This window comes from Pomacea canaliculata, linkage group LG11 (assembly GCF_003073045.1).
Source record: "Pomacea canaliculata isolate SZHN2017 linkage group LG11, ASM307304v1, whole genome shotgun sequence".
Classification (NCBI taxonomy): domain Eukaryota; kingdom Metazoa; phylum Mollusca; class Gastropoda; order Architaenioglossa; family Ampullariidae; genus Pomacea; species Pomacea canaliculata.
Genome location: NC_037600.1, coordinates 24062748 through 24300995, shown reverse-complemented (window position 1 = coordinate 24300995; position 238248 = coordinate 24062748). Strand labels below are relative to the sequence as shown.

General features: G+C 41.8%; 11 protein-coding genes and 1 long non-coding RNA gene across 22 annotated transcripts; 11 read left to right on the top strand and 1 right to left on the bottom strand.

Annotated features, from left to right (window-relative positions):
* The first annotated feature begins 8527 nt into the window (after positions 1-8527).
* On the top strand, positions 8528-11689 carry LOC112576345 (hydroxylysine kinase-like). Its single transcript, XM_025258711.1, has 3 exons — positions 8528-9622; positions 10058-10281; positions 10774-11689. Exons 1-3 carry the CDS (start codon positions 9520-9522, stop codon positions 10942-10944), a joined length of 498 nt encoding a protein of 165 aa, XP_025114496.1. The 5' UTR covers positions 8528-9519; the 3' UTR covers positions 10945-11689.
* Positions 11690-25533: 13844 nt separating this feature from the next.
* LOC112575586 lies at positions 25534-35902 on the top strand. Its single transcript, XM_025257536.1, has 3 exons — positions 25534-25889; positions 26711-27069; positions 35246-35902. The coding sequence occupies exons 1-3, from the start codon at positions 25621-25623 to the stop codon at positions 35680-35682; spliced, it is 1065 nt and encodes a 354-aa protein (XP_025113321.1). The 5' UTR covers positions 25534-25620; the 3' UTR covers positions 35683-35902.
* A 9345-nt stretch (positions 35903-45247) lies between these two features.
* LOC112575585 lies at positions 45248-50922 on the top strand. Its single transcript, XM_025257535.1, has 7 exons — positions 45248-45457; positions 46764-46917; positions 47002-47107; positions 47773-47936; positions 48824-49570; positions 50059-50273; positions 50761-50922. The coding sequence occupies exons 2-7, from the start codon at positions 46915-46917 to the stop codon at positions 50774-50776; spliced, it is 1251 nt and encodes a 416-aa protein (XP_025113320.1). The 5' UTR covers positions 45248-45457; positions 46764-46914; the 3' UTR covers positions 50777-50922.
* Positions 50923-78295: 27373 nt separating this feature from the next.
* Positions 78296-91309, top strand: LOC112574731. Its single transcript, XM_025255958.1, has 5 exons — positions 78296-78430; positions 85450-85560; positions 87440-88186; positions 88475-88524; positions 91222-91309. Exons 2-5 carry the CDS (start codon positions 85528-85530, stop codon positions 91307-91309), a joined length of 918 nt encoding a protein of 305 aa, XP_025111743.1. The 5' UTR covers positions 78296-78430; positions 85450-85527.
* A 479-nt stretch (positions 91310-91788) lies between these two features.
* On the top strand, positions 91789-98108 carry LOC112574814. Its single transcript, XM_025256131.1, has 3 exons — positions 91789-92387; positions 92699-93069; positions 93237-98108. The coding sequence occupies exons 1-3, from the start codon at positions 92119-92121 to the stop codon at positions 93623-93625; spliced, it is 1029 nt and encodes a 342-aa protein (XP_025111916.1). The 5' UTR covers positions 91789-92118; the 3' UTR covers positions 93626-98108.
* A 4205-nt stretch (positions 98109-102313) lies between these two features.
* Positions 102314-105292, bottom strand: LOC112574834. The gene is made up of 3 exons (XM_025256152.1): positions 105045-105292; positions 104462-104817; positions 102314-104180 (listed from the first exon to the last, which is right to left on the bottom strand). Exons 1-3 carry the CDS (start codon positions 105233-105235, stop codon positions 103804-103806), a joined length of 924 nt encoding a protein of 307 aa, XP_025111937.1. The 5' UTR covers positions 105236-105292; the 3' UTR covers positions 102314-103803.
* A 13306-nt stretch (positions 105293-118598) lies between these two features.
* LOC112574839 lies at positions 118599-123345 on the top strand. Its single transcript, XM_025256156.1, has 4 exons — positions 118599-118716; positions 120787-120910; positions 121322-121467; positions 122588-123345. Exons 2-4 carry the CDS (start codon positions 120805-120807, stop codon positions 123092-123094), a joined length of 759 nt encoding a protein of 252 aa, XP_025111941.1. The 5' UTR covers positions 118599-118716; positions 120787-120804; the 3' UTR covers positions 123095-123345.
* Positions 123346-125004: 1659 nt separating this feature from the next.
* On the top strand, positions 125005-127330 carry LOC112574838. Its single transcript, XM_025256155.1, has 3 exons — positions 125005-125120; positions 125406-125776; positions 126008-127330. The coding sequence occupies exons 1-3, from the start codon at positions 125035-125037 to the stop codon at positions 126397-126399; spliced, it is 849 nt and encodes a 282-aa protein (XP_025111940.1). The 5' UTR covers positions 125005-125034; the 3' UTR covers positions 126400-127330.
* Positions 127331-130142: 2812 nt separating this feature from the next.
* On the top strand, positions 130143-170243 carry LOC112574795. 7 transcript variants are annotated; one of them, XM_025256084.1, is made up of 18 exons: positions 130149-130334; positions 135315-135453; positions 136028-136162; positions 136371-136583; positions 136995-137129; positions 137516-137716; positions 138555-138686; positions 139890-140093; positions 140598-140729; positions 142148-142351; positions 142872-142882; positions 143159-143294; positions 144685-144888; positions 145091-145187; positions 146319-146367; positions 147067-147786; positions 148642-148847; positions 169845-170239. In XM_025256084.1, the coding sequence occupies exons 2-18, from the start codon at positions 135363-135365 to the stop codon at positions 169954-169956; spliced, it is 2982 nt and encodes a 993-aa protein (XP_025111869.1). In that variant the 5' UTR covers positions 130149-130334; positions 135315-135362; the 3' UTR covers positions 169957-170239. The 7 variants fall into 7 exon arrangements, with proteins under 7 accessions (XP_025111875.1, XP_025111874.1, XP_025111873.1 ...); XM_025256087.1 differs by lacking the exon at positions 142872-142882 and having other exon boundaries at positions 130150-130334; positions 143148-143273; XM_025256086.1 differs by lacking the exon at positions 142872-142882 and having other exon boundaries at positions 130150-130334; positions 143148-143279.
* A 36444-nt stretch (positions 170244-206687) lies between these two features.
* On the top strand, positions 206688-211944 carry LOC112574813. The gene is made up of 3 exons (XM_025256130.1): positions 206688-207030; positions 207319-207671; positions 211412-211944. Exons 1-3 carry the CDS (start codon positions 206762-206764, stop codon positions 211825-211827), a joined length of 1038 nt encoding a protein of 345 aa, XP_025111915.1. The 5' UTR covers positions 206688-206761; the 3' UTR covers positions 211828-211944.
* A 5702-nt stretch (positions 211945-217646) lies between these two features.
* Positions 217647-228019, top strand: LOC112574801. Of its 5 annotated transcripts, none has more exons than XM_025256109.1 (13): positions 217647-217779; positions 218475-218592; positions 218905-219005; positions 219480-219518; positions 220179-220289; positions 220689-220726; positions 221560-221686; positions 221944-222095; positions 222499-223185; positions 223682-223860; positions 224141-224593; positions 224876-225240; positions 225626-228019. In XM_025256109.1, the coding sequence occupies exons 7-13, from the start codon at positions 221662-221664 to the stop codon at positions 225973-225975; spliced, it is 2211 nt and encodes a 736-aa protein (XP_025111894.1). In that variant the 5' UTR covers positions 217647-217779; positions 218475-218592; positions 218905-219005; positions 219480-219518; positions 220179-220289; positions 220689-220726; positions 221560-221661; the 3' UTR covers positions 225976-228019. The 5 variants fall into 5 exon arrangements, with proteins under 5 accessions (XP_025111894.1, XP_025111895.1, XP_025111891.1 ...); XM_025256110.1 differs by having other exon boundaries at positions 219471-219518; positions 220695-220726; XM_025256106.1 differs by having other exon boundaries at positions 219471-219518.
* Positions 228020-230551: 2532 nt separating this feature from the next.
* On the top strand, positions 230552-234302 carry LOC112574857. The gene is made up of 4 exons (XR_003101506.1): positions 230552-231141; positions 232356-232466; positions 233882-234010; positions 234237-234302. It is a non-coding gene; the product is annotated as an uncharacterized LOC112574857 (long non-coding RNA).
* Positions 234303-238248: the final 3946 nt, after the last annotated feature.

The window sequence follows — 238248 nt, the reverse complement described above, 5'->3', positions numbered from 1 at the left end:
TCAAGAAATAATGGGACCTGTAATCAGAATGCAGTGAAATTGTTATTGACCAGGTGTTGACAAACATTAATTAGTATTATTGGGAAAAATTGATGTCAGTATTTTTTTAATGACAACCAGACTGAGAAGAAAATCACAAAGATATCAAGACAAGCATATAGGCTATCAGGAGAGAGCGAATGATTCGCGTCTGACAACAGATGATTCATTCCAGACGTCAGCTCGCTGCTGTCATCTTCCCGTGATGCCTGCGTGTGCACGAGACAACGCACTGTCTGCTCGTCACCGTGTAACGACTAGAGGGGAGATCATCTTGTGAAGATATAATAAAGAGAGGAAAGGCCTCTTGTGCCTCTTTGGCTTTGTATATTCTCTTATGTTTTCTCTCCATCTCTATGTGGAAGTTTGTTTCTTTGCAATCTAAGATTACACTGTTCCCAGCAACAACGAGAAAGATCTGCTGCTCCTGCTCTGGTGGATTCCTACATCCTCACAACGCCCTAACGACCTGTCGCCTTCTTCTTTTCAACACCAGACGAGCTCCCCAGTGTTTAGGAAGTATAGACACAAGATATCACTGCCAAAAATACTCCAAACTATTATCACAACGAAGTAAATAAATAGAACGACTCCTCAAGGAACCATGCTCTTAGTGCTTAAGAACAAGAAGTTAAACAGGAACATCAACGAGATGAGAGAAGGAAAGCAAACGAAAAACGTATGAACTAGTTAAATAATAAACAACAAAAAGCCCGTCACACACGAGCAAGAAATTGAGCAAGAGCCTCTCAATCATGTGTATTTATTAATATTTATTACAGATAATTTTCTGGAACTGACCTACTTCTGTGTGTGTGATGATCGACGATGACAAAACTAAATGGATGATGCACATGGCTGACATCTCTCCAATCACCAGAGCCCTGACAGCCAGGTGGGATCATATCATCAGTAAACGTGCAATGAGAACAAACATATAGCCACAGTGGTGATGTTGGAGAAAAGATTCTTGTCACGTGACGCTGATTGTGTCCTAACGACAACCTCTTATCTCCCTTGTCAACAGCTGCTGACTGCGGGCATTGAAAATGAGGTTAAATCAGAGCATGTAGATCACGTTGACTCTTGATGATCTGACGTTTTGATATCTCACAAGCGTCCCTCGACAGTCCCTACCTGGCATCGATTGTCAGGTGTGAAGGGCAAGCGGTTTACGCCGAGCAGCAGCTCATGCCACCACGTGTCGCAGCAAACTACTGGACACATCAGGAAAAGAGATATTTCAGCGAGGATATGCGACCCCGAACGAGACCTAACCCAGTAAAGTTACTGCTCCCGGTATTGTGACTGGTGCTAAGTAGCCACGGCACTCGTGTCAAAGTACAACAGGCAAGTTGGACGATAACAGTAATAATGTAATAAATAGTCAAGTAGGCACAAAGACCCCATGTCAGCATGCGTTGAGTAACAAAGGTCGGGTGCATGCGTACCTTTGTTTCTTACAGCAGACGCAGCATCTCCAACTAGCTATCAATACAGTAGTAACAGTGCCATGCTCCCACACCTGACAGTCTACACCAGGTTCAGATGTGCTGAATGACTTGCTGGCCACCCCTCTTGTAAACTATTTCCATTTGCTCAGTGGTAACAGACCGACCTTTGACGGGATAGTGCCGTGGTTCATGTATTTAACCGAACTTAATGTTGGAGAAATTGATGACAGAAAAATTACTTATTACTATAAACACGTTTGAGAGAGTGATTTAAATATCTCACCCGTGGGGCCTTCCAAACATCAAATGACAAAAATGTCTTCAGGGTCGACGATAGTTCTCTAAAATAAATCCTCTTCACATAAAAACCGGTGCGGACTAAGTAAAATCTTCACCCTAATTAAAGATCGAGAGACAGTTACTAAAATAACTGACATTTTACAATCAAAACAATGTGATGTACAATAATTTAACGTACTGCAGATTTGAACACAACATGATTAAAATAACTCATCACGGGTCCGGAGATGGGTCTTTTGTGGAGAAAGCTGTTAGTGGCAGTATATCCGAGAAAAGGCAGCGTCTGAGACGAGGAGAGTTTGACAACTGCTGTTAGTCTGCACGTGTGGAGAGGCAGATAGATAGCGGAGAGTGAAGGAACCAACAGCAGGCGATGCTGGCAACATGAGCGTGCAAGCCCCTCCCCCCACACATAATGAAGTACAGAACGACAGCAGCGATGCTCACAACATCAGGATGCAAGCTCCTCTCCTCCACATACATCAAGTACAGGAATGAAGGCAGCGATTCTCACATTGGAGTATCCAAGCCCCCCCACACACACACATACATGAAGTACAGGAGGCTCTCAATGCATTGAAGCTCACGTGTCAACAGGTCGAGTGAGGTCAGCAGCGGGCCCAGGTGTCAACAGACGTGGACGACAATGAAAACTCATCACCGGAGAACGCAATGGACTGGGCAACCTACCAACAAAAAAATACCGGAGTGAATTCCGTTCTCACACACTGACCACTAACTCACACAAACAAGAACACACAACACACAAACACACGACATCATGAAGCCTTGACACAGACACACAAACATGAGCTTGAATACACGTCTACATCCCAGCAACACCAAGGTACGGACACACAAGACACACACATATATAGAAGCACGACACACAAATGTTTTATATAAAAACACATTTCCTCCCTCAGTTACTCTCTCTCTCACACACAATCACATCAAAAGACAGGGTACAGTCAGGATATGACAATGGTGTTCCAAGTGTCTGAGACACAGAGCTCTGGCAGCTGGCTGTGGGTGGAGACAGAGAACATCTCATGAAACTCATCCTTACTTCTGTAGTTGAACACAATGATTATGGTGTGTGTGTATAGCCAGGTATCTCAGGTGAAAACTCAAACTGTACGGCAGCTTAGTATGACATTATTAGATATTTACAGACATTGCTTGTGTACACATCTTTATTTACTCTCTTTATTTATATTTAAATTGTTTATCACAAGAGGAGAGACATGTTCATAATAACGAACATACAGGACAACCGAATTTTTTTTTTGGACTTTTCAATTAATATTCATGCATCGGTTCACACCAAACCTTACATAAATACTTCATTTGTCATTTTTAAAATTAACTTGCTGGTACATGTACAGGTGCATGACTGTTCTGTCAACATGTCTTTGAGGTCAGGCCAGCGAGCAAGTGTCAACAGACAACAATCACCGACATCCCACCAACCACGTGCATTGGCAGCGTGACAAGAATTCACTCACATACCACACACATACATGACTTGTCAGTGTCAACAAGTCTTTGAGGTCAGGCAGCTAGCCAGTGTCAAGAGACAAGTTAACAGCACCGACATCCCACCACCACGTGAGGTCAAAGTGCACTGGCAGCGTGACAGAATTCACGTCACATACTGTATGTATTGCATCGTCTTCTCCAGCCCACTGAGTGATGATACACACTGAATGACTAAAATACACACACACGCGCCAGGCACAACTACATACACATGACCAAAACACACGACTCCCATGCATGAAGTCCTTGTGGTGTGTTTGATGTGTTTTTGGTGTTTATCGGAGGATATTGTGTGTTTATGATTTTTTCTTGATTTTTTTTCTTCTACTCGGCACAATGAAAAGAAGCCAAACATATTGATACTTCTCTACATCGACCTTATGTCTTGATATGTTATAGAGCACAGCGGAAAAACGCTGTGAACTCTTCCAGTTCATTCAGGGGAGGCTATTTCACATATCATAAACTGGGATTACTGCCCCTGACTTTCTATGCCCGAACTTTGTTTCCCGTGAAAGAAAAAAATGAATAGCACCATCGAGTGAAGAAAATTGTATTCTTGTGTTTCGCTCCATGCAACACGACGTTTTTTGTTATCCTTGAAACCTGTTGGAGCGTGACTAGTGTAACGGTCGTGATGTGACGTCACTTGTATCCGGGGCAACGTGTGTTGACTATCTGTGTGATAAATAAACACGTTAGAAACAGTCTTGTGAAGAAGATAGTGTATTAGTCACGTGTGTCTGTAACTTTTAATTACAACGATGTGTCGTCATTGTTTTTAAAGGATGCTCAAGTTTGTGATCAGGCTGTGTGACGGTCAACGTTTCAAAACTATATTTAGTTCAATTACAGAGCACGAGAGCAACACAGGAGAAATAAAGGATTCGTTTCTCACTATTTACCACTTATTAACACTATTTCGGTCGCCGATGTTTATAAAAATTGAAAAAATCCAGTGAAATCGACTCTTGTGTCATTCCGCCGAGTAGCCGCGATAGCTTCCCGAGATGGAAGACTTGTCTCCTTATGACGTCAGTCTCCTTATGACGTCAGTGTCCTTATGACGTCAGTCTCTGACATGAAGTGTCTGTGGTCATTGGGAAGATTTTGTTAGATCAGTGAGATCCACACTAATCTACAATCAAGATGGCTTGCAGCATAACACGTCCCACTCTCTGGGCTCCCAAAGCTTGTTGGTACTGGGATCGAGTCTCTCTATGGGTACGACCCACTCCTCTTGTAAGGCCTTGTCTTTCGGAAACTGATGAAAAGAAACTTTTGAATCTTTTCCCATCTTTTTGTGGCAGTCGGGTGCAGCACATTCTGGAGGCAAATTATCCTACTCTTTACGCGATTCTAAGCAGTTTTATTTTGCCTTTTGAATCCCTTTAATCCTTGTGTTTGTCAGTCTGTATGCTCAATTTTTGAGATTTCGCTTTCAATGCCAACAGACGATGTCACGACGACAACAACAACCGTCCCCCTAACCGTCGCAGGGCACAATAACCACCTTAAAACCCCACCTGCCTGCGAGACGTGTTGATGTGTGTGTGTGTGTGGGGGGGGGGGCACGTCGTGGGTAGATGGAGGTGTGGGGAGGAAATAGTCGAATAACTGCTTGGATTCCCCCTCCATGAGCACTTAACACTGTAAAATCGAGGTTTACTTCCCTTTTCTGTGGTTTGAGGTTGAATGAAAAAACTTGTGCAGTGTCTGTTGCTTCTGTCTTTTTGTAAAACTTGTAGGTAACACGACATCACATTATCATGGAACATGTTTAGGCTGCTATCGCCTATCGCACTATCACTACCTCACTACTAATCACTACTAGTCATTGCTCTTAATCTTCTTTGCAGCCGTGATTGAGGATTATCTTATTAAACTAAAGCACACAAATCACTAAGTAAGAAGGATGCCCACAATAAGGATCGTAACTGTGTCGCGAGCGCGAATGATAACGTGCTGGGCGGTCACGTGTTGTTCGCTATCCGAGACACATTTTTAACGAAATTTTTCGTTTATCCGAATATTCGTTATCCGAGGCGTTCGCCTAACCGAGGTTCTACTGTATATACAAAATATTACTAACCCTACCCTCTGGTCACTATACAGAGCATGCGGTGCCACACTACAGGACCATCAGGACAGCTGTTGTCGCATGCTGAATCTGTCTTGTAGACAAGTATCTCTGTGTACTCGCTATGGTGCCAACCGGGTGTGTAGCAGCAGGGTCCTTCATTCTAACACTAGACGTAGTTTTCTGGCATTTACTAACTTGCAAGTTGATATGGTGGCTTATGTCATTGACTTTTTAACCCGGAAAATGCAAACTAGGATGGTAGACTCAGCTACCAACTTTAAATGTGAATAGAGCGCAACAATCATAGTTTGCACGTGAGTTGCCGCGAAGTGACAGGTCCTTCTAGGAATAGTAGAGAAAGTTCTGTTACTGAAAATGGATATGACTCTTTCTCCTTCTATTTTCTCCCCCTTCTACAAAGACCTCGCTTGTCGTCAGGCGGCAGGACCAGTATAAAGCGGGGAGGCTGCAAAGTCGGTGGACTTTGTTTCCTTCCCCCCTTCTCTGCACTTTACAATTGTAGATGGCCGGTCCTGCTCGCTAGATCATCACAAGGTTCCCCCTTCTCCCCGTCCTTCCCCCCTCTCCCGGATTCCTGTTTGCCGCACGCTGACAGGTGACAGGGAAAAAATTTAGTTGATTTTGGCTTTGATAGCCTTTTTAATTTAAATCCGGAAGAACCAATAGTTTTGTCACATACAAGCCTCAGAAAACATGTTCTTCATTGGCCCATCGGCCTGAACCCACAGGGGGAGGGGAGTCCACGATAGATGTCAGACCTTTTTGGGAGATAGTCTGTGCCTAACCTGTCATACCCTAAAAGGAAAAACATTCCAGTTTGATTAACTGCCAGCATTTTTTTTAGCTTTTGACTGTAGCCCACATTACGAATCGTTTTGAAAGGATGACTGCATAAATCACGTGACGCACGTGTGACTCTGTGGTTGGTTCATGTGACTAGAGCCTCACGGACATAGCAAGAGGTCCACAAGTGCCTGCGACACATCAAGGTCTCTGCCTCTAGTCTGATGACTCACTCGAGATTGATATTTGTGTTTGATGTTGTCAACACTTCTGTCTGTATGTATTATTACAGGTCAAGTCACGTGACATGCGGCACGTCTACACTCTCCCCGGACACGTGCAAGCGATCAAACACACGCACACATCCGCGCACCTTTACACCCTGAACGTACAGACACACACGAGACATCTATGCACTCAAGGACCAAATAATCATCATCATCATCATCATCATCATCATCATCATCATCATCATCATCATCATCATCATCATCATCATCATCATATTCATCATCATCATCATCATCGACATCATCGACATCATCATCGACATCATCATCACCGCCATCACAGGTGTATAAAGACTCAGCTCAAACACTAGCGAGGTGACATGAAGTACACAACAGAAGACAAAGACGGTCAATGATGAGGGAGAGGAAGTAGCACTAACACTATCGACAGGATAGACTAATCAAGAGACAAAGAATGAGGAAGGGGGAGAGTGAAGGAGCGGTTGAGCTGCTGTAAGTGGACTGTGTTCAGCAGTCGTGCTTCAATAAACGGTTTGTGCTTAGTGCTCTGTTATAAGGCTTTAATGGCTGACAAGTAACGGATATATGATTGGCTTCCTCTTTGTGGTTTCTGTCTTTGTTTATATTCCGTATTAGTGATGTTATTTAGTCTTTCAATGTTCATATATCATTGGTTTGTTTTCCTGTCCATGTCTCGTTCTTGTTGTTAGCCGCTTGTAGCATGCTCCATAGGAGTGTGAGTATTCACTTTACAAATGTTGTATTACTATTATTATATTTTAAATAGTTCTTCTACATATGTAGTCGATGACTTTTCATTCCCACATTCTATAAAAATGATGTCCACCATTACAGACATGTTTTGCTGGGGATGATGACAATGGAACCAGTTGGTCGTTGTGGTGGACAACATTATTAGACATTATAAAAAATAAATTGAGAAGAAACATTGAGAAGAAACACGTGGATCATATGAGACCTTGATTTCTGGACCGCTCTGTATAGTTCTCTGTGTGTGTGTAGTGTGTGCGTGGTGTGGGTGTGGTGTGCGTTGTGTGTAGTGTGTGTGTGTGATTGTTGTGTGTTGTGTGTGTGTGTGTAGTGTGTGTGATTGTAATGTGTGTGTGTGTGTGTGTGTGTGTGTGTAGTGTGTGTGTGTGTGTATGTGGTGTAGGTGTGTGTGTGTGTGTAGTGTGTGTAGTGTGTGTGATTGTAATGTGTGTGTAGTGTGTGTGTGTGTGTTGTGTGTGTGTGTGTGTGTAGTGTGTGCGTGGTGTGGGTGTGGTGTGCGTTGTGTGTAGTGTGTGTGATTGTATGTGTGTGTAGTGTGTGTGTGTGTGTGTGTGTGTGTGTGTAATTGTGTGTGAGTGTGTGCGTGTGTGGGTGTGTGTGTGTGTGTGTGTGTTGTTGGTGTGTGGTAATGTGTGTGTGTGTGTGTGTGTGTGTGTGTGTGTAGTGTGTGTGTGTGTGTGTGTGTGTGTGTGTGTAGTGTGTGTGTGTGTGTAGTGTGTGTGTAGTGTGCGCAGTGTACGTAGTGTGTGTAGTGTGTGTAGTGATTGTGTGTGTTTGTAGTGTGTGTGTGTAGTGTGTGTGTAGCGTGAAGAGGAACTGCGGAAGTGACATCACAGCCTGTAATCTTGACGCCATATTGAAAACGTGCTGCATTTTGTTTTCATTGTGTCCCCCTCCACCATAGCATGCTGTAAGTGTAATCAAATGGTGATTTGTCTTTATAACACAGCAGCAGCAATCAAACAGTCGTTTCCATTTCTGCGTGTGACAAGTCAGTGAGAAAGAAAGGCGCTTCTGACATGTCAGAATGACGAGGGTGGTGGCATCCCCTACCCCGCCAGATCATGTCCAGCCTCGAGCAAGCCATCGGACTGCCGACACCATTCCAGTGACCACATCTCTGACCTCAAGAGACTGAAGAAGGTTTCTTGTCAAATATTAATGGCCTTGTGTTGTGTCAGAACCGTTCAGTTCGCCGCCATTCTTATAACAACAGTGTTGACACTGTAAACCACAGATATGTTGAGTATTGCTGCTGACAACACTCAGTGTTGTGTTCAAATTGACGTTTGTGTAGGTGAGTGTACCGATGTATTACTACACATTTATATCAGAAATATTATAAAATCAGATCCTACTCAGTAAATTTACTTACATAGATACTTTTTATTTAATTTAATTACTTAACTGCTCTCTATATTCAGAACAATCGTCTGAAGTCAAGCCATGTTCAGTGATGACAGTTGTCGAGGGACACTTTTCCGTCAGTCAGCTCGTGCACCAGGTCTACGGCCTCCACGTCATCAGCTGCTACGATCTGGACAGCTACGACGACCGCAACTTTCACATCACTGGACAGCGACTACGACAACAAACATGTTGACCAGCTCTGTCCTCATGGCTACGTCCTGAAAGTTTTAAACTCGCTGGACTCCAGAAAACCAGAGTTGACAAGTTTGTAACATTTCGCTTGTCTGATGACAAAGTAAAGAACTGATCATCACTGATGATTGATATCTGACAGTTGTACTTGACTTCTGTCACAAGACTGTTTGACTGGCAACACCTGGCAGGTCATGCCCTATAAATGTCATAAAGAAACAGTAAATTAAGAATTGCTCATTACTAGCTAAACACTCTAATAAGTATAAGTTGTCTTTTTTACAAGTCAGAGTTATCGCTACATTGTGTATTCTAGTTGTAAAAACATAATTAGACGGAACAAGTTGCCAAATATAACTATATACTAAAAACTTAAATTATTTGAAGAAATTAAACAATATTATAGAAATGGAATGACATCGATAAATAGTATGGTTTATAGTGCAAGTAACACAGGTGCATGGTGAGAGAAATAAATAACAAACAACTGCCAAGACTGTGGTTGTGATGACTGTTTGGACACGACGAGACCAGTGGACACACACGTAGTGCGGTTGTTGGATTATCTTCCCGGAAACACTCTGGCTTCGCAAACACTGACACAAGAATCATTGAGAAGTGGAACCTTGAGACTGCGCCCCACCTACTGCACATGACACAGTCAGTGAAGGACACGGACAAGATGGACATTTTATCACAAGTTCTCAGAACCTTCAATGTGCAAGTGTGGCAACGAGAAACAAAGTTTCAGTCTGGTCAGTCACTTTTACTTTTAATGAAAAGATGCGAAAAATGTGCAGATTTGTATCGTGTGTGTGTGTGTGCTTGTGTGAACAATACACCTTCAATATGACAGAACTGTACGTTTAAAGATTACCATGTCTACTACAAGGCTAATGTTGAAGTGTTGACGAGTGTTGCCGTTCACAACACGGAGAAATATCACTGTCTGATGTCTAGAAACGATAGTTCAGTGGATATTCCCTACCACTGCTGTACGGAAGTTAACGAGCAGGTTGACAGAAAAACTTGGGGCTGAAGACAGGAAGGATGAGAACAAGGTCTAACCCAGATGAAGACCATCATTAAGGCTTCGACTTCTGTTTTGTCGAAGTGACTTTTCTATGATATTGCCAACTTGTGAACTTTGGTAACAACTGTCTGTAGGAGTTGTTTTCTTGGTCTGACAGGGATAATTCACAGCGATTTCAATGACCACAACATACTAGTCCACACAACACCAGACTTGCCATCACAAACCCACGTGTGCGGCCTGCTGGACTTTGGCGACTCAACACAATCTTTGTATGTCTTTGAGGTTGCTATAGCAATGGCTTACATGATGCTCAAAACTCCTGAAGGATGGAGCTGTGATGAAATGGCTGGTCACGTGTTGGCAAGTTACCTTTCCCAGGTATGTCACACCTGGAGTCACATTGTCACACTGAGGATGAGTGTATGTAGACACGTGCATGTATCCAGACATGGCTGTGGGTGTCAACTGTGTGTGCGTGTCAATAGTGTACAAGTAGCCTTTAAAGAACATCAGCTCTTTTGTATCTGTTTCGCTTCTTTTGAATGTTATCAAATGCATGATGTTCTACACCTGCCATACTATTTCAGATATAACTTTTTCTCCTTTTACTGTATTTTGCTCGCTGCTGTAGACTTGAACCACACAACTCGCTACAAATGTATTAACACCTATGTGGACTGGCGATAATACACCATGATTCTAACTCTGCAGGTGTTTTTTCTAACTCTGTGGTGTTTCCCTTCCCGTTGTTGGAGAATGACTTTCAGTGATGCCTGCTATAGTTTGCTAGTTATCATTAATGTTTACATAGCAGTTTCATATTTATAAAACTTAAATAAGCGAATTTATTTTTTGTTGACGTATGTTCAGCTGACGCAAGCAGAAGTAGACATTCTGCCACTTGTGATACTTGCCCGGTTTAGCCAGTCCCTCATCCTTGGGTATCACATGATTTCACTGGATCCCAGCAACCAGTATACCTTGGTCCACGCTCGCAAGGTTTGGCCTCACCTGCTCCACCTGTGGCAGCGGCCTGTATAAACTACACTGAGTACCTGGAGACAAATGGTTTTCAGAAGAAACATTGCATTTCGTGTAATTAGCTGTTACCAGCTGATCAGAAACAATTGGAATAAACTGACTAGGACAAGACAATCTAAACAGAGGTAGCTGTACAAGGGACGAAAATCTCTCAAGCGTTCTGAACTGCGTTCTGCTTCACAATCGCGGTAACTATAATTTTAAAATAAATTGTTATATATGACGCTTCTATACAAAGTCTTGACTACTTTAATAATCTATACATACTGTAAACAGTGTGCTCATGAGCAATGGTGTTTCTGTCTCAGAAGTGTTCTAATTATACTTGCGTTTTCTTGCGTCTATTGCTATTTATGAAGAACAAATATTCAAATAATCAACTTAATCTCTTAACCTGCATCATTCTAGATTTTCTCATCGTGACATTTTTAATATTTCCTCCTTTGGAATCTTGACAGGTGTGCGGCCTCTTTTACTTTCTTATAACATACTAGCAATCATCAGGTTTTTTTCAACACATCAGCTTTTATCTTCTTTTACGATTGCATTGTATGGTATTACTATTTTATTTATTTTTGCAGACATATTTTAAAAGTTAGACCACATCTCATTATGTGCACGGAGTTCACAATTATTAACTTCTGGCTCTAGGTCTCACAGACCCCGTATTTTTCTCACTGAAGTATGCTGTTTGAGTCTGAAATATAGTAAAATAGAAAGTTGTTAAAGAATTAACTTCTGAACATCTCAGTTTTTTTTTTCCATTTGTTTGAACTTTAAAGAGCGATGACCTATTAAATACAGATTCGCTGATGGATTAACTTGACGAAGAAAAAACAAAACATCTAAACGAACAAGAAAACAAACAAGAAAACTAACAAAATAATCCCATTGCATATTAACATAAATTTAATCAAATAATAAAAATGTCTTTTCGCAGCCCACGGTCTCCCCGAGAGATCGTACAGAAAGCCTGGTCCAGACTGAACGAGGTTGGCTACAATGTCCTCAGGAAGAACTGTGAGCACTTCGCCACCTGGTGTCGCTATGGAGAGGCCAGCAGTGACCAGGTGGACTTTTGGGTGAAGACAGCTGCCATTGGTGCCATTGGTGCCACAGCTGCTCTCGTAGGCGGTTTGATAGCAGCTGTTATGACGCGCGATAACAAGTCGAAGAAGCAGAGCCAATGGCGTTGACCTATGACCTGCATTGCTGCTGACCATGGAGTTTGTGCAGAAACTACTGCAACAGTGCGTAATGCGATGATTATACAGAACATTCAGATTCAATACAGCCTTGTGGTGACCTTTTGTACTGATTGTGCAAAGGTGGCATCAAATAAAGTATTGGTATTGAACAGAGCAGTCCTTAGTTGCTTAGTTGATGTGGAGAACACAACATAATAATGCAACATTCACCATGTATTCTTGCTGTGTGAATCGTGTAATTTACTCCCTATGATATGTCTTTGGGACTGGCTGACTTAATATTAACATTTGGGTCATTCAAAAGTATATATATGTGTGTGTGTGTGCATTCCTAATGAGCTGCTTTTAGCGTCTGAGAACATAAGAACAAAAACGAAAAATGGACAGCTTACGAGGGAAAGGAAACAAAAAGAATAGCCAGTGAACTAAAAAAATAAACAACAGTACTAGTCATGAATAAAAACAAATGCATAAGAAGCACAGAAGAACCAAATAACAAGAACTAAGAGTATCAATGATATTGCAAATAAGGAAAAGCCTAGATACCCGGATTACCAACAGGAGCAAACACGTGCGACATGATGGCGTGGGACCCATTGACAGAGAGACAGAGAACAGCGGCGATGTCAGCATGACGGATGTAAAGCAACATACAACACATTACGGGAAGTGAAATACAGCCTTCGTCGCAAGTGCTTTGTCCAAATCATAACAATGTTATCATTAGGACTATAAACCGCCTTTACACTTGGTCTTTTCATGTAAGGTTATACTTATGAGCAATACATGGACATGTTCTCATATTTGGGCAAAGAGGTTCTGTCATCTGTAGTCATCTCAGTGTCAGATTTATAGGACCGGTTGTATCTAAACACACAAACATTTTTGAAAAAAAAAAATCTACTGTCTCACGTTCTTTGTGCTTCGGGGCCCTAAATAACAAACCTTTTACAACGGAAACAATTATCTGTTGCCAGATATTTTGCCGGGTCGATATCTTGGACACTCATTGCAATCATTCATTTGCTTTCCTTAAAGTGTTGTTTTATCTTGTTTTTTTAATAATTTTTTGAAAAAGGGTTAATTTGCATGAATCTTGTACAACCATCATATATAAAATAACCTAGCATTTGTGTCTTAAAAAAACTACAGAGCATACTGAAGCCTTTCCCCATTCCCCAGTCTCCCCTCCCCACCCCGAGTACTTGTGGTAGTCACTGCTTTGTTCGCTCACTAGTACAGTGAGTGATGTCTGGTACAACCACTCAGTTGTCTGTGATTATGATCATATAACTGTTGTACACCCAACTTGTGTTTAACCAGAAAAGTATCATGATGTTTTATCATTTATAAACATGCAGAAAGAAACTTAAGGAAACTACAAGGTTCGCTCAACAAATTAAAAATGAAAAGAAAACGTTCCTTTTCTATTTCTGTTTTTAGGGAGAACTGCCTCTCTGTATCTTTCCGTTTGATTATAGTTTCGACTACAGCAGATGAGAGAAGCATAAAATGTCTTTATGTAGAAATAAAGATTGCCTGGAAAATAGACAAATTGTTTTCCAAATATTCTTGACAGAAAGAACGAAGTATCAGAAAACAATTTACCGAATCAATCATATAACTTCTTCGGTCCTGGAGGGGACAGGGTCCAATGAATCCTCGCTGTGAACACCTGTCGCTAACACAGTGGGAACAGGTTGTGCCGAGGTCAAATCCCGTGTGGAGCACATGCATGCGGCGTCTGTTTGCAGTTTACACGGTGGCTGCTGTGCCGCGATGTGGCTACGCTGCTGGTCGGCGAAAAGCACCAACTCACCTCTCACCCTTTAGCATGAAAAGAAAAATAAAGACAAATTTTATCCCAGTTTATTGTTGCGCTTATTGAGATGTCATCCCCTTTCCTACATTAACATTTGCCAGTCTCTGACTGCCTTTACAAAGCGAGCTTGAGTCATCACCAGTAGAATGTGGAAACTGTCAGGAACTGTCGGATGTTTACAGAAAACCGCTGATTAAATTTTTACCTGTCCTCAATACCTTCAAACCTTGTAGACTCAATACCTACAGCCACCAAAGACATGTTCAACACCTACAGCCCGCTATAAAGCTTCCTCATGAACTACAGCCAGCACTCACTCACTCTCACACACTCACGTGCCTCCCATCAACACACTCACTCACTCACTGACACCGACAGTCACCGAGAGGTCAGCCTTATAAAAAGCTGTCACATCAGCAGAGCCGAGATCTGAACTCGTGACATCACATTTCTGTGGGACAGGCGTTTCCAGTATCAACAGCAGGAAGACTTCGTGGAATTTCACGCCTGGCATGTACTTGTCAACATTGATTGTTGATGTTTCCCAAGCTGCTTGAGAGGACAAGTTGATTCTCATTTTGATGCTTTTGTATAAATTTATTTACAACATTGCATTTATTATTGTATTAATTGTCTACGTATCAACTTTAGTCTTATCAAACATTTATGGAGAGTTTCTGATACTTGATTGGGCATAGAAACATTTCATCATGGAGAAGGAGGGCAAAAGATTGATATGGATAACTAATCTTGTATGAAACATGAAATACAATGTGTAGACAGACATGAAATACAATGTGTAGAAAGACAGGGTAGATGAGCTCAAATCCCAGAAAATGAAAGAAGCTAAAGCAGAAAGATTAGATATAGAGAGAGGATACAAAGAAAAGAGATTATTGAGAGAGAGAGAAAAAAATAAAAGAGCTGCAGAGAGAGAATGAGAGCAGGAAGCAGGAGGACCATCTGGGAATGAGTGCAGTGACAGTAGTAAGCGGCCTCCATGGCTTTTCTGAGCTGCTGGCTGAACGGTCCATTTTCACTAGAGAAAGCAAAAGAAGACCACAAAGTAAAGTACTACATCAATTTTATTCATCCTCCTGAATTTTTACTTATTTTGTTAACTCCATTTGCTTGTTGATATGCTAATGGTGACGATAACGAAGTAAAAGAGCCTCTACTTCCCTGGAAAATAAATAAATTCAAACCGAAGGTAATGCGAAGGGCAGGGCCAGTGGTCCCTCCTTCCTTTTAAAAGTTGATGGAAGGAACTTGTGGCAGATGGCAGAATATTACGAAAATGGACGCCTTTACAAATGTGTTCATCAAGTAGAACGAGCTGATCCCGGGTACAGACTGTTTATTACCGACACTAATATGTCACAAATATACTCCTAGTGATTGGTTGGCTGCCAGCTGTGAAAGCTTGCTGTGATGGCTTGCTGTTCATTGTCGGTTGGTGCTGTTAGTGCACGGAGTAGCCAGCAGTGACCACTAGGCCAGGGGTGGACTGTAAGGCAGGGACTGTTAGTGGACACAGTAGACAATAGTGACCAGCAGGAGCCAGTGGAAATCCGTGGGACTGGTGCAGGCTCAGTAGCCGGTGGTGACCACCAGGGTCTGTGAGAGACAGGAGTGGGCTCCCGGTACTGTTGGTGACCGCCGGACACTAAAACTTTAGCTTCTAGGCTAAGAGTATTACAGTACCCCATGTTTGTTGATTTTAAGATTTCACCCTGTTTGTTGTTTGAGTATTGGAAGGGTCAATGTGTCACGGTCACACACTCCCAGCTGAGGTCACATCCATGCACCACTGTGTCGCACGTGTTCTTTGATTCCACAAAACACAAAGACCTCGTTTGATCTATTGATGGGGTTTGGGCCCACAGGGAACTGCAATGATCCACAGAAAAAAACCTGAAATATACCAGGGACCTGTATTCTTCCCATCTGAGACGTTAGACCCTAGCGTCTCTGTTCCCATGAACAAATACTCATACAATGCTTACAGAGCTTTTCTGACATTTCATTACGTCTCAGACTGAGTTCCCGGATGATAGTCTCCAATAGTCAGATAGAAAAGTTGCACTTACTTTCAGTGCCGTCCACATCGCGATGAAATACACACACACAAACACACACACGAATTATCTCCCTTGAAAGAGACAACTGCTACACAACGTGGAGGTACAAACACTCGGGTTTCCTTGCGAGTAATGCTTCTCATCTTCACCTTGTCCATAGACTTTGTTGTTGTCTTTGATCTTATTCTCTTTCTCGTCTTTGTTGTCTTTCGTTGCTGTTCTACAATCTCCATCTTTATCTCATTCTTCCACTTATGCTTTGCCCCTTTACACCCTGTGTGTGCCAAGTCACGACATTTTCTACATTCATCCACCCGTTCGTTTCTTCCGTCCGTCGCCTTCGTCATCCCGTCCTGCATCGTGTGGCGTGTGGTCAGCGAGGCAGGTGGGCCTGTGGACCTACAGACGGGCCCTGTCTGCGCCGGACGGACAGTTGAGTGGTGGTCAAGGCCACAGAGAGTGAGAGACAGTGTAAATAAAATACAAACTGTTCATCATCTAACTCTGGAGGCTTCAAGGGTGACAGGTCTCAGCGCCCTAACAGTTCTGTGCCTCAGTGTGTCAGGATGTTTGTGTTTTTCCCTTACTAACGTTAACTGTCTTCTGCTTGTGCATGCGGTGTCTGTGTTTTCTTGCGTACTCATGTGTGTGAATTTTACAATCTTTTTATTTACATTTGATTAAGGGGATTATTAATATCGTTCATTTCGTGTTTGTTGTGGTCTACGTTCATTAGAGGTTCGGCAGGTACGTGGTGTCGCGCCTGTGGCTGAGCCCGTGGGTGTGTTGGTGCCGACTGTCAGCGGCTGTGAGCATCCGGCGACACGAGGGGCGACTGCGACATCATCAAGGACACGTTGAAGTGTTTTGGTGGGCAGCTGCACCACGTGGGAGTCAATGAAGACTTTGTGTCAACACTATAGAGGACCACCAGTGTCTGGCCCTACAGACAACATCGCCATTGTCAGCTTGTTTGACAATCTCGAGTGGTCAGGGACTGCAGCCACACGAAGCCTCTCGAAAGTTACGGCAATAGTAACATCAGGTCAGAGGTCACTTCCTGAACATCGTCTGTGTCGTCAAGTGTCTTTCATTTCTAGTGCAGCTGACGTCTGGCTGGACGTACATCTGCTAGGATTAAACATTTGATATTCGTGTGTGTGTGTGCGTCCGCTCATGTTTGTGCATGTGTATTTCTGTGTTCCTTTATATCTATTTATTTATGTAAGTAAATTTAAGTGCAATAGTGAGTGAACTCGTAAATAAAAGCAAAATTAAATGAATAGTTAGAATGCGCTGTCTGCTAACTTAATTCACCATGCTCAATGCATAAATAAGTATATGAACAGTTTTCTGAGAGTGAGCATGTGACAGTAGGTCTTTAAGTAACACAAGTTGCAGCCATTACTGGCAGCTTCACTGTAGGTAGATGCGAGCTTAGACATGCATGGATTAATCTTTGGAATAAATTGTGATGGTGGCAAGATCAACCTGAATTCTCACAGATCACACAAACGCCTTTCTGCGCGCGTGCCAACGCCCATTACGTCAGTAATTATCGTCTCTGGTTCAGCCAATAACCATTAAGCTCTCCAAGTGCACACAAGCCGAGCATCAGTAACAGACGACAGTCGCTGAAGTGTGACGGGCGGTTTGTGTCGTGAGGTCGTCACACCAGTCGTCAGGACCATGTGAACACAACATGAGGAGGACGAGAGCAGAGCGTGTGTTGGCCTTGTCCAGATGTAGAGATCTTCTCAACCTGACACCGACACTGACACTAACAACCACACCGACACGACGAAGGGAACTTGTGTCACAGGAATCACCAGTCATGACGAGATGTCGGTACACAAAGCACAGTGACTCCTCTGTGTAAGTATGTAAACAACGTGAACACTTTGGATAACATAGACGTTGTAGACATCGTAGATAACAAGACAGACAGTATCAGCAACGAGAGCTGTCGCCACTCGCCGACTGACGTGTCCTCTCTTTGCGAGGTAAGAAGACAGAAAGATGGGTTAGTCCACTCAGGGGTCGTTGTGATGAAGCGAGGGCAAGTCGTCTCCCGGGGCAACATGTGACGTCATTGACAAGAAGTTGAGAGAAAAAGTGAGGACAGGAGCGTGCAAAGACACAATAGCACGGCACAGACATCTTGTGATTAATAGGAGACCACGTGACTCTAAACTACACAGTTGTCTATAGTCACACTTGTAAGGTGCGTGATGTTGTTTTGTTGTTTGTGTTTCAGCCAGTGACTAGCGCTTTGCCACACAGAGATGAGTTTCCTCCCCTCACAACGACGGCAGAGACACTGGGGTCTGTTAGAGGGAAGCTACTTATGAGTCGTTGATGTCACGGGTCAGCCGTCTGCTCACAGCGGCGTGAGAACTGTCACGGACCGCGAACGTGTGATTAGATAAGAGATACATCTGTAGAAACATTGGCGGAACAGCCAGTCACGGTGGGTAATTATTTGTAACCAGTGGAAATAGTTAATAATTAATGGTTTGTGTACATTAAATTTCTGATTCTAGGACAAGAGACTCAGAGAGGGAAGGGTGGCGGTGGTGGTGGACGACCCTTCTGGGAACGTTTACCTACAGCCTGACTGATGGACAGGCTACTTTCTGCTGTACACGGTAGGTACACTGGCTTGCCTACGGGTACCCTGTGAGGTAAATTATAAAGACATTCTATATCAGCACAAAAGCCCAATATTTAACGATGATGTAGGTAGAAAGGGGACTATTGCTGTTGGGGCCATGCTAGGAGAATCCCATAGAAGTGAGAAACAGCGAGACTTTGAGGTATGAACAGCAGCACAACACCTGCTGAGAAAGGTGAGAAGACGATTGATTGACTCACTTGCTTTGTTTCCTAGCAACGACGAAACCGCTTTGGGAGGTAGAGAAAAGCTCGGGCGCTCGTGTCATGCTGGACTCTAGTAGGCCTCACCTTGTACCAGGTATTAAGGTTGTCGTCGAGATCAACTGGTCATCCCTCGAGATCCACACAGCAGTCAGTGATCATCAGCCACAAGACTGGCGCACGAGGTTAGTGTTTGACGACGAGTTAAGCAGCAAAGCAAGTAGCACGGAAGAAATACCATGAAAGAGTACCAAAGTACAGTCTCACTAACACACTAACGCAGTTTGCCACAACACACTCTGGTTGTCCCCCTTTATAGATGTGTTGGGATTGAATAATGTAAAGGTGAACATTCCGACAACGACGGACAACCACCCTCGATGCTCGCTGGTTCGTTACTTACCCTCTGTGTGAGTCGCCGACGCCGTGTAGGAGGCAAGTGCGATGTTCCTGGGTTATTTATTTGTGATATTAACAAGTCATCAAAAAGGAATATTAAGCGGATTCTACATAAAAAGTACCCAAACTTAAATAAATTGTACAAACACCCGAGGTACAAATAAATGTGGTTACTGCACCATACCTGGGGGTCTAACATCCACCCCCGACACGGAGTCTTGCCACTTGCTGTGTCTCTGGCAAGTGAAACGAGGGGCGATGACGGTTAACTATATTGTCTTCCTATCCCCTCCTAGCATCTTCTAGCCTGTTGCAAAGGCTTGTTACTAATGCAACACTTGCTGCTTGGCCTGCCCCCACCGTGCTGACTACATACCATGTGACCTGTCATCGCAAATCACAACAGAAAGTGAGTTAAGCGACCACTAGTGAAACATTCTTGATTCAGACAGATTCACAATTAGCATTAACCAAATATGTGTTCTCACAGCAAGTCTTTCCCGCTTAATCTTACGTGTTAGCAGGGAACACTGCCGAACTAGGCCCAAGCATTTTGGCTCCAGTGGGTTGAGGCCTCGTTTCCTGACCTCGACTCACGCGCCTACTTCCTGCCACCTGTCTACTTCAACCGCGTGCCCATGACCTTTCAGTCAATTGCTGGTCAGGATGTTCTGGTCCTCCAGTCAGCATCTGGTAGGACAGTCAAGATGCCAGTGCAGCATCTGATCAGGCCGGTCAGTCCAGCCAGTCAGCATCTGGTCAGGCCGGTCAGTCCAGCCAGTCAGCATCTGATCAGGCCGGTCAGTCCAGCCAGTCAGCATCGGGTCAGGCCGGTCAGTACAGCCAGCCCGTGGCGACTCCATCCGCCGCTGTTCAGACTTGTCTCCCTCAGCCTCCTCGTGTTCAGGACAGCGATGTCCGTGATGATGAAGCCATGCAGCGGGCTTCTTCTGTTGAAGGAGTATGACTGACAGAAGGGAGAAAGTGTTGTTTTGCAATGAGCAATCTACAGTTCGGTCAGTACCTGGGGAACCTTGTATCTGCTGCTGCGGCTGCTCAGAGTTGCCCTACCCGCTACACTTCCTTCCACTTCCAGCCACGAAACTGGAAAAAAAGGGAGACTTGATGTGCTGCTTCTTTATTCATTACCGTAATTACGGCTTTGTCGTCTGTGAGGTGAAGGCGTTTGGTGACAACGTGCATGCACTCAATATATGTCGCCTCAGGTAATATGAAGATAAATAAGAAAGAAGCTGAAAGAGCTTGGGCGACAGCTGGACAAGGCGCGGCCATGTTGTCACACATGGTGTCCGATTTTACACTGGCTTTACTGCACATCACTAGAGGTCATTGCAGTCCTATACCGGATAAACGCCTGATCAGGTGAAGCAGGCTTTGTCTGGCACAAACAGCAAACACAGGTAAAAACTTTCTCATATTTGTCAACAAACAGGTAGACATTGCATTTATACCTGTGCACGTACACTGTGTTTAGTCAACACCTCATCAGCAGGCAAAACAGTTTTTTTCGAAGGAGGATTTCGAACCCTCTAATTTAGCAGAGTATTATTTAATTATTCTTAAATTTATTAAATAATGCTTAATTTATTTTATTTTAGTAGAACTGTTTGTAAAAGGCATTTGAGAATGCTGATGTCTGACAGTGACGTGTCGTGGAGTTTGTCATAAGTCACTCCACACTTTTATTTCACTCACTATGTCTGCTGAGAATTTTGTAATAGATTATTCCTTTTGCATTTGCCATTTCGTCTCGAATGTGGTTGAAGTTGGATATTTTCTCAGTTACTAATTTTTGGAAACAATTCCTTATCAGTTTATTTCCAGCAGTCCACAAATAGTAAAATAATATTTTAAAAGAATTTTTTCTTGTACAGAAAAATAAAATTTCATTAAATGTATCTTTGCAGACTTGATTCCCTTTACGTGCAATAGTCCTGCAATAGCTTCATTAAAATAAGATCTTTCATAAAACTAAAAAGTTCGTGAAATCAGTCAAAAAGGTGTAGTAAACGTTGGTATCCGACTAGAGATGGCGTATTATCAGGTCAGGAAGATATCAAGCTACCAGACAAATTTTTTTTTTCTTTTTTAAAAGGCAACACGAGCGTACAGAAAAAACAGCAGGAAATAAGCATAAAGTATCACGACAGCATATTCCAGTATAATGTTATGACCAAGATGCACGTGAAATATCATATTAATTTTAATATTAATGACACCTGGATTTGTCAAGAAAACGGAAAGTGACGAAAATAGTTTTTGTAAGAATAGCATCGTGTACCTGAACTGTAGTCGAAGAGAAAAGATGTGATCCTCGGTAAAAGAGAACAGACCAGGACACACTGTGCTGTTTCTGAATGTTTTCTTCGACTCTCAGATGGCGCTAGTTCCTAAAGATGACGACTACAAACGCCAGTGGATTAATGTTATTCAGGTGTGTTTATAATTATACAGGTCTCTGCTTTGTTTAAACGTGCCGTGCAAACTTCGCGCCCCACCGTACTCAAGGGTTTGCTCAAAACATTTCAAAAGTGATTTTTATCCAGTCACGTGTACAGTGGAGGCAAGTCTTGGACTTTCAGTAACACGAAGAGATTTTCCTACAGCAGTACCGACTGTACAAACACACGAACTGTCTAAACCAACTGATTGCTGGTAAACAGCCTAAACAAACATCAAGCACCAGACCTCCAGCATCTAAGCTTTCTACACCGTGTGGTCTACAAGTAACATGGTGACACACTCACAAACACATCAGCACAATTCTAACAACAACGGACAGTGTGAAGGCAACATTGATGTGCTGCTCTAAACAACTAACAAAAAAAAAAATTGAGGATAACTTTTTCTATTGTTTGGTTTGGTGGCGGAGCAGCGAATCAGTTGGTCTATTGTGTTGATGCCACCTTTTGTTGAGGTAAAGTTTTGGGAAAAGATTGTAGTTGTGAATGTAAGTGTACATCTAAAGGTAATTACACTCGCGGCACTCTTTTATTCTTTTTTACACAAAAACGGCCAATTGTGAGGCATTTTCTCGACTGAAGAAAGGAAATAAACACCATTATAGGTTGTAAAGCGACGCTAGGAATAATTCGACACAGAGATCAGAAGTACCGTCATGTCAGACGCACCCATGGACTGCGAGGGGTACAATTTGTATGAAGAGATGTTTATTTCCTGGAATTTCTGTTGTTTTTTTTAGTAGAAAAACGCTTTAATTTGGCAGTATGGGGAGAGAGAGGAGAGGAAAGCAAAGTACCCGGAGAAAACCCTCAACCACCGAGACGGTATCTGAACCCAGAGCCGCTCACTACAGTGGTGACATGCTAGTGTTATACCTCTAAACTACCGGGCGCCCCTTTTGGAATTCATTCAACAACGCGAGACATTTATACCCGGGGTCTACACGGACCTGTGCGGCCCTATGCTCCTCAAGGGAGCATCAAGGAATAAACTAATTAATAAACACAGACATCCCAGGTGGTTAACGATAGAGTTTTCATTTGAGCCGCAATTTTTGCAGATAAGTGAAAATTCATTTCATCCACGATGAGTCCACCACTATAGTGTGAGGGTCTCTCTAGAAACATTGAAATAAAACATTGAGATATTCCGTCTCACTCCATTAGTCAAGAGAAGAGCGACAGGCGTTTTAATTCATTTTCTTTGATCACGTGAATGTTTTACAGGACCTGTGTCGATGTCTGGGAACATCAGACCGCGCTGACATTGCTGGACTGTGTCTGTGCTGTGATCAGCTGTCTGACCCCAAGACCCCGTGGGACCTCAGCAGTCACGTGCTGAGGGAACTCGGACACTGGTGGCAGCGACGTGTGGCTGGGGCTGGACCTGACAGTCACATGACTGGTGCTGTGTACAGGACTCTGGTGGCCAGGTAAGTAGTAGTGTAAGGTGATATGATAATACAGGGACGTGTGGCTGCGTGTAGGTGGGATTAGTGATCACTGGACTCGAACACCGGTTGCCAGTAGCAACCACTATAAGCAGACAGTGTCCAGAAGCCTGCTGTCAGTGTAGTGCAGGTAAGGGACGGGACAGCAGTCCACAACAGAGTCACTGCAGCTGTCAAAGAGATGGCATCTCAGGGAGGAGACAGTGGGGGTCCTGGATGGCGAGGGTCAACTGTCTGTGGATTTCCACAAGCGGTTGACGAAGATATTTCTAATAGAGCTGCTGTAATCACCGAAACCAAGGTATACAAAATGCTAGAAGCTAGACAACCGGAGACGAGGTGAGAGGTTTTGACGAGATTAGCGAATTATTACCGTCTTTATGTACCTAAGTACGGCACCATTCCAGCTCCATTGTCAGACCTGCTTAAAGAAAGGATGTTCGGACAAATGTGTAGACTAGATAATTCTACAAGACCAGGATGGGATGTTACACCCGATAGAGTTCTCCAGCCAAAATAAACCACTGCAAAGCACGCATACTCCACTTTGAAAAAAATGCCTACCGCTGATCTTTGCAATTTGAAGAATACTGGTACAGCAACACGTTCCTGCTGGAGTGAGATCATCAACCACTGGCGTATTTGGATCTGACAAAGCACCTTAACAACCACCTAGTGAGGTGGACGATGTTTCTCCTACAATAGTGAGCTGAGGTCAAATATATACAGGGAGCCGACAACATATACAGGGGGCTGACTACCTCTGTCGTCTTCCAGAGGCGGATTTCATCACAGACAATGCATCATATCTCTTGCCCGCTGGACTGACCGCTGTATTGTTAATAAGACCCACATCACTTGCTTCAATCCAGTTCACTCTAAGCATGTGTGTGTGTTTGTGAAGACAGGCGATAATCGAGGGGCGGGTAGCGCTTGCTCTCATGTCTGTAATAAAACTCTTTAGTAATTACAATCACACGCGGGTCAATTCAGGGGAAGAATGAGTTCTAGAGGCAGGGCGACTGTCTCTGGCGCTAGTTGTGATGCATGATGGGTTGTAGTTAGGTAGAGATGTGAACAATAAGCGTGGTTGTGAGTGTGACTGTCCAGTCGTGTGTCCCGTAGAATCGAAACCAGCAAATTATCATTGTGATGGACCCACAATCCAGGCTTCGTCACCAAACTCTCGGACTACACGCCTGAGGGCGAGAGAGACTTTCAAAACTCAAGTCTTGGTCATCAAGTCCGCCATCACCAGTCTACCTCCACCTGACAGGACATTTGGTGTAGGACTTGTCATGAGGTGTGCAGCCCACTGTTACAACACAGTGTCAAGGACAGTAACCTCTATCGCTGACATGCAGAGGAAACTGCAGAAGTATACTTTAATTAACCTTAACTAAACAAACGAGTTTTTTAAAGTTACTCGAACTTGTTTTTCTTCTTGTTCCTTATTTCCCCCCTGCCCAGTGCAGCACAGCCCCCGCCATCCTTCCCTTTATGGTTAGGACCATATTACGCAAGCTGCCTCCTAATCGCACCCGGTTGGCACCATAGCGAGTATACAGAGATAGCTGTCTACAAGCCATACTCAGTATGCAACAGCAGCTGTCCTGACCTTCCTGTATGAGTATGGCTTTTAGACAGCTATCTCTGTATACTCGCTATGGTGCCAACCGCCTGTTCTCCATGACTGTTAAGGTCTCCCAACCCCGTGGGTTCCAGCCCAGAGCTTCTTAATGTCTTGGCTGGCAAGAGTTTGGTTGGTTCCCTCTCACAGGTCTGTATTGGAGATCTTCTCGTGCCATCTGATGTTGAGGATATGGTGCAGACATTTGTTGACGAATGTCTCAATCTTGTTGGTGATGGTGTTTGTCACTCGCCAGGTCGCAGATCCTTATAGACTATATAGAGGGACTGACTATACATTTGTGTTAAAGATGCGGATCTTGGTGTGTAGAGAAAAAAACCTTAGAGTTATTCGAACCGCGACCCTGAATGTTCAAAGGGAGCAAAGCGAAAATAGAAAAGGCAAATAAGTATTAAATAGCTTAATACATCTGAATGGCTGTGAAGCATCTTTTGAAAATGTTACAAATTTCGGAAAAAATCAGAATTAATTGTTTGTTTACTGTTAATCAGGTTCTGCGGTCCGGCGACAACAGTGAGTGTGCCATGCACATGTCCTCCACGTGTGAGTGTCAAGACCCTGGGTCAGGCCGTGTGGTGGACAGGAGAGTGCTATACTGCTGTAATCACACCTCCCGGAGCAAGTTCACCTGCTACACACGGGCGCCTCCCACACTCTTTGTCACCGGACCGCCCGGTACAGGTAAAACTGTGGTGCTGCTGCTGATGGCCATACAGTGGCTGCGGTGTGGTCACCACGTCAACGTTGTCAGTATTTGTATAGAGAGTCGTGCAGCGAGCATCATGTTGTATCACCTGTTGCTGCAGACAGTAAACACACAACAGTCAGCAGGTGTATCACGTGGTCAGCCTCACCTCCTGCTGTATGAGATTGATGGCGTTAAAAGCTTGAAGAAGGCCCTAAGGGACTTGTCACGGGCGGCGAACGGAGGGGCGTTGTACGTCATCGCTGATGAAGTAGCAGGTAGTTATAGGTGAGTTGCAAAGTTTGTGATGTGATGATCGACTTAAATATAAAGGGCGCTAGCTTTTTATGGCAAACTCACCAAGAGATGTTTAAAAGGTTAGAATTACTCAATGTCTGTGACACTTGATGGAGGTGTTGTGCTGTGAACGTTGGTGTAGAAATCATTTTTCAGCTTCCCCTTCACTCTCACAGTGTCCCTCGCTTATGACCTTATTCAGGTTAAAAAAAAAAACACTCATCTTGAGAAACGCTAAAACCTTTCACTGACTCCCGACTGCTGTAGTGTTTAAGCCTGTTAAAATTTTTGAAATGATGTTTGTTTAGTAGCATCGTGAGTTGATGAGCCTGCAGGTGACTTTGTACGTGACTGTCCCATTTGGATGTCACGCTTTTTATTCCCTTCCCTACCACCACTGACAAAGCGGTCGCAAAGATAACAATCATTTTTCCACATTGATCTTACTTGCATATTTGATGTTCGACAGAGCCTCGTTGATCCTCGACACGATCTTATCCGGAGATGACAGACGTTGATGCATTAGATGATGTTCGTGTGTATGTGTGAGAGGGTATAGGTGTGCATGTGTGTTGAATGTTATACTTTAATATCTACATATAATATGTACATTGTCCTTTTGATCGAAAAAAATTTCTTCTTTATTTCTGGTAGACAATAAAGATTGAATGATTCCTTTTTGTGCCATCATTACTTATAGAATTCATTAGTTGACGACGACACACACGATACACAAACATAAACACACATGATAGTGACAGTACACAGTGTAACAGGTCTAGCGATATCCTCTGTTACTGTCCTATATACAGGAGCCCCTACTTCCCGCTACTCTGTGACAAGTTGTTGACATACATCCCTCGTGTCCATCTGTGGGCGGCAAGTTGTTTCCATGAACGCGCACCCGCCGGCTGGCAAGTGGAATATTTAACCAGACCCCTCCGCTCTCCTCCGGCCGTCGTCAGGGAAGTCGAGCGGGACGAGATGATCACTAGAAGCCGTCTCGCCAAACCGTACAGAGAGCGAGGTGTGCCCGACCACACAGACGGCCCGCCAGTCACACGACTGTATCACGGAGGTCAGGGTCACTCGGACTGCAGTCCAGTTGACTGTGTGACGTGCGGTCGTAAGGTGGCCAGCTTCCTACACAGTCTCCGTGTTGGTGTTACAGGTAGGTGTGGGTAACTTACCTGTGTGATAACAAACAGGTAAGAAACAGTCTTGTGAAGAAGACCGTGTGTTAGTGACGTATGTCTGTCATATTATGTCAAATCGTTATGATGTCGTTATTTATACAATACAACTTTATTTCTTCACACGGACAGTTTCAGATAGAAGTCGTACTAGCAATATACATACCTATACATGTTGAAATAATCTTTCTCTCTCTCACACACACACACAGAGTAAATACAGTTTGTGAGCTATAGTCACATCGGGCTACTACAAGATGACGGTCAGTAAAGTTTCTCAAGTGGATGACAAGTGGAATCAGTTGCGGTGACGATTGGTTCTACAGACATACATCGCGTACATGGAGTCATACCGCAAGAGTGAGAACTCACAGGCCAACACATAAAGAGAAATACAGAGGATGCAGGATCCTATTTATTAACAAGGGAGACAAGACTGTTGCTCTTCCCTAGGGAGAGACTTTGGAACGGAAAGATGAAAGAAAAAATGATGAGACTTTCAATGAAAAAGTCATAGAACCCAGTGAGGATGACAGAGCTGACAGAGAAAGATCTGAATTTCCATAGGAGGTACAGACGTTCTTGGCTCTTAGGGAGGGTCATGTCAGTGTTGATGTTACATTGAAGCTTGTTATCAAAGGTAGTACCTAGATATTTGGAAGAGTCGACTACCTCGATGTCATCATCAAGTATCACACTGCTGTCTGCCTCATTCGGAATTCACAAATTATTCCCTTAGTCTTTAAAGGATTCAAGACAAGAAAGTGTCGTTCACACAAACGTAGAAAGTCAGAAGAGCTCCACTGTGAACATGTTCACTGCCACACAGACAGACAGCAAGGAACTGTCATCAACAAATTTTATAAGGAAACTCCTCTCCGTATTGCTTCTTCAACTGGTAGTATACAGTATGAACAGTAGTGAAGACAAACAGCACCTTTAGAAGGATTTGTTTGTTTGTTTAATTTTAACGCAGTGTACTGATGCTATACTTAAGGAACAACAAGGTAATCCTAACTTTAAAAGTCTAGGGACTAAACACCCAACATTCTTTGAAAGACCAACGCAAGAAGTAAACAATACATAAAAAGGGTGGCAAACTGTAAAAAAAGATTGGTGAAGCCATAAACTAAAACACCATAAGACAGTCATCAGGACTTAAAATTCCTAAAATCTGAAATTAAGTTCTATCCTTAAAAATGTAAAGACTCCTGACAAAAGGACGGGCCTGAACAACGAAACCAAAGAATTTTCTGGAAAATACTGCGTAATGATAGTCTGGAGCAAAGGACAAACAATCATAACATGTACCACACTCAAACTTCCCTTACACCATGGACGAACGGGTGGTGGTTCACCTCATATGATGTGTCCACCTCATTCCACCTCACAGGATGGCACGAAGGTCTGAAAAGAGCACGGTACGCAGGGTTTCCAGGATGAGCTTTTGTCACGGACCAGTCTGTGAGGGGCGGGAGGTTGTTGCCCCTGTCTTTTGTTTTCTTAGAGATTGTTGCCCTTGCCTTGCATTTAAGAGAGTGTTGGTTGCATCGCGGTTTCACGTCAGAACCCGACGTCATTTTATGACGTAATTTTAGTCTGAAGAAGAGTGAAAAATATTTGGAAGAAAGCAGAGGGCTGTGAGCAGGGAAGAAAGGCGGACGTAAAGTGTGTGTGGTGTTCGCTTGGGATATTGTGTGTGTGTCGATCCCTGCAAGTTTATTTGTGGTGCCAGCCTTGATCATGTGTTGATCCCCCGGAGTATATTTGTGGTGCCGGCCTGGGATCATGTGTTGATCCCCCGGAGTATATGTGTGGTGCCGGGAATATATTTGTGGTGCCGGGAGTATATGTGTGGTGCCGGGAGTATATTTGTGGTGCCAGCTTTGGTTCATTTGTTGAACCCCTAAATTCGTGCAGTGGAGTGTCGAGAACACCATAAGACGGTACACGAACTGTGTGTATGTGTGTGTTGAACGTTAATGAGCACACGAACAGTGCAGATTGAAACGGACTTTGTATATATTTCGTTAATATCGATTGCGTTAAAGTTTTTGTTGCCCTCGACAAATCTTTGTGTTATATGGTTGAAAGAACACGCAAGGGGACGCGTGCGTGTTGTGAGAGAAAGAGATTTAAAACAGAGCGTTTCTGACAGCTTTTAAAGGAGTCTAAAGGCAGGGCTTCTGCTTACGCAAAAAACTGCGTACAGTACGCATTAAAAGTTCGGAGGACCCCTTCAATTTTCGTCAATAGGGTCCCATTCAAATTTGGGCGAAGAACAGGGACCCCTTAAAAATCTGAAGAAGGGGTCCCTGGGACCCAAAAGAATTTAGCCTTTGCAGAAGCCCTGCTAAAGCCAAAATAAAACTGCTTAGAATGGCGTAAAGAGTAGGATAAATTTGAATCTCGTCTATTTATATCTGTGTTCATGTGGAAAACGTTGAAGGTTTTTAGTAGAATGTTGTGTTTAATAAGAGAAATGACACGGGACTCTTTTTTTGGCTTCCACGAAGTCTCGTTCTCTGTCACGTGACCCTATGACGTGTGGTTTCCATAGTGAGATCCATGCCTCGAAAATGATAAGATAAGAGAATACTTTATTTGTCCTAGAGGGGAATTCTGTTGCAGCTCGATTAAAATTAAAATGCATACACAATTGCATGCACAAACTTATTCATGCCTCATTAATAACCCATTCAAAAGTCGCACGGCTGAAACAACAAACAAGAAACATGTGCTGCACCCGATTGCCACGAAAAGATGGGAAAAGATTCAAAAATTTTTTTCCATCAGTTTCCGAAAGACAGAGCCTGACAAGCCTTACACACAGAGTGCGTCATACGAATAAACAAACGTAAAATCTTCTCAATGCTACAGATATAGACACTTCCTGTAAGAGACTGACGTCACAACAAGACTCGTCTGCTCATGGACGTAGATAGGTGGACTGATGTCTGTACGCCGAGACTCACTGTCGGCCTCTTGCGCGGTCAGTCTCGGCGAACCAGATTAAAATCGTACTTCCGGAAGAGCAGCGCGAAAATGGAATTTAATGAGACGTTTGATATCAACAATATAATTACCGTCAGTGTATTGCTTGTTTGCACGTTTAACCAAACTTGTATCTATTTAGAACACAAAAGTATTTGCTTCACTAGTCGGAAATCTTTTGTATGAAATAATAAATAATATGAATCCCATTTAAACTTCTAGAATCTAGATCTAGAATCATGAAGGTGTTCGCTTATATGCTTCACCTCGGTCTCTCGCTTTTATATAAATATACATGTATATAAATTTTATATAAATTTAGATATTTTCGGTTTTTTTATTTAAAACCTCTAATACTGGTTTCCAGCATAAGAAACATCTTAAATCATCTCTGTGTGTGAACTGAAAGCACTAATGTTGATCTAGGCGTATTCATATACAGCGAGTTTTTAGAAACAATAAGAATATTTAATCAATACACTTCTCAAGTAATTTAATGAATGACGCGATTATTAATAACAAAATTTGATTTTTTTTAAATGGGCATATTTTTGGCTATGTGAAAATTGTCGCCTTATAATCGCGAACTAAAATATGAGCAGGACAAAGACGAGTAAGAGGTAAATAAGATCAGTACCCTTTTTAATACATTCTTCTTCCAAGTGCCTTGAACAAATCTTGGCTCTCAATAGATTGAAACTTGTGTCTGATCACGAACTAACAGACACGTCCGTGGTCTGATGTAGCGGCCTGTAGCATGAATGACAGCCGCCCGCCACTTGTCTTGATCTGTCCATATTCCTGCTCGCGGAAGCGGAAAAACATTTACACCGAACGATTTGATACTTGCAGTTACATTCTACCAGCAGCAGTATCAACCGCCTTTTGTTTCTTTATTGTTGTTACTCTTGCAGATTTTGCTGACATAGCCATTGAAGTCATTGCTAAACCATTGTAGGCTTAACCACAAGTTCTGAGAACACGATCGCCTAGTTCTAGCAGTTAAGTGAAAAAAAATCGTCTGCCATCGGTCCAGGGGATCTACGTTCATGGTCTGCTTGACCATCTCGGGAAGCTATCGTGGTTACTCGGCGGAAGGACACAAGGGTCGATTTCACTGGATTTTTTCAATTTTTATAAACATCGGCAACCGACATAGTGCTAATAACGAATCATTTATTTCCCCTGTGTTGCTCTCATGCTCTGTAATTGTAACTAAATAAATTTTTGAAACGTTTGACCGTCGCCACAGCCTTATCACAAGCCTTTAGAATCCCTTTAAGCGACAGACATAGGATAGGAAGATTTTCAGACAATGGAGAGAAAGTGGAGACTCACCAGCTTCTGCATACAAACTTTGTACAGGAGTGGTGCGAAAGGCACCCAAACAGATGCGGAACCCTTGATTATGGATAGGATCGAGAATTTTGAGATAGGACTCTCGAGCAGAGCCATAGATGATGGATCCATAGTCTACCTTGGAGCGGTCTAGGGCACGATACAGACGAAGCAGGACCGTTTGGTCCGTCCCCCCCCCCCCCCGGCTGACGTGGCCAACTAATCTAAGGATATCCAAGGGTTTCTAGCAAGACAGGCATAAAGATTTTATAAGAAAGAAAACTGTTTCAAGTAAACAAACCACCGCGTAGTTTTAAGACGAGAAAGTACCTGATTGGTTGACTTTTTTTTATATTTTTATATTTTTTTATAACTTTTAGCTTTTAATGGGAAGTAATCGACGAAGGAACAAGTCCTAAAGGTTCCAGTGTTGCCTCCCTTATGTCTTTATTCATTTACGCACAGGGTTACAAATTAAGACACTACCTTGGTTACAGTAGTGTTGCATCCCACACTTCAAACGTTTATAACTCAATGTTAGGACTAGAATGACAACTTTCGTACCAAAAGAAAGTCCAGAACCTGTACTTTTTAAAAATATGCAATTTGGCAAATCTCAAATTTCCGACATAAGACCAATTTCGTCGGGGAGGGTCACATATACAGTGGAACCTCGGTTAGCGAACGCCTCGGATAGCGAATATTTCGGTTAACGAACAAAAATTTCGTTAAAAATTTGTCTCGGATAGCGAACAAAATTTCGGATAACGAACAGCCAAGTGAACCACACGTGACCGACCAGCATGTCGTCATTCGCGCTCGAGACACAGTTACGATCAGTCGTTCCTTATCTATGTGCATCCTTCTTATTTAGTGATTGTTGTGCTTTATTTTAATAAGATAATCCTCAATAATGGCTCCAAAGAAGATTAAGAGCAATTAATAGTAGTGAGGTAATGACAAGGAAGCGGCCAACAAATGAATTGAAAAAGGAAATGATTTCAAAGTATGAAGGTGGCATGCGTCTGTCGGATATGTGATGTCTTATTACCGAAAAGTTTCACAAAAAAAGGCAGAAGCAACAGACACTGGACAAGTTTTTCTCCTGTCGCGTTCCACCCCCAGTGGCTGCGGAAGCACGCGCACAGCCGCTCACACAGCCGGCCAGACACGCACAGACACTCGGCTGGAGGCAGGCAGCGACTTACCTCTCGAAACCCGTGCACGGCACAAACCACGACAACGACGGGAAAAACGATACAAGCACGCAGTTTAATAACAAATACAAACACAAATACACATACACCCACACACACCCACAGAAAAAAGGATCAAAAAATACCCCCACGAGTACTCGTCAAATAAATATAAAAACAACAGGGGACTACCTCCCCGCAAAGAGGTTACAATTAAAATACACACACAGCAGAGAAAATACAAAGAGCACTGCGACGCAGCACAGTCAAGTGTCCGCTCAAAGTGTTCGTAGAATCAGCGGAACCACCCCCCTCTTCCTCTGGACCAGCTGTCCAGCTGACCCCACGGCTCTCGTCCCGGTAGACCTTGGTCACAGAGACTCCGCTTGTCGACCTCCACCCTAGACGCTCCCTCCCGATGGCTGGGCCGCACACCGGCACAGCAGGGTCGCGCTCACGCGCTGACGAGGTGATGAAGGCGCAGGGTCGACACAATAGCGGACAGTCCCACAAAAGCGGACGATGACACAGATGATGAGCACAAAACGTCCAGCGAGATCACAATTATGTTGAACATGTAGCATACGTGGAAAACGGAGAAGAAGTAAAGAAGTAAACAAACGCAAGCCCAAAACGGCTTGTGCTATGACCCGACGGTCAGCTGCCCTCCACAACCGGAATGGCAGAAACTCTCCCGTGGATATCCGACACCTTCCATCCGAAGCTCGGTTTGGGTAAAACGGCGCAGCCTACACTGCCCGGCCCACACTGCCCACATTGGCCCGGCCTCCCGCCGTCCTTTCTGACACAAACGCTCTACTCTCCTCAGAGCCCAGGTCAGAACCGCCACGAGGGACGCTGCTCTCTGGGGGTCACTTCCTGTCGCCCAGGGGCTGTGACCAATCGTCAGCGCCCACGACACCCAGCCCATGCCAAGGCGTGTGAACGCTTTTCACGCCAAAACCTTGGACAGGGAAGGGAGGGGCCCGACAGTGCACCCCCAAAGCTCCCACCGGCAGCACACAGCACTCAAGCCGACGTCACGTGACGTAGCAAGAGCGTGACGTAAGACACGGCTACGGTCAGAGGGAGAAGGCCTTGACCTTTCCCCTGCAAACCGTACAAAAAACAGCCGTCAACCGTCGCTTGCTGTGAGCTGCCTTACTGAACAGGAGCGTCCCCAGGCGCTGACAGAAGGGCCGAAATCGTGACACGCGACATAACCTCAAAGCTACAGAAAAGGGAAGTCACCCCCGATTTTATAATGTCACGTGTGCTCATGGAGGGGGAATCAAAGCAGTAATTCCACCCCTTCCTCCTCACACCTGCTTCCAACCACGCCGTCAAAACGGCAAGTTTTCTGATGTTTAAATGCTTTCGTTAATGTTTTTATGTTTATTTAACTCCATTTATATTTCATTATAACTGTTCTCATTAAAACAAATATCTATATATATATATAGCCTGTAACTTTAAAATATTAGCGAGTCAACAGGGGCTGGGAACCAATTAAATCTATTTCCTTTATTTCTTATGGAAAACAATTGTTTCGGATAACGAACATTTCGGATAACGAACAGCTTTCCAGAACGGATTAAGTTCGTTATCCGAGGCTCCACTGTACTCTGTCCTTCTGAGAGTACATCCGTGTACAGGTCAGGAAGCCCATCGGCTGGTACACCTTGCGCCAGGAATTGTTCCTCTACTCACCCAGCGCCACGTGCCGTGGGTCCTTCTGTCGCTCAAAGAAAACTCAGTTAAAAGAAAGAAACTAAGACCATGCAACGCACAACGTCGTCTGCGCCGTTTGTTCTCCTGTCCGTCTGCTCCCCCACCTTACGCCGTCATCGCACGCGGCGATTAAGGATTAAAAAAAAAAAAAAACTGATGTAAAACACGGTGACGTAGAATCTCCCCCCCCCCCCAAACCTCCGGCTACCTCCTTTCGCCCCCGCTTCTATCGGAAGCTCGCGGCACATGACTATAACCTCGTGATTGCATGGTGATTGAGGTCAGAGTGACTGGTTTGAGGTCTTTGGGTTCACTGGGCCTAGTGATGTTAGGGACAGGACACTGTGTAAAAGTTTCCACGCATCAGGAATGTGACCAGAGTCCACTGACAGCTGCAATAGATGTTGTCAAACTCCACTAAGTTGTTCGGCACAGTAATGAAGGAAGCGTCCACAGATCCCGTCTGGACCCGGAGCCTTGTTAACATTTAATGGCCTCAAGAGATGTTTAACAGAGGACTGGGCAATCACTAACCCATGGTCAGCGACCAGAGACTGTTTTAGTGTGAAAACCGCGGGAGAGACTTCATGTTTCTCAAAGCGAGCATCGAAAGAATTAAGCAGGTTGGGATAGGTGACATTCATCAACACCTGCAAATGCAACTGGATGTTTACGACCGTTGACTTTGCGACTGTCAGACGCCATGTTGTTAATACCTGTCCACTGCCCTCAGGTCGCCACTACTGAACTGTACCTTAACTTTGTCCTTATACCTTTTCTTTGCCTCAGTGACGACATCCCGCACCTTCCTGTGTTAAACCCATTTGTCTGTCAGTGTGTACGCTGTATGTGTGGCACGTGACTTACAGAACAAACAAACTGTGAATGTTGACAGGGAGTTGCACAACAACATCAAGAACATTCACCCCCACCAGCGGCGGCACAACAACACCCTGTCTACAGTGGAGAGACGTGCTGGTGTTGAACTGGCATGACATTAGTGACGACTCAGGTATGGTGAAGGGACTGCAAGAAGCGGGTATCCCAGTGCGGGTGATGAAGGATGATGACATCGAGGACGTGGCCACGGCCTTCAGTGACGTGGTGTGGGTGGGGAACGGACGATGTGTTCGTGGTCTGGAGAGAAAAGTCGTCGTGTGTGTGGAGGATCATGTGTATGACTTCATTACTTCTTCCTTCAATACACGTACAAAAATGAAAGACATGGTGGAACGGTACATCCACACCTCTTCACGACTTAACCTCATGTCCCGCTGTACATCGCAACTTATGATTGTCTCCACTGACTTCGAGATCTCTGAAGATGACTAATATTCACTCACCTGTCACCGTTGTATTTGTGTATCTGTCTCTCTTTTGCATTAACAGTTGTTTGTAGCTTTTCTCCTCTTCTACTGTCAGTTTATCACGAGATTACAAAAAGTGTGTGTGTATTAGTGTCAACTTCAATATCACACGGACCTACTTTACGAAACATCTATTGCAACCATCACAGTTATCATGGAAAATAAACTATTTAGTTCAGAGTATATTTTATATTAAAGTTGTCTTATTACAGGTGTGTGTGTGTGGTAATGTGTGTACATATGCGCGCGCGGGTATTAGTAAGTAACTTTAAGGTGTGCGTATGAACGTGTATATAAGAGTTTGTGTTGTACCCTGGCCCTCCAAGTTGGGGCCTTTGCTTTGGGCTTACAACCCACTCATGTAAAAACAAAAACTTTTACAGAAACCGCAATAGTACCACAGCAAAGGGCTTGGTCGGAAAGATTCCTCTCTAGAAGAGCTTTTAAAGCCTGCATGTGAAAGCCTTAGGAAAGCCAGCTCTCCGACTCATCTTATTTACTCTGACCACAAAGACCTGGACCACGATCTGCTGATGTCAACAGAGGCAACAAAGGCACTGATGGCCAGGGAACCAGTTTCACCACCGCCCATGTCAGCAAGATTCAACGCAAAAGGAAGGAAGATCGCCATAATCCAATGCTATGCCTCAACAAATGCAGCAGATGAAGAGGAAAAAGAATACTTTTACAGCTCCTTGCAGTCTCTGCTTGACCACACACCCACAAGAGATCTGAAGATCATTATGGGAAACCTAAATGCTAAAGTGGGAGATGGTAACACCAACAGGGAACTCATCATGGGAAGACATGGCGTCGGAAGCTGCAACGAAAACGAGGAGCTTTTCACAGACGTCTGTGCTTTCAATTACCATGACATAGGCGGCAATGTGTGAATACAAGAACATACACAAAAGACATTGGACTTTCTCTGATGGCCAGACAGAAAACCAGATTTACCATATAATACAGTGATACCTCGGTTCTCGAACGCCTTGACTTTCGACCAAATCGGTATTCGACCAGGAAATTCGAGAAAATTTTGTCTTGGAATCCGAACAAATATTTGGAACTCGAACATCCGAACGTCCGAGATGAGCCGAGTTGAGCCGAATGGCGTTCACTCGGCCCAGCGCGCCTTGCTTGCGTCATCAGTGTGAGTGCAGAGAGAGAGAGTCACGTTTTTGTGGAGAGAGTCATGAAATGTGTGCAAAATGGGCAGAAATCGCAAATTTTGTTGAACAACATCACCCTGATAAAGTGGTAGCAAATAGAGCAGTTAACATTTTTAATGACAATGTTATGTCCACTTTCCGCAAAATTTTGCAAAGGAGAAAAAAACAGCAAACAATTAATTGACAAATTCTTCAGTAAAGAAATCAGACAAGCAACTGCAGAGCAAGATTCTGATTCTCCTCAGCAAAAGATACAGAGAACAGAAACACCCGAAGAGCAGTTACCCTCTGTTTTTATTGAAGAGGACTCCCCTTCAAAACAATAAACATCCCCCTTCCCTCCTCCCTCCACATTCATTCCCTCCTGCCATAAAGTTTGGTACAAGTACAGTAAATGAAACACAATTTACTGTACTGTACAGTACATTTTATTTTTTGTTTTGTTTTAATAAATACACTTTTATTTCTTATTTCTTGTTGAGACTCATGTTTTTCTACATATTATATACAAATTAGGCCAGTAAATAGGCATTTTCTGGGGCTTGGAACGAATTAATCCAGTTTCCATTATTTCCTATGGGTTTCATTGCTTCGGTTCTCGAACAATTTGGTTCTCGACCGTCCTCCCGGAACGAATTATGTTCGAGAACCGAGGTATCACTGTAGTTACTCGAAAGTGGAGAAGGAGTCTTCAAGATGTCCGAGTGAGGTGAGGTGCAGATGTTGCTTCAGACCACCAGCTCTTAGTGGCAGTCTTCAAGATGAAGCTGAAGTCCTTCATTGATCCAGCAGGCAGACCACAATACAAGCTCAGTACTCAGTGCCTCAAGAGCAAGGAAACAAGGGAAATGTATAACTGTGAAATCAAGAATAGTTATGATCCCTTTCAGAACTGACAGAAGAATCAGTGGAAGAAAACTGCTCAACACTCAAGAGCATTTGGAAGACAACCTGTACAGATGTTGTAGGGAAGAGGGAAAAAAGCGCAAGGAATGGCTGACCCCAGAGACCTGGACAAACACTGAATCAAGAAAAGGGCTGAAACAGAAGCTCAACAAGCTTCAAGACATGGAAGAGAAGGAAGGTCTGAGAGCTGAATATTCGGAAGCCAACCGACAGACGTTTTACCTACCAACTGACAGAGGAAGCAGAGACCGGAGGGAATACGCATACAGCAAATATACAGGGAAACATGAAGCGACTATACAAAATAACACGATTTCTGTCAGGCAGGAACGTTAACTCAAACAAGCCAGTGAAAGACAAAAGACTGCAAGACCATAACAAATGATGCAGAACAAAGAGACCGTTGGATGGAACCCTTGAAGAGATCCTGAATAGACCTCGTCCACCATCCTTAACTGACATACCAACAGCAACTAAATAACTTCATGTCAACACCAGCCCTCCAGCTAAGGAAAAAAATCATCAAAGCTATGAAAAACTTGAAAAGTGGCAAGGCACCAGGTCCATATGACATACCTCCAGAAGCATTAAAGGCAGACCCAGAAACAACAGCAACAACTTTACAGTCCCATATACACAAGATCTGGGAACAAGAGCCAGTACCAACAGACTGGACACTGGGCCACCTGGTCAAGTTATCGAAGAAAGGAGACCTCTCTCAGTGTAACAACCGGCTGGGGATTATGCTGCTGTCCATTGACATTTAAGTCCTGACAAGGATAATACTAGAGAGACTAAAGAAGGCTCTAGAGAAGAAACCGAGACCGGAAAAAGCATGGTTTTCCCAGGATATGTCATGCAGTAACCACCCTCCGTATCATCATTGAGCAGTCTATTGAGTATCCGTCCTCCTGTCACGGACCGTCCACAGACATCCGCATTGTTTCCACAAATATAACCAGATCGCTTGAGGGCGGGCGTCCCTCCTTAGAGACACCAACAATTATTAAGAACAAACACAAGTTTAAAAGAGGACAAAATATCAACAGTAAACCACCCGTCAATAGAAACAACATCCATCACGTTAACACCATCAAAGTTTAACATGTCACTCTGCCGAAATCCACACGGCATCAACCAGAGAGTTACAATAATAATCCTTGACGCAGTCCGACAATTTATATCCACAGTGTCGTCATCATCATACATAACACTTGTACGTCTTTGACGAAATCCAACAAGTTAATAACAGTCTAGTCCCTGCAGCTCTCCAGTCCCCGGTTTTATGTGGTTACTCTAATCCTCTTTCCTTTGGTTCAATAAATGGTAAAAAGAGTGTTTTTACGATTCCGATAAGTTGCTGTCAGGTGGGTGGGTAGAGCAAGATGTAGCTGGGATGAAACTAAAAGGAAGCCTCCTCTCCTCCGGCGGTTAGTCTCAGCTGACTTGGTACCCTCCCTGGTGGTGGTCGGGGCTTCAGCGTAAGGAAGGGCAGGTAGCCCCCTCCTTGCTCACTCCGAGTCCACTGCTCCTGCTCGCCAACGTCGGTGTGCAGTTTCTTGGCCCCCTAGACTTTGCACGGCCTGTTGCTCACACCACCGAGCTCCCACGGAGATGACGAGGACTACAGAAACACGACCAGTGATGTACATCCACAGTAGTACATCTACACTAGTACACCTCCCGTAATACATCCACAATGTTACGTCCACAGAGATAGAGATCTCAGCAGCAGCGAGTCGGTGAAGAAAAACCACATATCCACCAAGTTATGATCAGCCGCCCACTGGCCTCTTATGGTCGGCCTTAAATACCCACCCCAGTCACACTGGACCAGGTGTGAGCACTGCCTGTCCCGCACGTGAAATTCGCTGAATTTCGTGGCCCTCACTTCCCACGAAAAAAACAGGTCAACCACGGTTGTCAACCTTCCCTCCTTCCACCTTTCCCCCTCTATTGCGCACTTGTCCGTTACACCTCCCTAATTAAAACTCTGGTGGACTTTGAGAAAGCCTTTGACAGTTTAGACAGGGACATCATCTGGAGGCTGATGATCCACTATAGTTTTCGGTCTAATCTCAAAAACATTATCGAAGGGTTGTACAAAGACACGTCCTACCAAGTTATACACAATGGCAAACTCATCAAGCCTTTCGTAATGAAGACCGGAGTAGCACAGGGTTAAACATTATTACCAGCAACCTTTCTGGTGGTCAAAGAGTGCATTATGTGCAAGACGACCCAAGACAACAACACCGGTATCCAGTGGACCTTCACCAAACAGCTAGAGGACCTAGACTTTGCAGATAACATCAGTCTCTTATCTCATCGGCAGCAACATGCACAAACCAAACTTAGTAAGCTTGCAGAGGAATAGGAAGCTTAGGTCAACATAAAGAAGACATAAGTGTTGAGAATCAACAACAAGCAGGAACTCCCATTCCAACTTCAAGGACAGAACATCCTGGAAACAGACCACTTCACGTATCTGGGGAGTATTGTCCTTTTACAAACCGATGCCTTCGCCATATTCTGGGAATAAGATGGCCTAAAAAGATCTGCAACAGCAGCCTGTGGAAAAGAACCAAACAGAATGTCACTAGCCAAGACAGTAAAAAGCACAAATGGGGCTGGATAGGACTCAAGCTGCGCAAACCAGCTGACACCGTTGCCAGGGACTGGAACCCTCAGGGTAAGATGAGAGTTGAGAGACCAAAGCAGACTTGGGTAAAAATCAGTAGAAAGTGAGGCAAAGGACATGGGAACTAAATGTGCCCAACTGAAGGTGGCTTACCTACATAGGGTCCGCTGGCGAGGTGTTGTTGCGGGCCTCTGGGCCTTCAGAAGTTACAAAGATTACAATATAAGCTAAACATGAAAACACATGTCTTCCTTTTTGCACTCTAATAAAATGTGTTTCTTAAAAGTCTAATAGTGAAGCATCTGCCTTTAGAAACACAATACACAGTGCGTCGCTGCTGTCACTGCTCTTAAAGATACGCTAACTTTAGCGTCAGGTCACGTCTAACACAGGAGCATAAAATAAAAAAGAAAGAAAAAAAAACCTGTCGAGAAAAATGGACTATTTAAAAATCTGACAATCATTGTATTACTATTTTCATCCAAAACCTTACATCAAAATTTCCTAAACTTGAAACAGAGGTTAAGTTTCACATGAAATACATTCAGTTTCAGTTAATCGGACAAACCAACTATCCAGACTGAATCATAAAAAAATGCCAAAACAAATCCTATTGCACAACCTAATTACTTGCTTATTTGAATCAAAATTATGTTTTATCGCACAAAAAACGGAAGCGAATTAAAAACATCCACAAGTCACCTGCGTAGAGGGGCTGTAAAGCGAGTCAACGACTTATGGGCTCCCGTAACAAATTCTGCTTTTAATAAAGGTCATAATGTCCAACAAGTTGTGTTGGTTGACAAGAGGAAAACAAGTTGGAGGTGAAGACGTTAATCAAAATTAAAGTTTACACGAGAAAACTCTCACTTCCTTTCACCAACCTTTGACCTTAGACATGGATGTGGACGTAGTGATTACAAGGGAAAATAACGACGAAACACTGGTGTACACGTGTTGAAGCTGTTGCTGTGCTGATGGCGACCACGTGGCAAGACTGTCACACGAAAGATGACGTAGGCACATTTGCTGCTTTCTTGTGTACACTTTTTTCTCACTCCCACGGCTCCAAAGCAGAGTGGAGGTTACAGAAAACTCTGGATGACCACTCACTGAAGTGACCTCACACACGAGAATTCCTGAAACATGGGGTTGAGTAGAGAACACAAGCTCGCGATTGGTGGTTTGTACGTCTCAGCTTGTCATTGAAGATTGTCACCTGTTGTAGTCATGTGTCTGTCTCTCTTACATCAACACATGTCATCAGTGTTTTTTCTCTTTTACTCTGAGTCTATCATCACGTCATCACCTCTCATAACGTCCTACACATGACATCACCGAATTTTCTCACAACACGAGGTCCGTGTCACTGTTTACACAACAACTTATGTCAACATCAATATCATACAGATCTCATTAATTGAACATCTAATGTCAACATCACTGGTATCGTGTGAAATAAACTCTTCATGTAGTAGTAGTAATAGTGTTAGTCGTAGTGTCAGTGCACATTTCTACATGAGTGTGTCAGTCAGTATGTCACTTTGATGTGTGCGTGCTATGTTTATTTGATGTGTATCCGAGTGTTTGTGTGTGTGCATTCGTCTGTACGTATAATTACACGTACTGATCAAGTAATACATTCGAAAATACGCACTGAAATTAGTAACTTTAATGTAGATTAACTTAATAGGCATTTAATAAATAACTCATGTTCATGAAGTCCCTTACCTCAGTTGAACACTTTTGATTAAACTGGATACTTCATGGAAATATAACTCAAGTTATTCTTTATAAAATTAAACTACTTTTTAATTTTTTTTAAATTTATTGAAACACAGACTATGGTCGTTCTATAAGCTTACTGTTATTCCTCTATCCCTAGTTTATATATCGAAAACCGCTAATTATTTAACATTAACATTAACTACTACACACAGCACACTACACTCGTGTAGCACACACTCGCCACTTATTTAGTCACACAAAGTCTCTTGTCACGTGGAGGGCCCTCTCATGTTGCTGACGTCCGAGAATCTGTTGACGTCCCTCCGTCAATCGTAGCGACTGGTGATGGAGTGTTGTGCACATTGTGATGGAGTGGGTCTTACACAGCTTCAGTGTTTAGACGTTCAAGGTTGTAACTCTACAGGATAGCAATCAAGGATGGCAGTTGATGGTGGTGGTGGTTGTGATGGCGAGGGGGAATTTTCTCTTCCAAGTCTGCTTATCAGTCCACATCAAGATTTCCTGTTTATTTTCTCAGTTGATGACTGAGCTCCTTGTTCCCACTCATTTCAATTGTCCGGAACAGAAAGGGGAAGCATGTGGGCTGTAGGGACACTACTGGGAGTTAATTAGCTGCCTTTACCGCCATGTTGGTAGACTTCTCACTGCACAATGAGAGACATGCCTTCAACTCCACATGTCTATCACACACACACACACACGCTGACAAATTATCTTGAAAGGCAGAAACAATCAAACAAGACACAACTGACATCTCTACTTGGAGACAGACGTTGTCCACTAGATGACGGTGTCTGGAGAGGAGTGACCTCAACCTTCTTATACCTCAAACCTTGCCTCTTGGGGTTAAAGGTTGTACAAACACGTGCTGCCTCATTGGAACGAGTAACTTCAACTTTCCTGGGCCAAGTACTCCAGGATACCAATACCGCTGCTCCTATGACAGTTACGAAAGATAACAAAATACATTCCTCATACGTATCCACAGCTCTATAAAATTTACATGAACAAGTCAACATATGAAAATAAACAAATATCAAAACTAAACCGGAGATGCACAAAAATACGAATACCACACCTATATAGGATGACACAACATTCACTCCCCACACAACAAGCTATGTATTGTTGTTATGAGTGTATAAACACTTGAAAACGTGAAACCATAGTCGACACGTCAGGACGGGAAGACAGAAAGTTTGAGTTAGAAGTGGCTGCGTGGCAGGAAGAACTAGGATAGATGGGACTTATGGTGAATGAATATTTCAGTGACTAGAGTCTGCTGGATAAAGATATGAGACTCTCATCTCATGTCCTAAACCTCGGCAGGTGGAATTAGCAGGGATGCATTCAGAGCCACAATTAACACGGACTCAAAAGCTTTTATATGAGAACATTAATTCATTACGAAATAGACAAGTTTCAACAGCATATAACATTAGAATATTTTCAAGAAATCTCACTATACTGCACGTGAAATAATTCTGATGCAGTAAATGCAACTTGCTGTCAGATTTGCTTCCACATCCCATTAGTGTCTGTTGATGATCATGTGCAATGTCTCGTTTATTTGTTTCGGTGTATGCGGTTTGTTACTAGCTTACTAAGAGATAGTGCTCCCACAGAGAACTCTTGTGGAAGAATTTTCTCCACAGTTATCTTAAACAGCTATGTCTATTAGAAGTTTGTCGCCTGTCGTTTGCGTCGCCTGACATTTGTAAAGCAAAGGGTTAGGGTTGACGAGTGGTAGTCAAAGTCAGATGTTGGACGAGGCGATTGCTTCTTGATCACTTTCTATTGTCATCGTCATTGGACTGATCAAAAATCAAATGCTTTCTGTAACTGTTTATATCGACAACGACTTGAAGGGACGCTCGCAACCGCTCAAACAGTTGACACGAACACACGATTACCTACCAAACCACTAGTGAGCGGCAAAGATCTATCCCACTCCATGAAAAAGGTAACTAACAACGTTGACAGGGGAGAGAAACAAACACCCTTGCATCCTTCAGGCCTAACACTGGGTCTAGATTCTAGAATAATAGTTCATACTTTGTTTATGCTGTCTCCTGACAGAAAATAGTTCTCCAGGGGGTACACAAGGACCCTTTGTTGGTCCTCAGTTCGAGCCTCGTTGACCACACGCGTAGGTTTGCACGCTCCACGCCCCACACGATGAAGGACAGGGTGACGCAGGCGACGGATGGAAGGAACGTATGGGTAGACGAAATGTAGAAGAGAACATGACTCCACACACACAGAAACATAAAAGGTCGAAGACGAAGCGGAAGAATAAGATGAAGACGTAGAAGAACGACAACAACAATAACAAAAGCAAGAACAAGGACAGGATTAGGGGAAATGTCCGGCGGCACCCGCACACCCAAGCAGCACCGGAAGCTCACTAACTCCCACACTGACCCTGGTGTCCGGTTTCAAGGCCCAGCCCCACGTGCCACCATCTCACGTGGTCACTCATGGCTGCTGTGCTCACTAGCGACCTCTGACCTCATTAGAACAACCCGCTCCTCTCGGCGTCTCAGGTAGATGCTTTGAGGGACGCTACGCTGTGGGGTTCGCTACATTGTATCCCAGGGGCGGGAACCAATGGCCAGCGCCCACAACACCCACGTGACTACAGCACGTGAAGGCTTTTCCCCCAAACTGCGGACAGGGTGGGGAGGGGCCATGAACATCGGCCCCTGTTGGTACAACAAGCAGTTCATGTAGCAGACGACTGTGACGTACAACGGACATGACGTCAAGCGCCACTCGAGTAAGCGAAAAAGGTCACGACCTTACCTCCTCGAACCGGATAAAAATAGATTTGAAAATGACGTCAACAGTCGTGTGCTGTGCGCTGCCTTCCTGTTAGTGAGTGCGTCCCTTGCACTAAGAGAAACACAGACACAGAAACATGTCTGACAGTCGACAATGATAAGATAATAACAGCCCGGATGTAAGACCGGATTCCAGGCCAGGCCACGCCCTTCCTGCCAAGCTTCAGCCAATGGAAAGATGTTCAGACCGCTATGTCAAAGGCGATGTAGTGAGCATCACAGACTACAAAGACAGATGTCAGATGAAGCCAAGCTGTCATGACACAATGTCACTAAATGTTGTAGCCTACAACAAAGCAACTCAACTTTCCTCCAGAGATAATAATTTCTATCAAGTCCACTGACAACTACATGTACTGTAGCGACGACACCATCAGCAGCAGCAACACCCGAGTGCTTTGTGTCGGGGTTTGCTATAAAAAATTCCAGGTAAGAGTATTTTGATTTCTCGTTGAGGTTTTCTTACTTTTTGCTTATTTATCGTTTCACTTGTTCCAGTTTCTTTTCTCTACCCCTACTTCTCCTACATGAACGTGAACACGGAAAGACTACATCTTCCTGAGACTTTAAAAAAAAAAAGAAATGTTTTATGGTCTTCTGAGCATTATAACTTGTTGTCTCTCTGATAAACAGAGATAGTGTTATGCCAAGGCAACAACAAAAAAGATAATCAAAGAAAGTTCAGAATAGATTTAGTGTATAGCTGAAGGCATGAGTAGATTCATGTCGAAATATATAGCAACACATCATGAAAACGAGCTCAAGTATAGAATAATGGTGTTACATTTGAAGTCCATTCTCGTGACGCGAGCTGAATACCATTTAGTATTAAGCAATATAATACCAATTAAAATATCAATCGTAATTGTGAATAATTTATAAAAAAAAGAAAAATTCAAAAAATCTCTTTGCTGCAACAGTGGTTCATTAGGGTTGATGCCAATCCAAATATTTAAAATTGCTTGCAGCATTTATTAATAATTGATGAGAAGTGCAAGTATCACTAGTATAACATTGATGATTATCCCATTAACAAGTATTTAATTAATATGTGTCACGTACACGAGTACGTTGTGGCGTGTTCGTCATGTTTGTGTGCCTGTCTCTCAGCGCTGGGGTCTCACGGTAATAGGCTTACAGCAGACGAGTATGACGTCATATTCCAGGCTATTTTTATCCCGTTAGAGGGCGTACGGTCAAAACCTTTTTCGCTGACTCGAGTGGCGCTTGACGTCATGTCCGTTGTACGTCACGATCGTCTGCTAAAGAGTAACTACACGTCAAATTTAAATAAAAATAACATGATAAAGCTAAACACATAAAACTCACACTTTATTATTGGTTTTGATTTAAAAATACCACGAAAATGTCTGCTAATCCATTCAGCAACACTAGAAGATCCATAGTTTCTCGGCATGAGCATGCCTCGCTTCAACGTCCAGTCTTGCTACAGTGGCACCGCAGACTCACGACGGCGACGTTACAACTTCTGCCATCTTGTACACTTGGTGGTGGCTGGCAGAATAACCCACGTTGCTAACAACACACTAAACTGCTGGTTTATTGCTGCACCACCAGTGGATAAACTTTAGGCCAAAAAATCAAAGTGTACAAAGTACATGCAATATACAAAATATACAATATACAATATACATGTAATATACAAAAGTCTATTAGTCAAACATTATCTTTGACTGTGAGAGTAAGTGGGGAAACATCCTGACTGTTTTTTCAGAATCTGCTTCATTCAGCGAACAGCTTCCATTGAGTTTCCTGCAGACGACAGACGATGCTCCCCACAGACTGGGTCCTGTTGAGGGCAGACGACTGTTACCTGTCTGGTTACCTGTTGTGAGAGAGGACAGTCGCTGTAGCTGCTGAAGACAATGGTATGCTTTGACCATCTCCTCACATCTAGAATATGTTTGTAAATAATTTAAATAGATTGTCACACCTGATGTTTTCACCAACAGGGCAGGCGTAAAAAGAAGGCAGCTGTTGGTAGAGGAGGTTCAAGGAAAGTCGAAGGTTACCGGCACCACGTGACTGATGCTGAGGCTGCTTGTCTTACAGACCCAGGTGAGTTGTATTTCTTGCAAATACAGACAAGTGGTATTGTGAGTACATAGGGTGTATGTCTTACAGACACGGGGCGGATTGTGTTGTAAATAAATCATTATATCGGTCTCTATACCATAATTGTATGTGTGGCAGGGACGTGTGTCCCGCCATGTGTCTTCACCTCAGTTTCTCCCTCTTACGAGGGTGGAGGAGACGTGGAGGGGTGTCTGGGTGCCCGGAATGTTGATTTGCTGGGTGGACTGTATTGTGGGATGTTCACTTGTTCTGTCTGATGTCGCGTCGAGTGTCTTTTGTCAGAGAAGCGGAGCAGAAGCGAAAAGATTTATAGTGGCACACCCTGGACTCAGGCCTAGCAGGGTGGCCAGTGAGGTCAACTGGCAGTAAGTACAATGTGGGAAGGTACTGCTGTGTGCATTTATATATTCTTAACTGCTGTATGGGTTTTATTATTCTTTATTCCTGCGGTTTCTCGTCGACGGTGTGGTTTTTCGCTATTACAGATCACCGGCTGTTGGAATAGGGTATCTTAAAAGAAGAATCTGCACTACTGTGCTATTGTACTGTAATTAGTTAGGTTACTTACATTTCATTGTAGAAAAGTAAGACTCTCATTGGTAAGATTATAATAATTAAAATAATTCATATTGTTTTCATCATTGAAGGTAACGCACGCCGACTCCAGGAGGTCAGGACTCAGTCAGGTGCTGATGTACAGGTTGACCCCAACCCATCCTCCGTACCTGACAGGAAGACTGTCATCATTAAGGGTGACCTGAGACAGATCGACGATGCTGTCAGGCTCCTCAATCACATGACTGCCTCGCAGGTGTAGTAACTACATTAAGTAGTGGTGAAAGTTAAAATCTTCAAAATGATATTTCCACGAATGGATGACGGATAATTTCATTATTGCCAATTAAAAATCAAGTTCATACTCTGGTCAACATTTTTTCATGTTACTGAAATAAAATTAGTCATTTCTCGTCTATTTTTATGCGTTCATCACAAAATGCATGCTGATAGCAGCTGACCTCAAGTGAACATCAACAAAATGTCAAGTCACAGAGTACGTCTAACATTTCTTGTACAGCTGTTCCGAATCATGTCTAGGGAGTGTCCAGCAAAGTCAGCCATCGCGGTAGTGGACAGTTTTCCCTGCTATCTTTTTTGCGTTGTTTCGATATTTTGAATTAAAACATTTTTAGTTCTCAAGAAAGAAATGCAGATGAAAATGAAAAACGTTATTCTAAAGATAGAAATTGCAGTTTCTGATACTGCATCATTATGTCTTCTACTAGTTCCTTGTAGTTTCCTGCCCTAACAAAACCGACAAAGTTTATTGACTCTAGGCAAAAAACATTCCATGATTTTTTCTCATCCTGGCATGGACATTCAGTGCGGTGCCATTAACATTTTATTTAGTTATGCGCCACTAAAAAAGCTTATGTTAATAATTAATATCACTTAAAATTATATATTACTAAAAAGTTGTTTTAAAATAATGTAGTATTTTCTAGAAAAAGAAAATTATTAATTATATTCAATTACTTTCTCATGTAAAGCGTAGAAAAACAGAAAACAGCAACAAAAAACAACAAAACAAAACAAAACAAACAAACAAGTGTTGTTTGCTTTGTAAATAAATTACAAAACAATACAAGAATAATCCGACTAATCTTGTAAGCATTCTCACTAAAACTTACTTTGATGCAGGAAGATATTTTACAGCGAGCTCAGGAGTTTTGGTTGAAATGGGTTGAGGCCGCCTTCCCTGACTTTGCCTCTCGCGCCTACTTCCTGCCTCCTGTCTACTTCAACCGCGTGCCCATGACTAGACAGACCATTGCTGGTCAGGATGTTCTGGTCCTGCAGAAACCATCTGGACAGGCCAGTCAGTCTTGCAAAGTAGCGGTGAATCCATCTCCTGGTGTTCCAAGTTCCATTCCACAACCTACTTCAGTTCAGGACAGTGATGTTAGAGATGATGCTGCCATGCAGCACATTCTCCTTTGTCTGCAGGAAATGTCTCAACAGAACAGCGAAGTGTTTGTCGCAATGAGTCAACTTCAGTTCGGGGAGTACCTGGGAGAACCTTGTTATTCTGCTGCAGCAGCCCAGGTGCCCTCAGCTACAAGTCTTCCTCCGTCTCTGCCGAAAAACTGGGACAAGGGCGACTTTGATGTGCTTCTTATTCACAGGAAGTACGGTTTAGTCGTCTGTGAGGTGAAGGCTGTTGGTGACAATGTAGGAGAGCTTGGTCTGTCACAGCAAGACATGCAAAACAACATCCGAAAGAAAGTAAAGCAGGCCATCGTTCAGCTGGATAAGGCGGAAGCCATGTTGTCTCACCTGGTGTCCGACATCGCTTCCGGTCTGCGCATCACTAAGACCATCGCTTTCCCCAACCTCACGGCTCGTCAGGTAAAGAAGGCCATCTCTGTTGACAAACAACTCACTCAGGTAATATTCTAGGTTGAATTTGTCGATATCAATTCTAAACCATTGTCCTGATGATAGAGGTCTGATAGATGTCTGATGTGAGAGATAAAGAAGTTCTAAAATACATAAATTTAGCACTTTAGGTGTCAAAACAATTATTAGGGTCAATTGTTTTAAAATAGTTTTAAGCCGAATCAGGACCTTATCTGCGTAATCTTCCACTATAGAATGAGAAGTAGTTCTGTTTCCTTAATGTGCAATTCAGGTTGTCTCACTTGACAAGAAAAGTGTCGATGGATGGGGGTGCTGTTAACAGTTTTACCGACTAATTAGCAAGACCTAAACGTATAGTTAGTAAGAACTGTGGAAAGTTTAAAATCTTGAGCAAAGCATAGACTAAGGCAGGGTGAAGTCCATGTAGCTCAAAGGCCGTACGAGGCATCATGACTATCAGCTGGAAACCTCTGTTTGCGCATTTCTCTTCTAATCGTCAATTTTATTCTGTAAAGGACCTGTGTCGCTGCCTTGGAAAGCCACGTACAAGAGATGCCGCCGATGCGGCTGGTCTTTGTTTGACCTCTGATCAGTTGTCTGACCCCAAGACCCCGTGGGACGTCAGTAGTCACGTGCTGAGGGAACTCGGACACTGGTGGCAGCGACGTGTGGCTGGGGCTGGACCTGACAGTCACATGACACTTGATGTTTACCAGGCATTAATAGCAAGGTAAATATATACATTATTTGTAGTCAACACACTATGGAGTATGTACTGTGGTGTACGATGTCGCTGGATACACAGTAGATCGCTAATTCTGATGATCAGTTTCTTCCCCATTTTTCTCTTCGCTAAATCTTTCATGTTACTATGCAGATAGTGACATCAACTTTGCCACTAAGTCAGTCAGGTGATAACTTTCCCTTCAAACATGAACACAACTAAAATAAATATATTTTTGTTTTTACTCACATATACAAACTCTCATATGTATATGTAAAGGTAAAGGTCATATAGACTTTACGACTTTGGAGAGTGAGGTGTTAACTCACTACTTTCGGGGCCAGCTGTAAGTGATTGGGGTTGAAATTCCTCTCTGTAGTTCCTTTACCTCCCTAACCCTGTGTAAAGTTAAGTATACAAATTAAAAGAGCTGTGAGTTGTAAGCAACATCATGAAGGAAGATTAACACTGTTGGATGTTTACTCTTTCATAGCAACCCTCAACATTAGCTGTTCAGTCGTCAAGTATTTCTATCTTGCAAAGATCGTATACATACTTGTGACCCTACTTGACCTCGGCGTACGTTTGGACATGAACATTGACCTGTTAAGGGTCATGAACTTTGTGGATGCATCATGGACTGTAGTTAACCCATCAACTATGGGGACTGTATCGCAGAGGCTTGTTTCAATGTTCAGTCAGGTGTGTCGGACGTGACGGTCATGATACTGGCGATGTGAGCCTGAATGACGATGTTCTACGAGATGATTAGGACTCAGTAACCTCTGGTGTATCTGATTTAAACTTCGATGATTTCGTTAGTTGCGACGAGAGCTTGGACATTTGTGTTGTACTTTCTCTTGAGGAGATATGTGAGGAAGCTGTGGCTGTGACACTTAGTGGTGATGGCGTTGATGTCGACTCTGGAAGTGACGACGACGACTATTGAGAATCAAGAGGTCCACCACCAACAAGTGTCTGAAGCCCTCACAGCACTGTAAATGTGATAGAAGTGATGTGAATACGAAGACAACTCACAGGACAGGCCACCTTGGATGAGTTCCTCCCCACGGGGACATCAAGTCTTGTCTACACACGGTCACAACCTTGCTGCTCACCTGTTGGACTTTGACATCGTGATATGTTTACACAGGATTGTGACATGCGGGGTCTGTCATACTGTCTCCGTGTCTGGGTGTCATCTGAAGTAAATAAAGTGTTTCCTCCATGTAACGTTTATTATGGCGGTTCCTTGAGAAACGTGAAATCGAGGTTTTACTGTAAAAATTTTATGAGGATTCTGTACAGTTTGTAACAGTAATGTCAGGTTAGTTTGTTTATTCACTCAGCTAAACTATTTTCACAAAGTTAACAACAGCTATTTTTTCACGGTTGGTGTTAGATTGTGAAGGAGGTGACAGTATTTATTGGTTAAGAGAATAAAGTTAGAGGGACGAATTCATGCTTCACCGCGACATGTACAACTGTTAGTAGACAGTAGACCGTTAGTGACAGAGAGAGACAGAATGTAGTCACTACTTTTAATTTTTGGTTGTTTCCTATCAGAGAAGTACGTTAGTACTTCAAGACAGAAAAAGTTATTACAGAATGTAACCAACCACTTGTAAATAATGTAAATCACTCAATATACAGGGTTGGTCACAGCAGCTGATGTGACAGTTTATTTTAATAGAAAGATGAGCTCAAGTATCCAACATTTGTTTGTTGTGAGCGATGATCATGCTCGAGGTAGGACGCGTCTGTACCTCGGTGTAAAAGAATGCATTTATTTACATAAACAAAATCTTCTTATGGCCTGTGTTGGTGGATCAGCACATCTGGGATACAAGTCTGTAGATTATGTCTAAGAAAATCCCATGGATAAAATTGTTTCAGTGAAATTATTGTAAAAAAAAGTAGAAACTGGGTGAAGACAGTGAAATTGGCGGCGAATTGTGATCACCTCAGTAGAGCGCTGCTGAGCAGTGTGGGGTTACCCTGTGGAGTTTCTTACTCCTGTGGTTTAAAATTATTTGTTTGTACAAAAGACTAATGGGTCCAAAAAAGATAAACGATGATAAAAAAAAAAAGAAAACAGGTAACCAGCCCTAGCGAAAGTATGGTCTGCTCAGAAAACTGGAGAATTGGAAGGAAGAGAGAGAAGACAACGAGAGAGGGCAAACAGTGTCAGTCAAACATGTCGATCTCAGTCGAGTGACCGACAAACCCTCCTGACCCAAGTTTTCCCCGCTGCCAACATTACAAACAGTGAAATAGCAGACCGACTGGGGAAGTTACAAAGAGTTACAGAAGTTTTGTGTAAGCAAGTGGAGGACGGACATCGCTCACTGAGAGAACATATAGACAACAAAATTGAGTTCTTGTCGAGCACTATCTTCGATCTAAGGAAAGAAAATGATGATTTAAAAAAAATAATAGAAGATCTTTAAATGCAAATGTTAGAAATGAAAGAAGAAATCACTGGACTAACCTCACGGACAAAAGAGCACCAAGAAGAAATAAACAATCTAGAACAATACTCGCGAAGAGACTCTGTGAGGATACATGGCCTCCCGGATAATGGCAGGGAGGAAATGTGAGCAAAAATTCCTTAAAGTTGTCAACATTACTCTTGGTCTGCCAGACATCAACACTCACAAGATCTCAGCGCTGCATAGAGTGGGGAGACTCCAGCAAGGCAAACCGAGACCGGTGATAGTAAAATTTGTCTCCAGGAAAGACAAGGAACAAGTCATCAAAGCGCGCTGCAGATTGAAGGGATCAGGAATAGTAATATCAGAGGACCTAACACATTTAAACATTCAAAGACTTAATCGTCTCAAACAACAAGAAGGAGTGGTAGACGCATGGTCGGCAGCAGGAGGTAGGCTGTTTGCAAAACTTCGAGATTCCAGTGTGGTAGAAATAAAAAGTGGAGACACGAGTCCCATAGACAGGAAGCTAACTGAGTTACACAACGAACAAAGAAGTCAACACCAAAGGAGGAGCGAGGGCAACCCGCAACGCTTTCCTCAGGATACCCTTCAGAGACAGCATGTTCACCGGCCGCAAATTCATCAGCAGCCGACCCATAAAGAAAAAGCTCAGCGGGGACTGTCAACACCTCCCTCTCAGCTCTCAAGATCCAGCCTTTCTACCCCAACTACACCTACATCAGCCGCGGAAGCAGTTTCGCCCCAACCAGATCAACAAACCGTGAATGAAGTGACTGAGGTGTGCAGGGGATGAGCAAGTGTGTATATAAAGGATATTACTTGTGCAAAAAACAATTCTATTTCTCAACACCAGCTTACTGGTAAGTGCATCAACATTAATGTGCACACCCTTATTTGAGATACGCCTTCAGATTTCCTCTGATTCCCTTTCCTTGTTTCCAATGATATATAGTTAAAATGTGGCTATTCTTTGTGAAATATTCTACTGGGGAAGGTATGCACACACCCAGACACATATAACGATTAATTGTTAAAATTTGTCCAGCCAATGTTTGTAGACATGATTTGTAGAAATGCATGTACTCAAACCTGAAGCTATTTGTATTAGATTCTTTCAATATTTAGAAATTTCCACCACCAGTGCCAGAAAACATGATCACCGCCTATGGCAATTAACGGTGACTATGATAAGATATGCCAACCCAATAATAAGGAATTGTTTGTTTATTGTGCTTGTTTGTTTATTTGTTCATATTTTTTGCTATGCTTTTTGTGCTTTTTGTCTGATTTCTTGTCAAGTTGGTTTTTTGTCGTGCCTGGGCTTGCCCCACATATGTCTTTATGGGTATGTTTTTTTATTATAAGTTTACTCACTAATATTCATATTTCATCCTTGTTGCATTATATGCTGTCACTTTTGCTAAATATATTTAGCCACTGCTGTATACTTTATTATTTTACACCTTCTAAGCATAATATGAATTTTAGAGCAGGTTTGCAGAAACAGTTAGTAGAGGCAGAACAAAAAGCACAAAAAGGGAGCTTATATTGGTTTAAGTACCTATTAGTTTTAGCTGCTGCTAATTGTACCTTTCTATTCACTCCAATATGAGTACAGACTTACAACTCACTTTTGCATCAATGAATTGTCAGGGACTAGGGGATATGCGAAAAAGGAGAGATGTGTTTCATTATTTATGGAATAAGTCTTATTCAATCTACCTGTTACAGGACACACATTTCGAACATAAACAGGAAAAAATGATTGCCGCAGAATGGGGTCACTCCTGCATATTCGCATCATATACTTCTTCCTCTTGGGGGGTAGCAATTCTATTTAATAATAACTTTGAATTCTCAATTTAAAAAGTTTATAAAGATAATGGAGGAAATTATGTGATGGCAGGGATAAAAACATTAGAGAAAGAGTTTTTAATTGGTAGTGTTTATGGGCCAAATAAAGACGACCCAAAATTCTACTCACAGTTAGAAGAATATGTTAAACAGATAGGAGTAGAAAATATTGTTATTGGAGGAGATTGGAATATTGTTTTGAACTTTCAACTTGACTGTCATAATTACGAACATAACAATAATATTAAAGGGCAAGAACTAGTTGATAAGATGATGACAAACATGGATCTAGTAGACATATGGCGTGAACTAAACCCAGAAGCACTAAGATATACTTGGCGTAGGAAAAGACCATTCCAACAGAGTAGATTAGATTTCTTCCTTATGTCAGATTCGCTCTCAAATTTGGTTATGGATGCAAATATTACTCCGGGCTACCGTACAGACCATTCACTGATTACTTTGTCATTAGCTACAGAACAAGAGGAAAGGAGATTTAATCTATGGAAGCTAAACTCTTCACATCTGAAGGACAAAGACTATCTAACTGAAATAAACACTGTCATTAAAGAAGTCACAGAAGAGTACTCAGTGTTCCCATATGACAGGGAGAATTTAGCAAATATTCACCCAATGGAAATACAGTTTGTAGTGTCTGATCAAACATTTCTAGATACTCTGCTAATAAAAATTAGAATGAAAACAATAACCTACTCTAGCAAGAAAAAGAAAAGAAATATTGATAAAGAAAAAATATTAGAAAAAGCAATTATATGGTTAGAAATTAAAGATAATTTAAAAGAAAAAGAAGTCCTTGAACTATAAAAGAATAAAAGTGAACTCATTAGTTTAAGAGAAAAAAGAATGGAGGGTGTACTGATTCGCTCCAGGGCTAAGTGGATAGCAGAAGGAGAGAAAGTAAATAATTATTTCTGTTCACTGGAAAAACGTAATTATGTAAGCAATCAAATTCGGAAATTACAGAAGCAAAATGGGGAAAGTATTAGAAAAACTGAAGAGATAAGAGCAGAAGTGCAAGGATTCTTTTCCAACCTGTACTCAGAGAGAGCTGTTCAGGACTTTAGTTTTACTAATATCCAAGAAGATATACCAAAACTTACACAACTTGAACTCAATCTGTTGGATGGAAACATCACTTTAGAAGAAGCGAGCCAGGCTGTTAAAAATATGGGTAATGGGAAAAGCCCAGGGAGTGATGGATTCACTGTGGATTTTTTTAAGGTCTTTTGGAAACAACTTGGCCCTTTCATTGTTAGATCTCTAAATGAAGGCTTTAGTAAGGGTGAATTATCCTCTACACAAAAAGAAGGTGTAATAATATGTATTCCCAAAGTAGATAAACCCAGAGACCAAATTAAGAACTGGAGACCAATCACTTTACTGAATGTGGTATATAAGATTGGCTCAACGTGCATTGCAAACAGAATGAAAAAAGTTCTAGCATCTCTAATTCATGAAGACCAATCTGGTTTTGTCCGTAGGAGATACTTAGGGGATAATGTTAGGCTGATATACGATTTGATTGAACATTTGGATAAAAATAAAGAACCTGGTTTGTTGGTATGTCTTGATTTTGAAAAAGCATTCGATAGCATCAGCTGGAGCTTCATGCTGGAAATTTTGAATTTCTTTGGTTTCAGTTCACAGTTTTGTAAATGGATAAGAACTTTCTACACAAATATCAAGTCTAGTGTGTCTGTTAATGGCACATTGTCTGAATGGTTCTATGTTAGAAGAGGATGCCGTCAGGGGGACCCAATTTCGCTTTACATATTCATTTTATGTGTAGAAATTCTAGCTATTATGATAAGAAAAAATACATACATAAAAGGTATAAAAATCCAAAATAGCGAATTGTACAATATGCAGATGACACAGAATTGACTTTAGAGGGTGATAGACAGTCTTTTGAAGAATCAATGAATACATTAAAATTGTTTGAAGAAATATCTGGTTTAGTTCTGAACACTGAAAAATCAAGTGCAATACGGCTGGAAAGTAAAGCAAATTCATCAACTAAGTACTTACCCCACTTACAGATGCAGTGGAACCCAGAAAAGTTCAAAATTCTTGGTATTTGGTTTACTAATAATCTAAAAGCATATATAAAGTTAAATTATGATAGTAAGCTAGCCGAAATTAGAACGTTGTACAAGATTTGGCTGAAAAGACAGTTAACCCCATTAGGAAGAGTAGCAATTGTCGCGTGTCTCGATTTCGGCCTTTCTGTCAGCGCCTGGGGACGCTCCTGTTCAGGATGGCAGCTCACAGCAGACGACGGTTGACGGCTGTTTTTTTTTTTTACGGTGTGCAGGGGAAAGGTCAAGGCCTTCTCCCTCTGACCGTAGCCGTGTCTTACGTCACGCTCTTGCGACGTCACGTGACGTCGGCTTGAGTGCTGTGTGCTGCCGGTGGGAGCTTTGGGGCGCACTGGTCGGGCCCCTCCCTTACCCTGTCCAGGTTTTGGCGTGAAAGCGTTCACGCGCCTTGGCATGGGCTGGGTGTCGTGGGCGCTGACGATTGGTCACAGCCCCTGGGCGACAGGAGTGACCCCCAGAGAGCAGCGTCCCTCGTGGCAGTTCTGACTGGGCTCGGAGGAGGTAGAGCGTTGTGTCAGAAAGGCGGCGGGAGGCCGGGGCCAATGTGGGCAGTGTAGGCTGCGCCGTTTTACCCAACCGAGCTTCGGATGGAAGGTGTCGGATTCCACGGGAGAGTTTCTGGCCATTCCGGTTGTGGAGGGCAGCTGACCGTCGGGCTTAGCACAAGCCGTTTTGGGGTGAGCGTAGTCGATTTCTCTGAGTTCCCTTTTCTAGTTTTTTAGAGCCTTTAGTTTCTAGGTGGTTAGAATTTGTAATCTGGCCGGTCGGCGTCGCGTGTGGCACGCACCCGTTTTTGTTTTTTTTTGTTTTGTTTTTTTTTATGTATGAATTTATGAGTTAGGGGCCGCGCTAACGTTAAAATTATGTATTTGTATGAGAGCAAGCGTTTCATGACCAGGTTGGTCTACGTTGTGTACGTGTATAAGGGTGGTTTTATAAACTGAGATGTGTTTGGAGTGCCGTATGATTGACTGGATGATTGATTGTTTCTCTACAGGCTTACGTTTGTTTTACTTCTACATGTATTATCACGTCTTCTCCGTTTTTCCACGTATGCTACATGTTCAACATAATTGTGATCTCGCTGGACGTTTTGTGATCATCATCTGTGTCATCGTCCGCTTTTGTGGGACTGTCCGCTATTGTGTCGACCTGCGCCCTTCATCACTCGTCAGCGCGTGCGCGACCCTGCTGTGCTAAGTGTGCGGCCCAGCCATCGGGAGGGGAGCGCCTAGGGTGAGGTCGACAAGCGGAGTCTCCGTGACCAAGGTCTACCGGGACGAGAGCCGTGGGGTCAGCCGACAGCTGGTCCAGAGAACAGAGCGGGGGTGGTTCCGCTTGTTCTACGCCTGAGCGGACACTTGCCTGCGCTGTGTCGCAGTACTCTTCTGTATGTTCTCATGTGCTGTGTGGTGTGTATTTCAGTTGTAACTTCTTGCGGGGAGGCAGTCCCCTGTTTTTTTTTTTGTTGTTTTTTTTTTCATATTTATTTGACGAGTGCTCGTGGGGGTATTTTTTTTTTTTTTTTTTTGTTGTGTCCCGTTTTTCTGTGGGTGTGTGTGGGTGTATGTGTACTGCGTAGTTTATACTTGTCATTAACTGCGTGCGTGTATCGTTTTCCCGTCTTTTGTCGTGGCCTTTGTGCCGTACACGGGTTTCGAGAGGTAAGTCGTAGACTGCCTCCGGCCGAGTGTCTGTGCGTGTCTGGCCGGCGTGTGTGAGCGGCTGTGACGCGTGCTTCTGGCGAGGCTGGGGGTTGGAACGCGACAATTGGTGGAGATGCGGGGTAAGATTCACCCCACCTTAGTTTCCTCGAACCCGTGAATGTGTCTTGTCTTGTTTCGTAACGTCCTTGTATTGTCTCGTGGGTAGGCTACGCAGTTTGTGCGCAGTGTGTGAGTGTAGGCGAGTAGTGTGCTCCCCTTGTCCGAGCTGGTGAGGGGGGATTCTCACGCGCTCATCCCCGCGGGTTGTTGCTTTTCTTCGTCCCAGACGGTTGTTTTTTCCTACTCTGTAGTGCGTCGGATTGCACCGTTCGGCTTGCTTCTTCTCTGATCTTGCGGTTGCGTTCGCATGTTACTGTTCACTTTCTGGTGTCCGCTATTTTAGCTTTTTCTGGTTGCGGTTGACACCTCGGTTCAGTACTAAGTCTGATATTTTCTGTTGATTCCACGGAGGCGCGGTTGCGTGTTTTTCTTTTGTGGTTAAGCCATCATGTCCGACGTAGAGGAAGCGGTGGCCACGCGCACGCGCTCGCAAGTGTGGCGCGCGGTGGAAGGTTCGAGTCCAAGTCGCACAGTGACGCAGGAAGCGATGAGTCACCTGAGCGTAGAGGCTCACCCTCGCGCTGGGGGCCTCGGGAGGTCAGCCCACAGAACCAGCCCTGGAAAGGTATACGCCTGGTAGGAGATAGGCCTATCAGGTCTGGAGTTAGCAGCGTTTGCAGAGAGACGAGAGGAATCTGAGAGAGCAGAGAGAATCCGTCTCGAGGAACTACGCCACGATGTGGAGATTGCCCGCGCTAGAAGCGTGGCTGAGAGGAAGGATGCGCCAGGCATCCAAGGAGATGTGGTACGTCTGAAAATCCCACCCTTCGACGAAAAAGGAGGACCTAGAGACGTATATCTGTAGGTTTGAGCGCTGGGCTAAACTGCAACAATGGGACCTCAGCACCTGGGCAATCAGATTGGGCGTACTGGCAGAGGGAGGCCAGCGAGGTGTATATAGGCCTCAGCGATAGTGATGCGAGACTACCAGAAGCTTAAAGCCGCCCTCTGGCGAGGTTTCGCCTAACTGCCGAGTCATACAGACGTAAACTGCGAGCGTCCCGGCGGGAAGGAGGCGAAACTTTTCCAACAGTCTCGCAGGATCGCCTGTACCTGGCGAGGTGGATGGACTTAGCAGGCAAGGCAGCCACCTTCGAAAGTCTCAAAGACTTAATACTAATGGAACGCTGTTGGACAGTGTACCCCCTTGATCTAGCCACGTTTATCAGGGAGAGGGCACCCAAGGACGTGGATGACGCGGCTGTTTTGGCTCAACAGTTTTCAGATGCGAGAGTGGCAGCGAGGAGCCATCGCACGGACCCCACCACTCGTCCTCAGAAGAGGGCGAGCAGCAGGAACGGCGGAGCGAGCCCCGTTTCCCGGCTGACCAAAGCAGGAAAACAAGGCCTGTTTCATTGCGGTAAAGTGGCCACTACAGGGCAGAGTGTCCGAAACTCCCAAGAGTTCCGACGACAAGGTCGCCCTGGGAGTACGATCACTCTGGCCACCGTGAGGGCGGTGGATCAGGAGGTGAGGAGTGGAACATTGCTGGACAGAAGGTGTAGGCGTTCCGCTTATTGTGACTTCCGCACGCAGGTGACCCTCAATGGTCACGAGGTTTCTGCAGTGCGGGACACGGGCGCTGACCTACTTTGTGTCAGGCGTGACCTAGTCGACCCGAAAGATCTCACGCACAGGAAACGGGGGGTGCGCTATGCATCCACGGACACGCAGTGGGTACCTCTTGCATACGTCCGGCTGGAGTCGCCGTACTACTCTGGCGAGGTAGAGGCGGCCGTTTTTCCCAATCTCATTGAAGGAGTGCTTATAGGGAATACCATGCGGACGAAGGAAGGAAAAGAGATACAGGTGCCGGTATACGAAGAGCACACGGCAACGTGCGCTCGGGTGCAAACCTGCATGCAGATGAGAAGCGCAGAAACTGAGAAGGCTCCACTACAAAAGCTGGAAATTCATGCCCATGAGTTAAGCATGCTGCAAAGACAGACGAAAGTTTGCGGCACATTAGAACCGTGGCTCATCAAAGCGGCCGCCCGTGCAGCGAGGCACAGGGGTCGTGTCCTTTCAAACACGAGGGAGGTCTTCTTTGGCGCAAGTACACGGAGGCAACGGAGTTGTACACAAGCAGGTTCGTCGTGCCAGTTCCCTAAGGGCTGCTTTCTCAAAATGGCGCACGACTCACCGACGGGTAGACATCTCGGGGCCACAGGACACGCCACCGGATACAGGATGTTTTTATGCCGGTGGCGTCGTTATACAAGACGTTGCGGCGCTATTGTGCAGCGTTGCGCCACTTGCCAGCGCGCGACACCAGGGGGCGAGTTCGTGAACTCCCCTCGAACGGAGGCCAGCTATCGAGGAAGCGCCCGGCACAGGCGGGGGACAGTAGCAGCCCTGGGGGACGGGTGTCAGTCGACGAGACGCACATGGAGGTGCAGCAAAGGCAGAACCAGTCGTCATGGAAAAGTAACATATGCACAGGCGAATCTACTGGAGCCAACAAAACAGGAGGAGACACAAGACCCGCTTCAAGCGAATGGGGGACAGGTCCTGGCGGGCATTAGGTCTCTGGGGTGATGCTGTGTGCTTCCCCGGGATGGGACGTGTCCTGCAACAGCTCACATTTCTCCGGCGTCGTTCTGCGTGGAGCAGAAGCCACGCGTCAGGCCGTCTGGATCGTAGAGGTTCTGTTTAGGATTTGGTGTTAGGACGTATCACGCTTTAGGCGTGAGTGAGTGGTTTTTTTTTCAATTCTCTGTAACTGTTTCGCTAGGTTCTGCGGACAGTTTCTCTTTAGATGTCGCGTGGGCGATTGGTGTATTGTGAGACTGTAGAGGCCTCGCCGTCGTGCATTCAGATTGGTTCTCGTTATGCACTCGGCTTCGACTCTTTCTTCTTTTCGAGAGGGAATTCTGAGTTTTGATGTGGTCTAGGCTTTTTATCGGGGTTTAATCTGTTGTGTTGACTTCTGAGTTCGTCCTGTAATCTTGACACGCCTTGGGTTTAAACTCCGCGTTGCTTTGTCTTTAGGAGGGGGATGTGTCGCGTGTCTCGATTTCGGCCTTTCTGTCAGCGCTGGGGACGCTCTGCTGGTTCATGGGGATGGGCAGCTCACAGCACGCGACGGTTGACGGCTGTTTTTTGTTTTTTTTACGGTGTGCAGGGAAAGGTCAAGGCCTTCTCCCTCTGACCGTAGCCGTGTCTTAGTCGTCACGCTCTTGCGACGTCACGTAGACGTCGGCTTGAGTGCTGTGTGCTGCGGTGGGAGCTTTGGGGGCGCACTGGTCGGCCCTCCCTTCCTGTCCAAGGTTTTGGCGTGAAAAGCGTTCCGCGCCTTGGCATGGGTGGGTGTCGTGGGCGCGATGACGATTGGTCACAGCCCCTGGGCGACAGGAAGTGACCCCCAGAGAGCAGCGTCCCTCGTGGCAGTTCTGACCTGGGCTCGGAGGAGAGTAGGCGTTTGGTCGAAGAACGGCGGGAGGCCGGGCTAATGGGGCAGTGTAGGCTGCGCCGTTTTACCCAAACGAGCTTCGGATGGAAGGTGTCGGATTCCACGGGAGTTTCTGCCATTCCGGTTGTGGAGGGGCAGCTGACCGTCGGGGCATTAGCACAGCCGTTTTGGGTGAGCGGAGTCTATTTCTCTGAGTTCCACTCTTTTCTAGTTTTTTAGAGCCTTTAGTTCTAGGTTAGAATTTGTAATGGCCGGGTCGCGTCGCGTGTGGCACGCACCCGTTTTTGTTTTTTTTTTTTGTTTTTTTATGTATGAATTTTATGGTTAGGGGCCGCTTGTTCTGACGATAAAATTATGTATTTGTATGAGAGCAAGCGGGTTTCATGACCAGGGTTGGTCATAGTTGTGTATGTGTATAAGGGTGGTTTTATAAACTGAGATATGTTTGGAGTGCCGTATGATTGACTGGATGAATTGTTGTTTCTCTACAGGCTTACGTTTGTTTACTTCTACATGTATTACGTTCTTCTCCGTTTTCCACGTATGCTATGTTCAAACATAATTGTGATCTCGCTGGACGTTTTGTGATCATCATCTGTGTCATCGTCCGCTTTTGTGGGACTGGTCCGCTATTGTGTCGACCCCTCTGCGCCTTCATCACCTCGTCAGCGCGTGAGCGCGACCTGCTGTGGCCTGTGTGCGGCCCAGCCATCGGGAGGAGCGCCTAGGGTGGAGGTCGGACAAAGCGGAGTCTCCGTGACCAAGGTCTACCGGGACGAGAGCCGTGGGGTCAGCCGGACAGCTGGTCCAGAGGAAGAGGGGGTGGTTCCCGCTGGTTCTACGAACACTGAGCGACACTTGCCTGCGCTGTGTCGCAGTACTCTTTGTATGTTCTCTGCTGTGTGTGTGTGTATTTTAATTGTAACTTCTTTGCGGGGAGGCAGTCCCCTGTTTTTTTTTTTTTTTTTTCATATTTATTTGAAGAGTGCTCGTGGGGTATTTTTTTTTTTTTTTTTTTGTTTGTTTTGATCCGTTTTTCTGTGGGTGTGTGTGGGTGTATGTGTATGCGTGTTTATACTTGTCATTAAACTGCGTGCGTGTATCGTTTTCCCGTCTTTGTCGTGGTTTGTGCCGTACACGGGTTTCGAGAGGTAAGTCGTAGACTGCCTCCGGCCGAGTGTCTGTGCGTGTCTGGCCGGCTGTGTGAGCGGCTGTGCGCGTGCTTCTGGCGAGGCTGGGGGTGGAACGCGACAGCAATACTCAAGTCCTTAATCTTGTCAAAGTTAACACACTTGTGGCTATTTCAGCCAAACCCTCCAGATCATTAACAACATTTAGAAATCTATATTTCAGTTTGTGTGGGGTGGAAAAAAGGATAAAATTAGCAGAAAAGTGTCTATTAAAAAAGTATATAATGGGGGGATGGACATACCTGATGTTAGAACTTATATGAATGCCTTAACACTATCATGGTTGCGTAACATAAAGAAAACCAGTCATAGTTGGAAAATGATTATTATGTCCTCACATAAAATATTAAATTACCTAGACAAACGTGGCCCAGCAGTTGTATCTTTTGTTACCGTAAATAGTTTCTGGATGGATGTTTTGAAAGCGTATAAGATATTTGGAGAAAGTGTTGTGTGTAAACATATTGAAGAGATTATATCAGAGCCTATCTTTTGTAATAATAAAATTAGAATTGTGAATAAACCATTTCTGTATAGAAGTTGGGTAGACAAAGGAATATATTTAATTAAACATTTGCTGGATGAAAGAGGAAATTTTCTATCTTGTCAAGATGTTAAAAGGATATATGATGTAAACATTAATTTTGTCTCTCTAAATGTTTTCATAGATGCCATAAAGGAATATATGCATCAAGACAGAGAGAATGCACCTGAACCATCACCGCTTGCCTATGACACAAATAACACTCTTAGTGTAATTCAATCTGTACAGAAAGGTGCAAGACTGTATTATGATAAAATGGTAACTAATATATATGTCCCTTATAACTGTTGCTCAAAATGCGATACAAGGCTAAATAGAAATGTTGATTGGCATTTTATATTAAGGAAAGTAGCCAAGATTAAAGAGATTAAATTAAAATGGCTCCAAATCAGAGTCCTGCACAGAATACTGGTGACAAAAATAGCTTTATTTAATATGGGTCTAGAGAATGATTTTTGTGACTATTGTAGATGTGAAAAAGAAAACATTCAACATATTTTTTGGAAATGTAAATGTGTTCAAGATTTCTGGCAAAACTTTCAAAATTATGTGTCAAACAAATGTGGGATTATGACAAGGATGATATTAAATGAACACCTGGGTTTATTTGGTTGCAGCAATAACTTTAAGACAGATGATGTACTGGATTTAATCTTACTGCTTGCTAAATCATACATATATGCTTGCAGATTCAAAAAAACCACACCTCAGTTGAAACCATTCATTCAGATACTGCAACATAGATATAAAATTGAAATTTTTAATGCACGTCTGGAAATGAAAGAAGAAAAAGTTGTAAAACATTTGCTTCCTTATATTCAACTTGTTGACCAAAACTTAAGCAGTGACTAGACTTTTATACATGTTGACATACACTACCTTATATGTCTTATATTGTTATATATGGTATAGTGCAATGGAGTGAATGGCTTAAACATAGAATATGCTATATGATTAATGGGTAAATGAAGAATATTATATGAGGAATAGTATTTTGAAATGACTCATAAATTGTGGTGGACAAAAATGTCTGGCACTATTTAATGTTTGTGATATTGTTATGTATGTTTGTTATATTTCAAGGAATATAATTTGGATGATTTTGTCATGTAATGTGTTCATGGAGAATAAATGTTTATTTAAAAAAAAACAAAACAAAAAAAAAAACAACATTTGTTTGTTGTAGGTTCTGCGGTCCGGCGACAACAGTGACTGTGCCATGCACATGTCCTCCACGTGTGAGTGTCAAGACCCTGGGTCAGGCCGTGTGGTGGACAGGAGAGTGCTATACTGCTGTAATCACACTCTTCCCGGAGCAAGTTCACCTGCTACACACGGCGCCTCCCACACTCTTTGTCACCGGACCGCCCGGTACAGGTAAAACTGTGGTGCTGCTGCTGATGGCCATACAGTGGCTGCGGTGTGGTCACCACGTCTACGTTGTCAGTATATGGAGGGGGAGTCGTGCAGCGAGCATCATGTTGTATCACCTGTTGCTGCAGACAGTAAAGACACAACAGTCAGCAGGTGTGTCACCCGGTCAGCCTCACCTCCTGCAGTATCATCTTGATGGCGGTAAAGACGTGGAGAAGGCCGTCAACGACTTGTCACAGGCGGCGAGCGGAGGGTCGTTGTACGTCATCGCTGATGAAGTAAGGAGTGAGTACAGGTGAGTTGTACAGCGTGTGATGTAATGATAGACACACAGGTAGATGCTGTCTACATTTACTGGATTAAAACTATTTGGTGCTTAACAGGTGATGTTTCCTTAACAGTTGTAACACCTGATGGAGGTGTTGTGTTGTCAACATAGATTTGTTTTAATGCATCGGCTGTTACACAGATTGTGTTGCAGCACGTGACATTATTGTGACATCACTTACTTGATGACATCATTAGTAACGATATTACACATGATACACAAACAAAATCACACATTACTAACAGTACACAGTGTAACGCGTGTAGCTACATCCTATGTTACAGATTCAACAACTTTCCGACTTTGTGTGACAAGCTGCTGACACGAGTTCCTCGTCTCCATCTGTGGGCGGCAAGCTGTTACCATGGACACGAATCCACCGGCTTTCAAGTGCAAAATTTAACCAGACCCCTCCGCTCTCCTCCGGCCGTCGTCAGGGAAGTCGGGCGGGACGAGAGGATCACTAGAGACCTTTCTGTCCACCCGTACAGTGAGCGAGGTGAACCCGACCACACAGACGGCCCGCCTATCAGACGACTGTATCACCGAGGTCAAGGTCACTCAGGTCATTTCCCACTTGATTGTTTCACGTGCGGTCGTGAGGTGGCCAGCTTCCTACACAGTCTCCGTGTTGGTGTTACAGGTAGGTGTGGGTATTGTGTTATGTAACGTTGTTTACAGTTTAACACTTACCTGTGTGATAAATAACGAACGGTTGAGAAACAGTCTTGTAAATAAGACAGTGTGTTAGTGATGTGTGTCTCTCAATTTACGTGATGACGTCACTATGCTCTTGTTTATATCCATGTTGACAGAGAGCAGCACAACATCATCTACAACATTGACCTCTACCAGCGGCACAACACCACCCTGCCTACAGTGGAGAGACGTGCTGGTGTTGTACTGGGATGACGTTAGTGATCAGTGGAGTGTGGTGACAGGGCTGCAAGAAGCGGGTATCCCAGTGCGGGTGATGAAGGAAGATGACATCGAGGACGTAGCCACGGCCCGCAGTGACGTGGTGTGGGTGGCGCGTGGACATCGTGTTCATGGTCTGGAGAGAAAAGTCGTCGTGTGTGTAGAGAATAATGAGTATAAACGTAGTATATCACTAATGGACTACTTTACCACTCCCCGACTTGACCTCATGTCCCGCTGTACGTCACAACTAGTGATTCTCTACCCTGACGACAAGCCACTTGAAGGTGACTGACACTGACACACATGTCACCAGCTCTAGTCGAGTGTCAGTCTCTTACATCAACAATTGTCTTTTAGTGTTTGTCCTTTTGTACTCTCAGTCTATCACCCCGTCATCACCTTATGATGTCATAGACATGACGTCATTACAGATATTTACATCACGAAGTCCGTGTCTCTGTTTACACAACTGTCACGACCTTACGTCGGACTTGCGCATTCTTTACGAAAAACGACACGAGATCACTTCCAGGTTGGGACGTCTGTTTAATATACACACAAACATAAAATACACAACTCTACCTCTCACTCGTCAAAACATCAATAATACATTGGTAACTAATCAGTCCGGTAATGGAGGTCGGAGCACCAATCTGGAACCTTGTCCAGAGTACAAAGGTCTCCCTGATAAAGAATGTAAATACACTTACGTTACCGTCTGCCAGAGTCACTTCAGTAAGCATCAAAATGTCCGACGTATCTCGGCGTCAGGAACACGCAGTCCGTCCACGGTGAGCGTGCAGGTACACCGACACACTCCCGCAACACACTAATACACATTCCACGCTGCTACGTATTCCTCCAGGATATCCGTATCTGGCGCTCACACAATGCTACACCAGAAATACACACTCCACGCTGCTACGTATTCCGAACACTGGGTCCCGGAATATCACAATAAACACTCCAAGCTGCTACGAATTCCGAACACTGGGTCCCGGAATATCACGATACACACTCCAAGCTGCTACGAATTCCGAACACTGGGTCCCGGAATATCACGATACACACTCCAAGCTGCTACGAATTCCGAACACTGGGTCCCGGAATATCACGATACACACACTCCAAGCTGCTACGTATTCCGAACACTGGGTCCCGGAATATCACGATACACACACTCCAAGCTGCTACGTATTCCGAACACTGGGTCCCGGAATATCACTCCAAGACGTCGACGGACTGCACTCCGCTCTCGACGTCAGACTCAAAATGGAGTAGGCATAGGAAGGATCTTGGACCTTGCCGCTGTTAGGGTCACCTCTTGAAAACCTTGTCCACTTTAGTGGGTCCCCTCTCGAAGTTCGTTATCCACTTTAGTGGGTCTCCTCTCGAAGTTCCTGTAACTCGGGGGTTTATTTAATCTAAAGAATTTATAACTTACATCTATCAGATAATTCCATAACGTTACAAAATATCTTTACTGTTAGAAATTAAGTCACCACGTGATTAATTTAGAAATTCTACTTATATTTAAACTTTAACAAATATTTAATCTGTTACCTTGTCTAGGCAAGGAACTTAATTTCAACGATTCCCCGATTCTATAATCCAAACATTCAGTACAACCAACCGTCTAGGCGGTGGCATTGGGAATGCTCAAAAACAGTTCACCCGCCAGAACGCGCGGTGAACACTACTCACTCCTAGCCACGTGAGCCACGTGAGCCACGTGAGGCACGGGAATTACACCTCAACGGAGCTCTGTCACACGCTCCAAAAAAAACACACTGGATGCACGGACTGGTCCGTGACATACCTCCCTCCCCTAAATAAAAAAATGTTACAAACATTTTTTCTAAGTTACTATAATAACATTCATTTAGGCTCAAGTTAAACACAATGTGTCTCGCATAGAAAAATCAAGCTTTCGCTTGCCTTTTACATACAAAAGTCTGTTCTTATTACCACAAATACAATCATTATTCACATTTCACCTATTATTTACATTTCTTATCATGAACATAAATAAGATGCCCCTTTCATCAAAGAAAACACAGCAGCAATGTTCATAAAGCAATAGTTTTCAAGGTATTAGTTGATCCATTTCCGCTCGTGATAGAGCTTTTCTATTGTCTGTCCCTTTAATTGCTTCCGTACAATGATGTCTGCAGTCAGTTCAATGAAATGTTCTACAAGTCCGTCAAAATGTCCAGGTTCTGACGTGAGGACCTGCTGGAAACGTTGGAAAAGACCAATAAGTTGTGTTTTTCGTTGCAGAGGAAGCGTTTCGTCTATTTTTATTGAAGTCAGATCCTCCACAGTGTCCATTGACAGAGTGGGTAAGGACACCTTGTCATCTGCTGTTGAAGATGGAATTAGTGCCAGATTGCAAAAGCTAGGTGTCTGAGGAAGCAGATATGATTCCGATTGCACAACCGGAATTTGAATTTGACTTTGAGGAGTCATTTCAGGCGAGAGAATATCCGCTAAACTGATACATTCGCCTCTGGAAGTTTCTTCTATTATGGGTACCTTGACGAGGGGAACTACACGATTGCGTCCCTTAGCTGACGTTTTGTTGCATATGTCACAAGTTTGGCAATAATGGCGTACGTCCTTCCGTATGCCAGCCACCAAAAGTGGCTGAAGACTCTTTCGAGAGTATTTCTCACGCCTTGGTGTCCGGCGAATGTGCTGTCATGGGCATATTCCAAGACAGTAGATCTTAGAACCTGTGGCACGACTATTTGAGTGACATCCGATTGCTGTGGCCGTTGAAAATGTCTGTAAAGGATACCCTTCTCCACTTTGAAGGAGCTGTTTAACCAGTCGGTTTTCGTAAAATAAGACGTTAGGGTGAGATCTTCCCTCTGCTTTTGGATTAACTCCGATTTAGAAATGCCTACTGCTGGTAAGGCTGGTCTCAAGAGTGTGGGTGCTTGGTTCGCTTCCCTGGCTCGTGCTCTTGTAACTACTGCAGCGCTTGTTGATGCGGGTTGGTATTTGGCTGTGACCGTTACCTCTTGCACGCCGGGAACGTTGCCTATTATGACATCAGTTACTGGGTTCTTGCTTACGCAACATGTAAGAGGTCCAGTGAAGAAAGGCGTGTCCACCTGCACTCGTGCTAGAGGAAATACTTCCTTACGTCCTCCGAAGGTAAGACACGTTTGGCTTTTTCCCAGATATTCCGAAGGTGCCACTACGCTCGCTCGAATGCCAGATGTAGTCGCTCCAGTATCCCTCAGAACCTGCACTGCTTTTCCTTTTACCAGCCCGGGGTAAAGAGGCAATGACCCCGCCTCTTGCGTGGTGGTAGAACACAAGACTGCGACGCTTGCCACTTCCTGGTTTGCATCACATTCCGACGCGTGTTGAAGTCGTTGTCTATTATTGGCACAGAAGCGTGCTTTGTGTCCATAACCTTGGCATGTAAAACATTGAAGTCTTGTACTTGGTATGACAGAATCAGGCTTGGACTGGTTTGGTGATGCAGTTCGTTTTTGTTCATCAGGCTTGGACTGGTTTGGCGATACAGTTCGTTTTTGTTCTCTCCACGGCCGCCGGTGTACTGGTGGCGAGTTAGTCGATGATCTATTTCTGTTGTTGACTGGTGGAGTCCTAGGCGAGTAGGTACTAGGTGGGGTTGGTCTATTAGTAGTCCCTTGTGGCCTAGAAGTCCTTGGGATTGTGTAGCTTGCATTCGCAAACATGGTCGTCTCCTGTCGGCGCGCTATGTTCTTACCGGGATGGGCCTTCCGATACTTCTCAGCCCACTCTATCATTTCTGCTGCCGATTTAGGTTCCCTTTCCTTTAGAAATACTGCCATATCTTTCGAAATGCTCTGCATTATCTGTTCTCTTAAGACGAGGTCTCGCAGGCTTTCGAATGACTTGTCTATCCCTGCCAACGTTATCCATCTATCCAGTAAACTGGTTACTCTAGTCAGAAAAGCGGGCATAGACTCTCCTTCAGCTGGTCTCACTGACCTCAGTTTTTCTCTGAATCCGTCTTCCGTACACTGGAATTTCAACAATAATTGCTTTCTTAACTCTTCATACGCCACTTGTCCCTGCGCACAGAGTGCGTGATATAACTTAAGAGCTTCTCCCTGCATAGTAGCGGACAAATGCAATGGCCACAAATGTCTGGGCCATCGGAGGGCTTCTGCATGGGCCTCGAAACGGAAAAGAAAAGAATCTATGTCATCTATGTCTTCCTTAAAGAGAGGTAATTTCGGAATAAATCCTTTAGGGGTTACTTCTCTTACTTGTGCCTCGCCATTAGGTTGACCATTTCCTACCCTAAGTCTAGCTAGTTCAAATTCCCTCTCTCTTTCTCGCTCGCGCTCCTCCCGTTCTGCCTGTTCTTTCTCTCTTTCTCTTTCTGCCTGTTCTTTCTCTCTTTCTCGCTGAATCTTTTCTTTTTCCAACCTCTCCTCCCTTTCTGCCTGTTCTTTCTCTCTTTCTCGCTGAATCTTTTCTTTTTCCAACCTCTCCTCCCTTTCTGCCTGTATCTTTTCTTTCTCCAACCTCTCCTCCCTTTCTGCCTGTTCTTTCTCTCTCTGAATCTTTTCTTTCTCCAACCTCTCCTCCCTTTCTGCCTGTTCTTTCGCCAACCTCTCCTCCCTTTCTGCCTGTTCTTTCGCTCGTCTTTCTTCCCTTTCATTCCTCTCCCTTTCAAGTCTCTCTTCCCTTTCCGCCTTCTCATATTTCTCTATTCGCTGAATTAAATACTTAGTGAGCGCCTCACCCGTTAAACCTATGCTCTCCCCCTGCGCTTTAAAGGCCTCAATATCCATGATTACTTCTAAAAAAAATCAAATGCCGTAACAAGAAAAGAAAATCAAAATTCACAACTACAGAGCTATACCCTGCCACGAGTCAGAACAAGTTAACGTAATCAATAATCAATTTTCAAGGTAAATTTAAAGAAAAATACAACTAAAAAACAATACAAGCAAGATCAAAATAATCACCAATAATCAGAGAGAAAAAATAATAACTTTGCAATCTGCAAACACAAAATTAAGTCAAGCAATACTTATTGCACAAATTCTCAGCAAACGTTACTAACTAAAAGAACATAATGCTAAGTCTGAACCTGACAATAGCATTCACCTTGACTTACATTCACACTTACACACGTAATTTCACAAAGAAAACGTCCCAAACCAACACATAAAACATAAAAAAGATTCTAAAGCAGAGTTCCTAGAGGTGGGAAAGATAGACACACACAACAGCAAGACTAGACCTAAGGCCCTCTCTGTCGGCTGAACTATACAAGCCGGCAGACCCGTGTAATCGGAGACGGGATAAACACAGAGACGAAAACTTCAAAATTCATAAATTTGGCTGACTGCCAACCGTGTACACAACTTCTGATACCAAATTCTATTACCAACTTGTATACAACTTCTAATTCCACGGGTATTCGACTTCTTCTCATCAACTTATATACATGCAACTTCTCGAACATGTATACAAACTTCTAATAAACGTACATACGACTTCTGAGCAACGTGTATACTTCCATCTTCTAAACACATGTATACATACAAATTCTCATCAACGTGTATACGGACTTCTAATAAACGTGTATACGACTTCTGAACAACGTGTGTACAAACTTCTAAACACTTGGATACAAAGAGACTATCCCTCCCTGAAGTGATCACGTCGGGGTCACCAAATGTCACGACCTTACGTCGGACTTGCGCATTCTTTACGAAAAACGACACGAGATCACTTCCAGGTTGGGACGTCTGTTTAATATACACACAAACATAAAATACACAACTCTACCTCTCACTCGTCAAAACATCAATAATACATTGGTAACTAATCAGTCCGGTAATGGAGGTCGGAGCACCAATCTGGAACCTTGTCCAGAGTACAAAGGTCTCCCTGATAAAGAATGTAAATACACTTACGTTACCGTCTGCCAGAGTCACTTCAGTAAGCATCAAAATGTCCGACGTATCTCGCGTCAGGAACACTCAGTCCGTCCACGGTGAGCGTGCAGTACACGACACACTCCCGCAACACACTAATACACATTCCACGCTGCTACGTATTCCTCCAGGATATCCGTATCTGGCGCTCACACAATGCTACACCAGAAATACACACTCCACGCTGCTACGTATTCCGAACACTGGGTCCCGGAATATCACAATAAACACTCCAAGCTGCTACGAATTCCGAACACTGGGTCCCGGAATATCACGATACACACTCCAAGCTGCTACGAATTCCGAACACTGGGTCCCGGAATATCACGATACACACTCCAAGCTGCTACGAATTCCGAACACTGGGTCCCGGAATATCACTCCAAGACGTCGACGGACTGCACTCCGCTCTCGACGTCAGACTCAAAATGGAGTAGGCATAGGAAGGATCTTGGACCTTGCCGCTGTTAGGGTCACCTCTTGAAAACCTTGTCCACTTTAGTGGGTCCCCTCTCGAAGTTCGTTATCCACTTTAGTGGGTCTCCTCTCGAAGTTCCTGTAACTCGGGGGTTTATTTAATCTAAAGAATTTATAACTTACATCTATCAGATAATTCCATAACGTTACAAAAATATCTTTACTGTTAGAAATTAAGTCACCACGTGATTAATTTAGAAATTCTACTTATATTTAAACTTTAACAAATATTTAATCTGTTACCTTGTCTAGGCAAGGAACTTAATTTCAACGATTCCCCGATTCTATAATCCAAACATTCAGTACAACCAACCGTCTAGGCGGTGGCATTGGGAATGCTCAAAAACAGTTCACCCGCCAGAACGCGCGGTGAACACTACTCACTCCTAGCCACGTGAGCCACGTGAGCCACGTGAGGCACGGGAATTACACCTCAACGGAGCTCTGTCACACGCTCCAAAAAAAACACACTGGATGCACGGACTGGTCCAACAAGTTTGTCTGTTAGAGAGGTGTGTGTGTTAATGTGTCACCGTGCGTGTGTCAGTCTACCAGTGTGACATCTGTGTCAATGTGTCAGTCTACAAGTGTGACATCTGTGTCAATGTGTCAGTCTACCAGTGTGACATCTGTGTCAATGTGTCAGTCTACAAGTGTGACATCTGTGTCAATGTGTCAGTCTACCAGTGTGATATCTGTGTCAATGTGTCAGTCTACCAGTGTGATATCTGTGTCAATGTGTCAGTCTACCAGTGTGATATCTGTGTCAGTGTGTCAGTCTGCCAGTGTGATATCTGTGTCAATGTGTCTCTATGCTGTACACGTGATGTCAAAGGGCCTCAGCAGACTGTAATGTCAGTGCCGTGCACTAAAGTGTTTAGTCTGATATTGTTTACTGCCAGTGGTAAACAAAGGTGACAGAACTCTGAGACTAACTACAGACACGAGTGGTCCATCAAAACCCACTTCATTGAGTTAAGAGATTCATTGATGTAAACACAACAAACACTAGCGGCTCACTTATACAACACGTGTCACAAGTTTAACTGTTTGACACAAACACATTCACACGATGTACAAATGTTGTTTCACATCCTTTATATAAATGTCGCCACACGTTTCACAATGAGTATTTCAATAAAGATTGTTGTTGTTAGTTTACAACGTGTACAAACTGTTGTTAAGTGGTTAAAATAGTTGTAACAGTGACGTCACCCACAGGCACCACATGCGCACTGTTACAACAGTCAAACACCAGGCTGACAATATAAACATACACCACACAGCAAATAAACAATAAATACCAATGACAGGATACCTACATCACGATCACATGACACTGTTACAGTTTGCCAACATCTTGTCACAACACACACTATACCCTGACTGTGACATGTCATGACACGAAGTCTCACAATCAGCCATTGCTGACGTCATGTTAGCCCTCAGTGACGTCATGTGGATGGAGGATGAAGGAGGACAGCGACTGTCGTCTGTCAGAAAAGCGATGATGGGGGCGAAGATAAAACGCGTGTGTACCTCTGTGTGTCGATGATCTGTTTGACTAAAGAAAACCTTTTCGCGATCTGTTTTGATGGAGTCAACACATGTGTAACTTGGGACTAGACATGTCACTTGTGTGTTGGACTGCAGCTGTCCTGTGTCTTGGGGTCACGTGGCTAGAGCGGTGAACTGCGCTGTGTGCTGGTTGTTCTCGTCTTGTATGTTGATGTTTTTTTTAATAAAAGGTGTCCAAAAAAGATGAAAAAGATCTCGAAAGCAGCACTAGCGAAGGTACGCTGATCATATCACCCCAGAAAAAAACAGAATCCCAAGGAATAGAGGGGCGACAGTGAGAGAAGGCAGCCAATAAAATGTAAAAGCAAAGTAGACCTCATCCAGCAAACAAAGTCACGTGTTTGTTGTCGACAGTTCACATCACAGGAAGTGAGATGACAGACCGAGTACTAAACCTAAAGAGGAGCTACAAACGATGAAGATAACATCGCTGTGTCAGGAAGTAGGCAACAAACTTAAATTCCTAACGAGCAGTGTCTGTGATCCAATAAGAGCAGCTAAAAACAATGATGTGAAAAGAACGGTAGTGAACCTTCAACTGAAAATCAAGTAACGAAGAAACAATTATCAAATAGCTAAATAACTTACCCTAGCTGCCTTACAACGATCAGAAGGAAAAGACAACCCTTCTGAAACTATATTCTCGAAGATATTTCGGAAAGATGAATGGTCTCCCGAGTGATCTTAAGGAAGAAACAAGTGAAGAAAAGTGTGATGAATAATGTGTACACATCAGGAACGTTTTTCTTGGCTTGCCAGACATCTACATTCACAAAACCTCAGCTCTACAGTCAGGAAAATTCAGAATGAGTCCAGTAATACTAAAACTCACCTCCAGAAATGAGTTGGTTACTCTGTTGCACAGGTGCTTGAAGGTCTGTGTGTGTGTGTGTGTGAGAGAGACAAGCCGTCGGGGTGTTCTTGCTCAACTTCGCTGTTCTCCTCCCTGCATATCCTGTCATAGTATGCAAAATCACCTCTAGGTAGAAGCAATTTCCCGCCAAGCAGTAAGTAAACCAACTTTCTGCAAGTCCAATAAACACAACACATCAACATTCTCACCCCTGTGACATTCTCGTCTGACATTTCTTGTGATAATAAGGAAGTGCTTTGCTTATCACACAGCTACTTTCATATTTGAAATCTGGATAGTGAGTTGTACAAAACCTCAAATGTACATCAACATCGCTGACATCCCTACATCCTAATAATATACAGTCCCCCGAGCACACACCCGATGGTAGATAATGAGGGCTTTCACCTACAAGTTTGATGCCAGGTAGAATGGTTACACCTTCAAGGGACAGTTTTGATTTTTATCTTAAACCTGTGAGTGTCTGCAGCATTGCGTAAAAACCGGGGATGGGAGATGCTGTAACGGGCAACAGCAGCTCCACAGTCTAGATGCTGAGGAGACTGGAATATCGGTTTGACCTCCCGCCGTTCAATGCTTCAAATGAGATTCTCCACAAAGTGCAAAAAGGCAGACTGGAGGTAGAGAGAAACAGGCGAAGAGAAAGACAATGACAATTCTTTATTAACGAGAGCACTTTTGTCCTGTACGTGTTGACTTGTTTTGGATTTTTACGTGAATTCTGCTTCCTTCGGCTCGTGCGTGAATGGACAGAAGTGGTATTGCAACACGTCTGACTGTGTGAGGTGTCGTATTCCTGTGTGTGTGTCCTGTACGGAAGAATCTTACCGCGACCATTCAACATGGCAATGCAACCGTTAGTTCGTTCTACACTGGTATCATCCACAGATTCTAGACTGAAGAGAACATCTCAGAAACTGACTACATTGAGGCATACCAAGACTCACTGGCTGACAAATCACATTTCTTCAATGACTGAGTGTCGCCCCAACCAAGCGGATGTATACAACACCACACCATGGCTGAATGAGAGAGAGATCTGCCCATGGACGGGATATTCGTGGATCTGCCAGAGATGTGATACCTGTGTGATACCTGTGTGATACCTGTGTGATACCTGTGTGATACCTGTGTCGTCTTGATTTGATTTCTGCTGACATCAGCTTGTGTACAGACGGACACAAATGATACTGCGCTGCGTCTGACTGAGTGTGGAGCATTGTGTTTTTGTGGGCACATTTGGTAGTTTGTGCGGCAGACCACCATGCCATGTATTAACAAAACAACAACAACAACAAAAAACGCTTTACTCTTCCACGATCATCAGTACTCTTCAAACGATATTCTTTGTTCCTCTATGTGCATTACTGGCTTCCTGTCGTATGAATGTCATTCTACATCATTCTACGCTACAATTTTTTTCCCTGTATCTATATAAATGTCTGTATGAGTATGGATCGTCATATTATATGTGTTCGTGAGCTAAAGAACATTTTCTGTCGTGGGTTTCGACGACAGACAATAAAGTTGTATTTCATTTTGATTTGATTTGATTTGAAGTGGCTTTACCAGAGCATATTTAAACAAAGATGGGAAAACACCAGATGACAAGCTGACATTTACGATGTTTGCTTTGACATGAAAGTAAAATATCTAAACATTCAAGACGAAGACTTGTGGGTATTGCGTCTAACTGTAAGCTTTTGGTTTGTCTTTTAGAATGACCACCTTTGTATAGGCGTCAGAGACTGGTCGAAATTTGGTCAGAGGGCATCTTGAAAGAATATCACAGGAGAGGCTGTCAGGGACAAGGATGATCGAATGTCCAAAATCTTGTTAGCAAAATGACCACAAAACACTTGCGGCAGCTGTGAAGGGCGATAGGCAGTTTTCCACGGCATCGCCTTGCTAATTCGATTTTAGATGTAAGAAGGAGTCTTGGAGGAGGTGCAATTATTTTGGGGGGATTGTAGGTATGATTGTTTGGACGTGTTGAAACATTTTGCAACGCATCGCTAGACTGCAAATCTCCTTGTGGATTGGTTTGTGTCTGTGTGTGTGTGTGTGTGTGTGTGTGTGTGTGTGTGTGTGTGTGTGTGTGTGTGTGTGTGTGTGTGTGTGTGTGTGTGTGTGTGTGTGTGTGTGTGTGTGCTTATTTATTTATTTATTTTTGTTGACTATACTTTGAAAACAAACTAAAGGTATTTCCGAGGAATGTGTCGGTGCATTGAGACTCTGCTCTGTTTCTCTAGTATACTGGTGATTTATATATTGTTCCTGATGGCTTTAAGTGTGTATCACTTTAAAAGCTGTCACATGTTATGTCCCACTGTAAATTTTGGCCACCGATAGCATGTATAAAGTTTCCGTTGATGGTTTCGCTTCTTAAAGGACTGATAATGTTCAAAGGTACAAATCACAGGTGAATGTTTTCAACTGCAACTACGTGTTATGTCTACCTTTCATGAATATCTATAACTGAACCTAAAGCATTTGACTTTAGAGGTTTTCACTACCAAGCCTCTTTGATAGGCCACGCGTTGTGTCAGTTCTGACAGGAAGAAATGAATAACACCACCAGCATTTTTACCTGCCGGCCGTGGTTGCTGTGTAACCAGTCTTTACAGGAGGTGACCCTGACTGACCCGGTGTGTGTAGCGTCAGTCAACCTTGTCACAGAATGGATATTACACTGAACTCAACTTGAACACGAGGACTCACAGACTGAACACCTCACTTGATGAAGGTTAATATGTGAGAGGCTGACTGTCAGGCTTGGTATAAACTAAGCATGTGGTTTACTACAAGACTAGATCAATGTGAGGAGAATATGTAGGTTTATGGCGGCTGGCACTTTGGCTTGATACATTTAGTTTGATGCTGGCTAAATATTTAGCTTAATACAGGCTTTGTTGTTAATTCAATGTACTCAAATAGGCTGTCTTAAGATTATACATTAAGACAGTGTCAGGGGAATACAGTTACATACGACACACGAAATATCCAACTGCTTGTACTGAATCTCACTAAAGAACTGGCTCCACAACTGTCGTATTTGTAAAGGTTGTGGCTACAATGACACAGTAAGCTCTGTGTAAGGTGTCACGTGACCATGTTGACGACGGGGAAAGTTTATGTTGTCTCTAAGCGAGCAAACTTCACTGTCAGTGTCTTGTGAACATCTGACCATGTCTAAGAGTACAAACCACGATGGATTAATTCTGATTTAATTTCCACCGTGGAATAAAGGTTGGTGGACTTTTTATACTAGTAAAGGTGATGTAGTCATGTGATTAAGTTGTTTATGTGGTTAGTCTCGCTCCCTTACAAAAGTTAACACGGCATAGCCGCCACGCTTCACTGCAATGTGTGAAGTCACCAGAGATATAACTGTACTCATGTCTATAATTCTGATAGTCTATTCATGAGTGTAAATATGCACTACTACTACTCCTCTTCGTGCATCAGGTTGCACACAAGGCCTCAACCAGAGTCCGCCACCGATGTCGATCGGCTGAGACCCGCTCCAGGTGACCCCATGTCCAGCCCTTTCCTTTCATCTCCCTTTCCACTGTTCTTCTCCAAGTTTCCTGTGGGCGGCCTCGTTTTCTTCGGCCATCTGGAGTCCATCGCGGGGCGACTGTGGAGAGGTCTGCTGTCTGTTGGCGGAGCACATGTCCAATCCATCGCCAACGCCTTCGTTGAACCTGCGTGGTGATGGTCTCGGTTTCAATTCTTCGGTGGAGTTCTTCATTGGTGATGGTGTTTGGCCACAAGATGTTAAGTATGCGCCTGAGGCATCTGTTTTCGAAGACATCAAGTCTGTTACAGATGGTTTTGGTCATCTTCCATGTTTCTCATCCGTAAAGGAGGGTGCTGATCCCATTTGACTTGAAGATTCTCATCTTGGTCTTCTTACTGATGTTTTTTGCCTTCCATGTGCTCCTGAGTGAGGCGAAGGCCTGGCTGGCTTTTGCCAGTCGGGCTCGAATCTCCACCTCCGCATCCCCGGTGTTTGACATTTTGGACCCAAGATAGGAGAAACTGTCAACTTCCTCAATCTCTTCTCTATTTAGTTTGATGCTGTCTTGGACTCTGGCCTTCATTCTAATATTTTTTATTTTCTTTGCACTGACCTTCAAGCCAAGGTTTCCAGCTGATTCTATGAAGGCATTAGATTTTTTCCTGCATGTCTTGGTGGCTGTGTGACAGCAGGGCAATGTCATCAGCAAAGTCCAAGTCTTCCAGCGTTGTTGTTGCTGTCATAGTCATCGTCCATCCGATCCCTCTCCTCTCACTGTCGGTGAAAGTCTTCATGATCCAGTCCATGGCCAGGATGAAGAATAGGGGCGACAGAACGCAGCCCTGCTTCACCCCGGTACTGACGTTGAAGGGGTCTTTGAGCTCCGTGTCACAGACAACCTGGGATTTGAAATCGCTGTACAGCATTGCAAAGTTCTGGAAATTTGACTTCATTTTTACAAACTGAAAATTTCCATCTACCAATGTTTGCATCACAGTCGTCACTCCACTCTCGCTGTGTCTCGGCACCCTTCGTGTTTCCTCTGGAAGTTAACGACTGGCAATCCGTGTAAAATGTCGAGACTGCTCATTCATCTTTCCAGAAACCTCCGATTGCTCAGGTAATTATTCACTCAGCCCAATCATCACATGCCGCAGACGTTGTTAGTCTGTGACAGGCTGAGGCCGCGAGTTGTACACAGGGTTAACATGGACACTGGCTTTAGGCTGTATACAAGTTTTATTGTGTGAAGGTGTAGATTGTACAGGATGGAGCTGCATGGCCTCTCTCAGGGCTAGCTCCAAATTTCATGAAGTACACTTTTCCTTAAGACAAATATCTAAACATCAGACACTCCTGTACCCAACATGTGATGTACACATTACCCTTGTACCCTGTTACCTTCTCTGTAAATTGTTTTTGCCTCAAGCACTGAGAGCATGCTCTTACATGAATGTGGTCATGCGCTATTTATGTGTATTGAAAACTATTTATAGACAGTTGTTTACACAAATGACAACAAGGTTGTAATTAGACCTAAAGTTGTACTTTGGATGTCAACTCAATGTTTTATACTTGGCTGGCTCAAGGGTGGATGCTAAAGTAAAACTAGATGTTTCATATTTTTGTATTGTGCAAGTGTTCAGAAGTTTAGTTACCTTGCTGTCTTTGATAAAATCTGTATGTTGATAAGAGCAGAAAGTGTAGTTGATATTGCCTGGTCCACGTGGCTAATAATGTGCGGAAAACAAATTGCTAATGTAAATATGAGAGATATTAGAATTCTTCTGAGAGTTTTTGCGCTGTCACAATGTCTTTATACAGCAATGAAAGTAATTTTTATAAATAAAAAATATACATTGCCTTCATATTAACAAAGAGCTGAAAATGTAATTTTATCTCTGAAAGCAGTGTTTTTGAGATACAATTTTAGCTACTGACACACGGCAAGAACAAACTGTCGGACATGAAATAAGTGAACTCGTGTAGCACCAACATGCAGGCAATGGCAGCCTTTTATCGCCTGATAAGGTAGAGGGATCAGCTCACCTGGTCGTAGAGACATTAATTCTCACACCTGTGTCACCTGTAAATCTTCAGTGTGTCGACCGCACACATGTTGTTACCGAGATATTTGTTTTCACTTTACAACGTTTAGCACACATTCATCTTCTCGCGAACGTTTCATGTTTTTGTTTTTCAAAACCTGAGATATGAGAAATACAAGTTGGAAAGGACTTTATGTGTAGGACTAAGAGAGATTTGAGACTACATTAACGGCTTACTTGTAGTAACAGGTATACACACTAGCCAATATTTTATTTCCTTAAACATGCAGGGGCCCTGCTGATGACAGAACATTACTCAGAGAGAAAACATGCAAATCGCACTGACACATAAACTTCTCAGATTAGGTCTGTGGAGATTACAATTAATGAATTTTAACAATTTGAAGTATCACAAGGAAAGAACAAGAATGATGATGGATGATTGATGATTTAGCAATTGTTTTTTGTTTCGGGGAAAGGTTTAAAACTAATAAAGACTGAAAACGCTGAATACTGGTATCATGTGTGCGTTTGTACCTTCTGGCTCCCTCTATATCATGTGTGATCATGTGATCCAATAGAGTGAAGGTTGGCTGTCCTGGTGTCACATCTCATCTCGGGCACTGTGTCCTTGTTGTGAATGTGACACCTGTTTACAGGGCTGACTGTTCTGTTTGCTGTGATAAAGTCTTAGCTGCTGACTCGGTGTTAAACACCAATTTCCTCCTTCCCTGTCCTCGCTGTGCACACTGTAGTTTAGTGCCATGAGATTATTGTAATGAGAAGGGGGTGAAACTCTTCGCTGCTCACCCCATTGATAAACTTTGACCCGATCCCGACCCCGACCTCAATATTAATCCTCTATTTAACAGTATTGAAACTAAATGAGAGCTAGAGGCCGTGTGGGCGGTAAACACTGTGTTGAGTGCATGGCGTCTAAAAAGCGAACTCTAACCTTTTCCCTCACCCACCTTTACCTCCCCTGCTAAGTGGGTTAACGTTCCTGCGGAGTAGCTGCTGGGTAGGCAGGGGGCGCTCCAGCTGCAGGTCTGAACAGGCCTAAAACCTTCTACCCTCCACTTCACAGTCTGGTGAACTAACATTTCATTTTTATTTATATTCAGTTCCTGCTAAAGATGTAACAAGAACGTTCATACCAATCACGTGATTCCAAGGTGTAACGTGAGACTGTGTTCATGTAAAACATTGAAGATAGAAAGAAAAAGCAGGCCAGAAGCAACTTCCAGATACAAACAGTAAACTGCACATAAACAAAGGAAAACAAACAACTAATGAAAACTGGATCACGAACTAATGCCAGACACAGTATGGAGTGACACAAGATGACAGCAAAAAGTCATACCAACAACTGTGCAACTTTATCAAAGTCGCAGAACAGTTTAACAGTATTTCCATCATCAAAGACAGCACTGGCCATCTTCTAACGGGAAGCATGGCTGTACGAAGATAATGAACAGAATATTGCAGCAAACTGTACAAACAACTGGAAAAGCAGACCAACATCCTCCATCGCAGCCAGATTACAATCGGTAAACCCGTAGACCATCATGAAGAGGTTGACGGAGCTGGTCGGTGTGTGAAGACCGATGGGCTACAAGTCACGTGGTTAACAACATGACACCTTGACTGCTCCAGGAACAAAGACATGCACTGTCTGCACCAAAGAACCTGGCCAACGAAGGGATGCAATCACTAGTCACATTCTTTCCAAGAGAGGAAACAGCAGACAATGTCAACACTACATGTCACCGAATTAGCAACTTGATGAAAATCATGATAAAAGTAATCCAGAATCGTATCAACACCACTAAGGTTTGTATAAAAAAAGTTATTTTCAGACCAGACAGAAGCACGGTTGAACAGATACTCAGCTGTGACATCCTTATTTAATGGCATCTACAACACAAGCAGGATTCTGTCCACAACTTCATCGAGTATAAAGAGACATTTGACAGCCTCTCCTATGAGAGGTTGGGGCTTGTGATGCCCTGAAGAGGACCTTGTCAACATCATCAAAGACATACACCTGCTGCACGAGCGAAGTACTGCTTGATAACCCGATGGGAGCTTTCTTTCACAGGAAAATAGGTGTCGGTCTAGGGAACACTTTGTTGTCTGTACTAATCAACATCTGTTGAGAAAACTTCATACGAGAAACCCTTGATGATCCCCATACTGCCATGTCCATCAATGAAAGGCTTATGTGTGCATTGTACATGTCGCAAACGGCACCAGTATGAAAGCAGGCAGTAATAACGAGCTGAAAGACCTGACAAAACAGACAGACAGACAGACAGACAGACAGACAGACAGACAGACAGACAGACAGACAGACAGACAGACAGACAGACAGACAGACAGACAGACAGACAGACAGACAGACAGACAGACAGACAGTGCCAATGCATACGAAATGGAGACCAGTGTTGGCTTTTAACTTTTTGTATACATCTCACTCACAAACAGACGTAAATACTTTACGTGACTGTAAAACTAATAAGACAAAATGTTGCCTGTATCACATAACAAAGGAATGGAAATAAATGGTCTCGCTGCCAATAACCACAGAAGAGGAGAAGGTTGATGATTTACTATATCAAAGGAAGGTAGTTGGTGTTTCATGCCGAGCCAGCTTCTAAGACAGGTAGCTTTGTAAGCACATGTCACTCCTTCTATCAAAGGCTGATCCTTAGTACTAGATCTTTAGTTTTCAGCACCAGAAAGCTTTCTTCTAACCACCAATGTGTTTTCTTAACCTAAAAGACAGCCTGCTAGTGGGTCCTCGTTTCTGACCATCCAGAACACGTTATACACCGAGCGATAACCCTTGACCTCGGCATAGCATAGGGTCTAGCGAAGTTGTGTTATTTAATTAAAAAAGAAATGGAAGGCTTTATCTCCCGAGCTTGTGTGTTAGTCACCATGCGGCTTTGAAAGAATGTCAGGGTCAGATTGATAAGAATGAAAATATTAAAATAAATAATAATAATTTGCACAAACACATGTTGTTGTTTAATTAAATTTATGTGACAATATCCTACATTAAATGTCTTTAAAAAATCTACGATCACGTGATGTCTCGAAGACCCAATGACGTATCGTCTCTATGGCGACAACAGTGTTGACACTTGATTTACCTTATGTGTGAGAATGGTCTTGCTGTGATCGAAGATCAGGTATGTAACTGGAATATTTACACCAAATAACCGTTACACCTGTTTAGACAGTTAATAGTATGACAACAGAAATTTGTGACTGTAAAGATTAACATGAATATTGAAGACTGTCTGTGTGGACCACTTACACTACTAGCTTGTTAAATGAAGCTTCGACATCATGTCTTCCGACAGCGACCTGTGTCACAACATCAGGGTAGAGCAAAGGCAAGATCGAATCTGTCTACGTCACGAGCACTACACAACCCTCTCGTCAGGCCTGTCCTGATGCGGGTATCTGGGGTGGAGATGTCGTCCTTGGAGGGGTTGACTCCCAAGTATTCGAGTTCGCCCACAGCCAGCCGAAAGCACGGATGCGCATGAGTACGCGCCGGCCGTAGGTGGCGCCACACTGTTGAAACCACAGTAGAGTCTGAGCTTTTATGTGCGTAAATGAACGAATACATAAGGGAGAAAACACGGAAACCTTTAGGAACTGTTCCTCTATGTGCCATAACAATACCCATATCACAGTAATACCTGTGCCACTGTGACTACCTGCTGGAAGTCAATTGTCTGATGGACCTTTAGAGGACTTAGATGGACGCTTAAAGTTTATAGACAAACGTTATTTACAAAATCAGAGAAATTAGAAAAATAAACAAGTATCATCAATGTTTTGGCTAGTCACTCAGTTGTTCTGTGTCTGTGTTCATAATCAACAAAAAAGGACAAAGCTGCAAAGATACTCGAGCAAAACTATTTCATCCTAGAGAATTCCTATAGTCAGTTTGCTTATTTGACTACAGTGGCATAGCAATAGATACAGTCTACCCTATATAGATATAGTCTACCCCTAACGACACTCATCGCTACTATAGCTGAATGCGCTCGTGTGTGTGTGTGTGTGTTCATGTCCAGTCATTGTCAGTAACGACTCCCCCAGTCACCCAGTTCTTCAGTCTGTCACGTGATGCCGTGTGAGTGACTCGTGTATCACTTTTACTGATACGATGCTGGCTGCTGTTACATCATATGAAGACATCAAGCAAGTTTTTCTGTTTGAACCATTGTTGGATTTGACCATGCGTATCACCTCACGTGTATTAGTCTCTCTCTTACTTCTCTGTCTCTCCTTCTCTCGTTACTTTACACACACAGCGGACAACTAAAGTCATCTCATGTGTAGCAGACTTTCCCTAGGACTGTGCTGTGTGTTATGTATGTCACCGTCTCTCAATTTATGTCACAATCATCGACCACACGACAGACTGACGATCATTATGTCTGTGACGAGGAAGAAACCTGAGTCATGTCACAGATGTTCTGTCACTAGAGTCACACTTATTGTTAACATGATAACGAGTGGAGTGGTTCACACTAGACTTACACACATGTGACTTGAATAACATGTACTGACTACACTGGTACACACTTGTACATATGATCATTTACTGTACAAACATGTTATACATTAGTATATACCACATACTAAGCAGCTGGTGGTTACAAATGTTGCAGGGTTAATATTCTAGAACACTGGCTACAAACACTGCCTCCCACTAATGTGATGCTGTTAAAGGGAGACCACTGTCAGCAATGTCCAGTCATCCGTCATCTGCTACACAACAGGTGAGACAAGGTGATCTGTAGCGGACAGTTAGGACCTTGACTGCTGCAAGGGTAGACAAAGGGTCACAGAAAGTAACAGTTTGAAGGATAAGGTTACTTGTTATTCACTCTAAAGAACATATTTTCACAGAATTTCTATGAACACAGTGTATGATGCTTTCGTCAAAAGATTTCACATTCTCTTCCTAAATAGTAAAAGATATCTTCAGTGAAAATGCTTTTACAGAAACATTTGGTAAGATGCGGAAAAAGAATTGGTCTGAAACTATCAGACATAAACTAAGGTCTTGAACAACATAATTTATAAATACAAGAACTGTTACACAGACAACAGTACAGATTGAAGTTTATTTATAGAAAGTCTGCTTTTTGTAGCCTCCACCGACAGGTCCTGAGCTTCACCAAAGAAACTTGATACATCTCTTTCCCAGTTTCTGCTGGTATATTATGTTCTGATTTTTACTCTCTGTGATCAACAGATATAAATAAAACAGAACTTTACTTCATGTTAAGATGTCCCAGCCATACTGTTCTTCGAGAAAAATATAAACCTTTACAATGTTATGGAAATCTAATTATGTTTAAGTTAAAGTTACTACTCAGTAGCAGTAGTAGGACAACAATGTTTTACACCAGTCTCTACATTTTAAAGCCATTAAAAATACGAAACAATGTTTTCTTCCTATATGTAAGTTTGTAAATACACTCTGTGTTTTGCATGTTTAGTAAACATTACAAGAGTGATTACCACTCCAGTAATACGGACCGACGGCCTAAGCATCAGTTTGCTAATTTGTTCTCTTTCTCTAGCTCTTTAGCTTATTTTGAAGCTTATAGTAGCTGAGTTCCCATCTGAATGAGGTTTGATGGACAAATGTATGATATACCCAGGTTCCGAATTCGTATAATTGTATGCTCTATGTATTACATATGTTACAACATATATTGGTTTAAGACCTTAGAAATGTACAAAGTCACTGGGATGTCACCCTCCTGTTAGGACCTATGGTGTAAACAATAAAATATTTGAATTGGTTATAAGCTGATGCCCCTCATGACATTCGAATATATTAAGCGCTGCAGCCATTGACAGACACAGGAAGATAACAGAATAAAACAGAACTGGACAGAAATGTATAAAGGTAGTCGTGGACTGACGACCTTTGTGACTTACGACAGTTCAACTTTACGACAACAACAATGACTGGTATGTCTGGCCATGACTGGCAAGGGACCAAAGTGCAAGTGAGAGTGATTTCAGGGTGGTTGTGTGTTACTTTCACTAAAATGAAAAAAATATATATACACAAAGAAAAAGTTTCTAAAGATGATTACCATATGATTTCCCAGCATAATCTACTTCGATAATTTAACATTAGTGACACGACCAGATCGAGTTTAGACAAATCTTTCAAAACTGAATGGGGTCTTAAGTCGACGTATACCTGTACTCCTTAAATTTAACAATCATTTCTATCTGTACATAACAATTATCTAATCAAAAATACAATCTAAAGACTTACACAATATATACAAAGTATCTAAACTGAGGCATTCACTTCAACATGGCCTTACATAAATAATGTACACTATTTATTAGTCTGGTAAGGACTTCACAACCTAAAGTCTGGTCAGGACTTTAAAGGTGTCAGACACTAATTGCTGGTAATTGACTAACATCATTTTTACTGAACAAACAGGTAACCATCATACAGTAAGTACTGTCGTTGTGGTAAGGTGTTCATATACATACTTGACGTCACTTTACATTACATCGCCTGCTTGTGACAGAACGAATAAAGTTTCAGAAACAATGAAGGTACAATAAAGCCAGTCACATGACAGTATTTTTTAATAAAATGACGATGTTTTGTTATAGGTTCCGACCTTAGCGGAAGCCGAGAAATTCTGGCTCCAGTGGGTTGAGGCCGCGTACCCTGATCTCGACTCACGCGCCTACTTCCTGCCTCCTGTCTACTTCAACCGCGTGCCGATGACTAGAGAGTCAGTTGCTGGTCAGGATGTTCTGGGCCTTCAGTCAGCACCTGGACAGGCCGGTCAGGCCAACCAGCCGGTGACAGCTTCATCTGCTGCTGCTCAGGCTCCCAGTCCTCAGCCTCCTCGAGTTCAGGACAGTGATGTCAGAGACGATGCAGCGATGCAGCGAGTTCTCATGTGTCTGCAGAAAATGTCTGAACAGAATAAAGAAGTTTTGGTAGGACTTAGTCAGCTGAAGTTCGGACAATACTTGGGTGAACCTTGTTACTCAGCAGCGGCTGCCCAGCTTCCCGTAGCCGACAGTCTTCCGTCGTCATTTCCAAAAAATCGGAAACAAGGAGACTTTGATGTGCTTCTTATTCACCGACATCACGGGTTTGTCATCTGTGAAGTAAAAGCGTTTGGTTACAATATACATAAACTGAACATGCCACAGCAGGATATAGACAACAACATAAGAAAGAAACTAAGAGACGCCGTGTCACAGCTGGACAAGGCGGAGGCCATGTTGTCTCACCTGGTGTCCGACATCGCTCCCGGTCTGCGCATCACTAAGACCATCGCTTTCCCCAACCTCACGGCTCATCAGGTGCAAAATTCCGTCACTGGGGATCCCCGGCTGTCGCAGGTAAGAAGTGAAGTCACTACTTCATGCAGCTGCATTTCTCTCTGAGGCGGCATGTAATACTTACAAAAAGTATCGATGTACACATATGTGTGAGGCAATTAGGAATATTTGTTTAGCTTTATGCTAAGTCGTCTGTCAACTTCAAAAGGTATTTTTTTATTCTGAAATTTAATGTTGTTTAGAAGCGAAGCCTCAAGAGTCAGGTCTCTTTTTAATGGGTCTTAGATGCGTTTTAAGTTTCCACCAGGACTCTCATGTATTTCTTGAGGTCACGTGGTTCTGTTACAGGACCTGTGTCGCTGTCTGGGTACATCAGACCCCGCCGACATCACTGGTCTGTGTCTGTGCTGTGACCAGTTGTCTGACCCCAAGACACCGTGTGACGTCAGTAGTCACGTACTGAGGGAACTGGGACACTGGTGGCAGCGACGTGTGGCTGATGCTGGACCTGACAGTCACATGACACCTGGTGTGTACAAGACACTGGTAGCCAGGTAAGCTTGCGGAGTGTCATACAATAACCTGAATCTGAAGAGATCATTGTTTCCCACTAAACTTTAATGCTGTTATTAGCAAGTTCTAGTTGGTAACCATAAAGTAAAATAAACTTACTATTTCTTGTCCATTTTTATTACCTTTTACCGTTTAAAAAAAAAATTCTCTTGTAAATGTCAGCAATTGTCGTTCCTTATATGTTTGGAAGAGAGGAGTTGAGGCTGGGGACTTCTGTAACAATCAATACACTTTGTGCTCCTAGCACTACTTACATCAAGGGGACGGTAGGATAGGTGACAAAATAAGTATTTGAATAAGGAATATGAGCTTTACGCACAATATTTATAAAAGTGTCTACTACAAGAAATCCAATTAATCATCCTATAATATGTAGTTCATTGTACCAACACAGTGCAGTTGCCTATTGTTACAAAAAATCAACGTGTATTGTGTCTAAACAGTCTTAGGTTCCCTTTTGTTTACTCACTTGACATGTTGTTTACTCACTTGAGCTCTATGTCCCCCTGTCTCTTGCTGCTGGGGTGGGCGAGGTGCGGGGGCCAGGGGGGGGGGCCCGGATTGGGTGTGACCAGTCGTTTATTCTGTTCAGTAGAAGGGCTGGCGAGTCGCGCATCTCTCGGCTGTAATCGTTTGGTTAGTGACAGACCCGCTTGGTAGTGCGCTGGATCCTAGCAACCAGTATCTTCTCCTGTGTTTTTTGTGCACGGCGGAAACAATGCATCAGGAGCCGTTAGATTTTGTTGCATCATCTTTAATCATCGACCCTCAGATTGTGTTCCCAACCGTGGAACTGTCAGCGAACCGCGATCTGTGCAAGCTGGCAGGAAATCAGTCCGACTGACACGACAACCGTCTGGCCGCCCCAGTCAGCACCGTGGCCAGTCGGGGCTAGCAAAAACATCCATGTAAGGGGCTGCAATTAATGTATGGCCAAGGGAGACAACTGTGTAGCAGTCCTACCCCTTTGTCACGGACCGTCCGGAGACATGCGCATTCGTTCCACAAAAAGAAATAAAGAGATCGCTTGAGGGTGGGCATCCCTCATTAGAGGCACCAATACTTATTAAGAACAAACATAAGTTTAAAAGGAGAAAAATTATCAACAGTAATCCACCCGACAATAGAAACAACACTCCATCACGTTCACACCAACAGTTAAACATGTCACTCTGCCGGAATCCACACGGCCTCAATTAAAGTTACAATAAGAATCCTGACGCAGTCCGACAATTTATATCCACAGTGGTATCATCAACATAACACATGTACGTCTTTGATGAAATCTAACAAGTTAATAACCGTCTAGTCCCTGCAGCTCTCCAGTCCCCGGTTTTATGTGGTCTACTCTAATCCTCTTTCCTACAGTTTAATAAATGGTAATAAAAGAGTGTTTTTACGATACCGATAAGTTGCTGTCAGGTGGGTGGGTAGAGCAAGATGTAGCTGGGATGAAACTAAGAGAAAGTCTCCCCTCCTCCGACGGTTAGTTTCAGCTGACCAGGTACCCTCCCTGGTGGTGGTTGGTGCGTCAGGGTAAGAAAGGGCAGGGTAGCCCCCTCCTTACTCCGAGTCCACTGCTCCTGCTCGCCCACGTCGGTGTGCAGTTTCTTGGCCCCCAAGAATTTTTGCACGGCGTGTTGCTCTCACCACAGAGCTCCCACGGCGATGACGCGGACTACAGAAACACGACCAGTGATGTACATCCACTGTTGTACATTAAAAGTACATACACCCCCACGGTAATACTCCCTCAGAGCAGCAGTGAGTTGGTGCAGAAAAAAACCACAAATCCACGAAATTGTGTTCAGCCGTCCACTTGCCGCTTACCGTTCTTCGTAACGTTTTTCTCCTCTATTTTTGTCGTCACCTTTTTTGTCGTCACCTTGTTGTCGTCACGTTATTTTGACGTCACAACTTACGTCATTTGCTCAAAGACTTCCCAAACAACATCCAGCCCACTACTCTAGACCAGATCAACCACTGCTGTCTACCTTCCCGCCATACCCCCTCTACTACGTACTTACTACGTACTCTACTACACCCTTGTTTAGGATTTAGACCATGCTTTACATGTTCAAAGAATAAAGAGGACCAGAGACACGACGACAGGAAGGAAAACACCCACCTGAAGGGACAAACAAGACAGTCGGGTACAAAGAAAGAAACTTCACTTTTCCGGGTGGGTGGCTACTGAGAAGCCGACAGAAGGTCCGTCTTCTAGAGAACGTTAAAGTGTCCGTGGGACTTGGAGAACTTGTAGTCAGTGTTTAGAGAACTGATAGTGAACTGGAAGTACGCCAACGTGGGTCAACTGGGAGTATTGATGAACATTGAAACTGTGAATTGTGAACTGTAACTAGTGACTTGTAAACAGTGAACAGTGGAATTATTATTGTGAGAACACAAAGAAGGCGAAACAGCAATATCTTTACTGAGATCTTTATTGAATGTGTTGTTATTAAGTGTGTGGGTGAGTGCTAGATGAATGCATGAACACAAAGATATTCATTGCACGGCAGGGCCCACATCCAGTCCATTACAGTGACCATTAGAGGAAACAGTGATGTCATTTTACGGCATGCAACCTTGACCCATGACCCTTACTGAAAGCACTCCAAAGACCGCACTGTCTTATTCTGTAGCAAACGCCACTCAGAGACAAAGCAACGAATTAAAGACGAGTTTAGACAAATCTTTTCTCTGACATTCGCTCACCCTCCCATAGACACAATTACCTCTCTCACACTTTTCTCTCACTTTCACACACGTTCGTGGGCGGGGTGAAAGAAACAATGGAAATTGTGTGTGTGTGTGGGGGGGGGAGTAGTTTCTCAGATACGTCTTTTACACCATTTTTGGATTCCACAGTGAACTTTGAAAGATAAATAACGACTGTGAAGTCGCAGGTCGCTGCGCTGTAGAGACATCATAGTGGCAATGTTCTCCAACTTATTTCATTTTAATTTAGCTGTTGTCTTCTGCACCTGTTTAGGTATTTACCAGACTTTTAGACTACAGTCTCGCATTGTTCCAAAATCAAGAAAGGAAAATGTAAATGTTGCTACTTACCCATAAAGGATAAGTTTGGAGTTGCTTTCAGTGGTAAGTAGAGAAAGCCTGCTAAGTAATTTATCCTGTTAATCGTGTGATTTATGTAGTTGAGCTTGTTCTCATGACTTTGTAATGAATTTGTTTGTTGCAGGTTCTGCGGTCCGGCGACAACAGTGACTGTGCCATGCACATGTCCTCCACGTGTGAGTGTCAAGACCCTGGGTCAGGCCGTGTGGTGGACAGGAGAGTGCTATACTGCTGTAATCACACTCTTCCCGGAGCAAGTTCACCTGCTCAACAAAGCAGATCCTAGGGTGTTTGTTTTTGGTCCACCTGGTACAGGTAAAACTGTGGTGCTGCTGCTGATGGCCATACAGTGGCTGCGGTGTGGTCACCACGTCTACGTTGTCAGTACGTGGTATGGGAGTCGTGCAGCGTGCAGCATGTTGTTTCACCTGTTGCTGCAGACAGTAAAGACACTACAGTCAGCAGGTGTGTCACCCGGTCAGCCTCACCTCCTGTTGTATGATCTTGATGTCGGTAAAGACGAGGAGAAGGCCGTCAACGACTTGTCACAGGCGGCGAGCGGAGGGTCGTTGTACGTCATTGTTGATGAAGTAGTGAGTGAGTTCAGGTGAGTTGTACAGCGTGTGATGTGATGACAGACACACAGGTAGATGCTGTCTGCATTTACTGGATTAAAACTATTTGGTGCTCAACAGGTGAAGTTTCCTCAACAGTTGTGACACCTGATGGAGGTGTTGTGTTGTCAACATAGATTTGTTTTGAAGCATCGGCTGTTACACACATTGTGTGGCAGCACGTGTCATTATGGTGCCTTACTCGATGACATCATTGGTTACAATATTATACATAATATACAAACAGAATCACACATAACAACAGTACACAGTGTAACGTGTGTAGCTTCATCCTATGTTACAGTCAGATGTTCGGCTTCAAGAACATTCAGACTTTGTGTGACAAGCTGCTGTCACGAGTTCCTCGTCTCCATCTGTGGGCGGCAAGTTGTTTCCATGAGCACACACCCGCCGGCTGGCAAGTGGAATATTTAACCAGACCCCTCCGCTCTCCACCGGCCGTCGTCAGGGAAGTTGAGCAGGACGAGAAGATCACTAAAGCCCGTGATGTCCACCCGTACAGTGAGCGACGTGTACCCGACCACACAGACGGCCCGCCAGTCAAACGACTGTTTCACCGATATCATAGTGACTCAAATGACAAACCAAGTGACTGCGTCAAGTGCGGTCGTGAGTTGGCCAGCTTCCTACACAGTCTCCGTGTTGGTGTTACAGGTAGGTGTGTGTATTGTGTAGTGTAACGTTGTTTACAGTTAAACACTTACCTGTGTGATAAATAACGATGAGAAATAGTCTTGTAAATAAGACAGTGTGTTAGTGACGTGTGTCTCTCAGTTTACGCGATGACGTCACGATGCTATTGTTTATATCCATGTTGACAGAGAGCAGCACAACAACATCTACAACATTGAGCTCTACCAGCGGCGGCACATCACCCTGTCTACAGTGGAGAGACATGCTGGTGTTGTACGGGATTCACGTTAGTGACAGCTCGGGTATTGTAAAGGGAATGCAAGAAGCGGGTATCCCAGTGCGGGTGATGAAGGACTATGAAATCGAGGACGTGGCCACGGCCCGCAGTGACGTGGTGTGGGTGACGCATGGAGGTCATGTTCGTGGTCTGGAGAGAAAAGTCGTCGTCTGTCTGTACGACCCTTATTATCTTTTGTATAAATACTCGAGTATAGAAGTGTGCCAACTTTCCACTGCCCGACTTGACCTCATGTCCCGCTGTACGTCACAACTTGTGATTGTCTCCCGTCACTACTAGCGCTTTAAGGTGACTGACACTGACACTGACACTGACACACCTGTCACCTGCTGTAGTCGTGTGTCAGTCTCTTACATCAACATTTGTCTTTTAGTGTTTGTCCTCTTCTACTCTCAGTTGATCACCACGTCATCACATTATGATGTCATAGACATGACGTCATTACAGATTTTTACATCACGAGGTCCGTGTCTCTGTTTACACAACAACAAGTATCAACAAGTTTGTTTGTTACAGAGGTATGTGTGTTAATGTGTCAGCATATCCATGCGTGTGTAAGTCTACCAGTGTGACGTCTGTGTCAATGTGTCAGCCTATCATTGTGATAGCTGTGTCAATGTGTCAGTCTACCAGTGTGATATCTGTGTCAGTGTGTCAGTCTACCAGTGTTATATCTGTGTCAATGTGTCAGTCTACCAGTGTGATATCTGTGTCAGTGTGTAAGTCTATCAGTGTGATATTTGTATCAATGTGCCAGTCTACCAGTATGATATCCGTGTCAATGTGTAAGTCTACCAGTGTGATATCTGTGTCAATGTGTCAGTCTACCAGTGTGATATCTGTGTCAATGTGTCAGTCTACCAGTGTGACATCTGTGTCAATGTGTCAGTCTACCAGTGTGATATCTGTGTCAATGTGTCTATATGTTGTACACGCTCTGTCAAAGGGCCTCAGCGGACTGTAATGTCAGTGCCGTGCACTAAAGTGTTTAGTCTGATATTGTTTACTGCCGGTAGTAAACAAAGGGGACAGAACTCTGAGACTAAATACAGACAAGAGTGTATTTAACACACACAGGAGTAAAGATACATTGTCATAGTAGTTTGGATGACCGTCAAATGGTTAATGAAATTTTGGATGCTAGGGATGTCATCTTGTTGCTCAAGCAAAGACTGAAAGAAAACTTTGTACAAAAAGAGAAAGACAAAATGGCGTCGAGAGATAGGTACTCATCAGTTTTAAATGTGCTGTGTGCTTTAAAAAATGCCAATGCTGGGCTGACAGGTAAAACCGTGTACATCAGGGTCAGCAAAGTACGGCCCGCGGACGTTTTTTTCTGGCCTGTCTGCCAAAATGTGAAGGGAACTAGCTTTGCTTTAAAACCGAGGTTCATTTGATTAAAATTTAATTGATCAAATACGATTTTCGTCAGAAATCAGCAGCACCTACCAGTCAAACACAGAGAAGTACACCAATAGCAACGTGGCTGACGTAGTCGTGAGAGACCTTCATCAGCGGCTGACTTTCAAGAAAAGGAAGGAGGCAAATGCTGTGCACTATGACTATTCTTTATGTTTGAACATAGTCTGACCACCTTTTACCGGTGCTGTGGCACAAATGTGTCATCAGTAGAGATCAGGTAAAGATCAGAGGCCTTGCTGGTTCAGCTTGTTTGGGTCCCCACCCTCGCTCCAAACAGCTTGATTCTAATCGTAAGTTCAGTCGTTCTGTGACAGTTTTCGTGCAGTAAGTTAGTACCATAGCAGTTAATGTGATGGGCGAAAGGAAAAAGAGAAAGGCCGATAGTAAGAACCAAAAATGTAATAACGAGTGGACAGGGCGATTTTGTTTTCACAGATGTTGGAGATAAAACTGGGTAATGAACCAGAAGAATTTGCCAAGAAGACATCAGAGTTTTCAAAGAACACTATCTGAATGACATTTTCTGAAAACAATCGGCGTAGTGCAGTGACCTTTATGTACAAAAGCAGAAAAGTTAACCAAATTTGTGGAACCGTTAACTAAGCAACAAAGTATTTTTTACAAATAAAGCAAGATCAAGCAAGCGGCAGCAAAAGTAAGTTTTATTGTGGTTTGTCATATTGCCAGAGAGAGCAGGCATTCGTGGACAGCCAGTTCCTCAAAAAGTACATGCTTCATCTGGTCGAAACGTTGTGTCCAGAAAACTCAAAGGACAAGTTCAGTGCTCTTCAACTTTTGCAAAGAAGCTGAAGTGACTGGCGTGGGAGCATTTAACTTTATTTCTCATGCAGGATCATGATGGTGACAAGAGTTACAGAGAGTTAACCTGTAAGCCGATGCTACATCCTGTTTGGTAAATGCTTTATCAAGAATCGTGAAGTTTATTTTCTAACTGTTTATTGTAATAGAGCACAAACTGTTGGTTGTAAGACGTTTTGAATAGGTAGTGGTGATAGAAATTATGGCCATATGATGAAATATGCCAGGAAACAATGTTTGAGCCGCATGTAAGAGGGGTCTGCAATACGGAAGATCTTAATGGAAAATAAGTCAGAGGGCAATCAAATACAAAAATTGTTAATATGTTCCATTTCGACTTTTATTCACTGCCTTGTGATAATAACTTACGAGAATAGATAATTGAGAAGCGACCACACAACGCAAATGTTGGTGTGTCCCAAGAAACGTCCTTCTGGGGGTTGAGGTGGAGGGAGAAAAGAAATCGAAGATGGAGCGGGACAACGCTTAACCTGCTATTATGAGTTGTCTGTTCTCATGTCACTATAGACTCCTACATTCTAGAATATTCACGAGATGATAGTAATACACGTGGAACGCTCTGGGGGCCCTTGTCGTACACAGGGGACGTCATCTAAGAAAGACAACGAATGGTGAACTGTTGACTAGTGTCCTAGGAAGACGACGATTTTTCAGGGGACAAACACAAACACAAGGCAGGCAGGCAAGACTGAAGGAATAACAAATCAGTCACGTGACAAGGCACATGTAACAGGACATAACACGCTTGTGTTATTACAGAGATCCCATCAGGTGTGTGCGTGCGCATGTACGTGGGAAACAAAGAAGTGAGAGAATGACATCAAAGAAAATGATGATTTTTTTTCATTATCTCATAGTTATGTGACCAAAACAAAAATGCAATACATGTACATCTTTATTTCAGCCATACAGTACTTCATTAAAAATATGTTGTTGCATTTTGTTTCGATTATTTAGGTGTATTAAGAACAACTGTGTTGATAGGTAAGCGTATACACGCACATATCTAACATTATCTAACATTCAACTATCATATGCACTGTAAACATATTTACTGTTTATCACCAAGCTGATATCTCTTAGTAGCCTCGTCAGCGTCTTACTCTTTGAACTTACCTGGAACTTACACTTAGTTTTAATTTCTCGTTTTAATGTTGTTTAACATGTCTTTAGAATCGAATCTGAACACCCGAGCAATTTGTGTTGAGTGTGTTAGTATGGATTGTTTCTTTATACTTTCATGCATGGGATAGTACTTTCCAAAATTATTTAAAGATGCTTCGCTGATACAAGATTCAAGTTCAGCTGAACATAACAAGCGCGTGCAAATGTTACTTAATAGCTGTCACGGATCAGTCCGTGCCTCCTTTGTTTATTCAGCGATCTCGCCTGAGTTTGGTGAAACGAATGTAGAGGGGGGAGCGGGGTGGTGTAGCCAGCCCTGTGTGTGTGTTGCTCCTCTGCCATGTGACACCACAACTGCGTAATTGAGGGACGGATGTAGAGGTCGTGAGCACCACGTGAGTTTCGGACCTCACGTGCGGCTGGAGGAATGCATACACCTGGTCTAGGGGACTGGGGGAGGATATAAGCCGGACGGTAGCGGCATTTGGGAGAGAGCCATCAAGGAATCGAGAGGCTGATTGATCCAGTGGCGGCTGTTATTTGTGGATTGGTAGAGTGGAGTGTATTTATGACATACTCGCTGTTACTGTTTTTGTTGCGGAGCCGCTGCTGCTATATGTTGGGACTGCAACTTCAGTAGAACTGTTACTGAAGGTTCCTCGCCGAATCTGCTACTGGGAGCGGTGGACATCGCCGAGCTGACGAGAAGTTCCAGAGAAGAACAACCCGAGCCGACGACAATAGGCGGGCAGCATCTCATCACAGCTGGGGAGTGTTGAGCAAGTGGGTTCCACTCTCGTACCTGTCAGCGACAACCCACCAACTGCGGGGAGGGACGTCGCTGTTGTTTGTTGTAAACCTGTGCAGCGAGTGGAGGAAAGACACGGGGTGTAATGTCGAGGACTCCGAAGATTTGATGCTGGTGTCGGCAGAACGTACAGAAAGGTTTTATTTCTTAAGTCCCACCAGTGGAGAGTTAGAGGGGGGAAAGGTTTTATACCCCCATAGTTACTGTTCACCCTCATAGAGAGAAAGACTGTTGAATCGGACTTTTAGCACTTTGGTACGCTGTTTCATATGTATGAGCACTCGGACTTTTCTAGCGAGTAGGAAAGTGCTCGGAGAGACGTATAGTTAGGAGTGTATTGAAATGGACATGTGTGTGTTGTCTTGGTGACATTAAGAGAACGATTGTAGACCAGCCTGCGCGCGGTCGTAGTTTCTGTGTTGAATAATATATGGCGTATACCTTATGATTTAGAACAGACAAGAGTGATAACTGGTTGTGGTATGGTTTAAATTGATTTGCTAGAAAGTCTTGTATTACAATTTATGTTTTTTATAATTTCTTTGGTGTATAATAAATAACAGGACGTCTCAGCCTGAAGTGATCATGAGTTTTGTTTCGTAAAGAATGCGCAGTCCGACTGCCGGTCGTGACAATAGCTGACAGCCAGTAGAACACAGAGCATGGTTTTTTTTTCAGTTAAAAGCATTGTAGATGCTTTCTTTGATTGAATGTTTTCTACGATCCACACTCACATTTCTCTACAGTGACGTTCAGAAGAGATAATTATAATAAAACACAAAAGCAGATAAATTTTAACATAAATGTAATTTTAAAAAAAACCAAACTTCCAACCACAAATATATTCGTCAGAAAAAACAACAACAAAGAAAGCTCAACTCCTTAATGAACACAAAATTAAAACACTCAAAAAGTTTCCTTTCCAGTCAAGTTTCCAATGTTCCTTCACGTCCGACGACGCAGTCCCTCACGAAGTGTTCACTTCATAACAACACATACACAGTCTCCACTTGTGCCGCTGCCCATCCCGTAGCTCGATAAGATCCAGCCACCGACAGCCAACGAATACAAATTGGATAGCCAGTAGAAAAAAAACAACCCAAAACCTGAGCATCCAATTACAGCTCTTTAAAACCTATGCTTCACTAACGAAAGCACTCTTTCCAACCAATAATCTATTTCCAGTTATTTACCTCTTACAGAAAAAAACCCAACTATAAATCACTCTCTAACAACGAAAGTCCCTTCATTAATTCACAACGGTTTTTAGACCTAAACTAGTCACAGACTCACCTCAAGAGGTTCAACTTGACAAGTTTCTCAGAATGTCTGATCACGACTTGCACCCAAAGTCTGGTCAGGTCGTTTACATACCGAGGATACTTTCACGTACTCCGATCAAGTGAAGGGGAAAATCACAAGACCAATTAAAAACAAAGCATACTCTTTTCCATTCCTTCCTTTGTTCGCATTTCGACCTGTCAATAACCCTGAATTAAGCTGTTGGTCATCTCATGAACACGCACACAAACGCCGTTCATTCGCCTTTCTCATCTTCTTCCCTGCATCTTTATTTTCTCTCCCTTTCCCATCAAAAATATAACATCATGTTTGTGACAGCTGGTACTGTTGAGAGTTCGTCAGCGAAATGTCGAATGAGCTAACAAGCTGAAGGTTGTCGATCTTTCGAAGTCTTTCAAGGGAAGGTTGTGAGTCACGTTTCCTACAACAAGTGGCGAGTCACAAGTTCCAGCAGATAATGGGACTGGAAAGTAAGCTGTCATGCGAACACCAAAGATATGCTAATTCTCTCAGACCGTCGCTCAGGTGTAGTGTTCCTCTTACCGGTAGGAGTGACTGATAGATGACTAGACTGGACATCACCTGTTGGTGGGGGGCAGACAATCCTATACAATGACCTTTCGATAGTACTCCTGATAGCATAACTACTGCTGTTGGTGTGTGTGTTTACCGTATGATGTAATAGATGACAGGCTCACAAACCCGATTGTCATGGCGTAGTATGCATAAGTTATAATTTTGTTTATTTTATATTTTGCATTTGTAATACATAAAGGATGCATACATTATGTACTGTTTCTGCTACCATTGTTAGTACGTCTGCTAGTACTGACTGCTAACATGCTGACAAAGATGGTGGGGCACACAATAGGACGGACTGTGTTTCTGTTAAAAATAGCGAAATAGTCGTGGCTTGTTTGGAAAACATGTGTTTACGTGTGTGTGTGGGGGGGGGGGGGTGATTCACGTTGCATACAACATTGTAGAGTTTGAACTGTGGAATATTTTAAGTGTTTTGTTTTGAGTAAAATATCTTTAACAAACACTAAGTAACAGACACACTTATGACATTAAGATTACTTTTTCACTTTAAAAAAAATCATTGTTGACACACACATATATATATATATAGACAGTTCATTTAAATCTTTTACTTTGAAGGAAGAAGATATTCAGCAAGCTTTCTGGAAGACACCAACTTACAAACCGCTAGTAAAATATTTAAAAAAAATATATATTAAAGTAAGAATATTAAATTAGAAATTTCAAGTAAAAGGCTTTGTACAAACGTTGTTGTGGGATTTATAGACCGGGTATCAACCACAAGGGACACAACAATATAAAAAAAAAACAAATGTGTGTTAGTTCTGTTAGTTATCTCTCTTATCTGAAGTGTGATGGGGGAAGATAACAATGACTTCTGTCCTTTAATGCGGTTCTGCACGTGAACATATTCACTGGACGAGAGCAGGAGGGTCTCCGTGACTCACGGTCGTCTGACATAGAGAGTTGAAACAGAATTTTCATCATGGATTCTCTCGTTAATCCATAGATGTAATCATACACACAATATAGAAGAAGTTATACGTGCACATATTTCTTAGGGTAGTTATTTTTAGACACAAACACGTAGACACAATATTTCTACATTTCTACTCGTGATCGACTGCTATAATTAATCATATATTTTTATTACCTGTCTAATAAACACTGATTTTTGCCTGATTTATCGAGGAAGACGTTGACAATCGGTTGGTTAGTTAGTGGGGATGGTGTCAGCAGCAAAGGTTTTATAACTGCACAAACAGCCCACCCCCCACCCCCCACCAACCCCACTCACCACAGTACGAAATCACCGCGAGGTGGAAGCACTTTCCCTCAAAATCAACAGCAGCTTGTGGGCCAAGATGCTCACACTTCAAATATGAGATTGAGTCTTGTAAGCAGCCAGCTTCTTGTGTTCAAGAATTTCCAGACTGGCGGCTATCAACAGCATGTTACGGCAGCCATAGACTGTTCACACGCGCTGGCCCCTATGATTGTGGAGAGAGTTGTGAATCCCAGTGAGACACACCAGTCGGCTTCCTGATATTAAAACATGGCGAGCATTCACACTTATATTGACACCTTTGCTATGTAAGTAATCCAGAGCAAGCAGTACATGTGACCACTAGCTGTACATACAAGATATGTGTGACCTCTAGCTTACAGCCACTAGTTTAATACATAAGATATATGTAACCGTTATCTCTATACACAAGATACATGTGACCACTAGCTCTAGAAACGCACACACATATATATATATGCAACCACTAGCTTAATACATAATATCCGTCCTTTCTCGGTATCTTAGGCCTGAGTAAAATTTCCCCACTCTGTCCGGCCAAAACCTACCGGTGAACAGTGTTCCCTAAACACCTTGGGTGGGGTGACTGTCTTGTGCTGCCGCATGTGTTGTTTATTCCGTGTGTGCTCTCTTTTTCTGTTGGGGATGAGGTTTGCCGAGTGATTTTGGTGGTGGACTGTGCTGGTGACCTCTCTCACTCTTTTCTTTGCTGCTACTTGCTCTCTGTGCCTGTCTGGTCCGCCCTGGTGGTGCATGGTTTTGGTTTTGTTTGTCTTTTTGTCTTGGTTTTAGACGGTTGTGTGTCTCCTTTCTGTGGGTGTATATCTCTTTTTTTAAAATCTAGTTATTATCTGTTTTCAGTCTTATATTAGTCTAGAGTTTGGGTTGCTACTGATGTTACTAATGAAGGTGTCTTGTGTCTCAGTTTTTTTTTTGGCAGTTGTTAAGGCTTGGTGCCAGTCTGTATTTGTCTTAGAAATGTTTTAGTTTCTCTTTACTAGTTTGTTTTCATTTCACTCCAGCATTTCATTTCATTTCACTCCACACTAATTTAATCTGTCCCCACATGCGCATGAGGATTGTCCTTGTATCTTGTTACTCACCATTTAGCCTCATTCTGGTTGTTTTGGTTTGTTCAGACCTTTTTGACTTTAGAAATGTCATAGTGTCACTAGACCTGTCATCTATTAGTTTCCTAGTACCTCTACCTACATTTTATACTTTTCTTACTACTCCACACGTGACTAAGCATCATATGTAGTTGTGTTTGAAGGTATGCAGACCAAAAGAACATGTAACTACACAAACAAACAAAAAAATGAAGAGAGAAAAGGATAAATGAACAGACAAAGACCGAGAAAAAAATAAACAGGGAGGTTGACGTACGAAGGCACTGGAGTCAGTGAAGATGTGTATCGCCGCCGACTGGCGTATGACAATACGTTTGTTGTGATGTATATGTCATCAATCAGATGTACAAGGTCTGTTGTTTAAAAACATACTCAAGAGACAGGCTGCACAAAGAAATATACACACATATATATATATACACACATATACATATATACACACAGTCATGCGCTACTAGACACTGCTTCCTCAAGAGGACATCAGACTTGACTACTTCCATCAGGACAATTTATTTCAGACTGTGATACAGTGTGATGCCATTGACTCCCTCGTCTTGTGTTCATCCCTCGATTGAGTCAACACGACTCCGTGTGTTATTCATGCAGACACTAGTTGTGAAACACAGAAGGATCAGGTCTAAACATGTCGAGCTGCCCACATCATGCTCACTTCGTTATCGAGTGCCTCATGACGTACAGACTACAACACAAATACTTGTTTGTAAACAACTGGGATCAACAGAGTGTTCTAAAGGCAACAAACATCTAACAATAGGCGCAGTGTTTACATCCGGGGCACTCCCCCAATCAATCTCGACATGGTCACAGCTTACAAGCAAAGCATTAATATATATTGCTCGCACTCTCTCCTACTGTTTAGTCCCAAAGTTCCAGTTCTGATGTTCCGGTCCAATTACCTGTCTTATCACCGCTTTAGCAGTCATCGTGTACGTTACTTAGTTTATCGTCCCGTTATCTTATCGTGGCGCCCTCTACAGCCAACTAGAATCCAATAACACGAATACCCTTCTTGTGGAAACGGTTGATCCTTCCCCAAGGGTTGGGGTGGAGGTAAGAATTCTTTGGTCGCCCGGCGATTTACGACACAGCAGGTCATACACACTGGCCGTGACGTCAGGTGTCCGGGGTCACAGCAGGTACTCCACGGTGACGTCACGGGCCTCCTAGTCCACGTGCTGCTGGGTGCTGCAGCGAAGGCGATCACGGAATGGTCCTGGGAGGCGATTCTTCCTTATCCAGAAGGGTTCCAGTTCTTTCAGTCCATACAATTAAAACCTGTAACTCGAGGTTACGCTGTACTAGTATTCTAAACTATATTGTCCAGTTCACACATCTTTCTCTCATATGTTCGTGTTCACAACTTTGAAACATCCGTGAGTTCTATTACAGTTCCACAAGCAATAACACAAAAATATGTCATACCTCGTCTAGGCGAGGTTAATCCACAAGGGACAGCACCGCACCGCACCCAGCGTGGATGACCACTCCCCTGCTCTACTCTCTAATCTCAACTCGGGACATTTACACTCCGGACTCAGGCTCGTCTTCTTCCTTCTGTATTCCGGGCCTGAGTAAATTTTCTACCTCGTTCCCGCAAAAAACCTACTGGTAAACCGGGTTCGCCAAATACATCCTGTTCGGTTAACCCTTTCTATCTAATGTTCTCATCTATTGTTTCGTACATTTTACATACACTTGAAGTCCGTAAGTCGCAAAGGAGTTAAAATAATATGAAACACACGGAGGCGCAAACTGGTCCGTGACAACGTTTATGAAGAACAGTTTTTTATGAGAGCATGCGGTCTTGTCACAAAAGAAATATACACTTTATGTTTCAGCAATCTTTTGATGGAGTGAACAAAGACTAGAAAACATGAAAACGACGTGTGTTGATGTAAGAGAGATAGACACAAGACTACAACACGTGGCAGGTGTGTGTGTGTCATCTGCACTAGTACGGTTATTTGTAGCTGACAATCACAAGTTGTGACGTACAGCGGGACACCGAGTGAAGACAGTTAGTTTCTGTTGCGGAAATGGGTCGAGGACGCTCTCGCACACAGACGACGACTTTTCTCTCCAGACCACGAACACGTTTATCCTCTGCAACCCACACCACGTCACTGCGGGCCGTGGCCACGTCCTCGATGTCCTCATCCTTCATCACCCGCACTGGGATACCCGCTTCTCTTAGTGCCTTCACAATAGCAAACTCGTCATTAATTGTAGAAAAATGATATGTTTCAATCAGCATCAGCACGTCTCTCCACTGCAGGCACGGCGGTGTTGTTCTGTTGCTGGTGGAGGCGATGGTCGTAGGTATTGTGTGAACATTCTCTGTTGACATTCAGTGTGTGTTCATTTAATCAGTCATGTGTGAGGGATAAATGTAAGTACCGACAGACTGATAAATAAAGACTATAATAGCGAAAGTTTATGACGTGATTGATACAAATGTAATATATTGTAATAATGGAAAACACTGTCTTGTATATCAAGTGGTTTTTTTTACCTTCGTTGCTGTTGTAGCTGTTCCTAAACAATTGCTACATTATTTGTTACTTAAACAATTTTAGTTAAACGCCCTGTAACCTTGCACAATACACACACACACCTACCCGTAACACCAACACGGAGACTGTGTAGGAAGCTGGCCACCTCACGACCGCACGTCACACAGTCAACTAGCCAGTAACTTGAGTGACCCTGACCTCGGTGATACAGTTGTTTGACAGGCGGGCCGTCTGTGTGGTCGGGCACACCTCGCTTACTGTACTTTTTGACAGACTGTCCTTTCTGAATAATGTTGTCTTTCTTGACAACCCTGACGACGGCCGGTGGAGAGCGGAGAGGTCTGGTTAAATATTCCACTTGCCAGCCGGCCGGTGCGTGTCCATGAAAACAACTTGCCGCCCACAGATATAGATTTTGAACCCGTGTCAGAAGCTTCTCACAGAAAGTCCCAAAGTCTTTCCTGTCAGAGATAAGAATGCAACGCAAGAATTTTAACCAAAATGTTTCATTTCGTTGACTATACTCCTCATTGTCTTAGCGAAACCCTTTCTGTATTAAATATCACTCTTTATATGTAATTTACATCCTCGTTTGTTTAGAGCTAGTCTAATCACTATGAGAATATTAATTAACCCTGACTACCATTATCTTTGTCTTTAATATCATTACAGGTATTATATATCTCACTTGTGGACCGGACCCGCTTCATCGGCGATGACGTAGGTGGACCCGCTTGTCGCCACTGATGACAAGTGGTTGACGGCCTTCTCCACTTCTTTCTTATCGCTAAAATTATAGTCCAGAAAGTCAGGCTGACCGGGTGACACACCTGCTGACTGTTGTGTGTTTACTGTCTGCAGCAACAGGTGATACAACATGCTGCACGCTGCACGACTCCCACTCCATGTACTGACAACGTAGACGTGGTGACCACACCGCAGCCACTGTATGGCCATCAGCAGCAGCACCACAGTTTTACCTGTACCGGGCGGTCCGGTGACAAAGAGTGTGGGAGGCGCCGTGTGTAGCAGGTGAACTTGCTCCGGGAAGAGTGTGATTACAGCAGTATAGCACTCTCCTGTCCACCACACGGCCTGACCCAGGGTCTTGACAGACAGGCGGGGGGAAGATGTACATGGTACAGTCACTGTTGTCGCTGGGCCACAGAACCTGAAGCAAAGAAAGTCATCACAAAGTCAAGCGATGACGTTTAAGTACATACATAATATGATTAACATTTTAAACATATACTTTTTCTTCTTTCATTTTGGAAAAATGTGACACTGGAGTGTATAACAAAATGGTTGATTTTTAAAAAGATGCAGAGCAGAACAATAAAATTAAAATAGAAAAAAAAAAACAGTCGGAGAACATTGTTACTATCATGACACAGCAGCCCGAAACTTCACAGTCGTTACTTAAATAGATATCTGAGAAACTACTCCCCCTTTATTTCCTTCTTTTTTTACCCTGCTCGCGCGCAAACACGTGTGTGTGTGTGGGGGGGGGGGCGAGAGAGATTATTTATGTGTGGGAGGGTGAGTGAATGTAAGAGAAAAAAGTTTTGGCTAAACTTCTCTTTAATTCGTTTGTTCATCTCTGAGTGGCGTTTGTTACAGGCTAAGATAGTGCGGTCCTTTGGAGTGTCATCAGTAAGGGTCATGGGTCAAGGATGTATGCCGTAAACCATCGGGTACGTCTAAGACAACCGGGTAGGTCGTGCTCATGCCATGGAACTACGGGTACATCTAGGACCGACGTGCTTAGACCAACAAACTACGAAGAAGGTCCCTGCCTCCCTGCTTTAGTTCTTGCAGCAAAAGTGACCAGACCTTACAGGACAAACCGAATGCAGCTTCTAGTCTTTATGGCTAGGATGACTTCATTTAAAATTACTTCATTTAAAATATGAGGAGATATTTATGCTTTATTTTAAAGATAAAACCTACATACATCGGTATTCTCACCTCTAGGAGAGCAGGATAGCTTTACTGTCCTATACTGGAGAGCACTGCTACACTACTGTAGTGTTTGTACCAGTGAGTGTGGCTCACTTCATCATGTCTTTTCATGTCTTTGTCAAAAGAAGAAACATTACTCAGCTTGATCTTGAGATACAGGCTACAGATTTGAACTTCATAACTAAAAGGTCCAATCACAATAAACCGAACGGACTGGCATGTGTGTGACTGTGTAACGATGCTATCTGTAGACCAGACCTGTAGAAAGTGTTGATGTACATCTGGTGCTTGATCTTTGCTTAAGTTTTATACCTGCGGAAATAATTGCTTTTAACGGCTTTTGTATAGTTGGCATTGATGTAGCAAGGTCTCTTTGTTTTACTGAATGTTCAAGACTTGTCTGTACTGTGCAGGTGACTGGACAAGATACGGTTGAACAAAGCAGGTCTGTGTGTATATACATCTGTGAACAAAGTTCATTCACTGACGTTTGTAGTCAGCATCTTTAGGATTTCCTGAATGGATACAAATTAACTTTATTTGAGTGTCAAAGAGAACATTCAGCAGCAGACACTGTGTCCTGGTGTGTTTTCTTTTTCCGAGAAATGAATCTTTTCTCTTCAAATACAGCTTATACAGACGACGTTATTTTTAGAAATACCCCCTTTCGTCACTTCCTGCTTTATCGTCAAATCAAGGTATGCTTATTTAAAAAAATAATACATTGATCGTACCGCTTCGTCCTAAAATAGCATTGGAATATGTGTGCATGAAACTTTATGCTTATTTCCAGCGAATGGGTTAGCCTTTATGCGACTTTAGTTATATTTGCAACATGAGGTAGTGAGGTAGCCAAAGGAGGTCACACATGTTGTTGACTCTGACAGACACCATTAACCAAAAGTGCAAAACACTAATAAAAAGTGTGACTATTTGATTCAGGTGAAGCTGTTTCACTGCCCATATCTTGCATTTCATTTACTTAGTAAATTTAAAGATGTATCTGTATCTCTCCGTCTGTATCTGTGTGACTTGCACCCAAATATCTTAGACCTATATGACTCTTGATATCATCTTCTAACCCATGTGAAATGTGTGATGTGTGATGCGATGGTCAGTGACATATCAGTACAGATGACACCAGCACAAGTCTTGTTGTCAAACTGTTTGTCAACTTGATGGTGCGCGCCTCACGTTTGTCAACAGGTGACCAGACTAAGACATTATCAGCCTCGAGATAAACATTACAAATAAATATTTATCTGTCCTCAGTGAAGAGGTCATCTGTATGTTGTGACACAGGTCAAGGTGAGTAAACAAAAGGTAATCTAAGGAAAGCTGTCGGGATACGATATGAGTTAATTTATTGCAGTTACATTGTGTTGGTACAATGAATTACATATTATAGGATGATTACTTGGATTTTTTAGAGTAGACACTTTTATAAATATTATACGTACAGTTAATATTCCTTAAACAAATACTTATTTGGTCACCTATCCTACCGTCACCTTAATGTAATTAGTGCAGAGTAAGTGCATCGTCACACGAGTCCCCAGCCTCAACTCCCTTCCAACCATATTAGGGTCCACAATTGCTGACATTTACAAGAACATTCATTTAAAAAAAAAACAGTAAAAAGTAATAAAAACGACAAACAATAGTAAGTGTGAGTTATTTTGCTGTATGGTTATCAACTAGAACTTACTAGTAATAGCCGTTAAGTTCAGTGGAAACAAACAATGATCTCTTAACACTGAAATTATTGTATGACACTCCGCCACCCTACCTGGCTACCACTGACGTGTACACAACGTCGGTCATGTGACTGTCATGTCCAGCCCCAGCCACACGTCGCTGCCACCAGTGTCCGAGTTCCTTCAGCACGTGACCACTGACGTCACACGGGGTCTTGGGGTCAGACAACTGATCACAGCACAGACACAGACTAGTGACGGCGGCGGGGTCTGATGTTCCCAGACACCGACACAGGTCCTGTAACAGAACCACGTGACCTCAAGAAATACACTGAAGTTTTGGTGGCGTGTATTTAGGAAAAGTAAAACGCGTGAAAGACCAATTAAAACGAGACCTGACTATTTCAAAGGCTTCGCTTGGAAACAAATTTAAATTCAGATTTCAAAAATGCATTTTGAAGTTGACGAACAAGTTTACATAAAGCTGGTGAAATATTCCTAATCGCCTCACAGATGTGTACATCGATACTTTTGTATTACAGACCGCCTCCAACACAGAAAAGTGTAAGGCTGCATGAAGACTTCTTACCTGCGACAGCCGGGGATCCCCAGTGACGGAATTTTGTACCTGATGACCCGTGAGGTTGGGGACAGCGATGGTCTTAGTGATGCGCAGACCGGGAGCGATGTCGGACACCAGGTGAGACAACATGGCCTCCGCCTTGTCAAGCTTGGAAATAGCGTTTCTCAGTTTGTTTCTTATCTCTATGTCCAGTTGTGACATGGACATGTTTAGGCTGTCACCAATGGCTCTGACATCACATACAACAAAGCCGTAAAGTCTGTGTATAAGAAGCACATCAAAGGATCCCTGTTTATCATTTGTGGAAGCATTAGGTAAGTTCTGGGCTAGTGGCATGGAGGCAGCTGCGGCAGCATAGCAAGGCTCGCCCAGGTACTGTCCGAATGTAAACTGACTTAACACAAACATAATTTCTCTTTTTTCTGCCGCCATTTTGTCGAGACAGAAGAGCACTCGCTGCATCGCCTTATCAGCTCTCACGTCACTTTCCTGGATGGAAGGAAGGGGAGAGCTGGACATCTGAGCAGGACAGGAATCACTCGCCTCAAAGCCTTTGTGGTGACCGAAATGTTTAGACGGCATCGACTGGTTGGATTGACAAGGCTGTATATGTCGTGTCGAATGGCTGGACTGACCGGACTGTCGAGACGATGTCTGCTTGATATACTGACCTGACTGATCATGCGGAGTCGTCTGGACAGGATGGCTAGCTTCAGCCTGTTTAGGTGGTATCGACTGGTTGGATTGGTAGTAATGTGCACGTGGTATCGACTGATTGGATTGGCTGTGTTCACCACACTGTTCAGATGGTGATCGCTCGTTGAAATGAGACACCTGTTCAGATAGTGTCAGCTGATTGCACTGACCAACCTCGAGGTCTCCTCCAATGGAAGCATTATCTGTCACGTGACCGTCTCGAGGCGGAGTAATGGACGGCCGAACAGCGGAGCAAATCATCGCCGGTTCCATGCACTGACCGACCTGTTCACGTGGTGTACATTGGTTAGACTGGTACGAATATCCACTTACTGTGGACTGATCAGATAGATACGAATTGTTAGGTAGCATTGACTGGCTGGACTGATGTACTAGTGATGTCGGCTGATTTTCATGGTGGGGTTCTTCAGGTAGCGTGGGCTGCTTATCCTGACTACTCTGTGCAAGTGGTGTTGGCTGGATATTCAGATCCGTCTGGCCACGTGGTTTCAGACGGTCAAACTGTCCGTCCTGATCAGACAGTGTTGACTCTTTTGATTGACCGGCCTGTCCACCTGGTGCACACAGGACAAAGACATCCTGATCAGCAACTGTCTGTCTCTTCATCGGCACGCGGTTGACATGGACAGGAGGCACGAAGTAGGCGCGAGAGAGGAGATCAGGAAATGCATCCTGAACCCACCTTACCCAGAATATTTCGGCTTGGTCTGACATAGTTCCCTGCAAAAAAAGTAATTATTATTAATACTGCTACTACTACATAAAGAAGAAGAAAAAGAAGAAGAAAAAGAAGACAGAAGAAAGAAGAAGAAGAAGACCTAAAAATCAATAAAAATAAATCCCAGATTCCTGAAGGAGGACACAAAGGTGATGTTGGTTTGGTCTTCCTTGATGTGATTTGGTGGACAAACGAGTAAAGATAGATTTCTTCTCTAACATAGGAGGGCTTCCGTTTTATCATCATTGCGTTGAAGTTTGTTTGTCACCATCCAGTCTTTGACTTCATGAATACAGACTTGTATGGTGCTGGTAGAGGAGTGAGACTCAGCCGGTGGAGTGGAGCTGTACAGCTGTGTATCATCAGCATGTGATTGATGAGAAACCTTGTGAGACTGGATGCAAGATGAAAGTAGCTTCATATACAGAATAAACAGAAGTGGGCCGAGTACTGAGCCTTGAGGACCGCCACAAGAAAGTGGAGCAGGGCGAGATGTTTGACCATCAACACACAGTCTGTGTCCTGTCAGTGAGACAGGAGTTCAATCCCGCTAGTGCAGGTCCAGAAATCTCTTAGAGGGTGTGTAGTGTGTTTGGTTTTTTTTTTTCTGAAGGACTTTTCAGTCATTGGCGACACGATACACGATGAACTGGTTGAGGTTATTGTTACATTTATATACTTATACTTATGGACTGTTTCTGATTGCAGTTGATTAAATAAGAGGCAAACAGTGTCGATATTGTTAAACGGATCCAGCAAAGACTACACTTTCAAATACTCGAAGATTTTTTCTCATTCAGTCGTTTTTATTAGTCATTTATTGAGAACAATTTGTCTTTTTCCTCTGTATGCTGGTTCTACAGTCTATTCAAGAACATTTATAACAGTTTTGTTAATATATATGTTTGTTGGCAGCTCGTTGGCAGCAACGGGGAACATTTTTCCTCTAAGTGTCATTTTGGAGTTTAGATTATCGTCCAAGGGGCGTACATAATTTTCTTCCTAAAAATAGTTTGCTATATTTTGGTCAAGCTGTAGTTTTACTACAGTGTGTTAACACTTTTGCAATATGAACTATCTCAGCCTGGCACTGATGTTCTCCGAACCACCACAATCCGCCTTTTAGTATCTAAGTTCGCGAAAACTATGCTGTCAATGGGAAAAAACCCAACTGTTTGGAGTGTTGATATATGTTTACACTATATTGTTGTATTGCTATCATTAAGATAAGTAACACAACAAAATTAAAGTGGAATTGCACTTGATAGTCTGATGATTGGAGCTTTACATTATTAAATAGAATGTATAAAAATTCCTTTGTCAGAAATTAAGAAACTTTTTCTTTACCTCAGAACCAGTCTTCTCAATAATGAGGCTGACAGCTTTCTGAATCTGCTTAGGAAGACCGCGGATGATGAGAATCTTCATTTCGGGTACAGATGATGGACTCGGGTCAAGCTGTACATCAGCTCCTGAGGTTTCACTGATCGTCTGGAGCAGGCTCTTGCTTCCTGAATCAATGATAAATTAAAAATTCTGACCTAAATATAAAGTTATCATCTTTTTTCATTGATGATGTTAAAGTTGCAAGACTATAAAAGGAATATTAGTGTAAACTTGTACAATGTAACATGTTGCAATGCTGGTCTCTTCTGTCATTGATGATAAGAAATATTTGGTAACAGCTATGACACACTGATAGAGTTGAACTGCTATATACAGTTGTCTTCAACCTGCGTGTAAAATCACAACCTGTGTGTGTGTACATGCACAAGATACAGTCCAATGACTGTATACAACCCACCTCTGTCGTCAACTCTGTCGTTAAGAAGATCAGCTGCTGCATTAGTCACGTGATGCAGATAAACTTTGACCCGGCCACCGCCTTCAGAACCTTCTCCACCACCGACAGTCTTCTTGCGCTTGCCCTGTAGTTGACAGTTGGTGAGGAAGACTACATCGTGAGGTGAGCCACGTATACAACAGTCTAAATACAAGTTTATCATTTGGGGATGTGAACACTGTACACTAACTCCACATCCATCTTGAAGCTAGCTGCTTTCGCAGAACAGCTTTGACAACTCGCCTCTGAATGCTTGCTCGAGGTTTCATGGAAGCTCCACTAGCGGAGTCCCAGAGGGTGGAGGCGTAGTCAATGACTGACTGGATATGGGTGGTATAGAAGAGTTTTCTTGTGTGTCTAGGAAATGTTTAATTTTTGACAGCTGGTAGACTTTCTTGGAGATGTTCTTACCTGTGGTTGAGATGTGTTGGGACCACGAGAAGTTTTTGTCAATGGTAACACCCATGAGTTTGTGCAATTGTACTTCTATGATTGAAAGAATAGAGAAGAAGAGATGGAGCTGTAACTATAAAGTAAAGGTATGGAATCATCACTAGCCACTACTCTGCATCAGATAATATCAGTATTTTCTCACCATTTGTGAAGCAGACGACAGACCAGGTGTGGCTGAAGATGCTAAAGACGATGACCACCGCCGTGGTGTCTGGCGTCTGACGACTGATGTTTGTCACATTGGTAATGTAGTCGACTGTTCCCCGGACACAACACAGTTTGTTGTAATAATTCGTTACATAGCGACCTTGTGAGTATTCAGTTACCAAGGTGTCGCAATTATAGTTAATGAAACACACACATAATTAGAATCGCTTTCCACAACCTGTGACCTGTTGGTAGTGTTTCTACTACGGTTTCAATTATAAATATAGGTTGATACTTTATGGTTATCTGATTATCAAAAGTACATATTTTTAATGATACTAACACAGACGATTGCCTACTTTTAGTACGTGGTGCCTATTTTTCACTGCAGGTGTATCAGACTTGCTCCATAATTTTCCTATTAGTCATATTTGTTTATCAGTTTTAAAGATTCAGGTACTAAGCGTTCAGGTTTATTAGGTTGTTTGTTGGTTTATTGTTGTAAAAGTGACTGATGATAAGACAGTTTTGCTTTGCAAAGTCGAGATAAATCGAACGAAAATACTGTTACAATGTAAAAAGTAAAACAAATCAATTTATTTTACTAAGTGCAAGCAATGTTTACATCACCAAATAGAATTCTATAATAATGATTCAGCGTTTTATTGACAAATCTCAAAATATATTCACGTGTTGATATTACAGCTTTAGTACTGTTTGAAAGTGTTTTATGGTTGTAAGGCTATCACTAAAGGTTGGTAATGACGAAGTAACACCTTTCTGGTTGTTTACAAGTGTTTTAGAGGAGACCCATGATATAAATTCTTACCTTATGACGCTAAAACATTTACATATTACAGCCCCTTGGTCAACTTCTTTCTGTCATGTTGATATTTATTAGGTAAATTACACATTTTTTTTAAAGAAAGGTCTAGACAAAAATGGAGGCTAGCAGCCTAATTTCAGTGACTGATTTTAATTGTGGGTTAGGAAAAAGATTTTTTGTATCGTGAAGATCAGTATATGTCAGAACCACAGTGTAAATGTCAGTAAATAGTGTGTAAAAAATGCAGTTATCAGATAACACCAACATGAATAGTAATCATAAAAGTAATGGTTGAATTACTTTTAAGTTTATTACTCCTAGCCCCCATCACCACAAAAACCATCTATGCTAGAACCATCTACTACAATGACTGTTGGCATCTTAAGGATTTTAGAATTTGTACTTTGTATATGGAGAGGAATAGAAATACTTGCTATGTTTTGAATGGTCAAGAATATCAAGTGACTTTTCAGTCTTAAATATTCCTACTTTTGTTTAACCTTGTCTAAGGAAATTAGCTTTCATATTCTGGTCAGTTTTAGAATGTGCATTAGACTGTTGCTTATTGAAGCATTGTTGACATCAGACCTTGAATCAGCAGTTTCAGATGATGGACACCCTGATATGCCTTAAATTGTCTGCTTAAGCAAGTGTCTGGACCAAAGACTGTTGCTTGGCTATAAAGAAAATGTTTTGTAAATGACTTTTTCAACAGGAAGCAAATTTTTAGTTCTATATTGTTTAGTTTGTTTTGCTTTTTGAGACTGTGAAACCCATGTTAGAAGATTATTTTATGCTGAAATAACCATGGCTATTATTCTTAATTACTGGCTTGTCCTAGTTAGAATGCAAAAATTATGTGATTGTTGGATGTTATAGCTGAGTGAAAAAGTTTCTGTTATCTTTGTTTCTGTGATTTTTAATGTTTAAAAAGCAAGCTTACAAACAATTGCTGTAAAAGAGTTAGTAAGCTAAGAAAGCAAATGGAGGCAACAGGTTACTGCGCACACAGCAAATACGATAATCAACTAGAAAAGTATTGTTGATAATATTAATCTTACCTGAATGATTGCATTATAGACACTTCAGAATGTCATTTCTACAAATTAAATTAAGTAGTTAATAGTCTTTGCTTGTCCTGTGACTTCGGAAAACGACGAGACAGCAGATGTTTAGGCTGGTATGACTTCCTCCTTTTCACTTGTGATTTTTCTTTGGCGACTTCATTTCTTTGTGTGTTCAACCATTTTTGAGGCAAAACATAGACAAAGTCACCACCTTATTGACATAGCCTATATTTATGATGATTTAATTTTTTGTGACATTTTAACTCCCGAAGTCTACGAACAATTCTATCTTTCCGGGAAAATCCGATAAATTAGATCGTCCTATTTATAGCCTAGATGAGTAGACAGGGCAACTTTTTTTTTAGGAATGTAACAGAATAAGCAAAAGTTATGTGTTCATTTTTTTTTACATCTAGCCATCGGACTAATTAGCAGAAATGAAAATATTGCATTAAATTAACACAAGCCAATAAAAACACCAAGAGAAATTATAATATAAACAATACGATGGTTATAAATAACTGAATTGATAGTTTTGCTCTCTGGGGACTGGCGACATACGATACATGTTTGTTTGGATGTGCGAGCATAGATGATTAAGCTGGGAGGGAAGGCTCTGTAGGAAGACAGAGGGTTGGAAAAGGTGTTGTAGGTGATGTAGATATTGTAGATGCCACACTTTGAACCTGTATAGACTGAAGTGTGTTCTTTGGATATCTTGGGAAAGGTTGTTCCAAAGATCCTCGCCAGAATATATTAGGTTCATCTTGAGTAGGTGTATTCTCGGTATGGGGATACAGTGGGAACCTGAAATAAGAGATGAAATGATTCTAAATAAGCATTACTTTATCAGAAAAGGGGGCTTTAAAAGAAAAACAGAAATTAAGCATGATATAATTTTAATTATAATACTAATGACAAAAGTAACACCACTTTTATTTTTATTGATCAGTATTTCACTCAGAGAGAGTTAAATAAAAATATTCCCCAAAAAAATCCATGTCCTCCATCCTTTCCCGTTAAAAATATGAATTAGGTGAGTGGTACATTAACATCTTTGACACTGTGATCAGTGATCTCTAAAATGTGTTCCCCTGACATTTATATTCATGATTAAAGGCCGCAATGTCACACCGACATAACAAGATTCTTGCCCTTCGTGTTTATGAAACGGGTGGCTTTCAGACTGTGCTTGTGTGTGTGTGTTATCTGTGTGTATATGTGTTATCTGTGTGTGTGTGTGTGTGTGTTGATCTATCAGGCGTGTCCCAAAGAACGGCTGACCGGATTATTAACCGTGTCAAAAGAAACTGAAAAAATCCAAACCCTTCAGAGACAGTTGTTTAGTTTTGACACAAGTCCCGCTGTCACTAGGGACAGTCTTTGAAGGCATATCTGCACAAATTATAAAAAGTAAAAAGTACCTGTAACGAAGACTCCAAGTAAGAAGGAGCAGATTTTGTCGATTAAACATGTACCAGACTAGTACATTATTTTGTCCAGTTTTACTTTCTCAGCTTCATATGTGGTAGTATATATTAATCGCTTCTCTTCACTTCTACTGCTGACAATGACATAAACATAGACATGTGTGGCCTATTTCAGCTGAATTGTAACAGTACAAATAAACAAAAGTGTGCAGTACCAATGTCGTCATGTCACTAAGGTCTTCGTACGCTGTACTCAGAGCGTTTCTCACAATTTGTTCTTTTCAGTCAGTTTAAGACGCTGACTTTGATGGCTTCTCAAATGCTATTTTCCAAAAAGCTGAAGAAAAGATCTCAAATCGTCCTTCGATTCTACTACAAGTTGGTTTGCGCATGCGCACTCGTACATTTTCCTGAGGTGTTCTCCAGTGATTAACTGCCTAATGTGTTTGTCTCTCATGTATCATCACCCGTTTCCAGATTTTCTCCTCTTCTACTCTCAATTTATCACGACATCCTTAGATCATACACTTAATGCAATTATGTTTTCTCAGAAAACGACGTCTATTGTGTTTCTCTGTTTATACATCGGTTTTGTGATCTAGTAGGAAAATGCGTCAACCTAGAGTTGATATCGCAATATGAGGGGGAGGTAGGAGAGGAAACCACGGTACCCAGAGAAAATCCTCGAGGCTCATCAGACGTGAACTGAGCTCAGACCGTCTGTCTGCAGTAGTAACAAGCGTAAAACCAGTAATCCCATATTAAGTTTTATTTACTAAACTACAATACGCACGCGTGTGTGTGTGTGTGTGTGTGGGTGTACGTGCGTGCGTGCGCATGTGCATCAGTAATATTAGGTACCAGCATACAACATTATTTTTTGTTATTAAATGAGTATTTTTATGTTGACAAAAAAGACAAGAAAATAAAACAAAAATAAAAGCAAAAAGCGTGTCTCTATCATTATTGTTTTTGGAGATATTGCAGTGACAGGTAGAACTAGGTTGTACAGTGTGTCAAGCCTTCATGTGTAGTAGCATCGTGAAATCCCCAGAGACCTTGTATGAGAGGTTACCAACACTGACTTTCGACTCAAGTGACTGAAAGACTCATTTGCAAACATGTGGAATAAAATACATCTAAATTAAAAATAACATTTTTGTACTTGGTTATTTTTCAAGAAAAAAGCATATTTTAATTACTCAATTTCAAACATTAATTTACTAAATACCGCTTAAAACATCTATTTAACAGTGTAACCACTATATTATGTGTTCTAAGTTGTGTCTACAAACATGCAATTTAAATCTTGTGAGATATGCACCTTCAAATATTACAAAATCATCAATCTTTTAGACAAATAAATAAGACTTATGGAGCTAATGAACTTAAAAGAACTGTAATTTATAATCTCACACCTATTCTCCACTGAGGGTGAATAGAATTAAGAATTTAAATTCTACAGCAAAAAGTGGATTTACATTTAAAACACGGATAGAAAAAAAAACATGTATGTGTAAATCTATGTTAATTTATGTTAATTACTTGTATAGGTAGTGGAGGAGGCATATGGTTAAAATAAAGAGTAAAAATTTAATATTTGCACAGGGCACTCGTCTTCTTAGTCAACGAAAACTGTTACTTGATGGTTAGTGTATGAACTGTCTCTGGAGACTAATGTTCCTTGAATCTATATATACATTATACATACTCACAACTTATCCTAAATCGTAAAAAGCAGCCACACAAACAAAAGACAACTGACGTCTCCACGTGGGGACAGACATTATACTCTAAAGGTCACTGTCTCTAGGGACGAGCGACCTCACAACTCAACATGTCAAAGTCTGTCTCAAGTATCAGTGGGACAACAAACATCGACATACAGTCACATACTCCTTACAAACTATTTCCTCTTTAAACAATAAGTGGCTGTAAGGGTCACCAGCATTGTGAACAATCAAACACTGAAGTACTCAGTCAAGATAAACTCACACACAACAGCACCAGAGGTCGACCAGGTGGACGACGCGCCATTTACTGAGGAACATGTTGGCAGGCAATGTTTCATTAGGTCTTCTTATCAATCACCTCTGTGCGCATGTATATAACTTCCCCCTCTGTCAGTATTTTGCCTCTTAATGAATGTTCATAATTGTTGATAGCGTTAGTGTTTTGATTAAATTGTTACAAAATTACAATGTTCAAAGGCAGAGATAACAGGTCAGTGTCATCAACTATAACTTCTATTTGTCGTTAATATTTCTGCTTCTAGTGCATGTTCACTTCAGGCAGAGCAAATGTTTTTGTGTCTGATGGGAAGCAGCAAATAACACCAACAACATTTTTACCTGGTTGTTGTGGTTGCTGTGTAACCAGTCTCTATAGCTAGTGACCACGACTTACCCGCTGAGGGGTGCACAACGGTTTGTCGGTGCAGTCACTGTACATAAAGTATTACGAAAATTGCATTCGAGTGCAGGAAAAGAGTTTGATAAAATAATGAATCGTGTAACATATGTATTTAAAACAGTTCTACGTTAATGAATGTTTAGGTCAGTTTGATGCACCGCGTATCAAACATTGGTTACCAGCAGGTCTTACTAAATAACTATTTTTGTAATCCACATACGGCACTCACAATATCCAACTGTTTGTACTGAATCTCACGAAGTAACTGATTTAACAATTCTCGTGTTGTTAAAGGTTATATCAACAATGACACGATAAGCTCTGTGTAAGGTGTCACGTGACCATGTTGACGACGGTGAAAGTTTATGTTGTCTCTAAGGGAGCAGACTTCCTTGTCAGTGCCTTCTGAACGTCTGTCCATGTCAAACAGTATAAGCCACGATCGCTGAATGTTGACTTGTTGTACTGTGAAAAGAAAGTTGGTGAACTGTTCATACTGGTCAAGGTGAGTCATTCATTTGATGAAATTGTTTATTTGTGAAGTCGCGGTCTTACTGGCCACGCTTGACTGCACGGATGTCGTCACCAGAGATATAACTGTCCTTATGTCAATAATTCTGAAGATCTTTCCCTAAGTGTAACTATGTAGAATGCAATACTAATTGTTGCTAACATTGCTGCAAATAGTAATATTTATTATTCGTTTGTGGGCACTGTATACACTGACTGACATTTCCATCTAAGATAAAATGGTACCATTGAGTTGAATCACTTCTGTACATACAATGTTTGGAAAGTCAAGAACTAGAGTATTTCGTCGTGTGTAGTAAATATTTGTAGTAAGGCAGGAGTCAAACAGGAGCAGTGAGTAGTGTGTACAGGTGACAGATGACTGAGGACAGTGACATGAGGATGGACAAGAGCAGTGTATCACCTAAACGCTTTTCTTCGTAGATCGTTTGAACCTTTTTATTTCATGCCCTCGATCTGAGGAAAGATAACTGAAATACTACTCAACTATAAAATAAAGACTTTAAAGAGAGAAAACAAGAATGTACAAAGAGCGTGTTTATCTAACTACATAGGAGTTTTTGATTAGCTAAGAACTAATAACTAACCTGCATACTAAAACTTTTTGCACTGTTATAATGTTTACTTTCAATGAAAGGTCTGTACACGTGACCAGTGGTATTGAATGACATCTTTTAGGAGTCCTGCTTACAAGTGGTCTACGGATTCCGTTTGTTATGCCGCAGTCTATTAGTGACAGGAGCCCTGGACACGAGAAATCATTGGAAATCATTGAAGTAACACCGATAAGATATCTCATCTTTAAAGACCTACAAGAGGTCTCGTAGAAGCACAACACACAGAGTCCCACAGAGTGAAGGTGTAAACAATTGTCATCTGAATACAGTGTGTGTACAACGGTCTCTGGGAGTGAGGACTTAGGTGTTTTATTCTGGACAGGAGGTTGTATCTGCTACAGTTTACATCTGCCTTTGATGGCTGACCTCGCGATAGTGATCTTAAAGCTTTTTTTTTATATCACCGTATGGCACTCACGACCTCATATGGTGTTACCCACACCTATAATGTGTTATTTCCCTTTGCTTCAAGTTTCCTTCGTTGCCTTCATCTTCTAACTAAAATCGCTGTTCACCTTTCTGTACTTGGGAGCTGTTTGAGGATGCTCTTTGTCTCTTTCTTTAAGGCTCTTTATCGTAAGAAGGATCTAGAACATTGTAATTTAATGTTGTTTTTGTCTTCTTTTGCCTTTCTAGACCGTATTTAGTGTAACATAACATAGCAGTCTAACATGTTTAAGTAAATAAATTTTCTACCACCTTGGCCTGAAGAATTTCCAAAACGTTTGAGTTTGTCATCTGCGCCTTTATCACCTTAGAGAAATAAAATGGAAAGATGATAGTAACAAAAGACGGGAAGAAACATTACTTGGCCAATGCGCTCAGGATGTCCTTCGTCTTGGGCCCACGGACCTCGTCCCTCCCGACTTGAATGAAGGGAGAGAGATGTGTTTCTCTTGTTGTGTCTGAAATTTTCACAAGTAGCTGTTTGATACGGGTATGCTTGGATATCTGTCCCTGACTACCCAGTCCTAGCCGAGCCGATGGTCACATAGTAATTTAATGTCTCACCTGATACAGTCTCTCTGTCTCTCTCTGTCTCTCACCTCTGTAACATACTGACATAAGTATTTCAGCGTCGGATGGTGGATTGCGTCCCCCTGACATCGCTTTATCTACTAACGACTGGGAGATGTAGATATAAGAGATGTACAGTCAGTCCCATCGATAAGTAGCCTGATCATCACGTGTCAAACAAGTAAAGACAGTAACAACATTCCTTGGCAACAGCTGTTAGAATGTGTGTATGGTTTGTGTCGATCTTTCGGATTATGATTTATTGTATGAGAGCAACGCTTTTCTTTCTGACATGACAGAAAGCTTTAGTTTATGCAATCCTAATTCATCGCCATTACAGATATCAGATCGTAGAACAGACTCAAGGTTGTTTATAATATCAAATAATTTCAAATTTATTCTCATAATAGGTGTGTTGAAGCACAAGCATGAATCAGACTCCGAGTTCAACCGACACTGATGGCGGGGCACCACCAAAACTTTCTGACGCTTATGTGAGTCTCACTGAGCAACAGGCTGCTCACCTTGATACAGGTACATGTCTCGCTGATACAAGTAGGATACAAATCTCATTGATACAGGTAGAATAAACATCATGGTACTTCAGTCTTGTTAGTGGTAGTTTATTAGCTAGCGTGGTAATACACAAACTTAAAATATTTTACTGGGAAACAAATTAGGATTGCAACCTTTCTCTTTAGTTGTTTCTCTTTTTCTTCTGTCTTTATTTTATTTATTCTTTACATATCTGTTCGTTCCTTCTTTTCTTTCTTTTCGGCTAACTCATATATGATTTCCTTCTGCTTTTGTATTATTTGAATCTTAAGTAGAATTCACAAGAAATACAAAAAAGGAGAAAATGGAAAGGAACATAAAATAAAAAAGAAAGAAAATTGTATGTATTTTATTCATAAAAAATCGATTAAAATAAAAGGATACACACAGGAAAAATTCAAGAAGAGACCGACGCTGATGTAGACATCGACTATCACGCCTCACCTTTCTCAGGTGCGATGAGTGTCATCGTTCGTGGCAACCCACCTGAGATCGAGGCGGCAGCAAGTCTCATCGATCAGAAGACTGACGATAAGGTGAGTGAAGCAGCGATAAAAACTGAGCAGTTGACACTAACATTGAAAAATAATAATAATAATAATAATAATAATAATAATAATAATAATAATAATAATAATAATAATAATAATAATAATAATAATAATAATAATACACCAAAAAACAAAACATCTGCCTAACATGGATTTACTGTCAAAGAAGAACAGGATGTGATGAACTCACTTATATTTGTTTGACACGAGATATGCTTGATTAAGCTTTGTATCTGTAATAAACAATAAAATCCTTTAAAAACGGTAATCATCTTTCGACCAAAGTCCACTGACTTGTGTAGAGCCCGTCTGTAGAAATATTCCTGTGCACTAACATGGCGAGTATGTCTTGACTAGCACGACCCTACCTCACTGTGTTTGTGTTTGTTTGTTCTGTTAGAGACTAGCGTGTAGTCAGGAGTAGCCACCATTCGGTCTGCAACCGCGGGGACAGTCACAAATGGAACTCTAGGATTTTTATTCGTAACAATACATTCACATTTTAGCCGAACTCATTTGTTTTTTACATTACTTCCCTTCATTTCCACTTTTTTTTATTCTGCCCTGGTCTGCCTTCGCTTATTAAGTAGGTAGTTATTGTATTGAATGGGATAATTACAAGTCTGTAAAACAATGATCAATAATTAAAGCCATTTTAATCGGTGTGTAAAATGTAACAAAATCGAGGTATAATAAGTTAAATAAACTTAGTGATTTTGATACCCCTAATTATAAAAGCTCCATGAATGCTTTTGGCTCGAACGTTTCCAAGGTATTCGTGTGTGCTAATGTATTAAGCATAAATTTGCGAATGAGATTTTTGTTGCTATAATAGAAGACTTTCCATTATATCCACTGTAATCTACACACTGTCACGTTAGTTTAGTCCCACTTTGTAATCTGTGAATGTGTAAGTGGAGAAAATGTGTTCTTAAGTAAGGACTGCACAAATTTTTCAAGAATAAGTTTTACCGTATTGTAAACGTAATAAGAAAATAATGGCATGTCATCGGAATACAGTCTTCCGTTTATCTTTGTGGTTGATCAATAAATAAAGAATAAATGTAAAAATGCATAAATACATTTTCAAAAATGTTTGACACAGGCAAACACAGCACGAAGACAGTTGTTCTGGCTCCAGTGGGTTGAGGCTTCGTTCCCTGATCTCGACTCACGCGCCTACTTCCTGCCTCCTGTCTACTTCAACCGCGTGCCGATGACTAAAGAGTCAGTTGCCGGTCAGGATGTTCTGGTCCTTAGGTCGGCACCTGGACAGGCCGGTCAGTCCAGCCAACCAGTGGCGACTCCATCTACTGCTGGACAGACTTGTCTCCCTCAGCCTCGTTGTGTGCTGGACAGTGACGTCAGAGATGACGCAGCAATGCAGCGGTTACTCTTCTGTCTGCAAAATATGACTGAACAGAAGGGAGAAGTGTTGGTTGGACTAAGCTTCAGTTCGGACAGTACCTGGGTGAACCTTGTTACGCTGCTGCTGCTGCACATCTACCCCGTCCCTCCAACCTTCCTCCATCTCTGCCACGGAATTGGAAACAAGGAGACTTTGATGTGCTGCTTATTCACCGACATTACGGTCTTGTCGTTTGTGAGGTGAAGGCGATTGGTGACAACACACAGGCACTGAACATGTCACAGCAGGATATACACAACAACATCAGAAAGAAACTGAGAGACGCCGTGTCACAACTGGACAAGGCGGAGGCCATGTTGTCTCACCTGGTGTCCGACATCGCTCCCGGTCTGCGCATCACTAAGACCATCGCCTTCCCCAACCTCACGGCTACTCAAGTACAACAGGCCATCGCAGGCGACACCCAGCTAACTCAGGTTTAGTGTCCTTCTGTTATCTCTGGATACTTAGACGTAAACACCATTTCATCAGAAATTTTTGTTACATGTCATCGTCTTTATTTGTTTCCTGTCGATGTAAGACACGTGTTTGTTTGTTTCTGAGATAAAACGTAACGCGCGTTGAGGAAGCCGATCTACAGACAGATGCAGAACACATCCAAACCTCTAAACTCTTTCGTACACATTAAGAAGTGATGTATAGGCGTTTCTGAATGTCTTTAATAAACATTTAGGTAAAGAGGTTATAAGCACTAAAGGCAAATTAGTTTGTTCTATTTTGTTTTAGCAATTTTAACTCGTCAAAATACCCTTTTGATTTTTTTTCCATTTTTTTAAGTGTAATTTTTTGAAAGTTGTTTATTATTTTTATGGCAGACACAAAATCTAAGGTATTGAAATCAACATGTTTATTTATTTGTGTCCTTACAATATTTTTTTTTGTAATTTGAAAAAAAATATGTTAGACAACTATTAGGATAATTAAATGTTCCCTGCTACTTTTGTGTGACCAAAGATTGGATTGAAGTCTGCAATAGAGTGAGAGACGCCATTTTTTCTTAACTATGTCCACGTCCACTATTAGTGAGTCTCGTAATGGGCAGAGACGAAGTAAAATTGCAATATCTTGTTTTGTAAATTATGTATTCACACACTTGTGTGCAACTGCATGCAAATGAATAATTTATATTTAAGCTGAACTCTATGCACATTCAGTATGGCACATACAGCCACACAAAGTACAAAGAAAACAATAGCTATCTAAATTTTTTTTTGACTGTGGACTTTGATGACTGATAATAGTTCAGGACAAAGCATTGTGCTTGTTTTGAATATCAACTGTCAGCCTTACGACATCACCACCCAACCATTGGCAGAAAGCAAGGTGAAAGTCCCTCGTCGTCATCAAAAGAGATCATCGTTCAGTTTGACAGTATGCCCAGTGTCTGTAACCTATTTACAGCAATAGACAAAGGTCACAAAGATACAACCTCAGTGCATGTAGCTCAGCACTCGCCATCTGGACTGCAGGTGGCTATTACACGGATTGATGTAGAAAACTTAAATCAAGAGTTGTCTTATGTCAAGAAAGAAGTTGTATTAACCAAGTAGCTACAACACGAGGCTGTTCTACCACATTCCTGTAGCTTCGTCCATCGCCATAAACTGTGGACAGTCATGTCTGTCATGGGCTGTGGTTCTCGCCGTCACCTGCTGCATGGCTACTTCACAGCAAGCTGCTGGAGCTAGTGGTCACATATATCTTGTGTATAGAATACATGAATGTGGTCCCATGTATCTTGTGTACAGAGCTAGTGGTCACATATATCTTGTGGTTGTACTGCGTGCTCTGGAATACTTTTATAGCAAAGGTGTCTTATCTAAATGTGGGGAAAACGCTACACAAATCAACATCAAATTCTCCTTGAGGACCTCCATCCTTTTTTTCCTAGAACAATAGAAATGACAGAACTGATTGGTCCTACGGCCTTAAGAAGCCGCGGTAGACCGATACAGTGGCTGCGGTGTGGTCACGACGTTCACATTATGAGTTCTTCCAGGGGAAGTGCAGCGTGCAGCATGTTGTATCACCTGTTGCTGCAGACAGTAAACACACAACAGTCAGCAGGTGTATCACCCGGTCAGCCTCACCTCCTGCAGTATCGTCTTGAGTACGATGAAGACATGGAAAAAGCTGTCAACGAATTGTCACAGGCGGCGAGGGAAGGATCGCTGTATGTCATCGCTGATGAAGTAGGGAGTGTTTACGGGTGAGTTGTGCAGCGTGTGACGTAATGTGAGACACACAAGAAAATGGCGATGACTTTTAATCTCATAATCAAAACTTTCGGTGATAAATCTTTAATCATTGTAGCGCCTAATGCAGGTGTTGTGATGCAAAAGTAGATGCATTATGTTGCATCGGCTGCTACACTTGTGGCTACACGTCATTACTATTACATCATTTATTGACATTGTCACTCACGATACACCAATATAAATACATGTTAGTGACAGTACACTGTGTATAAATGTAGTGACATCCTCTGTTACAGACCTAGCTTCATGAACAACAGTTTCAAGCCTTTCTGTTACCAGCTGCTGACACGAGTTCCTGGACTCCATCTGTGGGCGGCAAGTTGTTTCCATGGATACGAACCCGCCGGCTGGCAAGTGGAACATTTAACCAGACCCCTCCGCTCTCCACCGGTTGTCGTCAGAAAAGTCAAGCAGGACAAGATGTTCACTTCAAACATTCCTGTCCTGCCGTACAGTGAGGGAGGTGTGTCCGACCACACAGACGGCCCGCCAGTCAAACGACTGTATCACCGAGGTCAGGGTCACTTAGGTCTCTGGCCAGGTGACTGTGTCACGTGCGGTCGTGAGGTGGCCAGCTTCCTACACAGTCTCCATGTTGGTGTTACAGGTAGGTGTGGGTATTGTGTAGTGTAACGTTTTTTACAGTTAAACACTTACCTGTGTGATAAATATCAGACAGCTGAGAAACAGTCTTCTAAAAATTGCAGTGTGCTAGGGACGTTTTTCTGTCAGCTTACGTGATCACGTTGTAACGTTATTGTTTTTCTTCAAATGTCTGTCAGTGTGTACGCTCTATCTGTGACATGTGACTTATTAAATAAACTGTAAATGTCAACAGAGAGTGGGACAACAACATCTACAACAGTCACCTCCACCAGCGGCGGCACAACACCACCCTGTCTACATTGGAGAGACGTGTTTGTGTTGTACTGGGATGACGGTAGTGACAACTCGGGTATGGTGACAGGACTGCAAGAAGCGGGTATCCCAGTGCAGGTGATGAAGCATGATGACATCGATGACGTGGCCACGGCCCGCAGTGACGTAGTCTGGGTGGCGCGAGGAAGTCGTGTTCGTGGTCTGGAGAGAAAAGTCGTCGTGTGTCTGGAGGAGACAGTCAGTCCTGAGTACGATCGGAGATTTGTTCCTTTTTATCTCATGTCCCGCTGTACATCACAACTTGTGATTGTCTTCTCCGATCAACAGGCACCTGAAGATGATGGACACTAACACACCTGTCACCTGTTGTAGTCGTGTGTCTGCCTCGCTCTGACATCAACACTTGTCTTGAGTGTTTCTCCTCGTCTACTCTCAGTCTATCGCCAATTCATCAATACATGACGTCATTATATTTTTAAACAACACAAGGTCTATGTCTTTGTTTACACAACAACTAGTGTCAACTACAGTTTCATACAGTCAACACGCTGAATCTTGTTTACTTTACAATATCGTTATAGAAACAATGTGTGTATGGTATGCCAGACTGTCCTTAACTGAAATAAGATTTATTTTACAATGCTCTTATAATTATTTATATATATATTTATATGTATCATAGTGTTTGACATGTCCGTTTATGTGCGTGCGGGTGTGCAAGAGTTTGTGTGTGTGCGTATGTGCGTATGTGAGTATGTAACTGTGAAGTCAGTGAGTGAATGTGTATGTCTTCTGTTGCCGAAAAAATATTGAGTATGTTTTAGATAACCAGTGTTTATCAAAGGGAACAGGATTCTTTGACTAACTAGAGACAATTCGCTCAATCAGATCATGTCTACTCACTCCTATCAGCCTCTTAACTACATCCAACACTCTAGTCTCAGTTACACGTCGCATTTTGAAGTATTTTGAAGAGGTTTTTGTCTGACTTGGAACCCGTTGCACTTTGAAAAACAAGGGTAAGACTCTTCTTGTCATTTAAAAACAGCCTAGAGACATGCTTAATTCTTTTAAAAAAATTAAATTAAGTTACCACGGAACCAGTTTCAGACAATCTCCAGCGTATGAACAATGTATCTTTATAGACTAATGTACTTTGTATTGTCATTTGTGTAGACATTGACAGACTAGCAACATGAACTGTAGCATGTAGAGAAGAATTTATCTTGTGCTACACTAATCTACTTTGTATTACAGTAATTACTCGCTATATTGCGGTCCACTAATTGCATTGAATTGCAATTTTTTTTTTTTTTGGTGTGAAATGCAGTCGTTCCGGTTCAGCGGAAAATACCGGCACGCAATCATTTGTCTCCTAGTAACAGGCTGGTCCGACAACATGAACATGCCCTATGTGATATACTTAACATTAAATGTCATTGTGACCTTTATCGTGCGGCACACACGTATGACAAACATACAAACAAGAACTACTCATTATTTTCAGTTTTAATCAGCATGTCCACATCCATCCCAAATAACAAATGCTTAAAGCTACCGTGAGAATTCCTCTCTCGCAAACTCTTGTGCTCTGTCGCCTTTTCTTTCAAAATCTCGCGATATTAGTTAGTTTTTGACTCTGTCTCCCGCTTTTTTGGTAATTTCTCATGAATTCTCTGGAATTTTCGCGATGTTACGATGATTCTAGCCAAAATCTTGCTCTTCCTCACGAATTGTTGCGAACTGTACTTCAGAAGCACGTGACTGCTTTTTGACTTCTTGAAGGGGGCGTGTGTTTCCTTGAACATAAACCAACACATTATTTACAAACTGTAATGAAATATGTTTTAGTTTTAGTGCTCATATTACACAAAACAAGAGAGAGGTAGATAATGTGTATGCAAGTTATCTTTACTGTTTTCATCCCTGTTCCTTCTGTGTAAAACATTTCGACTGATGTACACAGATAAAGCTAGTATAGACTTTTTATTTTATAAGAAATGTAATCTGCTATTATCTTTAAGAAGTGTTGATTGATTGTGTTTACAGGAAATAAAATTACACTTATTTACGAAGAAAAAGTGTCGTCCTACTTGACAAGGTAAGAAAAAATTAGTTTCTTCTGTAAGAATTACAAGCGTGCTGTATCTTTTAATACAGATGCCTTATTTAAATGTATATAAGGAAGAAAACCTTTACAGGCTGAAATAAAAACCAACCAACCATTGTCTGTTAGACTAGCAGCCTCATCATTGGTCACGGCATGGAGATAAACTTTGACCCGGCCACCACCGCCAGAATCTTCTCCACCACCTCCCGCCCCCTTCTTCCGCTTGGCCTGTAGTTGGACAGTGAACATGGCGGACAGTGTGAACACACATACAGTGAACATGGCAGACAGTATGAACACACAGTGAACATGGCAGACAGTATGAACACACACAGTGAACATGGCAGACAGAGTGAGCACACATACAGTGAACATGGCAGACAGTATAAGCATACATACAGTGAACATGGCGAACAGTAAGAACACATCAGGTACACAAGTCTACATATGTACACTAAGTACGTGACACTAAGTACGTGACTCTAAGTACGTGACACTGACTACACGACACTAAGTGCATGTCTTACTTCCTTGTAATGATGACAATTTGTGGATGATGTGTGCGTGTGGGTGTGTCGGTGTGGGGGTCTGGCATTCAAATGGAGACAGTTGATCAGCCACAAAGCCAGCCACTTAAGCACACGCACACCTACACACGCTCTCACTCACTCACCCACGTATGCACTTTAGCATTTACGCACGAAGTCATGCACGCGCTCACTCACATGCAAACTCAGGTAAATTTACACAGATTGCAAACACACAAAAAAAAACAACGGAAAATCATTCACGTGAGCAGCTGTAACATCGAGAGAGAGAGATTCACAGGCAAGATCCGAACCCTCAACATGTTTACATTTGTGCAGACATCCGCTCCAACTATTAAAAACCAAAGATTTTCACAGAAAATAGAGGAAGGTTATATGTCTTCTGCTGTTTATAATCAAAGCTCAAATTAAAGAAATATGTCCTGGAGATGAAGATATTTGTGTAGGTCCTCGGATCTGCTACCACTTTTCCCCGATAACCTCTTCTAGCAGTCTGGCAAGTGTAGGTGTCAGATGATCATTGACTGGTCACAAGAGAGAATGAATAATTGAAAACAAATCCTCGAGAGCAAGACTGCACTAACAACACTTCCCAGGGTCAAGTTTCAAGACAAATATCGAGGACAGACATCTAGGTTTCATTTAAAAAACAACTTAGTTTAACTCCTTCAAAGTTCAAGATTTTCACATTCAAGGACCGCAGACATGGGAGACTGTGCACGGTGGTGGGCAGCTTTCACAGTCTAGTCATCACTCGATCTCAAGCTTTCCTGTCTGTGTCCTCATTTCTGACTGAGCTCGTTGATCCTCTTAAAAGCCGAAGAGAAAGAGGAAGTCAAACATCGCTTGTCGACTGTAGCAACACGACTGGGAGTCTGTAGTTTGTTAGAGAATAAACTGTGACTAGACTTTAGGTTTGAATGTAACAGTCTGTGTTTATAAAAGAAAGCAAACGATTAACACGATATTCACATCAACAAACCAATTTAATACATGATGACTCACAAAGACAACAGTAACATTTCAGTAACACCAGATAACAAATTATTTCACTATCTTGATGTGATCTCTTAAAAGAAATGAAATGTCTAATTAGCAATGCTTTACCAACGGTGCTTGCGGTTTGCGTGGGTGTGTGGGAGGGTATATAGAGGATTGAGTGAGAGAGCGAGCGCTGATTGGAAAAAATAAAACGAACTGTTTGCCGATTTCACAAGCTTATTTCTTCTCCTATTAAGCAATATTTTAGATATTATAGACGACGAGCCAGGGTTGAATATTTGAAAGACAATACATCAGGGTCAACCAACAGACAAGTCCTTTCGGTAAGAATTCCAGTCGCGAGGCAGACTAGGTTTAAAATTAAACGAGTTAACGGATGCGAGGTCATAGCAATCCCTTCCTGCCCAACGTCAGCCAATAGAAATTCTCTCTTGCCGCTGAGTCAGCCGAGATGTAGTCAGGATCACAGATTAGAAAGTTTGCTGCCAGATGAGGTGGCGCTGTGTGTGACAGGATGTCATTGTATAACCCAAAGTGCCAAAGCTTTTCTTCAGAAATGTTCCTGTTCATGTTCACCGAGACCATTGACACCTGATGTACTTAGTGACACCGATGACAAATTTCAAGTACGTTGCTTGCTTCTCGTTTTTTCGTAATTGTTGTGTAAACTACACTGCTTTCTTTTTTTCCAGCATTTTTTTTCTTCACGCCTTCCTTATCTTAAGGCATGTTTGTGAATGTGGCATGATTACATGTTTCTTGGACCTTAACCAGAAGAATGTATCAGTGTTCTGTGCATTGATGGTTTGTCGTCTCTCTGCTCAACAGACGGCAAAGTGTAATACTAAGACAGGGAAACTTACAGTCCATTCGCATGGCACGAGGTGAATACTATTCAATAGAAATCAACACAACATCACAACAATATACAGCAATCGTTATTTACAGTAATTCACGAAACACTTCTCAAACTATAAACACTGTGCATCAACAGTATTCGTAATTCGTAAGGGTTGGTGTTAAGCCAACCAGTAAAAATTGTTTTCATCAACGTGTCTAAATAATTGCTGACAAATAAGTGCCAGCACTATTATTGTAAGTTATTAACAATATTTTATAATTAAGCACATGTCAATGTGTTACAGGTCTGACATATCACCTTATCTGTAACTTAAACGTTCACTAAACCAACAACTTCTAACACTTAATTACTTTCTTCTGGATTTATCTAAGCCCCTATACTAGTGGACACAAGTGGCACAAGTACCAGGTGATCGCCACCTCCTCCATAGTAACGATACAGCAGACTGGCTTCTCTTTCCCCATCTTCTGTCGCTCCTTTCTTCATGCCTTCAGCTCTTGCCGAATTTTTGGGTGCTTTAGACCTGTCGTCTGCAAGTGAGCTCACAAATCTTCTGTAACACAGCGTCTGCTGGCAGCGCAGATACATTCTACAATCTACAATCTTCATGTAGTGCGATGCCATGAGTAACACATTGATAGCTCAGCCACTTGTACAACCGCAGTGCCAGTACAGAAACTCTGTTCACTCTTCGGCCGCCAGACGGCACGCTCGTGCGCTTGCATAACCTGGTGTAAGGGTCTAAATAGCTAATTATACTTTACTTCACTCACAGCCTCCAGCGTTCCTCCATAATAACCAACAGAGGGAAATTTAGTTTGATTAATAAATTATTAATAATCGAGAGTTTTACAAATCACTTTACAAGAAGATGCAATTCCAAATATCTTCCTTTTCTAGTTGCTCCGTTACTTCCCTGTCCCTAGTCCAGATATCGTCAGCCATTAATTACCTTAACTACTACACACAGCACACTACACTCGTGTAACACACACTCGCCACTTATCTCTTCACACAAAGTCTCTTGTCACGTGGTGGCCCAGTCGCCGCGGCAGCAGATCCGTCCTGCCAACCACAACGGGCTGCTTCAGTCCGACTGGCAGACGAATGTTCTATTTTACCACAACAGAACTCCATGCCATCTTGCTTGCCTTGCAGCACGCTCACTGCTCTTTGGACCACAACTTTTTAAATTGTTTCAGACTCTCTTTCTGCATTTCAAGCCCTCATTTCAAATGATTCTGACCACCCCCTTGTGGTTCAGATTCATAAAATTCATGCAGCACTCTTTCAGCTAAATAAGGACATTGTTTTTATTTGGGCTCCTGGCCATGCTGGTATCCCAGGCAATGTTCGAGCAGACAAGGCTGCCAAGGCTGCATGTAAACTACAGTCAATTATCGCATCAGACTGCAAATCTTTATTTTCGGCCTACATTCAGTCCTTATGGCAACGCCACTGGGACACTCTGGGCCAAAACAAGTTCTATGCCACCCTTCCCTGCCTTTCTTACCTTCTTGCCGCCCTACGAGACGGGAGGAGGTAGTTCTTACAAGATAAAGGATAGGACACACCTATACCACGCAAGGACACCTCTTACGTGGTGAACCGCCACCTGTTTGTCCCTGGTGTAGGGAAAAGTTTACTGTTATACACTTCTTGATTATCTGTCCGAAGCTTCAGACTATTCGTTGTCAATTTTTTACAGAGAATTCTCTGCTTCCCTTTATTTAGATCCGTCCCATCGGAAGCAATCTTTTCATTTTCAAAGAGAATAGGGCTCTACCATCAAATTTAAAATGTTCATATCCTGATAGTTCTGTTTTTTTGTGTGATAGTAACCTTTACGGGCTTGAACACCCTTTTTAATGCTTTCCCACCCTTTTTTACAGTTTGATTACTTATTATGATGGCCTTTAAAAATATATCATGTTTATAAGAATTAGGAAGTTTTTATTCCAATTCCTTTCAAGTTACAACTACTTTTTGCCGTGATATAGCTATAGTTGCTAGCACGGCATAAAACACAAACAAACCCTTAATGAACTTTCACCAGGACTGGGAATTGGAGAAGTTTGCTCTGTTTTCAGGTCTCAATATTAACTTTGATAAAACTGCTGCAATTTGGATTGGTATTAATCGAGGCTGCTTGACACGCTATATGACTCAATTAAAAATTCAATGGAATCCCGAAACATTTACAGTCCTTGGTATTACATTTTCTCTAGACCTTGAAGCTGTGATAAATATTAACTGCCAAAAGAATTTTACTAAAATGCACAGGATTATGATGGAATGGAAGGCAAGAGATCTCACACCAATAGGGAGAAACGCTGTATTTAAATCCCTTATACTGTCTTTATTTACTCATCTATTTATTACTCTTCCCTGTCCTGGTAAGAATATTCTTAAGAAAATTAGTCAGTCAGCCTTTGAGTTCATTTGTAAGAAGAAAATTCACAAAATTAAAAAAAACCCACTGTTATCAGGAAATACTCAGAAGGGGGACTAAAGGTAGTGGATATCAATGCTTTTCATAATGCACTCAAGGTGACATGGATAAGGAAGATTTGTACATCAAATGCAGGCTGGAAGTACCTTTTGAATTCAATTCATCCACAGATTTTAAATTTTCAACACTATGGAGGATACTTTCTGGAAAATATTACTGAAACAAATGTGTTTTGGAAAGATGTATTCGCTATTTTTTCAGACTTTTGCATTAAATTTACCCCTTTGTCACTTACAGAATTTCTGCATGAACCGTTATTTTTTAATACTTTTCTGTCCAAAAATGATACACAAAAAAGAGTAGAAAAATGGTTAAACTGTAATATTATAATATTATATAATAATAATATTATGAAAATTGGGGATTTACTTGATAATAATGGAATACCTATGAAATTTGAAATATCTGAATTTTTAACATCTAAAGGGCGATTTTTAAGAAATATAGTTTTTGTTTTCGTGTACTAAATATAAATGACAGATAGCCACTATTTGGAAGGCAGAGCTCATGTAATGGAAGTAGGTCAAGAAAAAAAAATAGACAAAAATATTTAGACAATATATACAACCGCAAAGTACAGAAAGATGAAGTAATTTGAATATACATTAAACTTAAACTATTACTTACTATCATATTGTAATTTCGGTTGTTGGAGTAAAAATCCATGTCAAACTGAGAAACCGGCACGGTCTCAAATATGGCGTTTGATCAGTTTACTCATTGCCTACTTTCATATATTTATATCTAGTTTCAGCTTCCTACAGGAAGTAGTCCATAGTAGAACATTTCTCTTATCCTCACTATAACAATGTGGACGGATCGAAAATGTTTGAGTTCATTGTAAAACACTACACATAATTAAAGAAACGTGTTCTGCTCTTGGATAACAGTACTCTTATATATGGAAATTCTTTTCTTGATTATTTACATCAGAAAGAACAAATTGAATCAGACAACAGCACTGAATTATTACAGAATAGCGAGTGCATTTCAGAAAAAGATTTGTATCAGGATTTAGAACTGGGCAAGACAATGTAACATTACACTTAGTTCTTTGTCTCGTTTACTGTGTATTCTACGCAAGTACCATTCATCTCTCCCCAAGCATCCCAAGACACTGTCAAACACCCCCCCCCCCCCCAGAAAAAAAGTAAATATCAGATTTGTAGAAAATAGTTATGGATATTATTTTCACTTTTGACTTAAAGAATCTCTGTCTTAAAGAATCTTAATGTCAGATCATGGATATGACATTCTTTCCATTTTACTACAAATAATTATCGATGGTCTGCAACTCTTTCACTGTGTAATCACTTTTGGCCTATTCTTGGGAGAGTATGTAGCCCTGTAGAAACTGAACCTTTTGGTTCAGGGTAAGGATTTAAATATTTGAAATGTTTTTATGAGATTAAAAAAATGACAGGGAGATAACTCCAGCCTGGAGAACTGGTTTCTTTTTCTTAGTTATAAAGGTACAATTTTAAAATTAGCCTAGTTTTTGTAAAAGGTTATAATTAATATCATAAGCTTCAATCCAACCTAGAACTGTTTATATTTAATTTCATGGATTTTATTTATTTTAAGAAATTTATATTTAAGATTAATTCTCTCATTTTTGAAAGCAATTCAGTTCGTGCTCATCATTTCATATATTGTTATAGATCTTTAAACCTTCTCTTTGGGAAAATGTAATTACTGTTAAGAAAACCAACAATTTAATTTTAATGGTTTTGTCAATGGATACATGTCTTTGCTTCTTCTACAACTCATAATTATGTAACAAATGTTGCATTAATATGTCAAGAGGAAACATTTTTTATGCATTTAAAGGAGTATCAATGAGACAATGCTTTACAAATTGTATATTTCTAATTACTTTCTTAATTACCTTGCTTTTATCCTTATATTTGCTAACATTTCTTCCTCAATAAACATCAGTAAAGGACAAATTGTGTTTGTTTTTTTTGTAACATTTTGCATTTTTGCGCACTTTCTGCTGCTTCTTATATAATCATTGCAAAACACTAATTATTGATCCATTTGTTTGGCATTTATAGGGTTAGTTGGATGTATTTGATAATATTGGTATTTTTAGCAATTTTGGTACATGTATATCCTGATTTAAAGCAATGTAAATCAGAATATGCTAAAATACCTAAAACAACTTTCAGACTTTTACAATGGGAGCCATTACAAGGTCACGTTTATGTCAGTGTGTTTATGTGTGTGTAGGGTCTAGCGATGTGACGTACACGTGATCAGACGAAGGAGGCGAGTACAATGAGTGTCACTCACCTTATGGCGCAGGCTGCACGTTCTGTGGTTGTTCTTTTCTTCATCTTTGCCCTGTTCACCGCGCAAGCCCAAACAGGTTTATAAATGTGTGGCAGAAATGTGTGATGATTAAGAATAATTGATGATGATAATGATAATAATAATGACGATGATGATGATGATGATGATGATGATGATGATGATGATGATGGTACTAGTAGTAATATCACGGTCAGAAGTATCCGATCCAATAGATAGCTGTTGTTATTTGTTAACTCTAAGATAAAATCCATTTTAATTTTCTTGTCTTATTTACGCACCTATAAAAACACATTATTCAGAACAATTTTCTCTAAAATAGATGTAAAGGTAGAAGAGATTACGATTACAATGTTTACAGTGTTTATGATATGTAAAGTTTTATACTAAAACACTTAATGTTTTTAACTGCTCTTTCTGTGTTAATATATTAACCATTAACAAATAATTGTTTTAGAAATCATATCAAGCAGACAATGTGTAGAGAGGCTGGCTACACAACCTTGTACTCGTCACTCACTTTATAAAGAAAAAAAGTAGCATTACTTTTAATTTTTCTAAAGAAGAGGTTCATGAAACATTTATATTACAAAATTAATTGCAAATGTCAATTGTCTCGTTTCTTGTTATAGGTAACACTGTAACATGTGACGTTCCTTCAGTGGAACCATTGGCCAATACGTCAGTCACGTGTCACTTCCCTGAGAATGTCAATCAGACCAGGAGGATTGTGACTGTCTCTTTCTATAAAGGGGCACAATATACAGGTGTGTAGATAATAAGTGTAGTTGCTGCTGTTGGGTTTCAGCATGTTCAGCAGTTTGCTACAATGCAGGCTATTGTTTTCATTCCTTTGAGCAAAAGGGTAAATGGTTTGGATAAGTTTGTGACAATTTGAAATATCGGTACTTCTTATTTTATAGTTTTTATTCTGTATTATGTCGAAACACTTAACAGTTATGAATATGGCTTCAGTTTCAAATGAAAACGATATTTTGGAGTGCTGGTGGCTGTCGGGAAAAATGGACTGTGACGTCAAACGAGGATACAAATTTAACAGAATAATATCTCACGAACTCACCTTGGAGATCCCACGAGTTTCTACAAAACAGATTGGAGGATATGTTTGCAAGCTTTCCAACATGAATCCAAAAGACGTTAAATACTGCGAACTGAAGATAAAGCTAGGTAAGATGTTAGCAGCTCACCATCCTCTAATAACAACTCACCACGTGCTGATAACAAACAAACATCGAATCATTTTTTTTAAAAAGCTGCAAATATGTAATATAGTGGTCGGTGTAGAAACATGTGTCATTGATTTGTTTTTAATAATAACACGTATACACACTCAAATTTCAAGACAACACAATGACTTGGGACTAACTTGAAGGCAGCTGCCAATGACTTACCGTGACGTCACTAAGACAACACATTGACACTACACGCTGACATTGTTGTCTCGTGACAGGACACTGTCATAGTCCATGATAAGGGTGACATTAAGAGGGTACACAAAGGCAGTGCACTTGATAAGTTTTTATTAATGTTTTTCCTGTTTATAATGTCAGAGGTTTAAAGGGAGATAACGTGTTTCAGAGGGGAAGACGATGTGTGACGTTCCTTCAGTTCCTCTGAACTCACGAACGTCACTAACATGTTACTTCCCAGAGGATCTCAGCAAGAACACAGCAGACTTCAGTGTTTACCATCAGTCCACCAGTAGTGACTCAGGTACTGCATCGGTCCTTGAACTCATATTGTATTGTTTATTATGTTCATGTCACTAATCTTGAGTTAATTACAAAATATATTTAATGACTGAATTGTGAATTTTCTTTCTTTCATTGTTGAGCCAACAAAACAGTAATACCTTCATTTTTCTTTTCTTTTTTTTTTTGTTGGCTTTTGTGAATATGTTCAAACAAGTGATTCAGAAAAGATTGAGATTTTTAAAATATTACTTCAAAGTATGAAGTGCTGCACATATTTCCTATAATTAAAAGTTTTATTCAAAGGCATTTTAATAATGATTCTTGATGTATTGAAGAATTTGTACTTAGTCATCTAAAGATTCTTTAATTTTATTTTATTAAAAATTTTGTATATTACATGTACAGTTGATGTAATATCATGCAAGAGGATGGGAGACCATTGGTCCTGTGATAGGATTCGCGGCTACGAGTTCGATCAGACTGTGACAAACCACCTGACTGTCGGGATCCCTACTGCACAGGAGGATCAAGAAGGATCCTACAGCTGTCACTATACAAGTAGTTCACCTGTCCGCTATGAGAACTGCTCTCTCACTTTGACAACAGGTAAAGAGTCTGTTCAAACATATTTCCCTTCCTGTAGTTCACTAACATTTGCCCAAATATTGTTTGCTAAAATGCTAACACGAGTGCTAAATTCTTTTCCTTATAATGGAGTTATATTTATTGAAATGATAATTCCCAAAATGAGTACATAATTATGCTGAATTGTCAAGATAGAAGACTTCAAGCACCAGCCTTGTGACCTGCCACTGGCAGGGAGATAAATACCCGCTACACAGGAGAACTTAGTTGTGTGTCAGTAGTACTTGTAACAGTGAGTGGTTCAACTCACCAAGTCTGTGTATGTCTTCGAGTCAAACCAAGAAAAGTCGCTCAAGCTGTCATGATCAAGAAGCGATTTTTTTTTGTCCGGAAAATAAAACAGCTGAGTGAAGAATACGGCCCAGAAGATTTTAACTTGTTATATGTCAGCGCATTTAAGTTAATTATTTTATTTGTTTATTAGATATAATCATATACAAAATTTCAATGTGTTTTTGTGTAAGACAAACTCCTCATTTTTTTTATAAATTCATTTTGGCTAGTTTCCAGCAATGTATAGTCTTATACTATCAGAGGGTGGAAGAGAACACACAGCAGTGCATTGGGTCTTATTTCTGTGATCGAGAATAACATCGTTCCTATTCGAATTCCTCAATTAAAAAATACTAATTTTTTTTTCCTTCTAGGTCTTTTAGACAAATCTATGTGTGATTAAAAGAAGAAAATATAATATTTATCACGCGTCTTCATCATAAAAAACTTTTGCTTTTATGAATGCGATTTTTTTGCACAAGTAAGTTACATTTGACAGATATGGAACTTTTTGTTGTAATTGCAGTGACCTCCTTCTGTAACATTTCAAGTGCTGTAGAGACAGAACCTGCATCACTCACCTGTACATTCAACGTTGATGTCAATGCAACAAAACAGAATTTCTCTCTGGTCCGTATCGGTGGCGCTGACAATAAAGGTAAGTAGGTAGAACTCTGAAACAAAGACAATGGTTCAGCAGTAGGTAGACCTTTCTTTGTGATCATCTGAACCACGTCTGTACGTCTTTCTCAGTCTGTCTCTCCTACTACTTCGTCTTGCTAAACATCAGAGGCTCAGCATGATTAACTGTGGAGAAATAATTCGCAAATGAAGAAAAAAACACAACCTTGAGTGTCGATGATTTTCAAAAGGAATTTTCATTGTTAAAGCAAAAGTTTGATTGCTGTATAGAGAAGTATCCTCCGTATAGGTAGATAAGAAACAAAAATAGCGAAACCATGAATGAGATGAAATGTGCTAGAGACTAACATTCATTGAGACAGACTAGACAAATAAGAAAAGACACACACAACAATCATCACGAGCAGGGATTTACATGTCGTGACTCAGGCGTGTTCTTCTCCTTTGTTTATCCGGGCCTGAGTGAATGTTCTACCTGATTTCCCGCCCAAACTGTAATTTGTGAGCGAGATTCCACCTGTTAGCCATGTACAACTCTTTCATTACTACGCTCCTGACACATTCTCGCACTCATTCTCTCTGTCTAACAACCCAGCTGTCATGAAGGGTTAGAACACAATGACACGGACTAATCCCTTGACAAAGTTTCAAGCTAATTAAAGTCGATTCCGAAACAAATCTGCATGTTTATATAGAGCAGCACATTAAAGAAAGGGCAACTCAGGTATCTCTCATTATATATATATATGGATGCGACGAGTCAGGTTGTTTAATTTTTTGATAACCTAAAACTTTCTTCCACACAATCCGAGTAACATGCTGCAACTCTCACTGCTTTGAGTTCTCTCACATCTCACTGACGTGAAATACAGTCACAATACCTGTTGTGATAGTTTCAACCTGAGCTACAGCCAACAATTAATGTGAAAGAACGCGACACTCAGTTCTGTGATCGCTTCCTCCAGAGATCCTCACAGTGACCTTTACTTCTAGAACCCGCTCTGTAGAGCTCCGTTGTACTGACATTCACTGTTATATTGCCTTGACACACAGCTCTCTTATAGTAACCAAACCATTCCACAATAAAGTGTCATTCAGTGTGTCAACAATCACGGTAAATACTTACCCTTTTACGGAATCGTGAACATCAGGTTGACAAGTACCCGTATTGTTGTGGTTTAAACGAGGCAGGTTGTATGACTGACATATTTGTTTACAGGTGTCGACATTGTCACCTGCACCTGGCTCAAGGACCAGCTGAAGTGCACCACAGCCCCGGGGTACGAAGTCAACAACACCGTCACAGATCGCCTCGTCATCAGAGTACCGCGAGCGTCACGTGACCACACCGGCACATACGCTTGTCACGTGAATGGCTCTAAAGCCAACGGCTTCCAGTCCTGTGAATTTATCCTAAAGCCAGGTAGATATGCGGGTACTTTGTTGTTTGTCTTGTTGTTGTTATGAACAGCGCGTCCTTACAGGCTGGACTTGAACTCAAAGAAATTGAGAAGTAGTCTGCAAAGTAATGGTCTCATTACAGCCGTCCGTTATGTTTCCCTGTGTCTTACTATTATTAGAGACTTTAATAAGCTGTGAATAATAGTCTGTTGCTCAAAATGCACCATTTTGATAAACTTTCTAAGTTTGATTATAGCTTTTATGTTACCATACTTTTTTGATTACTTATCTCTGTGTATCACCCTGGTTCTCGAAGGTAAATGGCGATGAAATAACTCGCTGTCACTTAATAGAATTACAGTAAATAGTTAACAGTAACTGAAATTTTTTTAAAGTTTTATACATTTTTACATCTGTTGCAGCAAAATGGCTCTTTTACCAATTTTAGTGTCCATACTAACTTTACTTCGCTGTCTGTGTAGTGTTGTTATTGTTATGTACATTTTATTATCTGTTGTAATTGCAGTGACCTCCTTCTGTAACATTTCAAGTATCAAAGAGACAGAACCTGCATCACTCACCTGCACATTCAACGTTGATGTCAATGCCACAAAAAACAACTTGTCACTGGTCCGCCTCGGTGGTGATGAAAGTAAAGGTAATGTTTACAGCATGAGGCAAAACTTGACAGTAATGATAATAATGGTAATAATAGTAAAGAAACATTTTCGCATAGTGTAATGTCACCAAACTCTATTCTACAGTAAGGCAGAATAGTTCATAGGGAGCAGGGACGGACTGCCTTTTATTTAAAGTCGGTGAATGATGTAAGGGGAAAATATAACAGCCTTTTAATCAGTCTCATTTAGAATTACTGTTAATACTACTAATTGTAAATAATAGAAATAATAGCAATGAGTGGAAACAAATCAAAACGACAACAAAGAAAAAAGGGGACAAAACAAAACGATAAAAGTGTGGTGCATTCTGATTAACAGCAGACCAGTGAAAATTCTACACCATCCGTCAACTCTATCAAATCACATTAACTACATAAACATTACAACACTCATAGAACATTATGGATGCAATCCTATAGACAGAACAAAACAAACAACCAGAGCACAGGTAATGTTTACAGCAGTAGGTAGAAGTTGTAAAAAAATACCTTCTAGAATGCAACAAAAAAGTTGATCACAAACAAGATTGACGATATGTTATCTTCAGTTTAAGACTAGTGGAGAAAAGGATTGCTGAAAACAATAATCGAGAAAAATGGAAAAAAGCAACCTGCCCTGTAGTAAGTCTCTTTATAAACAAATCCAACCCAACTGTTCCTTAATTTCGTGACTAAAGGACAATGAGCTGTCACTAGCATTGTGTCAGCTGTAAATCATGGTTTTACGATAAAAATGTTATTGGTTATTATTTTTGTTCCTCCGACTGTCATCTGCGTTTTCCTCAGTAGATAGAGGATGCTGCAATGTAGCCGTTACTGTGTTTTGGTATCCATCACTAAATAAGTTGATCACTTTGTAGGATGATAAATATTGTAACCAATGAAGTATAAGAGGAACTTTTAGAAGGTTCTTTTCAACACCAGTGTCTTAGTAGTTTCAAATATAAAATTGTAAAACCGCTTTATGCACAGTTTTGACAATCCAGCTTGTGTTGGTTATGATTGTTAATACACAGTTAACAGACTGACGTGTAGTAAAGAGTTGTGACATTAATTAAAGGAAATATGCCTTGCAGAATTTGCAGAATGTTGTGGGAAATATCTTTAGTGAAATGAAGTGTGTTACGGCAAATACTGCAGCAAACATATGAGGTACAATCTGAAAGCTATTGAACATGAAATGCTGCAATGATGTAACAGAAGATGACATTTTCTTGGTTTTTTCCTGTAAAGCTCCCTTGAAAGTGATGTAACAACTTTGCAGTAGAAAGTGTGTCACACAAATGTCTAACTAACAATGTCAAGTGCTGCTCCATTAATGACAATCAGCTAATGACTAGTAGACTAGTTGGACTGAAGCACTGCAGGCTGTATGACTAACACAAGTGTGTCTACAGGTGTCGACATTGTCACCTGCACCTGGCTACAGGACCAGCTGAAGTGCACCACAGCCCCGGGGTACGAGGTCAACAACCTTGTCACAGATCGCCTCGTCATCAGAGTACCGCGAGCGTCACGTGACCACACCGGCACATACGCTTGTCACGTGACTGGCTCTAAGGCGATCAACTTCCAGTCCTGTGAATTGATCCTAAAGCCAGGTAGATATGCGGGTACATTGTTGTTTGTCTTGTTGTTGTTATGAACAACGCGTCTTTACAGGCTGGACTTGAACTCAAACAAATTGAGAAGTAGTCTGCAAAGTAATGGTCTCATTACAGCCGTCCGTTATGTTTCCCTGTGTCTTACTATTATTAGAGACTTTAATAAGCTGTGAATAATAGTTTTTCACTCAAAATGCACCATTTTGCGAAACCCTGAAGTTTTGAATATACCAATAGGTATTATTATGTTACCATACGTTTTTAATTACTTATCTCTGTGCATCACCCTGGTTCTCGAAGGTAAATGGCGATGAAATAAGGCGCTGTCACTTAAGAGAATTATAGTAAATAGTTAACAGTGAACTGAATTGTTTTTATAAGTTTTATACATTTTTACATCTGTTTCGGCAAAGTGCCTCTGTTACCAATTTATTATAGTGTCCATTCGAACTTTACTCTCTCTGTCTATGTAATGTTGTTATTGTTATGCACATGTTATTATCTGTTCTAACTTCAGTGACCTCCTTCTGTGGGATACCTTTTTGATTTCTTATCTCTGTGTATCACCCTGGTTCTCGAAGGTAAATGGCGATGAAATAACTCGCTGCCACTTAATAGAATTACAGTAAATAGTTAACAGTAAACTGCAATTTTGTAAAAGTTTTATATTTTTTTACATCTGTTGAAGCAAAATGGCTCTTTTACCAATTTTAGTATCCGTACTAACATTACTCTCTCTGTCTGTGTAGTGTTGTTATTGTTATGTACATGTTATTATCTGTTGTAATTGCAGTGACCTCCTTCTGTAACATTTCAAGTATCAAAGAGACAAAACCTGCATCACTCACCTGCACATTCAACGTTGATGTCAATGCCACAAAAAGCAACTTGTCACTGGTCCGCCTCGGTGGTGATGAAAGTAATGGTAATGTTTACAGCTGTACGCAAAACTTGACAGTAATGATAATAATAATAATAATAAAGAAGTTTTTTCGCATAGTGCAATGTCACCAGACTCTATTCTACAGTAAGGCAGAATAGTTTCATAGGGAGCAGGGACGGACTGCCTTTTATTTAAAGGCGGTGAATAATGGATGGGATAAATATAACATCCTTATAATCAGTCTCATGGAGAAAAAATACTACTAATTGTAAAATAATAGAAATATTAGCCATGAGTTGAAACCAATCAAAACGACAACAAAGAAAAAAGGGGACAAAACAAAACGATAAAAGTGTGGTGCATTCTGATTATCAGCAGTCCAGTGACAGTAGTACTCCATCCATCAAGTCTATCAAATCACATTAACTACATAAACATTACAACACTCATAGAACATTATGGATGCAATCGTGTAGACAGAACAAAACAAAGAACCAGGTACAGGTAATGTTTACAGCAGTAGGTAGAAGTTGTAAAAAAATACCTTCTAGAATGTAACAAAAAAGTTGATCACAAACAAGATTGACGATATGTTATCTTCTGTTTAAAACTAGTGGAGAAAAGGATTGCTAAAAAGAATAATCGAGAAAAATGGAAAAAAAGCAACCTGCACTGTAATAAGTTTCTTTATAAACAAATCCAACCCAACTGTTCCTTAATTTCGTGAAAGAAAGACAATGAGTTGTCACTAGCATTGTGTCATCTGTAAATCATGGTTTTACGATAAAAATGTTATTGGTTATTTATTTTTGTTCTTCCGACTGTCATCTGCGTTTTCATCAGTAGACAGGGGATGCTGCAATGTAGCCGTGACTGTGCTTTCGTATCCATCACTAAATAAGTTGATCACTTTGTCGGATGATAAGTATTGTAACCAATGAAGTATAAGAGGAACTTTTAGAAGGTTCTTTTCAACACCAGTGTCTTAGTAGTTTCAAAAATAAAATTGCAAAACCACTTCATCCACAATATTTACAATCCAGCTTGTGTTGGTTATGTTTGTTAACACAGTTAACAGACTGACGTGTATTTAAGAGTTGTGACATTAATTAAAGGAAATATGTTTTGCAGAATTTGCAAAATGTTGTGGAAAATACCTTTAGTGAAATGAAGTATGTTACTGTAAATACTGCAGCAAACGTATGAGGTACAATCTGAAAGCTGTTGAACATGAAATGCTGGAATGATGTAACAGAAGATGACATTTTATTGGTCCATTTCTGTAAAGCTCCTTTGAGAATGAGTAAATCAATTGTGCATTAGAAACACACAAATGTCTAACTAACAATGTCAAGTGCTGCTCCATTAATGACAATCAGCTAATGACTAGTAGACTAGTTGGACTGAAGCACTGCAGGCTGCATGACTAACACAAGTGTGTCTACAGGTGTCGACATTGTCGCCTGCACCTGGCTACAGGACCAGCTGAAGTGCACCACAGCCCCGGGGTACGAGGTCAACAACCTTGTCACAGATCGCCTCGTCATCAGAGTATTGCAAGCGTCACGTGACCACACCGGCACATACACTTGTCACGTGACAGGCTCTAGCATGGACGGCTTTAAGTCCTGTGACTTTATCCTGATACCAGGTAGATACACCTACATTGTGGCCACCCTCACATTTGTTGTTTCCTATTAAAGCTCATCTACAGGCTGAACACGAATGTTATAAAAGTAAACAAGTAGCTTGTAAGTAAACAGGTTGATGATCACAGTCTATCATTCTATTGCCTTAGAGCTTGATACACAGAGTTTATAACACTGAAGAAGAATTGTGTTCTGTACTTTCAGATGTACCTGCCGTAGTTCTGACTGTAGCCATCGCTGTACTCGTGTTATTCCCTGTGTCGTTAGTCATCATCTTCCTGGTTTTCGAATGTAAACAAAGGTGAGATGACTGGTAATTACTTTAAATACATTTGCAGTACATACTGTGTATTACTCATTAAGGTGAGATGACTTAACAACATTATCACTCTTCCTATATTTGACATTATGGGAGTTTTTAGAGCTAACTGATTATTTGAAAAGATAACACTTTAGACCTACTATGCAATGGGATGTTTTGTCGCGGCCCCTGTCGTGACCAACTTGTGACTGTCCCGTGCAGGTAGCAAGTACCGATACCAGGACACGGGGAGAGTTTCTCCCAATATTCTTCTTTTGGAAAGCAAAAGTGCTTCCACCTATGGGATGTGGCACTGTAAAGGGAGGGGCTGGGGATATGTGGGAATATGGGGAATATGGGGGAGTGGAGGATAGGGGGTGAGAAAGGGGAAGGGGTCAAGGAAGGTGTTAGAAGAAAGTCATTAGTCTGTTTACTGTTGCTGTTGCCGTCTTTCCCTGTTGTTGTCTGGTGTTGTTGGTGTCTAGGAATCTGCCAGGTCTGCAGTGGTGGTGAACTGTAATGTGTGCAGGTTCCCTGCATTTCACTAATTTTATATGTTAGACTTGTTAGTTTTACGTACTGTTTACACTGTTTATTACCTTTCTAAGCTTTATTTTGTATAGCTTGTCTTTTTCACATTGTTTTGTGTTTATTGATGCTACATTAACAGATTGTGTAATTTTAAGACTTTAAATTTTTGTTTTATTTAAGTTATCCTGCTTAACTATTACTCTGGCTATGGATGAGGGAAAAGACCCCATATTTATTATTGTTTATTTTATTCTTTATTTATTATTTTAATTTTTTATGTGGAGCTCTTGACATCCAGGCTCTGTATCCCTAAAACCCACGCTACCCTTACGTTGACCCCACGTTGATATTTCCATGACCTCAGGTCACCCTAACCTTTTTGCTGATGTGTCTATGATAATACTAAGAGTTGCCTCTCGCCCTATAAACAACGACACTTTAATCTGTTGATGGTTCTTGTTTGGAAAATCAAAACGAATGCAAACATTTTAAAACTGATGATCGTTAAACAGGAACGCATATTGTATATGTAACTGTACATATTACTAAAAATCAAATTTAGACAAATACTGAAAATAATAAATAATAATTTTATCACAGGAAACATGTGGCGATAGAAGAACAAATACCACTGATATCAAGGGCAGAGGTAAAAAACACTTTGGGTTGAGATTTATTTGTCAAAAACGACAATTTCATCCGAGGCTCCAGTGTGACCACACCATAAACCTTCAGACAAATATTGTGTGTTGACATGATGTAACCAGTGCTGCACATCTGTGTATCAAGTATTCATAAAGCTCATTGTGATTAGTTTGGTCTAGAAATGTGATGATGTCTTCCAGTAACCGCCTACGAAGCGAGTAATGTGTTCATCCCTTCACCATAGTTGTAATTATATAATATCATTATGTAATTTCTAAATGTAAATATTTATTTTACTATTCAAACTCTAGTGTGGAGGGACAGTGTAGCACTCAATCGTGCGTGTCATCAGTATATTTTGTATCAATATGCAAGCCATGGCTGGAGATGAACTCGTCATGTAGACCGTTATTTGTGAGCCTCACGTGATTCATTCTTGCGCTTTTTGAATTCGATTTTCTTTCTTTCAATCCGCCATTAACCGAAATACCACTACATAGATAAATACTCAAAGACGTTAAGCAAATCTGCAAATAGGTCTGGTGAAAAAAAAAATCCTAATCATCTTAAATAATATTGTGTAGATAAGAAAGAATGCGGATACGAATATTTTCATTAGTACGGTTCACTTCTGTTTAAATCAATGTACCCAAACATTTAGGACAGGCTGCTATTTATAGTTTATGTCTTTATCTTACAACAGTTGCAAATCCGCGCAAAACAGGAAGAGGAATTCTGGGAGAAGTGGGTTGAGGCGGCATTCCCTGATCTGGACTCTAGTGTCTACTTCCTGCCTCCTGTACACGTCAGCCGCGTGCCGACGACACAAGAGTCTGTTGCTGGTCAGACAGTTCTCGTCCTTCAGTCATCTCCACAGACAGATGAGTCCAACCAGACGGCGACAACTGCAGTTGAGGACAGTGATGTCCGACATGATGCAGCCATGCAAAGAGTCCTTCTATGTCTGGAGACAATGTTTAAAGAGAACAGAGAAGTGCTGGTGGGAGTGAGTCAGCTCCTGTTTGACGACTACCTGCGTGACTCTCGTTATGCTGACGTGGCAAGAAGACTTCCCCTACCCGCCAGATACCCCTCTGATCTGGGACAGGAATGGAAACCTGGGGACATCGATGTACTTCTTATTCATCGACAGCACGGTCTTGTCATCTGTAAAGTAAAAGTTTTTGGTGGCAACGTAAATGAACAAAACATGTCGGAAAAGGAAAGAACAGAGAAAACTCACACAGAGATTAAAAACAATCTTCAGGAGGCCATCAAACAGTTGGACAGGCCGGGGGTCACGGTGTCACACCTGGCATCGGACGTCGCTCCCGGTCTACGTGTCACTAAGACGATCGCACTCCCTAACTTGACGGTTAGTCAGCTACAACAGGTGCTCGACAATGACCGCGAGCTGACTCAGGTGAGGATTCTTGTCATCGCTTACTGATTGTTACTGTGCGTTTTATTTGATTCCAATTTAAACAATTTAACTTGATGATGATGACGATTGATGATTGATTGATGAATATTGATGGTGATGATGTAATCGAGTGCAAGGTCGATATGTAATATCAGAGTCATTATTCGGCTTATAAATTTGTTTAGCAGAGTTGCACTCTCAACCTAATAAAAATTGCTTTCTCAATGGATCACTTACACCAAAGTCGAAGGGTAAAGGTTTCCATAACCTTGTTGTTGCTTTTGCCAACATGTAACAATAAGTGGTTCACCATGTTCAGATAAGTCTTGTACAATTTATCGAGTCACGTGCAAACTTCACCGCCATTGATCCTCCTGACACTTTGTAAACCGTGTGCGGACGTTTTGCCGACCGGCGTTTCGCCGCCGGACGTTTCGCCGCATTATGTCAGAGAGAGAGAGAGAGAGCTTACTTACTTCTCAAAGAATGAAAGTAACTACTAGATTACACAAAAATTCTTTATTTCAAACAAATTTTACACACAGACTTCACAGACAGTTCACTTTGATTGTCACAGATTATGCGCAACAGCTTTGAGAAAAAACTTTGATACAATGGCGAGAGAAATGTGTGAGCTAAGGGGCGTCACACACTTGACTTCGGCTAAATGCCCCGCGCCGAAACGTCCGTCGGCGAAACGTCCGTGTACCTTGTAAACACGACAAAAGCATTTGAAGACTCAGTCACTTTTTAGAAAAATAACGATATAAAGTGTGTCTCTACTATTCAATATGTCCGCTGAAATCTTTGTCATGTTTCGTTCATTTCTCTTCAGATCAAGTGTTTCTGTTACAGGACCTGTGTCGATGTCTGGGATCAAGCGACCCCGCTGACATCACTGGTGTGTGTCTGTGCTGTGATCAATTGTCTGACCCCAAGACCCCGTGGGACGTCAGTAGTCACGTGTTAAAGAATCTCGGCGAATGGTGGACACGACGTGTGGCTGTGTCTGGGCCTGACAGTCACATGACACGTCACGTGTACAAGACACTAGTAGCACGGTAAGATACACTGTGTACAATGAGTATCACAACATAACTAACACTGTACGAGTGTTGACGTGTAAATAACATTTGATATCAAATGCACGTGCGTGACAGTCAGTGGAAGACTGAGATTGATATTGAGATGACAAGATGCCAGGTCTACTGTCATCACATCCTCCCACAACTGCCTCCATCTCACCTTCATCGTCACTAAGCACTCTTGAGCTTTGAGCCACTCATCCGTTGTATATGTTGTTTATGTAGCTGTTGTTTATGTACTCTCTGTAAATACACATGTTTATAAGACACAATTATTGTCAGACATGTTAGCTTGACTTATAAACTGCTTATCGTTAATATTGAACTGATTACAAGATGTGTAGACTATAACTGTGTTACCTGACTATGACTGTAACATCGCTGTCTATAGTCGTGTTACCTGACTGTGACATCGCATTCCTAATTCTCCTTTTCTTCTCATGTTACTATCGTCTCTCTATCCTCTCTATCTTTTTGATGTAAATCGTTGATTTACTTTCTTTCGTGAATATTTTGTTTCTCTCTGCCTTTACTTGATCACTTTCTGAGATAAGCCTATAGACCAGAGGTGGGCAATTAATTTACCCAAGGGGCCGCATGAGAAATTAGGAGTCCGTGGTTTACATGCAGATGTTTACACGCGCTCGCAGACACATTGAACACACTGTTTCGCCGCACTCTTTCACCTTTTTCAGCAAAAAGGTCCGGCCAACGATTAACACATTTAATGTTTATGAAATTAATTAGCGATGAGATGTAGATGAAACAAAATAAAAGAACGCTACTCCCCCAGCGTCAACCTCCTCTTACGGTTATCAGACGGGTTGGCGAGATGAATGAATCACTTCACGCAGTTCGTGAAGGTAAGGTGATTAACGCCGTATCGGCGAAGATGTTATATTCCGATTGAATTAATTACTACACCACAACTCGGAATAGACCTGATAATACTCCACTGGAAAAAACGTTGTATATACGTTGAAGGCAGTTAACCACACACTGTTCACTGACCACGGAGCTCTGTACTCTCCAACTGCTTGGTCTCGACTGTCCCGAGAAACGTTAGAACCACCCAGTTAACTCATCCTTTTTTCCCTCCTGACCAATCAGGCACCCTTAGCGACCAGGTAACTAGGACGACCTCCTAACAGTCTTTCTTGGAGGCTGTGCCAACCAATCATAAGTACTACATAGCTTCTCCCTCCATTGACTACCGTCGCCCTAGTTACGCTGTGCTAAGCTCATTTACGTCATTCAATACATGACGTAAGAGAATGAGTCACACAGAGCCGCGTCAGTTCTCACGCGACTGCTCCTCCCTGACCACAAGGAGAATTAAAAGTAAAACTAGATTCGCCTGAATCGCGAATCGTTACAGTCTGCTGCAATTTGGCTTCTACCCGCGTGTGCAGGGAGGACAAAAGTAATACTCAGTGTGTATCTGTGTGGGTATCGTATTTATACTTTCACCTCCTCAACACATTGTCAGTCACTGGGAGACTGTGACATGTACAACTGTTAGGAGACAGTAGACCGTTAATGACAGAGAGAGAGACAGAATAGAGTAACTACCTTCACTTTTTGGTTTTGTTTTTATATCAGAGATGTACATTAGTACGTCAAGACAGAAAAAGTTATTACTAACCACTTGTAGTAAATAATGTAAATCACTCAATGTACAAGGTTGGTGACAGCAGGTAATGTCATAGTTTATTGTAACAGTAAGAGGAGCTCAAGTGTCCGACATTTGTTTGTTGTAGGTTCTGTGGTCCGGCGACAACAGTGAGTGTGCCATGCACATGTCCTCCACGTGTGAGTGTCAAGACCCTGGGTCAGGCCGTGTGGTGGACAGGAGAGTGCTATACTGCTGTAATCACACTCTTCCCGGAGCAAGTTCACCTGCTACACACGGCGCCTCCCACACTCTTTGTCACCGGACCGCCCGGTACAGGTAAAACTGTGGTGCTGCTGCTGATGGCCATACAGTGGCTGCGGTGTGGTCACCACGTCTACGTTGTCAGTACGTGGGATGGGAGTCGTGCAGCGTGCAGCATGTTGTATCACCTGTTGCTGCAGACAGTAAACACACAACAGTCAGCAGGTGTGTCACCCGGTCAGCCTCACCTCCTGCAGTATCATCTTTATGACGGTGAAGACGTGGAGAAGGCCGTCAACGACTTGTCACAGGCGGCGAGCGGAGGGTCGTTGTACGTCATCGCTGATGAAGTAGTGAATGACTTGAGGTGAGTTGTACAGCGTGTGATGTGATGATAGACACACAGGTAGATGTTGTCTGTATTTACTGGATTAAAACTATTTGGTGCTTAACAGGTGATGTTTACTCAACAGTTGTGACACCTGATGGAGGTGTTGTGTTGTCAACATAGATTTGTTTTGAAGCGTCGGCTGTTACACACATTGTGTTGCAACACGTGTCATTATTGTGACATCACTTACTTGATGACATCATTGGTAACAATATTACACATGATACACAAACAAAATCACACATTAATAACAATACACAGTGTAACGAGTGTAGCTACATCCTATGTTACAGTGATAGCTACAGAATTAAGAAGTTTCAAAGTTTGTGTGAGTTGCTGCTGACACAAGTCCCTCGTCTCCATCTGTGGGCGGCAAATTATTTTCATGGACACGCACCCGCCGGCTGGCAAGTGGAATATTTAACCAGACCCCTCCGCTCTCCACCGGCCGTCGTCAGGGAAGTCGAGCAGGACGTGTTGATCACTAGATACCGTGATGTCCTGCCGTACAGTAAGCGAGGTGTACCCGACCACACAGACGGCCCGCCAGTCACACGACTGTATCACCGAGGTCAGGGTCACTCAGGTGACTGGCCAGTTGACTGTGTGACGTGCGGTCGTGAGGTGGCCAGCTTCCTACACAGTCTCCGTGTTGGGGTTACAGGTAGGTGTGGGTATTGTGTAGTGTAACGTTGTTTACAGTTAAACACTTACCTTTGTGATAAATAACGAACGGGTGAGAGACAGTGTTGTAAATAAGACAGTGTGTTAGTGACGTGTGTCTTTAAGTTATGACGTGATGACGTCACGATGCTATTGTTTTTATCCATGTTGACAGAGAGCAGCACAACATCTACAGCATTGACCTCTACCAGTGGCGTCACAACACCCTGTCTACAGTGGAGAGATGTGCTGGTGTTGCACTGGTATGACGTTAGTGATCAGTGGGGTGTGGTCACAGGACTGCAAGAAGCGGGTATCCCAGTGCGGGTGATGGAGGATGATGACATCGAGGACGTGGCCACGGCCCGCAGTGACGTAGTGTGGGTGACGGATGGACATCGTGTTCGTGGTCTGGAGAGAAAAGTCGTCGTCTGTCTGGAGGACCCTGATTACGATTCATTTAAATCTAAGTTGTTACAACAGTACACCCTTATCTCTCCCCGACTTGACCTCATGTCCCGCTGTACGTCACAACTTGTGATTGTCTCCCTTGACGACAAGCCGCTAGACCAGGGGTGGGCAACTTCTCCGGTCGGCGGGCCGGATATGGGGAAATGAAGTCCTTGGCGGGCCAGATTACTGGATCAATACCTTAATCGCGTATTTATCTACTATGCAAGGAATAAATCGTGTTTAATGTAAACTAGTAAACTTTAATTTTAAAGCATAGAGACCGAAAACAGTATTTAATGATGTTAACGGAATGTACTTCAATAGCTGCTGAAGTCAATGAGACAGCTGCGGTCGATCAAATTTGTCAGAAAGTTGCTTGAACTCTGGCTCATGTCGGACGTAGACATCCTCAGTAACGACTGCACGTGAACATCAGTTAGGTTGGAACGCAGATTGGTCTTGTTAGTTTTCATGGTCGAAAATGTTTGCTCACAAATGTATGTAGACCCGAAAAGAACAAGTAGTTTCATGGCCATCTTTCTCAGGTGGGCAAACTTGGACTCATTCAGTGACGCAAAAAGTTTGTCAATGCTTTCAGACTGGAATTTCTCTTTCAGGGTAGAGTCACACTGCAGGTCATCAATTCCAGCTGTAGAGCATCCGGCACCTTTTCAAAGTCAGCTGTAAACGGGGATGACAAGATATCAAACTCAGCAGCAAGTTTCTGGAAGTCCTCAAAACGACGAGCAAATTCATTGTCTAGTGTAGATATAATATTGGTGTATTTCTCAGTTGACATCATCTGGGCTGCCATAGTCTCCAGTGTTGGAAAGTGTGTTGTGATATTCTGACAAATTCACCATCACTGAACGATTTGCTGTGCTTGGCAATGTTGTATGCGACCACCAAGCTGGCATGAGTAGCAGCTCTCTGGGCTACTTTGGTTTTTACGAATACATTCTGCTGCTTTACAAGTTTTCTGTCCAGTTCTGTTGCTCTTGTTTGCCGTTCCGCTGCTGATAAAGTCCTGCCATAGCCTGCCATAGTACTGCCATAGCCTGTCATAGCCTGCCATAGTCTGCATGGTTCGTCTTATCATGGCGGCTAACGTTGTACTCTGTCAACACGGCAACACTTTCACTGCACAACAAACATACTGCTTTCTTGCCGACTTCTAAATCTAATTCTAACTGAAAACAAAGAATAAAAAACAAAGAAAACAAAGAACCAAAAAATAACTAACAGTCACTATTATTCGACGCAGTAAGCAAGTAATTAGTACATGTAGTGGGAGATTGCGGCAGAATGTGGCAGCGGGCCACATTATCATGTACGACCAGAAACAGTCTGCGGGCCAGTCAGAATCCCGTCGCGGGCCGGATCCGGCCCGCGGGCCGTATGTTGCCCACCCCTGCGCTAGACGGTGACTGACTGACACTGACACACCTGTCACCTGTCACCTGTAGTCGTGTGTCAGTCTCTTATACTAACAATTGTCTATCAGTGTTTGTCCTGTTTGCCATCGTCACTCTCCACCATCACCTCACTAATCACGTTTCGAAAAAGACTGAAGACCCATCTGTTTATTTAGGACAGACTTAAACAACCAAGCAACATTTCTGTCTTTATTTTTACTTTTCTGGTGTTTTTTATATTTGTTCACTTTATCTTTCTCTTCTTTTTTATTTTTTTTTTGTTTGTTTTTTGCTGCCCAATGAGCATTCTTCTGAATGAATACCTGCGCATTATAAATAGACATCATCATCATCATCCTCTTCTACTTTCAGTCTATCATCACGTCATCACCTTATGATGTCATCGGCATGACGTCATTACAGAATTTTACACCACGAGGTCCGCGTCTCTGTTAACACAACAACAAGTGTCAACAAGTTCCTCTGTTACAAAGCTGTCTGTGTGTGTTAATGTGTCAGCATGTTCGTGCGTGTGTCAGTCTACTAGTGTGATATCTATGTCAATGTGTCAGTCTACCAGTGTGATATCTGTGTCAATGTGTCAGTCTAGCAGTGTGATATCTGTGTCAATGTGTCTATATGTTGTGCACTTGCTGTCAAAGGGCCTCAGCAGACTGTAATGTCAGTGCCGTGCACTAAAGTGTTTAGTCTGATGTTGTTTACTGCCAGTGGTAAACAAAGGGGACAGAACTCTGAGACTAGTGTTTAGTTTAAAACAGGTACAAACAGTTGTTAATAGGTTTAAATAGTTGTAACAGTCACGTCACCCACAGGCACCTCGTGCGCATTGTGTCAGCAAAGTCAAGCAACAGGCTGACAATATAAACATACACCACACAGCAAATAAACAATAAATACCAATGACAGGATACAATACCTACACCACGATCACATGACACTGTTACAGTTTGCCAACATCTTGTCACAACACACACTATACATGTCACGACACGAAGTATCACAATCAGCCATTGCCGACGCCATGTTAGCCTCAGTGACTTCATGTGGATGGAGGATGAAGGTGGACAGCGAGTGTCGTCTGTGACCAGACCTCTACTCGTCTAAGCGATGATGAGGGCGAAGACAAAGCGCGTGTGTACCTCTGTGTGTCGATGATCTGTTTGACTAAAGAAAACCTTTTCGCGATGTGTTTTGATGGAGTCAACACATGAGTAACTTGGGACTAGACATGTCACTTGTATGTTTGACTGCAGCTGTCAGGTGTCTTGGGGTCACGTGACTAGAGCGGTGAACTGCTGTGTGCTGGTGTAACGGATAGGTACTTAGTAGAGGGGGTAAGGCGGGAAGGTCGACAACCGTGGTTGATCTGATTTAGGGTAGTGGGCTGGATGTTGTGATTTGCAAATCTTGATTTGCCCTTGAGCAAATGACGTAAGTTGTGATGTCAAAACAACGTGACGGCAAAAAGGTGATGATGATGTCGATTTGTAATGCGCAGGTATCTGTAACGATTCGCGATTGAGACGAATCTAGTTAGATTCATGTTTATTTTTAACTCTCCCTGTGGTCAGGGAAGAGCAGTCGCGCGAGCGCTGACGTAGCTCTGCGTGACGATTCTTTTGCGTCATATAGTGAATGACGTAAAATGAACTGAGCACAGCGTAACTAGGGCGACGGTAGGCAATGGAGAGCCATGCAGTACTCATGATTGGTTGAGAGAGTCACCAAGAAAGACTGTTGGATGGTCGTCCTAGTTACCTGGTCGCTAGGGGTGCCTGATTGGTCAGGAGGGAAAAAGCAGGAGTTAACTAGGTTGATTCTAAACGGTTCTAGACAGACGAGACAAGCAGTTGGAGAGTACAGAGCTCCGTGGAGTGTAAGTGTATGGTTAACTGCCAACAACGGATAGGCGACGTGTGTCCAGTGGAGTATTATCGTGTGGAGTATTACCAGTGTGGTGTAGTAAATCAATCCAAGCGGCAATATAATATCTTCGCCGATACGGCTTTCATTCTCCGTAACTTCACGAACTGCGTGAAGAAATTCAGTGGACTTCACAGTTGACTTCACAGTTAACTTCACGAACTGCGTGAAGAATTCAGTGGATTAACCTGCTGGTTCAGTGATCTCGTCAGCGCCAACCGTCTGAGAAACGTTAGGAGGAGGTTGACGCTGGAGGGGGTAGCGTTATTTTATTTTGTTTCATCCTCATCTCATCGTTAGTTAATTTCATAAACATTAAATGTGTCAATCGTTGGCCGGACCTTTTTGTTGAAAAAGGTGAAAGAGTGCGGCGAGCGGGGTTTACATGCAGATGTTTACACGCGCTCGCAGACACATTCAACACACTCTTTCGTAAAAACGTTACAGTATCCATTCCGAAGAATGCTCATTGCGCAGAAAAAAAGAACAAAAGAAGAAAAAATAAAGTGAACAAATATATAAAACACCAGGAAAGTAAAAAAAAAAATATGGCCAGAAATGTTTCTAGGTAGTTTAAGACTGCTTTGAAAGAAACAGATGGGTTTTAAGTTTTTTTTGCGGAACGTGGTTGGTGAGGTGATGGTGGAGAGTGACGATGGCAGAGCATTCCACAGCTTAGGTGCCGCGTGTTTGAAGGCCCTGGCTCCAGTGCCCTTCTTGTTGGTGTCTTCCACTGCAGGGAGACAGAAGCGTGACTGGAAGACTGAGCGCAGGCTACGTGACGGCTGGTACGGAAGAGCTATCTCCTGCAAATAGTCAGGAGCAGTTTTAGACATGCAGGACTGAGCAATGGAAAGTACTTTGTGGTCAATGCGAATGTTCATTGGGAGCCAGTGAAGGCTCTGTAGGATAGGGGTGATGTGCTCAGTGGACGACTTTGCACGGGTGACAATCTTGGCGGCTGCGTTTTGAACTCTTTGGAGTCGATCCAACTGAGTAGCAGGTATACCCCAAAATGCAACTGTTACAGTAGTCTAATCTTGATATGATGGTAGCCACAGCAAGTGAGTTCGCAGCAGCTTGAGTCAGCATGGGCCGTAGTCTACCTAAAGTCCTCAAAAAGTAGTAGGACTTTGCCACAACAGAACTAACATGGTTGCACGTGGAGAGCTCTGCATCAATAAACAGCCCGAGGTCCCGTACACAGTCAGCAAAGGCAATGGAGGGGTCACCGACCTGCACGGCACTAATGCCAATCTGCTCCCTTCTGGCCCTGGGGCCACACAGTAACTCTTCTCTCTTGTCGTCGTTGAGTTGAAGACGATTCCTGGTCATTGTTCATTGTTCGCTTTGTTCTGGTGAAGGTTTTACCCAGTTAGTCGCAGGAGTAGAGTAGGTGGTTGGGGAGAACTGTGAGCGTGATGGTGAGGCCCCTTGGCGGTCGTTGTCCCCCCTCTTTTGTCCTGACCTCTGGTGTTGTGTCCGGTCAGTCTGCCGTCGCTGTTCTCCTTGACGATGACCATGTTGTCTGTTTTGATCCCAGCTCTGCCGCTGCTGCTGGCGATCTTCCTTTGGTATCCCTAGCAGTTTTTTTCGATAGGGTTTCTGTCGCCGTTCCTCACTTCTATTATGACAAGTCCAGGAATATTAGTTGGTGCTGGTGACGCTGATGTCGCCGCCATCTTCCCTTGTGTGTTGTATTTGCGTACCTTTCATGACACGGAAAGATATGCAAGAAATGCCTCCGATACAAATAAGTTAATAAATAAATAAATTAATTCTCACATACGGAAGCAGCTCATGCAGCCTAAGAAGCCGGACTGCACTCGAGTCAATAGTCCTCGTGTGGGCACAACATAGTTTGCAATTTTTCCAGTCATCTGTAGGAGTGTTGAGAACAGCGACCGACCTGTGTAGTGAGCAGAATTTACTCTCCAAACAGTCTTGTGTAGAATACAGTGTGTTAGATACGTGTGTGTTATTTTACGTCGTTACGTGATGATGTTAGTGTTTTTATCAATCTGCCTGTTAGTGTGTATCTCTGACATGTCTCATACAGAAAACTCTAAATGTTTACAGAAAATGCCACGATAACCCCAACAACCATTACCTCCACCAGCGACTGCACACCACCACCCTGCCTACAGTGGAGAGACATGCTGGTGTTGTACTGGGATGACCTTAGGGACGACTCGGGTATCGTGACGGGACTTAAAGAAGCGGGTATCCCAGTGCAGGTGATGAAGAATAATGCCGATCACTTTGAGGACGTGGCAACGGCCCGCAGTGACGTGGTGTGGGTGGTATATGGAGATTGTGTTCGTGGTCTGGAGAGAAAAGTCGTCGTCTGTCGGGAGGATCTTTTCCGACTTCAGTACATGTCCCGGTGTACGTCACAACTTGTGGTTATGTCCCTTGACCACTAGCCGGCTAACCATCACACCCTATACCCATGAACGTAGATCCCCTATCTACGTCCATGATTTGCAGTGTGTTCCCTGGGGTGAGTTTCGCACTCAAGCCAAGGGCTTGCGAAGGTGATGGATGTAGTTAAAGGTACTGGCTCCTGTAAAGCTCGAGAGGAGCTGGACTCCAATGGTCAGTTAACCAACAGATGTGTGGACACTGACCTTCTAGTGTACAGAGCAGTTATTTCTGACATGTCTGACATCTCTAGCACTTCACCCGTTACACCAGATAAAACCTTCTGTCATGGTTTGTGTTGACAGACCGGGTGTTGTGATGAGTAAATAACACATCAGGGATGCGAGTCTATGCTGTTAATCATCATCATCATCATCATCATCACACATACCATTTTTTTCTACAGACAGTTGTTGACTGAGATGATGACGTCACTAAGTGTTCTTCTGTTTCGCTGCTATTTATATCACGTGACTGGTGGTCCCTTTGATTTCTCTGCTCTGTATGCGTGTCGGCACGTGCACCATGAGACTGAGGTCAGAGAGGAAACGTTGAAGTGTTTTGGTGGGAGGCTGCACCACGTGGGAGTCAATGAAGACTTTGTGTCAACACTATAGAGGACCACCAGTGTCTGGCCCTACACCCAACATCGCCATTGTCAGCTTGTTTCACAATCTCGAGTGGTCAGGGACTGCAGCCACACGAAGCCTCTCGAAAGTTGCGGCAATAGTAACATCAGGTCAGAGGTCACTTCCTGAACATCGTCTGTGTCGTCTAGTGTCTTTCATTTCAGTTGACGTCTGGCTGGACGTACATCTGCTGGCAAATATTCTTGTGTGCGTTTGTGTATTTCTGTGTTCCTTTATATATATATTTTTGATGTAAGTAAATGTAAGTGCAATCGCGTGTGAACGTGTAAATAAAAACAGGATTCAATAAGTATATGAACAGAGTCTTTTTGTCTTGAATATGTGACAGTAGTCGGGTAGGTCTGTAAGTAACACATGCTGCAGCTATTACAGCCATTTGCAGTTTCACTGTAGGATGATACGAGCTTAGACATACATGGCTTAATGTTTGAAATAAATTGTGATGGTGGCAAGATCAACCTGAATGCTCGGAGATCACACACACGCCTTTCTACGCGCGTGCCAACGCCCGTTACGCCAGTAAGTATCGTCCCTGGTTCACCCAATCACCATTAACCTCTCCAAGTGCACACAAGCCGAGCATCAGTGACAGACGACAGTTGCTGAAGTGTGACGGACGGTTTGTGTCGTGAGGTCGTCACACCAGTCGTCAGGACCACGTCAACAGCACACGAGGAGGACGAGAGCAGAGCGTGTGTTAGCTTTGTCCAGCTCTAGAGATGTACTCAACCTGACACTGACACTGTCACTGACATTGACACTGACACCGACACGACGAAGTGAACTTGTGTCACAGGAATCACCAGTCATGACGAGATGTCGATACACAAAACACGTTCACAGTGACTACTCTGTGTAAGTATGTGAACACGTGAACAGTTTGGATAACATAGACGTTGTAGACATCGTAGATAACAAGACAGACAGTATCAGCAACGAGAGCTGTCGCCACTCACAGACTGACGTGTCCTCGCTTTGGGTGGTAAGAAGACAGAAAGATGGGTTAGTGACTTAGTCCATTCAGGGGTCGTTGTCATGGAGCGAGGGCAAGTCGTCTGCCAGGGTCAACATGTTACGTCATTGACGAGACGTTGAGAGAAAAAGTGAGGACAGGAGACTGCAAAGACACTCAAGCACAGCACAAACATCTTGTAATAAATACGAGACCACGTGACATTAAACTACAGAGTTGTCTATAGTCACACATGTAGGTGCGTGATGTTATGTTTTGTTGTTTGTGTTTCAGCCAGTGACTAGCGCTTTGCCACACAGAGATGAGTTTCCTCCCCTCACACAGACAGCAGAGACACTGGAGTCTGTTCAGTGGAGACTACTAGTCAGTTATGTCACGTGGTCAACCGTCTGCTTCACAGCAGGTGAGAACTGTCTCGGACCGCGAACGTGTGAGTTTACTACTGACGCCATCTGTAGAAACTAAATGGTGGACCAGCCAGTCACGTGGGTATTTTTATCCAAGTGGAAATAGTATGTAATTAATTTTGTGTACATTAAATTTCTGATTCTAGACAAAGAGCAAGAGAGGGAAGGGTTGCTGTGGTAGACGACCTTCTGGGAGCGTTTACCTACACGCCGTGACTGATGGACAGGCCACTCTTCTTGCTGACACGGGTAGGTACACTGCTCCTACGGGTACCTGTGAGGTGAATCATGACAGACATTGTATAGCAGCACAAAAGCAATAATTAACGATGAGGTTATGAGAGGGAGACAACTGATGTTTAGTCATGCTAGGAGAATCCCATAGAAGTGAGAGACAACGAGACTTTGTGGAATGAACAGCATGTATGTCTTGATGTGGTATGTGTTTACCTGCTGATAAAGGTGAGAAGACCATCGATTGACTCACTTGCTTTGTTTCCTAGCAACCACGAGACCGTTTTCGGAGGTAGAGAAAAGCTCAGGCGCTCGTGTCATGCTGGACTCTAAGCCCTCACCTGTACCAGGTATGAAGGTTGTCGTCATCACTGGTCATCCCTCGCAGGTCCAGACAGCAGTCAGGCTCATCAGTCACAAGACTCGCGCTCAGGTTTGTGGTTTGACGACTTGAGTTAACAGCAAAGCAAGTAGCATGGAAGAAATCACATAAAGGTACAAACACAGTCTCACTAACACATTAACAGCAGAAGTGCCTCACCCGCTCGGGTTCTCCCACTTTACACATGTGTTGGGGACAATGACAATTCTTGGGAGATAATAACAGGTAAACAATCCGACAACACGGACAACCACCCGATGCTCGCTGTGTTCAGTCACTTTACCATCCTTGTGTGAGTCGCTCGACTCGTGTAGGAGACATAAGTGCGATTTATTTGTGCTATTAGCAAGTCATCAAAAAGGATTAATTAAGAGGAGTCTACATAAAAAGTACCAAAACTTAAATAAATTGTACAAGCAACCGACGTACACAAAATGTTGTTACTGCATCATGCTGGGGTCACAGCCCCCACCCCCCACACGGAGTCTTGCCACTTGCTGTGTCTCTGGTAAGTGAAGCGATGGGTGGTGACGGTTAACTGTATTGTCTACATCTTCTAGCCTGTTAAACAAAGTTTGCTACTCATGTAACAATTGCTGCTTGGCCTGTCCCAACCCCGCTAACTAGCACACCACGTGTACCTTCTGTAACAAGTAGTAAGCTATATGAAGCTGTCATCATCGCAAATCACAACAGAAAGTGAGTCTAAGTGATCACTAGTGAAACATTATTGATTCACATATATTCACAATTACTATTAACATAATATTTGTTCTCACAGCAAGTCTACATTCTTATTGTTATCCAGGGAACACTGCCAGACCAAGCCCAGACATTCTGGCTCCAGTGGGTTGAATCCTCGTTCCCTGACCTCGACTCACGCGCCTACTTCCTGCCTCCTGTCTACTTCAACCGCGTGCCCATGACCAGACAGTCCCTAGCTGGTGAGGATGTTCTTGTCCTCCAGTCAGCATCTGGTCAGGCCGGTCAGTCCAGCCAGTCAGCATCTGGTCAGGCCGGTCAGTCCAGCCAGTCCGTGGCGACTCCATCTGCTGCTGTTCAGACTTGTCTTCCTCAGCCTCCTCGTGTTCAGGACAGTGATGTCCGAGATGATGCAGCCATGCAGCGGGTCCTCTTCTGTCTGAAGGAGATGAGTGAACAGAAGGGAGAAGTGCTGTTTGCAATGAGTAATCTACAGTTCAGTCAGTACCTGGGGGAACCTTGTTACGCTGCTGCGGCTGCTCAGTTGGCCCTACCCGCTACCCTTCCTTCCACCCAGCCACGAAACTGGAAACAGGGAGACTTTGATGTGCTTCTTATTCACCGCCAGTACGGCTTTGTGGTCTGTGAGGTGAAAGCGTTTGGTGACAACGTGCATGCACTCAATATGTCGCCTCAGGTAATAGAAGATAAAATAAGAGACAAGCTGAAAGAGGCCTCGACACAACTGGACAAGGCGGCGGCCATGTTGTCACACCTGGTGTCCGATGTTACACCTGGACTGCACATCACTAAGGTCATTGCAGTTCCTAACCTAAAGGCCGATCAGGTGAAGCAGGCTCTTTCTGGCCACAAACAGCTAACACAGGTGAGAACTCTCTCGTCTTTGTCAACCAACAGGTAGACATTGAATGTATACCTTGTATTCGTACACTGTGTTTGGTCAACACCTCACTAACAGACAAAACAATTTTTTTTCCCAAGGACGATTTCACTACCTTTAATTTAGCAAAATATTTTCTAATTATTGTTCAGTAATTTTCACAATGTTTTCTTATATTATTCAAGTGGAGAATGTTTCGCTTGTAACAGGCGGTTGAGAATGCTATGTCTGACAGTCACGTGTCGTCAAGCTTGTCATAAGTCACTACACACTTTTTTTCACTCACTATGTCTTCTGAACTTATGTAATATATTATTCCTCCATTTTCCTTTGTCTTAGAAGTTTAGTGTTTTCCCCAGTTACTTATTTATGGGACCGATTCATTATTAATTTCCAGCAGTCTGCAAATACTAAAATAATATGTTAAAATAATTTCTTCTTCGACAGAAAAGTAAAATTTTATTAAATGTACCTCTGCGACTTGATTTCCCTTTCCCATGCAATAGTTTTTTCCCTGTGATGATTTCATTTTAAAAAAGCTCGTTCATAAAACTAAAAAGTTTGTGAAAGCAGTCAAACAGTTGTAGTAAACAATGTGTAACCGACTAGAGGTGGCGTGTCATCAGGTCAGGAAGATATCAAGCCGCCAGACAGATTGTTTCTTTTTTCTTTAAAGGGTAACTAGAGCGCACAGTAAAAAACCACAGAAAATAGAGCATAAAGTATCACAAAAGCATATTCCAGTGGTATTTTATGACCAAGAATAGCATCGTCTTCATGAACTGTAGTCAAACAGCAAAGATGTGATCCTCGGTAAAGGAAAACAGACCAGGACTATGTGCTGTTGCTGAAGGTTCTCTTTGATTCTCACATGGAGTTAGTTCCTAAAGATGACGACTACAAACGCCAGTGGATGAATGTTATTCAGGTGTCTGTATAATTATACAGGTCTCTGCTTTGTTCAAACCTGCCGTGTGAACTTCGCCGTACTCAAGGGTTTGCTCAAAATATTTCAAAAGTGATTTTTATCCAGTCACGTGCACAGTACAGGCAAGTCTTGGACTTTCAGTAACACGAAGAGATCCTACATTAGTGCCGACTGTACAAACACATGAGCTGTTATGACCAACTGATTGCTAGTATACAGCTTCAACAAAGATCAAGCACCGGATATGCAGCATCTACACTTTCTACACGTGTGGTCTACAGGTAACATGGTGACACACTCACAAACACAACATCAGAACAATTCTAACAGCGGACAGTGTGAAGACACCACTGATGTGCTGCTGTAAACAACTAACAAAGAAATGAGGATGACAAACATTCGAGGAGCTTAAACAACAACACGTGAGACATGTGCTTCGTGGCTCAGTCTAATACAGTCCACTACCACCTTTTCCAGTAACACTATTCTACCCAGAAGATCCTTCTTCCAAAGATTTTCCAAGTCCACCAAGCCCCTCGCTTACTTTTTCCAAGAAGATTCGCTATTTGTGCTTTTTGCCGCCTTGCCACTCGGGGCTTAGGAAAGTAAACAATGTAGGCATTCAAGGCGCTGGTATACCGGTTGTAAAGTCTGCCATAGGTCATCTTCTTGTCTTTCTTTTCCCATTGTAGGAATAAACCAGTTTGTCCATTGTGTTGACCCCATCTTTTATGTAGTAACGTTTTGTGAGAAGATTGCAGTCATGAAGGCGAGTATACATTTACATGAAACTACACTCGCGGCAGTCTTTTACTTTTTTCTTACAAAAAAGGACCGGTCAAGTTTAACACTTAATGTTTTTTTTAAAAGAGAGTGATAGAATGGGAAAAAATAACCCCGATAGTTCTTTGTACCGTCTATAGAAAGTTAATGACTTCCCCGGCATTTGACACTCTGCTGATCAGGTGACCGTTTACAGGCAGTCACATGATTCGGTGTCCACACACACACACTATTGATATACAAGTCCGCCTGAACAGACGATCACAGATATATTCAAGATGGTGAGTCGTCGGCACGAAAGTTCCCACGGAATGTTGACCGGTGGCTTATATTCAAGTCAGCGAGCTATTAACTCAGTGGTGCTTCCGAACTGATATACCTCCGGTTATATATCCAACTGAATCAAGTGGGTTATATTCAAGATAAATTATCTTCAACCGTTTCAACTGCGCGAAAGGCTAACTTGAGTTCACATGAAATGAGAAATTAAACTATTTGAATTCCAAGACAACACACCTGTGGTTCACACTGAATGCCGGGGGAATGTTATTCAGACTCACCTATTTGCCCCCTACTCTTGTTTAGACCAATGAAACACCCAGTAACTGGGTAACTAAAGGGATCGTTAGGTTCCTTCCACTATTTTCCCTCCCAGAGATCATGTCCCACACAGCTCCTTCACCCTGGTTCTCTTCTCTTGGTTCCATGCCCACCGACCACAACAATGTCTCTTCATCGTGTAGTCGCCATGGATCCCACCTGCACTGACTGTGTTGCCCGAAGTCCCCGCCATGTGAACTCCTGACATTAAATCTCGTTTACTAACAGGAGTCGGGAATTCCCCTATCGCGTCACGGACTGATGTCATTTGCATCACATGGTCACGTGGCTTCCCCAGGATGCGTCCTTGGTGTACTTCTGCTAAGAGCAGACAACTCTTCCTGTGCTTGAACGACGAAAACGAGGCTGAGATTTGAGCCGTGAATCGTTACAGTCTTGTAGCAGTTCAACATCACTGCAGCTGTTTGTCTACCGTGGTGTTGGCAACATCCGGTTGATGACGAGAAGTACTAACAATAACTACCACCTTGCCTTTCTTTGGGCAATAAAAAGCCAGCATCAAGTGATCATGAACAGCAAAGAGTGTTAGTATTTGTTTGGCTCCATTTTGTTTCTGTAAGAGCTCGTGGAATCTCTTGTGTGGTTTTAGGAATGGTCGTCAGCAAGGTGAGCTTCTTAGCAAGAAGTTTGTCTCCCAGCCTCAATCTAATGAAGACCTTGTCACTCGTTAGGTTCCTTCCACTATTTCCCTCCCAGACATCATGTCCCACACAACTCCTTCACCCTGGTTCTCTTCTCCCCCTTTTTTGGGTTTTTTTTTTTTTGGGTTTCAGGGTGGTATTCCTCGTGTATACTTAGGAATTCAAATCATAAGACATTGTGGTGTCCTAGTAGACACAGTTTTATATCATGTTTCCCTGGGTTGCTAGGGATGTGTTGTTTGAAAGGACATCTGCTCCTAATGAAGTCTAACTGATTATAACTGTCATATTTTGTTGAGCATTCGTAACATCCTTTCAAGTTATCTACTCAAACATCAAATATTTCAGAGACTGCTGACAGCCTTTCATCGGGTCGCCTTTGAAGTCGTCTAACAGCATGAAATCGGAGCACTCCCTCATTGAACGAATCTAGCTTTGAGCATCCCTTTTCGAAAAATTGTTCTCTCGTGCTTCCTGCTCTACAACTGTTCTCTCAGTTCATCTTGAACTTTACAGACACCAGCCTAACTCAGTACACCCATAAAGCAGTCAAATTCTTTGCTAGTTATTTATAATATGACAAATCGCTGTTGTAATCATCGTACAATAAGGAAGCAACTTTTGTAGGGTCCACCACTGCGCGAGGCATTTTCTCGACTGAAGACAGAAAGAAAATAGCCACCAACATAGATTGTAACGGGAGGCTAGGAATAATTCGACACATAGGTCAGAAATACCGTCAGGTCAGACATATGCAAGGACGGCGAGAGAAAAAATTTGCATGATAAGATGTTTATTTCTTGAAATTATTGTTGGATTTTTGGGTAGGAAAATGCTTCTATTTCGCAGTATGGGGGGAGGAAGGGAAGAAAATCAAAGTACCTGGGGGAAAACCCCGACGCCCAGCCCTACGAACAAAAGTCAGATACAGAGAGTGTCCCATGACGAGATCTGAACACAGAGCCGCTCACTGCGCCCCTTTTGGAATTCATCCGTCACAGCGTGACATTGGTACACGGGGTTTACACGTACCTGTCTGGTTCTATGCTCCTCAAGGGAGCAACAAGGAATAAACTACTAAACATGGACCTCACAGAAGGTTAACGATAGAATTTTAATATGAGCAGCGAATTTTGGAGATATTAGAAAATTCACTTCATCCACGATGAGTCCACCACTAAAGTGTGAGGGTTATTCTTAGAAACATTGAAGTAAAACGTTAAGATATTCCTTCTCACTCATTAGTCATTTTCTTTGATCACGTGAATATTTGACAGGACCTGTGTCTGTGTCTGGGAGCACCAGACCCCGCCGACATCACTGGTCTGTGTCTGTGCTGTGATCAGCTGTCTGACCCCGAGACCCCGTGTGACGTCAGTAGTCACGTGCTGAGGGAACTGGGACACTGGTGGCAGCGACGTGTGGCTGGGGCTGGACCTGACAGTCACATGACTGATGCTGTGTACAGGACTCTGGTGGCCAGGTGAGTAGAAGTGTAGGGTGATATGATAATACATCAATGAGTGCTTGCATATAGGTGGCATTGGTAATCACTGTACTAAAACGCCGGTTGCCAGTAGCAACCACTATAAGCTATCAGTGTCCAAACACCAGCTGTCGGTGCAAAGGAGGTAAGGGACGGGAAAGCAGTCAGCAGCAGTGGTCACGGCATCTGTCAAAAAAATGCCATTGCAGGCAGAAGACATTGCCCCCCCCCCCGAATGGCTAGGGTCAATTGTCTGTGGGTTTTCACAAAAGTTTGACGAAGATACTTCTAATAGAGGAGGGTTTACTATTAGCTGCTACCCAGCTGTAATCACTGAAACCAAGGTACAGATGTTGCTGGAAGCTATAGAACCGGGAAAAAAAAAGGTAAGAAGTTTTGATTGGATCAGCGAATTATTACCGTCGTTAGGTACCTAAATCGGTGCCATTGCAGCTCCATTGTCAGACCTCCTTAAAGAAAGGATGTTATAACATAGGTGTAGACTTGATATTCGTACAAGACCAGGATGGGATGTTACACCTGATGGCGTTCTAAAGCCGGAACTGAACCATTGCGGAGCCAGCATACTCCACTTTGAAAAAAAAATTGCCTGGCGCTGATGTTTAAAATGTTGAGAATACTGGTACAGCAACAAGTTCCTACTGGAGTGAGATCATCAACCACTGGCGTACTTGGATGAGACCAAGCACCTTAAAAAACGCCTACAATAGCGAGCTGAGGCAAAACATATACATGAAGCTGACAATATAAACAGTGAGCTGGCAATATATACAGGGAGCTGACAATGTCGGAGCCGACTACCTCAGTCGTGTTCAAGAAGCGGTGTTTGTGTAACATGGATTGTTGTAGTTGTTGTATGTTCAGAGATGGGAAGGAAGAAGTTTAGTGTGGACCTGCTTACACCATCCTGTTAGCTACAGACACCAGGGTGTGACTGGTATGACATTGTGTATATTTGGTGAAGTATGTTGTCATTTAGTTCACATAAAGCCAGGGTAGAGACCAGTGGAAACTGTAAGTGTAGGTGATATATTTTTCGCTAGCCAACTAGTCTACTGCTGTATGTTTACGAAATCAGAAAACACCCTTGTAGCCAGGGGGTGTGACGACAGAACGTGGGATGGGGAACTGGAAGACAGGCGATAATAGAATGGCGGGTAGCGCTGGCTGTCATGTCGGTGATACAACTCTAGATAAGATAAGATAAGATAATACTTTATTAATCCCTAGAGGGCAATTCAGTGCAATTCTTTAGTAATTCTTTAGTAATTACAATCACACGCGGGTCAATTCAGATGAAAAAATGAATTTCAGAGGCAGGGTGACTGTGTCTGGCGCTAGTGGTGATGCATGATGGGTTGTAGTTATGTAGAGATCTGACCAATGAACGTGGTTGTGACTGTAGCTGACCAGTCGTGTATCCCGTAGAGTCCAAACCAGTAAATTAAAATTGTGATGGAACCACAATCCAGGCTTCGTTACCAAACTCTCAGGCCATACGCCTGAAGGGGAGAGAGACTGAAAAGTCAAGTCTTGGTCATTAAGTTCATCATCACCAGTCTACCTCCACCAGACAAGACACGTGGTATAGGGACTTCTCATGAGATGTGCAGTACACTCTTAAAACACGGTGTCAAGAACAATAATCTTTATCGCTAACACGCAGAAGAAACTGCAGAAGTACATTTTAGTTCACCTTTACTAAAGAAACGATTTTTTTAAAAGTTAGTAGAACTTTTTTTTCTTGTTCCTAATCCCCATCCCCTCTAAGGAGCAAAGGGCCGCAACTACACCCCACTATAGGATATAGTACTGAGCGTCCCTTTTGGACCATATTATGCGGGCTGTCTCCGCCTCTCTGTGGACTGCTCTCCTCCACGTCTTTTAGGGCCATCTGATGATGAGGATGTGGACATCTGTGGAAAAACGTCTGAATCTTGTTGGTGATGTTGTTTGTCACATGCCATGTCTCACATCCATACAGAAAGACTGACTTTATATTTGTGTTAAAGATCCGGATCTTGTTGTTTAAAGATACATTTGCAATGACAATACTTTATTTACGAGGGGTAAAATAAGCAACTGAGCGATTTTTTTTCCATTTAGCCCTCGCCCTTTACAGGGAAGGGAATAACTACATAAATGAAGTAATAAAGCATGATAGAAAAAAAATTGTTTTAAACATAAAGAAGGGTGGATATGTACAAGGTGATGGTTAAGAAGATACCGAGGTCACCTGGAGTTGGGATGAATCTCTAGAGGCCTCATCTATATGTCTTGTAAGTGTTTAGATAGATGGCTTTGAAAGCAGTTCAGGGAGTGCAATTGTTTGAGATGGAGAGGGAGGCTGTTCCATAGCACGCTTCCTGAGTATTTCGGACTTGATTTAAAAAGGTCTTGTCTAGCAATGGCAATATTCAGTTTAGGAGAGGTTCTAGAGTTATTGGAGGACAATAGTAGAGTCTTGGCGATAGTTTGCCCGTCAGTATTTTATACATGAAAATGCATTTGTTACATTTAAATCTGTCTTTTCGAGGAAGGACGCCTAGAGAGGTGAAGTCACGTGGGTTTATCGTCGGTTTTAGCAGAACAGCTTTGACAGCTCGCCTCTGAATGCTTGCTCGAGGTTTCATGGAAGCTCCACTAGCGGAGTCCCAGAGGGTGGAGGCATAGTCAATGACTGACTGGATGTGGGTGGTATAGAAGAGTTTTCTTGTGTGTCTAGGAAATGTTTAATTCTTGACAGCTGGTAGACTTTCTTGGAGATGTTTTTGCTTATGGTTGAGATGTGTTGGGACCACGATAAGTTATTGTCAACGGTGACACCATGAGTTTGTGGAACTGTACTTCCATGATTGATTGAGCGATGATTTGGATACTAGGAAACGGGGTAAAGCCTTGGAGTTACTCCAACAGCAACGCTAAATGTATAAATAGAGCAAAATGAAAATAAAATAAAAAAGAAATTAATATTAATTAATTTACTGCATCTGAATGACTGTAAAAAAAAACATCTTTTTTAAAATGTTACCAATTTCGGAAAAGATGTGAATAATTTGATTCTTACCTGTTAATCAGGTTCTGCGGTCCGGCGACAACAGTGAGTGTGCCATGCACATGTCCTCCACGTGTGAGTGTCAAGACCCTGGGTCAGGCCGTGTGGTGGACAGGAGAGTGCTATATGCTGTAATCACACCTCTTTCCGGAGCAAGTTCACTGCTACACACGGCGCCTCCCACACTCTTTGTCACCGGACCGCCCGGTACAGGTAAAACTGTGGTGCTGCTGCTGATGGCCATACAGTGGCTGCTTGGTGGTCACCACGTCTACGTTGTCAGTAGTTGGGATGGAAGTCGTCCAGCGTGCATCATGTTGTATCACCTGTTGCTGCAGACAGTAAACACACAACAGTCAGCAGGTGTGTCACCCGGTCAGCCTCACCTCCTGCTGTATGAGCTTGATGGCGGTGAAGACGTGGAGAAGGCCGTCAACGACTTGTCACAGGCGGCGAGTGGAGGGTCGTTGTACGTCATCGCTGATGAAGTAGGGAGTGTGTGGAGGTGAGTTGTACAGCGTGTGATGTGATGATAGACACACAGGTAGATGCTGTCTGCATTTACTGGATTAAAACTATTTGGTGCTTAACAGTTGTGACACCTGATGTAGGTGTTGTGTTGTCAACATAAATTTGTTTTGAAGCATCGGCTGTTACACAGATTCTGTTGCAACACGAGTCATTATTATGACATCATTTACTTGATGACATCATTGGTAACGATATTCCATATGATACACAAACAGAATCACACAATAATAAAAGAACACAGTGCAACGCGTGTACCTACATCCTATGTTACAGTCGTCGCTACAGAATCAAGAACTTTCAGACTTTGTGTGACGAGCTGTTGACACAAGTTCCTCGTCTCCATCTGTGGGCGGCAAGTTGTTTCCATGAAGACGCACCCACCGGCTGGCAAGTGGAATATTTAACCAGACCCTTCCGCTCTCCTCCGGCCGTCGTCAGGGAAGTGGGGCAGGACGAGATGATCACTAAACACATTGATGTCCTGACGTACAGTGAGCGAGGTGTGTCCGACCACACAGACGGGCCGACAGTCACACGAGTGTATCACCGAGGTCAAGGTCACTCAGGTGACTGGCCAGTTGACTGTGTCACGTGCGGTCGTGAGTTGGCCAGCTTCCTACACAGTCTCCGTGTTGGTGTTACAGGTAGGTGTGGGTATTGTGTAGTGTAACGTTGTTTACAGTTAAACACTTACCTCTGTGATAAAGAAAAAACAGGTGAGAAACAATCTTGTAAACAAGACAGTGTGTTAGTGACGTGTGTCTCTCAGTTAGCATGATGACGTCACGATGCTATTGCTTATCTCCATGTTGACAGAGGGCAGCACAACAACATCTACAACATTGACCTCTACCAGCGGCGGCACCACACCCTGTCTACAGTGGAGAGACGTGCTGGTGTTGTACTGGGGTGACGTTAGCTATCAGTGGGATGTGGTCACAGGACTGCAAGAAGCGGGTATCCCAGTGCGGGTGATGAAGGATGATGACATCGAGGACGTGGCCACGGCCCGCAGTGACGTGGTGTGGGTGACGGGTGGACATCGCGTTCGTGGTCTGGAGAGAAAAGTCGTCGTGTGTCTGGAGAACCGTAATGACGATATATTTAGATTTAATTTTTTACCACACTACTTTGCCTATCCCCGACTTGACTTCATGTCCCGCTGTACGTCACAGCTTGTGATTGTCTCCCCTGACGACAAGCCGCCTGAAGGTGACTGACACTGACGCTGACACACCTGTCACCTGCTGTACTCGTGTGTCAGTCTCTTACATCAACAATTGTCTTTTGGAGTTTGATGATGATGATGATGATGATGATGATGATGATGATGATGATGATGATGATGATGATGATGGTGATGATGATGATGATGAAGTTTTATAACGCGCGTGTCCGCATCACAGAGATGCGCTCAATGCGCAGTGATCCCAGCAGCCACCAAACTGCAGGTGAAATGATCAAGTTGAAAGAATTTTAAACAAGCGATTAAGATTATTCTTAAAAGGAGAAGGATCTGAAACCCGCAGTCTTCTTGTTAGTATTCCCTGACTGAACACTCGGTCGTTCAAGTCTGAAGTGTGCTGCTGAACGAAGGTTCCGCTGAGGTTGGTAACAGCGAATGAGTTTTTGCAGACAGACAGGCGCAAGCTCGTGAAGACAGCCATAGGTTAAGGTTAACAATTTGTGCTCAATTCGCTTCTCCACAGGAAGCCAATGTAGGTCACGAAGTACAGGAGTAATATGGTCAGTTGTTTTTCTTCCTGTAACTATCCTCGCAGCCGTATTTTGCACTCGCTGTAGCCTCGACAACTCGCTCTTTTGAAAATCCCCCAGAGGCGCTGTTGGCATAGTCTAAATGTAGAACGATGAGGGACACAGCAAGTGCATTTGCAGTCTTCTTATTAAGACTGGGTCGGAGTCGTCCAAGAGTGCGGATATGGAAATAACATGATGCCTTGACCAACAGAAACTGACATGATCAGACATAGTTAGAAGATTGTCGACATAGAGTCCAAGGTTCCGTACGGAGCTGGAGAGGGGGATTCTAGCTTGACCCACTTGGATGGCGTCTAGTGAGACTTTGCTAAGGCTAAGCTTGGAAACCACACAGCATCGCTCTGTCTTCTCGTCATTAAGCTTGAGTTTATTCCTCAGCATCCATGTGTGACTTGACCTCTAAGGCAAAACAATCTTCTACAAGCACAAACTGCTCACGCACCGACTCACTGTCAGTACGAAATGAAAAATAGAGTTCAGTGTCATCTGCAAGACATCTTACGGTTCACATTATGCTTCTCAATGAGAGGACCAGCTGAGATGTGTAATAGAAAATAGAACCGGGCCCAAAACAGAGCCCTGCGGGACACCGCAACAGCAATGGAACTGTCACTGAGAAAGCTTGATTGACCATCACCCTTTGTGTGCGATCACTGAGGTAGGAATGGAACCCACTGCAAGGCGGAACCTACCAATGCCACCGTCCATCTGGAGACGAGTAGTAGAGTGGTGTGATCAATGACATCGAAGGCGCACATCAGATCAAGGAGGACCACAAGAGTCACTTTCCCTGCATCCCACTGCACAGAAGATCGTCATAAGACAGAAGGCTGTCTCACAGCTGTGCTTGGGTCTGTACGGCCGAACTGGAATTTATCCAACAAGCTGTAGCGGTCCAGGTGGAAATGTCAACTGCTGAGCAACTTACACGCTCCACAAGTTTCGAAACAAAAGGCAAATTCGACCAGGTCTATAGTTTTTACACAAGCTAGGGTCAAGTTGTGCTTCTTTAAGATAGGCCTTGATCAAGCTGTTTAAATTGTCTGGGTACAGAGGCAGAGAAAAGGCTAGCATTGACTATGCGAACTATTACAGGAAGTAGAATGTCAAGGTGCTGGAGAAGAAACCTAGTGGGAGAGGATCATCCACAGACGTGGTTGGGCGACAACGCCGAACTAATTTCAATAGTTCATCCTCTGTCACTGGTTGAAAGTTAGAGAGGAGCGTGCCACAAAACAAGTCACTGGTTTGCTCCACAGTATCAACCGAAGTTTGCAAGTGAACTATTCAATACATGATGATTGATAAACGTTCTGAGCGTCTCTAACAATAATTTGTTTTCTTTTGATATGTGCTGTCATCATTTCGGTCTCTTCATTAATTCTGGGGATATCAGTTTATTCAAAAACCTGTCCATTTTGATGAAATCCACACCACTGAGAAAAATAATAATTTGTCGTTTTATTTCATCATGACATCTGTTGTTTGCTTGTAAACATTTGGAGTTTGTTTGAAGCTAATTCAGAGATTCTGTGCTCATCGCTTTTAAAACTGTTATAACTAGTATACAACATATTTCATCTATTGAGAGATCAGAAGAAAACTATTTATAAAAACTTTACTAAAACGCACATGCAACGTGAGCAGATGATTTAGAACAATATTTGTAAAACCACTTTAAAATTATTTTTAATAGAGCTTCCCGTGTAAAACCTGTGTTGAGTCCTTGACTCCGGTGATGTTTGTTGTCTTCTTATTAGTGAATCACTCAACGGGTTTTGATGAACAACTTGTGTCTGGAGTCAGTCCTAGTCCTGTCACATTTGTTAAACACTGGCAGCAAACAACATCGTGTTTTAAGCTCATAGCCACGAAGTTTATATCTGTCTTTTGCTGTCTCCCTCTTACATAAACATTTAAATAAACACGACACACACTCTCAATTATATACTGACACGCAAACGCACATGTTTACATATTGCTGCTGTCGCGTGTCGGCGATTGTTCTGCTGTCCGTGTTGTTCTTCCCGTACTGTGCTGGCCCGTCGCTGGGTGTGTACGTACGGATGGGAAGAATCAAGGGAGGGTTTACCTGGGTCTTGTGTAACCCTATCCGTCTCGCGAGCCCTAGAGCGTCATCGTCGCACGTCCGCTGCTCGCAGGGTCTTCACAGGTCTCTTCTTTTCGGGACGGGACAGAAAACCCCTCCTCTCTTTGACTTCCCCCCCCCCCTTTTCTTTGTCTTTTTCCTGCCTTTCGCGCGCCTGGGGTCCTTGGCGCGTTTTTCTGTTTTTTCTGGAGAGTCTTCATCCAGCAACGGACGGCGCCGGACGTGGGGGACGGTGCGGGCCCTTGGCCCTAGCGGCCGGCGCTGGTCTTTCACCATCACAAGCCATTTTGGGTTAGAAGAGTCTATTTTCTTTGAGTTCGACACGTTTCTAGTCTATAGGGCCTTTAGTTAGCGGTTGGAGTGCGAATGAGCTGATCTTTTTATGTTAATAACTATGTTCATGATTTTATTTTGAATGTAAGATTTGTCTCCGGTTAGGATGGCTTTTGCATGTGGCGCGCACCCGTTTTTTAATTGGATTTGTTTTAGGACCGGCGTTGTAATGGTCACATGCATATACTTGTGCTAGAACATGTGTTGAGAAACGGTGCAGTTGGAAGAGCCGTTTGTTTATTGAATGAATTGTTTTTCTCTACAGGCTTTTTAATTCCTACGTTTTTCTACATATTCTTCATGTTGGTTTTGCTCTTCGTCCATGTCGTCGTTTTTGCATATTGCCTTTCGTGCTAATGTCCGCCATTGTGTCGACCCTGCGCCTTCATCATCTCGTCAGCGCGTGAGCGGGACCCTGCTGCGCCAGTGTGCGGCCTTGCCATCGGGGGAGCACCCAGGGTGGGGGCCGGCGAGCAGGGACTCACGTGACCAAGGCCTACCCGGAGGAGAGGAGTGAAGGGAGGACAGTCGGTCCAGAGGGAGGGGGGGGTACCGCTGTAGCGGCACGCGGGCCAGAGAGGGCGGGCTGCCGCCAGCGAACACCTTGAGCGGACATTTGACTTGCCACCCAGCAGTGCGTGCGGATGGTTGGTTTTCCCTGTTGTTTGTTGGGGTTTTTTTCTTTCTTCTTTTTTTTGCCTACTGTAACATGCCTGTGCACAGGGCTACTGTTTTTTGTGCTTATTTTTTTTTGTTTGAGATGTGTTTTTTTTTGGAAATGTTCTACTCAGTTAATAAACTTGTTTGTTTTGTAAACTTTGTCTTAGTCATCGTTGGCGCTGGTCGAGATGCAGCTAGGTACAAAAAAAGACATAATTGCAATTTTGAAGTAATAGAATCTTTTGTAATTATTTTTTGCATTAAAATCTCGTGATTGTTAATAATTTTCTTGACAAAATAAACAGCCTTCAGTTCGTTATTGGGAACATACGCTGGGGGCTTGAAGTCAATAGGATTATTTCTAGCAAATTAGTGTAATAGTGTTCGCGTGCACAACAAAATGGCGACGTGAGAGGCAGAGGTGTGGAGACACAGGTGACACGTTAGCCATCTTGCCTATACATTCTTCCAAGTTAACAACAAAGTATTGATGTCAGAGAGACAGGCTTGACCACAACAAGTGACAGGTGTGTCAGAGTCAGTCACCTTCAGGCGGCTTCTTGTAAGTGGTAGACAATGACAAGTTGTGTAGTACAGCGGGACATGAACTCAAGTCTGACAGACCTATGGGCGTAGTGACTGAACTCAGACCTAAACGAGTCAACATCTTGTCCTGAAGACAGACGACTACTTTTCTCTCCAGACTACAAACATTACGTCCATCCGACACCCACACCAAGTCACTGCGGGCCCTCGCCACGTCCTCGATATCTTTATCCTTCATCACCCGCACTAGGATACCCGCTTCTCTCAGTCCCTTTACCATACCCGAGTTGTTAGTAGTGTTATACCAGTACAACACAAGCACGTCACTCCACTGTAGACAGGGTGGTGGTGTGCAGCCGCTGGTAGAGGTGACTGTTGACTGTTGTAGATGTTGTTGAGGTACTCTATGTCAACATGCACAATTTATTGATTCACTAAATAACGTGTCACAGCACACAGACTGACAGATATGGATGTAAACAATAATATCAGATCGTGATGTCGTAGAGTGACAGACCGACGTCACTGACACACTGTCTTCTTCACAGTATTGTTTCTGACCTTTTTCTTTTATCACACAGGTAAGCGTTCAACTGTAAACAATAATAAACTACACAATACCCACACCTACCCGTAACACCAACACGGCCACACATTCACCTGGCCAGCGACCTGTGTGACCCTTACCTCCGTGATACAGTCGTGTGACTGGCCAGAGACGTACCCAGGGTATAACGTCTGTGGTCTGTTTGACTTGCACGAGAAAGTTGAGCGTCAACCTTTTCATTTGTGGGATTGCATGAGTGACTTCTCATGGTTTGCTCAGTTGTGTACCTGGCTGACATTTTTAACTGTCTGAATGCGCCTAGCACAGCCCTGCATGGCTGACATGTCACAATCTTTGACTTTCAAGACGAACTAAAGGCCATGTGCATAGAATTGGGGCTGTGGTGTGATCGCCTCGATCGTCAAGAATTTGACTCATTCCCGACCGTCAGCGATTTTCTTGTACTCACCGCAGGAAACAGATGAGCAGATTGTGACGACCTTCAAATCCCACCTACAAGGTCTTCATGAGCAGTTCAAATTTTTTCCCAGAGCCAGAAACAAAGTCTGAATGGACCAGAAATCCATTTGCAGACATGAGTCCAGCTGAAGCGGTCCAGTACCCAACTTGCTTCGGGTGGTTCGTTGAAAGTGTTGTTTGCTGAGAAATGAGGTGGCCTGTCCTGTGAGCTGTACCCTAATTTACATCACATAATCCGCACCTTGCAAGTGTCTCAACATTTCGCTGCCCCGAGGGGCCGGCGTGATGACAACACTTCGCTGTATGTAATTGCAGTAGTGGTACATTACAGTTTGTTGTAATAAAACCCACGTGATACTGATAAATCGTTACATCAAGGATAGCAAAATCGAGGGTTTACTGCATTTGTATAGGAGCAGTAAGTTAGCCAAGATTATGAGTGAAAGCACGTGACCTGGCGGCTTCATATCTCTTTGTTGAGATTAAACTTAAACATCTAAGTTTTGGTGTGTGTGTGTGTGTGTTTGTGTTTGTGTTTGTGTTTGTGTGCATATGTGTGTGTGTGTGTGCGCGTGTGTGTGGATTAGACACAGTAGACAGAGCTGAGAAAGTACGGCGAATGTGAGGCAAAGACAAGTTAACTAAAGCAGGTTTCATGTCAACATTTTCTCATCAGCCTTAAATCAGACGACTGACAGACTTCACGAGCACATTGTTATTTTTGGTTTTGTCGTTGCATCACCAGGCAAACAACTGTTTCAAACGTGTACGTGCATTAAGTGAAGACTTCCTGTTTCTCTACTTCTCTGCCTTCTTCTCAACTGATGTCGCTACCCACATGGTAATCAACCCACTGACAACTACATTCCTCCAATGTCTAGAAAAGAGCATCGATACAAAGTAGCCTTCCCCCTAGATAAGTTGCATATTCTAACAACAACAACAACAGCAACAGCAACAACAACAACAATAATATTGTCATTAAATTAAAACTACATTTCTGTAGCGCTTGACGACAACATTGGGTTCATGCTCTGAGCGCCATTAAGTGAATAAACGAAATGAAAAGTGGAATCTGTACAAAAATGAAAAAAATACCACTAAAGCTACAAACTATATGAAATAATAGACAAACTAAAACGCTTTTCCGGAAACTTAAAATGGTTTCGTGCTTTTTTAAAGGGAATGTTTGAAAAACTGTTGTATGTGTTGGTGTGGTATCACCTAATGGAGGGGGAACATAAATGTGACAATGGCAAACATGGCAGCACCAACGATATCACGGTTATCTCTCTCCCCCTCCACCCCTAGACCGTCGTGCAGGTGGGTGTGCCTTTTACTAACCAGGGTGACTGACAGATGACTAGACATCGTATGAAGTGTTGGTTGGCAGGCAGACAATACTACTACTACTGATAGACAGATAGACCTTGTGATAGTACCCTGACATCTACTTCTGATGTGTTCGTCGTATGATGTGGTGGATGAAAGCGGCACAAACCTCTGTCATGGCGTAGTATGTATAATTCTTTGTTTTGTTTAGATTTTCTCGTTTGCTATGAATGTAGGATGCACATATTCGCTACTGTGTCTGTTATGCGCAGACAGACGGTTTTCTAATAATTCATTATTAAAAGCCTTAGCCGTCCTTAGTCTTTAGTTTGTAGGTTCTTCATAAAGATATGTTTAGATGCTCAGTGACTCCTTGAGCATACATGTAGCCTAGGTCTGAGACTTTCAGTTCCAACGATGCCTTCTTACTTACGATGGTCCTGGTGAGGTCGAATCGACTCGGAAGGTCGATTTAGCCAGGACAGTTGGAAATGTTGGAAATCAAGGACAAGTGCAAATCCAGGACAAGTCCAGAGCCAATGTGAGCTGGTGACGTCACTTTCACAGCTACTGTGTGTTCACAGACTTGTAGAAGTTGGTGGTCCAGGAAATACAAGTGCGTGGTATGACTGAGTCCTGTCAGACGGATGAGGCTGAAATAAATCACACGACTCAACCGATATACCAGTAGACAGTATTAAGCTTTTAAATCAGTGTGGAATGATGAGTTGTGTAGAAATCAGCAGAAAGATCCATCATGGACACCAATTAATTGTCGGTCTTGTCCGGAGTACACAGGACATCACCGGTCAGGGCGGACAGTTTCAGTGAACAGAACCGTTAACAGACTTTAACAAAGAAATGAAATTTCAAACTGAAGACAAAAGCTTGAACACTATTACTAATGATTCATATCACTTATGTCTAGGGTAGACCTGCTCAATACAGGTTTCACCAAAAACAATGACGCGTCAAACTGTAAATAAACACGAAGATCACAGGAGGAGAAGCAAAGCGTTTTTACTGAAGCCACTCGTATTAATTAAGGAAAATTCAAATGAGAAGTGTGCTGTATGTCATCACTGATGATGTAGTGAGTTATTACAGGTGAGTTATATAGTGTGATATAGGTAGATGGCACTTCATTGATCTCATAATCACCATCGGGTGTTTAGTAACGGTTAATCAACGGCTGTGATGTTATGGTCTTGTCATGTGAAGGTAGATTTATTGTTACATTGGCTGTTACACAAACTGAGTAGCAACATATGTCATTATTGTGACGTTATTTCTTGATGACGTCATTACTCAGTGACGTCACCGACGATATTCCTAGTACAAGGCCCTGGTAGTGTCCTTCCTGCTCTACCGATGTGACACGTGACCTATGCTCGCCGTCACCGAAAAGAGAAGCCAGACTGTCACGGACCATTGCAGAACAAGTGGCTGAGGAGGCTGCTCCTGATCTCATGCAAAGAACATAAGACCAACGACTTTGTAGGAAACAAGATGGCCACACTCTTAGGACACACAAGACACATCTGATATTTTTTATCTTTTCTTGTCAGCTGACCAATGTCGCTCTAATATTGGATACCTTTCTTAGGGAGAGGGACGCTGGTGGCGGTCGGTGTGGCACATTGGAAATTAATGGCATAGCACACCAAATCTGCCTGTTCTTGTAGCCACTCTCATGAACTGAGTCCTTAAATGGTCACTGCGCAGGCAGTAGCCAGATTTACAAAAGAAATTTCCTATATCTTCCAAAGTTTTTCCATCTGGTCCTTTGCACCCACTACTTCCATCTATCTTTAAGAAAAAAAAGCACCACCAGTAACATTGATACAGGCTGCATGTGCACTCAATCTCTTCCTTCGATCAGTTACCGAATGTCATCAACAAATCATTAACTTTACTCCAATGACAAAATGAATCTACATCTACCAGAAAACTCCACCTGACCATCTTCTAGTATTTACTATCTTTATTATGACCAGTCTGCAACATGTGACACAAAATAAACCGACTGTGACTGTTGACAGAGAGTGACACAACATTTACAACAATCACCCCCACCAGCGGCGACACAACACCACCCTGTCTACAGTGGAGAGACGTGCTGTAGTTGTACTGGCGTGACGTACGTGACGACTCGGGTATGGTGACAGGACTGCAAGAAGCGGGTATCCCAGTGAGGTTGATGATGGATGAGGACATCGAGGACGTGGCCACGGCCCGCAGTGACGTAGTGTGGGTGGCGGGTGGACATCATGTTCGTGGTCTGGAGAGAAAAGTCGTCGTGTGTTTGTTCGACCCTCTGGTTCACTCACTTAAATCTGGTTTATTTGATAGAGATAGATGTGAGGTAAGAGAATTAGAGACTAGATCTGAGTTGCTCAGAATGTATGACCCTAGGTCTACTCGACTTGACCTCATGCCCCGCTGCACGGCACACCTTGTGCTTGTCTCCCCTCGCCACTGGCTGCCATAAATTCCTATCACCTGTTGTAGTCGTGTGTCTGTCTTTTATACACCAACACTTGTCTTCGGTGTTTCTCCTCTTCTACAAATGTCCTGGCATGTCGAGTGGCTTTCTTCGCTTAGCAGGTTTGAGAGAGGCGGCTCTCCGCAATTTTTCTACTTTTATTTGTTATTTATTGGTGCTCACTGTGCAGGCCGGTCCTTTTTTTTTCGTTGCGTTTTTGATGTGCAGTACTGTTTAACTTTTGTTTTCTTTTGCGACTTTCACCGTCAACTGTCGGTCTTTTCTTAGTAATGGTTTCTTCTGAAGATCTTGAAGATCGCAAGTCTGTCCTTTCCTTTAAAGATTTTAATGTTGTTCTCATCAGCTTTGTGATTGAGTCGATACCACCAGTCTTCTGGCGATTTCAGGTCCGTTAATCCGAGTGTCTATTGATATATTCTGTCTTCGTGCTGACCACACAATGGCTTACCGAGTTGTAGGTGTGAACTCAGGGCCGTTGAGAGCCATGACGGTCTCCGAGGCAGAAGACTTGCTACAACAAGCAGCACGTCTCATACAGCTTTGCCAAACTTAATTAATGTAAAGCTACCTGTCCAGTTACTTTTAAAAACTTTTCTTTTATCATTGAGATAATGGGAGTCTACCATCTCACACACTCAGATTGAAATCACCATCAGATCAGTGTGTACACACCAGCTTATATTTTGTCTCAACATCATCGTGTCACGTACATTTAATTTCTGAAAATATTGTATGTTACCAAACTGTTCCTCACCAAAGCCATCAAATTTCTCCAGTGTCTGTGAACGATACCTGATGGTAATGTTTATTTTGACACTAGAAGCAAAGCTCACACATCATCACCGTATAATCAGCGTGTTTATCAATGTTTTTTTTCTACTGTAAACGCATTTGTCGGTCCGGTCATTAGCAATGTTCAAGCACACGGAGCTTCATTGTATAAGAAATAAGCATTGTGTAAGTGACTTCTGTCATCATGACATCCCACAAATACATTTCTCTTTAAGATGAGAACAATGACGACGATCTCTTTAAAAACGACCAAACTGACATTAACTTACTCATTGCTATCATTGTCTCCCATTCGCTTAATCACCAAACATACATATTCGACTGCATCCACTTACAAGCATAAAGATACACACAAATTATAAAGTTACGAGAAAATATCCACGAAAAACAATGTTCAGTGATACAAATCTACACACAAAGGCGAATTAATAAGGATGAACGCTTAAAAACACACACACTGCAGGCCATGTCACACGTTCATGCTAACCCATTCCAATAAATTGTGATGACATGATTAAAGTTACATGTCACTCGCTTTGCATTTAAATGACATTTATTACTTGCCACCTTGAAATTATATTCACTTGCTTATAGTGTAGCTGGCCTGAGGATGACCCTCAGCAAAACCTGACATTAGCCTTTGTATTTCGCTTATCTTGTGTTATTATCTGACATCAACAAACAAATCTTTGCACCTGTCTTCTCACTGATGTCACGACTGCAGCCTCGATCTGAGAAGAAACACAGTGGTCGATGAAAATCTTTATTCCTGGTACAGGTGAGTGTTTGGGGTCAAAGGCTACATCAACACCTGACTTCTTTTTGATCTCTTGAAGTGGACTTAAGATGCCTAAAAAACAACAACTGTTTTAAGCGAACGGCTAATAACTACAACTAACTAAAACTGGTCCATCGTGTTAACGGTGACTTTAAATTGCTCCTAATGTATTCTAAAATAACCGATCATCACTATCCTTTACGAAGGATCATCATAATCGATGCACGCAGCATTATCTGTCGGTTGCCTCTTTCCCAAATCTGCTAATTGACATTTATTTAATTAAATAGTATCTTTCAACTCCTTTTATCATAATATTTATCATTTAGTATCTATTTAATAATAAATTATGTTTAGAACTACAACCTACCTGTATCTGTAAGTAGTGCAGCTTGCTCATCGGTAACGGGATGTAGGTAACCTTTCACCTGACCGCCGCCTCTAGAACGTCCTCCTGCTCCCTTAGGGCGCTTTCCCTGTGGTAGTCTCTATCGGTTGATTAGAAGCCCTACAGAACCTATGCAGCATTGCTTTCTACAAATGATACTCTGACAAAAGACCCTAAAGACTAGGACCCATTGCAGTAACTCACAAACTAAATTGGATTTTTAATCCTGTAAGGAAACATTTGAACTTTGTTGTGAATCTTGGTAAATAATTGACTGAAATGTTTGTCATGATGACAGACATGTGTATCTAGCGTATTATGTAATGCATTAAGCCTGTTTTGTTTTCTTTTCTAAGTGAAGCAAGTTGATATTTTATTGCCAAAGGCACAAACATTTTGACCATAATAACAATGCTTAAATAACTGTATAACTCTATATAAATAAATTATTTTACTATATTGTGTTGTTAAGTAAAGTATTTAGCTCATATTTGTAATATCCTTTATTATGAAAAACTTTAAAGCATCCTTGGGGCAATGAGATTTAGGAGTTACTGTTTTTGAGTTTATTCACTCGGTCGAGCTGTGAGATGGAGAGAGACACGGCTAGTGGGTGAACAGCAAGTGATGATCACTGAGAAAGATGAAGAGATGAGAGAGATGCCGACAGTCCGCTTACTCGTCCTTCGCCCATCACGTAGACTTAGAGAAACCCAACCGCAAACAAATCCTGACTTCCTGATTGTTGTATCCCGTCGGGACCAGTACTGCTGGGTCTACTCATCCTGCTACAAAGTGAACCACGTGATCAGGGTCAGCCACGCTGCCCTTGCCTTAGTTGTCTGTAATCTCACCGGGGTGTGAGTGCTACTCCACTGTAGTGTCATATGAAGCCGCTTCCCGTTCCACGGGCTGCTTCTTTTTGTCAACTTTACAGTAAAGCTGGCAGTTAAGCCACTGTCACCTGTATGGACGTGGATGGCAATGTGTGTCGGCACACCTGGAAGAACTAATAAATGTTCTTGTTACACACATGAGGACTAATGAATGTTCATGTTAGATGAAGGTCTAATGACTGCAGGGCGCTGCGGATCAAAAAGACTGACACAAGTATCATTTGTACAAAACTGTGTGACATACACAATATTGTATTTGTTATATTTTTTATTTCCCATGTTGCCGACGTGTAGTAATGGTCTCATTCTAACGTCACATACCGTGACATACAATTTCTCTCCCCGCCATGTTTGTATTCACTTCCTGCTGTCGGCCAGTTGAGACCGGCTGTGTCTGCCCCGTACTTGCCGAGTGACACGTTTATAGCTGACGTCAGAGAGCTACGTCACTGAGTGTCGTCAAGGACACAATAGACTGAGGTCATTGAACACGCTTGTGTCACGTATGGCATACGTCACGTTATAAAATACTGTCACGAATGACATGACGGTCTGATTAAACTCCTGATCGTCGTCTCTCTGTCCCTTCATTGAAACCAACCGTGTAGTTATATGACAGACATGATTGTGACACAAGTATAGCTGTGTCAGATATGCATGTGACACAGGTTACTGTCAGATATATATATATATATATATATATATGATTGTGACACAAGTAGGTGTGTCACACAATGTGTGGCACTAGTAACTTCTCATAAAGCTTTGTAAGTTTGTTCTGTGAAGGTAGGACTGTATAAACATCTTGTAATTTTTGTAATGGGTTTAGAAAGTAGGGAGATTTCTCTTTTCTAACTTTTGATACCGTACTTAGAAATAAGTGTAGTTGTTATGTAATGTATGTATAAATTCCATCCACTTAGCTCTACATGTGTACGTAGATACCCGGCTGTGTGTTGCAAGTACGCGAGCAGATGTAATGGTATTGTAGCTACACTTGTTGCAACTACACTCATATAAAGTAATGATATATTGTAAAGTCTTCAAGATCATCTCGTACACGTTTAACATTGAGTTGTTACTGTTTTTGTCGCTACTTTCAGTCACTGCTTTGCTTATTTAATATTTCTTGATGTATACCTACTGTGTTTTTATTATATCGTCATATCTTGTGCTACATGTGTACCCAGAGTAACATCACTCACATACCTGTGCTTCTAGTCATGTTTGACCTACGTTTACTTCTCTACAGTTAAGACTACATCTGACACTTGCAAGGTAGGTGGGGGTGTAGGCGTCTGTAATTAGACACGTGACCATCTTGTGACCGATGTGACAGTCTACACTACACACTGTGTCTGCTCTACTGTCCTTGAAGCTGCTCAGGTGTCTTTTTCTTTAGGAGAAAATCGCCACGCTTGAATGAAGATAACACCATCCGGGTAGAAATAACCTGACACTAAAAACTTCGCAAAGAATGTGATCACGTGAGCAACACGAGTGTACTGCGCATGCCACAACAACCCTATATAGGTGAGATTTTGAAGTAAGAGACACATACCAGGGAAAACGCCTGAATGACTTTCTCTCCCTGACTGTGATGTCGGGGTCTGGCGCTGAGCAGTTGACGACAGACACGACGTTGACCATTATGATGATGACGATGAGGTGAACTAAAAGGTGTCACGTGATTATAAAAACACTTGTTTTCCTCATAATCAAACAGTTAGTCGGAGTTGCCGTCTATCTCCACCATAGAACTAACGGTCAAGTCACGTGACGTACACTGGAGAAAGAGGGTAGGTACACTGTACTTACTAGTGCTCATACTTGTGACACTACTGAGAACTGAACGTATGTTTGTTGTTTGTTGTTGTGTATCTGTAGGAAATCAGGTATACAACTTGTGTAAATTACATAAAAAAGCAAAGAGAACATTACTGGTCATCAAGCAACTAGTCACCTTTCAAATTCTATTCTGTCTCCATGATGTTGGTATTTAATTCCTACTGTCGACCTCAGACCGATGTTGTCTGTCATCTACCTGCTGCGTGACACGTTCAAGGGCGAGGTCACAGCTACGTCACTGAGGAAACAAGAGACGAGGAGGTCACAGGATGATTGTGTCTCTCGTACACCCAGTGTTTGTGTAGTAGGCTGGTCCTTACACTGTACACACCTCACTGGTAGCAAATTGTGTCTCTACACCAGGTTTTTAATTAAGCAGCTGATAATTAAGGTGTTTCAAATATTTTATTTCCCACACTCACTCTCGCATAGACTCACGTCGGTGTCCTTGTTGTGTCCTCACCAAATCATCGTGACGGTGGTTACTGTGTCTGACCTGCTCCTTCCCTCCGGTAATCTGTCCTGTTATTCTGTCGAGCATGTCTAGTGTACATTGTATGACAATGACAATGTCAGTCTTCTCTCTGGTTGTCATCTATAGAGGTGATCAATCAATAAAATTTAATGGCACAATCAGCAAAGCTACATCTGAAGGAGATACCGACTGCAGACGTGTTTAACCTTCTCTTGGGTACACCTGTTCAAGGTTTAACATTGTCAGACTGAGGGACACGATCATAGAGGGAAGTGGAGCAGGGGGGTAAATCTTTTAACAGTCTACTCATTACTTGACCTGAAGCTTTCCTGTTCGTGTTCATCTCATGGCTGTGTATTTTACAATGTATGTTCGTATTTAATGGCAGACTACGAGTGTCATGTAATATCTGATGTGATAGCAACATGGCAGATTAATAATAATTTTGTGAAGAAAAATAATAAAGATGTTTTGTATTGTATTTGTCTCTATTCCTTCCCCCTTCGTTTCAACTGTTGCGTCACAGGAAGAGGGTGTGAAAGAAAAAGGAGTAGTGTGACCTTGTTTGTCAACTGTAGCAAGGACTACTGGGAGCCTGTCACACATGCACATTCGTGCACAACACACAACAAACACAGATCGTTTTTCTTTTGTGAGGACTTTCCCGCCCAGTGGATATCAAATATTTTAACAAAGGAAGATTTTTAAGCTTTTAACACAAAGCTAAGAACAATTAACACGACGCACAAAATATCTTTGACTACGAGTTAAATGCTCTTCCTTTAAAGTCATCAAGGTATAAAATGTTCATCGCAGCAGCACCAGTGTAGGTAACATGTAGATAACAGGCCGTGTGGGTTAGACCTCTCCCTCCATCTGTTTTAAACTTGACATACTCTTACTTCGCGCGGTTTTTCCATAGGTCGGCGGAGTATCTCACCTAGACTAAAGGTTCTACCGCTCATTCAGGAGTTAGTCTCTGCTCTCCTGACAGGTGGCGCTCCTGTACTTCCTCCGCGACGCACGTGTGCTGCTCACGTCTTTATTGTCACGTGTTCTCCCGCGCAGCACCGGCCCCGGTCCCCCGTTGGTCTTTTCTGGAACTCGCTTCTAACTAGACCCGAGCCCGATGTCGAGTGTCCTGACAAAGGTTCTAACAGCTCTTGGTGGACAGGTGTGTTCCGAGAAGTGTTTACAGTGTCGCTTATAAAGTATACAAAAACATCAAAATGCGCATGCGTAGCGCGAACTGACACATTGCGACTGTCGCTTGATGCAACGAGCATCACATCATAAGTTGTTTGTACAAATGATGTAAAATGTTGGCTGACTGGTTATAAAACAAGTTCTGAGAGGACTAGTTATATAAGAAATATTTGGCTCTGGTTATATAAGAAGTGTTCAGGTACTGCTTATTTTTTTTTTAATTTCTCTCCCGTGGGTGCACGCAAATCCTCAGGTATTTTGTCAATCTCACTCAGACACAATCGGAAGATTACCATGTGGATGATCACTATTATGAGAAAGACGACGGTGACACTGACCTGAAGGAAACACTCCGGATGTCAGCGTGTATGCGTGTATGATGATGTGACATACTTGTCAGCGTGTGTGCGTTGGTCAACAGGTGACATGCAGGTGGTCATTACAGGACAGCGAGCACAATGAATGTCACTCACCTCGTGATGCGGGCTGCACGTCCTGTGGTCACAGTTGTTGTCTTCATCCTAACCCTCCATCTCTTGTCTCAGGCACAGCATTTAGAAGGTTTGTTAATGTAGGGACAGAGTTTAATGATGATGATGATGATGATGATGATGATGATGATGATGATGATGATGATGATGATATAATCTCCACTTTTGATTAAAAGGTTTAAATATTTATATTGCTCACAAAAATAGCTATGTTATTTATATATATATAGAGAGAGAGATTGTAGGTGCCTCAGTAAAAAATAGGCCGCAGTTTGTCTGTAGCTTTGGACCTGTGCAACATGTCAATGGCGTTCATTATATGCATATAAAGAGGATAATACATAGATGATTCAACAGTTAAATGAAAAAATTGCAAAAAACAAAATCAATGAGAATTTGTTTAGTTTTTATAACATTTTTTTGAGACAAATCCTGTTTGTGTTTTCTGAATTAAATGTGAAAATATTTAATGAATGCAATTTTAATGCTAAAAGCATTTGTTAATTTTTTGATTCTACAGTGTAAGACGTTGAATGAATTTTATGAATGTTATTTTAACAGGTTGATATATAAAAAAATGTTAAGAGGTAGGAGTCATAAAACTTGAAAATAATGACTGGTAAGCAAAGACTTCTAGAGAATATTGCCCTTGTCTAGTTAATTTTTGTAAGTGTTCAGACCAACAGATACATAAATTTGTTTTCTAAATTAAGTAAGCCTTCATTAGCATTTTTATTATTAAATAAGTTGTAAATGTTAATTATGTCGTTGTTTAACTCTATAGACAACAGTATAACATGTGACATTCCTGCGGTGGAGCCATTGGCTAATACTTCTGTCACGTGTCACTTCCCTTTGAATGTCAGTCACAGTCAAAGGATCGTCGTCGTTTCTTTCTACGAAGGGAGGATTAGCAGAGGTATGTAGATATTATTTTTACTGCTGCTGTCTTTACATCACTATCAAATTATTTTAATTGAAAAGTAGGATGTCTTTGTTTATCATTCTGATAAATAAACTTGCTATAACTTTTTCTATAAATATTTTAAAGTGTCTACATCTCTTGAATTCAGAAGAAAGCAACATTTTGGATTGCTATTGGCTGTGGGGAAACATGGATTGTGACATCTCGTCAGGACACACGTTTAATAGAATGATATCTAACGAACTCACACTGGGGATCCCACGAGTTTCTACAAAAGACATTGGACGATACGCCTGCAAGCTCTCCAACATGAATCCCAAAGATATTAAACCCTGTGAACTGAAGATAAAGCTAGGTAAGATGTGTTCACATGCTGATAATAGCCAATCATTTCTTTTGAAAATGTTGTAGCTCAGGGGATTATGTTTTATTATTACATACACCATCTACACCCAGACACGAGCCGTTTATATGTATGTAATCCAAAGACATGGCGGTGGTTGGTCTGCAGTCGTGTTGTTATCTGTCATTAAGATCACGACCACACGTAGACAACACACGGGAAAGTTTGTTTTACGTCCCTGAACACTGTCGTGGTCCATGTTGAGGTTGACACAAAGTTGACACAAGTCAGTCCACTAGGGAAGGTTTCATTCAAATTTTCCGTTGTCATAACCGTAGTTGAAAGGGAGATAATGTGTTTCAGTGGGGAAAACGATGTGTGACGTGCCCTCAGTCCCACTCAGCTCACGAGCATCACTCACGTGCTACTTCCCTGAAGACCTCAGCAAGACCAGAGCGAACTTCAGAGTCCACCATGGCGCCAACTGTAGTGATCCAGGTACCGGAACTTGTATTTAAAATAAAATTTCATTAATTTTATTTGATGGAGCTGACCTTCAGCTAATCACAGAATAAATTTAATGAACTGTTTATCTAAGCTGTCAATTGTTTTTTCTGTGAAGTTAAACCAGTTAAGCAGACAACTCTGGTCTAGCTATGTGGTGAAATGTTTATTCTTTTACTTCTTTTTATTATTATTTCGAAACTCTTTTTGAGAGTGATTATATCTCTCCTATGTAAGGATGGTAATCTAGCCTCCGGTAGGTTGTCTTATTCTGTGGTTTTGACCTTTTGACCCGCAGCATGTGCAGTTGTAACATGCGAGTGGGGAGACAATCTGGTCTGTAGCATACTACGCGGCTACCACTTTGACCTAACTGTGACAAGTCACCTGACTGTGGAGATACCTAGCGCCCAGGAGGAACAAGAAGGATCCTACAGCTGTTACTTTACTAGTAGCACACCTGTCCGCTATGATACCTGCTCTCTTACTCTTGTCACAGGTAAACAGCACAGCAGAATCTCGATTCCAGTAGTTCACTAAATAATTCCACAAGTCATGTTCATTTAAATTACATCTGAAATGAAAAATAAATTTAAAGCTTCTTTTATTATTTTCTTTCTTCACGTCTTCATCTTCTTTATCTTCCTGCTCCTCCTGATCCCTTGTCGTTTCTTTTATTGTAGATGTTTAGTATTGTTGTTATATATATTCTGATTCTTTGTTCTATTTGCAGTGACCTCCTCCTGTAATATTTCACGTGTGACGGAGACGGAACCTGCATCACTGACATGCACATTTAATGTTGATGTTAATGAGACGAGAAACAACTTCTCACTCGTCCGATTTGGTGGCGGTGACAGTAAAGGTAAAGTTGACAGCAGCAGGTAGACATTTCTTTGTCGGCTGTGAACTACATTTGACCTCCTCTCTTTCTTTTTCTCGAGCGCTCATACCAACTTGAAACGAATGATCGAAATGGTAGCTAAAACTTAAAATAAAAAAAAAAAACTTCATCCTGTCTTTAATATGAATTATTTTATCATGAAAATTTACAACAAAAATATAATTCTGAACACAGCAGTCGGGTTAAATGCTAAATGTCATCCTCTCTGTAATAAATCACTCCTGGCATCAACCTAATCTATGTGGTCTTCTTCTCTGCTTGTGACTAAACAAATTAACAGACTAACATTAGTGTTGTTAGTTGTAATCCAACGTTCGACTTTATAACTTTCTTAGCATTCTTAGTTTGATTGTCATCATTTCCTATGAGAAGATAATAGTTGCAGTGATGGGTGGTTCTGTGTTCGTATCAAACCGTGAGCACACAGACCAGTTTTTTTATTAAACAATGAGTAATGAAACCAATCAGTTCTAGAAATAAAAAGATTGTAAATTATCACATGTAACTGACGTCTCTGAATCGTTAAATACAAACTACAGAAAACACCTTCCTAGAACTCTGGCAGTCCACATGGTCCTTGTGACTTTTGCCATCAGTGATCAAACTGACTTGTGTGTACAGTAGTGTGCATTGTGTGATTTTATTGAAAACCTGAAAACTTCTTTCGTACAATCCGAGTTCGATGTTGCAAATCTCACTACTTCATGTTGTCTCTCCTCCAACACTGGTAGGTGTTGTGGAATGAAGTCCTAATACCTGTTATTATAATGTCAACCTGAGCTACAGCCAACAGTTTATGTCAAAGAATGTGACATTCATTTGTATAATAACTTCCTCCAGAGATCCTTACAGTGACCTTCTATAGTCTGCTGCCTTTATACAGAGTTATCTTACACTAACCAAACCATTCGACCATAAAATGTGTCATGTCAGTGTGTCAGCAGTCAATGCTCTGCTGTTTACGGAATGGTGAGCATTAGGCTGACAAATACCTGTATCATCGTGGTTTAAACGAGGCAGGTTATATAACTGACATACATTTCTACAGGTGTCAACATTGTCACCTGCACCTGGCTAAAGGACCAGCTGAAGTGCACCACAGCCCCGGGGTACGAGGTCAACAACACCGTCACAGATCACCTCGTCATCAGAGTACCGCGAGCGTCACGTGACCACACCGGCACATACGCTTGTCACGTGACTGGCTCTAAAGCGAGTGGCTTTCAGTCCTGTGAATTTATCCTAAAACCAGGTAGATATGCGGGTATATTGTTATTTATTTTACTTGTTGTGTCGAGCAGAGTCATTACTGGCTAGACCCGAAAGCAATCAAATTAAACAGTAGCCTCCAATGTAATGCTTTTATTACAGCTGTCATTAATGTTGCCTTGTGTCTTACTACTATTGCAAACTTCATAAAGCCGCGATTAATATTTTGTTCTCTCACAAAGCACCATTTTGTGAAACTCTGTAGTTTTGACTATAGCAATAGTTATTGTTTTGTTACCATATGGTTATGATTACTTTTCGCTGTTTATCACCTAGGTTCTCGAAATTAAATGGTGATGAAATAACTTGGTATCACTTTCAATACAATTAAAGTAAATACTTAACAGTAAACTGAATTTTGTTCTCAAGTCTTATACATTTTTACATCTGCTGCAGGCGAAAGGCCTCTGTCTGTTACCAATTGCATTATAGAGTCAATACTCACTTTACTCACGCTGTCTGTGTAGTGTTGTTATTGCTATGTACATGTTATATCTGTTGTAATTGCAGTGACCTCCTTCTGTAACATTTCAAGTATCAAAGAGACAGAACCTGCATCACTCACCTGCACATTCAACGTTGATGTCAATGCCACAAAAAACAACTTGTCACTGATCCGCCTCGGTGGTGATGAAAGTAAAGGTAGTGTTGACATTAGTAGGCAAAACTTGACAGTAACAACAATAAAAGCACTAACAACAACAGCAGCAACAACAACAACAACAGCAACAACAACAGCAATAATAATAATATAAGTTATTTCACATAGTGTTATGTCACTAGGCTCTATTCTACAGTAAGGCAGAATAGCAAGTTGTCGAGGTCACAGGGATGGACTTTTTTTCGAAAGTGGTGAATGATGTAAAGGAAAAATTTAATATCCCATCCTTATAAGCAATCTAATAAAGAATTACTATTAATAATATTAATTGTAAGTAATGGAAACATTAGCCATGAGTGGGAAAAATTAAAGAAATCAGGCAAAACGACAGAAAAGAAAGAAGGGGTAAGAGCACAAAACCATAAAAAGTGTGGTGCTGTCTGATTAACTATTGGCCGGTTACAGTACTACATCATCCATCAACTCTATCAAATCACATTAACTGTCATCACAACATTCATAGCACATTCTATAGACAGAAGAAAACAAAGAAGGGGAAGGTAAAGTGTACTACAGTAGGTAGAAGCTGCCAAAAAAAAAATTACAAGTGCTGCTCCATTAATGACAATCAGCTAATGACTAGTAGACTAGTTTGACTGAAGCACTGCAGGCTGCATGACTAACACAAGTGTGTCTACAGGTGTCGACACTGTCACCTGCACCTGGCTACAGGACCAGCTGAAGTGCACCACAGCCCCGGGGTACGAGGTCAACAACCTTGTCACACATCGCCTCGTCATCAGAGTATTGCGAGCGTCACGTGACCACAACGGCACATACGCTTGTCACGTGACAGGCTCTAGCATGGACGGCTTTAAGTCCTGTGACTTTATCCTGATACCAGGTAGATACACCTACACTGTGGCCACCCTCACATTTGTTGTTTCCTATTAAAACGCCTCTACTGGCTGAACACGAATGTTATCAAAGTAAACAAGTAGCTTGTAAGTAAACAGGTTGATGATCACAGTCTATCATTCTATTGTCTTAGAGCTTGATACACAGAGTTTATAACACTGAACACGAATTGTGTTCTGTACTTTCAGATGTACCTGCCGTAGTTCTGACTGTAGCCATCGCTGTACTCGTGTTCATCCCTGTGTCGTTAGTCATCATCTTCCTGGTTTTCAAATGTAAACAAAGGTGAGATGACTGGTGATCTCTTTAAATATATGTACAGTCTGTACTGTGCAGTACTGATTATCTGTTATCGTTCTACAATCCATCGAGTACCGATACCAGGACACGGGGACAGCAAAAGTACTTCCACCTAAGGCGATGTGGCATTGTAATGGTGTGCAGATCCTCTGTATTTCATTAGTCCTATATTTTACACTTCTATTTAGTTGTACAAACTGTAATATTTCGTACTGTTTATAGCCTTAAAAAAACCTTCAATTTCATAATTTATCTGTTTAATATTGTTTTTGTATTTATCAATTAGACATTAACAGGTTCTCTTTTTTAAGACTTTAAATCTTTGCTTTATTTAAGTTACCTTTCTTGGTTACTGTTTTGGCTATGGATGATTGAAAAGACCCCATATTTGTTATTGTTTATTTTATTTTGAAGATATTCGAACGCATACTATGATAGGTTAGCAGTCTTATTCATTCATTACTCATTGCCTCTTTGTAATACTCTAGAGTTTTAGTGAATAGACACTATTGTTACCGATATTGACATAATAGTATGCCATTACTCTTCATGCAGCATGTCAGCTATTAATGTTTAAAGCCAGTACATCTTTTTCTTGTACCTGTTTTTCTGTCTTTGGTTTTTTTCATTACATTCCAACATGACAAGTGTTGTCACAAAGTGTGCATCTAGGGGTTTTTTCTTACTCTAGTTAGGTCTTCTTTATTAAGTCTCATTCTAGTTATTTTGGTTTGCAAGATGTGTGGGTAAGTTTTTGGCTTGTTTACTTTTGCTCCCTTTGTGTTTTGTAAATGTTGAGTGTATTGTGAGTAGTCGGTTTGGTGTAAGGCGACCCGCTCTGTGTCTGTGGGTACTTCCAACTCTATGGTTAGCGCCCTAGCCTGCAATGACTTGAGTTGTTGGTTTGATCTTCCATGAACAAGAAGTGAAGCTCTCCACATCAAGACTCTGTGTCCCTAAAACCCATTCTACCCTTACAGTGGCCCCACGTTGACATTACCCTGACCCGATACCACCCTCTTTGCTGGTCCGTGTATCACAATACAGAGAGTAGTCTCTTGTCCTGTAAAAAAATGCATTTGTTATGTTCCCATTAACGATTAACGCTCTTTGTTTGTGTGTGGTTTTAGTTTAGAGGAAGATGTTAAATAAAAAAGTATAGAAAAACAAAAAATAATAACAGAAACTAAGTTTTACAAAACAGTTTTAAAATACATTACTGTCAAAGCTTATTTCTAAATTACATTATAAAACATAGATGAGGGTTTCTGAGCAGGCCTTTCCCTGTCAGTCATTCTACACAAATATTTAATTACCACGTAGCGCGTCTACACAATCTTTTGATGGAGCTTATTAGAAAGATTACAAAGGCTAACATGCTAACACTGACAGTCGTCAAACAAAAGCGTATACTGTATATGTAACTGTCGATCTTACTGAAAATGTGATTCTGACAAATATTTGAAGTAATAATTTCATTACAGAAAAGAAGTTAACAAAAATTCGCCAAAGCAAGTTAGCTCTGAAGAAATCCCAATGATATCAGCGGAAGAAGGAAAAAGCAGCTCACCACCAGTCTCATCTAAAGAGGAAGTAAGAAGCGATTTGGCCTTATACCTGTATATCAAGAACGACATTAAAGTTTTGATTTATAACCGAGACAGACAAATGAATCACGCAGTGAATATACTGTGCCCTTTGTTGTACTCCAAGTCAATAGAAAAATGTATTTAGATTTTAAGTAATAAAACATATAACTATTTTTGTAGTACATCTTAATAATCATTTACATAAATATTAACGGAAATTCTGTTGCCTGTATCCGCTGCTTTGACATTCGACTTGGGTCGTGACTGGAACTGGACCATAAAAAGTCACGCACCCCACGTAATGGTATAATTACAATGATGTGTATGTTAAGTTATGCCAACATGTCCTGGTGTATCAGTGGACATCATCTAAGTGCTTTTTAAACTCCATTATTGTAATTCACTAAATAAAAACTCAAAATGTCGCTGAGTCTGTAATGATGAGTCCGAATTCTCTAGACAACCACACCGTCACTGCAGCAGCTTTCTCTCTCAGAGACAACCAACAATAGAATTATATTTATATGCTACAAGCCTTTACCTGTCAGTGCTTATGTTAATCTACAATCAACGGTCTCTCACCTCCTGTCTTGAGACCACAAAGTAACCAAACCAACAAAGGAAGTGACAATTACTAGCTTAGTATGTATTCCTGAATTGACTGCTTTTTGTGTGACATCTTATAAGGATGTTTCATCATCCATCATCCCTTTATTCCATACATCATCCCATCCATTATTTCATCCATCATTCCATCCATACATCAACTATCCAACCTTGCTCCTTTTTCCTCTCTCTTTTATAGATCCTCTTCCATCCTCCTCCCTCCATCATCCATCCTCCCTTCATCATCCCTCAATCATCCTCCATCACTGTCGTCGTCATTATACATTTAAGACTACAGAAGGTGCAAGTCATCTCTTTCTATTTATATCTAACAGTGACAAACCTTTGTTGTCACCAGTACACATAGAGTGATGTCTATGTCACTTCATAATAGTTATAATCACGCGATATCTGTAATTTCTACATTTTATCTACGTAAACTCCAGTGTTAACGGACAGTGCAGCATTCATTGTACCGTTCAGCTAAAGAAAAAAAGTCCCTAGTATATCTTAATAGTTGTAAAAACCTTAAACACGCATCCAATCTCAATGAGCGAAAGTTCCAGAGGAAAATACATTACACTTTGTATTACAATAAAACCTACTTATCCAGCGAAAGGCTTGCTTTCATGAAGAAGTCAAGTAAACAAGGTCGCTGATCTAAAAAGTATGTTTGTTATCAACAGCTGGTCAGGACAACATTTATGGTGTAAGCGCGCGTGCAGCTATCCACACGTGAGACCATACAATGTACGACATTTCATGGGTTAGATGTCAAACGTTAGTTACCAACACAGAAAAAAGGGATACTTGAATTTAAATATTATCTCCTTTACAATTGTTTTATGCACGTGAAACAAGTGGGCTGCTCTCTGTGTAAAACACAAGTTAAATAAAAGGAATGCTTTAACAAAGCTAATAATAAAGCCGGATATTAAAGAGATGTTGGTTCTTCTTTGTGTTTTCTGTATTTGTTTTCATTCTTCATCTGTGCTATTGTTTCTTCCTTCGTAGTTCATGTGTTGTGTCTTTTCCTGTCACTCGTATGTTGCCCTTGTCTCTATATTGTTTTTATCTCTCAGACCATGCTCCTTAGGTGTGTGTATGAAATTTACAAATGTTTCCAGTTATTATTGTTTGTTACTGATCTCAAAGAATGCGATAAGAAATATAAGAGGGAATGATAATACCAATATCTTTCAAATCAATCAAGTTCTGTTGAAATCTGTATACAGATACAAGACAGGGTGCTATAAATTTATATGATGTCTTTTCATTACAACAGTCACAAACCCGCGCAGAAAGCAAAGAAGAATTCTGGGAGATGTGGGTTGAGGCGGCATTCCCCGATCTGGACACTGACGTCTACTTCCTGCCTCCTGTACCCGTCAACCTTCAGCCATTTCGACAGACAGACGAGTCCAACCAGGCCGCGACCATTCCAGTTCGGGACAGTGATGTCCGAGATGATGCAGCCATGCAAAGAGTCCTTCTATGTCTGGAGAACATGTGTACAAGTAACAAAGAAGTGCTGGTTGGATTGAGTCACTTCTCGTTTGACTACTACTTGCGTGAATCTCGTTATGCTGACTCGGCAAGAAAACTACCCCTACCCCCCAGACACCTCTCTCATCTGGGACAGAAATGGAAACAAGGGGACATAGATAAACTTCTTATTCGTCGACAGCACGGTCTTGTCATCTGTAAGATCAGCGCTTTTGATGGCAAGGTAAACGGAAACAACACATCGAGAGAGGAAATGACAAATGACTCTAACACAGACAATAGAAACAATCTTCAGGAGATCATCGATCAGCTGAACTATGTGGAAGAGATGTTGTCAATCCTGGTGTCTGACGTCGATCCCGGTATCCGTGTAACTAAGACGATTGTATTCCCTAACATGACAACTAGTCAGCTACATCAGGTACTCCAGAGTGACTCTGACCTGACTCAGGTGAGGATCCTTATCATCACAAACTGACGAAACAATAAAATATGCGTTTAAATTGATTTAAATAAAAAAAAATAAGATTACGAATAAGAATAAGCCTGATGTAAGCAATTCCTAGTGAGAAACACAACTAAATGATCGATACCCGAAGCATCCGAATTATTATTCGGCTTGAAAGCACTCAGGATTCCTTTTACAGGGTAATACTTTAGACCCTACAAAACACAGTTTCCTCAATGGATTACTTGCACTTAAATCAAATGCAAAGGGATTCTTTACTATGTTCTGCAGCTATCACAATATATAACTATAAGTAATTCGCCATGTTCAGACAGATCTTGGAAAAGTTTTCGATTCATTTTCAAACTTCGTCGCCATTTACCTCGCAGACACTTTTGTAAGCACAAAAAGACATTTGAAGACTGAGTTACACTTTTGTAAAAAAAAAAAAAAACGATTTAAAGTATGTCTCCACTAGTACAGCTGTCAGCTGTAAGCTTTGCGATGTTTGGTTCATTTTTGTTCAGATCAATTGATTCTGTTACAGAACCTGTGTCGGTGTCTTAAAACAAAATACCAGTTCGAAATCGAACGTAAGTGTCTGTGCAGTGATCAGTTGTCTGACCCCAAGACACCGCGTGACGACAGTAGTCACGAGTTCTGGACACTCAAGCAATGGTGGAAACTATTTGTGACTGAGGATAAGCCTGACCCTCACATGACACCTGGGGTGTACAAGACGCTGGTAGCCAGGTAAAGACTAAAACAAGTGTTTATGCAAAACCTTTGAGACGTGTGCGACGTTTTGCCGCCGGACATTTAGCCAACAGAGTTTTCGACGCATTATATCAGAGAGAGACAGACAGAGAGACAGACAGAGAGAGACAGACAGAGAGAGACAGACAGACAGACAGAGACAGAGAGAGAGAGAGCTTACTTACTTCTCAAAGAATGAAAGTAACTACTAGATTACACAATAATTCTTTATTTCAAACAAATTTTACACACAGACTTCACAGACAGTTCACTTTGATTGTCACAGATTATGCGCAACAGCTTTGAGAAAATCTAAAACATCCTCCTGTGCGTACATTGCAACAAGCGCTTGCAGTCGTGTGTTGACTACTTCGTACTGCTTGTTTTTTCGCACCATGACGCCCATGGCAAGCTGTTCCATCATAAGCTCAGTGCTTGCCTGCTCCTTGCGTAACTTGCTGACAAGCCTGCCAAGTGTTGGGTGCGTGACAGACATTCGCTTATCAAAGGCACGGTGCCAGCCTTCCACCGAGTTTTTAGTTGTGGGCAGGTTGTCTCCCACACGATTGTAGCGACATGGCGACGTCGAATTTCGGGCGTCGACGGCGTCCTCGCTGCACAATGCCCAGCCATGTACATGTACTTTCAAAGTAGGCGAGGAAGTCTGAAAGCGTCTCGTCAGTGTCGGCATCCAGCGAGTCCATGAGCTGTTGAAACGCCTCGATGACGTCGTCAGGAGGCACGAACAGAGAGAGATGCTTACTTACTTCTCAGAATCTTGCACATGAATGAATGAAGCACTATCTCGAGGGAACGTGAGACAGATGACAAACAGAAATACTGTCCAGGTGGAAGGTGAACGTGAGAACTGGCAGAGACACACATTGATACAATGGCGAGAGAAATGTGTGAGCTAAGGGGCGTCACACACTTGACTTCGGCTAAAGGTCTCGCGTGAAATGCCGAAACCTCCGTCGACGAAACATACGTTGGCTAAACGTCCGGTCGGCAAAACGTCCGTGTACCCCTTTGAGAAGAGTATGGGTTGTGGTCTACAGCAAGGTCTGTAGGATGACAAAGCGTTTAAGATCTCTCTATGTTCTCGTCAGAGAAATCGTCAACTACGGCAAATGAAAAGAGTAAGGTTTTATGTAGAAGATAAGAAAAACAAATGGTAAACAAGAGCAGACTAGTAGTATGGTGGTAAGATATGGGTTTGTCACAACTCGAGGGAACAATGGCCTTGGGTTGATTTTTCATCTCGAAGTCCCCTGATTACTTATACTCTCTGTGTTCTTTACACAGCCGTCAGACCACCTGTCGTCTTTTAGTCTCGTCTGACGAGATTTACATCTTTAACTTCACGCGAATATCCTCCAAGTTTTATAACACCGCGTGTTACACCTGTGGTCTCTATAAACAAGGAGGATTACTATAGATCAGTGGTTCTTAACCTTTTTTAAGGTACCGAACCCCCAGTTTCAAATGCTTAGTAACCGAACCCTTCTTTAGTGATAAATCAAATAAGATTTTGTTTCAAAATTCAAGACATAGGTATATGTTTTTTTACTGGTACACAAAATGAACCGTGCATGAACATCCCCTTGATCAAAGAACAAAACCAACACAGTGCATGAACTCACAGCAAATGACATACATGCAAATCAGTGTGACTTCTGCTGTTGTTTTTAACAGACTAGTTTAGATATGCGTGGCTTCACCTTGGCAAGTGCTACTCTGATGATGATGATTGATCATTGTCATTTTCACAGCAAAGTCTGCTCCTTTTCATTGTTTTTATGTCCAGCATCCTCAAAACGGACTGTTCGCAGAAATATCTTGAAACAAATGGTATAAAAAATTGCAGGGCTTTCTTAGCAATAATTGGGTACCTTTCCAACTGTCGACCAAAAACGTCAAAGGTGATGATGAATGATGATGATGATGATGATGATGATGATGATTGATGATTGATGATGATGATGATGATGATGATGATTGATTGATGATGATGATGACTTGATTGATGATGATGATGATTGATGATTGATTGATTGATCGATGATGATTGAATTGATGATTGATGAATGATGATGATGATTGGATGAGATTGATGATTGATGATTGATGATTGATGATTGAGATGATTGATGAATGATTGGATTGATGATGATGATGATTGAATGATTGAATGATTGATTGATTGATGATGATTGATTGATTGATTTGATTGATGATGATTGATGATGATTGATGATGATGGATGATGATGATGATGATTGATGATTGATGATGATGATTGATTGATGATGATGATTGATGATGATGATTGATTGACTGAATGATTGATGATTGTGATGATGATGATTGATGATGATGATGATTGATGATTGAGATTGATGATTGATTGATTGATGATGTTGATGATTGATGATGATTGATGATGATGATGATTTGATGATTGATGATGATGATGATGATGTTGATTGATTGATGATTGATTGATGATGATTGATGATGATGCTTGGATGATGATGATGATTGATGATGATGATGATTGATTGATGATTGATGATGATTGAATGATTGATGATTGATGATTGATGATGATGATTGATGATGTTGATTATGATGATTGATGATGATTGATGATTGATTGATGATGATGATGATGATTGATGATGATTGATTGATGATGATTGATGATGATGATGATGATTGATGATTGATGAATGCTTGATGATGATTGATTGATGATGATGATTGATGATGATTGATGATGATGAGATGATGATGATGATTGATTGATGATTGATTGATGATTGATTGATGATTGATGATGATGATTGATTGATGATTGATGATTGATGATGAGGATGATTGATTGATTGATGATGATGATGGATGATGATTGATGATTGATTGATGATGATGATGATGATGATTGATGATCGATTGATGATTGATTGATGATGATGTTGATGATGATGATGTTGATGATGATGATTATGATTGATGATTGATTGATGATTGATGATGATTGGTGATGGTTTGATGATGATGGATGATTGATTGATGATTGATTGATGATTGATTGTTGATGATGGATGATTGATTGATGATTGATTGATGATGATTGATGATGATTGATGATGATTGATGATGGATGATGATGGATGATGATGGATGATGATGGATGATGGATGATTGATGATGATTGATGATGGATGATTGATGATTGATGATTATGATTGATTGATGATGATGATTGATGGATGATGATGGATGATTGATGGATGATTGATTGATGATTGATGATGATGATTGATGATGATGAAGTTTTATAACGCGCATCACAAAGATGCGCTCAATGCGCGGTGATCCCGGCAGCCACCAAACTGCAGGTCAAACGAAAACTTCAAAAAAGTTTAAACAAGTGAGTCTTAAGATTCTTCTTGAAAGATGCAATACTATCAGACTCCTTGGTCGAGAGGGGAAGCGAGTTCCACAAAAGCGGGGCTACATTGGAGACTGACTGAACACTCGGTCGTTCAAGTCTGAAGTGTGCTGCTGAACGAAGGTTCCGCTGAGGTTGGTAACAGCGAATGAGTTCTTGCAGATAGACAGGCGCAAGGTCGTGATGACAGCCATAGGTTAAGGTTAATTTGTGCTCAATTCTCTTCTCCACAGGAAGCCAGTGTAGGTGACGAAGTACAGGAGTAATATGATCAGTTGTTTTCTTTCCTGCAACTATCCTCGCAGCCGTATTTTGTACTCGCTGTAGCCTCGACAACTCGCTCTTTGAAATCCCCCAGAGGCAGCTGTTGGCAAAGTCTAATGTAGAACCGATGAGGGACACAGCAACTGCATTTGCAGTCTTCTTATTAAGACTGGGTCGGAGTCGTCCAAGTGTGCGGATATAGAAATAACATGCCTTGACTACAGAACTGACATGATCAGACATAGTTAGAAGATTGTCAACATAGAGTCCAAGGTTCCGTACGGAGCTGGAGAGGGGAATTCTAGCTTGACCCACTTGGATGGAGTCTAGAGAGACTTTGCTAAGGCTAAGCTTGGAACCACATAGCATCGCTCTGTCTTCTCAATCATTAAGCTTGAGTTTATTCCTTCAGCATCCATGATTTACCTCTAAGCAACAATCTTCTACAGCACAAACTGCCTCACGCACCGACTCACTGTCAGTACGAAATGAAAAATAGAGTTCAGTGTCATCTGCAAACATCTTTACGGTTCACATTATGCTTCTCAATGAGAGACAAGCTGAGATGTGAAATAGAAAATAGAACGGGCCAAAACAGAGCCCTGCGGGACACCCCACAGCAATGAACTGTCACTGAAGAAGCTTGATTGACATCAACCTTTGTGTGCGATCACTGAGGTAGGAATGGAACCACTGCAAGACGGAACCACCAATGCCCACCTCCATCTGGAGACGAGTTAGTAGAGTGGTGTGATCAATGACATCGAAGGCCGCACTCAGGTCAAGGAGGACCACAAGAGTCACTTTCCCTGCATCCGCACTGCACAGAAGATCGTTCATAAGACAGAAGGGCTGTCTCACAGCTGTGCTTGGGTCTGTACGCCGACTGGAATTTATCCAAAATGCTGTAGCGGTCCAGGTGGACTGTCAACTGCTGAGCAACGACACGCTCCACAAGTTTCGAAACAAAAGGCAAATTCGACACAGGTCTATAGTTTTTACACAAGCTCGGGTCCAAGTTGTGCTTCTTTAAGACAGGCTTGATCACGGCTGTTTTAAATTGTCTGGATACAGAGGCAGAGAAAAGGCTAGCATTGACAATGCAAACTAGTACAGGAAGTAGAATGTCAAGGTGCTGGAGAAGAACACGAGTGGGGATAGGATCATCCACAGACGTGGTTGGGCTACAACGCCGAACTAACTTCAATAGTTCAACTGCTGTCACTGGTTGAGTTAGAGAGGGGCGTGCCACAAAACAAGTCACTGGTGTGCTCCACAGTATCAACCGAGTCACTGAAGCTGTCCATGATGGTCTTTATCTTGTCTTCAAAGTAAGCACTCAATGTACTGGCAGCGGTCTGGTCATCCATCTCTGGAAGAACAGGCGCCATCGCATCTTTACCCAGGAGACCATTCACAACTGAAAACATCTTGCGAGAATTAGAAACTTCAGAGCTTAGAATGTTTAAAACATACCGCGACCTAGCTTTGACAATGATGGCTGAACACTGGCTCCTTGTATGGCGATAAATCTGACGATCCACCTCCAGTCTACTCTTGGGCCATTTGCGCTCCGCCTGACGCCTGACCTTCTTGGCTTGGCGTACCTCTGGAGTAAACCACGCGGTATCAGGACGCTCAGTAATGACCTCTTTTTCTCAGGTGCAAACTTGTCAAGAAGAGCAGTCAGGGTGCTGTTGTACAGAGCCACAAGCTCATCCACATTGTCAGGAGGGGAGACCAGGAGATCAGAACACTGAATTATTATAGCGCCTATTCTCCACTGGCGGTTAATAGGAACAAGAAAAAGGTAAATTCTAAAACATAAATAGGCTGAACTTTAGGATTTATACTTTACTATTTCTTTTATTACATTTATTTATTCAACTTTTACCTTCAAAATCTAGTTTATGTAGAGCTCGTCAGGCATGTTCTTTTGTCCTGAAAACACAACCGGAAGTACTTCGGTCTGCCTGCGAGGAGAATGCGCCAGACCTGGTTACTGAAACTTTTTTCCGCTTTTGCAGTCCTTGCTACCAACATGTAGGACTGTGGTAGTTGTTTGTGTTTGCGGTGGTGTGTCATGTAAGGCTACAAACAGTTTCGCTCTTGTTAGTCCCGACAATGACAGTACATGACAGCGTTCACTGTCAACTGCCATGTCAGCTAGGTGTATACCGGCAACCACCGAGTCTCTCAGTGTCACTAGTAGTTATAATTTATGACGGATAGAAAAGGATGGTTTAATTCGGGAGATTCGGGTGGGAGGATTTCGTAAGAAGACAGGAGTGGGGCTTGTGTCTCGTTAATTATTGAACCATGATGTGCGCAGTGAGGGACACATTCAATATGACAACTTTCCACACGGTACAAGTGGACATTTTGTAATTCTTTCGTCAAATAGATTATCCTCATGGCTTGTATAATGGGGGGAGGGGTTGGGTTGATTTATTGTGACTAAGTTCCTGCTGCTGTTAAAGATGCGTCTCTATCAGAATATGAAAGGTAAACACCTGTTCGGCTGTGATCTTGGCTGGTCTGCAGTCAACATGTTCTTCTGCTAGCAGTTCTTCAGCGATTGTACTGATGTTCTTTAGCAGCTCATCTGAGAAGTTGGTAAGAGCAGGTAACTGTCATTTTTCTTCAGCCTGTCCCGCTCTTTGACCTCTTTCCGTAAGACTCACAGGTCGGCAGGTTGTCTGGTTCTAGTTTGATGATTTTAAAGGATGTTTGTGTTTTTCTTCAGCTATAAGCTGTACAAATCTGTGTAATGTTAAGTCCTTTGGTTGAGTACAAAATTGTTGTCTGTAAAAAAGTGGCCAGTGCTATATACGATGACCTCTCTTGGTTAAAATCCTAAGTCCTAAGTAGTTGTAAGTAGTTTGAGGTAACCCATTGACATTCAAGCCTTTAACCAAAGGCAACGTTTTATTTGCTGTCAAGATAGGTGCACAACTCTTTGACCCTTTGTGTATATTTCTTACATTAGATTAATTCCCTGGCTTTTGCGAAGAAGATATAAGAAAATGTTTAGATTCATTGTTATTGTGATGTTAAAGTCGGGAATATAACAGACAGGTCAGGATACAGACTTCTCGTTGTCTAAATTCTTTCAGGCGGTAGATGGCGCTTGTTTCTTCTGAGCCCTCCCTCTTGTTCATGCTCTCTCCTACATTGTTTTCGGTGCCTACAAAGCTCAACGCTTACTATCCGTTGGATAAATAACAGCCTTCTCCTGGCTCAAGTGTGTAGGACAGTGTGTCAGTGATTTACACCTGTTGTGAAAACAATTAAACATTTGACACAAGACAGTATCACCCACGGGTGCTTCGACTGCTCATAGCGAGAGTTTTTTTTTTAATTATTACAATGACAATGGTGATAACTTGACTGATGTTGTCTCTTCGCATATAATTTTTGTCTTGACGCAGTCATACCCTCCAAAGAAGATGCAATCTTTGCGAATAACATACCCTGGGTAACAAAGGAACTCAAATTCGTATTGAATACTAAAAAGCGTATAATTTATACCTGAATTGTATATGATAAGAAAGTAGCAAACAGGGAGGTGCGGAATACCACCAGGAAGGCAAATAAAAGGTACAAGAACTAAGCTGAGTAGCAGTTGAGTATTCTTGCTTTGTATCGCCATGCAGCATGTTGTTGAACTGGTCATCTTTGAAGAGCTGTGGAATCTGAGGAACCACACAAACTCTTTCATCTTTGCCGACTTGTAGAGTAAATGTTTTCATGCAGGTATCGGAAAACTGGTGAAGTCCAGTCCATGGCTTTCACAAAGTTCTTCATCAAACCTGCGTTGACGTGAAGGATTTTGTGAGCCTGGATGAGACCTGGGTGATGGATATTCGTTTCTCTAGCTGCTACATTTTGTGTGAGAGTCCATTTCTTCCGCAAGTATTGCAGTTTCCTTGCTCTCACATCTCAGGGTTAAGGTTACCACTCACATCTTCAAATCACCACAAAGGTGCCAGCTGTACATGTTATACTCAATGGAATTCAGTCGCTACTTTAAGTTACAGTACGTGTCTTTCATGTGGACAGCACGTGCTCCTGCAATACATGGAAGACGGTTTCCAGTGTGCAAAAGCTCAGCCTTAATACTCAGTTTCCAAGAGTCTACAAGTAGTCTCCTGTCTTGTGGGTCATCAGTTGTTTCTATGGCATTCATGAGGCCCTCAATATCGGAACAAACTACAGTGTACCATGTTACCTTCCTTCCTAAAGAAAAGCTACACCTACAGCGCCTTCCATATGAAGCAATTGTGATATCTTCTTTTAAGAAGATTCCATTGTTGGAGTCTTCAATCGAGCAGTTATGTCTTGTTCTTGGATAAGTTCAAATCAAGAACCAGGTCATTTAGTTCTTCCTGTGTTATTCTGTGTTGGGTGTTGATGATGCACCACAGTGAACTTCTGGATGACAGAATGCTGACTGACCAGGAGAAGAACAGGTCAGTTCACCAAAGTCATAAGTGGTTTGTTTATAACGTGCAGAAAACAATAAATACTTAAGAACAATGGAGATTATTACTAATTTATAACACATTCTGTTCTGGACATGTTGCCAAAGATTTTGTATCGAAACATCTGCATTAAATATTTATTTGTTTATACTAGATTATGTGGTCCGGCGACAACAGTGAATGTGCCATGCACATGTCCTCCACGTGTGAGTGTCAAGACCCTGGGTCAGGCCGTGTGGTGGACAGGAGAGTGCTATACTGCTGTAATCACACTCTTCCCGGAGCAAGTTCACCTGCTACACACGGCGCCTCCCACACTCTTTGTCACCGGACCGCCCGGTACAGGTAAAACTGTGGTGCTGCTGCTGATGGCCATACAGTGGCTGCGGTGTGGTCACCACGTCTACGTTGTCAGCACGTGGGATGGGATTCTTGCAGCGTGCAGCATGTTGTATCACCTGTTGCTGCAGACAGTAAAGACACAACAGTCAGAAGGTGTATCACCCGGTCAGCCTCACCTCCTGCAGTATGATCTTGATTTCGATAGTGACGTGGAGAAGGCCGTCAACGACTTGTCACAGGCGGCGAGTGGAGGGTCGTTGTACGTCATCGCTGATGACGTAGAGTCTTGTGACATGTGAGTTGTACAGAGTGTGACGTATTGATAAACACAGGTAGATGGCGATCGCTTTTATCTCCTAATCGCTACCACGTTTTTACCAGGTGATAATTCCTAAATGGTTGTAACATCTCACGGTGGCGTTGTAAGCTGAAAGTAGATGTGTTACATCGGCTGTTATATAGATTGTATAGCAACACGTGTCATTAATGTGACGGCATTACGTTAAGCACGATACATAAACACACATATTAGTGACAGTAAACAGTGTAACACGTGTAGCGACATGCTCTGTTACTGTCCTAGGTGGATGATTTTGTGTGACAAGCTGCTGACACGAGTTCCTCGTCTCCATCTGTGGGCGGCAAGTTGTTTCCATGGAGACGCACCTGACGGCTGGCAAGTGGAATATTTAACCAGACCCCTCCGCTCTCCTCCGGCCGTCGTCAGGGAATTCGAGCAGGACGAAATGATCACTACACACCGTTATGTCCTCCCCTACAAAGAGGGAGGTTTACCCGACCATACAGACGGCCCGCCGGTCAGACGACTGTATCACCACGAAGGTCAGGGTCACTCAGGTGACTGGCCAGGTGACTGTGTCAAGTGCGGTCGTAAGGTGGCCGAGTTCCTGCACAGTCTCCATAATGGTGTTACAGGTCGGTGTGGGTATTGTGTGGTGTAACGTTGTTTACAGTTAAATACTTACTTGTGTGATAAAAAAAAAAACAGGTGACAAACAGCCTTATGATGAACACATTGTGTGAGTGACGTGTTTCTGTCAGTTTTTATCACGTTATATTGTAGGTTTTATTGTAATTTGTAGCGTTGACAACCCATCGAGACAGCGAATTTGAATCCGTTGCTACCATTCTGGTGGTAGTAAACAGCGCCCTTAGGAAAAATCCACCACCTGCTCTGCCGCTCGACGTTATTCTGCTGACTGTCCCTCGTCTTCAAGTTCGACACAGATTCTGAATTTGCCAAAACTTTGCTGTGTTGTCATTTCTACTGGATCATGTTCCCCCCTCCCACATCATTTGCAAACTCCCTTATACAACCTGCTTAATACTTCGAACATTCACAGCCATCGTTAAGTTTCTCTGATTCGTTGTCAGCATCAGTATCAGCATAATCAGAGTAAACTAGTTAATGTCATCATCTGGAACACCATCTGGAAAAACGACCGACCAATTCAACATTGTTGTATGAGGACAGGAGACTGCCTGGCATACCCCACAGAACTGAACACTTGCCTCTATGTTGGGCTTTTCAACGCCCAGTGAGAGCGGTCTGTGGCGCAACGGTTAGCGCCTGTCACTAATACAGTGAATGTTGGCTGTCCTGGGTTCAACTCTCGTCTCGGGCACGCTGTTCTTTCTCTGCACATGTTTACAGTGATGGCTGCCTTGCCGTGATGTAGCCATAAGTGCTGGCACGGCGTAAAACACCACCTCCGCTCTTTCAACGCCCAGTCTGTAACGTCAACACACTGTTTGACATCTGCAGTCGAATGACTGGAATTACCAAGGCGATCCCGCTGCCTACAGCCTGTCCTGCTTGGCAGCTGGCACAAGTGTTTTGTGACTATTTTGCTAACAAGATTTCGGACATTCGGTCATCTTTGGACTCAATATCGGTGCCTGACAGCATCTCTTGTGATACTGGGATACTCCTGGGATACTCTCTGATCAAATTTCGACCAGTTTCTGATGCTTGATATCAATGTGTTAAACAATTATCCCCAGTTTCCAACTTGTCTTTTTCTCTCAAAGATCATAGAGAAAGTAGTGTTGACACAGCTGTGGGCCTACTTACAAGAGCACCAGCTCATCCAGCTTGTTCAGTCAGCATAATTATAGACCTTGTAACAGAACTGAAACTACTTTAACTAAAGTGAACACCTACATATTATCTGCCCTTGACAGTGGTGATGTTTCTGCCTTAACTCTACTGGAGCTGTCTGCAGCATTTGACACCATACACCACTCTCTGCTCCTTTATATACCACACACCCTCTAAGGGATTTCTGGACCTGCACTAGCGAGGTTCAACTCCTGTCTCACTGACAGGACGCAGACTGTGTGATGATGGTCAGACATCTCGCCCTGCTCCACTTTCTTGTGGCGGCCATCAAGGCACAGTACTCGGCCCTCTTCTGTTTATTGTGTATGTGAAACCACTTTCATCTTGCATCCAGTCTCACAAGGTATCACGGCTCGGGTGGCACTACAACACACTCGCACCAGACAAATACGCGTTCTTTCAAAAAAACACAAAAAAGATTGCCTGAGGCTGTCCAAATTATGTCATTAGGTTGTTGGGTGGCTCAGGACTTTACACACTACTTCACTCAGAAGCATACATTATAATCATTCGCCTCAACCACTATGCTCTAAAGTTAAAGATAACTGCAATAATTCATCCAAAGTTTACCAAGCACAAAGTTCCAACTCTTATTATCTATCATATTGTCTTATTGTTTATAATTCCACTAGCAGTCTTGGCAGTCTTGAATACTCTACTTACTTTTCGCCGCTCTTCACAAGTCTCGCAGCAAGAATCCATAAATATGAATAAGACACACACTGGCTGTACGCACTGGCTGTAAACACTGGTTGTACAGACTGGCCGTACAAACTGTCTGTACCCAAAGGTCACATGGGAAGTAATCCACAGTTACGACACAGGGCTCCTAGCTCACTTGCTGCTGAACGTGGAGCCAAATCCGTTGATCTCGGAATGGTTCTATTGTTATTCTTCTTTCTAGTAGAACTCCAAATCTTCCATTCCATACTCTTGAAACCTGTAACTCGAAGTTACAATATACTTCTATTTTCAACCATATTTTCTAATCCACACAACTTCCTCTCATACGTTCGTACTTTAAAATTTACATAAGTTGTATTACCATTCCATAAACAAAAACTCAACAAAAAGTTGCCATACCTCGTCTACGCGAGGTTACTCCATAAACGGGTGAGTACCGCGCCGTATCCAACGTGGATGGACACTACCCTCTACTTTACACCAATCTTACTCGGGAGATGTACACTCGTGACTCAGCATGTCTATCTTTCTCTCTATCTTTGGCCTGAATAACTTTCCACAACTCTGATTCACCAAACCTACCGCTGAACAGTGTTCATTAAACACCTTGTCATGTTTTTAACATTTTCCAGTCTAATATTTTCGTCCATTACACATACACTCGACATACACGTTTAGTCAATGAGCCACCAAAGGGTTAAACATTACGAAAAACACAAGAGTCACGGACTGGTCCGTGACACAAGGTTTCTCATCAACCATATGCTGATGATACACAGCTGTACAGCTCCACTCCACTAATTGAGTCTCACTGTGCTACCAGCACCATAGAAGTCTGTATTCATGAAGTCAGAGACTGGATGGTGTAAAACAAACTTAAACTCAATGATGATAAAACGGAAGCTCTCCTATGTTCTAGAATAAGAAATCCAACTTCACTCGTTTGTCCACCAAGTGACATTAGGGTGGGAGAAACCAACATCACCTTTGTGTCCTCCATCAGGAACCTGGGATTCATTGTCACTGCAGAGATGACTCTTGATAAACAAGTTACAGCTGTCTGTCAGTCTGTCTATTATAAACTACGTGAGATCAGCGCCATCCGTCACATTCTGTCTACACGTGTTACCAACACTCTTGTCTGTGAGTTTGTTCTATCCAGACTGGATTGCTACAACTCCTTGCTTGCTGGCTGCTCTGTATACCTTCTTCACAAACTCCAGAAAGTACAGAAGTCCGCTGCACGCCTGGTGCTTAGAGCGAGGAAACGGAACCAGCCACGCCTCTCCTTCGTTGCATACACTGGCTTCCCATACGTTCTAAAATCCAGTACAGACTGTCCGTGCTGTTTTTTAATTTCTTTTCTGGCACCTGCCCTGATTATTTCTCTGAACTTCTCTTCCCTTAGATCCCAGCTAGACAACCGCACTCCTCGTCTGATGATCGTCTCCTGACTCTTCCTATCATCAAAACAACAACATATGGCCAGAGGATGTTTAGTTATTGTGCAGCGAAACAATGGAACTCTCTTCCTTTCCATACCCACCATTTACCCTCTATTGAATCCTTTACATGTGCACTGAAAACTACCCTTTTCCATAATGCTCGTCCATTTTACACCCTTCTTTTGCAATAGCATGCTCCTTATAAGTGTCAGTATGCGCTTTACAAATTTTGCATTGATGAGGATGATGATGATGATGATGATGATGATGATGATGATGATGATGATGATGATGATGATGAATGATGATGATGATGATGATGATGATTCATATCCATGTATCTGTCAGTGTGTAGGCTGTATTTGTGACAAGTGACTTACAGTATAGCTTGCTAATGTTCACAGAGAGGGGCATAGCAGCATCTACAACAGTCAGGTCCACCAGCGACGGCACAACACCACCGAGTGTACAGTGGAGAGACGTGCTGGTGTTGTGCCCTTATAAGCTTAAAGACAAATCGAGTATGGTGAAGGAACTGCTAGAAGCGGGTATCCCAGTGCGGGTGATGACGGATGATGACATCGAGGACGTGGCCACGGCCCGCAGTGACGTGGTGTGGGTGGCGAGTGGACATCGTGTTTGTGGTCTGGAGAGAAAAGTCGTCGTGTGTGTGGAGAAACATCAGTCTGAGTCTGAGTCTTCCCGACTTTCCATAATGTCCCGCTGTAAATCACAGCTTGTTATTGTCGTCCCTGATTACTCCTATCGTCAAAGTTTTTCCTCTTCTAGTCTCAGTCCATCAGACTTCCTCATCATATGATGTGATACACATGATGTAATTATATTTTGTTACATCATGAGGTCCGTGTCTGTGTTTACACAACAACAGTTATTGTTAGTGGCTGCAGTTCTATCGCCTAAAATACAAAATGTCTTTGTACATTACTTTCCTTTTTTTGGAAGAAATATTAGTAGTGTGTGTGTGTGTGTGAGGCCTTTCCTTTGAGTGCGTTTGTGCGTGCATGGCGCGGGTTAATGGTTGGAAGAGAGAGAGTATAGTATGCTTTGTCTATTATTATGACTATTATTATTAAGAATGAAGTTTGTCTGTGTTCGGTCATGTTGGTTGGTTATGTTGTAAAAGTTTGTGTTGTACTTTCTCATAGAGTGTTGGGAGCCCTATGATGCCCAGTTTTCTTAGGTGGATCCGCTGTGACATTTATATCAACATGAACAAGAGACCCCTCACACACACACACCAAACTACATCAGCATGAAATTATTGTTCAAACACCATTCACAGACCCACACATGCACAATGCAATCTCTGTCTCTCTACGATGACCAAAGCTCGATGAGTACAAAGCTATGTACTAAGACAACCATTCACAGCCATATTTAGCGTCCTTAGTAACACCAGGACAAAGAAACGGAATGAAAGAAGCAGGCGACATGTCCGAGGAACTCTATTTACCTGTGTGTGTGTGTGTGGTTTTTTTTTGTGTGCTTCAGTTATTTCATCATGATTTCATTTATTATATGAATGATGACATTGCCCACATGATGATGATGGTGATGATGATTGATTGATGATGATTGATGATGATTGATGATGATGATGATTGATATGATGATGATGATGATGATGATGATGATGATGATGATGATGATGATGATGATGATGATGATGATGATGATGATGATGATGATGAAAGAAGTTATAAAATGCAGCATCTCGACTAAGGTAGATCACACAGCGCAGACCATTGATGATAAATGAAACATAAAAGCCAGTGGACAATGAGGTACGTACATATAGACACACCGAACAACATAAAGATGAGGTACACGATAGCAGCCAGTAAGCAGTGAGGTATGTATAGACACAGTCAACATCATAAACATGAGGTACAAGAGTAGAAGGTACAGCAATGGATGAAGGTATGAAGGGATGAAGATACTATACACAGTGTCAGATGGAGTCGTTACAAGATGGTTAGCATGACAGACAGTATTGCCAGGAAGTTAAGATAGTAATTCAGGGATAGTACTTTGTGAACAGACATGTTTTCACAGAGCGTGTGAATGTAGCCTTGTAGTCCGAGTGGCGATTTGTGCGGTTTACAGCATCAAAGACTACACACGACAGGAGCAGAGGATGGCAATAAGTCTGTAAGCGGAGATTGGGGGTCAGAGGGGCAGTGGTCAGTTCGGTTCCCAAGTCTACGTAGAGCGTGAGACACTGGTATCAGTGCTAGGCCACTTGCTGACAGGACGAACCCCACACAATAATAATGTGAAGAGAGCGCAATTGACACAGTAACCATGGGTATGACATGATCAACACCACCAATCTAGGATATCCTTTAGTACTTGAGTCAGCTCTTTGACTGGGTGAACTGAGAGACATCTAGCAGGTCCCTGATACTTTTTGTAGACAAATCAAATCAAAATCAAAACAGACTTTACTGTCAGTCGAGGAGACCCAGGACAGAAATTTGTCTTCCCTCACAAGGGCAGGAATACATATACAGACATTTAACACACAGTTAGGAGTAAACGTTAGGAGTAAAAAAGTGTAGATTGCACCAGTCCATCAAAGCAGTTTATGTTTATCCTAACAACAAACCTTGGGTGACCAAGGGCCTAAAAACAGAGCTTAACAAAAAGAAACGTGTGTTTCACGGGTTCACAGATGATTATTTTCATCAAAATGGACATTGACGTCCCCTACGATCACAGGTATGTTGCTGACCGTGTTCACATGGTCAAGTAGATCATGAAATTCTGACAGAAACATGTTAGTCAATTTGTTTTTGGTGTTGGTAGATGGTCTATATAAACAAATAAGATTAACCTCTTTGTCTGGCAACAAAAGTCTTGCATTAAGACTCTCATGACCACCATCTGTGAGCCACGTTTCAGTCAATAACATAATGTCCAGTTGTCACTGATAATCTGTGCGATCTCTGTTCTCTGCCCTTGCTATGTGGATGACACAGACCGGGCGTGAAAAAGCTGCAGACGTCTCAAAGCGACGAGCGCCCATCTTTTTGTCCGTTTTCAGTCTTTTTAGTGAGTCTACCTTGTCTTAGTACAATACGTTCTAAAATAGCTTTAAGGAGACACCTAACTTTAAATAAGTATATCAAAATAAATAGACAGTGAAAAAAGCTTTCTTCGTAAGAAAATAAATTATTTTAGTTTATTCCTTGTTACTAGTTCAGGAGCATAGTGCAGCAAGAAAATGAAGTAACTTTGCTTTTATTTTCGACTTTTACGGTTTATTTAGAAATGTCTGTAAAATTGATGTCTATGCAACAGAAGCGCTTAGAATTCATTGCATGCATTAAATTTGAATGCTGTTCAGCAGTTTGTTTTTTCTCTCTTTTTTGGTGTTGTTCAGTTATTTATTGTAAAATTACATCAATTTTAGGATTGTGCGTGAAAATAAATAAATAAATAAATAAATGTACCTTCTGCGGAAGTTAAATAGTTTTTCAGTCAGCCAAGCAATTTTAGGTTGTTCCTACCAGTATTTCATTGAGAGTCTTTTATTCGTTTCATTTGTATGCTGGTTTCGTAATCTATCTGTCCATGATATGAACAGTTTGAATAGCATTGTCCACATCTGTTCCAAAATAATTGGTATTAAACAGAGGGACTTGACTTCCTTCTGTGACCAACAACTAGTTAGGAAAGCTTCCGCATTCTGTCAACACCTGAACATGTGCTAGCGAGAGAATTTGTTTTATTAAGCTCCGGTAAGCACTATATGCCATGCAAGTATGCAAAACCAATAGGCATCTAAAATCTTTTGTGCCATCCGCAGTCCAGCTACTCAATCACAGATGAACTATCAGCGGTGTGTGTGTGCGTGTCATGTGTAGGTGTGCATGGGAATAATCTACTTTTTTAAATATATATATGATTTTTTAAAAATATATATATATATATTGGAAACAGAACACACCTCCCATTTAAATTGCCCATTGTAACAAATAAAGCTGGTTTTTATTGTTATTGTTATTGTTATTGTTAAATACTTACGCTGAATTATGTGAAGATTTCTGTTAAATCCGATATTTTGTATTGTTTTCTAACAATGAATGAGGCTTCGTTGTTGCTTTATAATTCCAATGTTTATTGAGTCTTCGACACGTTGAACATGAAGTGTACATTTATATTCATTTTTTGAGAAATGTAGCAGAAAAGACAGGAAAAAAACCTTTTCATATGCCTCGGGCTAGCGCATATTATTTCTTTCAGCTAGTGGGATGAAACTAGAAAACTCAAAAACATAGACCATTATATAATGTATTTAGCATTTGTGTCAACTGATTGTAATCATGGCAATTCATTGTCACAGAATTAATTTCACCAGGTCGTGTAGTTCGGCGATAACAGTGACTGCACCATGCTCATCTCCCCCTCGCCTGTGTATCAGACCATGGTGCTTAGTGGAAAATGTCTTTTGCTCTAATAACACTGTTACCAGGGTAAGGTTGTGTCCTCAAAAGAGTTCATCCTAGACATGAGCAGTTTAGTTGCTGCTGGTGGTGGGTTTAAAATGGCTACGATGTCAACACGGGAGTGTTGCAGCATACATCCTGCTGTGTCATCATTGCGACTATAATGCCGAGTTTTATGTTTTTTCAGGAACATCAAATCTCTTTGGAGTTCATATTATATGTGTGTTAATTTTGTACACACGGGGTGTCGTAGTTATTTACAGGTGTTACAGGGAAATACTCTGAGCTTGCTTTGCCTCCATAAATACATCCCCAGCTAACCCTCTGTTGCAGCAGCTGTGGACCTCGCCAAGACACTGACCTCTTAACCTTCCTGTTATAATTTTCAGATTCTGTCCCAATCCCCCATTACTTCTGGTCGAACGTTTCCTCATCTGTATAACTATGATGACATAGGATATCAAGTTTCTGTATTATCGTTAAATATTGGGAAAAAATAAATATTATTCAATAATACAATCAGTGTCATAAATGTTCTGTTAATAGCTCGCGTACACACACAAACGGCACGAAACCATTTTTTAGTTCCTACCAACAGAAATTACACAGAAAAAGAAACAACATAGACACTATAGCGACACAGACAACAATGCTCCACAAGGGGAAAGGTAGTTTTCAAGGACATAAAACGAAAATTAGCTGGATCTCATACAGGTCTTTAAATAGCTTCATATGCTGACATAATCAGCTTTTTTCTGTGTTCTGTACGTTAAGCTGACGCAAAGGGGACGCAAATCTTAGATAAAATGCTAATGGGATTGTTCTGTTATCGTCTCTTTAATTAATGAGTAAAATATTGTATGAAACTGGTGGAAATTATAGTCATAACAAAAAATGTATTCTAATCTTCAGAAATCTCTTATAACTATCAGACTATACAAGAAGTTGCAAACTAGAAAGAATCATTATAATTCAAAATCCACCTTGGGGAATAGCTGTGATGATGTCTACAGCTTTTTGAAAGCCCGCTAGTGTAGACTTTTGCTTTACAAGACAAAATAAAAGAATAAACAACCACACTAAATCAAGAATAAAATCAAATACAGAATACACAAAGAGGAACCAAATAACAAGAACAAGAGCTGAGTGTAGCATGATATTCCAAACAGAAGAGTGTGAAAAAGGACTAGCATTATGGAAAAGGGAGCCATGTACAACAACAGCTTTGATTATCCTTCGATGATTTTGCTGCACAATTCAAATGTCTCTACTGCTGACAGAAAGGAGTTTCTATGTACAAGCAATCAGCAAAGTCGGACATTCCAATGCATTTTGCATTTTGTAATGCAATTTGGGTTTTTTTTTTTTCATTAAACTTGTAAGCTATACTTAAGTTACTCTTTTCCTTTTCTTGCTTGTGTGGAAATCATTGTGGTAATCGTCTTGATTTTTTAGTGTAGATAATAGGTTAATGAAACATATTATTTGTACTGCTGAAATAGTAGGTGAAAACCATATTTGACCTCTTTACTTTTCGTGGTTATTTTTTTTTTTAATAATACCCGAATTTGCTGTGATTTTTTGGATTTAAATTCTTGTTTTAAAAACATCTCTCTGCTCATAAACCAACATTTCCACAAACCATTTTGCTTTCTATAGGAAGACCAGTGATTTTAGTGATTCAGCACAACACATCTTGGCACAGCAGTGCAAACTAACCAAGGCTCCACTCTTGTTATTAGTGATTATTTTCATTGTCTGTAAGCAAGTCAGTGACTTGTACAGTTTTACTGTCAACTGGTTTGACACTCGTCAGCTGTGACACCTCTACTCTGTGTCAGACTGACACTGTCTCCAATCTTAAGACCTCACCGGCGATGTTTATTGTTTTTATACACAGTGAACACAGATAGGAGTTACCAGTGACTTTCTCTCATCAACACCAGCCACCATATCCACCATATTCATGTAGATACACACGTTCTTACATACACACAACACGCTTGTCAAATGTTTGTAGGTTAAGCACAACACAAAGGTATGGTCTATCGTATTACTCCTTTTTTTTTAACCTGCTCCAAACTACTTGCCGCATGACTGTTTCTGACCTAGTGGCCTCGTTTTAAATAAATAAAGAACAGTCAGTGTCAAGGTGTCAGCAACGGTTACACTTTTCAAATATCGGGAAAACCCAGACGTGTAGATCAGACGAGGGTTGGCACTACTGTATATTGCGTCCTCTGTGTGCTAGTCTGCCTTTCTTCTCTTATTTTAATCTTCAGGGAGTCACAAACAGCAAGGTAAGCTGCTAAGTTTTCACATTAACGTATTTAATTCATTGATATACAAAAGGGTTATGGAGGAAAAAAATTATGAACCCAATGACACGTAGGCAGACCGGTGTTTAGGTCACAAGTCAAAAGGGTTCTTAGCGCTGGTGTAGAGGCACAGGCCTGGCAGTTTGAAAGTAAGTGGATCATTTCCATAATTATGTATAGTGTGTCAATAAATAAATGTCATCATAGTCAAAACAACAAGCTTACAATCATAGAAAACCTGTGCTGGGACATAGAAGTCGACTACCAATGACATTTTGTTTCCAAACGATTTCTAACCCTTCGGTCTACTTTATCAGCATTAATTTAACTGAATTTAAAAACGTAGAAAAAGTGAGCAAAATATTTGCTTTAAAACACACTTAGCGCTAATAATTTAATCAAAATGATTTTCAACGAGCTATGATTATTTAATTTAGCTTGAGAAATATATTTATAGGATCCTTCAAATCACCACCTGGTAAATTTATTTTGAGTGAGAGTATACTAAAGATTTATCTCCCAATACCTTATTTTAGTCTCTCTTAAGTAACCAACGCACATATATATATACAGCGAAAGAAATGAACTTTCAAATGTGATAACCAAATCTTTTTATTAGTTAAGATTTGATAGTCTGTTGACAATGATGTGGAAGCTATAATTTTGATATGTTTCAGTATCACTTACATAGTGATGACAGACCTGAGCCTCCACTGACTCATCTCACCTGGTGTTGACAAATATAAGAGCTGAGAGACTTGCTGTGTTGGTTCACTGTAAACACACTTATAAACGGTAAGTTAAAACCAAGAAAAAATAATAAATGGTGCACAAAGGAAGCTTATGCTTTGACATAAAATCAATCATTGTTGTTATTATTAAATTATATATGAAATAATATTATTCATAATTATGCAAAAATAATCCTTTTACAAATTGTAAACGACACATTTATAAGAGATATTTTACAATTACAAACCTAAATAATTTATAATCTCAGAGCAGAGATAAACAGAACGTTTGTCTTAAAGCAGCAGATTTGCCAGAAAATTAGAAATGTGTGTGAAAAAACAGCATGTAACGGAAATAGTATGTCAAACTATTCAGGTGAAAACCAAGGAAATCACACGAGCTTTCAGCATTCCATAATGTTCAGCAACCAAAAACATTTACAAGACCAGGGTGCAGTGGCATCTCCATCAAGGGAGGTAATATTAGCATTCAGGAACATTCACGGGGAACATTTCCCACTTATAAGGGCAAACATCAGTGAATTTTAAATAATGCCAGAATCACAATTTAAAAGTGAAAATAACTTATGAAGAAACATAAAATTGTTCCTAGTCAGTTTTAACAAAAGCTATATTCTATTTTCTTGTTTTTTCCTTTTTTTATACTTAATTTATGTATTTTATTTTTTCTCAGGCTTAATCAAGACAACTTGATTTCTGGTTGCTAGTAGATCTTTATCGTATAGTAATTATACGAATACAAATTAAATTATGTTACCATCCAATTAGATTTCTGAAAAAAATATTTATGTAAAATGTGATATTTTTGTAAAATTAATTGCTTTGTAATTTATTTCTTAACTGATGACTATTGATGCACTTAATTTTCTTTGCTGAATTTGGACATTACAAACATGTCTTGTGACTCTCGTATCCGATCAGCTTCAACAGTCAGTTAAGAGCGATGAAGCGGCTCCCAGACCAAGAAGGGTAGGGAAATTGCAAGGCTCTCAAGATTTTTTGGTTGTCTGTATTTTGGAATCTCTTAATATGTGTGACAGGATGAATTTACTCATGTCGAAAATAAAACAAAAATCTAGCAAACCACCATTCACTCTAGTGGGTGAGGTGGAATGTCGTCTGTGTCAATTTTCGCAAAATGTAGGTTAACCTTATTCTGGGATGGGTTATAAATTTTTGGACTATATCTCAAGCACAAAAATTATGTCCTCCTGTTTCTTAAGTTCTACAGTTTTCAGGGATTATGGTTTAGACAAGTTGAAGTGTAAAATATTTTAACGCTGACTTATTGAAATAGCTCACTGAATCCTCTTCTGTATTTTTACAGTTTTAGTTCAAGTCAAACATATTTCCTTTAAACTTCAGAAATCCTTGTAAAATTGTATTTTGTTTTAATGTCAAACTCAGCGATCTATCGGTTTTAAAAACAAGAAAGAAAACATGTCATTATTGCAAATACACGTTGAAACTCCTAAACTGGAGATTCAGTAATACTCCTGCTCAAGGTATTCAATAGCATTGCCAGCTACCTGTGTGTGTATATATATAATTATATATATATAAAACCATGAAATATAATATGAGCAGTAAAAAGAGAGATGATATAGATTAAAAGCTCATTTTGTACAGATGGCACTTACTCCCATTGAAAACCACATGAACGTCCAGCCATGTCCACGGTCTGTCAGCAAGAGGCAACACCCACAGGAGCAAGGTGCAATTACATCTACATCAAGCGAGGTGCTGAAATCTCATTTACTAGAAGAAAAAATAACATAGTTTAAACAGCTTTTCCTACTAACTCTATTATTCTAGTTTTAGGATTTATGTCTTTGTTAATAATATTGCTTATTTTACATTAAACTTGAGCAGCTCAGCTTGAAAACTAGTCGTAATGCCAACAGACCTTCAATATTTGAATTGAAATGAAACAGATCGAGGACAACGTACGAATTATCATAATTACCTTAAATTATTTGACTGAATTACAAGGAATTGGTAAGATAGATTACACTTTTATGTCCTCTGACAACTTATATCTTGGCTGATTGGAGATGTGACATCGCACTGTCTTTCCTAACTTTACTATCAGACTGTACGCTAATCTTTTTGCCTCTTATGTCTGATCAACCGCTCCAGCTACAGGGCCAAGAGGAAGCGCCATCTAGACAAAAAAGGTAAGTAGATTTGTCATTAGTTATCAGGACTGATGTTTATCCTTCTGTCCTTCGTATGATGTCAGCCTCGTTCTTGTCTCAATCGCTGAGAGCAAGCTCTTTGTAAGTTTGAGCATGCGCTATTTAAGTTGAACGTTTATTTTTGTTATTATTATTAGTGGCATTATATTGTTACTTTTTGTTTTAAACAAGATAATATACTCATTTTATTGTTTGTTCTTCTATTCTTTTAAACAATTATTTCACATAACAGCTCACAACATCGTTTATTTGCAAATATACAGAAAGCTCCGTATAACCAATGCGTTATCCCTCGCAAACACAATCACACTAATAAGCAAGTTTCCAGATTAAGAGAGAACAAAAAATACATAATTTTAAGAGTAATCATAAAGTCATTGAAAATAATATTCAGTATTTATATCTAGGTAACAAGCTGCTTACATGGTCGTCATTGTTTTGCAATTGTCTTCCTTCATTTCTATACACGCATAAAAATTGTGTAATGCTGTATCTATGCTGCAATATTTGAATTGAGTTCATAATTTGCCATCTTGACAATCGATGCCGTGGAAATCCTTTCTGCTACAATTTTCTCCTCTTTATTTGCTGCTACTTAAAGAATGTTCAAAAATTCTTTTCAGAAAAAACTAAATTTAATTGTTTCTCCATGTGCATAAACTGCATCACGACTTAAGTTTTTTTTTATTTTTTCATCTCCCCTTCATTTCCTTGAACTTCTATTTTCTTCCACTACCTTTCTGAAGCTTTCTAATGGTCAAAACTACAGCAAAAAGTATAATTTCTTCGACTGATTTTACTCCCAATAACAGTGTAAGCGCACAGAGCATGCAGGTGCTGTCGGAAGAAGGTCTGACACACAATCTGAAGGCAATGGCCAGGCTAAAGATTATGTGTTGGACATAACTGCTAAAATGTCTGCTCTGCACATTGATACAAGTAAGTAATATTTTTAGAGACTGGCAAGATAAAGCTTATGGAAACAGTACACTTTGGTCTTAAGGATTCATTATCATTGAAGATGTTCGCCAACCTTTACAAGAAAGCATGAAGGGATAGTCTTTTCGTCAAAAATATAATTTATAAACAAACTTCCTGTCTGCCTACTGTACATTTTCCTTTTCTTGAAAGAAGTAGATGGAGAAGTCTGATAGAAATATTAAAAAAAACAAAAAAATGATTATTTATTTTCTTAGGTTCCTCGGAACCAGCATCCCTGAAAAAGATTCTACAGAAGTATGGAGCCGCTGTAGAGATCGACACTAAGATTGTGCAGGCAAAGATACATGGCAATTCAACTCAGATTGAGAAAACAATCAAATTCTTTCGGAAGAAAATGAATTATAAGGTATGTAAAGCATAGAATAAAATATCTAGAACATAGTTTTGGTGCAACTGTAAAGTCATAAAAAGTCAATTTTCAAAAATTGTTTTGTTTGAAACAGGCAAAGGATGAATCACAACATCAATTCATTCATTTATCTTACTTAGTGGGGTTTTGCTAACCTGAGAATTGTTATCAGTAGTTCGTCTGTCTCAGTTTCACTGTTTACGTTTTGAGCTAAGAAACATTTGTATCAAATATACTTCCTCAGTGTCATTTGACTGGTTAGTTTTTAGTTTCTTGGAAGTACTTTTAGTGGCTATTCAATTGTTTAGCTCAGGAATAACTGCTCTAGATAATAGTTTGATATAAGTTTTTTATCATGAGTTATTTGAGCACTAACGAAGTACGAGTTGCTTTGATACAGGGTCCAGTCTCAGAGCAAGATTTCTGGATACAGTGGGTCCAGGAAACGTTCCCTGATTTTCACTCAGGACCCTGCTTTTTACCTCCTCTCTACTTCAGCCGCGTGCCGACGACCAGACATTCATTTGCCGGTCAGCCTTTATCCGTCCTTTGGCCAGCATCTGACCAGGCTGGTCAACCTGACCAATCCGTGAAGATTCCACGCACCGTTCCTCAGCCTCCCAAAGTTCAGGACAGTGACGTTAAGGACGATGCAGCCATGAATCATGTTCTGACCAGCTTGAAGAACATGTTTCAACAAAAGAAAGAAGTTTTAGTTTTAATGAGTAATCTCCACTTTAAAGATTACCTTACTGAGCGATCTTCCACTGCTAATAAGGACCAGCCTTACATTCCCATAAAAAAACGAGAGGTTGATATGCTTCTTATTCATCGAGATTATGGATTTTTTGTTTTTGAGGTTAAGGCATTTGGGGAGAAAGTATTCAAATTAAACAAATTAACAAAGGATACCATCAAAATAAGACTTGTCAAGGCCGTTGAACAGTTAAACTGCGCAACTGACAATTTAAAGGATGTGAGTTGGGACATCACTCCCAACATTCGTGTCAGAAAGACGATTATTCTTCCTAACCTCACGGCCAGTCAGGTACAGGCGACCATCTTAGGAGATCACGATTTGTTGACAGTAAGGATTTCAATTTCTTTAACTTTTAACAGCAGCAGACCTCTTTTTACTTTGCCAAACCTTTCTGTTCTTAGTTTTACTCCGCAAATTTAGCGATTACCTTTCATCCCAGTGTTATTTCTCACTAGAAAGATTTTGTTACTGCCGATTTTTTTTAGTAATAATAAGTTTCAAACCTTCAATGTGGGTTAATATACTATTTTTTTTTAAACTAACCAGTTAATTTTCCTTTGGAAAACTTTCGTAAACGTCCTGCAGCTAGATGACTGCGCCTCATGGGCAGCCATCATCTGATCTTTATAATGCTGTAACTATGTGTCGACTGGCATACTGTCACTACATTCGATTTAGAAGGACGGGCAACTGTTAATGCATACTGGTCTTGTAAGTCGGTGAGGTATCAGATATCATCCAAAATGAACATGAAATTTCTTTTGGGGTTTTTTCTTTCTTTCTTTTTTTTTCTTTTTTCTGCTTTTTTTTTTTTTTAATACAGTGCCTTAGTGAGTGTCTGGAGACGGAATCATCGAACCCGGAGGACATCGCGAGTCTTTGTCTGTGCTCTGACCAGTTGTCTGACGACAACAATCTAGAGGACTGGTGGAGGCGACAAGTGGCTGGGGCGGGGACGGACAGTCAGATGACGCATCTTGGGTACACAGTGCTGACAGCCAGGTATATGAAAGATCCCGTGTTTAAACACATTTATTACGAGTATTTATAGAAAAGTGTCACATAAAATATATTTGGTCTATTTACCCATTTAGTTTGAAATTTCCCTCTCTTTTTATTTAATGATACATAAACATTAAGCATTGTAATCTTCACCAAAGAAAGTATGAATGGTGAAGCAGCTGTATTATTTCCAACATTATCTGTGTGAGTAGAATGCTGTAGTCTTTGCTGTTTTACTGTTATTCTTAAAATGAATGTTCGTTTCATGAAAATGTAACAGATTCTGCGGACCGGCGACAGCAGTGACTGTACCATGTGCATCTTCTCCACGAATTGGTGTCAAGACCCTGGGTCAGGCCGTGAAGTGTACAGGAGTTTGTTACTCTGAGATCGGTCTTTTTCCGGAGCAAACCAATCTGCTCAGTACGCGTCCTCCCAGACTCTTTGTAACAGGACCACCAGGTACAGGTAAAACCGTGGTGCTGCTCCTGATGGGCACAGAATGGTTGCATCGGAGAGAAAAGGTTTATATTGTTAGTACATGGAAAAAAAGTCTTCCAGTCTGCATCATGCTGAAACACCATCTCATCCAATATACTGTAGTGGAAAATCAACTCAACCTCCTACAGTATGACTTTGAAAAGAAAGAGATGAGCAGAGCAGTGAACGAATTGTCGCAGCTGGCAAAAGGAGGAATATTGTACGTCATCGCTGATGAAGCGGGCCCTGACAAGTAAGTTGTGGTGGACATATTCAGTTGGGTAAAGGATGTGCTTGTCTCGTCATAATCGGTATTTAACTGTAGCTCCTAGAAAGTTCAGGTGTACTTAATTATAATATTGACGTGGGTAGGGTTCCAAAGGATACAAGTACACTTAACGTGATTTTATTATAATTTTTACGCCACATGGACACACATACATACGCTTTCACGTGATAATATAAGTTTCTGAAACATTTTATCACTGCAAAAATTGTTGACAGGGTAGCCCTAACAGACATGTCTCTTTGACAGGTCAGGTAAAGAGGGAGGATTCAAAACGTTCTGCAAAATGCTGCTAAAGAAAGTTCCCCAGATCCATCTTTGGGCGGCAAGTTGTTACAACAGACATGTGCCAAATGGATGGGGAGAACAAGGATTTAACAGACCCCTCCGTTCTCCTCCAGTCGTACGAAGAGAGGTGCAGAAGGACAGGGCGTTCACCCGTGACCGAAGTGTCAAAGAGTACGGTAACCGCGGTGTACCCGAGTTTACAGATGGTCCGGCTGTGAAGAGAATTTCCCACAAGAAACATTCTTGTAGACCTGCAATAAATTGTGTCGAGTGCGGTGATATGGTCGTCTCTTTCCTTCAGAATGATCTCCGTGTTGGCGTCCCTGGTGAGTTTGATTACTGTGTAGAGAAACATGTATAGAGTGAGAGGCAGTGCACATTTTTACATATTGAAATTCTTTGTTATTGATTATATTATGTTGTGTTACAAACCTTGTCCCTAAGCATGAACTTAGTTGTAAAATATACTCATAGAAGTGAACATTTAACGATTCGATAGCACAGCCAGAAGGTAAAATACAAGAAAATAGTATTTTCAGTCCAACGTACACATACGCTATTTACCACTTACCTCAATTTCCTTCTAGATTTCAACCTCAAATCATAAGTAATGCCTTGTTACTATATAAAATAGTTTATATGAATTGTTATTCTTTAAAAATTCCAGTCAGAAAAATATATATTTAAATGGTGTCTCTACTTTTGAATTAGTGTTTACAGATAGTGAGGAAGCAGCATCGTATGATCTAATGTGGCGAGACGTGCTGGTGGTGTACAAGACAACAGTGAGTGACAAGCTTGGTATTGTCAAAGCTATGAGAAAAGCAAAAATTCCACTGCGACTGCTGATGGATGACATGGAAGAAATGAAAGACATGGTCACGGCAAAGGATGACGTGGTGTGGGTTACACATGAAGATTTGATTCGTGGGCTGGAGAGAAAAGTTGTCGTGTGTGTGGAGGTGTGTGATAATTGGTCAAAGAAAGCCAAATTAGCTGGTTATAAGAGACTTCACAGCCAATCCCGCTGTACAGCACAGCTAGTTATTGTTTGTAACTAGCTGTAGCATCAACTAAGACTTCACAGCTGGTCAGCGGCTGCATCTCTTGTAGGTAGATGGCACGACGATTTGTCGACTCTGATATTGTCTAGTTATTGTAGTCGATAATTTTGTGAAATGTATTCAAAGTTTTTATTCATAATGTATGACTTCTTCTTTCCCTTTAATTAAAACTTACTCAAGTTTTCACCTGTAAATGTAAATGTAATATCAAATGTCGTTTTGCAGTTGTGCTTATTTTACGATGAAATTCTGTTAGATGTGATTTGGCAGTCCCAACATTCCCTTTTTTTTTTTTACTGAGGTTAGATTGACGATAATAAGGCCATTGTCTTTTATAATAACCTTGCCTGTCTCCAGAACTACAGGTCACCATGAAAGCAAAATTATAGATACGCTGTAGTTAGTTGATATATAAAGTGGTTGTAATTTTCTTATCGACCTTACATTATATATGACAATACCAGAAGGGTTATTTTCTTAAAAAAACTTTTGGCACCTAAATATATCATGCAATTAAAAATTGTTGAACTAAGAGTCTGCATTTTTATCAGCAAAGTTCTCACTAAAGCGACTTTATGGAGTAAATGTTTCTGAAGGTATTTCTCAAGAATAAAAATGAAACCTGATAATTACATCCTTTGCTGTTTGCTTTTCTTTTCAAGTTACTATTATGTACTGATGACACATATTGGTGCACATTATGTCATATGCTTACCATGCATTTATTCAAGAACATTTAACTTGATATAAACCTTAATTAATCTGTTACCATACTTTTACCTTCTTAAAAATGCTTGTCGCGCGCTCTAGTGGCATGTTTTCTTTATAATACACACGAGGTTCTAGTCAAGATTGTTGAATAGAAGAATGAGCAGTGTTACCCTTACAGCCAATGAAAACCCAGTTGTAAAAATCATACTGGCTCAGCACCTTTGTGTAGCCCCAGTAAAATTCTGATGATTAGATTGTCTTCCGTGTCTGTGACATTCAAGTACAGATAAGGAGTAGCAGGAGAAGTTGACCATTCAAGTCAATATATGAGTGCATAGAAATAAATGCCAGAGGAAACCATCGATGGTCAGCCCAAAAAGAAGTAAATCAGAGCAGAGATCTGAACCCTCGACACCTGATTCTCATCGTCTGATTGACGGGCACCAGTCCATCAACTGCTCCATGTGGTGCATCGTTCACTGTGTATGTCTGTATGATTGGCTGATTGTGATGTTCATTGTGCATGTCTGTGTAATATTGTGATGCCCTCCTCTGTTATAGGTCAAGACTACCCACTGCCTTTTGAAGCTTGTAAAACACATTGAACTCGCCTTCTTGTTGGGAAGTAAGATATATAAATGTGTGTGTGCGACGATACACAGCATCAATCGGAACAGCAGAAACCTAGGCGGATATTAAATTTTTTTAAATTTTCGTTGGAAAATTATTTAAAGTTATTGCTCTTAATAAGGGCGGGGTGGGGTTAGGTTGTATTTCCCGTTCACTGTAGACACATTATTAAAGTTTAATTTGTTCATGAAGGCTTGAGTGTAAACAGTCAAGCTATTTACAGTGTCCATTTAAGGGAGGACATTGGAAGCCTTCGTGTTAAAGGAGGTAAGTAGCCGCAGGTGATGGAGACAGCGTTTTAGGCAATTATGCACAACACAGGATATTAAGATAAGCAAGATATGTCACCACAAAAGTTATACAATATGATGTAAGATTTATGATTGGATTTTAATATTTATTAACGATATTACTCTACGCCATAATAAATAAAACCACTTCAAATAATTCAAAACAACAGAAACAAAGGTTTTTATATTTGCTGTTAATAGTGCATTGTTTCCCTTAACAGCTTCCTCTTCCTATTTGAAGTGAGCACCGTTTTGTGAAACATTTCAGTTGTGTTTTCATATCGAAGAACACTGGCTTGGTCCTCTTAAGGGCAATTGTTTTATAGTATTCCCTTTGTTTTGATTGTTTATTTTAATCTATCCCTTTCTTTATGGTAGTGTTAGGGACGCATGATACTTGGTTTTTAGTGTTATTTTACGTATGTAATAAATTAGTTTTTGTCACTTGAATTTTGTCTTTATCATTTCTGTGTGGTCTGCGCTCAGCTGCGGTTCGACTGGTACGTCACAAACCGTCTCCGGCCGAGCGAGAGGCTGTGCGTTCGTTGCCCGCTGTTTTGGGCGGTTGCGAGCGTGCATCCGGTGACGTATTGGACGGTCACGCGGCAAGTATATTTATGGAAGTATATACTACAACGATAGAGTAGAAGATAATGTTAAGTGTCAGCTTCAAGAAATGATGATGTCTTTCATAGAAAAACAAAAGGTCAGTTACAAATTTAGTAACTACAAGACAGGCACAGGACATGACTACATAGAGAGAAGGAGGCACTTTGTCTAGAAGTGTCAGATGACATCAGGTTTTTATGACTAAAACAGTTAGGAATATCAGTGATTAATTTTCCGCAACATACGAGTAACTAGCAGACGCCAGTTCAGAAAAAGAGGAAGAGACAGAGGGAAGGGCAGACAACTCTTGAAATAAGATGTGTTGTTATTTTTTTGTTTCTCCTGCTGATTACTTTGTTATATTTCTTTTTTGACAGTTGTAGCAGGCTTGTAAAACAAAGAGTTTGGCGGATTGGAATTTCGGCTGTCTGTCTCTCGTTCTCTCCCATTTATTTTTCTCTCTCTCTGTTTTTCTTTGTATCTGTTACCTAGGGTACATGGAAACCTCATAAAGTTAAAAAACAAACTACTTGACCTCGAGTTAGAGATCGACTAGTACGAAATCCACTGTCCACCCCGCCACATGTAGGAGGAGTTGATGGTTAAGGGGAGGGGTGTTCGTCCTCTTGTTTGTGCTAGCTATAGTCGCTGATTGGATGAATGATGCGGGGTGGCTGGTCGTCGAGTGGAATCTCTTGTTATTTGTTTGTGTGTGAACATCAGAAATAGGGAAACAAGAAATTCGCAGGATATTTCTCGGACCATGAGCGTGGACGGAGCACTTGATCGACAGTCGATTCTTCTTCAGCTACAAAATAAATATTAGGGCTTTTTTAGGACACGTCTTTTTTTTCGTGTACAAAAATCGACATTTAATGTAATACCTCTATTTTGTTTTAAACACCATTACAACTCATATATAGTACCCCGAGTTTCTTTCGACTCCATTTATGTATATATATAGGCACATATCTCACGACCAAAAGCACCAACTTGGTTTTTACAAGTAATTTTAAGGTATATTCTCATTTGTTTTAATTATTAATCTTAATTATTTACTTTATGATTCAAAACGTTTCTCATGTGTTTCAACTAACAAAATCGGTTCGTCTGGCTGACGATTGAGGCTTATACTTAGTATAGGGCTTATGTCACATGCATCCTGAACAAAAAAATAATCCTGGGGTCATTTAGGGGCAACACTGTAAGTAAGGACTGCAAGTGTTGCTGATGACAGCGATGGCATACACAGTACCTAGCCCATTGTTCATAAGATTCTGTGACTCATAAAGTGGGTTCTCTTCTGCGTCTGTCTTCTTTTGCCTCCCATTATGCATTTGTGTATGTGAGCAGCATTCTGTGTGTATACATAATGTAATACTAGAGGCTTACGTCCCTGAAGAGGTTATGATATTATCAAATGTTTTTGATTTTATTTAATAGTTTTATGACACATGAGAAAAAGAAATCAATCACATATGTGTGTGTGTTAGCATTCCTTGCGATGATCTGCTCAGATTCCACTGCCAGTGCACCACTGAAGGCTAGTAAAGGTTCATTTAGTTTACAATGGTATTCTTTCTTGTAACACACACATTGTGAACCAGACGAGTTTTTTCGCAGCAATGACTATCTTGAAACATGCAGCAACCACATGCAAGCTCTGTTACTGCATGTGACATTCTGGCATTGTCCAAATCTTTCAGCTTCGCATCTGTCACCGCATGGCTACCATTAAGGTCTAGCAGAACATCCATTGAAGCGTAAACACAATTATTTACTAGGCTGGCAGAGACAAGTGTGCGACGTGTGCAACACAGCCAGCAGAGTACATCGCTGGCAAATGGCCCTAGCAAGAAGGTCAATGGATGTTGTGCCAGCACCGAGAACCAGGCGCGCGGTGCTGAGTGCAGGGTCAAGGCGTTGCCATGGCTACAGTATTCTACGTCAGCCTCCCGCTACACTGGGGTCTGGGAGAGCTACACTGCTCCGTCCTCAGAACTAATGCACTGAACATATGTTTGCACAAAAGCATACATTTTTAAAAATGCAAACTTAAGTGTTAAATACTTCTTCAAACATCATTGAAGATTATAGTACTAATATCTTAACCAAGGTAGAAAAATTGTTTCACAGTGATTTCAATTTTCTTACATCAGTTCACCAATCTTTAAGTTCATAGCAGTGTATGCGGCTCTGGCATTAATCCAGTTTGGTACTAGCTTTTTTGAGGCGTGGGTGGGGGGAGGAATGAAAGAAAAATAAATACCAGACTACAAGGGTTTCAGTGTATACTGGGAACAGACACGTCTCTCAGGTTCCTTGCACCTTATAGCGACATTAACTTTCTGCCTGGAGAGCCCCGTTAGACTGACACAACACAGACACAGGCTGGCAATTAACGACTCACCTGTCAGGTCAGCACAACCGATCGCTAACTACAAAGCACAATCATGTATAGAAAAGTTATACCTCGCCATCTGCTTTCAAGAAAACAGTAATAAATAAATAAAACCCGATGGTTTGAATTGTGGCAGCCCGGGACTTATGCGCAATTGATTATTCTGCGGATACGTATTTGCACCCGGGCAGCAGTCAGGTCTGGAATGGTTGTCAGGGCAGCAAGTACATCCTCACACAGCGACTGCCACGTAGACGACACGCACTGACACCGCGCCTTCTGTCACAGACATTTGTCAGTGTTGTTAATGTCACAACAGCAAGACAGTGTCACGTGAGAAAATCATCGCTGTGACCGCAAACTATTCCATTCTTCATGTCTTCTCCCTGTCTAAAAATGGCGTCGAAGCCTGGTGTGTGATCAATACAGTGGGCAACACACCTACATGCCTGCTGTGTTGTGAATGTCTTGGAAACTACCGACACGTACCACGTGACACTACACGCGGAAGACTACCCACAGGTAATGTGACAGGTTTCTTTTTTTGTAAAAATTTAATCCGAATGTATTCCCATGAAAATCTTCATTCACCATAAATGAATCGATGACCTTAGACCTTGAACTGTGTGGCGGTGATGCGAGGTGGAAGATGTTTACATCTGGAAAAAGCGAACTATAGAAAAGCAACATAGTGTTACAGTACAAGATCGTGACACAGATTCGTAACATCACAAACTATCCAAACGTTTGGTTTGGCTAATTCAGATATATTTTTCGAAAAAAAAAAACCAATCCGAAGTCATCCCTCTCACAGGTTGGCTGCCCTTAGTTCATTTCTCGTCTCGGGCACGCTGATCTTTCTCTGCACGTGACATCTGTTTACAAGGCTGGCTGCCTTGCCGTAATATAGCCTTAGCTGCTGACACGGCGTAAAACACCAATTCCCCCCCCCCCCCTCTCACCAGGTTTAACAAAAGCTTGGTCAAAAGTAACGTGCAAGACGTCATTGAACAAAGGGAAGCAAACCTGAGCAAACATTGGGGAGTGATGAGTGGAGTTGTGTACCTTTATTGCACTACATTTGATGAGGCTATTACTAGAGCTAGATTAGGTTTTCTTTCTTGGTTTGGGTTAAAATTAGGCCAGCCCTGTTAAGTTAAAGGACTTAGGATTTAGTTTGAAGGTTTGTTTAAGATCAGAGTGAGGAGATGGATTGTGTAAGAGACAGACAGACATTATGCGGGTTTCATAATTATACTTTTTTCCGTTTCGCCATGTTTGTAATGGCCCAGCTACAGTTCTGCTACCAAATTTGTCTGTTAAGACTTTGTAGTCTGATGAAATATGAAAATTCTATAGTTAACTGGTGCCAGCGTCGATGTCTAATACATAGACTGTGATAGCATTCCACTTTCTCGATCGCGGTGCATCCAGTAGGTAACTGTCAGTTGTTCGATTCAAGGAAAAGACCAGAAACGTACATAGAGACTGAAATGAACATTTAGAAAATACAGTCATGTATCTATAATACTATTATCATTCATCACAACATACCAGTTTAATTGACACAGTGAGGACTAGTTATTTTATAAGATCGATTAAACATATGATAATGGATGGATGATAGGTGGATGATAGATGGATGATAGATGGATGATGATAATGATGAAAAAATACGAAAAATAGCACATGGAAGTCATTTTAAATATCCTGAAAGTAACAATTTGTAATTACAGGTTCTCCATGAAAAATGTCAGCTCGCTGGTACTTGCGGCAGGTGTTGTCTGTCTGTGTAACATTAATCTTCTGTCACCATCTTCTGTTCCCCGCACGAGCTATGGCACAAGGTAGGTTCAGTTCTGTTCTGACAAGGATTAGGAAAGTAGTATCAGCACCAATGAAAAGTTAAAAAACAAATTAAACTGCATATTGAAAGTTTTCCAGTAAGTGCTAATCGGTAATTTGCCAAAAAAAAATGTCAATACACGTTACACACACAGGGACTGACATGTGTTCTTTCATACAGCATATTACAAACATATGAATGCGGGCTTCCCGACATTGTAATGAAAGTTGCCCAAGTGAACTCTTATTGGCTTAGTTCCTCTTTTCTTCTCTTGTACTTTTCTTTATTTATTTTTTCCTTTTTTATAGCTGGGCTAGCATACAATATCAACAGAGAGTTTCAAGCGACCACAAGCAATAATAAACAGCAATGGCCCTAAACTATCAGCCAAGTCTTATGTCACATACATAAATAATATATCTCCAAAGTCTCACTGATTATTCCCGTTAATTCACTATTCTCCATTCTCTCTTCTACGAGCAAAATATTCTGAAGAAAGGCATAGGTGTCTTGGACGTCTGAAGACTTCAGCCTTTCAGGAAAAAGAATTATTATTCGTCGGACATAGGATATCAGCCCTTTAGATTTTTTTAACATTATAATCGAAATACGTTAATTCTTGGTACCAAGCAGAGTCGTTGTAAGTGAAAACAGTCTCCTCTTTCTCCTGTTTACATTGAGCTTTGCATGTCGGCTACTGATGAACCTTATAGAAGCCTCTTCATGGCTCGTGGTTGGCGGATATTCTGTCGCTTCAGTTGTTTCGTTTCGTATAATCACTCCAAGGAATCTTCTCCCACCTGTCGTCGAAGAGTCTTTAAACATGGCTCAGGAAATAATCCACAGTTAGTTTGAACAGATGACTGAACGGCGACTCGCACACGTGTCTTGTCCTAAAGTGTCTTACCTTTCACGTAGATACTTTTGATGCTCTCCCCTCGTTCGTGTGAGTTCTATAGATAAATATATTTATTTCACTCTCGCGTCACACAATGTTTACCTCACAATTATCATACATTTTCTTACTCTGTTACACCCTTTCTTTGCTCAGCAACACAGTAAATATTTCAACGTTTCAAAATACGATAAAAAAATAAAGATCAAATAGAGAGGTCACATAGGTGACCCCTGGCTAGGCAAGAAACTACTTGTAGTACACTGACTGCTGAACATGTTTTACTTTTGTACAAGTCAGGCTCTCTCGTCATGTCAGAAATCCTGGTGTAGTACACCCAGTAAATTTGTTGTATTTTTATATTTGCATGGAAGTCACATCCAAAGCAACACAACACACGTAAACAATAGAATAATGCAAGCTACATTTTATATAAATAATTAAAACTAAAGACTATTTTTTTTCTTTTTTTTAATTTCATTTTTGCGGCCCTATGCTCCTCTCATTTCGTCACACTACAGATACAACGTGTGAGGTACCTTCCGTAGAACCGTTGGCCAGTACTTCAGTCACCTGCCACTTTCCTGAGGATGTCAGTCAGACTAACAAGGGCTTCAGTATTGTCATGTACAAGGGCAACAGAAGTCAAGGTAGGTATAACGGAAGTTACATGCAGTTTACATGTTTATTGGTTTACCTCTTTTATCTGGTCTTCGTGTGATAATCATAGTACGATATTTCTACCTGAGTCACTAAAAGGCTTCTTCAATATTTTATTAACTTGACATTTTATGACTTTTTTTATTTTTTATACTGCAAACGACATGGTTAGAAGGCTTAAAATCAATTTATTTCTGTAAAATTATGGTAAACAAGATGGAAAAGACATTCTGGAGTGTGGTGGTTGGAAGGCAAAATGGGATGTGCCGGTGTCGTCTGGATACAAGTTACATAGGATGGTCTTTAACCAACTCACCCTTGGACATCCTCAAAGTGTCTGCAGAACACATTGGATCTTTGCTTGTAAAACTGGTCAACATGGATCACAACCGTATTAATCCCTGCGAGCTGAAGATTAAGTTAGGTAAGATTATAAAAATTATTTAATTACTTAATTTCAACCTGCTGTATGAGTGAACAGAATGGCAGTGATGTATTTTTATCTAATATTATTTGCCTCTTTATTTCACACATGATATAGAAGCTACCATTTGTGCAAGCATGATGCTTGATCTCTAAGGTTTCCATAAAACGCACTTCGAAGATCAATGTTAAAGTTTGCTCAGTTAACAACAAAAAAGAGGCCAATGAAACAATTCACAAAATAAAGAAAAATAAAGAAAGCAACTAAACAACCAAAAGGAAAAGCAACTTGTCTTCAAGGGCAGAACTTTACTGTGAAAACATAAATGTAGGTACACTTATCCAACGTGAATGAACCGGGTGATATAGAATTTTTCAACTTGGGAAGACAGCTCTCGGGTATCGTTTGACAAAAACAACGACTTGATTTTTCACGATTTGCTGAGTTTATAGATTAATGCTTAGATGATAACCTTTCCAAAAACTCAGAGGATTGTTTTGTTCATTTCTGGCATCATACACGGCAGACTTGGGGAAGTGATTAAGGGGCATCTTTTAATAGCTTCATTTACTGTAATCCATTTCTGTAATGGCGTGACAACGTACCATGTGCTGTGCCTCCATCTATTAACGGGTGAACAATGCTAAGGACACTTCTTTAGTTAGTCCACAGAGATGTCTTTTTAGTATCAAATTAAAGAGTAAGATTATTCCCCTACATGATCGTTGAGTATTTTCCGATCTTTTACTTTCACTGAAATAGTATCTGACTACAGTCATCACTAACATCTGACGCTACCGGTCAAAACGCTTGGGTAGGGTAGGTCCAACAACAAAATAAGCCACAGTATTTGACAGAGAAAATATTATTTGGTCTCAGTGTGATATCTAAAAACAATAGCAAATATGTAGAGCGTGACAAAGAAAGATAGAATTTTAACAAAATTAATTTTAATACATTACAAACGCAGGGTCATATGAGCATTACTTTAAAGTTTGAGCTCAAATCTTACTCAGGTGCATTTTTTTCTTGCAGTGGGGAAAACAATGTGTGGACGTTCCCAGTAGAACACGGGTCACAGACGTCATTGACATTGTTTACTTCGCCTGAGGACCTCAGCAAGACCAAGAGAGACTTGGCTGTCTTATCATTTTGCAAGTGTGGTCATGAGAGGTATTTCTGCGTCTAGAGAATTTTACTTTTTGCAGTTCTATTTGCTAAAATTAACAGTGGTATGTTTTTGTGTTGCAATGAGAGATGCTTAACGTGTTAGACAGAAATAAACTAGTATGATTAACACAGATTATAATTATGTTACTTATACGAATTTAGATTATCAAGTCATAAGTCCAGCCATTCGATTGGACTTCATAATACCCGCTACTGATGTTCATCAGTCCTGGCAAGTGTCTTGACCCCGGGTTTGGCGTGTGACATCTAAGAGACATGATGAGATGATGATGATTGATGATTTATTGATTGATTGGATGATTGATGATTGATGAAGATTGATGATTGATGTGTATTGAGGAATGGAGGATGAGGAACAATTGCAGAAAGTTGCTTTAATAATGAAACTCGATTATGATATGCCTTGTGACATTGAAAGTGAAAAAATATTTCTTTAATCTTTTAAAGACATTGAGTAAATTCAATGCAATACACATTGCTTGCTTTACGATTATTTATTATCTTCATCATCTCTTGCATGTCATGTCTGAAGAATCGTGTTCTGCAGTTCGATGGAGGAGACACTTTGATGTATACGACCAGTCGCTACATTTGATTGTTAGTTTCACAAAACACCTGACTCTCACAATACCGAGCATCCAGATGAGAGAGTGGGATGTACAGCTGTGACATTGCTGGGCTTGGGATTTGATAGAAGAAGTGAAAACTGCTTATTCAACCTTAAAAAGGGTTAATAAAGACTATTTTCCAGTCAATCAAGTTCTACTTTCATTATAAACAACTTTGCTGAGTCACAATTACTATAGTCTTACAGGCAAAGTTAAGTGATATCGGCTAGATAATAAGAATAGAATTGATTTAGATGTTTAAATTTGATAATAGTGTACAGGAATCATCTCCATTTCTCTCTCCCAGATGCAGTGAACTCGTCGTGTTCCATCCCCAGTGTCCAGGAGGAGCAGTCCTACGACACTGACCTGCAGTTTAGCTGTGTTGGACATCAATGTGAAAGAGAGAGATTTCACGGTCCTCCGTCTTGGGATGAAGCCAACAGTAAAGTTTTGGTTTTTATTTTCCATAATGATGTTTACGTTTTGTATTGCATTTCCTTACACATTATGTGATTCGTTTGGTTTCTCGTTTTGTGTTTGTTCTCGTTCTGCATTACTTCTCTAGTTCAGAAGTCTTTTGGAGGTGTATTTTGTTTGATCGTGGGCTTCTACTGGTTAAAGATTTAGTCTAAGATTCTACTGTTCTGGGTCCTGTTTAGAAAGCGAATGTAAAGTATATGGTGTTATTCTGTAGTTTTGGAATGAACACAAGCTGCGGGTATGTCTTTTATTTTATATATAATCGTTGAGGATTTGCTTTACAATTGGTGGGTGTTCCCCTCGCGCGGCAGTAAGTGGCACGTTCAGGGGTCAAGTCACCAGGCCTGTGTCCCCGGTAAGGCACGTACAGTATGGCCGAAGTGGACCCCCAAGTAACAGTCGAAATATCGGCTATGTCTTCATCTGTCCTTGCTCTGCGCGAAGATGAGTGTAACGCTGTTTGTTACGGTACAACTGGGTGTGTTTTGATCCCAGATCGTGCTTGTACGATGCCTTCTGGTAATTTTGTACTATCAGATTCCGTGTTTATGTTTATGTGTTTTATTGCAAATTCAGTTTTACACGTTTGTAACGCCGCTTGGTGTGGTCTGGTTCCGACATGTCCTGAAACTTGACGGTCCGGGATTGAGGTTTGGGTTCTTTGGACTGGTGTCTGCAGCGTTCCGGCTCTGAAGGATCGTGCATGATGTTAGCTGTGAGTCTACCTGCTTGTCCGACCCATAAAGACGTTTGCAATGTAAGGGTGTTGCTCTTACCGCTCTCCGTCACACCGTGTCTATTCCTAAGTGTGTCTACTGTGGTCGTTTCATATTCTTATTCTGTGGCATTGGTTTTCCTATTAACAGCCCTCCTTGGACGTGCTTGTCGTGTGCACATCGTGTGGGGCAGACTGATATGTTAATCTTTGTTAAGCTCTTCTGGTGGGACTATCGGTCCTCCCTCATAGGTTATGTGGTTATTTTAAGTTTTAATAAGTATTGCCAGGCAGAGAGAGCGTGTTTTGAATTGTCACGTGACTCACCGTGACAAGATTGTTTTATTTCTGATTGACACATGGAATGTGCACGGCTCTGCATGAGCATGCAGACCGATTTGTCTAATTTTAGAAAAGCGACTCGCGTTCTCTAGTGCTGTCTCCCCTGACGCGGCCTCACTCTTCTAGTAGTCTTAGATAAGGTTGTGTTCTTCTTTTTAACTTTAACTGACGGTTCTTTCCCCCTAAAAAGTGTGTTGATGAGATTTGGAGGCTCACCGTTTGTTTACTCGACTGTTAGGTTTGGTCTAGTTGCCTGTCGGGCAACCAGCTGAAGTGCGAAGGCGTGCGGGTTAGGTCCCAATCTTCGAACGCGCGGTATCACTCCCCCGCTACATCCGAGATGCCACTTCTTTGCCCTATACTCGTGAGTCGCTTGACGTACGCCCCTTACAATGCGAGATATGCGTTTGTACGTGATGGCTTGAACTATGAGGGCTCGCGTCATTGTGACTTCGATCGCGTGTG

Excerpts from the sequence above, each read along its gene's own strand:
- LOC112576345 (XM_025258711.1), top strand. The coding sequence starts at position 9,520 with ATGACACAGTCAGTGAAGGACACGGACAAGATGGACATTTTATCACAA. Across the intron at positions 9,623-10,057 it reads AGAAACAAAGTTTCAGTCTG|GGATAATTCACAGCGATTTC; the intron begins GTCAGTCACTTT and ends TTGGTCTGACAG. Across the intron at positions 10,282-10,773 it reads TGGCAAGTTACCTTTCCCAG|CTGACGCAAGCAGAAGTAGA; the intron begins GTATGTCACACC and ends ACGTATGTTCAG.
- LOC112575586 (XM_025257536.1), top strand. The coding sequence starts at position 25,621 with ATGGCCATACAGTGGCTGCGGTGTGGTCACCACGTCAACGTTGTCAGT. Across the intron at positions 25,890-26,710 it reads GAAGTAGCAGGTAGTTATAG|GAGCCCCTACTTCCCGCTAC; the intron begins GTGAGTTGCAAA and ends TCCTATATACAG. Across the intron at positions 27,070-35,245 it reads TCTCCGTGTTGGTGTTACAG|GGAGTTGCACAACAACATCA; the intron begins GTAGGTGTGGGT and ends GAATGTTGACAG.
- LOC112575585 (XM_025257535.1), top strand. Across the intron at positions 47,937-48,823 it reads ATCACATGACTGCCTCGCAG|GAAGATATTTTACAGCGAGC; the intron begins GTGTAGTAACTA and ends ACTTTGATGCAG. Across the intron at positions 49,571-50,058 it reads TTGACAAACAACTCACTCAG|GACCTGTGTCGCTGCCTTGG; the intron begins GTAATATTCTAG and ends TATTCTGTAAAG.
- LOC112574731 (XM_025255958.1), top strand. The coding sequence starts at position 85,528 with ATGTCCAGTCATCCGTCATCTGCTACACAACAG. Across the intron at positions 85,561-87,439 it reads CGTCATCTGCTACACAACAG|GTTCCGACCTTAGCGGAAGC; the intron begins GTGAGACAAGGT and ends GTTTTGTTATAG. Across the intron at positions 88,525-91,221 it reads CCCGCCGACATCACTGGTCT|GGCCCACATCCAGTCCATTA; the intron begins GTGTCTGTGCTG and ends ATTGCACGGCAG.
- LOC112574814 (XM_025256131.1), top strand. The coding sequence starts at position 92,119 with ATGGCCATACAGTGGCTGCGGTGTGGTCACCACGTCTACGTTGTCAGT. Across the intron at positions 92,388-92,698 it reads GAAGTAGTGAGTGAGTTCAG|TCAGATGTTCGGCTTCAAGA; the intron begins GTGAGTTGTACA and ends CCTATGTTACAG. Across the intron at positions 93,070-93,236 it reads TCTCCGTGTTGGTGTTACAG|AGAGCAGCACAACAACATCT; the intron begins GTAGGTGTGTGT and ends CCATGTTGACAG.
- LOC112574834 (XM_025256152.1), bottom strand. The coding sequence starts at position 105,235 with ATGTTGTATCACCTGTTGCTGCAGACAGTAAACACACAACAGTCAGCA. Across the intron at positions 104,818-105,044 it reads GAAGCGGGTCCGGTCCACAA|GAAAGACTTTGGGACTTTCT; the intron begins GTGAGATATATA and ends TATCTCTGACAG. Across the intron at positions 104,181-104,461 it reads TCTCCGTGTTGGTGTTACGG|AGAATGTTCACACAATACCT; the intron begins GTAGGTGTGTGT and ends GAATGTCAACAG.
- LOC112574839 (XM_025256156.1), top strand. The coding sequence starts at position 120,805 with ATGAATCAGACTCCGAGTTCAACCGACACTGATGGCGGGGCACCACCA. Across the intron at positions 120,911-121,321 it reads GGCTGCTCACCTTGATACAG|GAAAAATTCAAGAAGAGACC; the intron begins GTACATGTCTCG and ends GGATACACACAG. Across the intron at positions 121,468-122,587 it reads ATCAGAAGACTGACGATAAG|GCAAACACAGCACGAAGACA; the intron begins GTGAGTGAAGCA and ends TGTTTGACACAG.
- LOC112574838 (XM_025256155.1), top strand. The coding sequence starts at position 125,035 with ATGGAAAAAGCTGTCAACGAATTGTCACAGGCGGCGAGGGAAGGATCG. Across the intron at positions 125,121-125,405 it reads GAAGTAGGGAGTGTTTACGG|ACCTAGCTTCATGAACAACA; the intron begins GTGAGTTGTGCA and ends CCTCTGTTACAG. Across the intron at positions 125,777-126,007 it reads TCTCCATGTTGGTGTTACAG|AGAGTGGGACAACAACATCT; the intron begins GTAGGTGTGGGT and ends AAATGTCAACAG.
- LOC112574795 (XM_025256084.1), top strand. The coding sequence starts at position 135,363 with ATGAGTGTCACTCACCTTATGGCGCAGGCTGCACGTTCTGTGGTTGTT. Across the intron at positions 140,730-142,147 it reads CGGTGGTGATGAAAGTAAAG|GTGTCGACATTGTCACCTGC; the intron begins GTAATGTTTACA and ends GTGTGTCTACAG. Across the intron at positions 145,188-146,318 it reads GTTTTCGAATGTAAACAAAG|GAAACATGTGGCGATAGAAG; the intron begins GTGAGATGACTG and ends ATTTTATCACAG.
- LOC112574813 (XM_025256130.1), top strand. The coding sequence starts at position 206,762 with ATGGCCATACAGTGGCTGCGGTGTGGTCACCACGTCTACGTTGTCAGC. Across the intron at positions 207,031-207,318 it reads GACGTAGAGTCTTGTGACAT|GTGGATGATTTTGTGTGACA; the intron begins GTGAGTTGTACA and ends TTACTGTCCTAG. Across the intron at positions 207,672-211,411 it reads TCTCCATAATGGTGTTACAG|AGAGGGGCATAGCAGCATCT; the intron begins GTCGGTGTGGGT and ends TAATGTTCACAG.
- LOC112574801 (XM_025256109.1), top strand. The coding sequence starts at position 221,662 with ATGTCTGCTCTGCACATTGATACAA. Across the intron at positions 223,186-223,681 it reads GAGATCACGATTTGTTGACA|TGCCTTAGTGAGTGTCTGGA; the intron begins GTAAGGATTTCA and ends TTTTTAATACAG. Across the intron at positions 225,241-225,625 it reads TCTCCGTGTTGGCGTCCCTG|TGTTTACAGATAGTGAGGAA; the intron begins GTGAGTTTGATT and ends CTTTTGAATTAG.